The 288,358-nt window shown below is 28.8% G+C and overlaps 7 protein-coding genes and 1 long non-coding RNA gene across 12 annotated transcripts; 6 read left to right on the top strand and 2 right to left on the bottom strand.

Moving 5' to 3' along the window:
• Positions 1-30,019: 30,019 nt before the first annotated feature.
• On the top strand, positions 30,020-31,564 carry LOC129971740 (F-box only protein 39-like). Its single transcript, XM_056085715.1, has one exon. The coding sequence runs from the start codon at positions 30,020-30,022 to the stop codon at positions 31,562-31,564; it is 1,545 nt and encodes a 514-aa protein (XP_055941690.1).
• Positions 31,565-42,329: 10,765 nt separating this feature from the next.
• Positions 42,330-51,542, bottom strand: LOC129972875 (peptidyl-prolyl cis-trans isomerase NIMA-interacting 1-like). The gene is made up of 3 exons (XM_056087178.1): positions 51,350-51,542; positions 46,545-46,760; positions 42,330-44,835 (listed from the first exon to the last, which is right to left on the bottom strand). Exons 1-3 carry the CDS (start codon positions 51,402-51,404, stop codon positions 44,615-44,617), a joined length of 492 nt encoding a protein of 163 aa, XP_055943153.1. The 5' UTR covers positions 51,405-51,542; the 3' UTR covers positions 42,330-44,614.
• A 270-nt stretch (positions 51,543-51,812) lies between these two features.
• On the top strand, positions 51,813-69,663 carry LOC129973087 (sec1 family domain-containing protein 2-like). Of its 2 annotated transcripts, XM_056087463.1 has the most exons (15): positions 51,813-52,191; positions 54,119-54,337; positions 55,769-55,897; positions 56,030-56,086; positions 59,091-59,216; positions 59,413-59,585; positions 60,631-60,736; positions 62,668-62,786; positions 63,792-63,989; positions 65,361-65,451; positions 65,555-65,615; positions 65,750-65,858; positions 66,396-66,551; positions 67,401-67,530; positions 69,516-69,663. In XM_056087463.1, the coding sequence occupies exons 1-15, from the start codon at positions 52,012-52,014 to the stop codon at positions 69,621-69,623; spliced, it is 1,962 nt and encodes a 653-aa protein (XP_055943438.1). In that variant the 5' UTR covers positions 51,813-52,011; the 3' UTR covers positions 69,624-69,663. The 2 variants fall into 2 exon arrangements, with proteins under 2 accessions (XP_055943438.1, XP_055943439.1); XM_056087464.1 differs by lacking the exon at positions 51,813-52,191 and having other exon boundaries at positions 54,126-54,278.
• A 16,837-nt stretch (positions 69,664-86,500) lies between these two features.
• On the top strand, positions 86,501-108,751 carry LOC129972951 (uncharacterized). 2 transcript variants are annotated; one of them, XR_008784917.1, is made up of 3 exons: positions 86,501-86,636; positions 95,293-95,407; positions 108,616-108,751. It is a non-coding gene; the product is annotated as an uncharacterized LOC129972951 (long non-coding RNA). The 2 variants fall into 2 exon arrangements; XR_008784916.1 differs by lacking the exon at positions 86,501-86,636 and adding an exon at positions 89,048-89,126.
• A 5,447-nt stretch (positions 108,752-114,198) lies between these two features.
• Positions 114,199-162,618, top strand: LOC129971189 (basic-leucine zipper transcription factor A-like). Its single transcript, XM_056084741.1, has 7 exons — positions 114,199-114,608; positions 139,170-139,599; positions 152,546-152,687; positions 154,172-154,311; positions 157,171-157,365; positions 158,454-158,600; positions 161,603-162,618. The coding sequence occupies exons 2-7, from the start codon at positions 139,396-139,398 to the stop codon at positions 162,404-162,406; spliced, it is 1,632 nt and encodes a 543-aa protein (XP_055940716.1). The 5' UTR covers positions 114,199-114,608; positions 139,170-139,395; the 3' UTR covers positions 162,407-162,618.
• Positions 162,619-164,911: 2,293 nt separating this feature from the next.
• LOC129971188 (vacuolar protein sorting-associated protein 18 homolog) lies at positions 164,912-193,907 on the bottom strand. Its single transcript, XM_056084739.1, has 29 exons — positions 193,775-193,907; positions 192,725-192,833; positions 190,169-190,242; positions 189,833-189,939; positions 188,863-189,035; positions 187,555-187,639; positions 184,204-184,283; positions 183,247-183,359; positions 183,076-183,161; positions 182,676-182,774; positions 181,657-181,738; positions 181,048-181,128; positions 179,794-179,851; positions 178,733-178,836; positions 178,567-178,627; positions 178,326-178,390; positions 176,943-177,231; positions 174,390-174,483; positions 174,143-174,216; positions 173,676-173,831; positions 173,419-173,556; positions 172,450-172,584; positions 170,549-170,630; positions 169,759-169,886; positions 169,512-169,633; positions 168,487-168,604; positions 167,132-167,278; positions 165,504-165,562; positions 164,912-165,107 (listed from the first exon to the last, which is right to left on the bottom strand). Exons 2-29 carry the CDS (start codon positions 192,806-192,808, stop codon positions 165,044-165,046), a joined length of 2,958 nt encoding a protein of 985 aa, XP_055940714.1. The 5' UTR covers positions 192,809-192,833; positions 193,775-193,907; the 3' UTR covers positions 164,912-165,043.
• A 224-nt stretch (positions 193,908-194,131) lies between these two features.
• Positions 194,132-195,546, top strand: LOC129972105 (mitochondrial ribosome-associated GTPase 2-like). The gene has a single exon (XM_056086090.1). It carries the CDS (start codon positions 194,386-194,388, stop codon positions 195,511-195,513), a length of 1,128 nt encoding a protein of 375 aa, XP_055942065.1. The 5' UTR covers positions 194,132-194,385; the 3' UTR covers positions 195,514-195,546.
• A 6,600-nt stretch (positions 195,547-202,146) lies between these two features.
• On the top strand, positions 202,147-283,733 carry LOC129971384 (proton-coupled zinc antiporter SLC30A1-like). 3 transcript variants are annotated; one of them, XM_056085101.1, is made up of 8 exons: positions 202,147-202,534; positions 245,273-245,452; positions 253,503-253,737; positions 254,598-254,744; positions 259,661-259,840; positions 261,977-262,059; positions 263,383-263,565; positions 283,083-283,733. In XM_056085101.1, exons 2-8 carry the CDS (start codon positions 245,291-245,293, stop codon positions 283,338-283,340), a joined length of 1,248 nt encoding a protein of 415 aa, XP_055941076.1. In that variant the 5' UTR covers positions 202,147-202,534; positions 245,273-245,290; the 3' UTR covers positions 283,341-283,733. The 3 variants fall into 3 exon arrangements, with proteins under 3 accessions (XP_055941076.1, XP_055941075.1, XP_055941074.1); XM_056085100.1 differs by lacking the exon at positions 202,147-202,534 and adding an exon at positions 207,776-207,869; XM_056085099.1 differs by lacking the exon at positions 202,147-202,534 and adding an exon at positions 221,197-221,304.
• The last annotated feature ends 4,625 nt before the right edge of the window (positions 283,734-288,358 follow it).

The raw sequence follows: 288,358 nt of genomic DNA, 5'->3' as shown, positions 1-288,358 counted from the left end.
ATGTTAACAACTTGAAACGTTATTGTAATTTCAAATTAATTAAAAATATCAGATTACACCAATGGTATGGATTTTTTCTTGAAACTATTTAGATGGTCACAATATTAGAAGATTCCTCATTTAAAGCATACATTTTAAATTTTTATCTAAATTCATTCAAATTATGCAATATTAACATAATAATAAATTTAATGGCAGTTATAATATCTAGCTGTATTACACTCATTAAACGGAAGAAAGGGTTTTGAAAATGGATTTAAAATGCTGCAGATTTTCACATTTTTAGTAAAACTAATGCTTTATTTACATTACATTTATAGTAATAAAGTTAATACCTTTATTACTACAGGTATTAACTTTTAGTAGAGTCAATTCAAGTTGATATTATGAACATCAAATGTGTCGATGCAATTTGACTTTGGAAATACTTTAATGCTCAGTGGAAGGGAAAAAAACAAGGATGTGTAGCACAATTAAGACAATGTTATTATTTCCTATTTCTATTATACAAAATAGACAAAGAGAAAGTATTGCAACCCTTAAAAAGTTCAAACTCGAGATTTTGATAAATCTCCACATTTCAGACAGTTCTTTCATCTGCATGTAAACATGTCTGCCAGTTCTTTCACAAGCCATTCAAAGACACAAGAATTTAAACAAATAAGATTAGTATGCGGTCTTGTGATTATAATTGTAGGCATCTGTGTCAAATTTTGGTTTCAATTGGTCAGGGTACAATCGTCCAAAATACATATTCGGTTTTCTGGTATTTATGTATTTATCGCATCTCGGCGATTAATGACTAAAAATGATCAAAGATAACATGCCAGTAAATTCTTTCGTAACTATTACTCGCTAATGGTATGCCTTTAATAATTCACAGCTGATTTTCAATTGTCATGTACTGGACACTGAGCATTCATGATGTTCACGCACTTGCCCAAGGTCTACAATTTTATAAGGGATATATATATATATATATGCAAGAATGTTTCGGGAAGACCACTCTTTCTGATTTAATTTAGTTGTTATAATGAATTGATATCATTACCAATATTATTGAAAGAATAATTAACTACAGTAACAACACAATTGAAAAACTACAAAGCTATTCTCAAACTAAACAATTAAAATGTCAAAAACTTCAGTAAAAATTTCATTTTTACTTTAGCTTAAATTATTGAATTAATTCAAGCTTTTTAACAAAGTTTAATTATTTAAGAATACATGATAAAAAATTTTAAAATCCCATCCTTATAGAACAATTATTAACCAAGAAATAACTATGTTGCTCACAGATTTGGTGACTCTAGGTCTACCAATCTGTTCTATAGAGTGTTTTGAATGGTTTTTTCACTATACACATTGCATCGTGTAGATTTCTATTTACTGATAATATGTCGACCAATAAACAATGGCATCCTAAAACCTGTTTGATTTGTTATGATTTAGAGATGATCATTTTGAAATCTTTTGGTAATAAACTGATTCTTATAAAAAAATTGCTTATGTGCACATCTGAGATGTCCAGACAAATTTATCACATTTACAACCATGAAATTCGACCCAGAGGTAGTCATAATGTGATTTAATGTATATCAAATCCGGAATTTTAAAATTTGATGAAGAAATATTTTTTTATTTAATATTTTGTATTGTTTTATGTGATGTTTCCTCACTTATTTGTCCATAGCATTGTTTTCAACAATTGCGGGGGGGGGATCATCGCAATATCGAAAAGAACAAACAATTTTCCTTCCAAGGAAATTTATTCTGTACCTCTAACGTAATTTAACATCATTTCATCGTTTTTAATGATTGCAGAAAAAATCAGTGCACTTTTGAAGAGAATAAACAGTTTTCGGTCTAATGAAATACCATTTAATTCCTCTACCTCTTGAGAAATTTGAAGGAGATATCATTTACGTGAGGTAATCGTTTTGTATGTTTGACGTAATTAACTGAATTTTGAGAAATTTTTAAATAATAGTTGCTTTTTCCGAGAATTTTTACGATTTAAAACTAAAATTCTAGTATCTAACATCCTATTTCGTTTCCTTTTAAAATTTTTGAAGATATTTAACTTTTTTCTCAAAAAATAAATAAGAAAATAAAATGCCATTTTACATTGATTTTTAATTAATTATTTTCCTGATAATTTCAAAGATTATGTTAGGTGACATACTTGGCAGAATACACGGATTCACTTGAAAATTTCACTTCGCTGATCCGGCCTGGCACCAAATTGAAAATCAAGAAGTCTGAAAATAACTTATATATATTTAAAATTCTAATAGTATCGTTTGCTGCAAATCTTCTGATTTTTTTTGTCTCACTCAATCATGTACTTTTTATTTCCATCACGTCATTATTTTTAGTTATTTCTTCCGATTGTCATCATCAATAATTTTAGGCAATATCGTTGTTACGAAAGAAAAAAAGAGCGATACTGGTTTCCCCAAAACTTTCTCATGTATTCTCTAATAAACATGTTATGCCAGAAAACACCTTGCAAGACACTGGCGTACAATAGTTAGGAAATATTAACCCTCGGCGTGAATTTAGCATTTTTACTGAATGTATCATGCCCTCTTTGGCGAGTTTCTTTTTTTCTTTTGGCGATTAATACCTGGCATGGGATTAATAGTATCCAAAAATCGAATTTGTGCTTTAGACGTTTTTCTCAATTTTACACAAAACTGCACTTTTAGTCATAAAATCCCATACCAAATTTGATATACTTTAGTCATTGGTATTTTGAGTTATCGCATTTACATCTTTCTGAAAGTACATACCGACAGACAGTCAATCAGCCATTGAATTTGACTTAAAATTTGATAAGTGTATGCACTATAGATGTTAAATCTGTGTACCGAATCTTACCCATCTAGATCTCTTAGTTTTGTAGTAATCGTGTTAACTTATGTTTGAACAGCCGGACTTCCTCTGAACAGATTTTACACAAAATTTGATAGAAATTTGCAAATTTGGTCTAAAGATTCTATAGCGTCTAACTGAAAGTGCTGTAGAGTTATTTTTGTCATACATAGACAGTAAGACAGGCGGACATTTTCCAAAAATATGTTTTTCGAGCTCAGAGAGATCTAAAATGTGCTGATTCGTCAAAATCTCGATTTCGAATTTTTTGGCTATTACTATACTTTCTCTACACTAGTTACACGAAAAAGTAATAAACAAACGTGCGAAAACAATATTATATATTTTTTTATTTCAACTTCATAATTTTGTTTTCTGTTATCGTTGTCTTGATTTCACTGACATTCATCATTTTACATATAATGCTGTGCGAATTCTTCTAGTCTTTAATGTAATGCAATTGCTTTTATTTTCTTTATAGCTTCGAATCTATCTATTCTATCGCATAGTAAATTTTTCTGTTATGAAAATATGCACAGATATGACATTCGAAAAAAAAATCATGATTCTGACCAATGCTTTGGCAGCTATTGAGACATTAGACTTTGATATCTGGCATACGATAGCATTAGAAAAGAGGAGAGAATCATGAAGAGTATGACCCGTACTTTCCCATTTAAAATTTTGAATCTACTGCATTTCATTCAACTGTTGTTCGTAATAATAAGAAAAATAATTCTTTCGCTAATTGAAATAATATCTTATTTTCTATTTCCTATTTTCTTCAGTTATATAATTCTATTTCGTAGATTCGAAAAGTTTAAAAAAATTAGGTTTTTAATTTTTATTTATTAATTTTTAAATCGTGTTTTAATTAAAAAATATATTTTGTCTGATTTATATTAGAATTATTTGTCTTCGTTAATGTTATAATAGAAAGTCTAATTTAAATTATTTTAATGTTTTTAAATTTATTAGTTAATTTTACTTTTCAGTTTTTACCAAATAATAAACATATATGCCAACGAGTATTTTAACATCATTAGAATTATGTTAAAAAGAATAGAAACATATTCTGTTGTAGATTAGAGTAATTCCCTCTGAATATTCACATTGCTTTATTTTAATAGTTCTTTATTAAACGTGAGTAAAAAATGTTTTAATACTGCGGTTGTCTTCTTTTACTTTACGATAACCAAAAGCCAAATTACAACGTATTTTCTTCTTTTTACTATATAGGAAAGTTGATCGAAATGAAAGCAAAGCACAAATGTTAATGACAGACATATCTGCATTAATCGATGCAGATGTTTACATGACAATCATGCTACTGTAATGATACGTGAATCGATTCCATTAGATGGTTTGTTATCGTATGATGAGATTATGCTGTTTTAAGTAGATGGCAGAAGGCATCAATAAGCACATGCTGGCAACAAATAACGAACTCGGACATTTTCAGGTACGAAGTTCGTCATAATTCTTACTAAGCGGATGTTTGTCGAACAAAGAGAGGCTAACTTTTTAATTATAATGGATTTCATTCGGTATTTTAATGCACATTATAATAAAAATAGAGTATTAATAGTCAGAGTAATAGAAAATAGTATTTTAACTAAAAAGTGAAGTCGAATTCGTCACTTTGAAAGTATTTTTTCAACAAATGTGTTCAATTGTATCCAAATATATTTCTCAAAAAGGAATATATATATATATATATATATATATATATATATATATATATATTATTCTGACTTATTTTTGATATTGTTGATTTTATGGTCACCTCTCAAACATTGATGACACCTTATGGTGAATTTTAACAGATGAAGTTTTACATTATCGTAATCAAACTCGTAACCAAATGAATTGCACTTCAAAATTTATATTGGCACATGATATCCACGAAATTCATATCCTTTCACTGTTTGTTAACGAAGATTTGTAATAGGAATTGGCAACCAAAGTGAGTTGTCGAATACATAGGAAGAGAGCAAAATATCTGTTCTAAAACAAATGGTGAGATCATTTAGGTTTATATACTTTTTTAGAGAACGAAAGAATGATCCGAATTCTGCCTTTTATAAAGAGAGGGTTGACATGACCACTTTCAGATCTTCTCGTCGAGTTTTTTTATTTCTTTTGTGTAAGTAACGTCTAAATGGATTACATATTGTTATTCGACTATGTGAAGCTTCCTTATCTTCATTTCACTTCATTTAAACCTCTTAAATTATGTAAAATTAAATGACTCATTTGAATTTATTGTTTAGATATGCATCTTCTTTTCCGCATATGAAGTAACACCAGAAATGGACAAGCGCATGACAACAAGACCCAATTTCAGACTGTTTCGTCACGGTTTTGCACAATATTCGGATATAACCGGTTTAAAAAAAATAACACTATTCTAAAAAGACATTTTGTATTCTTTGTCCATTTTTCTCGGCAGACGATATTCACAACACGTAATCAGATTTCAGAAAGTGTATCAGCGGACGAAAGTGTATAATTAGTGATCGTGTCACACAGAGTGTCAAGTTATCTTAACGGGTGTTTTGTTCTCTTTGGTTTCAAGAAGAATCTTCAGTATTCAAAGAAATTCAGCGTTCCCTTATTTCGTGACCTATTTTTCAAATGTACAGTTTGCGCAATGCTTGTGATATGGGGTTTCTAGAATAAATTTTTAGTTTTACAAATCGTCTTGATTTATTATTGTTTATTGTATCTTGGAAATCCCCTTTTCCGTGCAGACAACATCAGTTGAGGGGCAGTTATGTTCTTTTTTGATAAAAAAAAATGTAATTTAGGATATGATTTCACGTGTTTGCTTATCAGCGGCCATGCTATTTGTGATTTATTCGGTTTCGACAGTACATTCAGAATTTACTCTTTTTTTCTACTTTATTTCGCTGATGGCTTTACAAAGCATCTAAATAGATTTGGCAAATCATTATGCTAACAAATAAAGACATGTGTTTTGACAATTTGAAGCGATTTTAATATGAATTACCTATTTACAGGCTTTTTCATCTGAGGTGTATTGTTTCAACATCAGACAGTGTCACGAATCAGACATATTTTAGATAAAGTAATATGAACAATGTCTGCAATGCAACTCATGCTTATTTATCTTTTAAATGTATTCTTTCAACCAATGAAGCAGAACACACACACAAACATGGAAAACTTTTATGACTAAACTTTAAGTTTTAATTTTAACTTAAACTTTAAATCGGACATATAGAAACAAGTCATTTTTAGAATAAAACGAGAAGTCAAATCGCAAAGGCAAAAGACGATAGTTGATTTTTATAGTTTTTTTTAAAAATCTTATCTTAATGATCCTTGTCTCGAGACAATTTCATGAAATACAGCAAATATGTATCCACAATGGAAATGTCGTCGTAATAAATATGAACTGATATAGTTTAGTTCTGATAGACTAAACTGATATAGTTTATTGATCAATATTTTTTATATCTCCTTTAAAGTAATCTCCTCTGATTGCAAAAAAAATTCAGCCAACATTTTTCCAATCCTCAAAATGTGTCTTTAAGTCCTTTTTTTCTTTTTTTTTTTTCTTCTTTTTTTTGTGAATATCTTTTAGGATTCGTAATGAATGCCTTTTATTGAACCAATAAGCTAAAAATGGTGCCCTTGAAATAATCATTTTAATTACCCTTTTAAGTTTTTTTGAATCCCTCTTAGGTTTAATAATGGATGCTTTTATCGAATCAAAAGCTAAAAATAGTGCACTCGAAATGATAATTTTAATTATCCTTTTAGGTTTTTATGAATCCCTCTTAGATTTCATAATGAATGCTTTTATTGAATCAATAAACTAAAAATGGTGCCCTCGAAATGATAATTTTAATTTCACTTTTAGATTTTTGGGAATTCCTTTTAAGTTTCGTAATGAAGGCCTTTTCAATAAAAGGGAATTCATTCATTCATTCATTTCAATTCATGGGAATCAATATACTAAAAATTCTACCCTCGAAAGGATAATTTTAATTACAGAAATAAGACAATATCCAATGTTGTCATATATTTAGCTAATGCCTTTAGGATCCTTATATGTTGATTCTTTAAAAATAATTCATGAATATAATGGCATTACGAGAACCACATTTACGTGAATAAAAAGCGATGCACAATTTCGTCAAAATTCTAGTCGTTTTTTTTAAATTTCAAATTGTTTAAAAAAGAATCTAATTATTAAAGTACAATAAATAAACACCAATTATTTGACTTACCGACATGTTGGTGATTTGACGAAACAGATGACATATTAGAACGTGATTCATCCAAAACAGATTTTCTACCTTAAACCATGACAGATTAAACAATTTATACCAATTAAAATTTTGCTTAAAATTGCATTGGAAATTTTTTTTAAAGCCTTTGCTTTTTACCATTTTTGAAAATCGTAAGAAGTTAAAATTCCTATCTTGCTAAAAGCAAATCTTCTTTCAAACAATTATATGAAATAAAATACTGAATGCTGCCAGATATTTATTTCAATAGTTAAAATAATTCAGAAAAGTTTGAAAACGATTTCTAGCATATTTATTTATGTGCATTTTAAATTAATTATCTTTGACAATTTTTTATCGTTGTCATAAAAGAAACATATTTACAAAGATTATTTCTATTGCCAACTTTCATTGCATTCTGATATATAAAGCATAAAAACGAAAATATTGGAATCGTCAAAAATTTGTACACAGAGGGGTTTTTTTAAACCTAAGCTCTAGATCTCTTTGAGCTCGAAATTAAAGAATTTTGAAATTATTTTATTCTGTTTATTTGAAAAATAGGGTAATTCTAAAATAAAATGGATAAAATTTGATTTACGCTCTTGACACCAAAATTCTACATTTATTTCAAATTTTAGTCAGTCTTCGGAAAATCGATCATGCCATTCTAGGTACATGAGAACACAATACTATATTTCAAAAGCATACCGAGGAAGATAGATGAAATTTAGAAAATGGTTATATTGTTAGAATCTCTTTCAAATTCTGGAAATTCATTTGTGGATTGAATATATATTTTTCTTTTTATTTAGGAACATATAAGCACAGTAACCAGAGAGTGATAATAGTGATTATTTTTGTATATGTTTTTTTAAATCTAAATTGCAGAAGTGTGTCTAATTTTGGATTAAATCTAATAAATCGAAAATTGCTAGTGCGTTTTCCCACTAATAAATGAATACAATAATTAAAAAAAAGCTTATCATGTTAGATATATGATGTTAGATTTTCAATCTAAACTAATAGATCTATATCAAATTTTGGATTTAAACGAATTCTCAATTCAAAACACACACACACGAAAATCCATATTGTGTAAGTATCCGAGGAAGTTGAGGTGCTAAACTCACATTTAGTTATTATGATCAATTAAAATTGAAGTTTTAATAATATGCTAGCAGACTTTGAAATATCGCTAATTTATTAATCATCCTTTAGGAATTGAGATTTACATCATCAATTTTCTAATGATCACATGAATTAAAAAAAAACTTAAAATGGACAATAGCTTCTAAAGTTATCAGTGGAAAATCATGAAAATTTACAAGAAGAAATAATTTCAAAACATCAATGTAAAATGAAATCTAAGTATCTTTTAGCTTTTATACTATTCGAAAATATTTTGTTGCCTAAAACTGGCACAAAACTTCTTTCACCAGTATCTTAAATGGTATTTTTAGAACCACGGTTATTAAATCAAAATGGTAAAATAAAGCCTTATAAAAAATAAGGTCCCAAAAGACCATGATTCAAAAATTGGAATTATTATTTATTGTTCTTTATCCTCAGAAGGAATCTGTATTTCATGACAACGAATCTTTTTAGGCGGATTTGTGTAACGTATATACAGTGTCTCACAAAAGTGATGGGACACTTGTGCTTTACAAAAGGAAAATGTAATAAAATAAATAAATAATAATTCCTAAATAATTTATTTATTTATAAATAATAATAAATAAATAATAATTCTTCAGCACGAAAATTGAACCTTCATAACGATTTTAAATTCTACCAGGACAATGACCCCAAGGACACTGCTTTGAACGTTAGACTCTGGCTGCTGTATAACTGTCCTGAAATAATAAAAACATCCCCACAATCTCCTGTACAAAATTTTTTTTGGGTGTGTTTCATACTTAAAGTTAGTAACAATTATTACATAACATACATTTTGTCAAAATATTAAAATATTAATTTAATAAAAATACAATTGTTTAGAACGGAGCAAAAAATGGCTCACATAAGTGATGGGACACTTACTTTTCCATCAAATATTTATCCAAAAATTTTACTTTGCAAAAGGTTTTAATATTTTGTTGGATTTCCTTTTACTTTTAAAACAGGATTTGATCTTCTTGGGATGGATTCGACTCATTTTTTTGTGATTTCTGAAGTGATTTTACCCCATTCTTCTTGACCACCGATTTTAATTGTTGTTTTGAAGAAATGGTGTGTTTGCGAATTCTTGATTCCAATTCTGGACAAATATTCTCTATGGGATTTAAGTCTGGAGATTGTGGGGATGTTTTTATTATTTCAGGACAGTTATACAGCAGCCAGAGTCTAACGTTCAAAGCAGTGTGCTTGGGGTCATTGTCCTGGTAGAATTTAAAATCGTTATGAAGGTTCAATTTTCGTGCTGAAGATTTCAAATTTTGCTTTAAAATGTCAATATACTTGTACTGATCCATTATACTGTCAATAAAAACAAGATTACCAACTCCATCGGACGACATACACCCCCATAACTCCTCCTCCACCATGTTTTACTGTTGGCACCAAGTTCTGTTTGCGAAATTCTTCCCCGGGTTTTCTCCACACCAAGATTCTACTGTCAGAACCAAATATATTAAATTTACTCTCATCAGCAAATATAACTTTATTCCAGTAATCAGAATTTTTATTTATGTTGGATTTTGCGAAAGCTAGTCTGAGTTTTCTATTCTTTTCACTTACGAAGAATTTTTTCCTGGCTACTCTACCGTGATATTCAGCACGAATTACCCTTCTAATAGTCTCAGGATTAACAGTTATTCCATATAATGCTTGTAAATCAGCAGCAACTTTAGAAGCACTCTTCCTTGGATTTTTTTTTAATATTTCGAAAGATAATTCGCTATATTCCATTGGATAGCTTTGATGGTCGGCCAGGTCTTCTTTTATCCTGAATAATATGATTCTTTTTATATCGTTTAATGATATTGAAAACTGTTGAATGACTCAAGTTAACTGTTTCAGCAGTTTTTCTAATAGATTTTCCAAGTTCAATATGCAAATTAATAAATAATTTTCGAATTTCAGGCGAAGTTTCTTTTCGTTTAGCATTCATGGCTGCACAGAGCTAAAAAAACACAAAAATTCCAAAACAAACTGGAGAGAAATACTGCAGACGATTTTATAAATTATTGCCAATTGCTTTTGAGTAATAATAAAACCACCAAACATATTTTTATTGCTTATTTCGGACGATTTTTTTTTTTTTTTTGCATATCTAATGGTGTCCCATCACTTATGTGAGCTATTTTTTGCTCCGTTCTAAACAATTGTATTTTTATTAAATTAATATTTTAATATTTTGACAAAATGTATGTTATGTAATAATTGTTACTAATTTAAGTATGAAACACACCCACAAAAAATTTGTACATGTTTTTTTAATTTATTTTATTACAGTTTCCTTTTGTGAAGTACAAGTGTCCCATCACTTTGTGAGACATTGTATATAAAAAAATAGAAAAATTTGAATTGTCTTTATAAATTGTTTTGTAATGAAGTTAAATATTTATTCTCATAACAAAAAACAAGAGTAAAAAAATATTAATATAAAAAAATTCATTTCAGACTCATAATATATAACCAAGAGATTCATAAACAATAAAAAGATCGAAAATTTATTGTTTTTAATTCAGAATGTATTTAGTTAATATCTAAATTAAAGGTACTGCCTAATTCAAATATTTGTGGGGGGGGGGATTTTCTCCATTTCTGAGATTTAACAAGTGCATCACTTACTTGCTGTGGAAGGCATTAATTTAGTTAGCCTTCAGAATTTAACTCGAAAATACAAAGACAACTGTTTTTTAAACCTTTTTAAAAATAAGTAGTTAATAAGTATGCGTTTTCTTTTCCTAACTCTTAAACAATAATTTTAAAAAGTCTTAATATATCGTTTTTTCATATGGTTGACTATTACTCTTTAAAGTAAAAAAAGAATGAAAAATGAAAGAGTTAATAAAAGACTACGTAATTCTTTCAATGCTCTTCCGAATAGTTTAATGAACAAAAGACACTAATGTACCTCACGGTAGAAATATTCTGGCTCTTTAGTTTAGTTACATTTGGGTTATTTTGGAACGGACCATGTAATTTTGAACCACGGTTAGATATCTAGGAGCTGACAATCTCTTCTCCAAACTTCCGCACCACACTAGTGGGAGGAGAGATATTCTAGCAGTTATAATCTGAGAAAAAGGAACAGAGACTTTATTATATTGTGGAGCTTTGTGTATGATAGCTAATTGTTGACCATTTGAAAAAATTAATATAAAAAGCTTATTGAAAAGACCAGAACTATAAAAAAATAACAAAAAGTTCTTTATCAATCTCAAATTATTATTTTTTGTCGTTTTGTTTTCATTTCATTTTTATCCAAACTAAGGCAAAAAATGAGTTCAAAATCATATAAAAATTTCTTCGTCCAAAATGTTTTTTAAGAAAAAGGGCAGAAATTCTCAACTTAAAAAGATAAATATGGCAACTTTATGCGAAATTATTGAATTTAATATTTGTCCTGCTTTTATTTTTGTAGCTATTAATATTTCCACGACAAAAAAAAATAGCAAAATACTCAATGCAATATTGGAGACATAATGACTATAACATAACCAGAGGGAATGATCACCCCGAAATTTTCTCGCACACTCTTTAATAAATTTGTCGTGACAGATAACGCGTTACATGGCATTGGCGTACAATAGTTACAAAATATGAACTTTTGGCATGAATTTAATGTTTTTACTGAATCGATCTCGTCATTCTTGGCGAGTTATTTGGCGATTAATTCCTGGAATGCGGTTAATAGTATTCAAAATCGAATTCATGTTTTAGATAGGGTTTTCTCACGCGATTGAAATAAAAATTTGAAACAAAATCACACTTATAGTTGCAAAATCTCATACCTAATTTGATATATCTAAGTCACTGCGTTTTTGAATTACTGCATTTGCATGTGTCTGAGTACAGACCAACAGACAGTCAACTCGTTGTTCGATTTGGCTCAAAATTTGACAGGAATTTACACTTAGATGTTAAATCTGTGTGATAAATTGTATCCATCCAGCTCTCTTCGGTTTGTAATTATCGTGTTAACTTATATTCGAACAGACGGACAGCCGGACTTTTTCTGAACACATTTTACTGAGACCAAGTGTTAAATTTCATCTCTCTATGTCAAAGCGTTTTTGAGTTATCTTCGTCACAGACAGACGGACATTTCTTAAAAATGTGTTCTTCGATCTCAGGTCTAAAATGCGTAGATTTGTCCAAAGCTCGAGTTCGAATTTTTTGACGATTACTATACTTTCTCTACACTACGTATACGAGATAATAGTAACCCGAAAATTGATTAAACTGATTAATTGTAGCTGTCTAGAAATTTATACAACCAAATCAAAAGTTATCCTAATAATATCATGAGCAGTCAAACATTCTTCTCCTATAATGTGATAATCATGCATATTCAAAATATGACTACCAAATGTAACTCTTTTTTTAACCCCTTGCCTGCCGCGGACGTATATATATATATATATATACGTGGCACTGGAGACCGAATATCGCAAGTTATCCTCGGCAGGTAAGGGGTTAAAAAAAAACCTTATTGGATAGATTTTGAGCTGAAATCGTTGTAGCAATCATAAAATTAAACGTTTAAAAATTCACTTTAAAATTCTTTTTTTAAACTGTTTCTGATGCAGTTTAAAATTGTTTGGGCTAAATTTTCCAATATTCCAACTAATACTGTTATTCAAACGACTATCTAAGTTAAGCAAAGGAGACATTCGATTTCCTACCAACTCCTGAATAGGTACCTGTTTGAATAAAATAATATACAGAAGAAAGCAGTTTGTACTTAGTAGGATCATTTTGTATACTATCAACACATTTGATAAGGTTATACTTTCCTAAGAAACATTATGATTCAGCGACTGATTTCTCCAATGCTTTTAATACTTGAACGATTTCAGTGTCTTATTTCATGAGTCAAAATCAAAGTTGAAAGCATAAAATTGGGGTTGACTCATGGTTTTTAAACAAACTCAGGAAAATTTTGGGTAAAAACACGATTTCATTCTAAAAGCGAAAACACTTCATTTCTCCAGGTCGTTTCATCAAAATCATGTAATTGGAACGTATTTTAAAGCTATAAAAGTAATGAATGAAAAAAAAAAGCGTCATGGCTCATAAAGTATTAAGACATTTTTCGCAGAAGCAGAAAAAGAGAATTTTAAAGTTAATAGATGTTTTTCTAAGTCCAAAAGTCTTTAGCTCTATTTCATTATATTTAGAAATTTTTACATAAAATAGATTTCTGTTGATGCTTTATCATTTGAAATAAAAAAAAAAAATCTCTAATGTTTTAAGCTTCGAATTCAAACCTAATTTTTCTTATTATTTACTCATTAGAATAAAGATTCTCAGTTGAGTGGCCAGACACGGACTACTAACTTGTAAAAGCATGAAACTGTTAAAAAAAACCTAATTACAAAACTGGGTGTATTTATTAATTCACGATTAGTTGCATTTCTTGGCTGCTCAATATTTTAAAGGTGGAGTTTAGATTAGCATTTACCGTGTTTTAAACTAGAATTAAAGAGGATTAAATTTCATTGTCACAGATTACGTTAATTATTTGCTTTCGACATTTTTAATAACTTGCTAATTATATTAAGCTTTAAAAAACAGTTCTGCTAATTTATACTTTGTAAGAACTAAGATTTGAGACTAAGAGCTGATTTAGGATTATCAATGGCATAGTTTTGAACGTAACGAGAGCCACGTTTTATTAATACAATGGATGGATGGTGAATATTCAATGTGAAGTGTTTTGTGTTTAAATCCGTTGCATAATGAAGAAAATCAGTTGTATTTGTATAAATATCACCTCATTCTTTCTATTTATAGAAAAAAAAATTGATACCAATCTAGATATAGAAACCTTTACCAATGTTCAACTATTTAGCTTCAATTTTTTTTTTTTTTTAGTTTTCTTGTTTACATATGAAAGAAATCTATAGTATGTGTATCATGTGTTAGTATATATACTACAAATAAAATTTTAATTATCTGTTTCATTCCTATTTTCAGTTATTGTGTTCATTCACAAGCAAAATTCCAAAGATAATATTTTTGGTTATTGGCTTGGGTTTTGTGACTCTCTTTTATGTCCTATGTGCAGATTTTTGATGCTTCTCATCTTGATTCTTGCTCTGCACTCGTATTTTTAAACTGTGAAGTTTAGTTTAGTTTAGTTATATTAACTTCCCGTTTGAAGCAACACTAGGGCTATTTTGGGACGGACCTCGTAATTTTGAACCACGATCAGATGACGAGGATGACCCCTGAGCTGGCACCCCCTCTCCACACCAGCGGGAGGACGTTTGGTCATGACAGATTTAACGTGCAACAGACCCCCTTAAACGACGATTCTTCGGTGGAATCGGGTCTCGAACCTGAAACCCTCCGGTTCCGAAGCCGAGACCTTACCACCAGGCCACCGCGGCCCGAGATCTAATGACGTCATAGCCAATCTTCTGGGCATTTGTAATAAATAAATATTTTTGATGTCTTGGAAATCAAACAAGTGAAGATTCAACACGAGATTCAATTCGATGCCAAATTTTTTTCCCGTGATTCAGTAACGACAGACTAATAAATGCTATATATAATAATTTACTCACTTTTTTACTTTTTCATATATAAAGCATAAAGAGAGAAAGTATTGTAATCATCAAAAAGTCCAAGATTTTGGCGCCAAAGAAATTTTGCGCCAAATTCCAAGATTTTGGCGCATCTCAAACGTTCAGATTTCTCTCAATACGAAAAAGCACATTCTTATGATTATGTCTATTTGTCTGTGAACGCAATAACTCAAAAATGTTTTGCACTAGATGAATGAAATTTGATATATGACCTTTATATTTAATTTTCTGTCAAATTTATCCAGAGAAAGTCTTCTTTCTCGGCTGGTTATTTACAAGTAAAAATAATGACTACAAAATGTAAAGCATCTATAATCTAAATTCTTATTAAATTTAGAATCCAATCCGCCACAGAATGAGTAGTCTTTCTGTTTTGACTTTTGCTTACTTTTGAATATGCGATACCTCAAAAACAAACGGCTTCAATAAATGAAATTTGGTAAGTTATTTACTTTTTGTAATTGTAGTTCTATGTCGGATTTTAGTTTCAATTGGTCAGGAAAAATGCGATCCAAAAGCGATTTTCGACTACTTCTGCTTTAACTGCATATTCGATTAATTCACAAAATTCTACACATGATTCAGTAAAAACGCTAGATTCACTTTAAAAACCAACCGTTATTTCGAACGGTGAACTCGTGACCGTCATCATTGTAACATAAGATAGATTCATTCTATATTTCTATTGACATATCTGCAGGATAAGCAAAATATAAAGCTATCCTGTTGCTTTTAATTATATATATAAATTCGTCAATGGCAGGCAATTATTAAACAAGTACCGGTTTTCTTTATTATACTAAGAAGCGCACAACTTTCATGCGTGAAAATAAAAATATGAGAACTTGTAGCGTTTGTGGCCCAAGGTCTACAACTTTGGAAGAAGTGGTTATAACACTTTTATTAGAGATATGCTTTGGAGAGCTTCTGCTCGTTTTTAAATATGAAGATATATGAAATCTTCGATTGACAAATTTTTTAGGATATATAAAGAAAATTTGTTCTTTAAATAAGTGTCAGTTTTAATTCAAATGTCAGTTTAATTTCATTGCAATTAAGAATATTATTCAAATATCTTTCGAAATTCAAGAGCGAAAAAAGTTTTTTTTAAAAAAAGTAAAAGGAAGTTTCAACTATACAATAGAAGTAATTTATTACTTCGAATCTTCCATTCCATTCCATTGCTAAAATATGTAAATATGAAGTATTAATCGTATTACGAGAATGTGTGTAAAACGTAAGTATCATGGGATATCAGAGGATTTTATGTTGATAAGTTAGGAAATGTCAACATTGCATTTGTTACAATCCTATTTCCTCTCTTGCATATTCCAAAGTTTGTAATTTTTTTCTCTTTCAGCAACTGAATGCATCTACTTAGTCAAAGATCAGCCGCGAAATTATTAAAGCTGGAAAATAATAACTAAAGAAATAATGAAAAATAAAATTGCGATAGAAGAGAAAATACAATCATATTAGTGACTGAGACATCATTATTTAGTCATAATTTAAAAATAAATAATTTATATTCCCGGAGTTTAAACTCTTAATCCACATATTTTCAATCAAATATCACATATGTTAGATATTTTCACCAAATATCTAGATATATTTTTCTTGTGTCTAAATCATACGGATTTGGTTTCTTCAGTTCGGGAAAAAAAGAAAGAAAGCTCACAATGCTTCATTTTTAAACGAATTTCATTTAAAATGTCGAATCTAGGGCGTAAAGTCCACATGCAATGAGAAAAACAAAAGTGAATGAATACTCTTTTCTTATATATAACCTATATTTCCCACCTTCTGCATTATGAATCCAGTAAAAATACGCCACAGTCAAGCAGTTTCCAAAACATTCAGCTCTGCTTTTATTGCCATTTTTGTGCCAGAACAAAAAGGGAGTTCTGCAAGGATCCATTCTGGTTCCCACCGTTTATCTCGCATAGAATACAAAACAGAACAAACAAGGAAAACCTCATAAATCAGTGCAAAAGAGCATCCCAGATTACTTAGCCCCATAAAATGCTCTGATGATCCCTTTTATCAAGTGATCATTCAACTCGTGCCGTCTTCCATAACGAAGCCTTCCTCAATTAGCACCTAAAAGAACGTGCCATTCACACACTAATCAAACTATTCGGTGATGTCTCAGGAAAAGATGAGTTTCGTCATTTGGAACGAACACTTTCGTTTGTATTTGCATTAAAAGATGTCAGATCATCCGCATCTCAGTTTATTTCCTTGTCTAATAAAGTAGGAAATGATAAGATCAATAATTTCTTTTCAAAGCCAGTTGGAGTTGTCTGCCTTTTTTGAACCTGAGGAGGAGTTCAAAAATAATGAAAATCATCACAGTTTCGTATCGTTTTTTTTTTTTTTCGCCCTTTCTTTCTTTTCGACAATTAGTATATGAAAATTAAGAAGAAAAGCAAACTTTTAGTTTTTTTTCCTTAGTTTTCTATATGGAAGATAGAAAATCATTGCATGACATAATATGTGATATTCCAACGGCTTAACTAACTTAGTTTTCTGCTTACAAAATTTTTCAAATATTCGATAACTGATAATATAAATCGAAGAGATTGAAAATACCAAAGGTTTGAAGAAAAAGAGAAAGACAAATGCCTTAAAGCAGTATTGCAAATATAGAAGAGCCTCGTTAATTTAATTCGTTTGATCATTATTTCAGATACTGTTTCTGAGCAATCATTATTGAATCTGATAATAAACCCTAATGACTCATTTTTGTAATTACACAAGATTAATTTCGAATAATTCACAAACATTCAGCATATACATAAATAAGATAGAAATTTATTATTATTATTATTATTTACAATGGAAATACTTTCCTGTAAACTTTCTCTAACGCTACAAATGCAATGATTTGTGCTTGTGAAATACTGTTTCGTACATTCGAATCAAATATCGCAACACAGCTAATTACTGAATAGAATCTGTTCTATTTGTTGTTCATTTCAGCATTTCTTATTAATTTAATACACGTTTTCAAAAAAGTTTGAAAAAAACTAAAAATTCGAAGGAAAAAAAAGAGAGGAGGGGGGGGGGATGATGTTTTAAGCAAATTGAAAATTTTGAACAGTCCCGTAATTTAATTTGTTTGATTGCTATTTCAGATACTGTTTTTGAATAATCATTATTGATTGCTATTTCAGATACTGTTTTTGAATAATCATTATTGATTGCTATTTCAGATACTGTTTTTGAATAATCATTATTGAATCTGATAACAAAACGTGAAAACAATTATGCGAGGATTCAAATATGAATACTCAACATGTTTTAACACATACATAAAGAAGAAAAATAGCCTAAAATCGCATGCTTATAGGCTCTTTCCTAACTATTGCTTGCAAGTGGTATACGGTTAACAATGCGCAAGTACATTTATTCATGAATATGCCAAACAATTTCGGAACAATGGAAGTAATTTTAACACACGGATGCAATGATTTGCATTTGTGAAACACTGCTTTAATGAAATATCGCAACTCATTTAATTATTGAATAGAATCTGCTTTTAATTTGAATATTTCCTATTAATTTAATACTGTAAAATTTCAAGCAATCAAAATTATATAAGGAACAAAAACTTAATGAATATAAGAATTAAATTTTTAAAAAAGCAATCAATAATTTGTTTTAATAAACGTGCTACAATTCCCATAAGCTCTCAACCTTTTCAGATTTAAAAATTCATTATTTGTAATTCTTTAATTTACTAACACTTAATAGAAGCATCATAAAATGCTATAGAGAAGTCGTTTCAAAATATTCGTACAAAATTTGAATAAATCATGACAAAATAGCGCAATTATATCACCATTGTTAGCAACGGTTTTCATTGCTGAGCTAAATAATATGCAAGAAAACATATTTTACATTGCATTATCCTGGAAGTATATGACTTCTTTGTCCTTTTATAGTTCTCTGGTATATATTCTGACCACCTGCAAAAGATTTTTTATGAGGGCATCAAAAAGTATTGTAAAATGATAAAAAAAAGGATAATCAGATGCTTAAAATTCGATTGAGCTACCTTAATAACTCAGAAATTCATTAAATCTACAGTTAAACCTCATTTATTTTCAAAAGTGGTAAATAGGCTTACCACTGCCCGTTCACGATGCAAGGATTTTCGTAGCAATGATAAGTTCCGACAATTGTCATTAAATTTTAACTTCTGTAAAAGTTTTCAGAAATGTAACAACTTTGTATTGTATTCCTTATATATAAAATATTCTAATATTTAATTATCACTATTTGTTATTAAATTTATTTAATTTAAATTCAACACTCATTTTTAAAAATAAACAAAAACCTTTGATGCAATTGGAATTTCATAAAATTCGGAATCTTTCTGTTAATGATTTTATGACTTTATTCTTGATATATTTATTATTTGAATACTATAATTTAAGATATTTTAGTTTATTTCTTAACGCAAGACGTGACTGAGATGTTATTAATAAAACTGCATCAGATTGAAACAGTTTTATGCAATGTAGCAATCCGCCCAGCCAATTTAACAAATGCAAAATGAGTTCCAAACTTTGATGCAAGACATTACTGAATTTGAATTTCAAAACAGTTCCACAATTTATAATCAAAAACAGTATAAAGTTGTTTTAAATTACCTAAAATTAAGTGGTAAGTATATTACCGTTGAATATTCGATGATATTTATTTTTTTTACCCTTAACACTCAGTGGTAAATATGCTTACCATTTCAGTTTCCTCTTAACGATCTTTGGTAAGTATATTTATCATCTCTTATTTCGTAAATTAAAAGGCAAATCAACGGACATTTGATTTTTTTTAGCATTTACATCATCAGTTTATCATGATATAACCTTAAAACTTTTTATTTGTCAATGCCTCGGAATTATGACCCATAAAGGGTTATTATACATCAGATTCAATACTCATAGAGACTGGCATCAACTTTTGAGATTAATAGATTAACTGATAATTAAAATGTGAAAAATATTAAAGTAGTGTATTGCAACTGAAAATCTACAGATTATAAAAGACAGTTAGACATAATACAGTTAGTACAAAATCGATTACGAAATTCGATCTTTACAGATATTAAGTAAAACAAAAGAAGGAGTGAACACACATACACACACACACACTTATAGTAAAGAACATTCAATAGCTATATAAGAAACGAGTTATAGTGCAAAGTTGCTTTTGACATTTTTTTTTTATCAAATACGCAAACGAGAATGCTATAACATTAATTTTCATTTTATACTAGCCAATATGATTGCTATAGCATGCAAATTTATAAGCGAAATTATTATGTATTCAATTCTTTATAATCACAATTTTTAGAAATTATTGTATACTTCAAAGTAATTACTAATTGTTTTACTGAATGTTTTCATTGCATTCAGTGTTTTCTTTGTAAATTTCAAAATATCTGTCAGATGATACATTGCGTAAATTAAAAATTTAACTCTTCCATTACACGTTATCTAAAAGGTTTAATAAATCTTCTTTTTATTTGTACATCATCATCCAATTGTTTACTCTACATGCGCGTAGCATCTTTGTTATTTCTGAGTATTTTAATTCTATAAAATATAGAAACAAGCATTATTTTGAACATAAACATGCCTTGCAAAGTTGATTCCATAATTCTAAGAACCATTTTAAACAATTGGATGTTATTTTAGAAATTAATAAAATATGTGGAAAATTTGTTACTTTTGTTGTTCAGCCCTTTCGCTAGGAATATTTTTTTTTCCTCATTGTGAAATTATTAACATGGAAATGAATTTATTTAAAATTTCTCCTTGTAATTTGACTAAAATGAAAAGTATGAATTTCATGGAATCAATTAGCTACACATTATTGTAAGTGAAAATAAAAAAAAGTGCAATTACTTTGACTTATAATTGAAAATACTATTTCGGAGTTGACATCTAAAGAAAACCATTTTTTTTAAAAATCAGAACACTGGCAAAAGCACGCGACAGAATGGTTTGACAAAACAGTGCAATAATGATTTGAAATTCATTCTATCAATAAAAACATTGCTGATGATTATGTATCAAATCAAATTAAAAAATTTATTAAAATTATAAAAATAAATTGTATGAAAATTAAAAATTAAATGGATAGTTTTTAAATTTTAAGATGGTGTAAAAATTATTTTGCGAAACAATATTTTTGGAAGATATAGCTAGCAATAATAAAAACATAATTTCTGGACTTTGAAATGTTGATAATGACCATTTTCTTGCCTTGAAGTGCATGTGTGTGTAAAATTTGATCAAAATAGATTTTTTTAATAAACCGTAGATTTGTAAAGAGGACATAGATACAAATATTCATCTTTATTTGCTACTAGTCGCCTTAGGCTACCAGCTAGTTCGCTGGGAATATTAGTTATATTTGATTTCAGACAATTCTTTTTTATAATTCCGTATTCAAGATTCCGCCAAATTATCTGACATTAAAGTTGTGTTATTTTAATTGTAGTTCTATTTATCGTGACATGAACCTTTCTCATGGAGATCGGTCCCATGACATCATGGCGCTATTAAAAACCTAAATATCTAGTTCACCTATCTAATAAATTTTGTGGCAACATCTTTTCTTAGACAACTCGAAAACTACACAGATATGAAACAAAATTCTTCCTCTATCACTTTTATCAATGGAAGAAAAACACTCGAATCGGATGGATCATGAAACAATAAAAACGGTTTAAACTTCAGGTAGCAGTTTAATCTATTGTTAAAAATAAGGGCAAAAATTTTTTTTTTTTTTTAAATTGCAAAGATTTTTTTAAAAAATCCCAAGATTATTAATTTGATATAATTAAAAGAAAAATTTTTTAAAAATTTTAACGGTTATTTTTGTGCGAAAATATTTTTGGAAGTTATCGTTGGAGAACGCTGAAATTCAGCATAAATTTTAATTATCTAAAATTCACCTTAAAATTTCAACAACAAAAAAATCTCTTCGAGATGCACATTCCCAACCACCAAGGCATTTATGTGCCAAATTTCGTAACTGTCAGTCAAACTGTCTGGTCTATAGAGTGTTGACACATTACTTTATTATAGGTATAAATTTACTGTAAAATATGGGAACTTTTTTTACCCTAATAAAATTAAATTATCTAGTTATATTTTATGCTCAATTAATGGGATGGCAGATACTTAATGGCTTATATATCTGTAAGCCATTATGTATCTGCCATCTCTGCAATATATCTGTTATATATCTGCAAATCTCCACTTATTTATTCTACCAAATAATCATTTCATCTTTAGCATCATTAAATGCTTTCAATTAAGTATAAATTAAAACCCATTTCTTTTTCGGATTGGTTGATTTTTTTAAAAAAAATTGCTTTGTAATAAACCTAATTTTTTTAATATGCTGCAAAACTTATGAATAATAAATTGGTTTAATAATAGTTTAATAAATTTATAATAGTTTATAAAATTTAATAAATTTATAATAGTTTATAAAGTTTAATATTTTTTTAATAGATATAGTTTAATAATTTTTTAAAAAAAATATTTTGTGCTCATTTACGATGGGAAATTTATAATATTATACTAATTTTCAATCAAAACATTTCATAATATATTTTCAAAATAAAAATAGAGAGAAGAGTAAGATTAAGCCACAAATGAATTTGGATATGTGAGGAAAATTTCAATTCATAAATTAATTGGCTTAACTGTTATTTTTTTATGAATTTTTGAAGAAGGTCGTTTATAACAACTTATGAAAATGAGCAATCATCAATAAAACTTCTTTTTATTAATCTAGCAGATGGAACCCACGAAAAGCAGTTGTTGCTAGGAGATGCAAAACGAAGAACAAAACAATACTTACCCACGTTTATCAAAACATTCAATATGATAATATCATATAATTAAAAAATCTGTTAGATGGGAGTGGACCTTATTGAAAGATAAAAATACAATCAAAATTTGAATACAATTTTATCGTTTGCTTATTGAAAGATTAAAAAAATACGATAAAAATATGAATACATTTTTATCGTTTGCTATTTTTTTTATATATCTTGAGAATATATTTTAATGATTAAATAAACAGAAGATAACCTTCGCGGCTTTCTGTTGTAGCAAGAGCTTAGTGTTTTTTGTTTGAATTTGAAAAAAAGTACAACTTTCGAATTGTCGTTGGCGCCGGGCCTTGAAACGACAGAAACTAACAAAGAGAACAAAACATGAAATCGAAAAGTCTCTTGTCCTTCGGGGAAGGTGCAAATAAAAAAACAAGTATCAATGAGTGGAAATAGGGTGGAGAGGTAACTAGTGGAAGTTACTCTCAGTAGGTCAAGGGCGTTGTCTCGTCCTTATGGGCTGAAAAAATCGCTTGGCGAAAGTGGTTTGTTCGAAGAACTCTTCTTTTGCTCTTGTCTCGTCATCTCACTAAAAAACGATTTAAAGCAATAAAAAATTTCACAGCTTGTTAACAATTCCATTATATTACCATGAATTATTGCATCACACAAAGCAATTATTACAAGATTTATTCTATAATTAATTAAAGCTGTTGGCTAACTTTATCCTTTTAAAATAGTTTTGAGCAATGGTAGGCATATTGTTTGTTTTTCAAAAATTAAAAATAAGCCGTTTATAAGGAAAAAACGTTACAAATAATGGGATAAATTAATGGCATTAATTTTTATTGCATTTCAACCATTTTTTGAAAAGTGAATAAAATGTTATTCAATTTAGCAATTATTCGTTTCATTATGCTATAGAAATTTTTTTCATAGTAATGTAAATATCTGAAAAACTTTATACATCTGTGGTTATTTCCTTCTTTTTTGAGTAAAATCTTCATGCATATATTGAATTTAAAATAATCATAATACATATATTAAAGGTGGATGGTGAGATAGACTGACATGATGAAACAATGATACGTCTCTAAATCTTAAAAATTCGGTTAGCTCAAGATTTTTTTTCTTATGTATTGCTCAGGGCTCTTGCATTTTGCTCAGGGCATATTTTCCAGTCATGTTTAATCAGCAATTATTTTTGGAAGAAAGCAACTTCTAAGATTCTTATCTATGTGATTATCTGTGTGATTTTTCCAACTGTTTACATCTTCGGACCCAGAGATCTATTATTAAGGCTCGAAAAAAGATTAGTTTCCTGAACAGCTTTAAGTTTTGAAATAGTGCTGGTTTTACACAATCACATATTTTAAATAAAATGATATATTGGAGAAGATATGTCCCATATGTCAAGATATGATGTACAACGGTACGCATCTTCCATCAATGTAAGCCCTTTCTGTAAATTTTTTTCTTCTATTTGTAATCTCTTTTTAATTAAACTACGTTTAAGAAATAATATCCTAATCACTTGAACTTCAGCTTCACTGTAACTTTAACTCTTGAGTTGTGTGGGCTATATCTTTTCTTTTAGAAATAAAACGCTGTGTCTGTAAATTCTTTAAAAAATTATATAAGTTCAGAATATTTTCTCAACCCTCTCTTTCTTGCTCTCTGCTTTTTTAACCGGTTCGCGGCACTGTGCTCATCATGACTTTAACAAAGAAATTTTGGCAAGAAATAAAATTTGGACTGTTTCCTTGAAATTGTTATGAATAAAAATCATTCAAGAACTCTATGCCTTCACTTCAAATCATGCTTTATGTACATGGAATATGCCCCTTTTGACAAATTAGTATTCTCGCTGGAAGATACTTGACAATATTCATAAATCTTCAGCTTTAATTACTAAGAGCTCCGTAACATTTCTGGATTTGAGCGACGAGGCATCAGTTCATATTTCAGACATTTTACAGTCATCAAAGACATATGCCAATGCCAACAGTAATTAAAGTTACAAACAGAAAGGCATTCCATTTCGTTTTCAAAATTACTTTATATTCCAACAATTTGTAGAAATAATTTTGATGATTTCTGTTCTGTTACTACGACTTTTTTTTTTTTTTTTTACTTTATTGTACAATTATTATATCCCGAAGATTAACATACAGAAAAAGAATCAATTACTTTTTCTTCCAACAATTTGTAAAAATAATTTTGATACTGTTACTACGACTTTTTTTTTCTTTCTTGCACAATTATTATATGCCGAAAGATTAACAGAGGGAAAAAGAATCAATTACTTTTTCTTCCCACAATGTGTAAAAATAATTTTGATGATTTCTGTTCTGTTACTATGACTTTTTTTAACTTTATTGTACAATTATTATATGCCGAAAGATTAACAGAGGGAAGAAGAATCAATTACTTTTTCTTCCCACAATGTGTAAAAATAATTTTGATGATTTCTGTTCTGTTACTATGACTTTTTTTAAATTTATTGTACAATTATTATATTCTGAAAGATTAACAGAGAGAAAAAGAATAAATTACTTTTTCTTCCAACAATTTGTAAAAATAATTTTGATGATTTCTGTTCTGTTACTATGACTTTTTTTTTTTTTACTTTATTATACAATTATTATATTCCGTAAGATTAACAGAGAGAAAAAGAATAAATTACTTTTTCTTCCAACAATTTGTAAAAATAATTTTGATGATTTCTGTTCTGTTACTATGACTATTTTTTTTTTTACTTTATTGTACAGTTATTATATTCCGAAAGATTAACAGAGAGAAAAAGAAAATATAAATTCTCTGTTTATTCAGATATTGAGTTTGAGATTTATTATTTATACATTATTTTTTAAGAACAATTTCTTTCATTTTTCTACTCTCATAAAAATGTTCAATTTTTATTAAAATAAAAGCTTGTAGTTTTAATCAAAAGTTAAATCTTTATTGATTATCAAATAGAGGGAGTGACCTCAAAAAAATCCTATTTGCATATTATCTAATATATTCCCTCTTATCCCTCTTTAACCAAATAAAATTGTGAATCTTTGATAAGATAAATTCGACGAGCAATAATTACGAAATATTGATAATTGGCGTGAATTTAGCATCTTTAATGAATCTGTTGAGCGATCCTTGGCAAGTATTTTGGGGATTAATTCTTAGCATGTGAATAAAAATGACCAGAAATCAAATATGTGTTTTAGACGCTTAATTTCCAACCGATTGTGGCTAAAATTTGGCACAGACAACTATAGCCACAAAATCACATATCAAATTTAATATACTTAATTCTTAACGTTTTTGAGATCGTGTTTACATGCTTTGTGAAAATAGAAATCAAGAGATGATCAGCCTTTTGACGAATTTGATAGGTTACACTTCAGATGTTAAATCTGTGTAACAAATTTTATCCATTTAGCTCTCTTACTTTTATAGTTTTTGTGTTATAATCGGATAACGCTCAAATTTTGATAGAAATCTATAAATTTGATGTTAAAACTAGTTACTAAATTTCAGCATTCTAGCTCAAAGCTGTTTTTAGCGCTTACAGATAGAAGAACATAATACCGAAAATGAGTTTTTCAAACTCGAAGAGGTTTGAATGTAGAAATTCATCAAAATCCCGAATTCGAATTTTTTGACAATTACAATACTTTCTCTATACTTATTATACGAGAAAGTAAAAGCAATCGCACACCTAATAAATTTTGACAAATTTATGGGATTATTTAGATATAATCTTACAAAAAGCTTTTAAAATTCTGAAATTATTAGAAAAAGACTTTATATTCAATTTATGAAAAATAAAATCAATTGTCAAAGTAGATTTCCTAAGTAAAACTCGGAGAGCTTATCTTAATTTTTTGATACAGCTTGATTGAAATGGGATGAGAATGGGATTTTTGGCAACAAAGGCCGTTATCCCTAATGCTAAAAAAATTCATTCAATATATGTTAAAAAACTTCAGAGATTGGAGAAGAATCCGAAGATACTGCTTATTAGGAACAGCTATATTAAGTTTTGCAAAAAGATTTGACCTATGAGTTGCGTATTTAGAACAAAACAAGATGATATGATCAATGTTATTTTTAAGATTACAAACTTGGCCGTGCATTGTAACATATAACAGTTTATTTCGCAAGTAAATTGAAACTGAGTGATGCCATTCATCTAAAAACTAACTTCTGAATTTTCGAAATCAACTTTTCCGAGAAGAAAATCAGTTTTGTGAGACCAATATATCATAACAATCCACAAATTCACTAGAAATTTCAACATTTCCCATATTACTTCGAAAGTCAAAGAATTGATTTATTTTTTTACCTAGAAAATGTAAAAAGAGATAGGTTTTTTTTAAAAATTTCTCTGGAAAATGGAGAGTGATGAGGATAGATGACCATTCGTGACACATCTATAAGTCTTGAATTTTCATATGAAATTAAATTTTTTACAATAGCTTCAGTGGTTATGGTTGGCGAACTCTATTGTGAGTCATCCCTAGTTTTGATTTCATTGATAGTCATCATATCACAGGCAACGACGTGCTGATATTCCTAGTACTATCATATTTCTCCTATAACAAAACCAATAGTATACTAAACACCAGTAAACTAAAACCTATAGTATTTGTATATTGCTATTTCATAATATACTAGACGCCTTTAGTGACTAGTCAGGTCATTCAGAATAATGGCTTTCCTGTCTGTTAAACTATTTACGTGGAAAACATTTATTTAAATTTTACTTTGTTGTTTGATTAGAATGAAAAATGTGAATATAGGCGTTTTATCGGATTTTGTTGTACTTGCAGATTAAAACGAAAATATATATAAAAAAATAAATAAATGGAAGTAAAAATCTTATTTCTGATAAATGTCCAAAGAATGCCATTTTTTAAAAAATATTGTTACCCATTTTCCTCACAGGCGGTGTTCACGCGAATGTCGCTTAACGCCAAACTTGGCAATGTTTAAATTACGGCAACCCCTTTACCCGCCCTTCCGGTCGAGTCTTTCAGGGGTTCATTAGAACGTTGACCCGTATCGGCTCCCCAGCCCCCGCAGAAGCTGTAAACAACTTCAGTTTGTAAGGCTTTACAAAGCCAACCGCAATGCAATACCGCAATCAGCCATGTATTATATGATGTACTCACCACAAAAGGAGTGTATATAGTGTAAATAAAGAAGTTCAAGCAAAAGTACAGTCCACTGCTCACTTCGAATCAACAGGCGGGTTCGCTTTGATAGTAGTGTATGGTGTGGAATCAGCAGGCCTCAGTAGAACACAATGACGTTTATTTACACGAAAAGCACGAGTACACAAAGACGACGAATACACAGACGACAAATATTTACAGCGGAGACGAACATAGGATAGCACACAGCAGCACACTACAGCAGACAATAGCCCACAAGTAGTAATCCACAGCACACGAAGCGGCCAGACAGAATCCAGCAGGAGAAAGAATCCTCGGAGCTTCGCTCTACGGTTTCTCCAAAACGACTGAACTTCTCACTGTCTCCTTGCTTTAGCTGCTGACTCATTACTTCTCACAACTGTCTACTACACAAAAGATACGACTCTGCTTCCACGGTAGACAACAGAATTCGATGCTCACAACTCAGCTCAGCACTCGCACCACGCAACGTTGGCACTCCGCCGTTGCTTCGCTATCCTCTCGAAGACTCGTTACTTGTCGTCAACTCCAACTACAATCCACGACGACGACCACAGCTTGAAAGTGCCGGCCTTTTATAGTTCCCGGGAGGTGGGGCTAGAAGCTTCTAGTCCAATCAGGCTTATCTCGGTTACTAATGGATGGATCAACAAAATTCTCGAAGTTTCGAGGATTATCCATTTTGTCATCAAAGTCACCAAACTCGTCACCAAATGGTCGACAAGTTTGTCGTCAAGCTCTGGGATCACTGGCTCGGCATCCGACAGCATACAATGGAGATGGCTGTAAAACGATCTTTCTTATGATGACACTATTCGTGCTGGGGAGCAAAATTACAGGTTTGTAACAATATTAATTTTAACACGGGCAAAAGCAGACTTTTAAATGATTTCATGAAACAATGAAATTAGTTTTAAAGGTGGGTTTACACTCCGCCAGTAGTCATCACATGCTTAGAAAGACCAAAAAATGCTATTTAGTCCATGGCAAGTACTTGTCCCGTCGGGACAGCAACATGCCGCTGTATTGTATTTTTTTTTTCTTATTGCGCATGCGTTTGTAGAATTTGGCGGTGTTTCTTTCTTTCTTTCTTTTTCTTTTTGGTGTGAAATAATTGATCACTTATCATAGATTAATTCCCACATTTTTTTGCTCTTTGTTCTTTTTGATGCGAGTTTTTCTTTTTTCATTTTATTTGCCATTTTTTTCTATAGTTTTCCAAATCTAGGTATATTGACTTTTTATTTTATTTTACCATGTCTCTTTGTGTAAATATCCCTCATTTTAATGCGATACACAGTGAAAAAGAAAAACTCAAGAATGCCAAAACGGTAATTTATAGCCAAGCATGGAATGCCTGAATTTATCTTATGAAATTGTGGCAAACATAAATCAGTCCCTTTCTGTGCATGTATTGTCTTACTGGGCGTCTTATAACTGGTTGAGTATAAACCCACCTTAATTTCACCAAAAAAATAAAAATAACTTTGATGATTGTGCTTGAAATTAAAGACTCATTATAGTAAAAAAAATACACGGGAATTAAATGGTAACATTAAAACGCTGATTTTTTTAAAATTTAATGCTTATGTTATCGCTTCTCTATTTTTGCATAATATATCGAGAAAGCATTCAAAACTTAATTCTGAATTAACTTATTTCAATAATTCGAACTATGAAAACTTGACAGTGTCTTTCTTCTTATATTGAAGAACATATATGATAATTTCATTGAGATCATACAAAAACTGTAGTTTTGTATAAAGAACATATAGATAAACATTCATCTTTATATTAGAAAGATTTTTTTCCCTTTCCCACAGAGTAGCTAGCAGCTAGCAGCTAAGTAAGAGAAATAATGTTTTTCAGTCAACTATTTTATAAAACAATACGTTCTTTGGCAACATTGAATTATCATAAATATTTTAAATTTTCCTTATTAAATTATCGAAATCATTTTCATGAGAAAATAAGTTAAAATAATTTATCAAACAAATCTAAATTAAAACGTTATTTAAGAAATAAGCTATACTTGAATACCGTACTTATGCGAAAACTATCATGAGCTCTCTAGAAGTACACAGTCTCGCTGCTTTTGAAGATGATAACGGTAACGTTGCAATTGAATCCAATGAAGGCACGTCGTCTAATACCTCTGATAATTTGTATTCATCAGGAGAGGGTATCGGAATTACCTACAATACGTCTCAATATGGAGATTTCAGTTCAGAGACAACATTTGATTCAGATGGAGACGATGAACAGGTTTTGGAAAATAAAGGAAACTGGGCGGAATTACCATCTCTTGCAGTAGAAAATATCTATTCATTTCTCAGTAGAACTGATCAAAGCCGCATGTCTCAAGTGTGCTCTCGATGGTCGAAAGATATCGGCTCACCCTATTTATGGAAAACAATGAAGTTTTATTTGCCTGAACATTATCACTCTTCAGAAATATATCCAGAAGTAAAATTTGCTTGTCAGCACGCTTCCATGTTTCGACATGTCGAAATTATTTGCAAAAGAGTTAGGACCCATCTCAAAAGCGTGATTTGGAAACAGCTTAAGTTGTTTCTGAAAGCTATAACGGACTCTTCGCAGCTTTCTTCACTTAAATTCATTAATATAGGATTTTACTTTCACAATCTGAATAGTATCATCCGCAAAGACTTATTCAAAACCATTATAACTTTCTTCATTTCACAAAAGAATCTCAAAACGGTCGTTTTTCAAGGAAGCCGTTTCAGCAAAGAAGAGGGATTGAAGCTCTTGAGAGCAATACTCCATTCTGAAAGCAACACGATAAGACACCTCACACTCCGAGGATTTATAAATGAGAATTCATCCACAGTTGGTAATAAATACAAATCAGATTTGTTGGAAGTGTGCGGTAGAATTGCAAATATAGAGTCACTTGAAGTAGATTATGCACAAACCTTTGAAGATGTCATAAACTGCTTATATGAAAAGTTTTGTTATAGTGATTACCAGTTTAATAAAAATAAACCCAGTATGTCGTCTCTTATTATTCACTGTGAAGATACTAGACAATCAATATCTAGAGGGATTCTACCTAGAACTTGGAAATATTTGAAAAAAGTCTGTCCGGATTTGAAAGTGAAAATGGACGTTACCATTCATAATAACTTAAACAGAGAAATGGGAAAATTCCTAGTTAGCAAAATACCTCTACAGACATTGGATTTTCGCTTTGAAAAGTTATTATCTTCAAATGCCGATATTAGAAATTTGTTCACATACTTTGAAAATTGCAAATACCAAGATCATTTAAAAATTTTGAATGTTCTGTGGATGCCTTTTGTCTCTGAGTTTGAAAGTTCTCTTATTCCATTTGTCCAAACCTGCAAAAAATTACAGACTTTACATCTTCATGCTCAAAGTACGCCAATTGGAATTGAAAACATTCTCAAGGCATTTTTAGAAAACAGCCCAGCATCGATGAAATCAATTACAATATGGATTTGTCAACTTCAAGAAGAAGAGGATGAAGACAGTTTTAGAGCATTATCAGAAGAATATTATCCATTATTTACCGCACAAGGCATAGATTGCTTTCTAATTGTGGATCCTAGGCAAAGGCGGTAAAGACAAGAACAAAATGTAATCACTACTTAAATTTTCAGTACATTTTATCCAATAGTAAACTAGGAAAACGAATGAATAACAACAAATACATTTGTAATTTTATTAATTAAATCATGAAAATAAATTAGGCATTATTTTTATATCGTGTATCGTATATTTCCAATGCAATTTTCTTTATAGTATACTTTAATGTACTTTTTGAATTTAACGCCAATATGGCAAGCCAAACAATCAAATTAAGTAGTGCCACTAGCAAACATCAATTAAGGATTTTTGTTGTTGAATTGTACCGTTATTATGTGCATAAGATGACTGAAAATTAAAAAAAATAATTAATGACTTAAAAATTAAATTAAATTATGAATTTGATTACTTTAAATAAGATTAATTTGAATATAAATAAGAACATTTAAGCTCTAATATTTTAAACGAATTTCAATATGAATATTCCTTTTTCTTCTTCGCTTGTAAAAAACAAATTTAATTTTATTATTTTAATTAAAAATTAATAAATATTATTTTAGTAAAAAATAATTAATAAATAATTATTGATTTAAAAGTTAAATTAAAAAATGAATCTAATTCTTTAAAAAAAATTAGTTTGCACATATATCAATAAAAACATTTAAGCTCTATATTTTAAAACGAATTTCAATACGAATATTTTTTTCTTCTTTTTCGCTATATTTTGAAATTGGATTTATTTAATCACAGAGGAGGAGTGGATTTCTCTTTTTTCTCTGTGGATTTCACAATTTTTCATTTTAAAATTAATCTTTTCATTTCAACAGATTCGAATTCTAGGAATCCATTTTTTTTGACAAGCATAACTTTCATTTCATAAGTGAATAGAGAAGATATGCAATTATGTTAAAAAAAAAAAAAAAAAAAAAAGCGCTTATTGGGAGTAAAGAGAAACGCTTTGTATAATTTAAAATGAAGTTTTAAAGCACAAGAAAACATGAAACATAGGCAACAAAAACACGACCGAGGCGTATAAAAAGATCAGCACTCGTAAAAATTCACAAATATAAGAGGATAGAAAATCGCTAATTAGAAAACAGCAATAACATTCAGAGTACACAATTAGAAAGCTTGATTTGACATTAACATTTCAAACAAAGAATAAATCCTGGTGAGAGTCCTTGTCTTTTATAGTCTCCAGATAGGATATGAAATTTACCAGAAGAATCTTTAGATTTCGGGTCATAATAGAAATAGAATAAAAATTCCTAAATTTTCTAAAATGCTCATTTTTATTGCTGAATTTGTTTCCAAATGATCATAAAGTTTGTCACCGAGATCGGGGGTTATTGATCTGGTATATATCAAGAGTTACTGTTAATCTCTTTTTAAAACAAGGACAATTTGACAGGGAATCTAACTTACAAATTTGTAAAAATACACTTAACCCTGAAACATTTTCTGCGTTACACACAAAAGTAACGCACAAAATTAAGAAGAAAAAAAAGTTTATTCAGAGATTTTTTTAAATCTTTATCTGCGATTTCATCTTTCATAGAATTTGTGTTTATAATAAACTTTGGAAATCAGGAAAATAAAGCTTTTTAATCGATTTGTTTGTGACCCTCTTAGCCTCAGCGGCTTTAGGCAGCTCCCTAGATGAATATCTGCCACCGTTTGGTTCTTTCTTATCGGAGAGACACATTATCAGAATGAAATGTTATAAAAATTTTATTTGTATCTCTATATCTTATCAAAGAACATATAATTCGTCCTAATTTACCTTTTGCATACACTCATATTAATCAATTTTCAAAACAAACAAAGAAAGAAAGAGATATTCAATTAATAGTCCTATAAAAAGGAAAACACGTTGCTGTAGAATCATCAAGTTTGGAAAATAGGCAAGAAAAATAAACTATATAGATATCCAAAAATATAAAATGGCACGCTTTCTTCACAGCCATTTTTAAAAATATCCTCTAAATAAAACGACCTTTCACCGTACGCTCATTAATTTCACCCTTCCCCAATGATCATATACAAGTCCTTCTTCTAGGTTACTCTTCCTTCCATTGATATGTTCGATGCCCTTTCTAGAATCGTGATCAAAAGGCCGTAGAACGTCCTTGTCCGTCTAAATGAATCGTTGCCTCTTTATATGAACAATGAACTCGCTTTCACAAGAGAGCCAACATACTTTTTAACATTCTCGTACACGAAGTATATACAAAGAGAAAGAAAGTCACCAAAAATATTGCCTTGATTTTTTAAAACCTTTTTGAGTAAAATAAAAAAAGAGGGCGTTTCTAGAATTATGTTTGTATCCGGCTGTATGAACAGACGATAATTCACAACCGCAACATGTTAGATCAGTGGAATATGGCTTGTGGTCCTTATACCAAAATTGTAGAGCTGTGAGTAATTTTGAAATTAAACTGGGCAAAAGGAAGATGTATCTCCCTTATATATACTATAGAACACATTGATTTTCTTCTGGAGAGTAAAACCACTTAAAAAAAAAAAAATGTTTCCTCTGTTCAATACTCGACGATTAATCTCCATAATCAAATATTTATTGGCAGAGACTGGATACAAAAAGTTTCAAAACTCAATTAGAAATAGTGAAGAAGACAGAGAGTGTGTGCCATCTTCGAATATGGTATGTTCCTCTCTTGATGAAGTTTGTGTTAAATTTCATCGTACAGTAGACTCCCGATTATCCGCGCCTGCCGCACTAAGTTTTTATTTTGCTTCCAAGCAAAGAGAAAATGCTTCCAAAGCAAGAAGCAAACACAAATGACTGATTTTTTCAAAAAGGTGTAGTTTTACAGTTATGCTTTTGTAATTACATAATACATTACAGTATTAAAACAGTACATATGTATTAATTTTTCTGTGAATCCTTGAAGCCTCTCGTAAGTACAAAGCACTTTTCTGTTTTCGTTAACAAAATGCATTTTAAGTTAGTTTTGAGTGATATACTAAAATATTAAGATTTAGTTAAACATTTCCTGCTGTTTATTTTACGTTTTATTGTAGATAAAACGATTTTTCAATGTTGGAATGACTGCTTTCTCTTTTGCTATACCCGTTTTTAGCTTTTTTCGGATTATCCGCGATTTTTGTTATCCGCGGCGGCCGCGCCACCCAATTCCGCGGATAATCGGGAGCGTACTGTAGATTTAAAAATAAATGAATGCGCATTTTGGGTCAGTAATAGTTCCTTTTGACAGACTGAATTCTAATTTTGATATAGATCTAACTTTTTGATTCCAAGATCAAATAAAACTAGCCACTTTTGTTCACCAGCTGTCACGCTGAGAATATTGATTCTGTTTAATTTCAGTTATATCTCTTTTATAACTTGATGCTTATGATCCCTTCAACAAACGAGGGGTTTATCTAATGAAGTCTATTATCATAACATTATAGCGAAAAAAAAATCCCCTTAGTTTCTAGGTAATTTGTTCCAAATGGCACGTCATCTTTAAGGGTAGTGTAATTTTACTTTCTGATGCTTCATGTGAACTGTTCAGATAATAATCTTTCTTCACGAGGTTTCATCAAACATTTAATCACGAGGTTAAATGTTTGATAAAATGACGAATAAAATGATTTGATTTTCATTGCTAAAAGGAAATCGATTGCTGAAAATTAAGCAAATAGTTCTGCAAAATTGTCAAAATTCAGAAAAGATTGCACGGCAAATTAAAGTCATAAAAAAAGACAATTTTTAAAATTTTAAAAAGGTGCAAAAATTAAATTTGAGCATGAACAATTTTGGATATTACGGAAGAAAATGTCAAAATTTGGTCAATTTTAAATTAAAATTCTATAATCATTTTTCAAAGTGCACATATTCACCTTCTAAATTTTATTCGTGCCGAATTCGATCGTTCTAACTTTGATGGCCCACTCTTTTGAGAGCACACACACATACTTTTTATATATATTGTTACAAAATTTTTTTTCTACAAATACCGCCACTCAATTGTAATACCTCAGCGTATTTAATCGCTAGTTCAGCAGCTTGCTTGCTGTCTAATCCTCCGAAAATCTTTACTTGACGCGACTCCGACTCCTCTCACACACAACTTCTGACGATCCACACAACTTCTTACACACGACTTCACTGCAGCTTCAGAGTGCCCGTCTTTTATAATTCCGGGAGGCGGGGCTAGAATCTTCAGACCAATCATTGCGCATCTGAGTGTATCTTGGTTCCTACTGGATGGATCGTGAAACTTCTCGAACTTTCCAGTATGATCCAATTAGTCGCCAAACTCGCCAAATTCGTCGCCAAGCTCTCAAGTCATTGACGCGGTAGCCGCTCAGCACAGATCTTACAACGGTCTTTCTCACGATGACACTATTCGTGCCGGGTAGAAAAATTACAGATTTGTAACAATATATATATATATATATATATATATATATATATATATATATATATATATATATATATATATATATATATATATATATATATATATATAGACAAATCGTGATCGTTTTGACATATACACGAATACAAGCACACAAAGTCTATCTAACGGATTTGATACAAAATGCATAGCTACAATGTTGGTGTAAAAATAAAATACTTCATTTTATCATACTGTTTGTTACATTTTTGAATTATCACATTCACATACCATCATACAGATCTAGTCTAAATTCTTTTACATGTCTACTATTTTCCTCACATGTTAAATCTTCTCACTCTTGCAGACTGCGGATGTTTCATTAACCACACGAACAAAAAGAGTAAAAGTAAATGTACTCAACCCAAAATTTTATAGAAACTCCAATTTTGGTGTAAAGATTACATACAAAATTCTATCCATCGAACTTGCTGTGATTTCGTGATCACGATCATAGACATACTTATTTCTAAAAATGGATTGTCCAATCTGAGGGTGGAAAATAAGCATCTTAAAATGTAGATATTCAATAAAATCTAGAAATTGAAAATTTTGAAAACTACAATGTGAGATATTATAAAACAGTATTAAAATTTTGCTATATGTGTAATTATACTATCATTGGACAGATAAAATCTATGCCTTGAATTAGATTTGCTTTATTCAATTTCATAACAACCATCGGAATTGGTCGTGAAACAAATAAAATAATGCATAATTTCTGACATTTGAGGCATAAATTTGTAATTATTTTAAAAATAATTCGTTTTTAATTGAAATAGATGAACGAATAAAATAGTCTACACACATGAAATGAGCAGAAAGTTGGAATTACACTAAACTTTCATGAAAAAACGGTACCTCTCTTTTACAGACATGATAAATCAGACAAAGCATGCGAAAAAAAAGAACGATTTCTGTTCTGCACAAAATGTGGACATCTTGTAGATGGCATTGAAACAAATATATTCATTCACATTCAATCCTTTCTATTATATTAAAATCGTTTCCTGGATGGACGGTACTAAAGGGATACAAGGTAAAATGCACTTCGAGAATATATAAAAAAAAAAAAGTGTTCTTTTCTAATAAGAAAATCCCTTTTTTACCTACTTACCAATTTACCACGGAAGACGTATGGCAAATGACGTCAACTTTGATTTACGGACAAATACCTTCTCGCCTATAAGATTTCATTCATGAGTTTTACTGCCTGCCAGAAACAAACTTTTATGAATGAACTCAGCTTTACGAGAGAATTTGCTTCCCTAATTTCCATTTAGGGATCTTTTACAGGAAACCATAAAATAATGAGTTTTATATCAGTCACTTTTTTTTATTATTATTACTGTGAGTGGATAAGTCATTCACCTCAAAACAAAACAGCAAATATATTTAGGGAAGAACTTTATTTTGAGTGATAAACGTATAAAATACAGCAAAATAAAAATGAGTTTTATTATTTATTTACACGAATGCATTTGTTGAATACTTTTTCGGTGTTGTATATCAGAATGACAGGCATAAATCTAAAAAGAAACAAGCAAATCTAATCTTATTAATAATAATAAAAAAAGTTCTATGTTTATTACAGTTTATTTATTACAGTTACATGTTTTTTACAGAATATCACCTATAGAAATAATACAATAATTATCTTTGTTTAGTTATTATCTCTCATCCGAGATTATTAGCCTTTTGCTTTTCCTAAGACAAGAGATTTTCTTTGAAAAGAAATCCATAGACTGAGGTTTAGACGGTGTTGTTCATAGTTTTTGAAACCAAATCAAAAACTGAAGACTGGACAATATTTAAGGAATACTTATAAGCAGCAAGAAAAAGAAGGAAGTATTGAATATTTTTTAGCGAGTTGTAATTCCTGATCAGTAATAAATTCATGAAATCAATATCTGACTCAATCAATAATCACTCAAAATCTGATAATCAATTCGTAATACAAAGCATCTTCTATATTTTTCCAGTTATAGAAAAAAAAATATTGTTATAAAAATAATAAAAAAAATATCATACAAGGCAAGTTATATGGCTCTCAGGATTTTAGAGTGGTCCACTTATGTTCAAATATACCAAGCAGTTAGAATCAAAATATCTTCATTCTTAATATTGAGGGGTGAAGACCTAATAGTAAGAGTATCTCAAATTTAATGATATGTATTTTAGTTCGTTCAGAAATGGATGATGACACACGAAAGTTCTAAAATGAAAATGAACAAGTCAATAAATAATGAACATTATTTATTCACCTTCAAACATTTTATGTCAGAAAATTTCCGATACTTGCTTTCAAAAATAATAATAATAATAATGCCACAGGATATTTAAGACTTGCGAAATAAAATAAAAAAATTACAGGATTTTTTTGGGGGGGGGTATCTATTAAATTCAACTAACCAAACTACACAGTCCAGTCATATTAATTTGACCAACGCCTACTTTCTATAACTTTAAATAACCAATAGCAGAAGGCACGTGTTATCCGCAAATTTTGTGTATATATAAAGTGTGTTGTGAGCATTCGGAAAGCATTTCAGTTCTTGCAGTCATGTAAAAACGAAGCGATTTATCCAACGTCCAAAAGGGCTTGATCATTGACTTTCGGGCCAAGGATGGAAGCATTTCCGAAACGGCTAATTTTGTAAACTGTTTGCGGGCCGCCGTGGTAAAAGTATACCGTGTATGACAAAATGGCACTATCCAAAATCAGCGATGTGTCAAATGTGGTGCACCAAGGGTCATAAATGGCAGAAGTGAATGGCGGCTGCGGAGAGGCGTTCGAGCGAATAGACGTGCAACCGTTGAATTACTGACCGCTCAGATGAACCAAGGAGCTACCAACAGTGTCTCCACAACGACGGTTTAGCGAACTTTGCTGTGTATGGGCCTCCGCAGCAGACGCCTGGTTAGTGCACCTATCCTGACTACTGTTCATCGACGACGAAGGCTGGAATTTGTACGTCAGTACCGCAACAGGGCTTTCACTGAGTGGAAACAGGTGGCTTTTTCCGATGAATCACGTTTTATGTATATGGCGTGAAATGTCATAAAAACACCCTGCAACAATTACCATCAGGGTCCAAGCTGGAGGAGAAACGTTTTCGTGGTATTCTCTGGGTACACTTATCATTGTGGAAGGCAACATGGATCACCACAAGCTTGCGTCTATCTTTGCGGACCATGTTCGCCCCTACATGATAAGTTATTTTTCCTCAGGATGACGGCATCTACCAGCAGGACAATACGACTTGTCATACAGCTCGCAGTGTACGTGCGTGGTTCGAAGAGCACTAGGAAGAGTTTACCGTACTCCCTTGATCAACAAATTCCCCAGACTTGAACCCAATCTAGAATCTGTATTACCACCTCGCACAAAGGAAACTTACCCGCGTAACCTAGCGTAGCTGGCCGCAGCACTGGAGTTGACATGGCTCAACATCTCAGTAAACACCTTCAGGAACCTAATTGACTCTCTTCGTGCACGTCTCACAGCTTCCGCTCTGCAAAAAATGTCTATTCTGCATTTTGACAGGTTATCACATTAATGTGACTGTACCATGTAATTAATAAAAGGAATCCAGTTTTCCCTCTAACACATCTACGAAGAGGTTGCATTTGTATTGGACTTTCAGAAGATAAGGAATCTCACTCAGATTTCACCAAACAGATAATCAATTAAAAATTAATATTTCTAATTGATTCCTTATTGAATATTTCATTGGCAATCAGATGCACATCTTCAACACTGTATTAAAATAGGGGAAAGAAAGTTGAAGGACAAAGTTCTCACTGTTACTGAAGGGGGGGGGGGGATTCCAAGTACATTCAAAAACTTTTTTTTATAGAATATTTAAGAAAAATAAAATTACATATAAAATTGATTAATTTGAATAAAATATTTTCACTATTAATATTCCAATACATCACTATTTTCTTACTTACTACTTTCAGATGTTTATGTAAAAAACACTTATTATGTTCATCCTCCAGTTAAAAATCCAAAAATTAAGATTTAATATAGATTTCAAGATAATAATCCAAACACCCTTAAATGTTACCCAGAATACAGCTAATTTTACCCAATGTAAAATTGACTCTCATTTCACAAACATATTCACACTTTAGCTGAGACAAAAGAAATGCTAATTCTACAAAAATCTCTACCTTACTTTTGATTAAGGATTAGAAGAATGAAGGGGGAAATGCAAGACTAATCAGCAAACTTTTACTCACATTTAAACAAATAGATCGAAAACAATACATTATAAAAATATTTTAAATTTACAACTTAAGTTGCTATGTTAAAGCCTCTATTTTGATACTGCTACTGAAATGAAAACTTCTATTTTTCAAATAATTTGTGCAAATTTCTGAAAATCCATCTTTCACTCTTTTTGATTTAAATTCTTTGGTTCATTGAAATGCATTTCCCTTTCTAATTCTTTTCAACATTTTGAGATTGCAATCTTTGCTCATACTTATATGTTTTTATTATATTCAGAGCAGGCATTTTTTTTGGCATATGAAATTTTTTTCTTTTGTGATTTAAAAACTCTCTTCCTTCAATTAATCTCAACCTTCATGTTTTACAACATACTTTTACTTTTTAAGATTTACAACCTCAATATTTTTATTTCAAGAAAATTCCTTTTCAGCTAGGGAATAGTATCAACATAATTTTAATTACTTCTTGAAATTCTCATAAGAATTTTAACCTTCTTAATATTTTGATAAAACCTTATCACTTCAGTTCTTGGATAATTTAACTTCTACTGAAATGCATGCTCCAAAATTCAAAAAGTAGTTAATACTATTAAAAGAGATTAGTATCTTCTTGTAGTCACTTGAAATTAATACGAATAAAAAGAATGGCTTTCATCTTATTATAAAAGAAATGCATTTGTTTGACCACACACCTTGGATATCAACAATTTATACTCTTTGAAAATATATATTTGAGAGAGAATTCTTCTCAAACTTTACAAATGCAGGTATAAACAAAATCCTGACATTCACTTTCAAATCTCTTAAGCACAGGTATAAAAAAAAGTGAAAACTAATAATAACAAAAGATTTCATAATATTTTACAAATTTTTCACATCATCATGTGTGAAATTGAATTTTCTATACAGTAATTCAACAACACAGAGCCATTTATAGTGGCTTGTTTTTCAATCTCGTATTCTATTATAAAAGTGACTGATTTCTATTTACCTAATTAGCCTACAATATATTTATTCCGCAGATTAAAAAAACATATTCTAGGTATATAAAGATATATAAACTAATTGGCATGAGAAATTTCATGTAAGTAGCAAAATATATCTGAAGTATTACAAATAAAATGAATTAAATTCTCTTATTATTATTTACAATATTAGTATACTAGTTGGAAACACAGCTACTTATGTATGACTTCTTTATCCTGAAACACAATAAATTTTTGAAGCTGGTATTAAAGCTAAAATCTCTATCTAATTAAATAATAATAACAATAATAACCACTACTTGAGCATTAATTACATAATTTTTGGTCTTAAAATAATGAATAACAGCATATTAAAAGACTTCACTTCATCATACAACTAAAAATTACAAGAAGAAATATTAACTCTAAGACAGAACTCGCTATTTTATAATCATTGAAATAATATTTAATTTTGTATATTAATTTACAGATCTATTAAAGAGTGCAAAATTTTAATGTAACCCCCCCCCCCCTGAAGAATTAGCTATTATCAAAAACAATATTTGCATGCAATTTCAAGGAGTAAATTGTGCAGAGCAAGTTCCAATAATCAAAAAGAGGCATTAAAAGAAGCTACTTTCTGTTACTGTTATTTATCATTATTCTATTTTTTATTATGAAATAAAAAAAGAAGTTAAAAATATATTTTTGAAAAAAAAAATCCTTATTAAGAAAAATCTGATTTAATTAAAAATATAAACTTTCTAAAGAATAGATTTATACATGCATCACATTCATCAAATGAGCATATGATGGGTAAAATTTATAGTTTTGTACAAATATGTAAAAATAAACTTTAGTTTTGCTCTATTTTATTTCAAATTTTGACTATCATATATATATATATATAGAATTTACAATACTAGACATGTTAAAACTTTTAAAATATCAAACCAACCTTTAAATATATATCCACTTAAAGAATTAACAAAAAAACATGAAAATATTATATACTGAAGCAAAAGATAATATATATATATATTATATATATTATGTGTATATGTATAGTTTATATACAGTATAAGATAATATATAGCATGTATAGTTTAGCAACAAAACTTAAAATTTAAATTCTGTTTAATCAATTTTTATAACAAAATAAGCAACAAATTGATCAACATAACCTTTTATTGGATCAGTTCTCAAACATTTTTTACAATACTGCAAGACAAAAAGGAACACAAATTTTTTAAAAAAACATTTTATGGTAATATAAGAAATTATTATTAAAAATTTTATGACATGCAGCATTGGACGTCATAAGAGTCTGTAGCAAAAAATATACAAAAGAAAAGTACACAAAAACAAAATTGAACAAGTTTGCATTTTCAATACAAAAAATATTTAGTTACCAAAAACTAAGATGTATAGCAAAATATTTACTTTATCATCAACAACTGTTTCTTTAATATTAAAACCATAACATTGCAAATATTTATGACAATTACATATGAAATTCCTGATTCTCAGGAATTAGCCTACAGCTGTATGACAACAAACAACATAACTTACGAAAATCTTAAGCTAAATTGTAAGATAATGTCTTTTTAAAAAATATGACTTAAAAGCATTTTTAATTTTAAAATATTAAATACTATTATAAACTACCACTGCCATTAAGAGCTAAACCTATAGTTTCGTGATTAAATGCCAAAATACTATACTATTTTCTAAAGGCCTTAATATTTGTAAATATACTAAATAATACCCGATTCTATGAAAAATCCTTTGAACTATTAGTCCAAACCTAATAGAATAGAAACATTGGCTCGACTGCATAGAGCAATACTCAAAGATTTGCATAGAATGATTATGACAAATAACAAGTGATTCTATAGAAATAGAAAATATTTCCTTAACTATCCTACTAAGATTAAAACTTCTTTAATTTCAGGATGGAATGAGTAAATGAAATTTTATACATTTTTTAGAAAAGCATCTACACTGATATGTATGAGCTATTTAACCTAATGCACTAATGAATACCTAAAATATGAATCAAATTTGATATAAGCTATAAATAGTGCACAAAGATTATGCCTCATAGAAAAGAAACAATGATAAATCCACTTCAGTATTCAGTAAATCTGAGAAATGCACATAAAAATACGTAACAGACATACAAGACTAGAAAAAATAGAAAAAAATTACACATATAAAATACATGTAACCACATTCAATAACAAAATTAAATATTCTTTGTTTATATATCTGCCTGAAAGTAACAATTATAGATAATTGTTGTTTTTAAAATTTTTTATTTAAGTTTAGAGAAAAAAATAGTGTAGATACCAAAATTAGAGCTAATAAATTATCAAAATAGTTATTGCGCGGCCACATATGAAAATTGGAAGAAATGTACATTTTCATTTTCCAGATATAATCATAAAAATTTTGAATCCTATTATACTAAATTATACATTTGCCTTTTAATGACATGCAATAAAATATTCATTTTTTTTTACATATATGATAGAAGCCTTTAATTTTATAATAAATTGCCAGTGGCTAACTTAACTAAACATTTATTTTCACTTTCTAAGAAGACATTTCAAACTTGCCAAACAATTTATAAACTGTCATACTATTATCATTAAATCAAAATATTTATTTTGGCCTTCAAAAGGAACTTGTGAAACTTCCGGAGGATTATTATATATCACTCATTTATTTATTAGAAAAATGTGTTGCAATATTTAAAAGATAAATGTGTTCATATTTCGTGCTGTGTTAATCAAACACATTGAAAACACAATTCAATGTAAAATTGCAATCACAACTGCATTAAAATAAAAATAAAAAAATGACCTCAGGCTATCCTTTTAAGTTATTGGACAAAAGTCAATGAATTAGCAGCTGAGAAACATGTCAATTATTTAAATCAAGTGAAAATACCAAATAAATTTAACTGCTTACTTGAGTATTATTTTTGTTTCATATATTTTTTATTCTAAAATGATCATTTTACATTACAATACAGTTAATTAAAAAAAAACATACACACAAAATAAATCAAATCACATAGCAATTTATGGCAGCTATATGATTGAATGAAAAATTTACAGCATAAATTGAATCAAAACATTTTACTCATAGGATAATTGAATTAGTTAATTTTCAAATTTATTTGTTTTTCTACACAGATTCACACTAGGAATGACAAAAGTGAAATTTATAGTATACATTATCACCTTGTAAATCGAGTGGGAAAATGGTTTGTAAAAACCAACAATCTGGTATTTGAAACTGTTCTACAGAATCTCCATGGAAAAATACTTTTTTTAAACTATTTAGAATTTGACAACTTCTCAACCATATTTTCATATTAGTTAAGCTATGCCTAATCTAAATAACAAAGCAACAAGTTTTGACAACATCACATAACAGGAATGTTCTTAAGCAGTTCTAATAATTAAATGAACACCAGAATCAGTAATAATAGGTTTACTCAATTCTCCAACTTTTAAAGCAAAGGAAGCATCTTCAAATGGCTTTTGCATGGCTCCTCGTCCAAAAAGACCCAAATCTCCTCCTCTTTTGGCAGAACTACAGTCACTAAATTTTGATGCAAGATCTTCAAAAGTTGACTTTCCTGATATTAGCTGTTCTCTGAATCCTATTACAGACAGAAAATATTAAGTTAGGAACATTTACTTCATTATGTTATTCTTTCAAACATGATTTTTGTCAAATTAAATATTTATTATACTTTTGTTTTACCTATGTTTTATGTAAAGAATCGCAAGAAATATCCCAAGCAATTAGAAAAAAAATATTTGCAATTTTTTTAATACAATAATTTTTTATAAACAAAATATTTAAATCAATCATCATAAGTACAGTTATATATGGGTAACTAACAACAGATGTTAAATATGTTTTGCAGTTTGTCACAATAAAATTACTTTTTAAAAGAATACTGTGACTGCTGAAATTTGTTTGAACTCACAAGAGATATGAATTATATCATACATTTAAGTGATAACTAGTAATGAATATTGATGCCCCAGCAGAATGAAGCATTTATCATTCCCTATTAATGAACATAAGAATCTACCTTGATTGAATTATGGTGAACAAATGATTAAACAAAAGTGTGTCATTGAGTTTTCTAATGCTCATTGAATATCAACTTGATGGATTTTTACTTGTAGCAATGCCTGAAAGATAATCTTAAAAGCACAGGATCAGCAGCAAAAAATAATTTGAGAAAAACAGCTGAAAGAGAATGCTCCAAAAACAGATAGTGATGTTTTACAACTTCAAGAACAGCAAACAATTCTTACACTCTCCATAACTAACAAAAATTCCATATTTGTATATATTAATATGAGTTAAGAAATCATTATATATACTGATAGCTACTTCTGTAAAAGCTATTCAAATTATTAATTTTAAGATTTAATCAGAATGCAACAACAAAAATTCTATATGTATAGAATATTTAGCTTACATTAACACAATAGAAGAGCGATATCATACTGGTTATGAAAGTTTTACTGCCTAATGTCAGAATAAATCACATTTGAAAGATGAACCGCTGGATGGATCCCTTTGTTTTACATTTATAATAGTAATTTTTATATTTTCTAACAGGATAGCATAACTGAGATATTTTTCAGGAATCGAGAACAATCTGACATCCATTTGAGACATTAGCTCATTCTATCGACATAAATTACATTTTAAGGATTATAGACTTTCTTTATTTTAATCATATTGCTCATCTAAGCTTTTTCACATATTATGGTAGATTTAGCTAAATTGAAAAATTGCCAGCTTTAATCTGAATGTCAGGGTTATAAAATTGTTAAATGTAGTTAAACTTCAAGAAACCTTGAATCACCAAATTTTGCAGTAATTGCAAGGGGAAAAAATTATTCTTATAAAATTTTTTGTCATTGACAAGCTTTTCAAGAAAATGAGGCATGATTTGTAACAGAATAACAAAATTACTATTATTTGTTAAATAAGAACTATAATTACATTCATGCACACATGCAATTGCAAGTTTCAATTCACAAGCAAATTCTAATGTGAATGCTATACTGTGCTTTCCAATGAAACTTAGTTTTCTGGTTTTTATAATTTGATCAAAATATTTATAGTATAACAAATTGTTATATTTAATAATAAATGGAATTTAAAGAAAACACATAAAAGTAGTAGGTCTAACAAAAAGTAGAAAAAATAAATTAGGAAATGATATGTCCATGCTCACATTTTCTTTCTGCTTATATATATCGTAACAAAATAAAAATATTAATTCATTTTTACACAGAATAAATACAAATATACATAGAATAGCACATAATGAATCTTAACCTTCAATGATTTCCAAAGCTTCTTCTTTAGTTCTTGTAATATTTTCTTCTCGCCATGATGATGGACGCCTTGAGTCTCTGTGTTTAACAAGCAAATGGCTGCATCTCACTTGATCAACAGGGCCTCCACAACCTAAACTTGCCCCAGGTTCAGCAGGTTTAGTAGGTCTATCCCACTGACTTTCTTTAGTATAGATATTCAAGTAATATGATTGTCCTGATGAGATAAAAATATGTTACCTTTTAATAATGATTTAAATAAAATACAACAATTTAACTTAAATAAATTTATGGAGTTTTTAAAATATTTCTCAGGAATATACAATAAACATTATTTCCATTTGTAGATCTTGTAGAATAATTTAATTCTAATGATTAAATACAAATTATTAAATTTTTAACAAATCAAATTTTCTGCATTTAATTGTAAAAATGCAATTGCTTTCATAAATGCATCTTTTAAAATTGGTGAGTCAAAGGTAAACAATGATGAGAGGATTTAATAAGAAATAATAAAATGAATTTTTGTAATGAAGAACTGACATTCTAAATTTATATCACAAATATCATTACTACAGTATATTATATTGTACTGGTGAGACCAAAGTATAAATTTAAATACATAGTTCATTTTATAAATGACATTAATTCAAAAAAGTTATCAGATTTCTTCATGCTAATAAAAGTCAGTTTGTTAGTTGATGGATCTCCACATTTCCTGTCAAATTTGAAAGATCTAAATTATGGTCAATCAAATTTTGCCAAGAAATGCTTTAGAAGTTGAAAAATATATACCTCAGCATGAGTACTTTGGGAGCATTTGGATAAAATTAATTTCAATTAGATTGCTAGTTAGCCCTTTATATGCCTATGAAGCTTTCAGATCACATTAATATACCAACATTTTACTCAAAACATTTATCCCCTTCCCATGAAATAACATATATATATTATTATACAACATTTTGAACATGATGTAATACTGGTAAAATAAATATATATTACAAAGATGAAGGTTGGTAACACTATCAACCATAAATATTAAAGTAAATGTCCTGCAAGTTGTCTACAAATAAAAAAACAATGGGACGATCCTGTGCATTTATACTTTGGTCCTTTGCATTTATACTAAAGTGTTAATTAAAAAAAAAAAGTATACATAATAGCTTTGAATTTGTATATCAATAACAATTACTCATTCTTATTTCAGAACCCTTTTGTTCCTACATGCATAAGAAAAAGTTTTATAAATCTTAGGTTACAGATAGTTATGATAACAGATTTCAGTAAATTTACGATAATGTATATGCCTTTATTTTCTGATTTATTAATAACAGTGAATGCTTAGCTGTTATAAAAGAGAGACTGTATGTTGCATATTAAAAATATCAAGAAATAATATACTTTAATTAAAAATTCAAACTGACATTGCATCTTTTTTTATGTCAAGACCACAAAGGAATAAGAAAAACACAATAGGAAAAGGCAATGTCTTGTTTCAACTTCCATTGATAAGGGATTAGAAGAAAAAAGGAAAAGAATATCAAGTATAATATATCCAGTTAAAGAAAAAAACATGCAAAAAAAAAAAAAAAAAAGATATAGACAATATAATATCTAATTTGTTGGAATAGAACACTGTAAAAAGTCCTGATGTCTAATATGAAATTCTCCAAAAGTAATGTTGCAATGTTTAATGCTAAGTATAAAACTGTCTAATAGATTTTTTTCAAATATTTTGATTTGCTACAGATCAATAAACGTATATCTCTGTAAAAAAAAAAAAAACTTTTTTAAATGAAAATATAATATTAACCAGAAACAGAAGAAAAGCAATTCATATAGATAAACTTACAAATAGTTATTTCTCTCTCTATATATATATATATTATATGGGGGAATCATTATAATTATGCAACAATACAAGGCAATTGATGCATATATTAGTTAAATTTAAAAGTAGAAATTATTCAGGCATTTTGTTTAGCAATGCATAGTATAAAACAATCCATCAGATTCTAAAATGCTGAAGGTATTGTTTTCTTTAAATGACAAGATAACTTATGATTAGCGATTTTGTCTTATTAAGCAATTCTTAAATATTTTAATTTCACTATAGTGAAATAATGTAATATTTCATTGTATATATATATATATAATATCAATATCCCTCAATAAAATATGTGGGGATTATTAGAAAATTCTTTTCAATACCTTTGATGGAAGTCAATTTATTTATAATGCATCAAGCAGCCATAAGTCTCAAAATTATAGATTATTATTGCTTTATTTTCTAGTCTTTTCAATTAGAAATTTTGTATAACTGTGTTATTTCATTAGAATTACTTTTAAGATCTAACCATAATTATTTACAAGGATTAGCAAATAGTGATCATGCAAAGACCCTATGATAAATGCCATTTCATATTTCTGAATTAAAGCTTTATATATATATATATATATATATATATATATATATATATATATATATATATATATATATATATATATATATATATATATATATATATACACACACACAAACAGCTTATCACTATAATCATATATGTGCAGTTACTACAGAAGCAATAAATATAACTTTTACCATGAAATGATTTCTTCACCCTTCTGGAGAACATGCTCTCCATACCAACATGAAAGGTTCTGTGTATTTCAAACACACACATGTATAAATTTTTAAGAAGCTAATAATTTATGTTGTAATTATTAGGTAAAAGTTAATAAGAATACTTATCTTAAATTATTTTTATCTAAAAAGGAATGGAAACAATGTTATCGCAATACATAAAACAATATGGAATGTTTAAAGAATAAATTGAATAGTGTGAAAATGAAATTGCTAACCACCTGAAATATAAACATTTGAAAAACAAAATGTAAAAACATTAGGAAAGTAAAAAAAAAAAAAAATGAAATTTAGATATAAAAAGTAAGAAGCAAATTTCATATTCATTTCATTGTATTGTTGCAGCTCACATCAATATGTTAAGAATACACCAAACATAAATTTCCCACAAATCTCATAGCTAAATTCTGTGATAATAATATACTTATCATTTTGCATCTTTTTTACCGCATGACACATTGTTCACTTCAAAACCCAATTTGGCTTTTCTTTCTAACATTTATTCTTAGCTTGTTTAATTAAAAGGTAGGCAATTTTTACTCTATGTATTCCTTCATAAAAGCATTTACCAATTATAGTAGATATTTCCTTCCAAACAAATTTGCTTTATTGTTTGTTGAAAGACTGCAGTTGCATCATTTTTAAAACAACAAAGAAAAGTTGCAACAATGGAAAAAAAAAAAGGAGATCTGCAAAGTTCTATTATTACATCGAATTCCAAATGCTGATTAACAGTATATCGAAATGAGCTGCAAAAAAGCCAAAGTCATGCTCTTGTAGCACTCTAAAAGCTAAAACATTTACACCTAAACCATGAGATATAAAATGAATTTTTCTATACTGTATCTCTTACATACACACTTGCTGGAAAATTAAAAATATTTTCAACAACTTTACAGCACAGAATGTATTTGCATTCTTTTTTTGTGGCTAGATTTTATTCTCAAATATGTTTCAAATAATTACGGTAGATTTAACAGAAAAGCATCAATTTTCATTTTTTATCAACTCGCAATCATTAAAAATGTTATCATTATATCTATGCAACAACAACCTCTCAAATAGCCTAAGTTCATCTTTGATTATCCAGGAAAATCTTATAAAAATATAAATAAAAGATTTAGTACTGAAATATAAGCTAAATTCACAACTTCAATTTTGATCCCAATAAATTATAACATCTTTATTTGATTAATATAAAATTAGAAAAAGAATTATTTAAACATCTATAAGTCTAACTTTAATTTTAAAAGATAATAAATCAAGGTAAAAAAATAAAAGTCAGCAAAAAGCAAGAAAAATGTCAACAGTTTACTTTAAAATTACAATAATTCAGAGATTTCTTTTTATATATTATTCATATGTAGAGGTAGGAATATCCACCTTGTATACTCCCCTTTTAATTATTCTAAAATGCTTTCTTTCAGATTAGAAGTGCATCTGAACATACTACAGATAATATGTTTTTGCCCTTCTAAAATTTTCTGAATGCCTCTAACATCTTTATGCTTTCTGTGTGCCACTCCTACCACTATCTTCGGACAATAATAGTAAAATAGTTTGATTGTTTCATACGTCTACAGAAGCAAATAATGCATAATAGTATTCATGATAATTTCTGTGTTAAATCAGTATATAAATTCTTCAGATAGCCATACAGCACATGCGTAATTAAAAGCAATAACTTTATTTTTCACTGCTCCAACTTAAAATAGTATGCCAACATTCGACAATAAGATGCACCAGAAAAAGAAATGATTAAAATCTCTTAGCTACTACTTCTTCAATAAATGTTAAGCGTTCATCGTCTCCAAGACCTGAACACTTTGTTTTTAAATCGAGAATAATTCAAGATGCGTGAATCCATTATGATTTTTACCAAATAAAAAAGTTTTCAGCTTGCGTATACATTATTATAAGAAAGTAAACATATTAGAAAAACGATCACCTGAGACGCGACTTGTAATTTCTATACGATGCAAATTTTACAACCAAAATCAATGCATGTTATAGTTTACTGTTTTATTATCATAAATGAAATCAAATAAATAATACTGGAACAAAAGCTTCCGTCAGTACTTTTTCTTAAATGCAAATCTACTGGAATGTAATAAAAGTTCATTAAATGGGATAATTTTATTAGTGAAAATAAAACGAACCAGTAGAACGACTCATTCGTTTTTCCCATCCTTTAGGTAATTCCTCATCAGACATGATGAAAATAAGTACTTTATTCAAAAGATTATTTGGAAATGGAAAATATAAAAAATCGCAGAATTAGTTTAGCTTTTACGACTGGTTTTAATATTCAATAAACTAATGCTAACCAACGTCTAACTCTCGATTCTAATATTTCCTCTCAAATTTGAAGATGTTGCCATTCAAATTTTTAATTTCCAAAATATTTTACATTAATTCAAAATGCAGACTTCTCAGGAATAACTTCCCAACACATATTAAAAATATTTTTTTAATTTTTGAAAAGATTTATTACTTTCAAATAATTTTACCTTATTGTATAGCGGTTTTTTTAATCTGCTATATTATCATTTCTGCAAAATTCTTTACTTTACAAATGGCATTACTCAAGTCTTGTTTCGGAATCGTGGTTCCTTATGTTTACAAACGAATGAATTTTCTTCCTTCCTAATCATTGGTCTTCAATTTTTTAAAATCAAATTTTAAAGTTGAAACAGTCATTCAGAAAACTATTATATATGTAAAAAGTTTCTTTAATGTAGTATATTCTTTAATAATTAATAATATTATTTTCTAACAAGAAAACATTTATATTTTTTCCTATCACTTCAAATAATTAAAAATGAACGCCAGACACTTTATAAATTCTATAGATCAACTTTGGACAGAAGTGATGAAAAGTGTTAAAGATGCTGCCGTATATTTGGATGATTCTTCTGCAGAATGCTTACATTGGCATGGAGGTTTAAAAAGAATTTTAGACAGCGGTGCGGTATCCGTTGAAAATTTTTCGCCGTTTGTGGTGAGTGAAATTTTTCAATTACACTAATTTCGTACACTTAACGACCATTTAATACGTCTTTTGATAAATGGAATGTTTACTTTTCGCTTACAATTATTTTAAATGGTTTAAAAGACATATTACTTATTAGAAAATGCCTATTATTAATTATTGAGGAAATTAGTAAATTAATTATAATTTATGGGCAAGTGTGTTGAAAGCAACAATTCAAGGAATGACGCGGCGTGTGCTTATATATATATATTAGGGCTTTAAAAAAAAACTGCATGAAGATTAACATTTTAATTTTAATTATAAATATTTTTGATACAAATTATCAGTTATCCATGTTCAATGCTTAAATTTTAAAAGCATTAACATTGTGACTAGTAGCATCATTTTCAAGACATTTAACTCCATGTTATGAATATTTCCTCTAGTTTGGGTTACATTGGCTATTGTGTATAAGGTTACTAATCTGAAATTTCAAATTTTATTATGGAATGGGGTGTAATTAATAGTCAATGCCTACTTTATAATGGGTTTATGAATAGTTTATAATATATGACATTTCATATAAACTGTCTGCATAAAAGCTTACATAGAATTTCTTCCATAGTTATTATTTAAGTGACTCATTCATCAAAATTCAAAAATTTTGATTAATACTTGTCATTTTAAAAAAATATAAATTAATAAGTTTTACTCATTTTTTTATGATTTTAATCATAAAAAATATTTTAAAGAAATCTAGAGTTATCTAATTATTTTCACTTTATAAATTCCTTAAATTATTTGTATTAAAAGTGTAAAAAGTTGTTGCATTCTGTTACTTTAGATTTAATAATGGAATTTTTAAAAAAATTTCCCTTGTTTAGTATGCATATTTTTTATTTGAAATAATATTATTACATTTAAAATTTGTCTATGGGAAAAAATTAATTATTGAGCAATTAAAAATGTTTGTATTTTCTTTTGTTTGAAATTCAGAGAGTTCAGTGAAAAAATTTTGAAATATTTATCATAAAATTAACTGCACTATCATAAATTTTTGTTGACAAAAAAAAAAAAAAAAAAACTTGAAAGGTTGTTGAAATTAATCTATATGTTTAAAACAATTATAAAAACATTTTTTTCATATTTATAAAAATTGATTTTGTAGCAGTTGATTACTTTCTCTTTATGCATCTGAATATGAGTTCCTGTCTATGAAATATAATTTTATATTTGTATAATGCAAACAGTTGTTTTAAATTCAGTAATAATATATAAACACTTCTCAAATGAAGATTGTATTCCATTTATATCCTACAAGTTAAAGCATATATTTCAATAAATTTCTTTAAAATGTTAGAAATATCAAGTTTAAAAAGTACTGAAATAACAGTAAAAATCTTTTTTATAGGCATATATTAAAAGATTTTTTAAATATAGTAAATTATAAATAACATTCTGATTTTATAATATTTATAATGGATTATATGTACGTGTTGAAAATTGTTTAGGTGTTCATTGCATAGATTGTGTAAAAAATAAATCGTGAAATATGTTCAGTTTAACACAGATATGAAATTTATTTGCCATATAAGATACTGAGCATTGATAAATCCATTTTGAGTTTGTAACTAAACATATTTCACATTTTGTGGTGTTTTGCATTAATGAGCAATAATACTTTTCCATTAATATCCAGAATATATCAAATTCATTATTCTTAAAAGGAATTTTTTAGTAACCTTGCTGTGTAGAATTTTGCACTTGGTAAAATCTTAGGAAATTTTAATTTGAACTATAAAATAACTTTTCATACCAACGCATATATATATATATATGTGGAAACACCTGGTGTCTAGCTGATGGAAAAGTATTTATATAAATTATTTATATCCAATAATCTCAGTCATTTTTATTCAAAATACTTAAGAATACAATTATGTTATATTTTTAGAAATCTGATACTACACCAAAGAAGGCTGTTTTTGTTGTCATGTCACCTCTTACTGGTGAGACATGGAAGACAATTGCAATAGTGACTCAAGCTAATAATTTTAGGAACTGTGTCATTGTAACAGCATTGCCTCCCAAGTGCCACAGCAATGAACCTGAAGGTGCAAACCAAATATTCATTACTCTTGAAAATAAACTACAAAACTGGCTGCAAAGTAAGGTCTGTACTTCTGTATTTTGTGATAATACAGGGAAAGCTATGTAATTACAGACTATGAAATAATGTTTTACATTATATCAATTTAATTTGGTGATTTATGTAAAATTTTATGATTCAAAATGTATGTACAAAGAAAGTCTTTCACTTACAAAAATAAGCTATATATACCAAAGTCCTCTTAACAAAAGTTGTTTAAGTTTGTTAATATCTTTCAGTAATTCTAGGACATGTAGAAAGATCTATGTTTTTACATGTTTAAATTTCATTATTCATCAATCTTGTAGATGCTCTCAACTTGCTATGTACAATTGACTACAGTCTTATGTTCATATTTGAGTATATTTTGTTGTTTATTGAAATTGATATTTCAAATTTCATATTAAAAATATAGTTTAATCATCATGTGATCACACTAGAAAAATACAGTGATTTTTAAAGCATCCATAATGAAACATAATTAAATGGAGTTTTGTATGCAAATATTTTTTTTATATTAAATTATTTATGTTTATCCTTTCTTTTCTGTATATGATTTCTCTTAATATATCATATGCATAATATATTAATATATCATTTATGCATATCTTATGACCTGGTTGTAAGGATTTTTTTTCAAGTATGGAGGATCGCCATTTAAAATTCATTTCTAGCAAAGATCCTCCATATAGTGGGCCTGAATCATTTTTAATTGTTTACTGTGGGTTCAACTTTTTCATGTTGGTACAGTATGGCTGTTTGTGTGTTCGAGTTCTAATGCAGGTGTTGTTATTGCAGATCAGCATTTAAAATTATAAGCCATCAGTAATATTCTTATGTTGCTTCAAAATGAATTCTTAATCTAAACAAATTTTAATTTGAAGTAACATGCTATTTAAAAATAAAAATAAAAATGATTGCTAAATAAAAAGAATATTTACATTATGTTGAGATAAAAAATATAATTTTATTTGTAGATTCTAAATACTTAAAATTTGAAATTGAGCATGATTTGTATTGCAATTCCTTAACTTTATGAAATTGATTTGAAGTAATGTGAAAATTTTAAATAATTTATAAAATTTATTTTGGATATCCTGCACTGATCTCATTATTTTTACTTGATATTTATTTATTTATTATTGTTTTTGCTTAGCTTTTTTTTTTTAAATGTAGAATCAGTAGATCACATCTTTAAGATAAAAAGCTTTTTTTCCTTGACTGAATTTGAAAAATTAAAATATCTTAATATCTACTTACCCACCCACCTCTTAGTTATATATATATATTTTAAATGTGAACTTTATATAATGAAATATATATATATATATATATATATATATATATATATATATATATATATATATTAGTGTAATAATATATTTAAAAACTATATCAATTTGGGGGTGGGGGGGGATTTCTTCCTTTCATTAATTGATGCTTTATTTTTTCTAGAATTTCTCTGCTACAGTATCCCATTTACCAATTTTCCCAGCCTATATATCACAAAATCTATTCCTAATGCCAGCATTTTCTAAGTTATTTTCTGTTTTCAAATGCTGCTCAACAGAAATGCATTTAAAGGTATGTAAATGAAATTTTCCCTCTACTTTGAGTATTGACAAAAAAAAATTTCTTCAAAGCAAATTTGAAAGTTTTTATTCATTAAAAATTTCATTTGTTATTCATGAATTTTTATTGTTTCTTATTTTATAGAAAACAGAAGATTTATCCATTAGAAGTGTATCTTCTGAAATGCAGTCCTCCATTATAGTAAGTTTTTTCATTTAAAAATAATAACCTGAAATATTTGTATGCTCAGAATATTATATGTGTAATGAATTTTTTTTAAATGTTTTAATATTATAAAAATTTCTTGTTTATTAGAAAACACTGAAAATAATTTAAAACTACATGCAAAAATAAATTGCCAAACAATTATCTATTTATTTGCATTTATTAAAAATATTTTTAAAAAATTATTTGTAAAAATTTTGTATTCATAATTTAGAAAATTTAAATGTCCATTCCTATTGGTTAAACTTTAATGCTACTGTTGCATTATATATTTAATTCAAAATCATGTTAACCCTCCTTTATACTGCTTAATCTTAAGCATAGATAGAAACTTACAGAAGTAAGTTTCTTTTAAATTACATTAAAAATGTCTAAATAAAAATTTCTGCCTAATAACATAAAATTCTAAACAAAATGTCTTGATGTTTTCAAAGAATTTTTTTTTTTTTATAGAAATGAGTAAAATGGCATTTAGGAAACATTTTTATGAATATATATTAAAAGATAAAGTATAATAAAATATTACAAAATAAAAATAATTTTCGATTTCTGCGCATTATCTTAAAAATAAATTAAAGGGGGGGGGGCAAAGCAATTTCAAAATGACATGCGTTGGCTTAGAAATTTGGTTATTGGATTATACCAGGTGAAATTTGTTTAGAGTTTAGAAATGTACATTAAGTTATTTGATGAATAGATGAACCAAAAAAAGGGGGGCAATGATATATGTTTAGAGTTTTAACATTATTGATTAAGCAATCATAAGATTATAAATGATTCTACATTAAAAAAAAATTTGTAGATTGTGAAAAAAAAAATAACAGAGTAAATAGCCATTTTTGTAAAACCATATGAAAGTAATCCATTTAATTTTATATCTCCAGTGTTATAATTAGTTTTTCAAATTCTTGTGTAAACAGAACTTTTATAATAATATTTTAAAATTAAACCTTGTGTTTTTTATTTGTTTATTCATTTTTTAATTTTGAAAATATCGCTAAACTTTTTATTTCATAGCATTAGTAGAAGTATTTAAGCATGCAGCTGGTAGCCAGAGATTGCTTGTATTGTATATTTTGCATGGAAGCATAGTTGATTTCAGCTTTTTAAATGTAGAAAAAAATATTCAAGTTTAGAAAATTTTAAAATAATGGCCATAATGAAATTTTTGTTAAAACTTCTAATGTCTAAATTGGGAGTTTGATATGCTTAATCGAGAACAAAGCAAGTTGATAATAAATAGAAAGTTAAAAACTGTCCCTCCATTTATAATGATGCAGTTTAGGTTTGCGTGAAAAATACAGCTTTAAATTTCTGTGTGTCTTAACCCGTAATTGGAGATAAAAGTCAAAATGACTCCACATTGTTCATTAGGTCTGATTATCATGTGTTAATTTGTCCTTGAATACTATCATCTCCTCAGTACCTTCAAGTTGGTCTTTTAGCAGTATATTGGTAAAAGTCTAAGTATGAACACATGCATATAACTGAGTTATTCTTTTTCAAATTTTTGTTATTTTTTATGGAGTCATTGACTCCACGTCTCTGAAACTGTGATTGAAAAAATACATAACACACACCAGTTAATTTCCACATATTTTGCATTTACAGTTCACTAACTTTGTCAAAATTAACATGTTTTATAAAGAAATGAATAATACTCAAGCAAGACCTCCCAGGGATAAAAATTTGGCCATGTGATCCAGATTGATAAAACTGTAATGCGACAGTTGAAGAATGTGAAATGTCGAAAGATGATTCTAATAGTAGTGATGCAGAAACAATTATAAGTAATTATGAAAAAAAAAAACGTAAATAAGAATGTGAAGAAAATTCGGACATAGATTTAGAAGAAGAGGAAGGCATCATAGTTGACATGGAAAATTATTTTTATGGGTAAGAAAAAAAAAGAATCAAGGGGTCCAAGAAGCCCTTGGTGAATTCACATTTCCTGATGCCTAATTTTCAATGTCGATATCTTAATAAAAATAAAAGTTGGACCTACATTTTCTTGGCCAACATGTTGCTCATGATTGTAAAATATACAAATATTAAATTTACTGTAATTAGGCAAAAATACAGAGATCAAAAGAAGTCAGATTTGCATGATTGTTGGAATTCTGCGGCTTTATGGGTCTATTGTTTTACATTGTTGCTTTTAAATTTGAATAATGCAAAAAGAACAAAAAATATTCTTAAAATAATATTTTAAAATATTGTATTCTTCATGTTTGTTTATTAAATTCTATCAGTTATTAACATTAGTGTAATTCTGTAATATCTATCTTTTAATGAGTAAATATTCATTAAAAGATTTTTTAGATTTTTCTTATGACATCTTTCAAACATTTATTATTATAACATTTAACATTTTTAATATTAATATTTTTGGTAATTAAATAATTTCATGTAATTACAAAAATGTATTACCATGTAATACCAGCATGTATTGTGTTTCCAAAATAAATTCCAGTGCTATTTACAAAAGATAAAAAAGAAAAATAACAATGGTGTCTTTTTGATTCTGTGTCTCTCGTCGAGTTAAGAAATTCATTTCTCCAGTTACAAGTTAAATCTATTGAAAAAGCTACATGAAATTAAGAATGTTTATCTTCAGTCAACAATACTGATTATAGATGCATAAAACTGTGTTCTTTTTAAGCATATCTATCAATTTTTCATGTATAAAGAATTTTTGAATGGTTATCATAGTATATTGTTAAATGTTTCTTGTCATTGTATTTACATTTCATGATTTTTAAAAGAATTATAAAGGAACAAAGGTTTATTTTATTGACCAATATACTCTAAATTAAATTTGTACTTTTTTAATTGTTAAAAGTTTTATACTATAAATGTATATGTGTTTTCTGATATTAAAAATAAAATAAATTAAGTCATGCTTACTAATTTTTAATTTAATTTTTGTTTTAATTATAAATCTAAAGAAAAATCGTATATTTTTGCTTTTTTTTTGTAGCAATTATCTTATTGTTTGCTGTCACTTCTGGATACATTTCAAATCAAAGGAGATTTTTTCTCTCTGGGCCCTTTGAGCCACATTCTATGTTCTGAACTAGAAAATATATCCCATCAACAAAAGAAGGTATACCATCCTGCAACATTTGCTTATTTGTCAAATATAAAAAATTTGGTATTTATATTCATTTTATTACTTACATTTCATTTAGATTTGGCAGACTTTAATCAAAATCATTAAAATCTTGGTCACTTGTTGTACGTTATGTACTTCTTATATATTAAAAACAAAATTATATAAAGCCTGTATTTTTTTTTTTCAGTCATACTCTAGAAAAGCATCAGTTGTCATTGTTGATCGCCTTTTGGACCTTGCTGGACCTTTAAGTCAGTCCTTTGAAACGATGTTGGATAAAATACTTTTAGCATTACCTCATTTTCCTGGACATACATTTGATGTTGCTGTACCAATGAATTATTTAGCTGCTTGTAAAAAGTAGGTTTGCATTTTTAAAAGACGCTAATTAAAATAATGTGCTGTGCTATTTTTGCTATGCTATATTATTTTTTGAATATTTTACTTGAAATATTGCTACTGGTTTAAAAAATTTCAATCAATATTTTTAATAATTTTTTTATTTTTAGTCATTATTTTATTTTAAAAAACATTTAATTTACAGAATTTGCATTGCACAGGACTTTGGATAATTTTTGCAATGTTTGCTTTTGAATTAAAAAGGCATCTATGGGTTACCACTTTTGTTACTGCTACTTATGCTTAATTTGTGTGACTACACACCTAGGCAAGAATTAAGTAGATAATTTAAATAGTTTTAAATGTAAATAACTGTTAAAAAGTTAATGATGAAGTGACTTTTATTTCAAGTGTTTATAATCTTTAATTACAATGTACTAGCTAGTACCCGGTTGCTGCAGAAGAAATAATTTTGGACATATCATTTGAAATAGCTATCTTGTTTAATTAGAAATGATAGAAAGAATGATATTTATTTTTTTGCTGACAATAAATACATTTACTAAAATTGTATTGTGGGGTAACATCTGGGTAACAGGCAACATTTAATGATGTATTTAAGTGTTAATAACTTTTATATGAAATAAATTAGCAAAATTGGGGCAATAACTCTGACTGGAGAATTGCTTCCTTTTTTCTTTTTCTTTTTCTTTTTTTTTTTTGTCAATTATTTTAAATACTTTGATAGTAGGCCAACAACTACTTGCTGAAATAGCATCTTAAATCTAAATATTATTAGTTATCACATTATTTAAAAATGTCCTACAGTTTTATCAATCATTACATGATATTGTAAATGAATTTTGTAATGAGAATTATTTATTGTATTGTATCTATTAAATTGCATGAATTTGTCTTTCTTTTAGTTAATTTATTTTTGTATAAATTTCTAATATTAAGATTACATTGATTAAAGCCCAGAAATATGTCATTTGAACAGCCTTTGAATTTTTTGTCAGTATTTTGATGCATTATAAATATTTTATAAATACATTCTTCATATTAGTGCATCAGTCTTTGGTAGACCTTTATTGGCTCCTGGATGTCTATCTCATAGAAATAACTCTTTTGAAGATAGTGCTTTAAATGCCATTCTTAACAAGAAGCCCAGAGTAAGTAAGCTTTCATCCCTTCCTCTTTTATAATTATATGAATTTCAATTTATTTATATTTGTAATAGGAAAGGTTTATTTTCATTCATCTCCATCTAATTAAAAAAATTTTAGAATTTAAACTTTTTAATAAATATATTTAATGTATGCCTACCATTTTAAAACTGAAAGGTTCACCATTAAAAAGATACAGCTACATTCTGGAGAAATTTTAAATTAAATGTTCTATCTTTTGATTTAAAAATTTTTGCATTTCTCATAAAATAGAAATGTTTACTTCAGCGATTTGTTACAAGATAGAATTAACTCCTAAAGTTAACATAACTCCTTTATTATTAAACAATTTTCATTAACCATACTCTCATACAATAACATTTAGGATTACAAAATATATATAATAAAGTTATCATGCTGTTATGTGTAACCAAATATTTCTTTTTCTCAGGCATCAATAATCATAAAAAATTAGAGAACAAAATGAATTTATTACCAAAAGTTAGATAAAAACATGCTTATTTTTCAATATAATTGCTATGAAGATTCATGTATTTTTGAATCTGTGAATCAGTTTCCCAATCCCTTTTTCAAAGAATTTTGTCACTAATGATGTGACATAAATCTTAATGCCCTTTGTAGCTCCTCATGAGCTTGGTGCAAGTTTAGCCTCCTGGCAAGTTTTTCAATTCCGTAAAGAGATTAGATGAAAATCATACAGCTATGAGCGAAATTCATGATGAAGGAGGAAAAGGATGCCAGTTTGTTACAACTGATGATCTTGTCCAAATAGTTAATTGATCATGTGGCTATTAAAAAAAAGGGAAACAGCTGGAATCTTAGGCATTAAGGATGACATAATTGTTATTTTGAAGGAATTTTGTAATATTTCTATACTATATATATTTTTTTTTTCCTAAAAAGAAAACTTTCAGAACTTTCTAGTTAACAAAAAACATTAAGACTTATCTTATATTCCTAGTAGCAACATTTTTCAAAGAGGAAATCAGAAACCTGGCCCACCAATATGACAAATCCTTGAATCTTCACAGTAATTTTGTAAAAAAATAATCACATTTCTGTCAAACTTTTGGTAACAAAATCATTTTACTTTGTATTCTTGTCTTTATTTTGTTTTGACCCATCAAAACTTGAAGGAAAAAAAGATCCCTTGTACATAATTTTTTGATGAACAGTAGTAAGACCATATACCAGATGAACTAGACATTATTTAATGGAAATGCGATATTTGAAAAATTAATTTTCTCTTTGCATAGTCAGAATATGTGCTATATTTCAATAATCTTTAAATAAAATATTGTAATGGTTGATTTAGTTTTTGTGAGATCTTTTCTGTAGAAGTAAATAGAACATACATTTTGTGGTAATCAGGAAGTAACTCCCAACTATATCATGCCCTAACTTCTACAAGATATATTTTTCAAAGGCAATATTGAAAATAAGTTTTTTACCCCTGCTCTTGAATTTTGAGTTGTATTAGTCATCCAACTTTTGTGAGCAAGTTTTGGAAATAATTAAATAAAAAAAGTAGGAATTGGATCAGGAAGAACAAAAAGAAATTTTAGAATAATGTAATGTAGGCTAATTAAAAAATAGGGAAATTAATTAGGATACAAAATGAATTAAGATATATCATTTTGTACATATATAATATGCAAACCAAAGTGAAACAATTTTTTGTTAGAAATTTATTTTTTAAAAGTATTTCCATATTCTTAGTGTGATTGTGGTATAACTGTCATATTTTTAAGAATTGGTTGTCCCTCGTCACATTTCTTGCTGTATTGAAAATTTGTAACATATCATCAGTAGTTATTGTATTCTTTAAGCATCCTTTGATATTTTGATTTTTAATTAAGATTATTATTATGTCGAAATCTATTTTTGAGATCAATGAGATTATTCATTCTTTCTAGGAAGTTTTGATTGATGTTAATCGCTGTATTGCTGAGTGTGCTGCAAGAGAAGGAATTAAATTAGATCTTACATCCCGATTAACACCAGAGACTTTAAAACAAAGAATTCTGGAGTTTAAGTAAGAACTATGTATGTATTTTAAATGTAAAATGTTAAAAAAAACATTCTTTAAAAGTTGCTTTATAAAAAACAAATTAATTTTGTTAATGTATGGAGGAAAGAGAATTTAGATGTTAAATAATATTAAGTACTCTTTCATTAGTAGACTTTAAAATCTGAAAAGGATTCAAAGTAATGTTTTATTTTTATCCCATGGAACCTGTATTAATGCACATTCTACATTAAAAATTATTGTACTTCATAGTATTTCTTTAATAGAGAAGTTTTTAAAAATCAGTGCAAAAAGTGCAAATATATCTTTGTGCTTTTAGAGTAAAATAAACTGTTGAATATATGTGATACTCTAATGATTCAATATAATTCAATAATACAATGATATTAGCCAAATCCATAACTCTGGCAAATCATGGGGCTCACCAAAAAATTAAATAAACTTTCAACTCTTGTAAATTGTGGATATCAATTAAATTTATCTGTACTTTGAAAGTAGATTCTTTCTACCTCTACTTCTATAAATCTATTAATTGTTCCTGTCTTAATTTATTTCCTCTGTTTACCTAATATCAAGAGCTTCATTTTAACTTCTGATTTAGCAATACTTTAATTTCACTTTCCAAACAGGGGATCCCTTTTCTAATTGGATAAAATATATCACTTCAAGGCCAATTGCTTATTTCTACAATTACCGTTTTAATAGATTAGATATTTAAAAAATTTAAAGTATTACTAAGTATTTAATCATTTATTTATTCTTAATATATCAAGATAAGAATAAATTGATTCCTGGATTTTAAAGACTGATAAGTTCTTTAAAAATTTCTATTTTGCACTACAAAAGGTTTTATATTGTATAAATATGTATTTGTGTTATTTTTGATTAGATCAGATTGATGCATTTTTAAATAAATACTATAATAGTTTGTTTTACAATGTTCAAAATTGTTATTATTATTATTTTGCACATTTTACTAATATTAGGCATCAAATTTTTCAATTTTTTTAGGTCAAAACCGAAATCAATCCTCAATTACAATGGTTTGTTTCAACAAGTACTTGCTATTGTTCAAGCTCTAGAGTATTCTTCTTCAAATTCTATTGACAATTTATCAGCTTTAGAGAAAGCTTTGTTGGAATATTTAACAACATCTCCAGAGGAAGTTTTAAATTACATAATGCAAATGATTTCTGAAAAAGAAGAGATGTGAGTAATTTTTATGACAATTTATCTACCTGTTTGGTGAATTTTTTCCATGAATTCAGATAACACCTTTTGCTTAGAGAATACAATGCCATTTTGATTTAAACTCATTATCCATGAAAAACTTTAAATGTTTATGTTTTCCCACTTAATTTTTAACTATCAAAATATCATGTCTATCAATGACTAGTTGTTAGTTTATAGGTTTAGAAATACAATAACACAAAGAATGCATGTATAAACCTTTTAAGAGACTAAAAATAAAATTAATGATAATCAATATATATTTTGAAGAATTGAGTGCTATTTTGTTTGCTTAAACATTATACAATCCCACATCCCTTGACAGAAACAGTGCAAGTGCAGTGCAGCTTGAAATTAAATGCATGATTAAAAAATTTCTATGTCTCTCCCCCCCCCCTCCCATCCCCAAAGAAGGTGAAATGAGAGTAGAATAAGTTTATTTTTATTCCTGCATATCTTTGAAACATATTATTAAATATAAAATTTTTAAACAATGTTAAGATTTAAACAGGATAGCTTTCCAGTAACATACATTTTATTTCTGTACAACTATTTCACTATTTTAATCAATTTTCTAAAATTTTTATGCAATGTTTCTATCCAAATTAAGTTCTAGGATTTCAAAGCATTTTAAGAGGTTGGATATAAGAATTTAAAAACTGTATAGCATAAAATTATATCTATTTTGCTTTATCTTTTATATACATTTAGAGCTGACACAGGTGGAACCATAAGTCATATATAATTTATATAATTAATATTGCATAATCAATAGATTTTTAATTTTGGAAATAATCTATTTGCAATCACAAATGGTTTTCTGTAATATATATAAAAATATCTTGTGCCAATATTTGTCAAAATAAAACATAAAATTTTATATAGATTATTTAAAAGTAATTTTTTAGAGGAACATACAAAAGTGATTGTATTGTATAAAGTTATAAATGCTACCTTATATACTTAAATAAAGAATATGTAATATTTATATCACTATTTTTTTATGGTTATACAGAGTTCTTTGTGTGTTAAGTTAGATAGAATTATCTTCTGGTCCAGTACATAAAAGGAAATTATCAATTGTGATTTCATAATCTAAATGTGTTGCCAGTTAATTTTGTTATATTGTCATTTCCTGTTTAAAAGAAAATTTAAAAAATCATGTTTTTGAGAGAAAAAGATTTCACATTATATTCTATTTTTCTTTTTATTTTCAATAATATTTTTTATAATATTCTTATTTTATTTATAACCTTATTTTATAAAGCTTTCAATTTTTCATTTGAAAAGCAATTAATATTTTCTTTAAAAAATCCCTTGCATTTTTTAATTTTTAAAATTTTTTTATAGGAATTACAAGATGGAAGAAATTCTTATATTTTTAGCCTTTTTTTACATATTGTCTGGTGAAAGCTCTATTCCAAATGAATCTGCTATGCAGGTTAGTTCTTACTGAAATAGAATGTAAATTGTTTTATTTCCTCTTATTTTCTTGCATTAACATATTGAGGAATTAAATTTTAACTTTCCTTTTTTATTTGTAGGCTACGTTAATGGAAGAGTTTTTTCAAGATAAAAATGCAGATGAATTACTATCATTGTTTGGCAAGTATATTTGTTTTCTTTTGATTGAATTGTAATATTTTATATGTGAATTTATATATAATTAAATAAACAGTAATGAGATTTTTTTTTTGCACATATATTTTTAAAACAATATAGTTTTTTTCCCCCTTTAGTTGATGAAGAACATTTGGAAGATGATGAATATGTTTTAAATTCAGTTCGAACACTGTTTGATGTTTTTAAAAGGGTTGGCCTACTACGAAAAAAATTCAAAAGATATCCGTAAGCTGGTCTTTATGTATTATTTAAGTTTTGAGGGCGAATTCTATTTTATAAATTAATCTTAATTAGAATGTACTTAATGTTTATATAAACCTCAAGTCTCAGTGTGATACTAAACTCTCAAATAAAATAAATGAGGTTGCTATTTTTCTTATATATAGTTTGGTTTTTCGTCTGAGATGGATTTTATTTTAACAGTTTGCATATGGGAGATATGAACACAGTTCCAAAAAACGAAAAAAACTTTGTAAATAAGAAATTGTTCTATGATCATGTTATAAAAATGAATAGTCGAATTTGCAGTAACTGGATATATCTTTTCCTACACTTATATTTTATCCTATTCAGGAAATTTGAAAAATCACACTCTTGCTATAAAAAAATATTTTTGGCACTTTGCATTCATATATTACTAATAATTCTATTATATTATTTATCTTTAAAATTATAAGATTTTGAAATGTCTCAATTAATACCTCATTAATAATTTTTAAAAGGGAATTACATATAATAACAATATAATTTCTTCTTTTCTAGAACACTTTTCAAATCAACAAATCCTGCCTTTCCTGCTTCTTATAATCCTTTACTGAAGCAGTTATTGACTGACATTTTTGATCCATCAATCAATGACATTCTTGATATTGAATTCCATTCTGCTGGTCTGAGAGATTACATTAAAACAGGTTTTAGGTAATATTTTATTTATAAAATTTATCTTGTGTTCTTATTTTACTTTAGCATTAACAACATAAATATGCTCATGTTTTTGGTTTTATAGTGTTTATGTTTTCATAGTGTTATTTTTTTTTATATTTAAAAGTATACTAATGTAATTTTTTTTGTAAAAGTAAAGCTTGAATCTGAATGGTTCTCTTGCATGATAAATTTGTGTCAGATGTCATAGTTGTTCTTGATTTAGCTATATATTTTTGGACATTATTTATTAATAATTTTTAAACTCATTTATTTTAACTTTCTTTTTTGTATCCTGTCTTTAGACATGGTTAAATTTAAGAATAATTTCTTATAAAGAGTGAGATGCACTACAGATTAATTTTATATGATTTTCTAAACAGTTTTATGTTACTTTGTTCTCAGTAGGTTACAATAATTAAATGTGGAAATTGTGTTTAATAATACAAAAAATATTCAGAATTCTAGTAGGAATTCTTTAAATAGCCTTTAACTGACTCTTGGCAAAATCCCTTGTTTCAATCCATGATGTCATATTCTCAATAAAAAGAAATTTAATTTTGAATTCAGATTTGAATTTTTAAAGATTCTATTCATGATAAAAGTGCTGAACTGTTTCAGAGGAAAGTAAACTTTTCTTGATGTAAAAAATTAAAATACTTCATAAATGAATTTGAAAAATTATTTTTTATGACTTCTAATAAAAACATTTTAGTATTTTTTCATTAACTAGAAATACAAATTAAATGAAATAGTATTTTTTCATGTAACAGTTTAATGTATAAATATTTTAGTAGACATTTCATAAATTAAAAAAAAAATCCAAATTTATTTTATTATTTTCAGTTTGTTCATGAATGTTACCAAGCCTCAGCCCCGAGATAATCCTGTTATATTCCTCATTGTTCTTGGTGGTATTACTCCATCTGAAATTAAGCTTATTCAAGAAACTGCTGCTCAGAAAAAGGGTGTTCAGGTATACCTTAAAAATAATATTTTATTTAGTTGTATGTCAGCATGCATATACGTAATATTGAACTTCAAGATTTACTTCAAAAAGTTTTTTTAAAAAATATTTGTTTATAATTACACTTGATTTTATTTAACTTTTATAAACTCAATATATCTTCACTTGCATTTTCTGAAAAATAAAAAATATGAGAAATGTATATAATTAAATTTCATTTTTACAACAAATATGGTTATTAAGTGAATTGCAAATTCTTCAATTACTTTCATAGATATAATACAATGTTATGATTAATATGATTGGAATAGTTTTGATTTATTTGAATGAAAATTCTTGCCAGAGAATATAAATGTGTGCAATTTACAACTACATTCTTTTTGTGGTGATGCTGAATAATGTTGCAATCAACAAATTTGATATAAAATTGAAGAATTTTTTTTATTACAAAATACTTTATACTAATCTTCTGTGCACAGGATTACTTTCATGGAGCATTCAAGACATGCTGACATACTCTATGCCCCATCTTATTTCTTCAAACCCTACACTTATATTATCATAGACCTTATTTTTTTATGATATAATAAGATTAGAGGCTAAATAAATAGATAAATGGTATATGCATAATCACTCTTTTATTTTTAATATAGAAAACCATAGAAAATTAAGCTTAAATCTTTCAAAATCAAAAATAAGATTTAAATCTATTAACTTTAAATCATATAGCTTTAAAAAAATCTTTTATTAATTTGTTAGAAATTTGTTTCCTTCAAATATAGCAAATTTGGGCATCTACAGCTTCAACATTTATAAGATATCAGTATTAATCATTTATATATTTTACATTGTAGCCGTGTGAAATCCGTACCAAGTTGGTCTAGTACAGCAATATTTATTTCTGTTTTAGTTCATATTAAAGTTAAGATTGTGGCTATGCATTGATTTTGCTATTATTCAGATTTAGAATCAGGACTATGATATTCTTCTTTTAATAAGTTATGTAAGAAACCAATTACTTAATAAGATTTTAATAGATCACTTTTCTGTAACCAGTCTTAACCCCTTAATTAATCTTAAAAATATTTCAATATTCCTTTACTAAAAAGATGGCCCTTTAAAAAGTTAATTTTTCCAAAACGGTTTCATATGCTCTGAAGGAATAATTTTTCAATGCCCCATGAAAGTCAAGTTGGCATACAGAATGTACCATAAAGCATTTCATGCACTTATATATGCAACCAGATCGAACTAATTGTATCAAGAGCTTTTGGAATTATTGGAATTTGTAGGTGGGAGGATACAAATTAGAATTTTCAGTGTTTATTTGGTTACTTTTGTACTTATTATAATGTACTTATTTGTACATATTATACACCAACTTGTATGCAAAGGTTTAATAAATGAAAATGGTTTTGATTTCAGTGCAGAATAGTAAAGCCAGTTATGGCTCTTTCACCAGTAAATTAAGCTAAACAAACAAACAATTTAATGCAGAATGTGGACGCATTTATTATTTTTTTAAAGAATTTTTGATTAACAGTTTTTTTTCTCTCTCTTTTTATATTATGCTTTGTGGCCTTTAACAATTTACTTCATTAATATTTTAATACTATGTCTGCAAATTGTTTAAGTCATTTTCTCTTTATTTTCTGGGCAAGTGAAAATAATAGTTCCTCCCTCCCCTTATTATTTTTAAACCAGAGGTTGAGACATGAAATAATTAGTCAAATAATCATCCCAAAAAACTACTTTCATACAGAATTATCAAAACTAATTTTAAAAGAGTAATAGAATGTATTTATCCTATTAGCTATCAAAAGATGAAGGCTTTCTGCGCGCGCGTGTGTGTGTGTGTGTGTGTGTGTGTGTGTGTGTGTGTGTGTGTGTGTGTGTGTGTGTGTGTGTGTGTGTGTGTGTGTGTGTGTGTGTGTGTGTGTGTGTGTTTAATATACTTGAGATGTTATATTTTATTTATTTATTTTTATTTGCAGATCATTTTAGGCAGCACAGATGTGCTGACTCCGAAAAATGTATTAAAAGATTTGGGCTTGGTTGTGAAAGAATTGGTGCAGGAAGAGTATGAAGATGATCTGTTATAACTTATGAATTTTGTATATAATGTAATTAAAATATTTTTATAATGAATATTAAATATTTATCCTTATTATTGAATGTTTTATGTCATTCCATTTTTATTTTTTTTTTTCCTATTTTAATGTTAATATGTTAAAAACCTATTTCTTAAAATACTGGTGAAGTAACTATAACCATCTTTTCCAGTTATTATGTCTAATGATATTTGATAAGGATTTTTGATAGAATTAATGATTTCAGTAGAATCACTTTCAAATACGATTCAAATCGATAAATGAAAAGATTTTTTTTTTAATCTTCTTTGAGTAGGTAGATAAAATACTTTTATATAATTTCAAAAAATATGTTTTAAATATATATAATATATATTATAAAATACTTAGTGCTGAAGCTCTAAATAAATATTTTAAAAATATAAAATTAGCAAGTTTGGTGCAGCTGCAATGCATCCTTATAATCTTTACATCCACATTCTGTAACAATTTGAAAGCTAGAAATAATATTATATGTATGTAATAAACGATTTGTTATGAAAACTAATCACAAAGTGTAAAGAAAGCATCAAAATATTTCTACAATGTTCAAAAAATGTTTAAAAAATTTAAAAGAAGTTTAAAAAAATTTGGGAAAAGTTAGTGTATCAGTTCTCTTTAAATTAAATGGAAATAATTGCAAGTCACATTGTAAGTTCTTTTTACTATTTCAGGTTGGGGGAGGATTTCAGGGGAAGTCATAAACACCACAATCTTTTTTTTTTTTTTAATTTTATTTATTTATTTGCTTAGAACTGAAATGCAATTATTAGTGTTATGACATTGGATTGCTTCAAAATTTAACACCTTTATTTGGGAGTATATAAAAAAGTTTGGAAACATTACCCTCTCTGGTTTAAATTATTCTGCATATTCTAAATACAACTTTTAGACAGTGGTACACTTCAATTTAAAAAAATAATAAAATTTGAATGCAGTAACTCCTGAACCCTTTAAATCTATTAAAGTTTCTTTTCTTTTTTTTTTTCTTTCTTTTTTTCTTCCGAGGAACTGCCCTGTGTTTCTTTAATTGTTAGAAATTTCTAACTACGGTATCACTTTGTAGCAAAGAAAGTAAATAACCTCTTAAGAAGAATAATGAAATTTCCAGTTTTCAAACTGAAAAAGGGATATTTATTGTACTTTTTAGATCGAATATTTCGATGACTGTTATATTTTCAATCTCATATTACAGTAAGCGAGGTTTAATACCAGTTTTAAACATACTGGAACTTTCATTGATCAAAAAGTCCATCTAACTGTAATAAAAATGCGATTTTCGTGCATGCTATATACTTTCATAGTTTTTTTAAAGAGTGATGCGTTATCACTATTAGGTAAATACAAGGTTCCAATTTCGAATGTGTTGTCCACTTTACTTTCTTGTTTACGAAGTATGCAAAGATAAAGTATGCACTGTAATCGAACTCTATATTTCATATGTCCGTTAGTTTAAAAAAAAAAATGAACGCAATTTTTGGAATTGCATTTGTCTGTGGACACGATAATTTAAAAACGCTTTGAATTAGACGAATGAAATTTGGTATACAGTCTTTACATGAAATTTGCAGGTTCCGAGGAAATCCGGCTGTTCGAATATAAGTTAAGATCACTGCAAAACGAAGAGAGTTAGATACTGTCTGTCCACGACAAGAATACTGCTAGACATTCGTCTATGTTTACGGCGGGCGTTATAGAAACAGGTTACTGTAGGAAGAGTTCATTTCGCAGAGGTAGAAATTCATTCAAGTTTCTTACATTGGCACGTTTAGCGCCAAAGTGGCGATATTTGGTATTATTGCATTTAATTCTTGAAAACAAATTTTAAAAAAAATAATTCACTCAGCTGAAAATCATTTGCATACTCGGAATATTGAAAATATCCGGCATTCCTGTCATATGTATACAAAGAACAAAACAAATCAAATAGAAAAACTGAATAAATATTTGTATGTCTAACGACTACACAAGAAGAAAAAAAAAATTAAGAAGTAAAATCATGCATGACAAAACATTAATCGTCTTCATTTCATTTGCTCTAAATTTATATAAGTTATTAATATCAAATTCTCCGCAGCAAACGCGAGGTAATCTAATTTAACATAATTAATCGTACTTATTTCATAAATTTTATAAAAGTGCTTTCATTTTGTTTTAAAGTAAAATGCTCATTTTTAAATAGGTTTGAAACCTTTCCAAATTTATATTTATTTTTCTGATGTATATACTATTTCCCGAAACACAAAATTAACGATTACCACACTATCAATTTTCAGATTTTTAAAAATCAAACTGTGATTTGTAACTTATTTTCAATATGCACAAGCTTTTTACAGCATTATTAATTTCGCAAAGTTTATATGTAAAAGTATTCTGAATTTGAAGATAATTCAAGTGTTCATTCATGCACGTGCCAGATGTCCCAGATTTAAAGGAACCCAACTAAATAAGCCCAATATCGCTTTACATTATTCTACGAAAAACGCGGTAAAAGTTTGTTTTTGTATTCCAGATTACCATTTATTCATTTCCCCCGGCTTGAAAAAGAAATACAATTATTTCAAAGAAAAAATTTTCTCACGAGCTGTCAATTCAAATAAGAGTGATAAATGAGCTTTTCCTTTCAATGTATCCTCGAAGCAATAAAGGATCCAAATTCCTGCATGCATTTTATCATTTCGGGGTTGAAAATTCTTCACTTCTAATGTTCTTCACATTTCTATTCAAAGCCTATCAATACTGTTTGAGAATACATATCTGCTACCGTTTTACTATCACAATCAGTGCACCTGAGTAGAAAGGAATCTCGTTAAATACTTTAATCCTTCTAACTCACATTAACGTGCATACAATTTTTAGATTCTTGGAATCCTAGTTAAGAAGGAAAGCTATTGAAACTACAGAGAGGCGAGACAACAAGTCTCAATAAATGACTATTTTTCTTTATTTTATTGAAAAAAAAGTAATGCGCTACCTATAATATAATATTTTTTCATACCATTATATAGTTGAATAATATTTAGCGATAAAAATTTAATAGAATTACTTCTTAATAATTGCATATACTCATTCAATTCCAGAAAAGAAATTAAATCGTTTTAATCTCTAAATATTTTCATATAGCATAATAGAATCACTATTTTGAATTTCAAAGTAATTCTTTTTTTTAAAACTATAAATACAATTTCTCGTAATTATTATTTAACACTAAGAGCAAAAGGTTAAAACAACGGGATTTTTTTCCCCTCCTCATTTTTTTTTATCTTGACAATGATTGTGATAGTAGATAACTAAATTAATTATACCTGTAGATTTAAGGAAATTACTCAATAATTTCGATGAAAATAAAATACTGAATTGTGAAATATACTTGTTTAAAAAATAATGGAATTCAAAGTTCCCTGCAAGAACTTTTTTTTAATAAATTTTCAATACACTTTTCAAATAAAAAATTCAAAATGAATGATCAATTAATTTTACTTATACAAACAGCTGAGTATAATTTGCTTTAAAAGTTTGAACTGTGCATTTTTTTATAAATATAATCTGAAATGGATTTCTATATTTTCCAGTTCCATATATCGATCAATTCAAAAGGCGATCTTATTTATGCTAAAAAGTTAAATTCTAATTTACGATAATTATTTTATTAAATTTCAGTTTATAACATTAAATAAAAGTTTTTGATCCAGAAAAAGCTATAAAAGTATATATATAATGATATTTTAAACTCTAATTTCAATTTAATTAATTTCCAAGGTTTTATCTTAATTTAGCCCATAGTAACTTCATGCTAAAATATTCTATTATTTCCTGATAAATATTAGAATCTATTGTTTCTTTCTTCGTTTCACTTTCTACAATTTAAAGTATTATCATAACAATTATAAAAATTAATTAATCAGCAATCAACTAACTAAATTTCATGCTTTAAATTTAGTAAAATCTGCAAAATAAATAAATAAAACAGACCTTAAAAAATAAGGACAATCAAAACTATGTTAAACTGAAACTTTTGATTATTAACACAAACATGAATGGTAGAAATCAAGAACACATTAATGAAAAAAATAGAAAATAATAACAATGTATCAGAAACAAAATGTATTAGACTAAATACAATTCCATTCTGCTATAATCTATAATTGAATAATCGAAAAGAAATAAAAAAGCAATTTTAAAACTCACTTTTTATTTATAAAATATATTAATTATGATTAAAAGAATGCAAAACTATATTATTTTAAAATGACAAAACTAGCAGAGATCGAGTGACAGTTGTGTAGTTTCTTAAAAAAATTCTGAATCACTGTCACATGATTCCGTTTCTTCTGAATCGGAATCCGATTCAGTACTTCCAATTTGAACTACCAGTTCGTCTACTACTTCCTCTAAAATTCCATCTTTTTCCCAATAAGAATTTTCAAGTTTTTCCACATGACGGCAATGAGCCTCCCATTCCTTGGAAGACACTCCGCCCAAAGCATCGCACAACAGATTCTGTAAGTTTTCTAAACTTAAGTCTCCTGTTATATTTCTCTCTTTGATGAGTCTTTTGACTGAAGACCAAACGTATTCAATCGCATTTAAATCGCAATGGTAGGGGGGAAGTCGCAAGACATAATGCCCATTTTCTTTTATTATGCTGTCAATTTTATATATGATTTCTTTAGGGCGATTCCTATCAATTAGCGAATACAGTTCCGCTTTCCTCATTTTCATATCGCATTCTGTTCCGTTATTAATCAGCCAATCGGTCATTTCTTTCTTCGTACTGTATTTGGTAGGTGTCGGATTTGCAACTTTTGTGTGATATGGAGCATTGTCCATGCACACGACACTTTTTGGGCGCAAATTTGGAATGAGTTTTTCCAACACCCATTTCTCAAAATTTTCATAATTCATTTGGCCATGATAATCACCAGTTTTAGTTGACGCTTTGTAAATTAATTGAGCGCCAGGAATAAATCCCGTGGACGAGCCAGCATGCACAATGATCAATCGATTTTTGGAATTTACATTTATTTCGGCTCCTGAAATTGTATCACTTTGCCAGCATTTTCTAAATGTTAGATTACTGTCGACCCACGTTTCATCAATGAAAACTATCTGGCATTTACTTTTTCTGTACTGCCTCATTTTTCGCAAGTAGTTGTTTCTCCAAAACACAATATCAGGTCTTTCGATGAGAAATTTTCTTTTATTCGCGCATTTCTTCCAGCGAAAATTCATTGAATGCAAAACTTTCCTCAATGATTCCTTATTCCAATGAAAATTCAACTTCTCTCTCAATACGGGAAGTAATTTTCTTAAAGAAGGCACTTTCTTTTGCTGGACGTAAAAATCTTGAACTGTTTGACGAATAACACATTTGTCGAAGTCGTCAATTTCACAATTTCGGTCAATAGGCCTTTTACGGTGCTTTCCAGGAGTACTCAAAACTTCCGTTTTGTCCAGTGTCGAAACTTCATTTTTAATTTTCCTAATAGTGCCTTCCGACACTCCAGTCGCCTGAGCAGCTCTTTTAATGGCTTGTGGAAGAGGAACCTTCAAAGATTTTGCTGCAGGTTCTTCGGAGCAGAACTCTGCAACATTATGCACAATTTTACGTGCTTGTGATTTTAAAGTCTCTCCTTTCTTAAATCGAAAAGGCATTTTAAAGGATGTCAAAATTTACGAGACAAAAAAAAATATTAAATAATAAAATGCAGTTAATATTAACCAAAGAAAAGATTAATAAAATATAAAAGAAATAAGTTAAGCGAATATAAAGATACGTGCAACTGCGATTAAAGCGAGAAGACGAATAAGCAATAGATTTTCTGTTATCGCTTCACATTGACGCCAAGAAAAAGAATACCCCCCCAGACTTCTTTCCGATTCCACCCATTGAAAATGGATCATCCCTACCGCAACCTGTTTCTATAGCGCCCGCCGTAAACATAGACGAATGTCTAGCAGTATTCTTGTCGTGGACAGACAGTAGATAAGATTCGGTGCACAGATTTAACATCTTTAAGGTAGAATTCACAATTTGAGCCCAAAACAATAATGGGTTGGTTGTTCGTTAGTCTGTACTTTCAGAAACATGTAAACGCATTCATTCAAAAACGCAGTGATTTAAGTATATGAAATTTGATATATGATTTTGTGCCTACAACTGTAGTTCTGTGGCAAATTTTGCGCTTTTTGGTTGGAAAAAATGGGTCCATAACATAAATTCAATTGTCGGGCACTTGTGTACTAACAGCATTATAGTGATTAATCGCCAAAAGAAGATCGCCTGTTGTTAGGCACTTTCATAACTATTGTTCATCAGTGGCACAGTAATGAATAACTATATTTAATAATATATAATGCGTAAGTAAGTAATATAACATCAAAGTACTAATAATATGCAATATATTAATAATTCATTAATATATTGTTACGAATCTATAATATTGCTACCCGGCACGAATAGAGTCATCGCAAGAAAGACCGTTGTACGATCGGTCCTGTACGTGCTGAGATCAATAAACTTAGAGCTTGGCGAGCATTTGGCGGCTTGGCGATAAATTTGGCGAGTTTGGCGACTAAATGGATAGTACCGGAAAGTTCGAGAACTTTCAAGATCCATCCACTAACAACCGAGATGCAGCCAGGTACGCCCTGATTGGTCAGAAGATTCTAGCCCCGCCTCCCGGAACTATAAAAGACGGGCACTCAGAAGCTACGTTGTTGTTTCCATTACACTCTTACCACACAAGCCCACCAGTGCTGGCGCCACAAACCTATGGTCACAAACAAGCCAACAACACCGTTTTAGAAGGCAATGATTTCGCTGACATTATAGAAGCAATGAAAGAACTGAAAAAGCTAACGACCGAGTACCCTTTACTCTTTTCACAGCTTAAAAAACTAAAAACCGCAAACACTGTTATGGAAAAACTGGATATACTCATGAAGGCATTCGATAACCCAAGTCTACCTGTCACTAATTAGTTTTCTCCTGCAATAGCCTTCGCATAGTGTATTGGAACGCAAATGGCATTAACAATAAAATAATTGACCTTCGTAATTTTGTAAATAAGTATAACCCCGATGTAATCCTACTGCAAGAAACCCACCTTAGACCACAAAGAAAAATTTTCCTGGCAAACTATTTCTCATATTACAGTTACAGAGCTAACCAGGCTGGCGGCGGTACTGCAATTTTAATTAAAAATGGTTTACCTCACAGTGAGGTCCCCCCACCTTTACTACAACATGTAGAAGCTAGCGTGGTAAAATTAAATTTTAAAAATCAAGATCCAATAACCTTAATCTCTATTTATATCCCCCCTAGTGCAGATAATTCCAATTTTATTTTCGACATCGAAAACCTGATGCAAACAGGACCTAATCAAATAATTTGTGGAGACTTTAACGCTCACCACGTTAGCTGGGATTGTAAGCGTAACTGCCCAAAAGGTAATTCCCTAAAATCATTCGCCCTTCAGGCCGGATTAGACATTATAGCACCGTCCACCCCCACTAGATTTGGGCCTCAGTCAGCCAATACAATAGACCTCACCTTAATTAAAGACTTCCTGTACCCATATGAAATTCACTCCTTACCTGAACTTAGCTCTGACCATAATCCCATCTTATTAAATTTTTTCTTTAAATATTCCCTGCCCAATAATCTTAATAAATTTAAAACAAACTGGAATAATTTTAAATTAACCCTCAGTCAATCAGAAACCCCAAACATTGATGAATTTACAAACCCAGATAAACTTGACCATTTTGTAAACATCTTCGAATCGCAAATTATTAATGCAAAAAATCTAGCCTCCACCCCCATTATAAATAGTCAAAATTTTATTGACCCTAAAATTAGAGACCTAATCAGGGACAGGAACTTTGCCAGGAAAAATTTTCAAAAAACCAGAGACCCAGTCTTCAAGAGACTAATGAACCAAATTAATAAGGAAATTGAAAAACTTAACAATAAAATCCAAAGCAATGAATTTATACACAAATTAATTAGTGTTAACACAGAAGACGGATCAATCTGGAAACTTGTCAAAACTTTTAAAAGTAAAAAACAAAAAATTCCGGCCCTTAAAGGCCCTGCTAGTATTGCAATAACTGATAAAGAAAAAGCAAACTGCCTGGCGGCTAGCCTTGAGAAACAATTTCAACTTAATGAATCGAGCAATTTCACCACAGAACATAATGTAAATAATACAGTCAAAGGCTTTCTCGACTCATTGCCACAAAAATTTATTGATATTCCCCCTCCCTCAACTGATGAATTAAAGGATCATATTAAAAAACTTAATATCAAAAAAGCCCCTGGCCTTGACAGTATTAACAACAAAATGTTAAAAACACTTCCGGACAATTACCTAAAATTTTTAATTAATATAATTCATAGCATTCTCAAATTAGGATATTTTCCCATGTCATGGAAAACAGCTGCAGTTATCCCCATATTAAAACCAGGAAAAGATCCAACTGATCCCTGCAGTTATAGACCCATATCCCTACTCTCTTCTGTCAGCAAAATTGCTGAACAGATAATTCTCAATAGATTAAATAATTACCTAGAAGAACATAATATACTAACACCTGAACAATTTGGATTTCGCCGTAACCTATCTACAACCCACCAATTAATTAGAGCAGTAGAATTCATTGAGGAAGGTTTTGAAAATAAACAAAAAACTGCAGCGGTTTTCCTTGACATTCAGAAAGCTTTTGACAGAGTTTGGCAAGATGGTCTTATATACAAGCTAATTAATTACAACATACCCTCACACCTTATCAAAATTATAATTTCTTACCTCAGTTACAGATCCTTTAAAATCAAGATAAACAATGAATTTTCGGAAGTAAAACCTATTCTTGCCGGTGTACCTCAAGGATCTAAACTAGGGCCAATTTTATTTTCCTTGTTTATTAATGATATCCCCAAGCAATTTAACACTATGTTGTGCATGTACGCTGATGACACTGCAATACTAGCTAGAAACAAAAATCAAAATTTCATTACCATAGCTTTAAACCGACATATTAAATCTCTTGAGGACTGGTTCGTCGAATGGAAAATTGAAATGAATGCTAGTAAAACTGAAGCTATAGTTTTTAACAAAAATAACTGTAAAAAGAATTTCTCCCCAGTTAAAATTAAAAATCAAACTGTCCCGTGGTCTAAGGAATGCAAATATTTAGGCGTTATTCTAGATAGTAAATTAACTTGGAAACCCCACTTTATTTACACAGCTAAAAAGTTTCGAGACCTAACTCGTAAATTTTATCCCTTAATTTCTCGAAACTCCAAAATGAGTAGACAAAATAAAATGCTTATTTACTCTGCCTACTTGCGTCCAGTATTAACTTATGCCTGCCCTGTGTGGGGATATGCTGCCAAGACTAATCTTAGACTTATTGAACGCCAGCAAAATAACTTAATTAGAAATTTCTGCAATATGAAATACTACATGCCCAATACAAATATGTACTTATGCCTAGACTATCCCCCTCTTAAAAAATTCATTAAAAATCTAGCCACTAACTTCTTTAAAAACATGGATAAGAATGAAAATGAAGCAATAGCTAAAATCCCTAAATATAAACCATCTACAAACTCTAGAAGACCCCGTAATATACTACTTTAATTTATCTCAGCCCCTTAGTTTTTCTTCCTAACTTTTATTTTTTCAAACTCAAATTATACTGTTTCTCAATAGCCAATTCTAGCTCACAAGCAGTAAAAACTTACTAAGCCCAACGGCAGCGTACCCCCCCCCACACCCTCACCCTAATATCAGACAATCACAATGAGTCCTGACACTCGTCATCTCCAAATTTCGTCGAAGACGGCCACGGCAAAGTATAGACAGCAAAGCACTGTGAAGTCTCTCCTTACCGGGGATAAGCCCCTGCCGGGGCTAGGCGCCCCGTCAACCCAACCATCAAGCTACGTTGTTGTTGTGTGGATATCGGAAGTCGTCGTGTCGTGTGTATCGTCAGACGTTGTGTGGATCGTCAGAAATGGTTGTGCGAGTGGTCGGAGTCGCCGACGAGTAAACAGATTTGAGAGGATCAGACAGCAAGCAAGCTGCTGAACTAATGACTAGTGATTAAATGTGCTACGATTAATTGACGGTATTTGCTGTATAGAAAATTTTTTGTAACAATATTAATGAAGTACAATATTGTTACATGCATTACATTACTTATTGGAGAATATGCGAGAAAATATCTGGGAGATCATTCCATTTGGCTTTCCCTGCCATTGATTTTCATCCTTTTCTGAAGAAAATTCAGAGTGCATTTTCGATCTTTCTCACTGACCGACTTTGTTAAAAACCTTGATAATAGGATTTTTTCGCTCCCTTTCATCATCAGTCATATAATAAATCTAAAACATAACCGGGCCGCAGCATGACATTTCCGCCTCCTTTGTCTGCATCACTTTTAAAGATGACATAAATATTGTTACGAATCTGTAATGCTGCTTCCCAGCATAGTTGGTTCCATAGGAGATCCCAGAGCTTGGCGACTTTGGCGCCAAAATAGATTATACCCGAAACATCGAGAATCTTCCCGATCCGTCTAGCAGGAACCGAGTTACGCCTCGAACGTTCCTGATTGGTCGAGAGGCTTCTAGCCCCGCCTCCTGAGACCTATAAAAGGAAGCACCCGCAGCTGCCGGACAGTCGTGGACCAGTGGAGTCGAAGAGTAGTCGGAAGTGACGGTGAAGAACTCGTAGTAGGAGTAGAGCTGCTGTGTATGCTGCACGTCTCGGCTGAAGATAATCGTCTTCTGTGCTGTATATAGTTGTCGTCTTTGTGCTGTCCTGTGTGTCTTCGTTGTTTTATTTTCTACTGCCGCCTGGTGATTGAGCGTTCTTCACACCATATCACTTCTACTATCCAAACGAACCCCAGAAATTTCGTAACAATATACTAATACTTTGTCCCCATAGAGCCCTTAAGACTGCATACGGGAAATTTATGACTCCTCTTCCTCTACCAGATGATCTCTTCACCACTATTTAAACCTACTTATCACTCATTTATTTATCTATTTTGTCAAGTTTTTTTTCTTCTCATGTGCGAAATATCAAATACAATATTTGAATTTGAGATGCTAGTGAATCCATTACCACATTTAAGCATTCATTGAAGGTGACACATTTTTAAAATTATATCCATTTGTGAACGCAATATCTATAAAAAAGTGAAAGAATAAAATTGAAAAGAAGAATAGAATTGTTATTTAGCTTTTTCGCCAAAAAAGTTTTGACAAATCTGAAAATTTGGCGAAATTTGTATATATTAAGTCTGTCAGTTCGTTTATTCATGTCCATATTCAACATGATAACTCAGAGTCACAAATAGCTTAATGGAAGCAACGAAACAGGAAAATTTATAGATTTGTGCCAAATTTTGACCCCAAATTGTCTTAGTATAGATCGTATGTTGCTCTAAGTATTTGAAAGCATCTGAACATGATAATTTGTAAACGCAGCCAGCTAAAATATTGATTTGGTTATTAACAGAGTGGATTTGCTTTAAATTTTGGATCCAGTCAAAGGGAAGGAAGGCAGTCGAAATTCATTCTCATTTTTCTTCATTGCATTAAGATGCACAAAACATACTGTCTCAATGTGCGATCTGGTCGAGGACAGAACGCTCGCGGTTGCTGAATGATCACATTCACATACGCATGGACTGACAGATCGACAGACACTCGACCAGTTGATCCATTTAGTTCAAAATAAGTTATATGCAATTCTGGTAATTAACTATGTGCCAAATTTCATTCCTCAAACTGGTTTCGTTTTTACTTTCATGCAAAGAGAAAATATTTTAATTGACAAAAATTTGAACTCGAGATTTTGACGAATATTCATATCTCAGACCTCTCTGAGTCCAAGTTTAGTTTAGTTATATTTACGTCCCGTTGTAAAGCAAGACTAGGGCTATTTTGGGACGGACCTCGTAATTTTGAACCGCGGTCAGATAACGAGGACGACCCCCCCCCTCCACACCACACCACACCACACCAGCGGGTGGATGTTTGGCATGACGGATTTAACGTCCAACAGACCCCCTTACACGACGGTTCTTCGGTGGAATCGGGTCTCGAACCTGAAAACCCTAAGGCTCACAAGCCGAGACCTTACCACTCTGTGAGTCCAAAAGACACAGTTTGGGAATTATGTCTGTCTATGAACTTGATGGTTCAAAAACACTTAAAAATAGATGGATGAAGTTTTATATATAAACTTTACACCACAACTGTAGATTTCTTTCAAATTTTGAACGAAATCTATTTAGAGGAAGTCTGTCGATTCAACTGTTTGAATACAGGTGATCAGAATAGTTACAAAATGAAGAGATCCAGATAAATAAAATTTATACACAAGTTTATCATATAAAATGCAGATTCTTATCAAATATTGAGCCAAATCTGCCAAAAGGTTGACTATCTGTCGGTCAGTACTTTCCCATGCATGTAAATGCGATAACTTAAATAAATGAAATTTGTCAAATGATCTTGTAATTCAATTATAATTCTTTGGCGAATTTTGGTTTTAATCGATTAAATGAAACGCACTCAAAATACAAATTCGATTTTGTATTTATGTATTAGCCGTATACCCCGGATTAATCACCAAAGATTATATGTTAGAATCAGTAAAAAAACTAAATTCACACTAAAAAACAATTTCTTAAATATTATTCATCACTGCTAAGCAAGGTATTCATAACTTTAACTGATCCATAATTTTATGTGGGGAGAAGGGGGATAACGCTTTTATCTTATAACTTTAAAAGAGCAATTCTTGTGTGTATATATATATATAAATTTATTTTGTGTATCTCGGAAACGGCTCTAACGATGTGGATCAAATTTTATATTTAGATAAGTTTTGCATCTTAAGTTTATCTATAAAGGTGTCTTTCCTAAAAAAATTCTATTTTACACACACAAATTTTTATATATATATATATATATATATATATATTAGAGCCTTTTTCTATCTGCTGTCATGCTGATAATGTCATATAGCACCATTTCATAAATTTCTGTGGTACTCGTATTGTTGCCATAGGATGATATCCAATTGGTACCTCAACATTTTGTGAGATGACGCTGATGGATGTAAGATGAGGTAAAACTGAAATATGCCCATAAGTAATCAATATGTGATTCGTATCTAAATATTTTCTGCGAAAAAACACAATTTTACAAAATAATAATAATAAAATAAAATAAACTGCCGAGCGACTCTCGATCTCGATGATATTTAGAGATTATGCAAGGAAATTTTGTGGAGGTCACTTCCGCCGGCTGAATTATCATATTCATTTCAACACGAAAGAGCAGATAAACTTTTCGTAGACAGATTTTACAGAAATCTGACAGCAAACTATAATTTTGGTGTTGAAGTCGTATACCAAATTTCATCTTCCTACTTCGTTATGTTTTTCACTTATGGGCAACGAGCATTCATTTGACTCGAGAGTGCACACTACTTGCGGCAGTACATTCCTCCAGTGTACTGCCACGGAGGGGTGTACTACTCGTGGCAGTACACTTCTCCAGTGTACGTGCCCTACAATATATAGAGGTAGATGAGAGGTTGTACCATTTATCAGAGTTCACGGGTAGTTACAGAGAAATGTATGCCATTATTTCTGTCTGTCTGTGTTATTCACGTCCAGAGAAGCTTAAATATATCTAACTTTATCAAAATATCGCGGTCGAATTTTTAGATGATTACACCACTCTTGTATACATCTAAATGAGAAAGTAAATATCCAGAGTAGGTCGTTCCTCGTTTTGTACCATTTTTCATTCCCCAGTGACGACGACGTGTCGAAATTGACTGTCTTATCCCCCATATCGAGTGCTCACGTGCGAATGCTTCTCACCTGGACTTATTTCTGGGACGATGGAGATAAAGTTCTTAATTAAAGGTACAATTTGATGTCGAGGCAGAACGAATGCGTGCCGAAAACATGACAAATGAGTGACTCATCCGGGAGAAAGCAACCCCTTGTGCTGGAATCGAGGCATTGAGTCAGCGCGATTGGAACAGGGGTGCGTTTGTTGTTTCAGCTAAGTAGCTCTGCCTTGATGCCTGACACATCTGCTGATGGAGATATGTCGATGGCGCCGGGCGGCAATGCATCTTTCCAGGTGGAAAAACAAGCACAAATTTTAAAACAACACATGTACGTCACCTTTATCTGACAGCATAAAAAATCTGCGGCTGTTTCTTTCGTTTCCTTTTTTACTCTGCTTTCTGTTTTTGAATATTTTTTTTCCCGCAATGACCTTACAGACAGGAATACAGATCTAAGAAAACTTCATCTGCTCAAAACAGATAGTTATATAAAATCTTCAATCTAAAATTAAAAGTGCTGTTCTGTGTTGTTCCTGCTTGCCTACCTTTTATTTTGAGAAGTGGAGTGTGTCCAGTGATTCAGTTTTCAGTTCCCCCAAATCAGAAACACATATAAATGAATGGCTTTTAAGCTATTTTCAATCGCAGATCTTACTTAATAAGAAGAAAAAAATCTCGACATTTTTTTAAAATGTGTTTTTGAGATCCAGTTACTAGGAGCGACTGAATCTTAAAAAATGAATTCTTAATTAACAATTCAGCAGTATCCAAGAAAAAGAAGATATAAAACTTTTGATAGTTGTTCAGAAAATATACATTATATACTTTTAAGAGAATTTATTTTAAGAAAAATAAAAATACAAGAAATTTTTTTATTATTTTCATTTCTGCTTATAAATATTAAATATGGCAAAAAGTAATGTGAAAATTAAGAAAAATAACTTCTTAAAAATAATTTTCACTTAACCTTTTAAAGGGCCATTTTTTTTCTATTCATATTACGTTAAAATATTTTTAGGCTTGAAATTAGAATAAGAAAAGGGATTCATTTAGCTTATCAGATAAATTTAATTTGATTAATTAATTAATTTGGTTCGTTAATAATTAAGTAACAAATCAAGACACATTATTTTGTGTGAGATAAGCATTTAAGTTTCTGACTTGCTAAAAAAATTTGTCAGAACTTATGCCAACCTACATAATTTCATACAAAGATTGATAAGTTTGGTGGGAAGCATACTTCCCACGGCCTTAGACAGGGTTGAATAAAGGCTTATTGATAAGCATTAAATAACGTTTTTGTCATTATTATTACTAAAAGCGAGATCATAGGTTTTACTAGCTATTTTCGTAGTTTTGAATTTATTTTAATTTAATTTAATCTTTATTGCTTGCATTAAAATTTTAAAAAAGGTTATTTTAGTCACTTAAGTCAAGAGATCTTTATGAATTTCGTTATAAACGATGACCAACACTTGCGGAATTTCTCTTAAACTTCGCCATTCTGACAGCTTGACTGAAGAACTATTGACCTTGTGGTTACTCCTTTTAGAATAAACTATCTTTTCACATTATTCCTTCCGTATTTCATTGGCGTATTCTTTATGTCTTATCCATCTAATTCATTGTCGGTTTCTTCTTCTTCTTCTGTTTTTACTGTTTCTTTATAGAGACATGGCAGATTTTAATTTCGGATCCATTACTTTTTATTCTGGCTTTATTAAATCTTCATTTTCAATCGACTCCTTTTAATTCTTTTCCAATAAGTATACATTTACGTTCTTTAATATTTTATCCTATTAGCACAAGGAATTACACTATATCTGTACGATGTTGTTCAATATGCTGAATGTCGTACACTGTGAATACATTGTAACAGTATTGTTTAATGAACGTATGCTTTTATGGCACGTGCTATTTTTGATATTTCTTTCAAATCATAATTATTTGTGTTTCAAATCTTAACCCAATGAAGTTTTATTATGCCTTCTGGCAGGATCTTGCTTTGTGACAGGAAGAACTGCCTGGTACTGGTTAAAAACCAGACTCCATGGGATCGGATCTTCATTTTGTTTTTCTGTGATACATATTAAATTAGTCGAGGATCAAGTGTGAATTGTTCGTATGATCAGGAACTCCAAGGGGGCAATTGTTCAAGTGATATTCTCGTCATTCTAATGTAGCTCAAACAACTTACAAAGCCTATCACAAACTATCCCTCCCGTAACTTTAAACCTGAAACAACTTTACTTTTAAAATAACATCATAATGAAAACAAGCTACAGAAAAATCTTTTTTTAAGGTTATCTGTAATTACATAAGACTCCACATATAATTCAGTATAGTCGTTATTTAAAAGCCATGTTTACATGAAAGATATTTTGAAATGGATGTCGTCATTTAGAATTGAAATATGGTAGGACGATAAAATATGAGCCAGCTTAATCAACGTGACTAAAATATGTGCTAGCACTCCCCCTCTTCAAACTTCTACTATAAACCAGCAGGGGGAAATGGGTGATTAATTCTCGACTTTAGATTTTAGTGTCCATCAAGCTGACATACAAGATGGACCTTTGATGAAATAGGATTTAAAATCTCTAACTGTCGGGTTTTGAAGCTGAAACTTTACCACCAAGCTACTATTGCTCCTGACATAAAAAAAAGATGCCAAATTTTTAGTAAATCATATTTAGTATTTGAAGAATACGCTCAATTTATGTAGAAAGTAAGTAAGTGTATAAGCTTGTGGCCATTCAAGACATTCAAAGAAGTTTACTGTTCATAAAACTGATATTGTTTATTTATGGTTTAATAATAGTTTATAGAGACTAGTTGGAGATTCATCTGAATGCTAATAGATTGAGAAATGAAAGGATTTTGATCTGATCATTTTATTAATCTAATTATTATGGATTAATGAAAGGAAAAAAAAATTAAATTCTGTATGTGCGCTCGTAAGATGTGTATTAACTGACCAAGTTCGAAAATCTGTTTAGAATCCTCCTATGAAAAGGATTAAGTCTGTAAGCAGATAATCTATTTTATGTTCAAACAAATCAATCACAGTTCTTAATAAATATGGAAGGAGGTGAGTAATTCATTTCTGTATTAAAATATTTATATATTATTGTCTGACGAGAACGGTGTTTAAAATACATTCACCTGGATATTGTCTATTCGAAATAAAGTCGATTCATTATTTTGAAGTAATTCGTAACTTAACTTAATCAAAATTAGTAATAGTAATGCAATAAATGCTACTTCATGTGATAACGGTTAATGTTATCTATACATTATAAAAAATACTCTATTTCTAAAACGACGCATTCAAAGGTACATAAAATTATTCATTCCGTGGAATCGCTATATTTTTTAATATCAAAAAATTCGAAATAGCGAATTGATCGATCTTTCATTTTTAACCAGCATTATAGATTGACGTTAATGGAATTTTTTTAGTCCATTTTCGAGGAAATATTCTGGAAGTAATTTTTTCAGTGGGACGAAATTCACATTCTTTTGTCTGGACCAGAGTTGTCTGGATTGGTTTAAATGGACAGCTACGCTGAGAGGTGTGGCTTGAAATCTAGTGAACGATCATAAAACCCTTGCCTATGACTGACTTATAAAAGCAAAATGCAAAAAAAAAAAAAAAAAAAAAAAAAAAGAGAGAGAGAGAGATGACTGATTTGAGTGTTAAATTAATATTTATTCTTAACAAGCTTAACGGTTATGGAAGTTTACCAAAAATGAGTCAATGCAACGCTGTGGCGCAATTGAAAATTTTACATCCTCTTTCTCAAATTTTCAGAAACTGTGATTTTGAGTGTGTGTATATGAACAAATAAAAAACCTTGATAATCCGACGGGAACGAATAGGTTGAAGAAACTCCTTCAACGATTACCAAATTGAGTCAAGTATTTATTAATTCGAAACTCGGCCTGCAGCATCATTCAACAAATTTTTAAAAATCAATTAAGTATATGAATAATGGGTGCATTATAAAAAAATAATTGTCAATTACCAACAATTAAAAGATTTTTTTAAAATTATTTTCGGAATAAATTATTTATGCCTCTGACATAAACGTTTTCTTTTTTATTGGTATGATAAAAAATATAGTTGAATTTATCCAATATTATTAAAAAAATTTTAAGTCCCGAAATTATCACATTAAGCGGCAGCTTAAGCACTTAACATCGGATCAATTTTGTCAATCGTGTAAAAAAGAGCAGGCACTGAGGCGGTTGAAGCACCTTCAACAAAACGTAAGATCAGAGCACGCTTCATCTTTTCACATCGAATGTCGGTAATTTGTTCGAAAGAAAACAGGCAGGTCATAAAAGAATTTTGAATGCTCAAGCATGCAGGCCTAATGCATGTTCGCCTAAACTGCAACCAACCCTATACTTTTGTTCTTTTGCTTAATGTTCGTGTAGTCCTGTGTTCGTCTATTAAAATATGGAAAAGGCAAACGTGTGGCCTTCTTTCGATTGGAAACACGACCCTACATATGTTTTTAATTACTTATTATGATGCAAAATAGCCGGATCGACGTTTGTACGCAATATTATTAAAGCATATATTCGGATTTATAAATATTCTAATAGCTAGGTAATCATAAACCTGACCAATTTACTTGATTAAGTGTTAATATTATCCGAAAATTTTATCTTTCATAGAATTGGTATTTATTACAAATTTATTTATGTGGTAATTAAGAAAATAAAGTTTTTAAATAGACCTACGTATATCCCCTTTTCAATCTAGTGGGTCTGGGCAGCAATCTATGCTGTTTAGATCGAAATTTGGAGCTGCATTTACTTTATATTCGGAATTCTACTAATAAATGGATTTGTTGCATATTCATTAAATGATCAAGTCAAATTTTCTTCTAACGACAAAGAAATTTTCTTAAAGGAGATTATAAAATTTTTAGAGAACTGCAGAAATTGAATGGCACAGTAGCATTTTCACTTCTACAACTAATGCGTTTAAGAAAAGTAAAGCAGTATATTTATTCAAGCAGTAAATAATTAATAATAAGATTTCTGTGTACAAAAGATTTTGCTAAAGATTTCTAAGATAAGAATAAACATGGATTGTCAAAACAGAAGAAAAAGAAGTAGACGAAACAAAGCAAATTGCTGCCTTTAGTCTAAGTTCTGTTGCTATATTAACTTTCTTAGAATTAATTACCAAGCAGAAAATTGAAGTTCCAATTACCTTCTTAGAATTAACCTGATCAGAATTCTTTGGAAAGAATTCGTCTATACAATTCATGCTTCAGAAAGAAAGACGAATAAAGAATTCTATTCTTTTTATCTACCTGTTTTCAATTCTTGAAATGTAGATCAAATTACTCAATTATCTTGTAATCTAAAAAATGTAGGATGTTTCTAAGGTAACGTCACCATACCAAACCCACTTGTAATTTGAGTTCATTCTGAGTGTTTTCTTCATCGGAAGCTCATTTGTGAAGATATCTATAAGAGATATGGAATTTTAGTTTTCTTTCTCTTTCATAAAATCGTTACTTATTTACTGGAAGGGCGATGATTTCTGAGAGGAAAATGGGTAAGATTCGATTTTTATGAATCTTTATTTCAGCCATGTATGAAATATCTTAGCATTAGAATTATTAAGATTATTATTTTAAGTTATTTTTATTTCCTGTCGTTTAACTTATCAAATATTGTTCATAACTTTCGTTCTAGCTATTAATTTGATGTATCTTTTATATTATAGATTTTCATCTAATATCAGATATTTTTAAAAAAACAACAAACTGATTTGATTCTAAAAGAATCACGTATAAAATCTAATTTTACAAACAGCGCATTAACTAAGTTATAAAATAAAAATTTCACTTAAAATGTTTAAAACTAGTCCTTATAACAAACATCAAAGAATTTAAAGAATTGAAGTTTGTAACTTTCTGAAATTCCTCGGAATTCCATTTTAACATAATAAAAAAAAATCTACTTTCAGAATCATTTCAAAAATTCTAATTGCTGTCATGAGAACACTGAAGGATGATGGAAATAAATTGACAATGAATGACAGACAAAAAGAGAATGGAAAAAAAAGTCGTGGAAAAGGAAATGCGAAATTAAATATCTAAAAAAAGAATACTGATGTTCAGCTCCTTTCACACCTAAAAATAAAAGGAGCAAATGGGACTTTCTAGGATCTCATCAGATAACTTAACCGGCAGCTGAGATGGTGGTAGGAATTTTTTAGCTTTATATACAACAACCAGCGGGAATGGCCTCCGCAAAACTTTCTCGCATACTCTTTAATAAAAGTGATCTCGTAGAACGCTTTTCATGACATTGGTGTTCAATAGTTAAGAATTATTAACCTTTGGCATTTGGAATTTAACATTTCTACTGAATCTATCATATGATGTTTGGCGAGATTTTTGGCGATTTCCTGTGTTATGTGTTTAATTGTATCAGAAAACAGAATTTGTGTTTTAGATTCGTTTACTTGTTTTTTCCCAACCTATTGAAACCAAAATTCGACCAAGAGCTACATATGCAGTCACGAATTCTCACGCTATTTTGATGTATTTACATCATAGCATTTTTTAATTATAGCGTTTACATGTTTCTGAAAGTAAAGACGGATGGCCGATTCCTTATTGGATTTGGCTCAAAATTTGACGGACGTCTACACTAATGATATTAAATCGGTATGTCGAATTTTCTCTCTCGAATTTTATACTCGAATATAGCTCTCTTCGTATTGTAGTTATCTTACTGAATTTTATTCGACCAGACGGACAGACAACTCCCTCTGAACAGACTTTACACAAAATTTGATAGAAATCTGCAAATTTGGTGTGAATACTGTATACCAAATTTCATCCGTCTAGCTCAAAGCGTTTTTGAGTTATCTTTGTCAGAGACAGTAGGGCATTTTTCAAAAATGTGTTTTTCGAACTCAAAAAGGTATAAAACGCGGAGAATTATTGAAATCTCGATTTCGTATTTTTTTTTTATGATTACTATACTTTCTCTATACTATATATACGAGACTGTAAATATATATATATATATATATATATATATATAATCAAATTTGTTGATTTTCAATATTCCAGAGAGAAATTTTTTTTGGAATAATATCTGTAAATACACTTGTGAAAACTACCATTTAAAAGCGCATTATATTATATTATACTAGCCGCCTTTGGCGACCAGCCGGTTCGCCAATCTTAATGTTCGTTTAAATTTTAATAATTAAATAGGTTTAACCGGAGTTTAACCCCCTTCTTCGCCAAGTTGCGATAACGCACCAAAGCTGGCAATCTTTATTATGCACTATAATTGAACATCTGCTTCTTTGCTTTTGAACATTTCGCAAGGCCGTTGTTTGCGATTTTTAAAAATTTCGCCAAGCAGGGGATAAAACTTCGGTCGTACCATTAAACATTTTACGCAATTCCAACTTTAATAGATTCTTCAGCAAAATATTTTAAAACTTCAAATTTTGATAGTCATATAATTCACTCATAATATTATAAAGGCCTTCAGTTATTGCGTGATATATATCTCTCTAATTTTCTGTTACCCCTCGTAGAAATTATGCTTTAAATTACAGTGTAAATGATTAATCTGCAATTAATATAATATTTTTTACTGAAACAAAGCATTTTTTTTAATAATATGATTACTGATAATAGAGTCACTGCGCGTTTAAACTTTATGGTCACTAAAGAATATCTTTCTTAATTTATGTAATATCTCAAGAATTTGTCAACAAAAATTTCTCAGATTCATCATGAACAGATCGATTCATTAACAATGTTTAATTTTAAATGCATCAAACACTAAGAAAATAAAATGAATCGTTTAAAATAATCGGTCGAAAACAGGTTTAAAAAAATCTACTTAAAAAACGATGTACTTAAAACTATAAGCATATACAAAAAATATATAACTAACATAAATACATTTTACTTACAAAAGCATGCAACTAACCTAAAAATAATTTAAATCGTCCGTTGGTTGTCATGCCAACAATCAGAACAATGCGCATGCGTGGATTTTCTTCGCCAGTTACGTCAACGCAAATGCGTAAATTTTTCTACGCCAGTTGGGGTAACGCTATGCAGATTAGACATTTTTAATTTCCTTTATTCTGTGTTATTTTAATTCAAAAGTACTTCAGAATGAATGTGAAACATGGATTAATTAACAATGTTTAATTTTAAATGCATAAAACATTAAGAAAATAAACAGAATCGTTTGAAATAATCCGTCGAAAAATGTTAACCCTAGCCTAATTACTGTTGGGAGAAAAAAACAACAGATGCCTTACTTATTTGGCGATGGGGAAAATGGAAGATTTTTTTGGCGGAAAAGTTGGCGTTGGGAAAAATGAAAGATTTTTTTGGCGGGAAAGTTAGTTTTTAATTAATAATGGACTACCCCTAACATTTAGGGGGATGAAAAATAGATGTTGGCCGATTCTCATAGATACCGGATAAGCACAAAAAATTTCATCAAAATCGGTCAAGCCGTTACGGAGGAGTATGGCAACGAAAACTGTGACACGAGAATTTTATATATTAGATTTTCATTTATATAAAATTTTACACCAAAAATTAAAGAATTTTGGTGTAAATTTGAATTGCCAAAATCATATCCGCTTTTGGACAAAATCTGTCATAAAGCAGATATACTTTTCCTAAACATTACACTTGTCCATATTTACTGAACAAAATTGTCCATATTTGCAATGGTTATTTTAAGGTACATTTTGCCTTTAAAACTAAAATTATTTTAACTTTGTCGCGTACACGATTTAACTTAAACCTTTCATCTTAATAATTTCCTGTAAAAATGCAACCAATAATTTAAGCAAATTCTTTACAAGCTCTTTTTAAATATTAGTTTTCGTTAAAATTCTTTTCTTACAACTCTGATCTTTATTTTGTCACATAAGCGAATTTGTCTAGTTCCATATCAATTTTACGGATTTCAAGAATATGATGTTCTAGCAATTTGGTATGAATGAATACTAATATGAATGAATAACTGGTATTTGGTATAGAATGAAAACGATTTTGATATCATTGTCATAATTAAATTTATTGATAAGTTTTTCAAAATAACTTTTTAAAAAAATTGTCACAATTTAGTCAAATACTGTACAAATAAACTGATATAATCAAAAAACAATTTTCTGAATGTTTAAAGCACGGAAAAATCATTTTATACAGAAATATTTTCTGGTGCTAATGCCAAAAAAAAGCTCAAAACTCGCTTAATTTTCAATTAAAATTGTAATCAAAATTTCAAAAAAATCTCTTCGAAGTGCACATTTCCGTTTTACATTCATGCCTAATTTGAAAATCCTAGGTACAACAATTTGGCTTATAGAGTGGCAATAGACACATATACACAATCTCCTTTATTAGCATTAAAGATTAATTTTTGAATGAACCTTTAAATTCCTCCTAAACTATTCATTTGGTCCATGTTAATTCCAAATTGGATTACGAACTAAATAAATTCAGCTGAAAATCAAATATTTGAATAAAGAATTAAGAATATTTCATATGGGCTTATTAAATAGGAATCTCAGCCACATAAAAAAATAAAAAATTAAGTTGAGGTTGATGTGAACTAATTCTATGATGAGCTCGTAGAATCAGTCATAGCTTTATACAGAAATTGTAAAAGGAAAAAAATAAGGGGGGGGGGAATGACTTCGATCCCAACTAGAATTCATACCTGTTCTAATTTAATCCTTACAAGATAGAATACCATGTTCATTGGCCTGAACTAAAAACGGAAAAAGACATGGAAAAGATTATCAGAAAAAATATTTATTCTACTTCCATTTAAAATTCTTATTATTCATCAAATTACCAAGAACTATGATGAGGTTCTGCGTATTTATCACGGATTCAACTTTACTATTTGACAATATTGAATTTTTAATGTCCATAAATTAGACCAACCGATGAAAATTATCTAAGATATTTAGAATAATAATCACAATTAGTTTTTTTTAATTTTTAAAAGCATTTTTATTTTTAAATCTAATTCTTTTAAAATAATTTTATAACAAACTTTACTTTAAGGCGCAATTCTCTTATCAATTTATTCCTAAAATAAATTTGAAAAATTGAATTGAAAAAATTATACTATAAAAAGTAACATTTAAAATTAGATTGCAAGACGAATGATTCTTTGTATTCAGCTCAATACAGCAATAAAAACTAGTTATTGTTATCAAGTTCAGTTTCTTCGAAGTATTTTGATTTTATTTGTTTTAAATTGTAGCACTTTGAGCTAATTTAACGACGTCAACATAAATCAGAATTACATTTAACCTTTGATCGTAAATGGTTTGTATGAATAAAACTTCCCTTTTTATGTTTGAATTTCTTATTTTTTGAAAAGAAAAAAAAAAAAAAGAATTCGCAATCTACAATTGATTTTTTTTTACTTTCATTAAAAAGGTTTAGGTTTTTTGTTTTGTTTTTTTCATTCTAAAAATATCGTTTGCTTTGTTTGAAATGAATTATTTGCTTTCGTGCAGTAGGCATCTACTCAACTTTTGACCGTTAGGAATCTAGAATTATTTTTTACACGGTGAAAAAAAATTCTCTTTCTCTGTGATTTTTTTAAAAATCAATTTTTGTCTTTTCCATGAATGAAAAACTTTTAAAACATAATATAGATAACATTCGTTTAGGAGTATAATATGGGTAACATTCTTTTCTTTCTTTTCTTATTTCCACATTTTTATTACTTTTGTTTGGAAACGAAAAATGTTCGCTGAGATTAATAAGTAATTAAGTGGAATCATTTAAGAAAGCTCAAATTAATAATTTAGAAAGAAAACAAATTCCTGGATTACTGATATCTGAATAGGGATTTCCTAGGTTATAATTATTTTAAAATCTTTCTTAAGAATTTTCGAAATTTATTTTTCATTTGGTATTTGGAATTATTTTAATAAGAAAATAACTGAATTATTAATAAATTATTATAATGTTTTGGCCAATCAAGTGAATTTTCGAGATGCCTTAGTTACATTAGAGTAAATAAATGTAAATGCTTTTACACTTAGTTATTTGAATCAATTTCTTTCATTTTTGTATTGATGGAATTGTGTAGTCGATTTTTGGGATTTATTTCGTGATGTGCTGGCAATTTAAAATGCAGTACATTTATGTATTCCCCATGAAAAATTATTTTTATGTGTTTAGAATTAATTATCGATTAATCAATTAATTAATTTTGGTATTATGCTTGACGTGTCATAAATTAAAGAACTGATAAAAACTGGTAATGAACTTCCATAATATTTGTAATGAATTATCAAATAAACTAAAGCCTAAAAGGTAATAAAAATCAAAAAGTTTATGTGCTTACTGAAACCAGACTGAAAAAAAAAAAGCGAAACGCTGAAAACTATTATACCAAAATTAAACCACGATAAACAGAATAAGAAAGAAGATTCCTAAACATTCACTTGAAATTAAAAAGTGTTAAAATGTGAATTGAATTTAAATTTATTTACAGCATTTCTTTCAAAGGCATGCATTTTTTACTATTCAATTTTGGACTCCATAAATTAACGAGAAATATTTTGTATATTAGTGCACTTTTATAGGCATGTTTTAAGCACAGGATAAGGTATAAATCTTCTTTAAAATATTTTTATTATTTCACAATTTACAGAATGCTAAATCATATCCTTTTTTTTTCTCCTACAGAATGAATGATAGAAACTAAAATTGAAACGACCAGCTCACTTAATGTGTAAAGAGCACCTCGGACAGAATTGATTTTCATACTTGGCATCGCCTTACTTGCCCGAACTGTCTATCGGTAAGTCGTCACGCTTTATGCATATTACAGTCGGAAAGTTACCTTTTAAAATTAATGTTGAGAAAATCGTCATAAAACCTCAAAATTATTATTATTATTATTTGAATAAGGATGTAAATAGTTCTCTTAATTTTTGTCTTTATATGATTTAAGATTTATTAAGTAATTTTAATTTATGTAACACAAAATATTTGAGATAAGAAGGAAAATTATTTAAAAAATATTTTTCCGATGTATTGAGATTATTTCCTTTGTCCCTTTTCCAAAAAGCAATAAATGAATAAAATAACGCCATTCTTTCTAAGAAATTTTTTATTTAGTTATTTACTTGAAAATTTAGTACATAATTTAGAGGATAATAGATCAGTAACAAAATTTCAATTACAAATTATGGTCCTGATATTTAAAAAGAAATTTAGAAATGCATCGAATCATTGTGAAAAATTAAATTATGTAACTATTTATTCAATTATATCTAAAGAATTGTTTTCAGAAATATTTTTTTTTATTTTTCACTAGCCCACATTCATTTGTAGATGATATTTATATAATGTTTACCCAACTATTTTATTAAATCAAAAATAAAATAATATTTATTTAAGATGCAATTTCTGATCATACCATTTTAATTAAATAGATTTAAACATATTGATTAAACATTTAATAGATTCAACATTCAATAGATTTAAATATAAACATACATTAAACATTGTATTTTTAAAACATTAAAGATGTTTCATTTGGTTTCTTTTCATTTATTTCGTTGGTATATTGCTAAAAATGATCAGGCCGTAAATAAAATGTTAACTCTTTCAGGCACATATGTTTATGCAAAAATAATTCTCTTATTTCACATAAATTAAAATGTATATAATATTTGATGGAAAATTATTTTTATACTATAAAGCAATCTTGCATAATAATATTTGAAATTTGGATAAAAACTTTTTTTTGTTAAGGTTTTCAAAGAGTGGAAATAATTTATATCATTATATTTAGAGGAATCATGCTTTAAAAGTTGAAGCATCATTCTTTAAACACTTTCATATAAATAGACCAGGTAATAAATCTTCATACTTCAAAAAGTTAATGTGTTTTTGCAGTTTGAAATAGTCATCTTTGTAACAGGAAAATTCATATATATTATTGATATGCTTATTCTTTTTTGTAACGGGGATGATAATTTCAAAAAATAATTACATTTTAATTGGTTCTTTTTTACGTCATCTTAAGCAGCATACCCGATGATATATTAATAAAGTTACTTACCTAGAAGTTATATTTTCTAGTACTTATGTTATGAACGATGTTCATTGAATTTGTATTTTGAAATTTTAATGCAAGTCTTTTACATTGTAAGCTATTTATTGCGCGCTTGTTAAAAATTAGAGGAGTTCTGAAGACATATTTCTGTTGCCACACTCCACTTCCATGATTTCTATAACTGATGATAATAGTGAATCTTTGTTGAGTGATTGTAGTAAATTACTTGATATATACCAGGTCTGAGCATTAAACGATATGAATTTTACGAATACAAATTATTGTATTGGTAGATGTTTTTCTAAAAATAAGTGATGTTCTGCTGCCGTTTTAATTTTTTAGGGATTCGAAATATATAATATCATTTTCTGGCATTTTTTATAGTGGACCAGTTAAACGTGCTGGGTAAAGATTTTTAAGTTTTGTGTGTGTGTGTGTGTGTGTGTGTGTGTGTGTGTGTCCATTTTTTTTCTATAGAATCCAGCCCTTAAATTTCCTCAAAGCCCTTTTTATACTTTCCTCATTCGAAAAATTAGATGAGTGAAAAAATAATTACGCAAAAATATACTGCAAAGCGCTTTGACTTCACCTAGTTTCAAGCAAACTTACGACTTCAAAAATTAAAAAGTTTAAATTATGCAGCAGTTATCAATGACAAATAAAAATTTCATATTTAATATTATTTTAAGTCATGCTTTGTAAAGTTTTCTCAGTGTATATTTTTTTGGATATATTTGCTTACAAATATTAAAGAATTTAGAAGAAAAAATTACTATGAACATATTTCGCTTTTAATATGCTTTACATACTCCACCCCGCAAATTCAGAAATCCTCCGGAACATTTCCATTGTTTATGAAAAAAAATTTTATAAAATATAAGCATATTTTGTCTCATTTATCACATAAAATAAATGAAACAGCAATTTGGAGGGGAAAACAAATACCAAAGATTAATTTTTTTTGCATCAGACCCGTATTTTCTTATAAATATTCATTATTAGCTATGAAATGGAGCAAAAATAACCAAGTAAACCAATAATCTAAAGAATCTCGCTCGCTGATAAAAGATTGATAACAGGAAATTTCAGAAAATTTTCTTTATTTCCCTAAAAACAACAGCATTCGGAGACATTTTCTTTTTTAAATTTCTGAGACAATTTCTAGTCTTTATATAGTTTAATTATAGTTTCCATTATAAAAGTCGGCAGACAAGTAACAAGTACAAAATTTGGTAGGATTGTTGAAGGAAATATTTAGTCTGGAAATATTTTATATAGATAACAGAGAGATGCAGAAATTTCGCGTATTAATTTACATTCGAAATACGGTGCTTTTTTCTTTCACTACTTTCCGAATCACAACGAATTATAAGTTACAATTATAATTAATTTCTTAAAATTTGGTGAAACAGCTATTCAACTGAAGACTTAGCAAATCTAAATATTTTAGGTGACTTTGAAGTTATGGAATCGCCGTTATTGTTAAACTTTAAAATTTCCTGAAGGCTAATTTTCGGTGTCATCTTCAGCAAGTGAGCAGCGCAGACCAGTGTTGTGAAGGAGCTAAAGGTGAAAGATCGCTGTTTTGAGTGCTGCCGCACTTCTCATGTTCCATCACACAACACTCGAGCGTGTAATTTGTCGTCTCTACTGGCCCCCGACCAAGCTATTTCGCTTCAATCTTCCTCGTCGATAAACCTGCGCTTCCAAAATTAACTACACCTGGAACAATTTGGATGTAGTATTTATTTTTTTTACCCGCCGCCCGTTTGTTGATTGTGTTTTGTTATTTTTTTGCGCGATAATTACGTATCCCTTTCTGTACAGATTGCAGCAGCTGTCTACTGGAAAATAGCGGGGTAGGGATAAATTTGGGATGAGGTGGATAGGGCTGCTATTTCGGGATTCAAGAGTGGTTCTCGACCGACCGTCTTGCGTGTACGCTTGCATTGTTCTGAGGAGTGCCACGTTTGGCTTCTTTATCTTTTAATACATGCACGCGACATCTGCTTTGTTTCCAGGATTCGAGATTGCCTATATTTTTGTTGCTGCTATTTCAAAAAAACAATGGAAAAGTTAGAACAATATAATATGAGGAACTTTCAAAATAAGAATATGCTTATTGGTATAATTTTGAAAATAGTTTTAGATTTTTTTAGATTTTAGAATAAATTATCGATAAACCGGTTTTTAAAAAAAATAGTATTAATAAATTGTTTGCAATTTGTAACTTTAAAAAGATGATGCTTTTACCAGCGATAATATTTTTGTATTTACTAAAGAAAGAAAAGAATCTAATTGAAATGTCGAACACTGATTTTAAATTTATTCACCATGAAAAAATGAAAAATGAATGCAGAGTAGAGTAGACTTGACAAATGAATCAACTCTTTAGAGAAAAAAGTAAGATCCAAACAATCGAAACACACTCAAAACAGACAAAATGTGTATTATCATGTAGACGCTTACTGTCAGCAGTGAAAAAAGTATGAAAAACACAAAGTAAATTACTCATGCAAAAGAATTTAAAATTATAAATTTAAAAAAATAAGAAGGTTTCGCCTTCATTTCTTGTAGAAAAGAATTTTCAAGTTTTTTCATCTCTACAAATTGCCGATTCAAATATACAGAGCGCAATTCAGTAGAGCCAATTCATGTTATGAGACATGACACGCATAAATGCGCATATTATCTTAGATATTAATATTTTTTATGGTATATTATGCGTTTCTGCAATTTCAAGATGAATGATGGATTGCAGTTGGTGTCATTTGGCGCACTTAATCTAACATAAATTGACTTTATCTATGGTATTATAAGAAATTATCACAGCATCATTATCACGATAAACCTTTTTTTTTTTTTTTTTAAACCTGCGAACGAATTAGAAGTTACCGTTTCAACATTTTGCTACGTGATTTATAGGCAATATATTATCTATCAGTAAAATTATTTAGAATCCAATAATTTTTCTACTGTATGAAATTATCTAAAATACTCTATTTAAGGGTATCAGATTCTTGTAGCAGATGAAATTCATTTTTTATGAATTTTTCATTATTCCTTGATACTTGGAATGTATTTACCAAAATTCTTCAGATTTTATTATATTTTAGATTAAAAAAATCTTTTATCTTTAAGAAATACTTTCGAAGATTTCGTAAAATTTATACGACATATTAGCATAGACAAATTTTTGTAAATAAATGTATTACGTAATTAATTTAAAAATTGACTTCTATCGTTACACTTCATTATAAAATATCTAAATTTGAAGATTTATAAGAAATTTAACTTACAGAAATTTTAATTCACGCTTCCCAATTTTTCAAATAAACTGTGAAAAGAAATCTGCTACACGCAACACTGCCATTGCATCTCAAACTTAATTTTTTTAAACATTCAGATTTTTTTCTTTATTAAGTTTCTCTAAGATCAGAAATTAATACCTACTTTTATATATACGAAAATTTCTAGATTGTGAATCAATGAATTAAAATTTATTTTACGACGTTAAGGACATCGAAATTTTTTACTGATGAAAATAATTATGTAGAAAGCAAATAAAGAAATCTTTTTTAAAACGTTCATCCAAACTTAGTTTTTATAATACATTTGTTAATCGCATCGTTTGGTCTTTTCACACTTTTTTTTTTGTTATTGTTTCTTTTTTCTAATTGTTCTCTTTACAATCTTTCAACACCTGTTTCTATTTACTTGCATCACTCACATAGTTTTTTTTTATTTACTGAGGATTTTTTTTCTTTCCGTCTGCTTCAGCTTTCACACACAAAAAAAATCTTGACGTTGGAAGATTATTTATAGTTGTTTTTGACTTACTTTCATAAATCATCAGAAATTTTTAAATGAAATACCCATTTTTTAAATCGGTGTAATAAAATAACATATCTTTAAATACCATGCTAATTTTGACTAAAATAAAACAAATTGTTCGAGAATTTGCATTTTTATAAATTCAAAAAAATTACATGGAAATATAGATATAAATAAATAAAATAGATGAAAATTGTTAAAAATTAGGAAAATATGGAAGAAGTTATCAAATTTATTTTGACCACATATGACAATTCAAAGAGCAATCGCTAGCTAAAGGGATGTAGTAATTAACTACGCAAATTTTTTTTAAATTTAGAAATCTGACATTTCTTAAATAAAAAATATTGTTTTGAATTTGAAGAGTTTTAATGCTAAATCTATATTGGTCAAAAATTTAGAGATATTTCGAAACAAATATAAAATGTTAAAAAGGAATTTAAAAAAAAAATCTTTGGAAAGCAAGAACATCAGCCTTATATATTGTCGTTTGCTTTTCTGATGTTGTTCTTACTGGTGTTCTGAATTGTTGAATTTTCTAAAAAAGGCTTTTAAATTTGCAATTTCCTTTTCGAGTTTTAATTTTTATGAGCAGAATATAATTAAGTGAAAGTGTTTCAGTATAAAAGACAGTCTTTCAAAATAGCTGAATTATACAATTTTATATCTTTTGAATTTACTCTGAACAAAAATATATCATGCATAGTTGCATCAAAATCTTATACGACTTTAGTTATAAGCATCGCAATTCTTCAAGAAGCCAGTTCTTTGTCAATAAGTAAAATATTCTGTTAGAAAATTTATTTGCAAACCTGTATTTAATTGGTAATAAATTGTTTGATAAAATTATATGACATGACAATAGAAAACAAACAAAATTCATATTTATGGATTCTATATATTTTTTATTTTAATTAAATTCTTCATGAAATTGATATATTTATTCAAATTTTCCTTTTTCATAAAAAAATAATTTAAGATCACGGTGAAAGATTTGAATAATAAAAATAAAATTGCCCTTTTTTTCTGAATTACAAAGCAAAAATTATTAAGGCTCAAAATATTAAATTACAGAAAAGGAATTGAAATACTATATCATGATAATATTTCTTTAAAAAAAAACTTTTTTTTCCTTATTTATTATTAAAATACTTTGAGTCGCACAGTCAGAAATTTCGGTCAATGTTTTTGCCAGATATTTTTTTTAGCATTTCTGGTTATTATATTACATTCATTTGATATCTATGGAACGAAGGTCCTGAAATTTCTTTGTCCGTCCTTACACTTTTCAGCGACATTCAGAAAAAAAAAATTCTTCCATGCATTAAAAAATGCTATTTTAAGTTTTGTGTTCATGTATTTAATTTTAAATCCTTTTAGCTTTCAAATAATGCACTAAATCATTTACATTTCACTGAAATAAAAAAAAATTATTGGAGACAATATTGTTTCTACATCAGAAATAAAAATCTACCATCGTTAGTCTTTGTAGTTTCATGGGTTTTTTTCTTTTGTTCTTTAATACCTTATGGATAAAAATATAAAATAACCCCATTAAATTATTCCGTAATTCCATAAAAAAAAAGTTTCAGATCTTTTAAGTTAAAGGTTGGAATTTCATAATATAGACTGAAAGTATTCGAAACATTTTTTACTAAAAATTTTATATTTCTGTTCGTTGGCAGGTAAACTCTAGATCCTTTGGATGAATGGGCTGATAATTAATAGCAACTTATAAAAATAAATACAAGCAATAATTGCCATCTATTAACCTTTAATTTGTATTTCACCTTAATGTAATTTTAGTATTAAGGTATATAAAATATAAGTTTATACTTTTAATTTTACAGAATCCACTCAGTTTTTTTATGTGACTTACGCAGCCATAATTAGTAAATAGAGAAAAGAAGAACTATTAGTGTTTCCTAATTTCAGCTAATTTTGCCTCCTATAATATTTACACCATATATTACTGGTGAGTAAAACAAAAATATTTTTTTAAATGTGACAAATAGTTTAAAATAAAGAAGTCAATAAAGAAAACTTTGTTGACTTCCTTCAGTTTTTATTTCGGCTGTTGTCTAGACCGTTATTATTTGATAATTGCTTTGCCTTTAATAATATGTACATTGAAATTCCACCTTTTAAAACTTTCAAATATAATAATTCAATACAAAAACTTTGTTGAATCCTTTAATGTGTCATTTACTAAGGATTCTTGAATTCATAAAAAAAAAAACAATTTTATTAAATACTAGCCACCTTTGGCGACTAGCCGGTTCGCCAGCATTAATGCTCGCTAAAATGTTCAATTAATATTTTATGTAAATTGGTCTCGTAATAGGTTTTTCAACAAACTATTTTCAAGCTACAAATTTTGATAGTCATATTATTCATATATACTATTATGTAGGCCTTAAACCGTTCTGTTCATTGTATTACGTGTCTGTCCCTAATTTTTTTCTATTGCCCATAAAATTCAATTTTAAATTAAAGTGGAAATAATGAAACTACAATTAATATAAAGGCGTATTTTAGTGAGTCCCGATATGTCTTTAAAAAAATGAGATCTGAAAGCAGGGTCGTTCGGCATTCTTATGTGCACTACAGAATAATTTTCATAATTTATAATATTTCAAAGAATTATTCAACAAAAATTTCAAGGATTCAATAAAAAAATTTAGTTTTATTTTCAAACAGATAGAAACTTTATCAATAATAATATTTTATTTCTTCGGTTTATAAATATATTTCAAAAAATTATGAAGTTTAAATTTTAAACAGTCCTTTGATCCTAAGGAATCTTATTCTGCAAAATATTCTTAACTCTCCAACTTTTAAATAAATAAATAAAATTCATATTTTCTGCGCTCAAATCTGACCGATTTATTAAACTTTGAATATTACAATATTAGAATAATCAACATTTTCATAATGTAGGCCAATTACTCTTGAGAAACTCTGGGAGATGAGTCGATCGATGAAGTGATCTATAATCACCCGTTTTTATAAAATAAGCGATGTTGAAATTTTCATAAGTCGGTCTGCTTTAGTGATGGATTTAGTTGATTGGAGCACAACTCTTTTTATTTAAGGTATTATTAAAGTATCAAGAATATTTTGTTAAATATGATTCAAAGTTCTGAGGATATATGTAAAAATTTAAAAATCCTAATTCATGATAGCATCTATTGACTCAAATTACATAAAAAATATAATTATTTACTTAATTTAGACCATTTTGTTAGAAGATGTATGTCCCAAATTAGATTTTTGGCCCTGATTAGAGTGGATATCCTGTATATATTACACTATGTATGCTTTAATTAAAATTGTTTAATTGAATTAGTAATATAGGTATTGTGAAAGATCATAGAAAACGTTTCCTTTCATTTACTTTTCAAAAAATATCATGGTTCATATTTATTTTATTTCATATAGACACGTGCTGAAAATTACATTTTTGTATTTTTAATTTGGAATGATAGTTAACTTATTTTTTAATTTGAGTTTTTGCAAATATGACGGCAAAGCGTTGATAAAAGTTTTTCTTTTCTTTCATTAACGTCCAACATGCTTGTGCAGCTTAAATTTTTAAATTTTATTTTTATTTTGCGCGAAAAAAATGTTGAAAAACACGATTAAATTATTTTTTAAAATTTCATCAAAATTAAAAATTTATTTGTTAAAACGTTAGTATCATTGAAACAATTTTTTTAAACTTTAATATGTTAAAATCAATTTTTTGCTATAATAGTTTCGGAAATTATAGCGGTAAGACGCCAAAATTTCATTTAATTTTTAATTAAAAATTGTAATTAAAAATTTAAAAAAAAATCACTCCTAGGTGCACATTCCCAGTCTCCAAAGTATATACGTGCCAAATTCCGTGGCTGTAGGTAGAACGGTCTGGCCTGTAAAGCGCCAACACACACACACACACATTGAGCTTTATTATAAGTATAGATATAGATTTAAGAAAGAAAGTAAGCGACTGCGAGAGTAAATTGACTTATCATATTTGGCTAATTTATATCAGGAGCCTGATACAATAAAGTCATGAAATGTTAACCAGTGAGTTTCATTAAATAATTTTCAGCTTTAAAAATCTGCAATAATTAAACAATTAATCTGTATTTTTTCTCATATAATGTCATGATTATAATATAAATAAAAATTTACACAAATATCTTAAAGAAAATATTCAAATAAACATGAAATGGTTCCTCTGATTTTGAACATCAGACATGGAAAATTATAGTTTGGCCGCTGGAAAGATTAAGAATATTATTCATTAGTGATATAATTATTTCTTCCCAGCGTTCTTTGACGACGAATTGTTTGGCCAAGTAAAAATTTCAATTAAATATTTTTATTAACGTCTCCCTCGCCAATATCTTTTTTAAATTTCAAATACTGATAAGCATGTAACTCGTATTACTTTAGAATTCTAAAATCGTCCTGTTCATGTCCTGTCACGTCTTGCTTTGAATATATCTAATTTTCTATCATTTCACTAAAATATGAACTTTTATTTGAAATAGAAGTGACTAAACTTCAACGAATACAGAAATGTTCATATTGAAACTAAATATGTTTATAAAAAAAATGTATGGATATAAAATAGAAATATTCAGCTTTGTATTATTGTGTACTACAGTATATAGACTTTTTGTGTGTAATTTACATAACAGCTTAGAGGATTATTCAATTAAGATTTCTCTGTTTCTATAAGAAGAATTCAATGTTCTACAATAAAAAAATTAAAACATTGAGTTAAAATGAGCGATATTATGAAAGTCTTTAAAAATTACCAAACCTTAAAAGATTTTCATCATTGATTCACAACAAAAATATGCAACAATAAAAAATATTGTTGTAAAATATACTTAAAAATTTCTTTAAAAGTTCATTACATTTGGACAAAAAGTATCATGATTAAATAAGTATCATTGATTTTATAAAATTTTAAAACTATATAATGATTACTTTTGCGCATTAGCATTTTTTGAAATTATCATAGAAAAATGCCGAAATCTTGAATAATTTTATCAAACATTCTGTGATCTTTTTATAATCTATACTACTATTATAAATTTGAAAGTTATAAATGTTAATTTTCAATGTATCAAACACTAAGAAAATGAACAGAATCATTTGAAATAATCGATCGAAAACGTGTTAAACCTATCCTCTTTAGCGTGGGAAAGAAAAACAACAGTAGCGCTATTCATTTGGTGATGGGAAAATGAAGACTTTTGGCGGGAAAGTTAGTTTTTAATTAATAAAAATTAACCACTCAATTAACCGGAACAAATAGTAGCTTATGTCCTATTCCAGACTATAATTTATCCCTGTGCTAAATTTCATCCGATTCCATTCAGCCGTTCTGGCGTGATTGACTAACAAACATCCATCCATTCATCTATCGATCCAAACTTTCACATTTATAATAGTAGTATAGATTATAAAAGATCACAGAATGTTTGATAAAATTATACAAGATTTCGGCATTTTTCTATGATAATTTCAGAAAATGTTAATGCGCAAAAGTAATCATTATATAGTTTTAAAATTTTATAAAATCAATGATACTTATTTCATCATGATACTTTTTGTCCAAATGTAATTAACTTTTAAAGAAATTTTTAAGTATATTTTACAACAATATTTTTTATTGTTGCATATTTTTGTTGTAAATCAATGATGAAAATCTTTTAAGATTTGGTAATTTTTAAAGACTTTCATAATATCGCTCGTTTTAACTCAATGTTTTGATTTTTTTTTAAATAATTTGACAAAAAGTATCAAATTTGTTACTTTACTGTATAAGAAGTATACAAACAGAAAATACTGCAATCGTCAAAAAATTCGAACTCGAAATTCTGACGAAACTTCACTTTTAGACTTTCCTGTGTCCGAAAAAAACATTTTTGGGATTATTTCTATCTCTTTTTATCTCTGAATACAATAACTCAAAAACACATTGATCTGATCGGATGAAATTTGGCACATGGTCTTTACACTAAATTTATATATATTTTTTCAAGTTTAGGAAAAAATACATTTACTAGAAGTCTGTCTGTCTGTCCGAAAATATGTGAAACACGATTACTTCGAAATGGAAAAAACAATATGGATAAAATTTGGTGAACAGTTTTTGAATCTAAAAAGTAGTTTTGTTTTAATTTTTAAATCAAATTTATCAAGGGTTCACCCGTTTGTAAATAAGATAACTCTGATACTTGATAAATAAAGTTTGACATATAGAAAGTATTTAAAGGGAAGAGATTTCTTAAATTTTGAATCAAGTCTATTGAAGGGTTGGTTGATCGTCTTTCAGTCTCTACTTATGCCATAAATGCGATAATTCAAAAATGCAATTGACTTAGATAAATGAAACTCAGCATAAAATTTCAGCTGACTGTCCTGGAAGGCCGCGGTGTCCTGGTGGTAAGGTCTCGGTTTGTGAGCGTTAGGGTTTCAGGTTCGAGACCCGATTCCACCAAAGAACCGTCGTGTAAGGGGGATCTATTGCACGTTAAATCCGTCGTGCCAAACGTCCTCCCGCTGGTGTGATGTGGTGTGGAGAGGAGGGTGCCAGCTCTGGTGCCGTCCTCGTCACCTGACCACGGTTCACAATTACGAGGTCCTTCCCAAAATAGCCCTAGTGTTGCTTTACAACGGGGCGTTAATATAACTAAACTAAACTAAATTCAGCTGACTGTCCACGAATCTATACATTTTCATATGTGTAAAAGGGTAAGTCAAAAGCGCAATTGCTTAGATAAAAGGAAATTTGTACGTGATCTTTTTATCCACAATTGCAGGTTTGTGTCAAATTTTGATTTCAGTCAATCGTAAAAATGTCGTTCGAGCTGTTTTCTTCTTTCTATTACGAAGCACTAAGATTATGTGTGGTAGGCAGAAAATAAAAAATCCATAAAGCTCACAATTTTGTGTGGAGGAGGGAAAATAAAACTTTATTGTAATGAAGAAACTTTCGAAGACTTTAGATTTTAGTTTTAATCTCATTAATGTAGATATCAATAGTAATAATGTTTCTTTGATTTTCTATTTGAGTTATCTAACGTACAAATACAAAACCATTAATATTTATAGCTCCAAAATGAAAAATACGAATCAATGAATTGATGTTTATAGGGATAAAATAATAATCAATTTGTATTATTTAAATTATTAGTAGATAAATTGGATATACACATTGTCAAAAATCAATGAATTTTAAATTTAAAAAATATTCAAAACTAGTAGCTTTTCGAAATGAGCGTTTCACCTGTGGTAACAGTTATATTTAATTTCAGTTAAATCGTTTAGATAAAATTTCATATCCAAGCTTCCATCAAATGTATGAGACATTAAAACTGTGTTATTTTCATTATTTTACATACGTTATGTTTATTGTGTACATGAACCTTTTTAATGGAACAAGTCCCATGACATCATAGCGCTATTAAAAATGGAAATGAGTGGTTCCTCTAACTTTCATCTTCCACGGTGCAGTAACCACTATTTTATTCGTTTCGTCTCTTTCGTTTTTATTCGTCCTTAATTATATAAATATTAAGTAGAATTCTACTTCATTAACTTCAACAATGGAAAAAATGACGCCTTTATATATTTGATGAAATAATGAAAACGGATTTAATTTAAAGTAGACAATGTTATCTATTATTGGAAATATGGCAATAAAATATTGCTGAAAAATCGGCAAAATTCAGAAAAAATTTGTTTGAATTAATATCTTTAAAAAACATTCTCAAAAACTTTGAAATGGTGTAAAATGCAATTTTATGCAATAATACTTTCGAAGTGTATCGCGGTAAAACTGCAAAATTCAGATTAATTTTTAATTAATTAAAATTTCAAAAAAATCTCTGAGATGAGCATTTTCATTCTCTAAAAAATATATATCCCAAATTCGTTAGCTGTAGATCAAACGGTCTAGCTTGTTGGGCGCTAGCACCCACTCCCATATATATGCATTAATCTATATTATTATAGTAGAAATGAAGGTAGATATGATATAGTAAATATAAGAATTATCGAATCAAATTATTGCATTCTCCTCTTTCTCAAATTTATTTCAGGCCAAGGCTGTCTCTCAAGCTTTCTTCATTTGATCCTATCTGATGCAATAGATCTCCGTCGATTACTCCTATATGCTTCATATATTTTTCAACACTATCCAGACATGTTTACTCTCCGAGGTTTTTCTTGTATTCTTTAAAGGCTTACATTTTTTAGATGAAAATGCATCATCATATAACACAGCATCTAATACAAGATGCTTTTACTCCACCATCTAATACAAGATGCTTGTATTATTTTGACACTATCGAATTCATTAAATGCTTTATAAATTTCTTGATAAGATAGAATTTTCCATGCATTATTTTATTTTATTCACTCAAATATCTTTCTAAGAATTTTTTTTTCTGAACTCAGCAGCATGTCTTTTTCTGCTTTGTTAAGCGTCCCTCATCGTAGAGGATGATAGACATTAGCAAAATCTCCCAAAAAATCTATAAAAAAAATAATACAAATTTTTATGCATTTCTAAAAGTTATCATTTTTTCCACTGCTTTTGAGAAAGTAAAAAGTAGATAGTAAAATTCACCTTTTTTTTCCTTTTGTCTTTATTATTGTTAATTTATTCATAAAGTTATTGAAATATTTAGAATTTTAAATAATCATTTGAGTACTTATTATCTGGTCATTACTACTTAAGAAGTAGTACATTTATGACAATTTTTCTCATACAGTTGTACAGAAATGGTAAATCTCCCCCATTACTTAACAAAATGCTAATGTCATATCAGAAAATATTTAAAATGAATGGAAAAAGTATGGAGCTTTCTTATCGATTAATAAACCTGTTCTTCAGAATTTTATGAGAAGAATTTCAGATAGCAGAAATGTATAAAGTTGCATTTTAGTTTGCTGTTTGAATTCGAAATGAGTTATCTGCGCTTATCAAACAATGTGAGAGACGTCTTAAATTGTTGGTCGAACGTGTGTGAGAAACAAATTTGAAGAGGCGAATGAAAAATGTTCATGATGTACATTGAACTTAAAAGAATTTAATATCATTTGAATTCAGATGTAGTTAACTGTTGATCATTTAATCCTCTAGAAAGGACTGCAGGAGGGGTTAAGTTGCTCAGAATCAATAAGAAAGACATAAGAATAATTTTCTTAAAGAGAAATAAAGTGAAAAACTTTACTTAGTGATCGTAAAAACAGTGCAGCTTTCAGATAACACTTTCTAATATGAAGTAATACGTTAAAATACCAAAATATACTTAAATGAAAGGTGCAATCAAGAGTTAACTGAATAAATTTTATTCCCAAAAACATGCTTTTATTAACAATGTTCTTAAAGCAAAATTCTATAAGATAAAATTTTACTAATATAAACTGCTTTTACTCAAACTCAAATAGACTCAAAAACGTAAAGACAAATCTAATTAGGTTTTCTTTTTGTTGCTGCATATTGGTATGATAATGTTTATAAACTGGATATTATTGCCTGTAAATTACATCATGCCATATGCAGAATGCAAAAAATCATTCAAAATTCAGACAGACTGTTACCACATTTAGCACTTAATGTTACTGCGTAGGACTTGTAAAAAAAGTTATCAAAAGTTTAATTAGATTTTTAATTACAATAATTCGAAATTAAAAATATTTCTTCTTATAACAGCGGTTTACGTTACTACACTAAAACCTCTTTTTGTAACACGTTAAAAGTAAATAAATAAGTTTTTCATTCATTACAATATTCATCTCCTTTCATTCTTTTTCTGATTTTACAGATTAAACAAAATTAAGTATATTCTACAGCTATCCTTTTTATTGTTTCAATGAATCTATTCATATTCAATTATTTTATTGTTTCAGTTGCTGGATTTTATAAGGATGATATTAAATATATGTTTTTAAGTGCACGTCAGAACTACGATATAATTAAGAGTAAATTTTAAAAAAAATCAAACTAGCACAACTTTTCCAAGTTTTGAAGAAATATATATTTTGTTCCTCTATTTCCTGAACAAATAATAAAAAACGAGGATTTCATCGACAGAGAAGGCATTTAACGATAGCTTTTTATAGTCGTTTTAATCCTCAGAATAGTTTACAAGTTTTAATCTAAGTGATTAAAAGATTTTGTGAGGATTTCTTAAGATTCTTAGGGAAGGCCGATTCCTCAATTTTACCTATAATGGGAATAGGCTTTCAATTACTTTTAACGCAAATCAAATTGGGGATATTGGGCCCGCTATTGGAAGAGCAGTTAAAGGAATAACCATTACATCAAAGATGCATCTGGGTGTACAGTTTCTTTACATGCCATAACTGACGAACTTGATGAAATGTTGAAGGTCAATGTAAGCCAAGTCATTGATGAGCCAAGACTCTTTAAAGCTTAGAATGTTGTTGTGGTAAAGTTCTTGGGGGGAAAAGAGGAGTCAAGAATTTTGTTGATAAACTCGCTTAATTTTTTAATACAGGAGTTTCAAGTATTATATATAGTACAGAAGGAAAGCCTTTTATTTCCCCAAACGAACATGTTGGAGCTTCACTGAATGCACAAAATATCGGGTATGTGAAAAACTCTCCTTACAATAAAAATAGTGGAGAATTTATATTTTCGGATGAAATTGTAAACTTTAAAAAAAATTTTGAATTTTAAACAATCCAAATTTTATCTTTTGATTATTTTTGCAAACTTTCTTTATAATAAAGAATTATCACTAACATGTAAAGTGTTCTCATAGTTTTTGTTTTGTTTTTTAGAGATTTCGATTGGTTTTATAAGCAGATGGCACAGTTGTCTCTTATCCAGGGCTATTCTACAAACGCTATCTCCCTATATTTTTTTAAATATATAAATTTTTTCTTCATTTACCATGTTTCCATAGAATGTAAAACCAGAAGATCGGGGCTAATGGTTTACCAAGGTTTTGAAATATTTTTATATATTGTTAGTTAAAAAAAACAGTTGATAGAAAAGAAAAATGTAACAAAATGGTCCCAGTTTAAGGTGATGAATAATACTTAAAACACTCTCATGATAAATTTAGGACAAGAGGATGAAAAATTTGAGTATATTTATTATAAATAATCTGAAAAGACATTTGTAAAAGTCACCCAGAATCCAATAGTGGTAAAAATAGCTTGTCACTCATTTTAAAAGTAAGAATCCTCATGCTTATGTTGAGATAGATTTCAAAACTAAATAAATAAACAAGGTGCTAAGTATGCTAAGATATTAGCCAGTTAAAATGTCTACATTTTTTGTTTTTATTTTATTTGTGTCATATTTTATTATCTGCTAACCGCCTTTAGCGATCAGCTGGCTCGCCAGTATTAATGCTCGCTAAAAAATTTCATTGAAAGATTTTATGTAACTTTAATTTCTTAGTAGCTTCTTCAGCAAAATACTTTTAAGCTTCAAATTTAGTAATTATATATTAAATCTAGTAATTTAGTTATTATATATTAAATCTAGTAATTTAGTTATTATATATTAAATCTAGTAATTTAGTTATTATATATTAAATTATATATCAAATTATATATATTATATATCAAATTTAGTAAATATATATTAAAAATTTTCAAAATAAGCTCATTTTTCAATAGTTCTGCTCTTTCCTGTGATGTAATTGAATGTATAAAAGTGTAGTCAGAAAATTAGGAAAATGTTTAACATGATGAATGTATGGTTTCTAAAATAGTGTAAGTTCCTATTAAAATTTTAATTTTAAAAGTATTTTGTTGAGGAATCCATTCAATCCAAGCTACAAAAATATTTACTTAAAATTTTAAGCAATCATTAATCCAGGCGAACCATCTAGTTACTAGAGACAGTTAATCTATGCTATTGATTCTTCTACTAATAATGAATATGCGAGTACATGCCTGTCTGTTATTAGTGTGTTTGAACAACCAAATATATTTCTAAATAAAGCAGTTTTGTTGAAAATAGTAGATATTCTGAAAGTAGTAATCTTCTTACTTTTTTTTTTTACTCATATTAATAAAGCAAAATTTCATCGTGATGTTATCAGCGAATTTAAGCATTGTCACTTGATCCTAGACGAGGACAAATCCAACTTCGAATGGAATTACCTAATTTTTATGTTATGTATAACTTCGGCAAACTCATTATTTCTTTATCTCTACTAATAACTGTGTGTGTGGGGGGGAGGCGCTTTACAGGTCGGATCTGTAGCTACCAAATTTAGCACTTATATACCTTGGGGAATAAGAATGTGTACCATTTCTTAGTCTTTTTTTCGGAGTAATTTTTAAAATATTCTTGCACATAAAGAAATCTTTACATCATTTTAAAATTTTAAAAATATCTTTTTAATTATATTAATTTAAAATCATATAAATTTCTTTTAAATTTTTGCAATTTTTCAAAAATATTGTTTGCCCGATTTCCAACAATATATTATGTTATTGCCTTGAGATTCAAGATGTTTGCATGCGTTTTTTTTACAAGGTTTGCATGGTTTTGCATTGTTTTAATTCCATTGTTGAAAGCTAAAGAAGAATAATTCTATTTAATATTTTTGTTATTTATAAAAAAGTGAAATTAGAATACCGCAGAAGTCTGATGTTAGATGACCGTACATATTTATGTTTTTAATAGTCCTACGATTGCCATTAGAAAGGTTCATATACGTAATGAATAGAACATAAGTAATGATATTCTTGAAAGTCTGAAAACTTGATACAGTTATGAACATAAAGTTAATTCTGAAGTTTGACTGAAAATAAAATAATCAATATTCCCTGATATCCTACTAATATCATAGTTGTAATGAATGATATATGATATTAATAAATGAATACATGAGCATAAATTAATTAAGAATGAAACTTATTTTATACTGAAATAAAATAACTGTTGACCTTAATGTGTAAATTTTTATTTTAACTATTTATGTCTTTTTTATGCAATAATAAGTTTTTATTAAATTACATCCATATTTAACATTTTGGAAGCATTTAAGATATGTTAAGATATGAATAAATTATCTAATTTCGTCATGATGATCAAAACTTAATTTGCTTTAATTGCAGCAGGATGTAACATTATTAAACATGCTTCGAGTTGGCAAATTTTGAAATCATGCCCCTCTATCACATTATTCAATATCGTTATGTAAAACTATTAACCTTGACTAGCCAATCAGTTTAACATTTTACAAATGAATGTATTAAATTAATTTTATTCGATACATCATTGTTTACTTTTTGAATTTATATTATTTTTGAATTTATTAATTTAGATTCTGAAGAATATTATGAATGAAAAAGGGATCGTGGCAATTTTTTCAATCCATAAAAGGGGATGCGAGTGAAAAAGTTAAAGTAGCCTTGCCCTGTTATAATTAACAAAGAACAATAAGCCATTTATCCATATAAAAAAAGTTGTTGCTTATTGAGTCATAATGGGTCTAATTAGGTGCACAAACTCGAGCGTATCCATATCATTGTTCAATGAATCTGCCGAGCCTACCTGTCGAGCGGAGCGCGGAAATCAAAGAAGCAAATAATGAATTCTTGGCGGCATCTCAGACGACAACTCTTCACCGACACGCACGAAATTTTTTCAGGAGGAGGAACAACGTTCCCCTTGGCGAGAAACTCGACTGTTGATTTGGAGCTTCCACACGGGTGGAGGCGGCCGAAAGAATAACATAGCAGGACATATTATCTTTGAGCCCTCAAGTGCAAACACGTTCTCAGAAGACTTTTTACGTGTCATAAATTCTGATGGACGAGTGTTATGCTAAGCTGCCACGTGGAGGAGCTGCGATCGTAATTTAAATAAACGAATGCGGAATTGGTTTTTTTAACCTGTGAAGTGCTCTTTTTATATTTTGTTCTGAAGTGTAATAGAATATCATCTGCTACAGTGTAACAGTGGTGTGCAGCGGAAGTGTTGTTCTGTGAATGCGGCTGTCCCACCTGGGAGTTTTTAATTGCGACCACATGTGTTCGAAGGTGATGAAAGAGGAACGAACGATATTTTCACCAACAGAAAAACTTTGAAAAGGTAATTTTTTTTTTTTTTTCTCTAATGAAGCATCCTTTTTTTGAAAAAAAAAATCTGAAAAAAGAATATAAAATTATGTTGAATATTATGTTGCATTATCATTTTTTTAATGGTTTTGTATACATTTCTAATAGTTGAAAAAAATATTAAATTTTATTTCGAATTTTCATCCTGGAACATTTATAATATAAGGAAAAATTCCTTTTATGCCTTGCAATTTATCTGAGAACTTGCAATAATTCTAAGCAATTTTTCAGAATATATTAATTTTTTATAATTATAAAATTTTATTTCGGTTTCCAGATTTGAATATATATTTATATACATTTACCTGTGTTTATTGCATAAAACAGGAAAATAGAAATGCATTGCATCCCGATATAACTAAATTTTAATTAAATGCCGAAAATTTCATGCAATTTTTTTTCTATATATTAAATATATTATTTTGTGATTTAAATGAAGAGGAAAAAATATAGTTGCAAAAACTATATTTAATGTTCGCTATTAAATATTACATATTGTCATATATTTTTAATATATAATTGAGCTTTGCTACAAAATTTATCCCGAGTTTAATACATAAAATTTTAATTATATATTTGCAGATATGAGTATATTATTAAACCAAATTTATAATTTGACTTTATTGAAAAAGGTTTTGGAACAAAATAAAATTGAAATAATTTAAATATTTTTTCCACATTTTATATTGCTAACCACAGGTTAAAAGTTATCAATAAAAAATATCTTTAAAGAAAAAAAACATTTATATAATTTTTTTCTTCTATCCTTACTTGAATAATCTCTTCAATTAATATAGTATATTAAAGCAAGGATGGAAGGAAAAAATTAATTAAATTTTATTAATAATTTTGTGTTTCAGCTAGAGATACAATAGTTAGAAATGAATCGAATTCGAATTTTTTTGCTTATCTATATGTACCGTAAAATCTCGCAAAATTCCAACAATAAATCATAGTTTTCGCGTAATTGCTAAAATTAAGTTTCAATAAAATTTGCAAACTGTAGTTTTTATTTCATATGTATTTGAACAATAACAAAAGATTCAATTCTTTTATATCTGTTTTTAATTATTGTAAGTAAAATTTATCAATTTATTTTTTATTTGGGAAAGAATGCAGCATGTTAAATAGATTATTCATTTTTTTAAAAATAATGAAGTGCATTAAACTAAATTGCAAAACTCAAACGTCAAAGTGACGGGGAAATTCTATAATTCTGTCGGTTTCCTTTGGAAAGCTTCATAGAGGAAAATATACTTGACTTTCTTTGCCGAAAGCTTATAGTATTTCCCCGAGAGTATATATCGACGCTTAAAAAAAGGACTTGGAAATTAACAAAAATATATTCATCTTTGTTCTCAAATTCTACAGATGTTTTCTTTTTTTTAAAAAAAAAAAAAAAAAAAAAAAAAAATTCTCCAGGATTTTTAAGCCCATTTTCTATTGTTATTGCATAGATAAGATTTTTAAAAAAAATCGAAACTGGAATTTGTAATTATCGGTATGCGAATTTACAATTAGGAGAAGAATTGCAATGGAATTATGTAATCCGAAACTGACAATCTTTTTTTTTTCAGATTTACTATAAAATATTTTTGCTAAGTATATGTAATTTTTATTTATTTGTAGTAAAAATTAAGCGAAGAACAATTTCTAACAATAATGAAATGCAGCATTAAGAACTTCTTTTCAGCAACAGTTGCATCTCAAAATGTGAGATCCGTTTGAGATGGTTTCTACCATTTCATTCTAATTCCAAAACTTAAAAAAAAAAAAAAAAAAAAAAAAAAAACTTCCCGCCCTCTGTACAGTAATTGTTTCTAGGTCGGCTTGCAATAAATGTTTTCTTCTGTTTCGCTTAGTTTCATCTCACTTATCGGATTACTCAGACATGTTTATAGTAGCTTTGAGCAGAGCTTTTCTGTATGAGCATTGTGATCTGATATATGATTTATACGAGCTTTTCCAATAGCAATTTATCGCTATCAGATTAATTCTTTAAAAAAATCTGAATAAATAAACTATATCAAAATTTACTAATAATACAAAGAAACCATTCAACATAGATCATATAAGAAAAAATATAAATTTTTCCGATCAAAATTATTTTCTAATAATTATTAAAAATTTTATTTATAAAATCCACATTCGCAACTCAAAATTGCCTAAAGCAAAATTTTTCTCTTCCTTTTAGAAAACATGTTAAGTTGAAATGACTGGCCACTAAAAAAAATGATAATGACACTTAATTTATAAATTTTTTATTATTTCTTTTCATGATATATAGGGCAAATATATAAAGAAATTGCATTAGAAAAAGTCTACTGAGTTTCTCTAATAAACTACAGTTATTTATATTATTAAGAAAATTCTACTTAAAAAAAAAAAACAATGTTAAAGCGGGTCTCACTTTATAGTCCGAAAAGTGATGACGACAATTACTGAAAATAAATGAAAGCAAATAAAACAATAGCCTTATAAAAATTTATGAAGAATTTTGCGAAAACTCTTTATACCTATTTATCTGTTCGTCTAAAATGTCGCTCAAAGATGAAAGGAATGAGCTAAGCAATCTTAAACATCATTTAATTTGATATAAGCGAATTTAAGTAAAATTTCTATTTCAAGAGATATTGAATACAATGGTATAGATATTGGATTCTTTGTTAATACGAATTATTTGTATTGACAAATTACAGTTTCTCGGTTGATGCTATGTATTAATATCAAATAAATTATCACTGATGCAATTCAATAATATTGATAAAAATTTTCTCTGCTATTTCTTATGAATATTCGATAACTGATGATTCTCAAAAGGAAATTAATCTTGAAAATACGATCTTAAAATAATTTTTAACAAATATTCATTCATACCATTCCTCTTCCAAGACGATGGAGGTAGGAGAAACAAGTTGGAGACAGAGAGAACTGACCTGGTGAAAGGAAAAAGAAAGTATTTTTCTTATTTATTTTTTTTGAAATATTTAACTTTTATTCAAAATAAATGATATAAATGACATGATCGCTTAATATTCACATATTCTTAATATAAATTAATGTGAATGGTTAGAGATCAGATTTTCTTAACACTTGATGTGACTGACCATACGGGAGAGGGCGTCTTCTGTCAGCTGATTAGTTACCACAGTCATAATTCAGTAATCAAATGTAATGAGTGAGGTTATATGCCAGTATGGGAGATCCGTTTACCATATCCCGTTACTTATTGTATCCCGGAGGGCAGCATGGATGGTGACGGCACTGCATTCATGTATAGAGTAGAATCGCAACTATTCGACATTTCAGCAGATATTAATTATAAATTTAAACTTTGTGTTTTTTTTTCTAATGCCATTATTTATTATCCAGATACCCTATTGTTGAGAAGTGAAAGGTGATGGCCGTTTCCTGCCTATGTGCTCTGTCAGAAGTGTTTTTTTTTCAAAGCAACTGTTTTACTACGACAATTAAAACAGATAAAATCTCGGAGAATAAAATAGTACAATATGATGACAATGAGGAGGACCAGTCTGAAAGATCTCTTCCCTGTGATTTGGGCGTCCCGGGTTCGAGTCTCGGTTTGGGCATGGTTGTTCTCCTACTTCTGTGTTCTATCTGTGAGGTGTGTGAATGTGCCCTCCTTTAAAAAAGGGGTTGTGCAAGCGAAATGAGTGATGCTTGAATAGTCAAGTCGTACTCTTGGCCCTAGTTGGCTCTACGATAAAAGCAAGAGGCGCTCCCCCTTAGGCTTAATTCGGCTGTCTTCGAGCAGCGGGCTTGTCAGTGGCAAGTGCCATAAGAAACAACAAACAGTCTGAAAGACGTCTAGTATGACCAGCAGTGTTAAAACGATTCATTAGTTATATTCAAATAGTGAGGATGACATTTGAGCAGGCATTTTCCTCCCCCAACTTCCGCACTAGATCATCGAGAAGACGTTTGATTCTCGATGTCAAATTTCACGTTCACTAGGTTCACAGTGGTTGTAAATATATCTTGGTGAAATCGATAAATAACTCATAAAGATAGATTTAATACTATTACTACAAACTTGGAACACATTAAGTACAAGATGACACCTAAAGGTAGGAAGGACATAATGCATTTTATCTGATGGCATGATACACCAGCTAGAAAACACATACCAGCACGCTGGTATACCACTTACACAAATTTGTTTAAAACAATATGGCAGCTTTCTCTATATACATTTATTTAAATACTGTTAACTTCCTTTTTTTTCTTCTAGCGACATTTTATCTTTTTATCTTGAAATAACTCATACCATGAAAATGTTCAATGAATGTTACTGAGTATTTGGTCTAAGAAATTTTAATTGTTTTTTCTTTTTTTTAATTATTTGATATTTTCACTTAATCCATAACGACAATTTCCATTAATGTTGGATAAATGAGATTCTACGACAAATGTGTTTCTTTTTGATTAATTAATCAAGAAATCCTTTTGATTAAAAATCAAACGCTTTCCACAAGGCAGTAGGTTTGATACTATTGTCCATAAATATTCAATGAAATATATTAATATTAATACTTTGCAGTGAATTTATATATTTAGGATTAAATAATATTTTAATTTCTGAATTTATTCTAAACAAACGATCAGCTGAGAGGAGTTCCAAGTATTCCAACCGTCGAAATGCGTTATCAATTCTGGTAGTCAAAGTTTTCTGTTTAAAAATTTTTTCAATAAAAGTTGAACGAGTCATATTTCCTTAAACCAATGATGAAAAATCAATTACAATTTGTGTTTCCATCTTCTGATTTTCTCTTAGTGAAAAATTAAATTTTATGTACTTTTCTCTTTTCAAAATAATCACTATTTAAAAAATTTTATTGGTAAATCTGAATTTTGATAACGAATCTTATTCATCACTTTTTCCCAAATCTCAAAGAATCTTTGTTAATGTTTAAGAAATGGCAAATTGCCGTAAATAACATGAAACGTTGTTCACGGTAATCGAGTTGTAATATTTTGATTATGCATTTAATTTTATTTGCTTTTGATTAAGTAAAATAATTTAATTTTTTTTAGATATCTTGAATATTAAAACTGCTGAAAAGTAAATTTTAGGTCGGCATTTTTTTTTTTCATATTTTGTTATCTGAGCACAGAAATATGCCATTCCATGATTTATTTCTGAACAATGGCTTCAATTAGGCAAGCTAGAAGGCTTCCAAGAGCCACTGGATTCAGAAGGGTCCTTCAGAAAGTAAGCCGATTAAAAATAAAGTAAGTCAATTCAGAAAGTAAGCCGATCTATTTCGATAATTGCAAAATAAATTGAAAAAAAAATCTATGAAGGATACAATATTAGATATTATTAGCACTGTAACAAGTGTAATATGTCAGGTTCCTATATGCTTCGTTACGCTTATTCAATTATTAGAATATTTATAAAACCGAATATCTACTTCAATAGTTTTGTCTTCAAATGAAGATGTCTGGCAGTCTTGAGATTTAACAGATAAATAAAAACGGATACATATTCACAAAGTTACTAAAATAAAAAAAATATTAATTTAGAATAAATAATATGTTAAAAGTGTGCGGTGAAACTAAATTGACTTTTTCATTAAATGAGGAACTTCACGTTATGCACTGAGTAGGGCCGCAAAATACCTAAAACTGCCACTGTAGCAGAAACAATATTTTACGGACATATATACGGATTTTTTTTATTATTACATTACCTTAAATGAATATTTCCTTGTTGTTTTCTTTTTAAAAATCATTTTGAATTCATGGTTCAACTCTTATATTTAATGCATTGCAATATAAAAGGACGAAATATTTAAAATATTCACTTGCCTAAATAGAAAAACTTGTTATAAAAAAGAAATGGCCAGAAAGCATTCTTGAAATGAACTGAATTCTCTTTGTGTGAGAATTCTCTTTGTATTCTTTTATACATATCATTAGAGACATCTAAAAATATTCAAGTTTTTAAAAATGCATGATTTTGAACTTCTTTATATTATAAACATAAGCTTACAAGCATCGTTAAATTATTGAAAAACATATGGCCGCTATGTATGACAGTTTTTTCAAAGTGGTAAGATATTTATTAATTTCAAGAAATAAGATGGATCATCGAAATATTTGAACTCTATAGTTTCTGAGCTTCAAGCATTACTATTGCGGTAGTAAAGTAGTAAATATTGTTTCTCAATAAATTCAAAAGTGTCATTTTATTTCCTATGTATGTAATAGTATTCAATAATTTAGCATCTATGCAAATATTAAAAAAATGATAAAGAAAAAGAAAATTTACTAATTGGGGAAGCAATTTTGAATAAATAAACAGAATCATATTAAGTCAATAGTTTTAGCATTCTGAAGTGGGGTTTGTTTGCTAACATCACAAGCATTCTTGCAAAAGAAAATACTGAAAATTTTCTTTATAATGCTTGAAATTTTTCAAGAAATGCCCTCACCCCCATTACTTCAATTAAAATCAAATTTTCTCATTCGACATACTGATTGAACTAAAACTTGTTTCCTGTTTCCTTATACCTTACACTGCAAAAGCATTCTATTTCTTCTCATATTATTTTTTATACCTCTTTCGCATACTAAAATTTATTTCAGATTGTTGTAAAGTACTACATTAAATATATATTTGCTGAATACTATATAAATACTACATTTGAATCAACGTGCATTTTCAAATACTAACGAATTCTTTTCCTCTTCAAAATATATAAAATAATAATAAAAAAATTGATTTTAAAATAGTTTTACATGCATTTTAATATTAGCTATAAGCAATTTAAATTTCTTAATTTATATCATATTGTTATATATGTGGGTGTGATGGGTTTTAATGCATCAGTCCACTTGGATTAGCTTAATCTTTTTATTCTTGATTAACAATTGATGATTCTGATGAGCTTTACAAATGAGAATTCAATGATGAAGGAATTTATATTACATGAAGATGGACAGTTGATGTCGTTCAAAGGATCTTTCCCACCTACGCGTGGTGCACTGGCATTTTCAGAGGAATCCTTCAACGCAAGAATTCCAGTTTCGGCCCTTTCTCAGAGTATCACGGCTTCTCGGTTTCCGGTCGCACCCTTCTCGGCGGACGTCCGTTCTCTCCCCTCGTCTAGTGAACTCTGAACTCTGCCCTCCGACTGCTGGCTATCACCGGACCGGATGAACACAGAGTGCCCTCTCGTGGAGTTAATTTACCACATCGCTCGGCCATCGACATGTGAGGTCCTCCGAACTCTGAAACACACAAATGAAGGAGAAAAAAAAGAGAGAGGACATTGAAGACAAAGGATAGAAATAAAAAAAAAAAAAAGAGTGATGATGAAAAAAGAAATGTATTGATCTCAAGTTGCAACTGCATCAGTCCAGGGCTTCATGTGATCAGCTGAAGTGGAAGTTGCCTCAGACCCTTCATGAGATCCTACTTTTGCTACGTCGTAACGATCATGTGGCTTTATCTTGACCACTTTGTAAGGTCCAAGAAACTTAGGTCTTAGCTTCAGACCTTCTCCTAGCTGGGTTCTTTTAATTGCTACCAAGTCGTTTATTTTATAGAGTGGGGCAATTCTACGATGTTTGTTATATTGCCGTCGGTTCTCTTCTTTAATTTTGAAGATATTTGCTTTGGCCTCCTCACGAATTGTTTCTTTTTCTTGAATCATGGAGTGCAAGAATTCTTGATCTAGGATTTCTTTGATTCTTAGGTCCGTTTTGTTTCGCATCTTCACACCTGTCCCGCGAATGACCTCTAGTTCCATCGTTTTCGGTACAACGATGAGTTCACGTCCATCTTTGAGTTCTTTCTCGACCAGAGTTTTCAACAATTGCATACGTTCGTCAGCAGCTTCTTGTGCAGTTGCGATCTTAGATGTAATTTTGCTTTGGGAACGGGTGACCATGCACACTGCATTCCTGCTCAATGCATCTACCTGTTTATTTTCGGTGCTTACCAATTCATTATTCTGAATAAGACTCAGACATTTTGGCGGGAAAATTCCTTCCATTACTAATTGATCACTTATAACTGCCTCAATCTCAACGGGTTTACATTCCTCATTAAAAGCAAATGAAAAGGTTGCAGTTTGAGCAGAAATTTCATTTCCGAAACAAGTTTTAATTTTTATATTTCCCGTAATTTTTTTGATAGGAAAAAATGATTTGTTCACAATTATAAGTTCACTTCCTGAATCTTTTAGAAACTTTACTTTTTTTCCATCCACAAAAATATCAATATATTCTAGCATATTTTTTGGCTTAGTTCCAATTCCCGATATAACAAATTTGTTTTCTGTCTCACTTTCATTTGTAGATTTTTCAAATCGTTTTGGACAGTTACGAGCGAAATGAAAGCTTTCTCCCTTTTCCCCGCATACATAACAAATCCTTTCCGGTTTAACATTTTGATATTTGTTTCGACGAAACGATTCACTTTCCATTGCCTGTTTTTGAAACCTTGATGCTTTCGTTTCACTACTATGTACATTAGAATTACTGACTTCAGATAACGATTTACCCCGAGATGAAAAAAATAAATCACATTCGCGACCTAACTGAGTTGGCGGAAACCATGTTTTTCCTTCGCGAATACCTATGTATTCTTTAGTTTTGAAATCCAAAGTTTCGAACAATTTATTAGCAACAATTAGATCAAATAATTTTTTAAAATCTCTTTTTACTTCTCTTACCTGACAATAGTAATCAAATGTTGCAGTTAATCGCGATGCAAATTGAACATGCGATTCGTTTGGTAAACGTTGAGCATTTTTAAAATTACTAAGACATTCTCGAGGTGTCGGCTGAAATTCAGCTAAAAATAACTCTTTTAATTTTTCATAATCCGACAAATCCTGCTCAGTTGCATACGTTAAAACATTATTAGCTTTAACCCCTAGCAAATTAATTAATATCTCAGCTTGTAAGTCTTTAGGAACTTCTTTAGTAATAAATGCCTTTTCTAAGGAAGTAAAAAACAAATGCATTGCCTCGGGTTTATCAGGAACAGAAATTGTTAGTGTTTTAATACTTCTTATTAAATTTTCAACACTAAAAGGCACGTTTGATCGCTCACTAGGCAATGATTGTTTTTTCAATTTTTCTAGCTCAATCTCCTTCTCGAGTCGGGCCAATTTCATTCTTTCAATCTCTAACTTGGATTGTTCAGTAACTGCCTGAGCCGTACGATCCTCAACGATCGATTTTATGACGCCACGGACAAATTCTTGATCCGTTTTAAAAACATCAGAATTCTCAATTAATTTCTTAAGTTCCAAAATTTTAGCATTTTCTGACACAGTTTCACCGAGTTCTTCGGCAAGTATTTTTAAATCACACTTCTTTAAATTATTCAAGATACTCATTTTGAAGAAATATGAAAGACTAAATATAAAACAGAAGTAGCACAGTACCTTTTAAAATTTGCTGTTCACCGGCTCCGAGCCCCCATGGTTGTGGGTGTGATGGGTTTTAATGCATCAGTCCACTTGGATTAGCTTAATCTTTTTATTCTTGATTAACAATTGATGATTCTGATGAGCTTTACAAATGAGAATTCAATGATGAAGGAATTTATATTACATGAAGATGGACAGTTGATGTCGTTCAAAGGATCTTTCCCACCTACGCGTGGTGCACTGGCATTTTCAGAGGAATCCTTCAACGCAAGAATTCCAGTTTCGGCCCTTTCTCAGAGTATCACGGCTTCTCGGTTTCCGGTCGCACCCTTCTCGGCGGACGTCCGTTCTCTCCCCTCGTCTAGTGAACTCTGAACTCTGCCCTCCGACTGCTGGCTATCACCGGACCGGATGAACACAGAGTGCCCTCTCGTGGAGTTAATTTACCACATATATTTATTGCTAATGATAGTATAAACTTTCAAACTAAAGGAATGCGCGGAATGCTGTATAGTTGCTGGAATATTTTCAGCGGGAATTTGTATATTGTAGTAGGAAGTAAAAAAAAAAATGCAGTATAAAAAAGAAAAGGGGGGGATAAAAAAGGGCAACTTTTCTCCTCCTTTTTCAAGTTATTTTTTTTTCTAATGTTCTAGTAGCCGTGTATAAATATACGAAACGAGTGAAATTTAATTGTTTTCTTCTTTGTTTTCTGTTTTCTTCTTTAAATCTTCCTACCTATTACCCAATATGGTAAAAAGATTTAGTCGTTTTTTATTAATTCTCAAACAATCAAATTCGTTAAATTTAATTTTTATTTATTTATTTGAGAAAGTTTGCTTATTTTGCAATAGATATTAAAAGCTTTGAAAGGAATTTCTTGGAAACTTCAGCATTTGATTATTTCTATATTATACATTAAAAGTTCAACATTAATAACAGATCTGTATTGGAGATATGCCTTTGTTGCTGATAATAAATTAACCTTGCAAAAAATGAATGATTTAAAATAATTACAAGGGTAGTGTAAGATTAAAATAGTGATAGATTTAAAAGCGTCACTGTGATGATTTAAAAATCGAACATTTTTTTAATTCAAATGAAATCATATTGCAACAAACTTCCAACATTTAATCGCATTACTAACTATACAAGGAAGTAGATTATCCAATTGTTCTCGGTGTTGGTTCTCCCAAATTTAGACAAGTATTTGAAGATATTTACAAAATGGTCTATGATTTTGATGCATTTTTTATGCATAAGCTGTTTAATACACATAGATAACCAATAATTTCATTTGTTATCGAATTAGTATTGTCATAAGCGATCATCCGTTCCTTCTTCTAGTTTTCTACTTTTTTCTTTGCTATGTTACCATAACCCCCCCCCATCAATTTTTCATAATTTTTCCTACATTACTCTATAATAGTTCATTGAAGTTTTAGTTCTGTAGTTTCATAAATCAATATTAATTCTTACATAAATAATTATGAAATAATTAATGAATTAATTAATTCTATGAAATAACTATTATTTCTCCTTTGCTCTCATAAATTAAAATTCAATGATAATATCTGTTTTAGAAATACTTGCATAAATATTTGAAGTTTTTTAAAGATGATGATGCTTCAGTTTTAAAAACCTTGAAATTAAAGTTATTTGGATAATAGCTATATAATGATCGTCTTTAAAATTCACTACAATGCTTTCATATTTTATCCTATTTTATCTAATTTATGCATTTATTTTGATAGGTTTGATGATAATCCTAAAATTTTTATTTGCATCTCAAACGATTAATACGTATTTCCTTCTTATTCTTTAAGTGTGAAAGTTGTGGAATTTCGCTACAACGGCGCAAATATTTTGAAAGTCTATTTTAAGTACATAGAAAAAGTACAAAGAAGTCGCATATATTTTTTTAGTAATATTATATAACACTACACTGTGTAGAAGAACAGCTATGAAAATGGTTTGATGTTAACTCTGTAAAATGAAAACTAAAGAAAGATAAGCTATTGGCTTTCTCAAGATCAATTTTATTACATTGCCAATTGAATTTACCTTTGTCATACAGAACTATGCGGATTTTTATGTCGCTCTTTCGACATCAGTGGGAAGAAGTGCAATGGAAACACTTCAAACTGAAATCTTAAAGAATGTATGAGTTGAATACTATTTTCGCTTGTGTGTCGTTGAGTAGTATTTGACAAATTTCGAGAAAAGAAATAGAATTTAGGAGAATAGATGTTGAACTGGCAATAAAAAAAGAGATTTTAAAATCTAAAAAAAATATAATTCCAAGGATATGAGAATGATTTAAAAGCACTGGAAATATAAACTTACATTCAGATTAAAATGGAGAACATTCGCAATAGACTTTCGGGCTCGTTTTTTGATAACGGTACTAAAAGAATAGATTGTTGCCTCGATTAGAAGCTCGATCTAAATTTATCTATCTGCACAAGGGATGGTATCTGCAAGGACGCATTAATTTTATTTCCCCATTAATACCGGATGCTAAATCCCCTTATTTGAAGTGATAGTAGAAATTATTTTGATTAAAGTGTCACTGAATAAAGTAAAGCCATTTTATTTGGGAGAACTGATTTCAGTCTCCCAATTCTGACTGAAGACTGAAAACCCAAGACTGAAGATAGCCATGACATCAAAAGAAAGATGGTTAGATTATTAGTTTGATAGTTTCATACTGAATGTACGCATTGATGTATATATTTTAGAAGCGTAATACCTTAATTAAGTTGTAATACCAACTTCTCTCTACTCTTTCTTGTTTCACATTTATTATCATCTTATTTAAATTTATTTTTTTGCATAAAGAAATGACTTTGCAGCTTGAAGATGTGTCAGACATGACAAAATAAAGATCTTATGCATAGTCCACGTAATTAGCTGCATTAACAATCACACTGCGTTAATTTTCATTGTTGTTCCATGCATTTTCCCTAGGATTGCATTTTTAATATAAGAAATTGATTTTAATAATAATTGTTCTGGTTATTATTAATTATATCTAATGTAATTTGTAATATTTTTATTTACTTTTCCTTAGATGGAGAATTTTGCTACATTTCAATTATTTTTCTAATAATTATTAATAAAAAAATCAGATAGAACTTTATTTTTTATGTAATTAGCTGATGAAATTTTCAAGGTAAGCACTAGTATGGCTCCTTAATCACCTTAATCTTTTAAATTATTAAATTAAAAAAAATAATATACACATTTTTAAAACGAATTAAGAAGTATGAAAGGATTTCTCCAGCTCCTTACAATATGCAAATTTTCCTGAAAATTTGTGATTATGAATTTTTAAAATTCATAATAACCAGTGTCCAAATTTGCTCCAATAGACAAGAAAGCGATTTAATATTGATTTGTTATCTAATTCTGATCTACGTTAATTTTCAAGTCTCTAGCTTATCAGGAAGTTAGTTGAATCGATATCAAAATCTCTATCGAAGAGACAAACAAACAAACATACAATAAAGCAAGTTAATAAAAACATATTAAAAATGCAATGCATATAATCAAAAAAATAATATTGTTTATTGGTTAAATATTTGTTTAGATATAATGTACACATAATGATACAATCATAGCTTGAATATAAAAGTAAATTCCGTTCTAATTTATGACGGACAAAATTATGCTTCTAAGTGATTTGTCTCTTCTTTTCTGTAAAATGGTGTTCCTGTCTTGCGCTTTCCAATGGATCTTGGGATGTCTCTTCCATTCCATAAAACTCAATCATTGTAGCTTGAAAGTCTTTGTTTCCATTACTGGCAGTAGTAAACTTAGGAAAAAAATACTATTTATTTGTATTGTATGCATTGTATACTGTAGGAGGGACACATTATTAGATGAAAGAGGAAAATAAAATGTGCAATAAAAATTTGATAAAATACAATTTTACAATGACTTTAATGCCATTCTAAGCGTGTACAGCCTTGGACGGCAAGTGTTTTGAACACTTTCGAATATCTGCTACAAAGGTTTGTTGTTTATACAAGGGATTGCTATACTAATAAACCTATTAACCTGTCTAGCAGTAAATTGAACATTTTAGCTTTAAATTGTTTCAGGTAATTTTCGTAAATTATATCCGTTACTATAATGGAATTTTTTGCATTTATCCGCTGGCTAACTGTCGCAACACTAAAAATATGACAATTCATCTATGGCACATATAAAATATATAATACTAGAGGGAAATATTTTCAAATACTATCTGTAATAAGTATTAACATGTGGAATCGGGAAAAAACTCGTTCTACAACAGAATTACTTTGTATAAAAATTAGATTAGTGTGAAACTAAAGTGGTGAACAATTATTTCTCTTACGTGTTTATATTTTAAAATATGTAGGCGAGCGTATAAATGTATTTAATCGATTATTTTGTAATTGTCAACGATTATAAAAATAATTTCATTTATTTATAACATTTATTTATTCATAATTTATAAGAAGAAAGTTGAATTTTCGTTATATTATTTAAACCTAGAATGTAATATATATATATATATATATATATATATATATAATATATAATTTCTTCCTCAGTATAAATGAAGTAAATAAAACATCTTATTATTGATATGTTTATTTTATATTCAAGGTTTGAATTTATCTTAGCATCAGTGTTCTTTGAAAATTCGCAACAGTAAGCCGGTAAATTTGCAATCACTAATAGATGCTGCGTAGTAATTATTACTTAGCCATTATTTCCGCAACTATGGTGTTGTAATATTGTGAATTTGTTTTCCATTCAACTTGTATTGTAAACTGAAACTGGTGAGTCCTTTTCCTTTGTTAAAGAGCTTTTAGAGTAATTGCCAAAGAGCCTTTGTAGTGCTCGCCATTTGCATTTGCAACTTTATATTCTATTGTAAAAATAAAAATTATATTTCTGTGTGACAGATTTGCCTTTAAAATTTATAAGCATTATTTTGGAACTCTCTATACACAAGTGTGTGTGTGTGTGTGTGCATAATTTTATTTGCTCGAAGAATGTTTTATACTTTTAATCATAAAACGATTTAAATTCATAATTTTCTGGTCTTCCTAAGCAATGCAGAATGTAGGAACTGGTGTACAAATAAGAATGATCAGCAACTATTATTTAAAAAAAAGACAATATATTGACATGTATAGTTCCAGAACTTTTTCAAAGAATCATCGTTTTGCAGTATTATTTCTCAAATATATCAAATCTTGCAAACTTTTTCAAAAATATAAATAATGCAAGCTGGTATCTAAATTAAAGAAAGGAAAATTCTATGAATTTAGCACTTTTGATAAGTTTGCAATAACATTTACGACGGGGTCTTCGCATTTAAATTGTCTTTTAATAAGTAATGTTTATAGGGTATTATATTATCTGTAAATTTTGTAATACGTCATGTGATATATGTGATCCAAAACTCGTTTCAAATATTATACATGTTGGTCCTAGATACATATTAATTGGCACGCAATTATTTCTCGTGCTGATAGGGCTCTCCCAGACAGGGTTATCAAAATTTCAATTAAAATTTTAATTAATTAAAATCTAAATTTTAACGAGTTTTTTCAATAATTTCGGAGCATATTCTTTTTTCGGAGCAAATTGCATCCTCTGCAATTGTTACATAGAGAATGCAGTGGCTGACATTATCAAATCAGACGAATCAACCCCAAAATATCATTATGCTATGATGTTTCGATGAAGTATTTTTTATTACGTACTTTTTATTATTAGCTTTTTTAATATGTTATATTAGAAAAGTTTCAAAACTAAATAAATTTCTTGAGAGTAATGTGCGACATTTAAAAAATAGCATACAAGTTTTAAATACACCAAAATATTTTCCCCATATTTTTCCATTGAGTTATGCTAACTATGCGGAAGAGGACTCCCCACGTTGAACAAATGAGAGTGGAAAAATGGATTCTCCTAATTCCAACAGCTGCACGCTTTCACATGAATAAAGCTCCAGGTAGTTTCCGTCACTCTTTTTTCTCCTGTGGCGTGGAAAAGGAAATAACATTTTCAAGACAGGCAGAAGAATCAAAAACCAAATGTTACCTTTCAATCTTGGGTTTCATCTTTTTTTTTTTTTTTTTTTTTTTTTTCGTTTAGAAAATCACTTTTACGGAAATTGCTTTCTGCTTATTTCGTAATGAAAAAATAATTAAAGTAGTGAAATAAAAGCATAATGTTTTATTATCTCATGGTTATTGCAGTAGAATGTAGTTAACTTTATATTTTTCCGTACTATTTTCCGACAGTGTGTGCAATGATCTATGATAGGAAGGTTTGATTGTAATTCTGGCTATCAATCTTTTAAACTGTCCTCATAAAGCTCTCACTAATGCGAAAGTTATTTCTTGTTGTGGGTCGTATGCAGATTATTAGTCCGTAGCGTGCGAGATATTCATCCATAAATTTAAGGAACGCTTGACTTTTTTTTTTTTTTTTTTTTTCAATCCCTGATATTCATGTGGAATCCTTTTTCAAGTTTTCTGCATTCACGCGTTAAAATGGGGGCATGTTAAAAATATTAACATAGAAATTGTATTCAATGCATTTCAATGAATCAATCGTAAAGTCAAATTTGGTTTTTTTTCATTTCTCAGAAACATATGTATTAAAATGAGAGAAAATGGTTTTATAAAAATATTTCATGGGAAAAGAAAAGCATAATTTTTTCCAACATGCACTTTATATAAAAATTATTTTATGTTGAATAGTTTGTTTTTAAATAAAATACTTTTGAATATTGACTTATATACCATCATATGCTATAAATGCCAGACTGTAACGAGAATATTTGGAGCTACGGAGGGGAGGGCTGTGCTCAATGTATATTACATATTCTCACGTATAGTCAAACATAATGTAACCGAAAATAAACAAATTGATGTAAAAATTTAATACCTTTCGTATTATCTAAACATTTCCATTTTGCAAAACAACACACATTTTTGTTTTCTTCAATATTTATAACTTTTGTTTTAAAGCTCAATGAACGAATTAATTGAAATAATCTATAATACATTTAAAATTAATTCAAATCGCAAACCGAAAAAAAAAATAATTACTCAACAGCAAAACCAACTCTATATGAAGACCGAGAAAAATTAAGCAAAATTATATCAAAAGCATAATTTATATGGTTGATCACGGTTATTTAATATGTCACTGTCAGTATTTAAAGAACTCTTAAAAAGAAAGGAATTGAGTAAAACTCTTTCAGTGAAATGTAACAAAAAAAATTTATCAACAAAAGTGTTTCGTTTTCTTACATACATGAATTTAAATATAAATTTGTAAGCTATGTTTATAAATAATTTTTATGTTGCTACAAATATTTATGTAAGTAATTTTAATAAAGCGAAAACTATTGTTATTTAGAGCTTTGACTGAAAACATTAAAATCCTAAAAAGTATTCATTAAAATACTTCTATTATATTTGTAGTAAAATATGTATAAAAATAATTTGAATCTAAAGAAAAATTCCATTTAGATTCAAATAAAAAACATTTACTTTCATTTTTTTTTTTAAAAAAAAGGCTCTATCTGAAAATATTTCGAATTTTTTTTAAAATGCATTTATTGCTCATTTAGAAGATCCATTTGAATCGTCATCTTTTTATTATTTATTTAGTTATTTGGATAACTTTTAGTGAGTATTGTATTGATTGTTTCTGATTTCAGTTTCAGATTTTTGAATGAAGGTTTTTTTCTGTGGTTTATTTTAAATTTTTAATCAGACTGAATTGTAATTAGAGTATTTTTAAAAAGAGTATGAGTGGATTAGTTTTCATGGCAAAATACTACAAAGAATATATTTATATTGAATAGATTCTTTCGAGATATCTAAATGCAGGCATCTTTTAAATTTATAGGCAGAGTTCGGAATAGAATTAAATCTATATTTTTTCTATTTATGTATTTTTTTTCCTTTTAAACAATTTAATTGTCAACTGAAATTACTCGAATCATCTGTATTATCTGCATTTTCTTAGAATGATGCTCAACTGAAGTTTGGTTCCTTCCCTTATAATTTTGGTTATTAAGTAATTGAGAATATTTTTATTCCAGAAGATTATAATCCATCGTCATTTCATACAATTGATGAATTGGTTCATCATTTAAAAAATTGTAGTTGATATGTTAGATTACTGTTAGGGTAAGTGACTTTTCCTGTTAACTAACGTCCTATTTTTAAAATAGGTAATAAACAGTCAATTCCATTTACAAGATGATCATAAATAAATTTTGCCGATATGGGAATTCCTGTTGGCTGCAACGATCAACGAATATTAATGAATTTCGAAATAAGGGTATTTTAAATTATATTTATATAAAAAAACAGTATTTTGGTACTATATCAACCAGGCTATATTTTCCGATGTAAACAGTAGGATTTTGAATTATATTTCGTAATATTTATTGTATATCGGATACTTTTATTTATAATTTAGCACATTTTGAGGCTTTTTGTGCATTAAACATAGGTTTTGCTGTTTATTTTTAATGAGCTTCTATTAATTCAACGTTTTTGATTAGTTAGCAGTTCTATGATCTGAGATCTGTCAGATTACCGTCAGTCTACTATATCTATATAATGAATATTAAAATAGTCCCTCATAATAAATATTAAAATCTAATATCTATTTCAATATAACTGAAAATCCGTTCTAAATATGTTAATGAATTATTGTTACTTAAAATAAAAGTTAATGAATATTTCTGATTTGTTTCTCCTTTTTACAAAATTTAAATAATGACTCATTAATTAAAAACAATACATTTTTAGATAAGATTTTTTATATTATGTTTGACTATACATGCAAATAATATTGATAAGTTTCACATGAAATTTTGTTTGCCTAGAAACTTCAGATGTTTTCCCACCGGCTTTAATTTAATATCATGCTATTAACTATCTTTTGATAGCTAAGCCTTACATTACAGAATTTAATACTATTTTGCATTTTAGCTTATGCTTTCGCAATCAAAATTTTATATGCTCCAAATTTTCGCAAGTCTTAAAAAATCCAGCATTTCGCTAATGCCCATTTCAATGTCGCGTTTCTCATACTATACGAAGAAATTTAGAAACATTTTGACACCCTTTTTTTAACTAAAGTTGACTGCAATTTATTTATTTCAGTGATATGTTCAATTTGTTATTATTTAATTTCTTGTATATGGAACCACCTAAATATTGAGAATGAAGTATTTTCTATGATCAAAAATAGTACACCGCTAACAGAATTATTTTTTACCGGTATAAATATAGAAACATATGAGATTATATAAAGAAGATTTTATATACACTTGTGATAAATCCTTCCATTAAATTTAATGTTTAATTTATGGCCGATTAGATTTCTTTCTCTTACTTTCTTTTAGTTTCAATAGAGTAATTACAAGTAATCAAAATCATGAATATTTTTGTTAGCAATCTTATTCGTTTTATATTGCCTGAATAGATCTTAATTTTCCCTGATTATTTGGTAAAAAATTGTGTATTTCATTGGATACCTTTCCCAGATATTAGAAATATAAATCTAGTCCCTTCAACCCCTGCTGCAATAAGTTGTAACATCCCCACCCCCCCGCACGGGGATTCAAAGATCTATATATATGTGCAAAGAGTAATGACTGGTTTAAAGGAGATATTTTAAAAGAAAATAACTAGTATAAACATCTAAAAGAAGTTTCAGTTAAGAATAAGACTGAAATTCTAAATTCTTTCATTAATAATCAGACGTATGTATAATAATATGCAGAAAATTTACAAAAAGTAAATTGATGCTTTGCTTAATTACTTGAGGGAAATTTATTTAGTAGATTATGGTTATCAGTAGTGGATTACTTCTTATGGCATATTTAAACTTTTGGTGAACTAATTTTGTATATGTTAATCCGAAATTTTCACGTTGGGAAACTTCATGATAAAATAAAATATTGCACTTTGCTACAGTTTTTAAAACAATTTCAAGAATTTCTAGAGTATATAATCGTCCTATGAATATTTTAAAAATAGTAAGATATGCTATGCAATGTTTATGTAATTAAAATAATATGCAACGTCTTATATGCAATGTTTATATAATTTAAAAAATAACAGGTTTCATTTAGGTTAATGATATTTAAATATTTTGAAATTGAAATAATGAAGGGTTATATGTTTGTTTGGCGCTACGTTACTTGTGTGATAACAAGACTTGGCGAAGCTGTGAACGATCTTGGCTTGTCGCCAATGTGGTCGCTGGCAGTTCTTTTGGCGCCGTTTTCGATTGATGAATATGAAGTCGTCTGTTTTGTCTACGAAGTTTCTGGAGCAAATATTTGGGTCAATACGATCTTATAGTGCTTGATGGATGACGTCAAACCAGAGAAAAAAAATTGCTTGAAAGTTTTTATATATTTCTTTCTTTTTTTGTAATTTTTTGGTGGGAAAAAGAACAAAACATTATAAGAAGGGCATGAAACGACATAAAAATAATCGCAACACCTGTTTCACATTTTGCGACTGAAACAGGCAGGAAATGCTGAGACAACAACGAAGAGAATAACAATTAAAATAGAACTTTTAGCACCAATGCAACATTTAGAGATCAGATTTACCCTACAGCTCGACAGAATGTTCTGTGTTAGTGGTGAGAAATGTTTTATAACGACTACCAACAAAGAAATCGTAAATCCTAAATGTAATATTTTTCTGGGGTTAAATGAATTTATATATATATATATATATATATATATATATATATATATATATATATATATATATATATATATATATATATATATATATATATATATATATATATATACTACAACTCAATGCATACTTGGAATAATTCATTTTTATATCAATGGAGAATTCACCTGGACAAATTCAAAGGACAAATATGTCATATAATCGCTTGCAATTTTTTTTCTGCAAAAAATATAGTGAATTCCAAAATTACAACAGAACGCCCATTTTTCATTTCTCAATTATAAATTGATTCCATTAATTTATGGAAATAATTAAAAACAAAAATATGAATAGCAATAAAAATAAATTGCTGCAATTTTACCATGCCACTGATAAAACTTATCAGGACATATAATTATCAGAATTTTTATTAATGATCTAAAATTTATTTTCAACCTCATCATTTATATAAAAAATTTTAATTTTAACTTTGGTTTTATCCAATTTCGTATTAAAAGTTGTTCACATAAGCTGATTCGAACATAAAATATTCCATCAACATCGGATTTAGATACTGAAAAAATGGCGAAGTTGGCTAAGCGGTAAAAAAATATTTCATCGAACAAAATCAGTATTTCCTCGAATTATTGAAAAATTATTTCAATAATTCGATGAATTACTGATTGGTTTGATAAAATAAAGCTTACTCACTCTATGTTATTGAATTATTTGGATAAAATTTCGAAAAATCTCACAAAAAAGGGCTGTAGGACAATAACATTTGTCTAAGGAATATATAATTGAAATGTGAGCAAAACGGTTTTCGCTATTTAATTAACACATAGATGAAGCAAATGTCATCTATATGAATTATTTTATGAACATGAGGAATTATTTTATTTGAATAAAAAAGAGAACTTAATAGCTGTTTTTGGTACAATGGAATGATTACTCTATAATTTTCTGCATTATAATTTACACATATATACATCACCTTGAACTGCAAAAGCCTATTATTTGCCTATTTTAAATTCTACTACTTAAAATTGAAGTATCTGTCTAATTTACATTCGTTTTTGCCACTTCCAGAAAAATTAGACATCGTGAAAGAGAATCAAATACAAATTATGAACTGCAATGCTGACATTAACAGTGAAATTTAGCACAAATAGCGACTATATTTCCTTTTTTTTAATTATTTAAGTTCGAATTATTCCTAACTTTTCTTATTCAAAAATTTAAAAAGATAGTTTAATCGTCAATTAAATCCCAAACATGGAATAATCAGAAATGTTATTTTATGAAATTCTATACTAATGTCGTCCACCAAAGTGAATGAAATGATCAAAAGTAATTCATACAGATTCTACCGAGACAAAACGGTTAAATATTGGGATTAGGAATCCGATTTATTAAAATATGTATCTTTGTTCGCCTATATAATTCAAATTTGAGTCTATATGCGTTGTCATATATTTATTTTATTTAGTAATTTCAATTTATTTCATCTGTATAATATAATGATATCAACTACAAAACTGATATGCTCTAAAACTGACGAAAAACAGTTGATTGTAACTTTTCTAAAGCTGGATCAAAAATGGAAAGAAAATACATTATTTTATTTTTGATTTATGTATTAATTCAAATTGCATCATGGCTTTGAAGAATTAAGTCAAATGTTTTGTGAAGATTTTAGTTCTCATGTTTTTTTAACACAATGTCCATAAAATCCCATTGGCTTAGTCTTACAGTATAAGTATGTATTTTTTCTATATTTGCCTGTTTTTAGGTTTGTATTGTTTTCATTTGCTAATTTTTTTCCCTCTTTCAATGTTCTGTTATTTAAAAACATTCTTCCAGGAGCTCCTTGGCATATCAAGAATTGAAAAGGTAGAATTGATTTTGTTTTTAATTGATATTTTCAATTCCTGGGCTTTCCTTCTTATAGGTGTCATATATTAGTCAATAACAAGAAAACTCAATGACAAACATCATGAGTAATCATAGAATTTATTTATTTATTTGAATTTATATTTTGAATCTGCAAGAAGAAGAATATTTCAAGTGCAAAATGTTTAATTTAAGATAGTCTAGTCTTAAATTGGAACGTACATGGTTTTGCTTTACTCACTCAAATTAAAATCATATGTGAAATCAAGCACAGTAAACTGTTTTGCTGCTCTTGCACTTGTTTAGATCTATGTTTTTGAACTTAATTATATAAAAAAAAAGATAGAATTTCACCTTCCACTGAATATTTTTTTCTTATTCAATTAATAATTCCCTTTTAAATTTGTTTCCTTTTATATTATTTACTTTTTAATCATTTTGCTGTGGTAAATGAATTCATTCAGATTAATAAACCCATTTCATAACTGCGATGTTTCAAAAGTTATCAATTGGCATAGTGAAATGCGAGAGAGTCATGAAATTGAAACGAAATGCATCCAGTATATCTGTCAAGCCAACTGATTTGAAACAATTTCAATATAGATTGAATTTTTTTTTTATTGTTTCCGAAAATCTTGGTTGGCAAAAATTAAGAAAATAAAACACAAAAATGGGGAATACTCAAAGTGCCATGTAAAATTTGACGAAACTGACCCAACGTATAGCACTGTTGTCTTACAGCAGGAAATCATCACTAATTGGTCCGGCAAAGCACATAAGCATTAAGGATGCCATCTATTTTAGCCTGAGCATTCACGGTTCCATGTGGAAAGAAATGAAGTTCTGTGTGTCCATCGAAGAGATACCACTCGAAACACAGATACTGCCTCCTTCATATGCACCTTTTTCAAGGATATTGAATGAATGATAACGGATTCCATGTTCTCGTCAATTCAATTAGCGCCTACTATCGCTTTGGAGGTTAAACTTGGATTCACCGTATAGAAAACAGCCCTCATTTTAAATAGCTGTCCAATGGACATGTTCAAACATTCTTTTCTACGACGTGATGTGAACGGCAGACAAACAAATAGTTGGTCGCCTCGCATATAGACCATCATCGTGAAGTTTACTACATATATTAACGTTGACACCAGTTTTCAGGTGGAGGCAATAGGAAGATTTGAATTAAATCGAAATTGCGATTCTATTCCTTTGTGCGCATAAAAACAAATATCTGTCATCGACACTCGTCATAGTGGTTGGGCTTACTCGATTGAACCTCCTGAATACTGAATCTGTGAATAGAAATCGTCGCCAAGACTATGAAATACAAAAGAATTAACATATAGCTATCCTCTGTCTGACTTTGCCCTACTTCTAGTCTTCTAATAACTTTCCATCGAAATTCATGAGGCAGATGATGTTTGGAGGTCATTGCTACGAATTGACTATTCCAAATTTCTTAACTCAATATCGTTACAAAATTTGCAAGCTTGCTCCCAAACATGCGATTTTATGCTTCTCGCAGACGACATATTCCGATAATAGCTTCATTAATTAACAATTGTACTTTCTTTCATCAACTCTTTTTGATAAAATATTTAAAATTTTATTCGGACTGGTTTATTTTTGACAGAGTTATTACTATTTTTGTAATTTTTCCTTAATCTTTGGATAGCAGTCTATTTCTTAATGAACAAAAACATAGTTTTTATTCTTATACAAATTTTAGTTTTTTAATTAACATTATTGAAAAAGGTTTTTCAGTTCTTACAAATTTTCATTCTTCCGGTAAAAGAGTCTGTTCCCTCTCTTACTTAGGAATGGCTGATAGTCAAGCAACCGCGCTTTCTGTTGAAATTACTCAAGACGAACATTCTTGTTGTTATTGTCATTGTTTTTCATTAAAAATCTGAAAAATAAAAATGTCAATAGTACTCTTGGATAGAGAAGACAATATTTCCTTTTATATGAGCATTTCTATTAATTTTAACACTAAAGGTTTCATATTTGTTATAACGCTTTTCAAAGAAATTAAAGGGTCAATAAGGTTTCGCAGCATTACTCTTATCCAATGTGTGAAATTTATTAAAAAGAAACTAAAATCATATGTTATTTTAAGACTTAGGAATTCTTTCTGAAAACAACGTCGCTGATTACAGGATACGCATTTTTCAGATTTAAGAAAGCTTTTGGTAGATTCAAAACCCCAGATCATGATAGGTTAAACTAATCAATAATCTGATTAATCAATCAATAACCAAGAAGTGCATCCAGATAATCGTTTATATTCAAGTGGAAAAAAAAACAACGTGATATTAAAAATAATTCCGATTTTTTTTTTTCTTGAAATGAAAACATTTATTTTTCAAGAGACATCAAAGATGACATGTAGTCTAAACAGATTTAATGTTTACATTTATTCTCTCTCGTTGGATTTTATTTCAGTTCTTTTTGTAAGTTTGTTTCTTCCATTTCAAGAATCCTTATTTTTCTTTCATGCAGGAATTGCCTTCGTTTGAAATATCTGTCCGCTTTTCCACTGAAAATCCAGCACCATTTATGACAGCCCATCACCACATCTGATGGATGAGTTGACAGAATCCACCTTACTGGACAAGCGGAAGACTTTTCTGTCGTGCTACGCCAACTTTTGCCGTTGTAGGAAGAGAGCTCGTCTTGGCCATGTGAGCCAAGGGGCCGCCTCGGATTGCGTACTCTTTACTTAAGAATGTTCAGGAGTGGACCTCAAACTTCTGCACAAGACAAACAGACGCAGCAGCAGAAACAGAAGAAGAGGTTATCATTCAGAGATCCCGAAGTCGAAGGTCCTCAGCAGTCGTTCTTCTACGGCGGTTGCAGACCCAAAGTTCCTTCCAGCAGATTGCACAACGAGCGAAGGGAGAGCAGAAGCGTTGAGAATCTATCATTAGAGGTGATTAATACCTTCTTTACTTTTGCTTAATTTGATCATCTCTATAACGAGTTGGATCTTGAACGTTTCATTTATAGGCTGGTGCTATAGATTTTATTTAATATTTTGTCCATTTGACACAATCATACTGTGTAGTTACGAGCCCAGAATTCGAGACGCAAAGATTATTTAACAGATTTCTGGTAACCGTGTTTTAGTGCGTGCATTATGAAAATCAATATCAAACAATTCCGATCTGTTTATAATAAACTTCTTATAATGCAATAATTAATACTGCAAAAAATATCATTACAAAACAATCATGAAGCCTAGTATTCCGGTATTTACAAGTCCAGAGAATTGCCAAATTAACCAAAGTGTTGGTAGAAATATCATTGATATAGCTAAGATATAGCTATCTAATAGGAAAACTTGTGTTTAATAACTCAAAATGTACCAAATAAGAAGGAAAGTTATGTTATATATAACAAATATTATAGAATAAAATTCAAAGTTCTATTGTTTATTTAGCGTCTATTCTTTACTAATTTTCTGGCGAATGGCTAGTTTTCGAATTAGCGCTCCTAACACTTCCTTTTGCAAATGCCAGACTATTCTAGGAACCAGTATACTCACAATTTACTGTTTATCAAAGTTATTATTTCTCAGTTGTATTGATGAGTCCATTTTTGAATTGTATCAATTTTCATTTAATTATTTCACTTACCTCTACCAATTCTATATAAAATGAAACATGAAGGTTAGTTTCGTATTTTTTTGCGGGAAGATAAGAAATCATGTCTGAAATCTATAAAAATTATATCGGAAATCCAAATTTTGATTCAAAAGAATGCAAAACAGAGAAGCATAGATTATTATTTATTTAAAATATGATTTTGTGACCAATCCAATTGGATCTTTTTAAAACTATATGTTGCAGGAGACACAACACTAAAAAGAGAAAATGAGTTAAATTGTTTTATTGTAGAACTGATGACGCTTAGATAATGGTTGCAACTTTTCTTCAACAAACGAATAATATCTGGTATTGCATCTGATGTTAATATAGTTTATATAGTATCTGAGCTGCTTGCAGAAAAGTCTATATTATATAATTTCAAAGGCAGATAAATTGCATTCTTTGTGTCTATAAAATTGATCTTTCTATTTTATTTCCTAAAATAATAGGTTTGAAGGATCTTAAACACATTTATATTATGCGAAAAAAATTTCTCAAAAGTAAAGAAATTTCTAATTAAAAGAAGGAATTAAGAATTTATTAATTTTAAAATGCAATTTAATAATTATAATTTTTTTAATAAAAATTTTTATTAGCGATTATAAAATTTGAATAGCTTATAATTCAAATATTCACGTATATAAGAAAGTTTAGACTATATTTTCAGAAACAGTATAATACATTTCTTGAAACACTTCAGTATTAGATTTAAAAATAAATATATCAATAAATTTCACCGAATAAAACAGCAGATACGAAACTGTTTTAGAAAGCACGTAACAATCACCTGGTTTCTCATTACATCTGTTACACAAAGTTTCTACCGTGAGTTTTCTCGAAACAAAAATTCCATTGTTATTCTGATTGTGTGTCTCTAAACCACAAGTGATTCCTCTTCGAAAAATTTCGCAATGTCTCTTTCTGTAACTCTCTTTTTTTAACCTTCCCTCCTTCTACGAATTTCCGTACCAGAATAAACAAGATCTTCGAATACCTAATCGAAGGAACAGGCCCTCTTTCCTGAGAGTGTGAGGCGGTTAATTTTACCTCCTTGAGCTGTTGGTTCCTTTCTTTCCCATAAATATAAACCACAGCATCATCATCTTGCTCTATTTCGATAGAGAGTAAATTAAGCCTTGACCCGCTTCGAAAAAGAAAGCGTTTAGATAATGCGCCGTCACAGAGCTCTCTGGGGCTGGAACTAAGTTATGTCATTAGTTTAATCGCGCTGTCATAAGCCAGGATTTGTCGAAGCATAGCATTGACAGCAGTCGTCATCAAATTCTTCGGCAATACGGTGATGCTAAAAATAATTGTTGTTTTTATCGCTCTGGGTACTTAGGTCTTTATCTAGCTCGATAAAAAAATGTTACAAAGTTGCGAGTACCTGTAAATGCTCCGTGTATTTGTTTCCAAGTGTTTATTTCATCTTTGATTCAATGTTTTGCCTTCAATAATTTTCAAATCATTCGTTGTTTATATGATAATGTTTGTAGACTAGCATACTATTTTGAAATTGCATCATGTAACATGCGTGATACGAAAAATTGTTCGAAATGCAAGGTGGTTATAATTTAAGTTCCACTTTGAAATGGGCATAAAAAGGAAACTACTGGATCAAATGTTATAAGACTTCGTAATAATTTAAAAGAGGCCATAAGAATTTATTTTCTACCAAAACAAAGTTCAAAAACTCATTACCAGGGGTGAAATGACGCTGTAACAATATTGTTAAGCAAAATATGACATGAAGACACCGGTTTAAAATATGTTTAATCGTTTCTAAAAGGTGATACAAAGCATGTTGAATGTGTGTTGTCTCAAAAGCACTGTTTATGGTGATAATCTAAGCAATTTGGCGAAACTGAAAGATGAGACACACCGACATGTGTGTAACATTCCTTCTGATATGCTAAAAGCTACTGTTGAGAATGCAGTAATGCGATTTATTGTACTTTCAAAAAATGGCGGGCGCCACACTGATCATGCTTTGTAACACGGTTCAGAAACGATTAAATATATTTTAAACCGGTGTCTTCATATCGTATTTTGCATAACAATATTGCATACAGCACCATTTCCTTCTGGTAGTGAGTTTTTTAACTTTTTTTGGCAGTAAAGAAATTTCCATGACCTCTTTTAAACTATTAACAAATCTGATAACACTTGGCCCAACAGTTTTCCTTTTATGACCATTTCAATGTGGAACTTTAATTATTACCACACGGTACTTTACAAAGCAGATAGATTGATGGGCATAGAGTTAATGAACTGAGTGTGATATTTCATCTTGAGTAACAAGTGCTCATTGAGAATGGTTTTACAAAATGTTTACTATTATTTCTAAATACCTTCGGAGTATATTATAACCGAATTTTTAGATTTCTGACACAATTTGAACGTGATCTGAGAAGTTCTGTCTGTCTGGCTTTCCGAATAAACATTAACTCGATAATTACAAAACGACGAGAGCTTCATGGATAAAATTTGGTACATGGATTGTCCATGTAAGGTGTAAATATCTTTCAACTTTGAAGCCAAATTTGTCGAGGAGGTGACCATCTGTCAATCAGTACTTTTACAGCCATATAAATTTGATAACTAAAACACGCGATGACCTAAGTACAATTTTGTGACTATTATTGCAGTTCGTTAAATTTTTGATTCTATAGGTCGAAAAAATGGCGTCCAAAATACATATTTGCTGTTCTAGAGCTATGTTAGAGAGTACACAAGGAAGATTCGGGGTGATAACTCCAACTTGTTTCCATAATTTTAATACTCTTTAAAAAAATATTTTAAACAAATTTTATACCAATATTCTTATTGTGTTACTTACTAGATTTATTGCCACGAGATTTGCCACGAATTAAATAATACAATTGTCTGTATATTATCAATGCTATACATTAAGAGTAAATTTTAGAAAGTAAAATTAAATTAGTCGGATTAAGCCTCAAACATTATCATGTTATTATGTTTCGAATCTCCTTTTCATAATCTTAATAAGGTAAATATTACGTAATATGTAATATATCGATCATTGCTGCAATGTCTCTAATAGAATGAAACTCAATTTAATCCAGTCAAAAATCTCTATCCCTGTCTCTACAAATAATAAAATTGAATTAGAGAGATTGTGTGTGTGTTGACACTAAAGACCAGACCGTTTGGCCCAAAGCTGTCAAATTTGACACAGATAATCCTTGGAGAGTGGACACGTTGTTGAGAAAAATGTGGAACCTCGAAGCGAATTTTTAAAAATTTTAATTAAAATTTTAGTCAACTCAAAATTAATAGGAATTTTGGCTTTTGTCGCTATAACTTCTAAAAAAGTATTATTGCACAAAAATAAATTTTGCATCGTTTACATTTTTTTAAAGTCTTGTTAATGATAATAATTTAACGATCGTGCAAAATTTTCTTGAATTTTGGAAATTTTTAAAAAATATTTGTTGCTTGGTTTTCAACAATAGATCACATTACTGCTTTGAAATTTAAACATTTTCATTATTTCCTCAAATAGTTAATCGTGTGATTTTCTTCCAGTTTTAAAAGCCAAATCAGAAGGATTCTGCTAATTAGAATCGTCTTAATCGTTCTATAGAATGTATTCATCTTTTAATCTTTCAGTTTACAAGACGAAAAAAAAAAGTGAAGTTATAATATTTTGAAAGTTAGAAAATAGATGAAGCGGATGTCATTTAATAGAGCTATGACACCATAGAATTGGCCATCATCAGACAGATTCATGTACTTTACTGAATGAATAAAGCACGTGCAGTACAATTAAAATAACACGACTTTAATGATTTACGATATTGCGAAATCATAGACATGAAAATATATCTGAACATTTAACTTGAATTAAATATAATCAGTATCCCGGGGAACCAATTAACAAATAATTAAATATAGAGAATATTAAAATAATGTACAGTCATCGAAAAGACAAAAACTTTAATACTGCGGAAGCAAGAGAAAAATCGGTAACAAAATTCCATATTTACAAAAATGGAAGCAGTCAAATTAAATAGGCTAAATATAAAATGTTTTTAAAATCACACTTTTACTAAACTTCTAAAAAAGTAGATTCGTATTTAATTATTTTATACTTTTTAGCTTTTGATTTATAGATAAACTAGTCGCCTTTGGCGACCAGCCGGTTCGCCAATCTTAATGCTCGTTAAAATTTTAATAATTAACTATTTTATCTAATTCCTACTTTAATAGCTTCTTCATTAAAATATTTTAAAACTTCAAATTTCAATTCATTCAGAATATTATAAAAGCCTTCAGTCATAACGTAATCTGTATCTCTCCAATTTTCTGTTAGCTCCCGTAGAATTTATGCTTTAAATTAAAGTGGAAATGATTAATCTGAAATTAATATAATATTTTTTACTGAAACAAAGCATTTTTTTTTGTAATATGATTACTGAAAACAGAGTCACTGAGCATTTAAACCTTATGGGCACTAAAGAATATCTTTCTTAATTTATGTAATATCTCAAGAATTTGTCAACAAAATTTTTCCAGATTCATCTTGAGCAGGTATATTAATTAACAAAGTTTAATTTTCAATGCATCAAACATTAAGAAAATAAACAGAATCGTTTAAAATAATCGGTCGAAAACAGGTTAGAAAATTACTTAAAAAACGATGAATTTAAACTAACATAAATTCAATTTAATTACAAAAGCATACAACTAACCTAAAAATAATTTAAATCGAGTCCGCTTCCGTTGAAATGTAAGCAATCAGAATACAATGCGCATGCGTGAATTTTCAACGCCAGTTGGGAAAACGCTATGTAGATTAGAAATTTTTAATTTCCTTTAATCTGTTATATTTTAATTCAAAAGTACTTCAGAATGAATCTGAAAGATCGATTCATTAACAATGTTTAATTTTAAATGCATAAAACATTAAGAAAATAAACAGAATCGTTTGAAATAATCGGCCGAAAAATGTTAGCCCTAGCCTCATTGCCGTTGGAAACAAAAAACTGAAGCCTTACTCATTTGGCGGTGGGGAAAATGGAAAGGATTTTTTTAGAAAGTTAGTTTTTAATTAATAATTAAAATTCTAATTAAAATTTCAAAAAAAGGACCCCAGGTGCACATTCCCAACCTCCAAGGTATACACGTACCAAATTTGGTAGCTTTAAGTCAAATGTTCTTTTTTGTAGAGCGCCAACACACACACACACACACACACACACATTGAGCTTTACATAAGTATCGATAAAATTTTATAAAATACCGAAATCAGTTTTTTTTTTTTTTTTCTGAAATGCAATAAATTCAGACAATGCCACTTGTATGCCTCAAAATTTAATTGACTAATAAATTATTAAATTCTCAAATAAATAAATTATTCTATTATTATCGAGAATACACAAGGGTGTAAAATTTCAATGCATGAAAAGAAGTAAGTGAAAATATTAATAACGCATTTGTATCTTTTAGAAACATGAAGCGAGACAAGTTAAGTAAAAGTGTTTCATAACAGAACATAAAAATATAAGCCTTTTGAGGACGTTTGAAAATGTGTAAACTGTCTTTGAAATTTTGCATATAAATATCATTCATACAATCTAAAATGTGGAAAATGTACAATTTACAAAAGATACTAGGATCTTTAAAATAGTTTTTAAAAAAGGAAAATATCTGAACAGAATAAAAAATTTTTCCTAAACATAAGAAAATTGACGTATTTAGAATATAACTTTAGTACAGAATTTCCCATAAAATTACTTTATTTCTTACTTGATTTTTTCTATTTCTATGATAATAGAAAACGAAACAGAAAAGTCAAGGAAAAATATTTTTGCATTAGAAATTCTATTGTATGTAAATGCATACTAGCGTTAAGAATACAAAAAGAAGAAGAAGAAGAAAAAAAAAAAAACACTTTAAACGATTTTCAGAGAAAATTTTCCCCTTTTATTGAGTAAAAGTGCACTGTTCAATCAGCCGAAGCAATCATTCGGAAAGAAACTGCTCGAAACTGCAGTGAAAAAGGTTAATTTATTCATTTGTTCAAATTCATGTTAATATTTGTTCGCTATTTATTATGGAATATGAATGCTTCTATCATCGACAGTGTTCTAACGATACTCAATAACTGTAACCGGGATATAATATGATTTTTTTTTTATCTCCAATCATCGTCATGAGTTTAGCAAATATAAATGTCCCCTGGAGGATATTTTTCCATTCCCTCGAGGTCCTTCACTCTAAAAAAACGACATGAAAGCATTAATATTTTGTCCCCAAGATTGGGACCCTGGCATCTGTGTCTTCCTTGCCGCTTGTACACTACTCTGACAATCGATGTTAGATAATATTATATTGTCAATGTCTCATTCTTCTATAAAATAACACTGTGACAAAATAGACAAAATAACACTGTGTAACAATTGCATTGCTCTATCTTCTCTTTTGGATAATAAATGGCAGTGCCTGATTAGGTACGCATTCCATATTGCATTGCGATTGTTGATATAAGGAGGTGAGATGCTGTTATGTTGAGATGCGTGCGTTAATGTCTTGTCTTTCGTGTTTGTGTTTGTTTTTGTGTGAAATGTGATCATAAAAGAAATGTTCTCGAAAACATACATCCTCTTGCTTCCACTGCACCAGTCATAATGATCTTCATTCCACCACAATTGTAGCTTTCAATGATGGATATTCTTGGCATTTATTTAACGTTATAAGAGATTTCATCGTAATGTCTTGCTGCCTTCAAACATCGCAGAGATCTTTTGAGTCATGACGACAAGGTCAATTAATCTGGCATTCAGATCTCGAAACTTTCACACTAATGACAGAGTGTTCGACCCTGGATCTCAAATTTAGCATGTGCTAGACCCACATCTCTCACATGTTTTGTTTAATAAGGGATGGCTCCATGATCCTTCGATTCTTAAAGACTTGACACAAGAAATTAGATATGAGTTTATGGCATATCTAGAAAACTAAAATTGCTGACATATCTAATAATGATATAAAAGATTAAAATGAAATGATCAAATCGATGGATGGCAGGAAAAGAATGATAGTTACTTTCCCCCCCCAAAATAATCAGTTATTCTGACGCTGAAGGGCAAAAGAGCAATCACAATCGATTACAATATGAATGTTTTATATTTGATTATGATATTTGATTCCATTTTATAAAGTCAAGATGAAGATTCAGAAGTATCAATTGATGTTTTTGTTCTTTCTGTCACTGCAAACTTCGGAATTTTACAGGAATTAAAAGCAAATAATTCAATCTTCTTAAATTATGGTTTTGTTTTTAAAATTGTTTTCTCTGTTATCTAAAGGATGAGGGAGGGTGTTCTAATATCATAAATTAATGAGAATGCTCGAAAAAAATCCATATTTATTAAGAAATCTTAGAAAACATTTTACTTACGATTTAAAAGAATACTTCAAATGTATCAATAACTAAAGAAATTTCTCTGAGAATTTTCCATTAATTCCTGACATTTAATAACATTAATTAAAAAAAATTAATATTCTATTTAGAGTTTAGGCAAGTTCTAAATAAAATAATTCAGCAGGTACTAAATGACTCAAGCGCCGAGGGGGGGAGGGAGAGAAAAAATTTAAAGCTGTAACAAATTTAGATTCAAGAAATATCATTTCTTAAGTTAAATAAGAGTTTTTAATTTAATAAATTCAAATAACTATTATTTTATATACAGTAAGCATCTGTTTTAATGCAAAATATTCAAACAAAATATTCTTACATATTTTATTTAAGTTATCGGATAAAGAAGGAAATTATCACTTGGCTGAAACTCAATATTTGTTTCTATTTCTTTAGCTTCTAATTTTCTTTCGTTTCAATATATTTTTCTCGTTAAAGTACATAACTAGTCGAAACTGCTTTTTCAACAAGAATAACTACAACTAAGCAGTCGGCTGACTAACAGGAAACCGATAAGTAATAAATCTAGATTACCCATATCCTTTCTTTTCAAAATGTTTGTTATTAGCAAAGTGGTCTCAATTTCTGAAAATAAAATTTTTTGTCGATCCCGATTTTAAGTTTTGTAGATACTTTCTTCTCATGTAGTTTCTTAGATAGATATTCCTTCCTTGCAAATAATAATGATAAATGCGTGCTTATGCATGTGTGTATTCATGTATGTGCTGGTGATCTACAGGCCAGACCGTTTGACCTACAGCTATCAAATTTGGTACTTAGAGAGTCGTACTCTTCACCACAAAGAGATTATTCTTGTTAATTAAAATTGTTTTAGCTAAAATTTTAATTAATTAAAAATTAATATGAATTTTAGCATTTTATTGCACTAATTTCTAAAAAGACTGCACAAAAAATAAATTTTACACAGTTTCAAAATTTTAAAAAATGCCCTTTTAATGATACTAATTTATTAATCGTGCAAATTTGTCATAAATGTTGGCAATTTTTTTTAATTAATTTCCAACAATAGATTAAATTGTTGACCTTAAATTCAAAACGTTTTCATTGTTTCTTCAAATACTTAATTGCTGTTTTTCTTCCTTTTTTGAAACGTAAGGAAGAAGGACTGTATTTAATATGTGTGTAGTTCACAAGGACATATATAAAAAAAGAAAGACTAAATTTAGAAACTAGAATTAGAAAGACTGCGAAATTTAGAAGATGGATAATGATACGTTTAGAAGAAAGATGAACTATTTACATTTTTAATAAGGCTATGATGTCATGCGACTGGTTTCTTTTAGAAAGAATCATGTAACATAAAGAAGAGAACATAATATGCAAGACAATTAAAATAACACGACTTTAATGTCTGATAATTTGGCGGTATCATGGGCATGAAACTACATCGAAACGATTCCATTAGAATTAAATATGACCAATATCCACAGGAACCAACTGGTTGCCAAACGCAACTTTCTAAGTATAATACTGCAATTTATTGCCACAAAGCTCTATAAAAATCATCCAGCTGGCCATTTTTTGCAAATAAGAAGGCAGCTGACGTTTTTAAGCGAACTCATTCATTTTCAGTCACATTGTTTTCCAGGAAGTGTGCATATATTATATATTTTATGTTGATTCCTTCAGGCCCGAGGAATGATACACGTGTTTCCAAGTTTCGAGTAGCCGGTTTTGTTTTGCGGCATTCTTCCTTCCATCCTCAGCCAAAGACATTTCTCACGTCTCGCTCGTATCTGGCACTCTTCCACGCTGCGAGTTTTAAAAATTGCCCCCCCCCCTTCTAACCGACAGACATTCTCTCGAGTACCTTTATCAAACCTTGCTAGGGCGGGGGAAACCGACTCAAAGAGTTTTGATATTTTGAGGTTATAATATGAGGTGTTAAGCATGTGGTATCTTCGAATATCGATATTGTTATATTACATATGCCTTGCATTTAAGATTACTTTGTCCGAATCGAATATTTGAGATGCTTTTGAGTGTTCATTTTTCATTACAATTACAAAATGCACCAACTTTTTAGGTGGTTTTCAAGCTGACCCTTAACTGCTTATGGATTAGAGAAGCATGCTTGTGAGCTAAAATTAAATCATTCAAAGGCATAATAATCTGTTTTAAAAAGTATGTTTCATCACTGTTATGTCAAAATGTTACATGTGGAATTCCCCCAAACATTTTATTGATGTAAAACTTTTATAAAGATTAGTTAAATCATCTTTCGAATTGCTGTTTGTTTTACGTGATTGTTGTATATTTTTATAAAATGTTATCTTATTGGTGGTTCCAATTGTAACATCAAAATTCCATATATTTTGCTTTGTACGTTTTTGACATAAGACTTTTTGATGTATATATATATATGATAACGAACAAGCATAAAGTAGTTCTCAAAAAAAGATAATTGATTGATTTTCTTTAGTAATAAACAAGACCTTTTCTGCTGTAAAGGGTATTTGGGATCATTTCAAATAATTACGATAAGTGTTATTTTTATTTTTAAAAATAAAGATTGCTAATAACATTAACATATTTGGAAGTGGAACTTCAAAGTTTGATGGAAATTTATCCAACTAATGACAAATCTAAATTCTTAATAATAAAGAATGTTAGCCATTTGTCTTAAATTTATTGGTTGGCAAAAAAATCATTCTTTCAGATTTGCAAACAACAGAAAAGTCTAATCATTAGTCAATCAATCAGGCAATCCTTGTGAATTGGGATATATTAAAGAAGCTTTAATTTAACGACATTTCAAAAATTTTCTTAATTTTACACATTTTTCTTCAAAATTATAAAATTGTTTTTAAATATTGTTTCCTTTTCATTCTAGTATAAGGAAAGAAAATCTTATATCTATATTCCTTCTATGTTGCAAAAATAGTATTTGCCAAATGCTAAACATAAATGAATTAGAATTATTTCCATGCGAAACTAAATTTTCTACTAAATAACAAAACCTTCCATGCATCTTGTTGAAAAAAAATCATATAAGAAAAGAAGTGCTTTTTGTTCTTTGACATAATAAAATAATAATAAAAAAACAATTTAACCCACCAGTAACATTGAGAAATCTTTTACCAATTTATTCGTTTTAAAAATATAGTTTTTTTTTAATGTAGTGGAATATTCTAAGATAAACTCTAAACAAAATAAACAGTAATTTTTAAAATCTTTTAATTTAAAAATTGTTATGCCTGTTTAAAAAAATCGGTAATACCATATTTTATATATTCCTTTCACAATCTAGGCAAAGAGTATTTCTGTATTTATTAACACTGATGTAGCTCTTTTAGAAAGATGTTGACGACTTGACGAGTTTCAATACATAATGCCAGAAGAGAATTTGGCACTGTAACAAAACTTTTAATGCGAAGGGAGTAAAAAATCGTTTGCATTGTATGAAATGCTCGCTTGACTTTTCAGAAAGGATTAAGATAATCAAACTGATTGTGTGAAATCTCATTGCGTTTAATTTAAATTTTAGAGATGCATAATCAATTTTACAAGAACTAGTACAATTATAGAAAAAAATATTATATGAGTACTACAAATGTATTGCTTATGTGCATTTTCATTTAATTTTTTTTTTTTTTTTTTTTTTTTTTTTTTTTGCTCACTAAGCACAATTTCAAATCAAATCTTTAAAGTATTATTTTTAAATTCTAATCAGCTATAAATTCATGAAGCATCCAATTTCCACATTATTTATATTTTCAAAAAATTGACATAAATACAAATTGCGAGGTCTTTATCAACATTTCAATTTAAAATAAATTAAAAACAGAAGTCAAAATTTTTAATTAAATGTATCTATCTTATTAAATACATCTAAATTTTTAGTAAATTTAAAAAATAAAAAGACATAAGATATTTAAGGAATAGCTGTAAAAATAGCCTTATAATTTTGTTAGAAAATAGATTTGTAATTGGATATTTATTAATCCAAGTATTTATCTGCATTTATCTACAAAATATAATTAGCTAAACTAAAGAAATAAAAGAAGAAACTTTTATTCTGCTTCGTTTCAACTAATTAATAAAAGTAAGTTTGTTTTTTTCTTGGTAATAAAATTATTGTAATATTAAAAATTTCTTCTAGTGTTTTTGTTTTTTTTATTTACTCAGGGTACGTAGAAACTGCGTTATTAAAATGTGTGATGAAAGATATTCCATTTTTTTTTTAATTTCGGAGGCATATACATTCCAAGAAAAAAATTTTAAATAGAAATCGATTAAATCGGAAACGAAAATTTTTTGTATTTCATATCGACTGATTTCGTGTAAGTGGCGCATTTGTTCAAAGTATCATAAGCTTAAGTACTAAAATCTTTTTCTGAACTTTAGATGTTTGAGAAAGGAAGAAGATAGAGATTTTATCTAAAAAAGAATTACAAAAAAAAAAGACCCTTCCATATATTGAGAGTCTGACTAATAATATTAGATTGTTCGGAAAACATCAGTTGATATCATTTAGGGAAGTTTAAGTGTAAATCATCATTAAAAATGCACAACAAAATATGCAAAATTTTGTTGTAACAGCTGGAATCAATAGCGGCATATGATATTTATTGACAGCATGTGATAATAGCATATCACAATTTGGCAATAGATTTGGCTAATTTATGTAAGTGTTTTGCATCCATTAATTGCTTAGAAAAATTTGCCATACACTATTTTCATAAAACAATGTCGATATTTAGTTTTCATCTGCCTTTTTAAACTTCTGACATTTAGAGCAAATTCCTTATTTTTTCCCCCAGGATCAAGCGTTGCAGATTGTCCAAAACGTAGGTAGTGCCTTTTCGGATCTCTCATTGCAGGAACTCGATCAAACGGGCTTCTTTGACATTGACAACTCGGCTGCAGAAATTGAAGATAAACAAGCGGAGGCTTTGATTAATGGTGAGTTTCCTTTAATATTCTCTCTCCACCATCACCTTAACCGTCCCGAAATATGAACGGCGTCGCCGGTTGGTTATGGATATCACCGAGAGGCGTCTTCCCGTGGATTCTTTAACTTGCTCGGCGAAAGGAAGATCCATTATTCATTTTTATTAATGTTGGGATGCCTCCTCCTTGGGCCTGATGAATGGCACTTTTAGCCAAGTTAGTAGGAGCATTCCGAATTAGATCTTCTGCAGCTACCTGCAGGAATTCTAAGTGGTGGGGTAGAAACCGTTAGGTAGTGGTACCAGAAACTCCTATTTTGTACGTCTTATTAATTTTTTTCCTAATATATAAAAATTTCAGATTTCATTTTGATGTTGCTTCGATGATATTTTTTTATTATCATATTTGGAAATATTTTAACATGGTAATGTTTATTGCCTGGCATATTATCTATTTTCAATATAATCATGCAAAACGCTCTACTTGTCAGATCATTTCGCTTAAGATCTACTGAATTTGACATGTAGTTAATTTTATATAAAAGGTATTTGAATTTAGAAACTTCGGTGACAAAAATGAAAGTTGTTGAAAATGCAAAGAATTTTGGCGCTATTTTATTAGATTCCGAGATCTCGAGATTTTTCTAAAAAATTCCATATCTTATAATGTAACTAACTATAAATGATGAAGCACTCGCATCAAGATTAATACTTCCTTTGGAATGTTGATTGCGGAGCGAGTTTCTAGCTGTACACTCTAAGTACTAGAGTTGTTTTCTAATTAGCGGCATTATGCCTACTTTAGATAGTAGTTTCTACAAATGCTGATTTTTGTGTACATTTTTGTTGTGTTTTAATTCTACCGGACAATTTCTACAACAATCTATATTCGTTCTTTCGTAATAAAATAAGCTTCGGGATTTTTGAAGCGTTTTTATATATTGTTGGAATGTGATCTATCATCCCTGAATCTTTGTCGCAAGAATTCTTAATCGCGCCGTATTTTTATTTTTTTTTTATTTTTAAAGTAATTATATTCAGGCATATAATCCTCAGTATCGTTATAATTTGCTTATGTTTTAACACAGTAATCTATTTTAAAAACAATTCATATATTTTGGAAAAATCAAGAATATGTATCCACAGTAATGAAGGTGAATATATGATCATGATCAATCCTATATCCGCAATTACTAGTTTACAATTCTGTTCGACATTTCATATGCGAATGCCCTAAGTACAGTTTACTTAGAATAAAATATTTCGGAAAAGATTATACAAATTTGAAAGACATAATTGAACCTTACCATGTTAATGTGTTTTCATTTTTATTTGTTCTTTTAAGTCTGTCTCTCCTTACTGTTTTTAATGAGTAATTTTTCTGTATTTTAAATTAACACGAGTTGGCACAACTTGACCAGTATTGGTCCTTGCACCAGAAAAAAAAAAAATCAATCAATTGCTAATTTAAAGCAAAATTGTTTATCGTTCTTTCAGATTGTCTCCTGACTGACAGCTCAAATTACAATAGAGGGTACCAACCATCAAGTTTACAGATTTCAGCCGAAGATCAAGAATTCCTGGATGGTTTGAATCCATCGTATCAGAGTTCAGACATGCGGTGCCCATCCAATGAGGTATGATTTAAAAATATCGTAATTAAAACTCGTATCAATATTTCTGATATCTTTACTTGATTAAGTTACGCAATAATAACATTAACAATTCAAGAATAGAAAATAAGAAAAGGAGTCCTTTTACTTTGAAGCTGCTTCAACGAGATAAAATTGAAATCACGATATTTAATTAATGCATAAGTAGTTACAATTCGTGCACAATGTAGTTTAAGGATGTTAAAACTGTTCTACTTTGTGCAACGATGTCTTTCGGTGAAATAAAGTTGTCTTTTGTAATTAAGTGCGAATAATTCAATAATTACTTATTAAAACATAACAGCTAGATTTTGACGATGTGGATAGATTTTGACAAAGAAGTTAAAATTATATAATTTCCAATTTGTTTAATAAATTTCAATTTAAAATTGAACTTTAACTTTTCTTCTTTATATTTCTGGCATTTCTTAATCTTATTCCTAAAAATTAATGTAACTGTATTTGAGCAATAAAAATAATGAAGAGTATATGGTTAAATAAATACATAAGTAGAAACGCAATTTTTGTATTTATATTCGAAAGGAAATTTATATAAATTATTTTTAAGTAATTTTATTTATTGTTGGTTATTCTTTACAATTTTCAAACTGTAAGCTTACAATAATAATAATAATTTGTGGGAAAAAACGTTCAAATCAGTGCCTATAGTATGGCTGGTTTCTGTATTTCCAGCAACATTTTTTTTCCGTTCAGTAATCGTACAAAAAAAACCCAATGCTCTTTATTAATGCGCGTGCGCAGCAGCAGAAATCTGTACAGTTTGGAACATTAAAAAAATTTTCCTCTTTCTGCGAAAAAAGTAAAAGGTTTTTTCTATCATTTATCTTGATGATTGAAAGTTCTAAAAAAACTGAGTTTTATTACTAATGGGCTTTTATACCGAAGGAAAAATGAAATGAAATAATGATTAAATTTTCATTGGGAAAAATGTTGAGAGAAGTGCGATTTCGCAACGTGTATGCACGAGCCTCCAATGCGGAAAAATATTAAGTTAATAATACGAAATTTCAAAACTGGAAACACAATAAAACATGACTGAAGAACTATGGTAAATGCTTCAATGAAAAATTTACCGTTTTCGATTGACAGAAATATGATAAAATATTGCGTAAATCTAAAATATGACAATTCTTTACAGAATTAAAGAATGCTACCATTTTCTATTAAACTTAACAAATAATATCATCTGGGACTCTTGCAATGATGCAATTCATTTTTTATTCATAAATTATTATCTTCTTTGTACATTTAACTTATACAACAAGCCATTGTTAGTTAGTGTGTTGATTTAAGAAAACAAGAGGAAGTAGGCTTGATGGAAATCAAATTTTAAAGAGATAATTGCCTTTGAAAAGACATATACTGGACTGGCCAGCAAAAATTCCACCAAATTGAAAAAATTTTACAATTTCTTGGTCAAATTTATATTGCAATTTTGGCGGTAGAAAGTACAAGGTTTTAGTTGATTTTCATCTCCAAAATGTTAATAATGTCTTTTTAGAGACTTTTCATTTTTTTTTTCAAACAACTGTATAAGTCCGAAATCATATGTGAATTGATTGTCCAAGGAAGTTGCAAGATACACTTTCCTGCAAAGGTTCTAAAGGAATTTCAGCTTATATTGTGGCTGGTTTTGTTTTATTTGTCTTCCTACTCTTTTTGATTTTTTTTCAACATTATGGAAACTATGTCTTGTTGCAGCGACCTATCATAAAGGATACAATTTTATATTATTTTTACCCTCCAATACTTTTATGATATATTCATATGAATGTGAAAACTATGTTATAATATTTGCCAAACTTGTTTATTAAAAACTACTGACGATGAAAGAATTCGCAACAGCTACTTGCATTTTAATCAATACTTATTGTTATAATTTTTTTCACGAAATTTAATTTATTCAATGATACATAATTAAAGAGAGGTGAATGAGTTTTTGACGACAGTAATTTTCAAATATGATTAAATGGTTATCTCGACAAGAATAGACCTTCATACAGTTCCCAAATGGTTTGCCTTAAAGCAGTATGTAGCCTGCTATCTTCATCTGTATCTTAATAAATTTAAACATTCATGAATAAGCAAGTCTGTAATTAGTGTAATCGTATGTTTATTTTTTTTTGTTTGGTAAAATGTTTTAACTTGTGGCTATGTTTATCGCATCCATGGCCTGATTATCAAACCGTCAACTGTCTAAGAACCTTGCAACCTCAGGAATCTCCAAGATTCTGATAATTTTTTAGGTATTTTCAGGTGGTCTAATTTTTGTACTGTCATTTGATTTACAGGAACTTATTAAAACTAAAACCAAATATCGTTTGAAATTCAGAGCATTATTCTTCAGAATTTCCTCCCATTTTTCCATTTTTCTTATTATATCGGGGAAAAAAGTAATTGAGTTATATTTTTATGAGTATAATACAATTTTTTTTTACATTTCATTGACGTCCACACAGGTCAACATCTTTGTTAAATTTTGCATGAAGTATTAAATAGAATATGCTAAAAACATTATGTAATTTTTTTTACTGCTTAAAAATAAATTCTATTATTTTTCTTTGTATACGGGATATTGAAACTAACTCTCTTGAAGTCAACTAGTAATAAATGTTTTGTTATTTCAGTTTATTAATATATTTGTGACATAAAGATATTTAGATATTAAAACCAATAAAAAAAATGCTTTGATTTGGAAATCGGAAACGGGATATAGAAGCCATGACTCTCATTTTACCTAAAAGTCTTGAAAAAAATCCGGTCCTGATTGCATCATTCTTGAACTTTCAGAATTCTATAAAATGAGTAACACTGCTCTTTCAGGTCAGCGAAGGGAACTCCTATCGCAATAGCATTCCATCCATGGACGAGAAATATCCAAGCAGCGCTCAGCACCAGATACAGCTCCTGAAGTATCAACTGGACCAACAAAGTCAGCAGACACAGCTCGCCCTCCATCAAGTACAACTACTGACGGACCAAGTGGAGGCGGAAAGTGCTGCCAGGCGAAAAGCACAGGTAGGCACAGTCGGAAAGAATGACTCATGGATTGATAAAACTGCAGATATTGTAATAGACCTAAAATTATATTCAATAACTACTTTTTAAATTATATTCAATAACTACTTTTTATTCTAAAAAATGCATATACAATATCATTATTAGTATATTCATCAAGACTAACAGTAACAATGGAAATATCGTTTTGAAATAATTGAAAGAAAAAAGTTATGTATATGGTTGCTGACAATATTATATGTTTTATAAAAATAAAAATGTTGTTTTCAATGCTAAATTCACTGTCAAGAATTGGCAGTTGAATTTGTAATCGTTACCTATCCTATACGATATATAAGAAGCAATATATTCCATGCACTTTAAAAAAATAATTATTAATTCCGTCTTTGGTGCTATTCAAAGATGTATTTGAAATCAGTATTAAGGCGAAATATAGCTGAAAGGTCATCCAATTGCGAAGTTGAAATATCGAGAATAGAATGAATCATTCAACCAAAACAATGGAAACCAAGCAGCTCTAAGTTAACCAGCTGAATTAATTTAGTTCGTGCTGACATCTATGGATGAGAAATACAGAAATTCCTATTATTTCATAATCTTTAATTTATAATTTTAAAACGGAAAAGAAATTAATTTCTTCTGTATTAGATTAAAATTCAACTAATCCTGAAAAAAATTATATTGAGTATATATATATCAGTCGTAGGTCATATAAAGTGCTTTATCTTTTTATATAGATTGTAACTGCCTGTAGTGATATTTTCTAAACATTATTATTTGTTTTTTTTTATTGCATTAACATGCAAAAATTGCTGTATTTTTCGTAAAAATAAAGGTTTATACTCTATTAGTAACATCCATATTTGAAAACAAGTGAGAGGAGAGCATTTCGTATTTTCACTAAAAACTGAAAATGTTTTCTTAAATTTAAAGCTTAATTCCAATGGTAATTTATTAAGGTTTAATTATAATATTAATGAATTTGTCAAAGATCACTAGTTTTATCATTTGAATTTAATTCTTTTGTGAAAAACTCATATCAACTCATATCATTTTTTCAACTTCTGTTTACATTCTAATCATTTCAGGAACAGAACAATCAACTCATGATACAAAACCAAGAATTACTTAATCATATCGAGAGGCTGTTTCAACAAATCGAAAATTTGGAAAAGCAAATTCAAGCTCTGGAAATGGGAAAAAGGCCTAAGAATCCACAACCGTTAGAACCACAGGTAAAGAGTATGCTGATTATCTACATTTATCATCTAATTTTTACTTCTAAAGCACTAATAAGAAAAAAATTGAAGAATATATTTGTTTTTTTTTTTTTAATTTAATGACGTCTAGATGCATCATTAGTGATTCTCTACTCTCTATCAACATCCATTTTCGAGAAAAATTTCAATTACTTAACTGTACAATCTCTGTAGGGAAAAACCTCAATAAAGTTCTATAGCCAAAAATATTAAATAATTAATCTAATGTGCCGATTTCGCCACTTTTTATTTCATATGAAAGTTTGACTCCTAAATACATCGTTAAAGGTCATCTATACTGTCTAATACCATTTTCGGGGATATTTCAAATTTACTCAGACTCAATGCTTAACAAATAGGCCAGTTTTGCCACAAATTATTTTTGCTTTTTTGCAAGCTGAGATTACCAATTAGAATACTCTATTATTATTAAGCAATCTTAATCTTACATATTATTTTGATACCATTATTTCACACGATTATTTTCATCAAAATTTGTTGATATGGCTGTATAAATATGGTCGCCGAAAGCATCTAAAATTGATATGATTATTTTAATATATCAATCAACTTTGATAAATTACATCTTATCAAAACAAAAATATAATAAAAATATAATTATTCAGAAAAAGTAATCAAAATCGATTTTAAATTGTACTTGAGTAGTAATGACAGAGCATTCTGATTGGTTACAAACTTCAAAATTGTCAAATTTCTAAATTAAATAGGAAAATCTGTCCAGTTGTTGAAAATACTTGTTAAAATTTTATTTTGGTTTCATCTCTTGAAAAAGGAAAGGTAGTGAATAGACAAGCATTAATGACAAACATCTAGGGTTCATGAGCATTTATATGAAGCAAATTGTTTTGAAATCGTACCGTGGTTGTGGCGAACTCTGCTGAGTTTTTTCCCCGTTGAAATTTTACAGTAAAATAGTTATTTTTCGATTTATTTCTTAAGTGGAAACCGGTGGTGAGAGGACAAGTTTCGATGATGTATCTAGAAATTATGAGCTGTCACTTAAAATGAAAATTGTCGAAATTAGTTCAGTGACTGTAGCTGGCGTACTCTGTCGTGGTTTCATCCCAAATGAGAATGTACGGTCAAACAGGGTGTTTTTTTTTTTTTTTTTTTTAATTTCTTTCAAAAATGGAAGGAAAAGCAAACAGACGATACTTGATGATATATATTTAGAGGTCATCAGCTTTCATATTAAACAAAAATTTACGATATCGGATCAATAGTCGGGGCTGGGCGACTGATTAAGAGATTTTCTATGTTATTTTAAACTAGCCGCGATTGGCGACCACCTTGTTAGCCGGATTTAGGGTTTCTAAAATTTCTGTTAATTTATAAACTATTTTCTTCTATAATACATACATGAAATTTATGTATGTATTATATAAGTAAATAGTTCTCCCGATTACTTCCAGAAAAAGTATTTTTAAACTTAAAATGTAATAGATATGTAAGATTTATAATTTTAAAAGCCTTAGACCATTTCGCTCACTATGCAATGCATCTCCTTAATTTTTTACCATTTCATTTAAAATTTGATTTTTTTTTAATTTAAAAAACGGAAGTATTGAATCTTCAAATAACACAAACTTTCTTGCTGAAACTGTACACTTTTATTTTAAACAGAAAATAGAATAGTTAAACATAGAAAGGATACAATTTCAATAAAATCGTTCAGCACTAAAACAAAAAATTCACTTTTCAAGCTTTAAGAAGAAAAAAATCACCGATGCTTACTTCGGAAGTTAAACTTCATTATAAGTACAGCAAATTTCAAAAAATATATTAAAAGCACATTTTAAACAGAAACCAACTCATTATATATATTTTCATCACCAATAAAAAAAAAATCCAAGATGAAATATTAATAGCAACAATGTAACCGATTCTAGATTCTATTCAGTAATGAAATATATTGTAAAATAAGGTTAAAATAATTGCGAAAAATGAATTAAAAATGGGGGGGAGAGAGAAATTATACGGCAAAAACATTTGGTATCATTGAAGAGATAATTTGTTGAAGGTATTGTAAAAATCATATTTTATGCTGTAACATTATTGTAAAAATCATCGCCGAAAACACCAAAATGTCTCTTAATTTTTAATTAATAAAAATTATAATTAAACTTTAAAAAATATACACAGAGATGCCCTTTCTCATTCTCTAAAGAACATATGTATCAAGTTGGTGATAGTTCTAAGTCAAATAGATTGGCCTTTACAGCGACACACACATATATATTCATTTTGATTTTTAGTTTAATAGATGCGTTAGCAGTTCAATTTTTCTCAACATTTTTTAAGTGACTAATTCCTTTTTCAGTAATCGCTAATCGATTCAACATCGGTTCGTATCCCTGATACATCTGCATATAATCACTAACTGTATATTGAAGAGATTTTGATTAAATTAATTAAATTTTCGATATTTACAATTAAAATCTTCTCATCGAAAATCATTTTAATAAAAAAAAAATCGATAAAGCTAGGGTAGCTACATTTCTGTTTAACATCGACTTTTGCAGAAATTTTAAATTTATTAACAAATTCTTTTTCTGCAGGTACTTCGATCATAATAATTAACATCGTTTTCAAAATTACTTCTTGTCACTATGTAGAAACTATATAGCAAATATATTCGATAGGTTTTCTTGGACTTCATTACTGTTTGGTATTGCTAGTGAAAGATCAATTCCCATATGTTCCCCGATTTTTGCCAATAAATAATGGGTTATACTCATGCTGCGGCAATAATATGCCTGGTTTAAAATATTACTTTTCATTCTGTCACCATATTATACTTCAAAAGAAAGAGAGAGACAGAAATGCACTCGTATCGAGACATTCATGCCAATAAAGCAAGGCTTTATATTTTTATAATGATATCATTCATATTAATTTTTCATGGCTTTAATAATAATTTTCCAATTTCCCACAGTAAAAACAATTTTGTTTCATAGGTACACCAGCTAAGAACATCTTCGTACGCTGCCGGCAGAAGAATGAGCGGCGAATTCACACCTAACAGGCCAACGGCCACTACCACTCCAAGTCGCAGTACTTTGTCGACCACCACCACCACAGCCAGACGGACCTCTCTGACATCTACCAGACCAAGTATAACGCAAAATAAACAAACAACAAATCAACCTCAGCCAAGTTTAGCAACTCGGAGAAATCCACTGTCGACACCCAAACCTCTGACAGGAATACAAAACAAAATTGCTGATCAGAACGCCAAGAAAAAAGAAACCTCTCTTCACATCGGAGACACAAGTCCACCCGTTCAAAGCGGGACCCTCAGCCAGTTCGGGACATCCTGGAAGCTAAAATCTCAGGACCAGAATCAGCCGGAAGAAGACTCTTCCTCAACAGGTGGTGCTCGAACGCGGACATCAAGTTTCAGTTCCTTCAGTAAGCTGAAGCCTCCAGAAAACATTGCTCTGAAAAGTGCAGCATTCAGTAGCAACAGTGGGATATCGGGTGTATCCAGCATAACAAACAAAAGATTCTCGTCCAGTACATCAGATTTGTATAGCACGAGTGCTTTCCAATCCACTAAACCTCTAGTTATAGAGGATGCTTCAGGTGACAGTAAAAGTTCCATTAGTAATGTGAGTGTGAATACGACCAGCAAACTTCCCAGATTTCAGCCATATACTGGAATTAGACGAAGTTCACTGACGAAGGATTTTGAGCAGTTTTCGGCGCTAGGGAAAAATAACAATCAGAGAAGTAATACAAATTCTATGTTTAATAGGTGAAAATAACTCCCTTTCAAAAAGAATTTTTTTAAACTTTAAGGGCATAAAGAACATTTTATAATATGTCATTTATCATTCATCTACAACTTACATGAGTCACGTGAAATCAAGAATTTCTTCAATTTGGTGTGTACCATAAACAGTGCCAAAATAAAAAAGAAAAGAAAGTCATGCACTTAGAGGGAAAGTATCAAATAAATTTGATGTATTTATTTGTGTGATGATTTATTTTATTCGGAGTGAAAAAAGAAAAGCATGCAGGAAATCATTTTTGTTTAAGAAAGACATACAGTTGCTTTTTCCATACTGTAGCAAAACTTAATATTTTTACATTGGTTAATACTCAAGTTACCATAGAAATACTAGGTTTAAATGCAAAATAAAAAAATTGCAATAAAATTGTGAAAAGAAGACAGAAAATGAAACAAGGAAGAGAAACGCAGATCGGGACCGTTTCTGAGCAACTCATGAAAACTCATCGCGCACAAATTGCTTGCTGTATTAGAAGATTTAAAAAAAAAAAAAAAAAAAAAAAAAAAAAACTTTGAATTTGGAGGAATTATAGAGTTCCAATCAGATCAGCCCTTGAGTTGGACCACAGCAAACTAATTCCTTCTATTTTCACTCTCATTTGTAGTTTGTCAGCAACCCCTCTCTTATTGGTCATTTCATGCATTTTGGTTTCGATTCTGATTGTCTTTGATTTCGATTCTGGGTAGAAACACATTCAGATTATTGAATATTTATTTTCTTTTGTTAGAGGGAACTCTTCAAAAAAAGTATGTCAATAATTTTCTAAAGTGTTGTTCAGATGAAAATTTTTGTAAAGTGGCATCAATTATAGTTAATTATTACATATAAAAAACTATACAAATCATTTATCTCGCATCTTTGATTTCGATTTTTGGATGAATATTACCGAGCTTCATAGGGCGAAGATAAAAGTGAGTGTGGGAGGGGGGGGGCGGAGAGTTTTGATATTTTTATATCATTTCAACATTCACATAATTTTCTATTCAAAAAGCTATAAAAAATTTATATCATACACTGGATACTTCATGTATTTGAAAGCAACAAATGCTATATCTAACTTTGAAATAAAAGAATCTTATGCTTTTTATGGGTAAAATATCTTACAGTAGTAAAATTGCCTCTTTTTTTTTTTTTTTAATATTTTTTGCAACAATTTCTGAGCTAATGAACCACATCTGCATTATATTCATTTTTTTTTTTTACTATGAGTAGAGAAAAAATGTTTTATTAGTGACCTTCATTCACAAAATTAAAGTCAGGCAAAATTACAGTGAAATTATTTGTCAGAGAAAAATTCAAAACTAGCAATATGGAACAGCAACTCACAAATCTGAAATCATTCACAAGAGAAGTGCACAGCATACCTTGGCTTCTAGCATGTGGTATAAAATTTTATAGCCCATACACAGTGAAATGCTGAAGCTAGAAAACAAATTCTATCAGCCAAAACACAGGAATAATGATATGTTCAGCTATAAACTTCTGCGAAGAGGTCACAGGTCAAAAAAGGCCTAGTCATCTCATCCTCACCTAACAATCGCTCACTCATATTCTTAAAAATTTATAAGAGCCATTTCTGCTCCAATCACTAGCCAATCTCATATGGGTAAAAGCATCTGATCATTCAAATCTGTGACACAAAACTAAAACATCATGATATGGTTAGTTGACACATACCTAAATTACATTATGTGTGAAGTTAATAATTTTTCCTATAAGAAATTGATTAGGCTTGATCTACTTTAACTGTAATGTTTTTCTGGAATTGCCCTAAACAAATTGTAGCAAAAAAAGTAATTTGACAATTTTGAGTATTTTTCTCTTGACTTGATATCTCTTTCAATCAAAATATTTAATCATAATCTGCCAAAACTGAAAACAGTCACTCTTAAAAATATGTAATTTGTTGTTTCATATACAGAGTGTCTGAACTGTGAAAATTCTTGACTCATTAAAAAATTATGTAAAAGAATAATTAGAAATAATGGCTTTTTGTTGGAGCTACATATTACTAACATAGCCAATAAAGTTTTATTTCACAACATTATATCTCAGAATCCAACAGATGGTACTATGCATGGCTTAAAGATGATTTAACTCGCTTTTCATATCATGTGAATTTCAAAGTTAAGTTCCTAGATTTTCTTTTATATGGAGTTATGGAAGGATTGTATGCATCAGATACCTTGCAGCAATCAATTACAGGATTTAAAGCAATGTTTCATAGTTACTATTCAATCTGTAACTCCTCAAGCACTTGCAGAATCATAGAATAAAATTGAATATCACTTTAAGATACTCTACACATTTAAAAGTTCTCACATTGAGATTTGTAAACTTTAGCAGCTCTCGTATAAGTAAATAAAAACATCCTATTTCTACATCTCCTAATTTTTGCTTCATGTAATTATGCAATCTGTCCAAAAAATTATGGACATTCGGCATTTCTGTAATTTGTTAAAAACATAAAAATCATAACAAAATCGAAAATATTTATTGATAAAACTATCATAATTAAATACAAATATATATATTTACATTTCAATACAATACTAAATCTCTCTACAGAATGTGGTGTGATCAGGTAAAGCAGTTCATCAAAAATTATTCCCAACTTTTCAAAATTGAAGGATAGTCTGACATGTTTAGGAAAGGAATGTCAATGGACCTGTAAAACGAAATATTTCAATTAAGACAACAGTTATCATTAATATAAGAAAGAGAAAGAACATGATAACCTTCCATATTTTTATAAAGTTTGAAAATTAGTTCAATTTAATAATTAAAACATAAAAACAAAAATAAATTATAAATATCTATTGAGTTTAATGTTAAAAATTTTGTTTCTGAATTCACCAATCTATATAAACAAAAATAAAATGCTAAATTTTCTGCTCTATAAAAAATATAATCCAATAGTTTTTTTTTGTTTGCTTATTTGTTTTGTTTAGTATAAAATATAGTTGTTAGCTTTATATTCAAAATAAAATAAAACATATAAATGCCAAAAAATTATTATTTAAAAAAATAATTAGATCTAATAACAAAGAAATAAAAGTTGTACCTTATCATAATATCTCCACAATATAAACATTCTGAAGCCACCAGATCATCCAATTCAGCCTAGGAAAAAATTCACAATAATAACGTTATAGTTTAAGTAAAAAAATTGTAAAAAATGTCTGCTTAATAAATTCAATGAAAAAAAAAAAAAAAAGAATGATTCTAAAGGATTGAAAAACTGAAAATACAACAGCAAACTATTTCCTTTTTTAAATAAAAATTTAATATTATATAAACTCATCAATGATGCAAATATACTTAAATTCACTGTCAATGCTGAAATCCAAAATATACACCCAAACATTCATATATTATCAGCTTTTCAATAATTAACTGAATGCTTTAAGATTAAAAAAATCCAATTACATAAAAGTTATGAGCATAATTTTTTTTTTTTATTCCATTCAACATGTAGTCATCATACTAGCCATTTCATGCAACATATTAGCAGCATTGGCTACGAGCTGTCTTTTTTTTTCTTTTTTTTTAAGCAATAAAAACTGCATTTGTATCATTTTTTTAAAAATCCAATAATGCTCACATTAAGTTCTAGAACAAAGTTTCTTATAAAATAAATTAATATAAATGAAAGTTTTCTTTTATTCCAATAAAATTTTAGGACTCATCTCATATTTTTTTTTATATCACAAAAAAATGCAATATATTAACAGATGTTTGAAGAAAAACATTAAGTTTTAATAATAGTGAAAAGAAATGGGATCATTTCCGTATTTTATAAATATACGGAATAAATACTAAAAAATTTAGTATTTATTCAATCCTGGGATTCACATTATTTGGTGTTTGTAAATAAGTGTTAGTTTTGAAAGTTGTAGATCTGAACAATCGAATACTCCAATAATAATTCCATCCTTGTCATTGGTGCTTGTTTAGTACTATTAAGATGAGAAATTATACAGTTGAATACTAATTAATGAAGACTTTTTTTCAAAATAAAAATGTATATAAAAATAACACATAGCTAAATGTTTTATGTAATTTGAAACAGAATTTATTGTTTTATAATTTTTTTTTATTTTGATATATTGGCAAAAAAAAAAAAAAAAAAACCGAAGCATGCTAGAACAGCAAAGGATCAGAGAAGTCTTTAAAAAAATAAATTTAGAAAATATTTAAGAATTATTATCACTAAGTCAATATAAATTGAAATTACAGCTAACTATTGAATTCAGCTAACTATTACGATCAATTTTTACAACATAGAAAATCAGATCTCTGTAAATAATAGTGAACACACACTATCTCATGAATGCCAATTGTTTTTGAAAATAAAAGACATGAATTAGATACCTCTGGGAAACCTTTTACTTCTAACATAATGCTTTGATTAAATGCATTGAAACTTTTTAAACTGTTTTGTTTGTAACTATCACAGTTTTTTTCTCTAAAACATACAGAAATGTTGAAGTCACACACAAGGACATAATAATTCTTCAGAAAATTCTTATAACTAGTCTTTTCATTCCTATCTGCCCTTAAAATTATCCAAAGGTTCTTTCCCTGTCTTACAATGAAAATTATGTAAACAATTTCTATTATTTAAACCTCGATTCTGGGGTTCAGGATTAATTTCAAAAAACTTTAATTTCACTCTTAAAGTTTACTTACATTTAGCCTGTCTTTTGTGCTCATGGCTGCAGACATTAAAGATGCTGAAGATATTGAGGCAGAGTCTTCTTGTCCAACAAGAGCAGCCAGCTGCCTTTGAATTTCAGATACACGGTTCATTTTAGTAGGAGTCAAATGGGGCAATACCTTTAAAAAAAAACAAAATATACAAAAAAAAAATACTAATAAAAGATAAAAGAATTTATAAGTTTCCTATTTTAAAACATTGTATTTTGATACAAATAAAATGTCAAGAACACTAAAAAAAATATTTATTCAAGTTTGATTTGTAAATTGAATCAGAAAAAATGCAGTAATGTTAAGAATAGGAAACCAAATCAAAATATGCATTTTGAAATATAATTGTTTTTATAAAACATTAAAGAAAAATTCTAAGGTTACCAAATAATTATTACTTTACAAGCAGGTTGTTGTAGGGGTAACATAATTGATTCAGTTTTACGCTGCAAAATACATATACACTACTGGACATGTTTTAACTGTGAAACTTTTCAAAAAAGATGTTTAATTCTTAATTGCTTGCCTATATTATACTATTAAAGTTTAGATTGTTCTGGATATATAGATACAAAAATGTTTATTGCACAGAATTCTTAACTTCTCATAAAAGTACTTTTAACTTTTGTTTTCAAATTATTTAATACATTAAATACAAATATTAAGTAAAATTTAAAATTCATAAAAAAACATGAATCAATTTTTTATAATAGCTACCAACTGTAACCAACAGCAATTCAAAATGAATGAGAAAAACAATATGAAATATTACTACACATAGATAAATAGCCTGAATATTATTGAAATATTATTCAAAAATATAACTGATATTTTTAACTGGATTTAATTTTAAAAGCTAATACTCTGTACTATAAAATAATAAATTTACAACAATTGGTTTTATTTCACAGAACTGATTTTAATGCCCTAAGAAAAAAAGACATTAACACATCATGAATTAAGCAGTCATTTATAACTTCCTATGTAATTAATTTTCCACCAATTTTATTCATTAAATTTATTTTCTGCTATTTAAATTGAATAAAACAAAAAAATATTTTCTGTAAAATGGCAACAAAAATTATTTAGAACTTTTTTTAGCAATTATATATATATATATATATATATATATATATATATATATATATATATATATATATATATATATATATATATATATATATATATATATATATATATATATATATATATATATATATATATATATATATATATATATATTATACAAGCATGTATTATAATCTTTACAAAATTCCTTAAATATATATATTTTTAAATGAGAAAAAAATTATTGAGAAAAGTTTTTAGAAACATACTTCAGCTACCATACAAATGGAATGGAAAACATGTTTGCAAGGAAATAAATAGAAAGAACGTCCCATGATGGGATAACCACATGAAGCACATTTTTCTTGAGCAGTTACCATAGAATACCTAAGGGCAAAAAGAAAAATAAATGCATGCATCAAAAAATGTTCTTATTTATACAAAATGTAAAAGATTGAATTATAAGCTTAATATTTTTTTTAAAAATATCTCAACAATTATTTTATTTAATAAAATTATTATGGTTATTTATGAAAATTTACCAAATATGCTCAAGAACAAAACAATATTTTTAAGGGGGAAAAATTATCACTACTATTAAATCAATTTTAACACTTGAATACACAATTGCAAAGCCTTTTTCATCTTTATTTACAAAATTATATGAAAATAAACATCAGGTAAGAATGATTTTAGAGCTATTATAAAAATATCTTATTATAGCAGTGTTCCTCTCCCTCAGAGGGCACCATATATGAGAAACTTCTGGTTGATGATGACTCACTTCTTGGTGAATACAGAAACGGCAGTGATCATTTCTAGGCTCATCGTCAACGATGGGTTGCACCTCTGTATGAAGGGTCAGCCAATGTGCTGCTCGTCATGATATCCATAACGAGCAAAACATGTGCCAACCCCTCATATGCTATTATACTTCAACTGCAGTGTCCAGTTTTACTTGTCATAGGAGCTCTGTCTTTCAGTTATTATGGATATTGAGGCAAAATAGGAGTTTTCTCTTTGTGATTATCACTGCAATACTACCTTCTCATAAAATTTTATCTCAAATAAATATAAAACATATAACATCACCAATTCAATATTTCAGAATATATTTATTTAAAATGAATAAAATGAGATCCATACATCTAATAAAAAAAGAATACATTTTTAATAATATTTCCAACATATTCATTCACATATTAACTAGTAAATAGCAATATAAAGTAATTAATGACAGGAAGCTATTAATATTACTGCAAGAATATCGATAAAGAAAAAAAAACTGTCTCACTTGTTTCTAAAAGTTTGAATCTCGCCTCTAATTTCCTCGGTACTTTGAGTAGCAACTTCCATTTCTTCTTTAAGACCTTCAATATGTTGATTATATTCTTGCAAAGATGTGCAAATGGCATCCTTGGATAAAAGGGAGTAAAAAAGAAGGGAAAAAAAGTGTTAAAAAATAAAGACTCACCATATAATTACAAAAAATATATTTACACTAGATTTTCTCAAGAAAATAAAAAAATATAATTACATACTTTAAAGTGATCAATAGTAACAAAGTCTGGGAAAAATGGCAAAATATCTTCAATTTTGATTAAATCACATTCCTGCAAAAACTCCATAGCTCTTTTTATATCATTTTTCTTTTCAACAACATGTTTTGCTGAAGGAAAAAAAAAAAAATTTTTTTGATTACAATCATAGTTAGTACTGAAATAGAATATTCCACATGCAGATATGAATGTTAGATGCATAGTTGAAATGGAATTTCCTGATTTTAAAGTTAATGTATAGTAAACAAACAAATGTGGATAAATGAGTGGAAACCACAATAAAAAAGTATTTCTCAAAATCAATGAAAAATCATACTACAAATATTTGTCATTTTTTTTTACTAAATTTATAACCGAGTCCTTATTTTTCATCCATTTATAATTGGCGTTTCTTTTTGTTAAAAAATTAATTAAATCTTGTATGCTTAATTGGAATTACTTATATCTTCCCTTAGTAACCCTCTTCTTATTTTGGATGATCATCAAATTGCAGAAGTGATGCCTATCATAGCATTTCTAAATAAAAATTCCTGTAAGCTACAATATCCTGTCTTTTTGCTTTTTTATATTTTATATCAATTGTCTTTATGGAGATGGAGAAAAAGAACTATATTTGAACTATATATACCATCTAAAATCAAATTTTTTCAAATTGAATATAATTTTTTTACAGTTAGCAATGTTTTAAAAATTAAATTACGGTATCCAAGTACTTTGCAGAGAGTAAATGTAATAAATATTTTCAGCCCAAATATTAGGCCATTTGACTTACCTATCTTTAACCAAAGTTTCTTACGAAGATCATCGTTATCTTCTGGTCGATCAGCATTTTCTTTGGCTAAATCAATATCTACCTGTGAATAAAAGGATACAATTTTTCATGACGATAAGTTATTTTAAATTGTAGAATATCTTTTATTTTGTATAAAAGTTAGTAGTTTTGCAAAATATATTGTGTCATCTGAAAAAGAAAAACCACATGTTTAATCTGATATCCATTAATAAAGCCTTGTAGATTTTAAAATAATGAACTTCAACAATTAATATCTTATTTTTTATTTGAGGTTAATATTTCTAGGTACACTGAAAACTGGGATTATATTCCAAAGATTAAAATATAGTAAGTGAATGTCAAATTCAAAAACAATGTCTGGAGATTAAAAAGACAGGAAACAAGTTTTTAAATGAAAAGTTAGACTTTTTATTAACATTTATAAAAATTATAAAGTATTAATGTTTATATAACTGCATGATATGATAGTACATTATGAAATTTAATAAATTCATACAATAAAATAGAAAGATTTTTCATCAATCTGTATACAATATTTTTAAATGCTTTCAGGTTTCCAATTAAACATTCCATAAAATAGGAAGTTAATAATTTTTCAGAATATTTTTAATTACTATTTATAAGCAATGCTTATAAATAAGTACAAAAACATTAATACTTAACTGTTTTTAATATTCAAAGTTATAATAATGTACCTACTAAAATGTATTTAAAAAATTAAAAAGCAGTTCCCACATTAAAGAAGGGGGAAAAAAGGATTCTAAAAATACAAGTGGTGTGTAAAAGTTATACTTTTCAATGTATTGTAGACCATAAAATATTTTCCCACTTCATACTAAAATATTTAAATACAACTAAAACTTGTAATTAATTTTTTTTCTTCTAATTTTTGTATTTTGTCAGGTGACAGACAACATTGAATGATATGGTGTTCATACTAAATATGGTGATATTTTTAAATGAGCTGAATAAAAAAATGAAGAATTTACTTCCCTTATCTAAAAAAGCAGGAATTAAAAACACAGCAGAATTAAACTGAAGAACTGTAAAAAGCAGTGAATAAAATAAAATCTGATAAAGTAGTTGAAGAAAAATAAATCATAGCATTTTACAAAAATTTCCAAAAGTAAAATTTATTCTGAAGTATATTTGAAAGCAAACAGCAAGCAGAAAATTTCATTGAACCAAATGTTATATTAGAAGAATATTTGTAATAATTTTTTATAAATTTATAAAACTGTCATTACTAGTAGCCAAAACAATTGCAAACTACTGATCCTTAAAATTAAATAACTAATGGAACTGAACTATCTAATATAAACATAAAATATGAAATATTTGATTTTCCACTACTAGCACCTCATCCCTAATTTTGCCAGGATGATTGTAAGGCTTGCCAATTTTAGCAACCCTGCTTGCCTAATGTAGAGTGTGGGAGGAGATTGAAGGGAAAAGAGGGGAGATCTGTCTGCAACCAAGGAGGAGTATGGTGCTCTGTTAGAGTGTTGGTGTTTCTTTTCATACTTTTATGTTTTATTTTGTGCTGTGTCCCGTATCAATATGTGAATAAAAATTGGGACTAAATTTGGAAGTGATCACTGCCTCTACCACCACACTAAAAAAATCCCACACAAAGAGGGGTTTTTATAATGATTTTTCTCAATAATAGCTATACACAAAAGATAATAGCATTTTAATCATAGTGAGTGTCATTCAGCGATTAAATTATTATAACAAACTAAAAACAAATATTAATTTTCTTTTTTTTTTTCCAAGCTATAATTAACTGTTAGATAACAGTGTTACAAAAACAGTAACATTTACAGTATAACTGAAAATTGAAATTTAGATAACTTGAAAGAAATAGATATCTAACTAACCTTCAGAGCCAAATCCACAGCTTCTTCATATAAGCCCATTGTTGCATAAATATGTACACATGCTTTTTCAAGCCCTGGAAGTTCTGAACAAATACGTAGAGCATACTTTTGATCATACGGAACAAGTGTTTCATCCTGTAACATAAATTCATATAATTAAATTTGAACATGTGTCTTTGAATTAATGAAAATTCAACAAGATACAAGATAGCATTAATAACTTTTTATTTAATAGAAATAGATTCTTTAGTAATTATATGAGTGAAATAAATGAAAAATAAAAAGAAATATAACAATTAATAATCACATAAGTGAATTATTTTTCTTTTTACTATACCTTTTGACACCATGTAATTTCAGCAGAGAAAACATTTAATCCAATATGAATTAGGTACAGCTATCTAAACATTAAATCTGCCTTTTCTGTAACTTTGGTAAACAAAGGAGGGCAATTAGAATTGTACTGTTCAGTTATGCAAAACATTGACAGCACAACCATCAAAATCAAAATTTTGGAGTTGCATTATTAATTATTAAATTAAATTATTTCTGACAGGAAATATATTTTTCATAAAAAAGTTTAATTATGAATTAAATTCACTCTACAAATAAATAGAGCTGTCTTATAATAATATTTTAAATTAAGAAAAAATAACCATGAAACGACATCAAAATTTATTAGAGTTGAAGTTAAAAGAGGAAAAAAGAATTGAGGTAATAATTATGAATTTTCCAAAATAATTGAACCACACATAATGTAGCATATTTATAGACTGACAAATTTAGAAGAAATTAAATGGTTGTAATTTCAGTGAGAGTTAATAGTTAACACTTCTCTTAAATGAAGAAAGTTATCAATAATGTGATTAATTAAGATAGCCTTGTCAGGTCTTAATGTAAAATCTGCTATAGTTTGAAAAAAATAGCAAATAATTATTACATTATACATATACATGAAAGATGTCTTACTTGACTATATAAGTAAGCCATCAATTTATCTGTTTCTTGAAGCCGAGCATAAAGAGTTAATAAATAATTATGTATAGCTTGATCTTTAACTCCCATTTTATCCACACAATATTCCAAATACCTTATTGCTTCACTACCCTATAAAAAAAACACATTAACTGAATTATACAAACTATTAATAATAATGTATTCAAAATTTATTTAGAGATTTCATTTTAATGCAAAAAGTAATCCATATTGTAGAACTAAAACATTACTTGTCTTGGATCTGATTTATTGTCATAGTGCACTAAGGCAGGAATTAATTGGACAGGATTGAGTTTACGATCTTGAGATATCCAAGCATCAACAGTTTCTTTAGGATTGGTTTGCATTAAGGCTGGTGAAAATTGGTAGAACAATTCAGCACGACTCTAGGAAAAAAGAATGCAAAATAAACATAAAACTGCAAATTTAGTTAATTATTTCAAAATTGCTACTATTAATAAAAAGATAAAAAAATTAAAAATACCAAGACAGACAATTTACTGCAAACAATTGTCATATTTCATTCATCAAATGCAGCTAATTTCTATACCAAAAATAGGATAAAAGCATTTGAAAAAGCTCAAGGAAATTGGTAGCAAGAAAATAATATAAATAGAAGAAGAAGGGGAAAAAACGATAAAAGAAAACAAGACTGAATTTTGAATAATGATCAAAAATTACTATAAATATTACTTACATGCTCAGACAGAACATTTAATGCAGCTTTATAGTTTTTATGCTGCAAATGATATTGTATCACTTTTTCAAAATCTAAAAAAAAAAAAAAAGTACATGCAATTATTAATAAGAAACAAATAAAAATTGATTAATTAAAAATCTAAAAGAAATATAAAGATTTAAAAATTCAAATTATACATCTATTGCATTCATTTTTGGTATTAAATCTAGTAAAAAAAAATGGTTCAAGTTTTTTAAAAAATTACCTTTCATCAAATTTGTGAAAAATATTAGATTATCTTCATCACCATGATTAGACATTAAGTTATAGATAGCACTCCTATTGTTAGATGCACAATCCTAAAATAAAACAAACATGAAATTATATGTAGCATCATAAAAGCAAATTTCCACACATTTTTCATTTAAGAAGTTGTTATACTTGTCTACAGAGTAAAAATCCATAGCACTTTTATATATCTATAGCAATATCTATAGCACTTTTATAGATGGATAGATGGATCATTGCTCATTGTTAAAATTATTTATATCCTTAGAGAAAATTGCTTCTGGTTTTTAACCATAAAATAAATATACGAAACTAGAGTACTTTTTACTTTATTGCATACTAGCCGCCTTTGGCGACCAGCCGGTTCGTCAATCTTAACGTTCGTTAAAATTTTAATAATTAAATATTTTATACAATTTCTACTTTAATAGCTTCTTCATCAAAATATTTTAAAACTTCAAATTTTGATTGTCATATAATTCATTCATAATATTATAAAGGCCTTCAGTCATAACGTAATATGCATCTCTCATTTTCTGTTAGCACCCGTAGAATTTATGCTTTAAATTAAAGTGGAAAGAATTAATCTTCAATTAATATAATAATATTTTATTCTGAAACAAAGCATTTTTTTTTATAATCTGATTACTGAAAATAGAGTCATTCAGCGTTTAAACTTTATGGGCACTAAAGAATATCTTTTTTAATTTATGTAATATCTCAAGAGTTTGTCAACAAAATTTTCTTAGATTCATTATGAGCAGATCGATTAATTAACAATGTTTAAATTTAAATGCATCAAACACTAAGAAAATAAAACGACTCATTTAAAATAAACGGTTGAAAACTGGTTTTAAAAAAACTACTTAAAAAACGATGTACTTAAAACTATAAGCATATACAAAAAATATATAACTAACATAAATACAATTTACTTACAAAAGCATGCGACTAACTCAAAAATAATTTAAATCATCCATTGATAACGGTTGTCATGGCAACAATCAGAGCAGAATGCGCATGCGTGAATTTTCTTCCCCAGTTACGTAACGCAAATACGTGATTTTTTCTACGCCAGTTGGGGTAACGCTATGCGGATTAGAAATTTTTAATTTCCTTTATTCTGTTTTATTTTAATTCAAAAGTACTTCAGAATGAATCTGAAAGATCGATTAATTAACAATGTTTAATTTTAAATGCACCAAACATTAAGAAAATAAACAGAATCGATTGAAATAATCCGCCGAAAAATTTTAAAACTAGCCTCATTACTGTTGGGAGAAAAAAAAAATTGAAGCCTTTCTCATTTGGCGGTGGGGAAAATGGAAGATTTTTTTGGCGGGAAAGTTAGTTTTTAATTAATAATTAAAATTCTAATTAAAAATTCGAAAAAAGGAACCCCAGGTGCACATTCCCAACCTCCAAGATATACATGTACCAAATTTGGTAGCTGTAGGTCAAACGGTCTGGCCTGTAGAGCGCCAACACACACACACATTGAGCTTTATTATAAGTATAGACTATGGTCCAATTTCTTACCTACTAACAAGAAAATAATTGTTTAGTATATGTGCAATATATTCAACTAGTTTAGAACCTTATAACAATATTTTATATATTATTTTTTATTTATCATTTACAACATAATAATTAAATTAAGAAATACAAAAATATTTAATAAGATGCAATATAATTTTAAGAAGTTTAACATAAAACATCGCCACAACTTTAGAAAAGTATAGTTCAACTGCTTTATAATTTCAATTAAAATAAAACTGTAAAATTTTCGAAAAGCCATTTTTATTCATTTTAATAAAAAAAAGTATTACTATTTTTTTAAGAAATTAAAATGACATTACATAGCACTTTCTGAAATACCTTAATATGATATGAGATAAAACAACAAATTACTTATGTTAATTTATTATTATGCTGCTATGTTATTATTTTATGTTATGGTATTTCATTTTCAAATGAAGATTTTTTTTTTTTTTACAAAAATCTTAAAGCAAATTGCTTAGAAAAATATGGAAGAATAGATTCCTTTTGAACAACTGTTTTTTTTAAAACTTTAAATACTAATTTTAATTATTTTCACGTCAAATTAAAAAATAACTGCCAAGCAAATTTGAAGTTTAAATTTATCTGAACATAATGTAATATCATTTATAAATTTAATTCTTCAACCAGCTTGAATGCAGAAAGGTGTTCTAACAAATCTTGATAATAGTGGCTGGAACATAAAAAGCCGCACTTCGTAAGATCAAATGGTGAATAGTTGTTGCTGAAAGGGTTAATGAATAAGTAAAATAAAGACCAATTCAGTGATTTATTCACAACTTTTTATTCACAACACTAAAATAAATAATAATCTCAAAAATTCCTCATAATTAAAAATGTGAATCTTTTTCACCTTTATACTTAAGCATACTTTTCCTAAAAGTAAAATCTTTAATAAAATAATAAAACAACATAACTAGCAAAGCTAAAAGCATAATGCCTTTTACTCCAGTAATTGACAAACTATTACCTTTATTCTTGGATCCTTGAGCAAATTACGAAATTCTTGTTGAAGTTCCATAAATTTCTGAGAAGTATGCTTGCCAGAAGTCCGCAAGACACCCAATTCATTTAAATATATTTCCATCAACCACATAACAATCATGGTGATTTGTGTTTTGTCCTGGTTTTTCAGTCCTTTAAGTTTTTTAATTAAAAATTCTCGCAGAGCTCCCTCTTGGTGAGCTTCTAAAAATTTAAGAGCAATTTCTTCAAAGGAAGTATGGGTTTGAGCATATATCACAGCACTTTCTTCATAGCTGTAAATAAATAATTAAAAGCTTTCAAAAGGTAGTACTATTGCAATATTAGATGAGACCACTTTTTTTTCATAAAGTATTTTAATAGATACAATTCAGTAAGTTTTTTAGAATTGCTGATGGCAATCTATGGGAAACTATAAACATCAAATATTTTTTTTTTTTTTTTTTTTTTTTACTTTAAAGATACATGAGAATACATTACAACAGACTTCGTAATTCAAAAATACAACTATATAATAAAAATTATAGTAAAACATTACTCTTCAAACTCCATCCAAACCACCTAAACATTTAACGTCTAAACCATTAATAAATTTAGGTAAAATCAAGCCTTGAACAAATAAAAATTAAACTAAGTATTAAGAGTATTATTTTGTATTCTGTATACTAATTTTTTTAAATGTTAATTAGTTTCTAGAGAATATAAAATAACTTTAAATTAAAATTTTGAAGTCACAAAGAGGATAAGAAGCAGACAAAACTTGGAATTTTTCAATTATAAATTGATGTAATTGATAAATCTATATTTTATAAAATATTAGATTGTACATTTACACTTCTAAATATATCCACATCCCTCTAAAGATATTTAAGACAAAAAAACATTTGAAAATATATGTAAGATTAAAAAAAAAAGATATTCATAATTTCAATAAGTATTTCACAATTCTATTGTTTTTTATATGAAGTCCTGAAATTATTGAATATGAACAATAGTTGACAAGTCGGGATCCTTTCTGGTATCTGATAATCAATAAAAGGATGAAATGATTTATCAGAAGATAATTTTAAAGTTTAAATACATATTGCTTTTTTTAATTAAAATAACATTAGTTAACTTTTTAAAAAACATTTTAAAATAAATTTTTAATACAAAAAAATTTATTTAATAAATATAATGCAAAATAAAAAGTTATAAAAAATATTAATTTCAGTACAAACAAATCTGAATGAATTAGAAAATAATATCTTTAATTAATTAATGCACAAACAAACACATGCACATATATATATTACAGTAATTATGAAGCATGATAATAAATTGAGTAAATCAAAAATTATTTAGATAATTGTACTTCAAAATAACATACCTTCCTAGTTTAAATAAATTATCTGCTTGCTTTGTCAAAACTTTGTCAATCTTCACTGGATCGCCCTAAAAATAAATAGGTGCTGAATTTTTAACTTTTAAATATAATTCACATGTGTAGTAAAAATGTATATTATGACATTCATATATTCATCAAAAATTTCTAAACCAAAACAAATTAAATAAACTTTCAAACTAAATACATTAGATTTAAAAAAAATTTTAATACATATCTCAGATACCTTGCAATACTTCCTGGCAAGACCATATTCATTTTTATCTAAATAAACTTCCCAGATAAATCTGTAAATAACAAAAATTATAAATATATAATCAGAAACATGGTAGATTGATCTAATAAAAGCCTTGATGTGAATATTTGAAAACTTTCATAGTTTAATAACTTACCTGTCCTCTCTAGCAATTCTGTATCGATATATTGCCATGTCTGAATATGCCCAAATAGTGCCTTTTTCAGGATCCTTGACCAATCCTTTCAATGAGCCATATGTCTATTGAAAAAAAAGATCACAATAAAAAAGAGAATCAAGTTTGTGTATTAAATTAATTTAATTTATAAAAAATTATTATAAATGCAGATTAAAAATAAATTTTAGTTTGATTACTTGCATAACATAAATATTAGATACAATTTTAAAAATAGATTTAGTATCTTAAAGAAATAATAATGCAAACGTAATTTTTAAAAATAGGAAGAAGACTTACAGAAATGAAAATTCTTATATGCTGATTAATTTTTGAAGTAATAAAGATATTTTTTTTTATTATTATTATTTATGCAATTTCTATATAAATTATACAAGCATATAAGTGTCTGTTTGAAAATATTATTTTTAAAATGCATATCACTGCCCCCAAAATATACAAAGATATTACCTAAATATTAATTAATTGTCTTGTTAAATTAAGAAATCAGTAGTTATTTTTAAACAAATAAAGAGAGATTGAACAAAAAACACTAATTATATTCATTAACAAAATAATTCATTTTTGGACATAAAAACTCAATCAATTTATTTTAATAATTAAAAGTAACATTAATCAAATTTAGAACAATTACATAACATGAAAATTAATGAAGCCAATTAAAAAGCCTAAATTTTTTAGTTTAAAGAGCTGACAAAATTTGTATCTTTATTAAATAGTTCCTTTGTGAAACATTTAATGCTGAAACAAAACAGTTATATCACAATCTGGGAATGCAACAGTTTAATTGGTTTCATTACTTGTATTACTGAAAATCTTAAAAGTTATATTTAATGTAAGAAGTCTAATAAAATTCAGATTTTAAAAAATCCTTGAAGAACTGAAAGAGATGCTGAGAAATAGAGATAAAGGTAAATAAAAGCTGAAAAAATAGCGATAAACAGTATCTATTTATAAATAAAAAAATAATTGTCATAATTTATTTTTTATTACAAAAGATTTCAATTAATAATAATTCTTACTTCTGTAAAAAAATCTTCAAAAACTAACTGCTCATTGAGCACACAAATAACTTTTAATCTGAAAGAAATAAACTACTTCATTAATATATATCAATAACATATATATAACTACCATGATGATTTAACAATGAGAAAATAAACCTTCTTTTTTCTGAAGAACGCATTGATTATCAACTTAGATACTAAATTATTAAGTTTTACAATCTTGTATTTTGTTTCATAATTCACAAAATTAAATCTTTAAAATCAATCACCAAATACTAATTTACAAATAAATCATTACACAACCATGAAATCAGCTATTAAATACTGCAATAAGAAGGGAAAATGAAATTTAAAATAAGACTATGAAACAAAATGAATTAAAAATGAAACTTTAAAGGAAAATCTGAATATATTAATACAAAAGATAATATGTTTAAAGACGAATTATATCTAGAATTATTTTAATATTATGGATACACTGAATTGTCATCAATATTATCAAATAATATATTAGTTCTTGATACATCATATCAATATCATGAATTACTATATATATATTATTGTCACAGACACAAAGGGTGACAACCAATATGTTATTACAACAATTTTGAGAGCAGCTTCAAAAATAATACCAATGCCTAATTACTTTCTTTTTTCAAAATGTTTGTTAATTTCTGAATGCTGAACACTTATCTACACAATTTTCTTTCAAGAAAGCATTCATCTATCTAACATTTGTTTGTTCACAAATGCTTATTTTATAAATTTCACTTTACTTTGAGCCTTTGATATTTCCTGAATTCAAATAATCAGATCAGAATAGCCACTGAAAATACTTTTAATACTATTTTTAACAATACGAAAAAAAATGCTAGCTACTACAACTAAGAAATGATTAATACGCACCGTTTACATATTTATAGAAATCATTGATATTTATAGAAATCATTGATATGTGGATCTTTCCATCCACATATCAATGAAAATATATTAAAATATATAATATGCTTGTATTTAAGGCAAAATATATATATATATAGTTCATATACATAGCTATCAGTTTTTACATTAAGAGTACAAATGAAAATTATTTTTAATTTTTAAACACTTATAATTATTTTTATTCCTATGTTTACAAAATACACATTCTATAATGATATTTTTTGAGTTAAGAACTTCATACAGATTGATTTTTCAGAACATTTAGAATTAGACAGTTTTTGAGAGCTGAGAATAAATGTTATATAAATATGGGGGAAAATAACTTACCTATCATGAAATAAAACCAAAACATGAAACTCAGTAAGAACAATTGATAAGGGAGGTTTTGTTTCTTTATCATTTGGATATCTGTTTCTAAGTTAAGTTCCTTGTATTTTTACATTTGTACATTTGTTTTTAATATTCTACCACATTAGCTCAAAATATTATAAGTGATAATTTGAAAAAACATACTATTATACAACTAATACAGTCAATTTAAAACAAGAAATAAAGTAAGTAAAACCTTGTAATTCAAATAATAATACATTTTTCATCACATCATTTCATGAAAGAGTTTAATCCCATCTCCTTCTCTTAAATTAAAAACTGGCATATAATACAGATATGTTCTTTTTAAAAAATTTACCCATCACATAAAATTCGGTACAATAAAGTAACAGAAAGGGAACTATTGGTTAAGTGATTAAAGAAGAAAGATGAATTAGTTCCAGGATCAAAGTGAAATCTTAATTCTTTACTAGTACAATTATTATAGCAGATCCACAATCAGAGAGAGAGCAAAATATATACTAGTAGTTAGTAAAATTGGTGCTCAAATGGAAAAGGTTATTAAGTAATTTACTTGAGGTAAGAACATAAAAATGAAAAGGATACGATAATAATTTTTGACCAACAGCTATTAAGTTTTGAGGAGATTCAGCAGCATAATTGATGTTTGCATACATTACACCAGGCTCTTGAAAACAAATAAGTATCATTATAAACTATAACAATTATATTTAACAGAAAGCAATCACAAATACATAACTTTAAATAACAGTGAAAATAATTTTTAAAAATAACAATCAACCAAAAAAAAAAAAATAAAGCAAAATCATAAGCAGATAATTTTATTGATTCAATTTCATAATTGAAAATCCATCTCACAGACAAAAGCATAAAAAAGCTACAACAGTTGGAAAAGCTATACATTATTCGATACTTAGATTCTTTTAAGAATAGAAAACAGAAGGTCGCGGATAATCGAGAGTGTACTGTAGCTGCAAAATTTGGTTTTTATTGCTTAAAGTATATATAAAAAAATTTTAGTAATATAAAACTAAAAACTCAGTGGCACGACAACCCTGGGGTGCAAAGCATATGTCTCAGTTAGGTAGTCAGCCTAATGTGGAACCCCCAGGGTTTAGTTCCTAGGCATGCTTCATCCTCAGTTTATCGATCCACTGAAGGGATGAAAGGCTGAGTCAACCTTGCCCAGCTCGAAGATTGAAACTTGGACCTGTGCGTTGAGAGCACAAAGTGCTACCACTACACCACCAGGCTTCATAATAGTATATTTACAACACATTTTGCAGCAAAAAATAAAATTACAATTTTAGAAACTTCATAGCTAGCTAAAAAGTTAAAATACAGTACTGAAAATCTAAAATCACATACTGTAAAATAGTAATAAATATAAATTGATATGGTGAACACTATTTTCTTACTCAGCATTTGCATGATTAATAGAAAAGTAGCTTTAATATACTGTTATGCAATAGTAGAATATAAGAAATTTTACTTAATATAATGATTTTAAAAAATGCTGAATTGAATGTTCAATTACTTTTAGAACTTTGACAGATAAATAATTACATTCATAAATACAATATTTAAAAGTATAAAAGATTCACCTGTCATCCAAGCAAATGCAGACGGCAAACCTTTATTACTTGGGTAATATAACTGCAGTTTGCTGTATTGCAATTTACCAGGAATTTCAATATAACTTTCTATAAACAAAAGAATAGAACAGATTAAAATATCAAAACAGATAAAATAATGCTTTACAAAGAAAAATCAATGCATTCAGGCTATATATTTGCACTAAATTTATATAAATATATAAATATAGTGCAAATTTAAAAAGTACAACATGTTAACAATTGGAATAAAATCATGAATGAGCAATTACAAGGATTCAACAGAAAAAGAAATTACAAAAAAAGAAATTAATAATAGATTAATTAATTAATAGATTAATGATTAGTAATGTAAATAATTTATATAAACCAAAATAAACAATATTTTTACCAGGAACATCTTTGTAATAATTGAAAACATTTTGTAGAACAGGTGGGTCTCCTGTATTAGCATTGCCCATGAATTGAAATAAGCGGCTAAAAAATAAAAATATATAAATACATGACATATAATTACAAATAAATCATAATTCAAAGATTAGTAATTTATAATCATTGTTACCTTGGAGTTGTGGCAAACACAAAATAATTATCTGAAGTTATTTTATGAAAAACCAAGCCAGTTATAACTTTTGAATCAGTACTGATGACACTACTTGCTCCAACATCAAAAACCTGCACAATAATATGAAATAAAAAAATATTTAGACTAATCTTAAAATATTACAAAATATTCCACACACAATAATTTTTTTACTACATTTGAAAAAAATAAATGTGAAATAAAACATTCCAAAAATTAATAGTTAATCGAAAATAATATATTTAAAAATATTAAACAGCAAATAATGCCTACTTAACCTTCTAAGTCACCAATTATTTTGAATTGATAACTTTAATCTTTCCATATTACCTTCCATAGCAAGTAAAATTTAATCTTTATAATTTGACATAAAACTGAAGTTTTGTCATGTGCAGAGTATTTTAAACATATAATTTAAAATAAACATGCAATTAAATCTCAATTAGATGATTAAGAATTGAAAATTAAGAAAGAGAAAAAAATGTTCTTTCGATCACTTGGATGGTATAATGTATATTACAATTACAATTATAGAAAGCAAAATATTGAATCTATAAAAACAAGAGATTAATATTTTATACATAATTTCACAATATAAAAACTATTGTAAAATCATAGCCATTGAAATTATACAAAATTTCCTATGTTTAACAATAGAATTCTAAAAAACATATGTAAAATTTTATCAAAAATAAACAATTAAAAAAAGAAATTCTGCTAAAAATATTACTTTTAAATTCATTGTTATGACAAAAATATATTTTAAATCAAAAATACAGAATTAAATTTAAATATGAGTCACATTTCTAATAATGTTTCTTAAATATAATAGAAAAGAATAATTTCCTTTGCAACTAAAGACATGCAATTAACATAAATAAGATTAAACAGAGTTCATTTTATAAAAATAAATGATAATATATTCTAGGAAGATACCTGTTTGAAATATTGCTCTGGACTACTTTGAAAAAAGGATCTTTCATCACCACATGCTAGTTCAGTTTCAAATATCAAACCTAAAAAAAATGCATGTATGTAAAATAAAGAAAAGAGAATCAAAGAAATTGTTTCATCCTTAAAAATAATCATTACATAAAGGCTGTATAGACATCTGAATGAAATTACAATTCATTAAGATTAGAAAAAAAAAATAATAAGGTGGTGCAAAATGAAGGGCTAAATATCTATTACAAATGCCCAGAAGATTGGCTACGATGCCATTAAATCTCAAGCCTTCCAATATTTCTGAACTTTACAGTTTATAAACACAAGTGCAGAGCACAAGTCAAGATGAATATGGGCCAATATACATTACATAATTTTAAGTGCAGAAAGGGTATTGACAAATTTCATACTGTGCCAGTAAAATATTTCAGATCAGAAATATTAGTTCAAAATGGTTCCTGGTTTATACTTAAAAAATGTAATTAAATAGAAAAATTGTTTCAAACATAATTTAAGATAAAGAGTAATTTTAGATAAAGATTTTATAATTTGCATTATGACTAAAACTTAATAATAATATAAAACTACAATTTAGTTTTATTTTAAGATTTTAATACAATGAAGTGAAGAAAAAAACGTCAATGAGATCAAAGCTAAGAATAACAAAAAAATTATTAAACCAATTAATCTTTCCAAGTGTAAGAGAAAAAATTAACAAATTCTAATGAATAATTACATAATTAATCTCCTTCATTTTCAGTTATCATACTTTTAAAGCATAACATAATTTGGAACTTTTTTTTTCTAAACATTGAAATCAAATAAAAATTCCTAATACAAAAATGCCTCTGAATGTGCTTGGTCCCCCCCCCCGGGTCTTTCAATTTCTAATTCTTATTTTAATTCTGAAATATTTCCAGAAATTGCTGTATAAAAATAAAAAGCCTGTATAACTCCATGAAATCTCTCAAATGTTTCCAAAATAGGAATAACTAAAATACTTAAAGTAAAATAATTTATTTTAAATCACATTTTTATCAATAAATCATGTATCACAGTTATTTTTGTGGGTTTTTTTTCATATGGAAAGAATTTCAACTATAATATCCAACTTCTTTTCTTAACTGGAGAAATAATCAACTTTTGCTCACAAATTTCAGCACAATAAATATATAATCATAATAACTAATATGTAATAAAAATATTCATATTAAATTATTTGAAATATACAAAAAAAAATTGAAAAGTGTAGATAATATATTTCATGTTCATCCCTTGACTTATACATGAATAAATCAAGGAGACCATCATTTTCACATTTAAAGACTTAATTCATTACCTTAAAAAATGCAATATTTGAAACTTTTCAACATTTCAGAAAAGAAAGAGAGAGCAATAGTCTGATAAATGCACAAAGTCTCATATAATAATTGTTTGGTAAACTGATATACAGGGTGTTTATAAAGTCCCGGACCCATTTTGATGTTTAATAACTCATAAAATAATAAAGATATAAACAAACTTATGGCATTTATTGATGGAATAACTCATATATTTTCCTTTTCAGGTTTGAATATTTTTACTTTTGTAAATATCGTCTGCGCGTGTGGTTAATTTCAGATAATTTCATTTTCCAGTCTAAATATCTGTACTTTTCTAAATATTATCTGCTTATTAATTGCATTTTTCTCTCTTTTGTTTTTGGCAACTATTGCAATGTTATGTTTACTTTTGATGTGTTTGTTCTATGTAGTACTTTTGTATGTGATGTTTTATTCGAGCGGATATTAAGGAGAATGCATACACCACAAGAGAAAGCACAGATTTTATAGTGGTTCATAGAAACGAAATCGATAGTGCAAGCACAGAGAAATTTCAGAAGAATTTACCAAAAAGATCCTCCATCCAAAAACAGCATCTTGCGGTGGAAAAAGAATTTTCTAGAAATTGGAAGTATCGCAGATAAGAAACGTTCCAGACGTCCTTGCACAAGTGATTTTGATGTTGAGCGTGTCAGAGAGACATTTTTACACAATCCTAGAATATCTGTGAGATCAGCGGTAACAGAATTGGATATGCCAATTTCGACGGTGTACAAGGTTATTAAGAAAAAATTAAGACTGCATGCATACAAAGTTCAAATTGTTCAAGTTTTGGAACCGAACGATAGGCCTAGGAGGATGGTCTTTGCAACAGATATGCTAAAAAGGATAGAAGATGCTGCTGATTTTCTGAAGAGCATAATGTTCTCCGATGAAGCATCCTTTCATGTTTCTGGCATTGTTAATCACCATAATGTGCGCAAATGGCTCTGTGGATGCCGACATGCTTGTCGCTACCTGGCGTGAAATTGACTATCGACTTGATATTCACCGTGCGACGAAGTGGGCACACGTGGAAGCTCATTGACAAGGGTCATGAAACTTTTTGAGTCTATTTAACCATTTATGTTATTAATTTAAATCTATCTTTATTATTTTATGAGTTATTAAACATCAAAATGGGTCCAGGACTTTATAAACACCCTGTATAATGACATTTATTTTTTATATCCAACATTTTATTGTGCATTATCTTTTAATAAGTTAAATATTTTGTTATATAATGAATATTTTGTTTTTATACATTTGAAATATGAATTATTCTGAATTTGTTTTTATATTGCTTAGAGTGCATATGGTAAAGAAAAACAATTTTCCTTTTTTTTTACAGTCACAATATTAAGAATGGTTCTGAAATTCAAAATAATAATAATAATAATAATGTCTTTACCAAATCATTTTGTGAATGCATATATAAAAAATTTGTACTCAAAACATTTAAAAGTATTTGCTAATAATGACAGAAAACAAGTGATTGTCTATGAGTTTTAATCATATTAAAAGATAACATCTGGAATAATTTTATAGGTAAATGAAATTTGTGCTCATTTAGTAGCTTTGAAGATGTTGCATTTTAATCATCAATACCAAAGATTGAAATGTATCAATTGTAAAATATAAGATGTTAAATAAGAAAAGGCGGTATTATTATATGGCTTTTCAAATATATAGATATAACATTGTTTCAATTTTCTGCTCAGAACTTCATAATAAGGATAAAAGATCAACAAAATATTCACAATATGAATAATAAAAAATAGAATAACAGTTGATAGAATGATATTAAGTAGCATATATAAATTACCTTTTAAACATTTGCATAAACACTACCACTGCATCCACTAAATTTTTATAAGTATATTTATCAATTTGAAGCAATTATTACACAAACATCAAGAACAATAAAAATAATAATTTATGTAATATCTTTTATTCAAATTAATTCAGAAGATTATTTTACCTTTTGCAGTTCCAATAAGTATTAGTCCAGTTGTATTATCATTTAAATTCAGAGGATTCCAAGCCACTGAACTGATTGCATGACCCTGCAAATAACAAAAATCTTTTAGATTTTTGTATTGAATAATTATTTTCCAAATTAGAGAGGAATACTGCACTCTCAGCAAGGTAAAGTTCCCCATAATTATCGAAATAAAAAAGGTTTTCAAGAATAATTAAACACCAAATCTTCAATAGTTTTATTTTTGAAAATTTTTAAATTTTTTAAAAATCAATAGCTATAGATAGGTATTGATGTAGCATAATTACTAATGCAAATAACATCTATACTTTTATATACTCATTTTCAATATTTAAGGTTGAATTATCACATGTTTTCTACTAACATTAAATAAAAGATTATCTGAAAATGATTCTTTCAGTAATTACATTACAAACAAGCCATGTGAGTTAAAGATTCTTAATTTTTAAGATCAAAGGTATAAATAATGTAGAATACAGAATGACATTACAAAAATACCTCATAACAATGTTATGCCACTTAAAGTAGTGTGAAACTGCTATCCTTACAAAATTGATAAGAAAACACAGAAAGCAATGTTAAACAGTTTTAAAATAAGATTTATCAAGACTTTAACTTCAAACAACACTTTGGAATATAAAAAAAGTTTGTAAATCTATTTTTGCATTTGGAAAAAAAATTATGTTTCATATTTAGAATTTTAAAAAGAAAATACAACATTAACCCACTGATATATAAAATAAGTATGCTTGTTCAATAACTTTTTAAAGAAATTCTTTTATTCAAAGAGATTTCCACTGCTTTTTTATATAAATATCGAAAGGGTGAGAGCAAATATAACAATCTTTCAAATTTATTCTAGATGACCCTGAAATGTGACGAGAATCCATAAGACTTTAAATAACATAGCAATTTAACTGTAATTATATAATATTCCAAATATATTGCAAACTAAATAAGATATCTAAAAATGGATTTAATAAATTGATTAATAGTCAAAAGATGTAATAAAAGAAATTAGTACTAATAATATAATATAAAATAGCATTGTCGACCACAAAATAAATCACAAAACTTATTTAAATAAATTTAAAGATTGACAAAATCAAAACAAGCAAATAGATCTAAACATACATAAAAGACTCTTATAAACTTTGTCCTTTAATTTTTCTTTAAATTTTTTTTCCATATAAAGAGCAATGAATGAGAAAATATTAACTTATAACAATTATCTAAGTCACAGTTATTATAATATGCATTTAATGAAATCTAAAATTGCTAAATTACCTTCATTTTACTACATTGCTGTGCCTTCTTTGATGATCGAAATAAAAGAATATTTTCTAATGGTAAACTATTTTCAGGATGGATCAAACTTATTAGAAGATTATCTCCCATTCTGTCTAGAAATAACTCATATATTTTGGCTTTTTCACCTGTACTTTTTTGCAAGTCAATGTCTGAAAAGTAATAAAATTTTAAGGATAAATGAAAAAAAAAAAATATTATCAAAACATTGAAAAAATATCATGTAAAACATTGAATTTCATTATATAATTTTCATATTCCATTATATTATTTTCAAGCATAAACACATTTTATTAACACACAGTGCCCCAAATTATATGTAAAGAAATCAAAGCTATCTCTTTATCTTTATTGTGAGTACTTTGTATTAGGTTTATGGGCTCAAAATATTAATATAATAGTATTACTAATAGAATAATTCATCAGAGACTTATTTCATTTTTCATAGCTCTTATTATAGGAGTAAATCAATAATAGTGATAAATAAAGACACTAAGAAACATTCTTTGATTCAAAATCTTAGTTTTGTTATAAGGTATTCACTTATTTACTCACTCAATGTATATTAAGGTATTCACTCAATGACTTACTCTATTTACCATTTACAAAGAAAATTAATCAACGAGATAACTAATATATTACAAGCTAATTTCTTGCATTATTAAAAACTGAGTTAAATTTCAAATTGTGTAAGATTTTGAAAGCATTTACATGGGCTGCATAACCTAAAGAAAAACTGAATTTGATTAAAAATATGAGTTATATAAAAATTATCAAGCAATTACAGCACTAAATTCAAGAGACTTTAAAATAAATATGAATGGGATATCTGAGAGCTATATTGGTAAGATTATACATATAATTTTACTAATTTTAGCAAAATTATGTGGCGTAATTCTTTACTTATTTTCATGAACTGATAAGCAAGCAAACAAAAACACAAAACTACCATCAAAATTGTCAGGTTGAGTCAGATCCATCCTTCTTATTTTGTTACGCATGCCAAGAACAAGCTTGTTGTTACTCACAGCCATATGAGTTACATAATCGCTTGGGCTGAAAAAAAAATAAGGAAAATAAATCATAAATATTGAGTCCTGCATAACATTAAGAAGATATACAATATTCAAATTAATTTCATAATAATGTTAAATAATTACCTTATATTACAATATTATTCATTGATAATATAAAATTGTTCTAAATATAATTTAATATTTTTCTGAAGCCAGAAAAATTATTTTTGGAACAAATTTTACTGAGGCATAAACAGTTCTAGATTTACCTGAAATTGATCCTCTTCTTACTAAACATGGGGGTATCATCTTCCAAATTTGCATTAATAAAACCAGCTGTTGTCTATAATAAAACACACAAAAAAAAATGTACAAATGAAGCTAAATAAAATTGCTAATAGTATTGTATCTAATGTAGTCAGAATAGTTGCAAAGTAACAAAAAACAAATTGACATTAATAGAAGTAAATTTAAGATTATTAGGTTCCAACATGAATTTCAGTAAATATATAAATATTCTTGGTTTATGCAGCTGGTGACTTTGAGTACTTGATTGGCAATTTCAAAATGGCATTACATTAACCCTTTATTTACTGACGGTACTTTAAAGTACTGTTTGATATCTTCACAATATCACTATTTTTTCTAACAGTATTTGAAAGAACATGAACATTTTTCCAACAGAAAGCAGAAGATGTCATCTAAGAAATAACATTAAAATCTTTTATTATTAATTAAATTATTATAATTAATTTTTCCCCCTCTTCTTTTTCTTCCTGGGTTTATTCAGCATCAAAAATTAACTAATGGTTCAAAAATAAATTTGAAAAATTGATTGATGTAAAATAATTCAGTAAATAAGGGTTAGGATATCAATTTAAAAAATAACACTGAAAATTATCTCTGCAAATTTCATTTCCTTTGATGGTATCAAAATGGCACTAAAAACTTTTTTTAATATTATTGCACTTCGAGTTTATGAATTTTTACATAATTTAAGAATTATAACATGAGTATAAACATGAATTAGTTGAATAAAATATTTTAATACTCTAACAGTAAAATTTTACATATGTGTCTTATTTTGTTTTAATTTAAAATAATATGTCTGATTAAATTATTTTAAGACCCTGACTGCCATAAATAGGTCGTGAAAAAGAAATATTGTATATCTACTGCATTTTAAAAAGAATTTCTAAAAATTTTCTATATTTCAGCAATAAATCTAAATTAAATGACTTAAAAAAGATAATTACAAAATAAAAGTATTAAGTAAGATTAAAAAATAAAAGCAGCAAATATTTTCACTCAAGCATCCAATTGGTAGATATTCTGACATAGGGATATTTTAAAACTCTACATATCTATATTTCTACTCATGTATTTTCTTATACCCTAGATATGCCAAACTAAAAAAAACATCAAAGTGGCACACAACAATAAAAATTACAAATGTATCTTATGAAAAATAGCAAAATGAAAATATCTGTCAACAATAAGGTTACATATTAATATTTATATAAGACAAATTTTCATTTCAAATAATAAAATTAATTAAAAATAATATAGTTTTGAACATTTTCACAGGCATATGTATAAAACTTCAACATTAATTAAAAATTATATTCATTAATTGTACATAAAATAAGTTGAAAGTCAAAATTTCACATATTGCTTCAGTCTAACAAATAAATAACAATTAACTAATGAATGAAGTCACAGTTACTTGATGTAACATTTACTTTTTTAAACATATAGAGAATGTACAGCTCCTTTAAACTAAACTTTTAAAAACTTATATTTTTTAAAGGAATTATTTAATGATCAAATTCTGTATAGAATTCAAATTTTTTACAACATTTATATAAAAATAGTATTTTCAAGAAAATAAATTAATTCTTCAACTATCACCTGATAAGCATTATCAATTGTTCTGACATTCTGTAATAAATCAAATAAGCAGTCAAATAAGATATTAACTCCCCCCCCCCCCCCAGATAAATTATTTTTCAGTCATTGCAATGCCTGAACTCTGCTTGAATTTTGGCAATTAAAAAAAAATGTTTTTTTTGCCGATTTCCAACAATAAATTATATTTTTTATCTGAAATTCAAACCGTTTTCATTGTTGTTGTTATTCAAATATTTAACTGTAGGATTTTTGAAAGGATTTTGACAAGAATCCTTTTAATATCTGTATAGTTTACATGACTAATAAGAAGTGAATTTTCAATATCATAAAAGTTAAAAGAGAAATGAGCTGGGTAATTCCTTTTTAATATCACTTGGTATGAGAGTGGTTTCTATAAGGAAATTTCAGGTACACTATGAATAGAAAATATATGAGCCTATTTAAACAACACAGTTTTAATGTCTGACATTTGATGCAATCATGAATATGAGATTATGTCTATGCAATTTAAATGAAATGAAATATAATCAATATTCCCAGGGAACTAGTTGACTGCCAAAGGCAATTAATAAATTCATAAACTTAAATTTTAAATTTCTTTTGGCTAGCATCAATTTACCAAATACATCAAATCAGAATTGTAAATCAATCTTCTTACATAGCAGAAACTCATGAACCAGCTACTATGTAAATATATAATAAATTATATATGTGTTCTTTTTGGCTGTGGCTTCCATAAGTCTTATAATTTATATAAGAAGCAATAGTTAGCTCATTCGCAATTCTTCTTTATATATGAAATGATTTTTCACACTGTTTAACACCAGACAATAATAATAAAAAAATCATAATAAGTTGCTCATAATTCACTATGCTGAAAATAAATGCAAATTTATTATAACCAAAAGTATTACCATTTCTGGTATCACAGGTTTGCCTGTCATATATCCAGAAGACAAAGAAGCAGCCTGTTCATACTGATCAAACAAAGAGGCCATATTGATAAGTAATATGATCTATTTACTGTAAAAAAAAAGAAATTAATTACTAAATTTAAAATGTAGTAAGGGGATTTCATTTCATGGAAACAGAAGAAACATAGAAGTTGATACTCATTTAAATAAAACAACATTACTACAAAATTATTAATTAAAATATACTGATAATTATCACAATCAGTTTGTTCATTAGTCCATCATTTAAGATCACAAGAATTATCATAAAGTAAAAGATATCAGTTATGAAGCTCTTCCAATATTAATCACAATAAAAAGTTACACATATAAATTATACTAGCTAAATTTTTAAAAAATTCTTTATTCAAAATTTGAATTTCTGAACTTAAATTTCAGTAAATTCCCTTTTTATTATTATTAAAGATTTGATCTTCATCTAGTTATCAGTAAATTGTTTTAAGCATTAATTTTTAACTAATTTCGAAAATATTTTTCCAAAATCTATTTTAGAAATATTTAAATAAACATTTTTTTCTCATAGTTTCACCGATTTCACACACATTTGAATTTCATCACCATGCATCACAGACTTATTTCATTGAATAAGTTCGTGATTGTTCTTTTTGTGATTCATTGAATAAGTACTTAATACATCTAAATATTTTTTCATCAGACACAATATATAACTTTATTATTTATATTTAATCGTTTCAATAGATAATAAACAGTCTTTCCAAATTTTTAATCTTTAAAAATTAAAACCGAATCAAACATTCTTCAAGACATTAAAACTGGACTTCAGAAGTGCAAAGCGAAAAATAAATCAAAAGAAAGTATATAAAATTATACTGCAATGTGTCTTTACTGGAAAAAAGCATTCCCTCCCCTATACTTTTTTTTTACGAAAAAATTGACAATTAGTTCAATACGAAACTGACAAGACGGCAACAGCATTTGAAATCACTCAAATTATGTAAATCTTAGTGAAAAATGACTTTTATGACTTGCCTTAAAATTCGAAATATTTTAAAATCATCAAGACATTTGAAATTATATGACTGCAAAGGTATAATCTTTATTACAATATTTTTACAAATCACAAAAATTACTCCCTCTCGGCAGTGAAAACCAAAACAAACATAGTACTTAATACTGTTGCCAAAACTTGCTTCGTAGTAAGAAAAAATTATTTCTGCTTAATAATGAAATAAAATTATTTTCTTTTGTATACATAGTGAAAGTATAATTTAATAATATGATGTGAAAAAATATATACATGTTTCATGGGGACAAGAAACTAATGCGTTGGAAAAAAAAAATCTAAAATTTGAAAATTGCTGTATAACTATAACCACTAAGGTTTGTTTATGTTGTGGTTTCAACGAAATGTGGTTGAAATGCTTTTGTGGTATTCGTGAATTTTGATTATTGTTAACCCGGCAAAAGCTAAGGACAACGATTCTGGAGCATACGCCTTCATTCCTTCCTGGTAGAAATGAGACATATTACGCAAAATAATAATTATCCACAATAATTGTTTTATTCTATCACTCCACTATTTTTTGTGTATGTGACAAACTTTCTTTTAAAAAAATCCTTGCTATTTCAAATTCACCGTCATGTCTTCTATAACATTTTGTATTTTCCGTGTTGAGATGCCGAAGTTTATATTTAATAGAAATTTTATTCGATTTTGCTCTAAAGCATCAGCAAAACCACTTCGAAAAATGAAGGATCTTTCAGCGGAGTATAGAACACAGCGGTTTATGGACTTTAAAACTGTCAGGTGTGTTGGAGGTAAAGGTGGAGATGGGCTTATATCATTTCTGAGATTATATAAAAACCCTTTCGCCGGCCCTTCGGGTGGAGATGGTGGTAATGGAGGCCATGTTATATTCCAAGCCTGCAGTTCTGTGAAATCTCTTGAAGAACTTCCAATTGTTGCAAGGGGTTGTAATGGAGTAAATGGCCGGAAAAATCATATGCATGGTGCTAATGGAGCTCATTTTGTAGTAAAAGTGCCTGTTGGCACATTAGTTAAAGAGAATGATATTACACTAAGTGATTTGAATGAACAAGATGCTAAATTCATTGCTGCAAGAGGTGGTGCAGGCGGCCATGGTAACCACTTCTTTTTATCTAATGAAAATAGACACCCAGACATAGCTGAAAAAGGAGCAGCTGGTGAACAACGTACATATGACCTTGAATTAAAAATAATGGCTCATATTGGATTAGTTGGTTTCCCAAATGCTGGAAAATCGACACTTTTAAGAGCTATATCAAGGGCGAGGCCGAAAGTTGCCTCTTATCCATTTACAACACTAAACCCACATATTGGAATTGTTCATTATGATGATTATGTTCAGCTTGCTGTTGCTGATCTTCCTGGTTTAATTCCAGGTGCTCATGAGAATAGAGGATTGGGAATATCATTTTTGAGACATATTGAGAGATGTTCTGGAATTTTATATGTTATTGATTCCTCTATTCATTCGCCTCTAGAACAATTGGAAGCTCTAAAATATGAATTAGAACAATACAAGAAAGGGCTTTCATCGAGACCTTATGCTGTGGTTGCAAATAAATGTGATCTGGAAGGATGTGATGAAAAAATACAAATTTTAAAGGAAAATGTTTCTATGCCGGTTTTTCCTATTTCTGCGAAATTTGGAACTAATGTATTAAAACTTTTAGAATATATTCGAAAATTGTATGATGAAGGTGATAAGCCAATGATATGGTAAATTTCAATAATAAAGATATTTATTCAAATAAAATAGCATTTAATTTTGTTTATTATTTACATTTTATTGATTATAATTAATAGAAAAACATAATTTTCTCGGTGCATATATGACTGTTAATATTTTTTGTACATCTTTGAGGCTTTTTCCTCTCTCTCTCTCTCTTTGGAAATATTGCAATTAGTAATACATAAATAACATGAAATTTAAATTCTTAATGAAACTTAATTTAGAAATAATTAACAAGCTGTTTTCATTTTAATGTTGAGTACTTTTTGACCCAAGAATCTATAAATGAATGAAGTCAGCATATCCATCTTCTTTATGATCTTTAAAAAGAAATTTATGTAGCAAACTGTATAATATAAATTATGTTTTTGAATAATTTGACTGAGCACATAATATTAATTTTTGCTATCTGGTTAAAACTTGTGTTATTGGTGTGTGTGTGCGTATATCACAAAATATGAATGCATAAAATATAGCTATATACCATTCTCATTTTTAGGTTGTTTTCTATCAGCGTTTATCATTAAGATTTAATGAAAAGAGTTATCGTTAAAATTTGCCAGATTCTGTTCATACTACTAATGGAAAAATGCCTCGTATTCAATGAGTAATTAGAATACTTCAGCCTTCAGTCATTTGGTGAAGTACTGATTAAGGAAAAAAAATTATTCAGTGCCAAAATATTAAAATTGGGCCTTTCATGTCCTTATATATGAATGTATCATGATGGAAATGTATTGTTAATGAGATATTTATATTTAAGCAGTAAATATTAGATTGTGTTTATATACAAAAATTTTATATATTAGATTGTAAAGAGAAATAAGATTTTTTTTAAAAATCAAATTGTCTTTCATAATTCCAACTGCCTTGTTATTACCCTTAAAAAATTTTTAACTATGTCAGTGCTGCCTTTTCGGGACATGAGATTATCAAGTAGCATAAGGATAAAAAGGAAAGTCAGTTGGGTCTTTTATGTGAAATTGTACATAAGAGATCTAATTGAAATTAAATGCAATCAGTATTCTTGTTGAATAAGCTTGTCACAAAGGGCAACTAGTTAATAAAAAAGGGAGAGAGAATTAATGTGCCATATAATAACACAAATATAAAATTCAGGTTTATAATTTGATACAAGTTTTGCAATATGAGGTATAAAAAAAAAAGAAAATCATGGATGAAGACTTGAAGCTGATTTATTACTCAAATATATTGCATAATTAACATAAAAATATTCTAACCAATAAATTTAAACTTTGAATATGTATTTTTCTAGAATATATATATATATATATCCAAAATAAATTTAAAACTGAATTTTGGAATTAGAGTATTTTTATTTTTTTTTTTTTTTTTTTTTTGAAAATTGCAGTGGTTCTTATTTTACTTGAATTAGTTTAAGTCAAATTTAAGAATAATAAAGGATGTCTCTGCATTAGTTATGTTATATAAGCCTTTAAGTTATATTATATAGTTTAGTTATATTATGTAGCCTTTAAGTTATGTTATATAGCCTTTTAAGACTTCAGGATGGACTAAAATATATGAATATTATTCTATGTATCTACAAACTTTTTTTTTCTTTCTTTACTGAATCTCAGTATTAAAAAATTTATTAGTAAAATAATTAATTTAATAACTAAAAAAATGGCTATTAAATTTTTTACAGAAATTAAAATTTAAAATATTCTGGGTATTTTTATAATAAAATCAAATGAGAAATGAGTTAATGCATTCTTGTTTTAAAATGTCATCTCTTAACAGTAAAAACTAAGAACATCAGTTTATCATCAGTATGCAATATATTTTGCACATATATTAATATATACAATTGTTTTTGTTACAGAGACCATATTTTAAAACAACAAAAATTCATTAACTCATTTTTCTTGACTTACCATCTTTTCTGAACAGCTGATACTGAAACTATTCAACAAATTGATTCAAGTTTACTGTAAGAAGAGAAATAAATTGTTACAGTTAAAAATAAATAAAAGAAATTTTTAATATATTCGAAAGGGAAATAATGCGACTTTAAAATGCTAGCATATAATTTATTACTAATGTTTATGAGCCATATAATATACATTTATAGTCTTTTGCAATAGGATTGGTTGATATTACTGTATGTTTGGATTAATTTATATATATAACAAGCAGTCAAATAAGATAAAGTTTATATTTTTATTATTTACTGACGGAACAGTGAAAAACAAAAGAGGGGGTAATGTCTGCAATTTATAGATGCATCGAAATGGCCTAAAATCGATGACACGCTGAGTTACGATAATTACAATATGGGGAATTTCCACTAAGCTTTACGAGTGATTCAGCTCGCTTAAAAACGCAAGGGAAATTTTTAATGTAGACCTGGTCAAAAGGAGTTCCATTTATGATGCCATGATGTTTAGTCTCACAAGCATGGAAGTAAGCAAATTGTCCATACTCTTTTTTAAATATAACCTTTGAATCTCGGGTGGTTTCTCATCATTTCTGCATTAAGTCGCCTGTTGTTTGGAACGTTTGCAAAAAAGCTGCAATATTTACGTAATGAAACGAATAGCATTTCACTAGCAATGATATGATAGCAAAGTCCATCGGAATATGTAGAATAATTGAAACATAAAACCTAATTTGGTTTTAGAAAAAGATCATGACTTTTTTTTTTAAATATAAGCCTGATACAGGCGTTTTTTTAATCATATTTTCTTTATTTATATCGTAATATATATTATATACCGGTTTTAGAAGGGGGGGGGGATCCTGAATTTGTCTGGGAAATAAGGTGACCATTCGTACTGATTTTACCAGTACAGTACTGGTTTTCAGGGCATAAGTCCTGGTTAGTCATTAAACAAAACCAGTACACAAAAAGTACTGGTTTTAGATTAGAAAACATTAAAACAAAAAAAGTAATAAAATAAAAATAATAAAATTAGAACTGGCAACCCTGATAATTCCATGTGATATCGTCAGGTGTCGCATGAGCAGGACCGCCACGACGTCATACAAGCCAGTGGTGGTCTGATGTACTAACTACTGTGATGTACCTACCTTATTATTATCATGGCGGCAAAACGACGAAAGTGCATATTTAATGATGATTTAAAATTAAAATATACATTTATTAAAGAAAGTAATAATATTGATCCTAGTGAAGTATATTGTGAAAAATGTAGAAGTACGTTTTCTTACTTAGTTTTTATAAGTTTTTTATTTACTTAGGTATACAGGTTGGCCATTGGGTGAATTTTTGATAAAAATTTATAAAATTTGGGCGTGGCTGGTCAAAATTCATGTTGTCCTGGTTTCAAGTTAAAAAAAAATGGTCACCTTACTGGGAAAGAATGAGGGGGTTTTATTATTATTATTATTGTTAAACAATAAATAATTAGTCCAGCTGAAATTTTAAACAACAGCTCAATAACATAAACAACTGTTTTTAATCAAAGGCAGAGAGAATCCCAGCTTATATTACAAGTACAAATTTTAATTATTAGCTCAAAAAAGGTAATCATCAAGTTTATAATTTAATTTTAAATTTTTTATAATTTAATTTTGTTTTTTTATTTTTAACAATTTTAATTTTTTTAATTTAATTTTTAGTTGGAATTTTTAAAAATTAACTCTCAATGTTATTTTTCTATTACTGAAAACGTTTTTATCTTCTTGAAATATTTTCATAAGCAAACAGTAGGCATCTAATTTTCAGAATCTGAATTTAAAAAAAATATTCAACTGTTTCCCTAAAAAGGGTATTGCGAAATTTGAATATATAAATATCTCACTTCTAATATAGCAAGATTAGGTAATAAACAAAACTCTTAGATAGCTATGAAATTCCATCTTTTTAAAAAATTATAGTGACCGTCCTTTTCGGATTTTAATGCGTTGCCAAGACTTGGAAGTATCCAAAGTTCGAGGTCAGATTCAATGGAAGATTCATTGTGTACACAAACTTAGCGCATTTCAAAACATTCAAAAGTTGAACACCTCCAGACTGGTGCGATACGGAGATTTGAAGAGAGGTACTAGCTCAGACATCGTTCTCGTCAAATGGCCATGGTTATCCAAAATAATGGTTGTCTCAAAATAAGTCTTATGCAACTTCAAAGTGATGGTTGGCATATTTAAATTTTACTTATTTAATATCTATGAACAAAGGCAGTTCTAGGTGACTCTTCGCAACATAAGACTGTATTACAAATAAATAGTATGATGAATATTGTGATGTGTCTTAAGATTACATAAAATTAAACAACTTTTGGTTTGAAAAACACAAATTATTATTACCCAGAATATTTATTAATCTTATGCATTCGTTATATGATCAGTATGCTTTTTTCTCAACTGATATAAAAAGACGAATATATATCTTTGGATAGGATTTATTTTACAGACTTTTGACAGATCATCAGTTTACGTCGGCATACACTTAAGCATATTGCTTAATGTAAAATTTGAGTTGCTTAAAATTTAAGTTGATTATTTCAGTCTGACAACAAATATTGTGCATAAAGAGAAGTATTTAAATACGATTAATAAAGTATCCTTGTTTTGACTGTTTTGTAAAATGATAAAATTGTTATTTATGATAGAGTATCCCAAGCGTGTAGATTCGAACCTTAATTAATAACTTTCAAATTTGGATTCAGATCAATTTAAATAAAGTGTGATAAAACACTGCTTTATTTCTTTGCATTATCAGGAACGGTTTGGTTTGGTCTGGTTTGGTTTAGTTACATTAACGTCCCGTTTGAAGCAACACTAGGGCTATTTTGGGACGGACCTCATCATTTTGAACCGCGGTCAGATGACGAGGACGACACCTGAGCTGGCACCGCCCTCTCCATACCACACCACACCAGCGGGAGGACGTTTGGTCAGGACGAATTTAACGTGCAACAGAACCCCTTACACGTCGGTTCTTCGGTGGAATCGGGTCTCGAAACTGAAACCCTCTGGTTCCGAAGCCGAGACCTTACCACCAGGACACCGCGGCCCATTATCAGGAACTTTTCAACAAATAAGTAACCTTCTAACTCTCCGACCCGCCCTAAGGCACACGGATTTAAACCATAAAACTGAATGACCGGACCGCCGCAACAGCAATTGGCGGGAACGAACTGTGGTTGAGTCCTAAGGACCGTCACCGGCCACGGTACAACCCTCCCCGAAGGAAGTACGTCCCGTCATCGATGGGGGGAGCCAGATCCCCCACCTATTAGTGTACCCTCCAGGGTGGCGAGATCCAACCACCATGCCGGAAGCATCTCATCCTCATTTCGAGGTGCCCCCCGAGGGTCTCTCAACAAATAAGTAAAGTAGGCATTCAGATCTTTATTGGCGGTTTTTTCCGAGTATTAATTGATTTATCATGTTCACAATATCAAACATATTCAAAATTGCAATCAAATTTTGTAACATTTTTCTTGATTCTTTTTTCTCTTTATACCGCTTGCGAATCATTTTTTCCCCCTTTTATCTCTTTTTAACTCTTGCCTCAATGATTTAATGGTTAAAAACTCTGGTAAACTTTGTTTAAAATTTCAAAACAGATTAAAAAATGTATAATTTTCTTTTACAATTTTATTCCAAAAATAAATTTTAAAAACATTTTTTTTATTTGCAAATTATTTAAATAATTATATGGAATGCATCCTCAATTAATTGTGTTATTTCAACTTGTCATATTATATGTTACAGGGGACAGTAGACTTTGAAATAAGCAAAAATGGACAAAAACATGTAATAAAAATAGTGTTATAAGATATATTGTTGAATTAAATGAAAATTTAAAAGACAAAGATAAAAAAAGCACATTTTAATTACTTTTCCCAAATTGATATTGTAATTAGATTTAAATATCTTTGAAATGCTCCAGGTGTCTTAATTGTTGAAGAAATTGTATAGAATTGATAGTAAAGATTTCTGTTAAACACTAAAAGAAAATAGAGTGTGCATTTTATATTACCAGTTTTTTTAGATAGTTAAAAATCAATTTTAACTCCGAAAAACATAAAATTTAGTAAGTGTTCTTAAAAATATTTCTAAAAAATTAGCATTTAATTGGAATTACAAAATAATTCACAGTTTTATTCCAAATAAATTTGTATTGGGTAAAAAAAAAAATTATATATATATATATATATCTTTTAATTTTTTTAAAAATAATGCTTGGTTCCAAAAAGTTTTTTAAAAAGAAATTTGATGTATTTATATTTTAATATATATGCATATAAAATTCCATAAATCTAAGTGAATAATTCACAAAAACGCCGATTAGAGTCCACCGTCCTTTAAAGAAACTGCTCGAATACAGATTAAATAAAAGTCAATAAAAAGAACTGGTTCGTGAAATTTAGAAGGGAAAGGGGGGATCCGTATACTAAATTACATAAAGGTTCCTACAGAGCTTAATCCGGTCCTGCACACTATGATCTGGAATTGTCACCAATTACAGAATATAACCAGGTTGAAGTTCAAGAAATCTGTCCACTTTATTGCTTTTCGATTCGCTTCAAAACGCAACTGTCACCATTGTTTGTTTCCCGAAAATACGTGAATAATTTTAAATTGCTTCTTCCTTTCCGTCCTAAATACGGAGGAGAAACGCCTTTCGGATTACCGAAATACACAAGAGACCAGATTTGTTGATTTCCTTCTCTAAAAAAGGGAGAAAGCAACCTTTTCTGTCTTATTCTTGTTTGAGTTTTCAAAGCAATAAGCAGTTGATAGCAGCCGATAAAAGTTAGCGCTGCGTTTACGTTTCGCGTGAGCGCTATGCTATTGGGAAGCAATGTTATTCGACTTTGATAAGGATGTCCAGCCGAACGCTTAGTGGAAATTGTAATCATTCGGAGCTGCTGACAAGCTGAGCAGCTGTAAATGTGCTTTGTATGTATAAAGGCCGATAATTCTATCAGCTGCCTCGTGCTTTTGCAGAATGTTCGAATGAATTCAAAACTGGGATTACCGTACTAGAGGACTTAATTATTTGGAAACATAAAAGGTATGTAATAAGTGTTTATTTTACCTATCATATGATTTGTATTTTATAATATATATTTATCATAGAATTTGTATTATCCTTGAGGTCATTGCTCATGTCTTGAAATGGAAGAAAGGAAATAATTTTGGTTACTAATGGTATATCAAAGATTAGGATTTCATTGATCTGATCAGCAAATCTCCGATTTTGGATTTTCATATCATCTATCTATCAATGGAATTTAAATTATGAAATTGGTAACGTACTTTTAGATAATTTATAGCATTAATCACTTAATAACATTAATTTGTAGCATTATTCACTTAAAGTTTTGCAAGCAAATCTTATTTTCTATATTTTCTTGTGCACTTATTGTAATCAAACAAAACCGAAATTTTCTTTTTCTTGGAAATAATATGAGAGAAATTGTTGGAAATATAGAAAATTGTATTATTTCTACCAATATAAAATCACATTTTGTTAAGATCGACCTTTTTTTATTATCTGAATCATTATGCAGAATTGTTGACATTCTTACGTTAACTCATTCTAGTTAATCGTGTTTTCTAATTTTAGATGACAAAATTTTCTTAACTTTTTTCTCTGATATTTCTTTTGATGCTGGAAAAATGTTCATGGCAAAAAAATCAGAAAACAAATCAGAACGGGCAGATTTATAAATGGGACAAATGAGAAGTAATGATTTATAAATTAATATATGACATTAAGTAGTTACTCAGCGAAAATTTTAAAAAATCCTGATTTTCCTAAATGCTTTTGACTAATTGATAATGAGATAAAAAAAAAAGAGGGGGGGAGATGCGTTTTGCAAGTTTTTTCTACAAGAGGAGGGGAAGGAAAGAGGGGTTTAAACCCGTAGTTGGAAGAATGAGATCAACTAATGTTATGAAAAAGAATTTTTTTTTATCATATTTAAATTTGATAATATTTTTCAAAAAAAAAAAAATCTTTTAAAAAAATTGCATGAAACTCTGGCAATTTTTTATTCCAATTCTAAAGATACTAGTTGATATGGTTTTCATTGAGAACAGTGATTTTTTTTTTTTTTTTTTTTGTTTCTGTACTCGAATTCTTAGCTTAATACTGTATTTTATAAACTGCTATTTTATTTTTCCCTCTGTAAAATAAATTCTTTGAAAAAAATTAATATCATTCATTATGACACGTCAATGGATTTTCAACAAATAAAACTCAGGTTAATACTTTTTCAAAGAAATATTGTGCATCTTCTTCCGAATTTCTGTTGTTTACTTCTTTACTCATGGTTAGATAATTTTTATCTTATCTGTGTTCTTTGATGTTGCAAGATTTTTTTTACGCAAATATGGAACAGATTGGTTTACTATAATACACATAATTTTTGATAAATTCACAAAATATTTATCTATTAAGGCTCTTTCTCTCTTTTCGATGTGTGTAAGCAAAAAAAAAAAAAAAAAAGAAAAGAAAACAATCGCCCAAAATAATTATTTCACTGCAGATTTGTTCTTTTATCGTGCACTTTGTATTTTATCGTTTTTTTTTTTTTCCTTCAGTGTGGGCTATTTTTCTTTACTTGTTCTTTACTTTTGCCTTGCAAACGAAAAAATAATTCCGAAAATTAGTGATTTCAAACCTACTTTATCTATTAAGGGGGTCTATCCCACTGGTATGAACTGCTGAAATTCTGTGAATACAAAAGAAATGTTTGAAAACTACCAAAATATTTAATAATTTCAATATAAAAATTAAAGTGCTACTACTTCGAATACTTGAATAATTCTTTAAAGGGAATTCGTGTTCACATGTTACTCGCATGGGTTTCGTTTTGAAATTATACGAGGAATATTTTAGAACACGCTTCGAATTTATGTAATTGAGACGCACTCTTATGTCGATAAGCACCCCTTCCCAAAATTCCTGACCACACCAGTTGGAGAACACTTAATTCTGGACATCAGACTAGATGTGCACTAACCCAACATATATTTGCTCATCGGTGGTGGAATCAATTTTCGAATTTATTGCCTACCAGTTCTGAAATTGAATCCTTGACAAAAGACGGCCACAATACAGTAATAAAAAGAAAAGAGCCTCAATAGATAATATATCAATTATAAAAGTAAAAAAGAAGTGTTGAGTTATGCTGCTTCGTCGTATTATTGTATGTTTATCGTTTATCGCTTTATTGTATGAAAACCGAAAATTTTGCTCGATTTTCTTAAATATACAAGGGGTATCATACTAGAGCTTGCAAATACAGGGTGTTCATTAATTATCGTCGGGGTTTCCGTACCTCATAATTTTCGAATAAAAAATATTACGCAAAAACCGATTGCGTATTCGTAAATTACAAAAAGAATTTTATTAATGATATTAAAGTGTAAAGCTTGCACAATTTGCACTTTGTAGGCATTCAACTGAAGGCGATTCTTTAAGTTGTAATTTACGAATACATAATTCTTTGAGTTGTAATTTACGAATACATAATTCTTTGAGTTGTAATTGACGTATTCATAATTCTTTGAGTTGTAATTTACGTATTCATAATTCTTTGAGTTGTAATTTACGAATACGTAATCGGTTTTTGCGTAATATTTTTTATTCGAAAGTTATGAGGTACGGAAACCCCGACAATAATTAATGAATACCCTGTATTTAGAATAAGTTAAATCTGACAAACTAATTAGTTGACATAAATGGAAATATTTAAATTCAAGATAGTGTGACTCATTATTTTTTTGAATATTTCTTCTTTTCTTCTATATTCTCCTTATTTTGAAGAATATACCAAACGTGCGAGTCGAATATTTTGACGAACTCAAAATGTTTGGTGAATTATTCATTTTATGTAGAGAATCGAATTTATGAAGATTTCATTACAGTTATTTTACCTACAGGCTTATTTGTATTATTGTGAAAAATAAAATTTCGTTTTGAATATTAATTAAAAAATATTTCCGATTAGCTGCTCTTTTCTAAATAATCCCAGCTTAACTGGATTATCATCTTATTTTTAAAGATACTAAAGGAGTATTTTGTGATTAATTAAAAAAGCATCAAACAAATACTGGGTCAAGACTGCTACGGTACAACAAGGATGAGTATTGGCTTATGATAAATTATTTTATCGCTTACATGAGTCCACAGGTTGAATTTTCGATGGTGCTTTTCCATAAACATTTTAGCAAATAATCAGTTTTAATATAGTGAACGTGATAAAAGAATGCTTGCATGCGGATGAGAATTATCTGGAAAAAAAAACATTTAGGAATACAGGTAGTTTCTCAGAATATTATTAAAAAGCTAGCATGAGTGGTTTTTAATAAAGTTCTTATCCCCTTCCCCCTTTCTAGATTTAGAGTAAGGCCGCGAAAGCCTTGCGTGAAATTGACGAACAGTAGTTACGAAATATTGATCTTTCGCATGAATTGAGCATTTTTGCAAAATCTGTTGTGTGATCCTTGGTGAATTATTTGGCAATTAATTATTTGTCAATTAATTTTTGCGTTTTACCGTGATTATTTCTAAAAATATCATTGCGCAAACATAAATTCTAAAAAATTTCGGAATTTCGGAAATTGATTTTTTAATGATATCAATTTCATAGTCGTGCAACGTTTTCATAAATTGTGTCAATTTTCACAAAATTATTTTTTTTTTTTTTTGCCTGATTTTTAGCAATCGATTACATTGTTATCCTGAAATTCAAATCATTTTCATTGTTTCATCAAATCTTTAATCGTGCGATTTTCTTCCATTAAAGAATGATCTGTTTAATATATATGTATGTAGTTTACGAGACAAATAAAGATGTCAATTTACAGTTCCTCGAAATTTAAAAGATTGGTGGACTACGCATTTATGTTTTTAATGGCGGTATGATATCATGGGATTATTGCCCATTAGAAATGTTCATGTGCACAATGGACAAAGTATATATGAGAATTAAAATTACTTGGTTTCATTGTCTGATCAATTAACGTAATCATAGAATTAATCATAGACTACATCTAGCAAAATTAACTCTTTCGCAGTGGAGCACTTCGAAATGAATTGCGCTCTAGACAGCCGGAGTGACGGTTCCTGCTTATCAAAATCAAAAACTTTTGGAGCCAAATTTTGTGCACTCCAAAGAAATTGCCGTGGATCGATGTCTGGTAATTTCTGAATGTTTTCAAAGTCAGATTCCGAGGTACTTGGAAGTAGGCGTCTCTTGTTGTATGTATTTTGAATTTTACTTTGTATCCAGTTTCCCCAAACATTTCATTGGTCAGAATCCGATGACAATTCCATACTATCGCAGTTCCTATTAATCGTCTATTTGCCGATGATCGGGGCAAAATTTGTAGATAATTATATTTGATCTCTGCACAAGAAGTGTGTGCTGCTAGGGTGTCGAAAACAAATTACTAAATGGACATTATTGGGCAGTTAATGATAACAAATTATGGTATTCCTATAAATTTATGGTGGTAATTTATCGTTGTTTTGGCTTATTTCTTTATTTAATTTTTAATTTACAAAAAACTATAAATAAAACAAATGATAATTATGCCATGAACAGAAATCCAAAACGGGTAAATCAACACCGCAACGCACTAGAACGAAATAAAACCTATAAAAAAAATTTACAAACCTACTTCAGGGTAAGGTATGTTTGTTACAAATGAACAGCGCCAAAAGGCGCTGTTCGTTCGGAGAGAGCAACTCTGCCTGAGTGCCTATAGGTGCTGTTCGCTCAGAGTGAGCGTCTATAGCTGAGTGCCTAAAGGCGCTGAACACCTAAAGGGTTGAAATTAAATATAACAAATATCCTTGGCGCCAAAGGCGAATTGTAGGAAATATAGCAGCAGAGACACAATACCGTCAAGAGGAAAACATTAACTTTTCTGTTGTCCTTGTCTTTTCTTTACATTGGGCTTTCGAAATAAGCTTAAGTTTTTTGTGAAATACTTTTTTTCCCAGCCCACATAAACTTTGACCTTGTTTATTTGGTTCGAACTGTGTTTGACGCCCTTGCTGTGCGTACAGCGAGCTATAGCGAACTCGAAATTCATAAAATGAAACTTTTTTCCCCAGATTACACAACTGCATTCAAGTGAAATGATAAAAATGATTGCAATGCCTGGCATAAAGAGAAAATACATTTTTTTCTTGGTAATTTAATTTTTACAGTGAGATAAATTCGTGAAAATCCTGATGAAATTTGCTCCTATTTTAATCATGTCACATTTAGTGTGGTAAGATCTCAATTACGAAAGCGCAAATGGATTAAAGGGCGTCTTACATTTTAATCATTCAGCCGAGAAACACGAAAGCAATCCTTTGAAACATAGTTCATAATCCTTCAATGGTAAGTAAAATTATTTACAAGCATTATCTATAAGAGCATAATGAAATAAAATGATCATCTTATAAGAGCATTTCCGTAAAATAATGATTAAAAGTTTAATATGATGTTAAATATATAGGAGTGGTCTAGGCGTTGCATATTGTGAGGCCAATCATTTGATAAACTGATCAATTTATTTTCACATTTCCACATATTTTTTACTTAATTGATATGTTAATGATTTAAGTCATTTTTTTTAATAATTTAGTAATGGCAACCAGTTGGTTTGCCTGGAATATTGATTATATTTGTTTTTAGATAAATCGTTTAGATATCGTCTGTAACTTCTTCTCTATAATTCCACGAAATTATCTGACTTTTAAGCCGTGTTATTTTAATTTTCTTACTTAAATTTTGTTTATTGTGTGCATGAACTTTGGGGGTGTATGGAGACAGTCCCGTAATACCATAGCACTATTTTAAAAAACGTAATTACAAGGTTCTTCTGTCTTTTCGCTATACTGTAACTTCACTCTTTTATTTGTTTTGTTAACTACGTAGATATTAAACAAAATCCTTCTTCTTTAGCTACTATAGAAAAAATCACGCGATCAGATATTTGGTGAAACAATGAAAACGGTTTGAATTTCAGAGCAACAATGTAAACTATTGTTGGAAATTAAGGATTAAATAAAAAAAAATATATATTTTTTAAAAAAATCCCCCAATGTAAGAAAAATTCGCCGACAATTAAATTGGTATATTAAAAAGACAATTTTTTAAAATTTTAAAATAAAATTCACTTTTGTGTAATAATATTTTTGAAAGTATTCGCAAAGAAGTCCAAATTATACTTAACTGTTAATTAATTGAAATTTTAATAAGAATTTCAAAGAAAATTGATCTGAGATATACATTTACCTCTTTGAAAGAGAATTAGAGAATATGCGAGAGCGTTTCTGCAAGATCACACCCGCGGGTTTCATTTCGCATTCCTTTCAAATTTATTCTCCTGGTGACTTCATTGCTACTTTTATCAACTTTTTGGCATGTCTTTACTGTTCATCACTTATTTCTACTGTCGCAACGTCAGCAAAATAACAGGAAGATGTATTTCAACAAGTTTTACATTTTGCACCTCCTCTTTTTCTTGATTGTTAATATTATTATTACTTTTTATTTTAATATACGATGCATGCCATAAAGAAGTATTGTAATCCTCAAAAAATTCGACCTTGAAATTTTTATACTCGGTTTATACGTCCATGAATTCGGGAACGAGGAGGGGGGGGGGGGCTTTTTGACATTATGCTTATGTGCCGAACGATAATTCAAAAAAATGCAACCCGCTTGGAATATGTAATATGGTAACTTCTTAAAAAAAATTACGAATATTTGTATATTTTTATCAAATTTTGGGAGGTAATTGACGTACAGGTGGCACTATGCAATTTTTTTTCATTAATATACGACGTAAGATGCTTTTTGATATTCAAATTTTGATATAAATTAAAGTCATTGTGGCTATGTGCATGTATATGTTACCCATCTCCTAAACAACTGGGTCGAATTCAACTGAATTTTGTACATTTATTATATAAAACAAAAAACAAAATATTGTCAGTTTTTCAAAATTAAAAAAAAATTTTAATGAAAAAGTAACAATTTTCCACAGTATCTTTAGATGAAACTATTCCAGAAAAAATAATTTCAAACCATTTTAAAACTCAAAATGGTGCCATTTCAATAATATCAATTTCATTACTGAACAGTCTTCCTTTCAATTATAATTAATATTTTAAATTTTTTATAATGTATATTTTTAAAATTTTTGTGTTATTTTAATGTATACTTTTGACTAAATTTTTATTTGATCTTAAATAGTGATGTAGCGATGCCTAAAAGCAGGCCATAAGCAGCATGCAGCCTCTTCGAACTATGAGAAATCAGCCAATTTTTCGCCTATTTCTCACAGCACGGAGAAAATTATTCCGAAAAAAAATTACATCATCTTAAATTAATAATTTTACTATTTCAATGATATCAATTTATTTTTTGTGCAACTTTTCCTTCAATTGTTATTAATTCTTAAAAAAATTTAGAATTAATAACAATTTTATTTTGAAATAAAGGGTGCCCCTTTGTTGGGCAACATTATGTCTTTTGAACTATTCTACTACTATTTTTTTAATATCTCTTTTATTTTAATATCTCTTGAAAAGGGTTTATATTACGATATATTATGTAAAAGTAGTTTCCTTTTAAAAAAATATTTTACATGAAAGAATTTCAATCACTAGCAACACTTAGTATATAAAATAGTATTCTACAGAAAGTCGGGAGGAAAATAATCCTACTGGTTCTGTAAATAGTTCGTTATCTGAACATATGTTCAATGCCTTGGCTTATTCGGAGTCTGCTATTCCTTAACCTATTACACTCTGTGAGTGAATGACTGTTAGAAAAGCGACGTAGGGTCTGCCAAATGCTTGTTGACGGTCTTTAATATTGGGCAGGCATACAGATAACTTTTTTTTTTTATTATTGAGCACTGGTGTTGGAAACGCAAAGGGGAGGGTGCTCTTCAGGTGCTGCCCTCAACAAAATAAATAAAAGTATACGCCAGATAAAAGGTAGAATACAAATTTAATGGAATATCAATTTACAAAATCATAACATTCCAATTTTATCAATAACAGTGTTAAAAATCGGTAATCAGCGATAACTGGATATAGGAAGCATGTATTAACCCTTTTGCACTCGAATATGGCTCTCATTCACCATTCAGGGTCGCGGTGGCCTGGTGGTAAGGTCTCGGCCTCGGAACTAGAGGATTTCAGGTTCGTGACCCGATTCCATCGAAGAAAAACGTCCGGGCCTTCCGCTGGTGTGGCGTGGAGTGGAGAGGGGGGTGCCAGCGCAGGTGTTGTCCTCGTCATCTGACCGCGGTTCAAAATTACGACATCTGTCCCAAAATAGCCTTAGTGTTGCTTTAAAAACGGAACGTTAATATAACTAAACTCATTCACCATTCAAGACGGTGCATCATTTTGACGTTTTATTTGTTTATTTATTGTCTTTTAAAAAATACCTAAAGTATGGTAAAAAGATGTAGATTAATTTTTCAGTAAAATTCAATTTAAAACTATTATAAGTATTTTTTTTCATAGCAATAAGCAAGTCCTTGTATTAACTGAATAATTTTGCATCGAATTACTTTTCCTAATACAAAGGGTTTATGGCAAACCTTTAGGATGCTTAATTCTTAATCATTATGATAGAAGAACTGGCATTAAATAAATAAAGCTCAGGAAACAACATCTAAACATTTTTTAAAAAAAATCTTTATTTTTAAACGAAATAAGCTAATGAACCATAACCTCGGTTCCAACTTAAAAGGAATAATAAAACAAATGTCGATAAATGGCAGCAATTTTTGAATAAAAAAAAGAAATATGAAGCCTAAAGCTTGAGTACACACTCATACCCAATGGCATGATCTATCAAAAGCTTTGCAGATAAAATATGACGCCGTGCATGAGATGCACATAAGGGGAAAAAACAATTTGCCTGATGGTATATTTTAATTTCCAACATTTTATACCTCTCGAACGTCGTACGGGCATCGAATTATCACTTCTTGTAATCATAAACTGAAATTAAATCATTCAAAGACGTTATAATTCTTATAAAAATTACACATAATCAGAAAATACACAGGAAGTATTCTACGGATCTTTAATTGAATCAATACAACACATTCTCCAATGTGAAAGTGTTATCAAGTCAAGCAATAAGTCCATCAAGAGAGATCTCTCCGAAACTTTCTCGCAGCTCTTTCGCAGCAAACGTTTTCACTTTTTTAGCTCACTTATAAATACACCTATGTATTGTCACCCACATGCCATTGGCAAGCAACAATATCGCATTCAAATAGTTGCTAAAAAGGCAATTAGCTTGCGTTTTTTGGCAATTAATCGTTTGGGATTCGTTAATACTCAGATACAAGAAAACCGAATGTGCATTTTCCATGCTTTTTTCATACTGATTGAAACGAAATTTTAACACAGAACTACAATAGTAATCACAAAATCGCATACCAAATTACATTTATTTAAATCAAGGCGTTTTTGAGTTGTCATGTTTACATGCATGTGAATGTATAGACCAACAGACAGATTTAGTACCAAATTTGAAGCATATCTACACTTCAGCTGTTGAATCTGTATAATCAATTTCATCTATCCAGCTCTCTTTGTTTTGCAGTTATCATTTTTAACTTATATACAAGCAGACGGTCAGAAGACTTTCTCTGAATATTTCGCTCAAAATTTAATAGAAATGTACAAACATTGTGTAAGGACCATATAAAAAATTTATCCATCTTGCTTTAAAGAGGTTTTGAGTTATCTTTGTCTCAGACAGACAAACATGATTACATAAATGTGTCTTTCGGATTCAGGAGGATCTGAAAAGTGGAGATACGTCGAAATCTCTTGTTTGATTTTTTTAATGATGATTCCAATATTTCATATACGTATGCCATTTTTAGTTACTTCACACAAGAGAAAATAATAAAAAAAAAATCATTTAAGGACTTAAAGTAAATGTTCAGAGGATGAGTTTTCTTAAATAATATAAGCTTCGCATGTTATTATTCTTGCAATTGTATGGTTATTTTATTTTAAATTTGTATTCTATAATATTTGTGTTGTACATTTTATCTGGTGCATCGTCATTTTTTTAGCTAAATAAAACCAATATTGAGTCTCCTACAACACACCTTTTTTGCGTTTCCGATCCCGGGTCCTAATGCAAAATCGACTTGTTTATGCATGTTTGATCTACGTTTAACCAGTAAACTGTTTGTGATGAGTGTACTTGTCATGGAAAAAGTACAACATTTTGCGTTATGACGAGTTTATTTTTGCCAAGAGTAATAAATAGTGACAATTTGCAGTTTGAATAACAATTTTAGTAAAAATTCAAACATATTAGTAAATTTCAAGGCATTTAAAATATTTTGAGGCCAAGTCAAAATCAAAGGAACATATAAAAGATTATTAATAATTATTATCAAAAAACCGCATATAATATGAATTGTTTTTCTTAAATGTATCGCTGTGTTGTATTAGTCATTCCAGAAGCAATTAGGCCAACCATAAATTGTATTTTAGACTATTCAATAAGTGGCCCGCCTGGTAATAAAAACCGGGATGAGGATCCTTTTGTATCCTTTTTACATGTTTTCTAGAGGCGGTATTTTTTATTATTCGTAAGCAAAAAATGTATGTTAAAGTCAATAAATAAATGTGATTATTAAAATCGCTAAATTTTTGCGACATAATTTAGATATGCATTTTTCGAAGAGTCGAAACAGTTAACTAACTGGTTAAAGTTTGTTAATGATTTGGCAGACATCCTGTATTATAGGCTTTTCTTTTTAATAGTATTACATTTCTATGCTCGTTTTGCATCTTGAAAAGATTTCCTTAACCAAGGAAAATGTTTCTTTTAAGGAAATATCCATATTTAAAAAATGAAATTGGTAGATGATTTTCTTTTTGTGAAAACTCTGAAAGTCTAAAAATAAACTTGTAATAATTAATAATGAGTTTATACAGCAAATTATGATATCCAAAATCGGTGAAGAAAATAGTTCGCAAGTAAAATTTCCTCTTGCAACGGATGAGATCGAAGTGTTTGATGTGACATGTCTCCTTTCAACCGTTAAACTCGAATAAAACCACGTGATTTTTTTTTTTTTTTTTTGAATTGAGGAAATTTTCTGATATTTAGAGACGATTTCTGATAGAACAAAAAAAAAATTACTATGAATAGAAATTGTAAAAAATTAAAAGAACAGCTTATATTAGTTTTTTTTAAGTTAAACTGTTTTTATTACAAATTGTGAGCTCAAAACAAAAACTGTTGAAGCATGAAGTTTTGTTAATGAGGTTTGTTAATAAGAATATTAGAATTTTAATGCTCTGAATACAGTTTAATTTCTGATAAATTAAAAGAAATCGTCTGCTTTAGAATTCTGAATCTACTATATAGTTGAATTTTCTTATCGTTTGCAATTATTCATTTGATATCCGCATATATACGTCAATTTCTAACTTTCATTAACTAAATTATTAAAAGAATATTTTATATATTTTTTTTATATTTTATCTATATATTTAAAATAATTAGGAAAATCCGAAGAACTAATCCCCTATCCCAAATATTGTACCGATCTCGTTATTATTTTTTTTTTCATTTGAAACTTTATGACAACTAGATACGCCATCTATAATAACCTACTCTCTATTTTCAAAAGATATTGCAAAATAAAACCTTGGAAAAGTTCCCAGTTTCAACAACTAGATCAACTTCGCCTGTTAATTTCAACACTTTGCATTTATTGCTAAGCAATCTGAATGCTCTGTTTGTTATACAATTTAAAATAGTAATTTCATTTGATGTCATAAGTTGATTGACATTTCTGAATTAATGCTATTTATATTTTCGGGGTGTACTTATCGCCAAAGGCGACTAGTTAATAATTATTTTCTACCCTTCAGTCTATAATATATTTAATAATTTATTATAAAGTCTTTTAGTCTTTTTTCTTAAAATTCACAGCCAAATGACCCTTTCTCGCTTAAGAATCAAAATTTAAATGTATAAATTGATTAATTGATAATTAAATTCTAAAAACTATGATACCCTCTTCTGTTATCGAAAACACATAAATGACAAAAAATTTTGTATGCAAACTCATCAGGTCTTGAAAAAATAAAGATTTACGGCTTCAAAAATATTAAAAGTGGACGTATGAAAGCTGTGTAAAAATCGAAATATTCCTGGCTAGAAACTAAAAAAATTCTTTGATTTAAAAAAACAACAGCGGGAGGGCTCTCCTTAAAGCTTTCTCGCATACTCTCTAATAAACTTGTCATGCCAGAGAATGTCTTACATAGTATTGGCGTAAATTAGTTAAAAAAATATTAACTTTTGGCGCGAATTTAGATTTTTTACTGAATCTATCGTATCATCCTTGGCGAGTTATTTAGTGATTAATCCCTGATATGCGGTAATACCATCCGAAAAATGAATTTGTGTTTCAGGCGCGTTTTTTTCCAACTGATTGAAACAAAAATTGCCATTGAAATTCCAAAATCCCATACCGATTAATTTTAAAATATTACGCATTTTGTGTAGTGTGAAATATTTTGTATTTTTTTTTTTTTTTCTTTCCATACAACTTAATAATATCGCGTTGGGTCTGGTGAAAAAGCCTTTCTCGTCTAGCCTCAGGACGGAAATTCACGAGTTCAATTCCCAATTAAATTAAAGGTTTAATCTTCTTAATCTTTGAATTTCAAACCAAAAAAAGTCTTCCTATTGTTGCTGTAAGGTATATGGGAATGGGACACTAGTTAAGTTATTATATTCCTTACTTTATCGTGGCTCAAATTTCGAAGATCTGATCCAAAATAGCCTTCGAATATTAATCTAACTGAATAGAATATAAAATTTCATTCTTAAGATTTTATTTTCTGAGTCGTTAATACTTTCAACGCTACCGATGAGATATCTCGTCTTTCAGAAACTTCCAACTACAGGTTTCTGTAGACTAAAATTTGTCTCTTATGCGAGTTTAGATAGGTTAAACTTTCTAAAACATATCTAAAGAATACCTCTACTTTTATCTAAACTGACATAAGAGACAAACTTTAGCCCATAGAAACCTGTAATTGGAAGTATCTGAAAGACGAGATATCTCTTCGGTAGAGTTGAAAATTTAAGTAATCTTGCCCTGATTAATTTAGTCAAACGAAAGATATGTGATTTATGATAAAATTGAATTATTTTTATGGTAATATGTTATTTCTTTATTTTATTTTTTATTTTTGTTATTTTTTTTTATAATTTTGCTAATTTTTTTTATTTTTTTATTATTTTTTTGCTAATATTTTATTTAAAAATAACATATATATATATATTATCGTTCGTAAATTTGTTGGAATTCAAATAATAAGCGAGCTCATTCAAGTGTTTAATAAAAACATTTGTTGCATTTCATTTTCATAATTTCGTCACGTTCATCGCTATTTTTCTTTAATTCTTACTTCAAATAACAGCAGACGATATTCAGAAAAAATCTTTCATTCCGATTCTTATCTTCATATTCTTTAATGAATATTTAAATAATTAGAAAGAAGAAAGAAAGAAAAAAACAATTGTAATGAAAGTCAGGAAAGAAACTTATCGTTTCCTTTTCTCCATTATCAGATCCAAAAATGGTGAGAATCATATATAGGAAAACATCGAAAACTTGGAATTTTCCTTATTTTAATTTTTTAACAAAGGAAATCATAATAATGGTTTTTATACGCTCTTTAATGTTTACAGGCTCAATGTTATCCAGATGCTGCAACATGTGATGTGTGTTAAACAAAAATCGCTTTAAACTTTTTTATTAGGCCGATCAGTGGATATAGAATCAAATAAAATTTAGCGTTCCTTGGAGCAATAAGGATTCAATAAGAAAAGTTTTTAATTTTTATCATATTTTTAATTAAAAATTAATTCAAATTTTAATTTTTCCCTCAGTAACTTCGAAACGCAGATAAAATAAAATCCATGTTCACACCACTTTGAAATTTTTAAAAAATTCTAAATTTTTTTTTCTGATGTTAATTTGTTTTCCTACAATGTTTTTTTTTTAATTGCAATAAATTTTTTAAAGTATTTTTATATATAGCAAAGTAGTAGCTGTATTTTGATATACGGTTGTTTTCGTTCATGAATTGGGTTTAAGAATTGTGTGTATAATGGAATTATTATTTGCCAACGGATTCTAAAAACCTCCACGCATTTGCGCATGCGTTAGGATGGGTTTAATTCGTCAAAATAGAGGTGAGAGGAGTGAAAGGAGATGTTTACGTTTAACAATAAAGTAAATTTCGGAAATGAACACATCCTTCCGTCTCTCCCCTTAGTGAGATAGAATCGTCGAAAAGAGATCGCCTCAGGATACTGAAACAAACAGTATCTATAAATTGTAATTTTGTTCTTTTCTTTATAATAACGTTTTACATTTATTGACTTTCGAATTATAGACATTAAACGGATAGAACAAGAGTTCTATGATTTTTTGTATACATTTTAACTTAAAATGCCCACTAACCAATTTGCTTCGATAGGGAAAAGAGATTAGGAAGTCTGTCATTTCAGTTGTGACAGCTGATACGTCCACTGTTTGCGCCAAAAAAAATTTTTTAATAATATTTTCCTGCTTATTTTAATATCAGAATAACTTCCTAGAGTGAATTGCTTGAAACCGTCCAAAATTCCTTTTACCATCATTATGAAGCTTTTTTGTTTCTGGTATCAACTGAAACAATGACTGGTTATCATTAAATGGTTGATTTAAAGAGAAATGTTTTGGTCATTGGCGCGTTTTATTATCTCAGCCCGCTGATTGAGTTAAAGATATTTTTAAAAAAAATATGAAAAAGTATTCAAACAACTTTCCGTTATTAAGTTATCATATACCAACAGCATACTTTCGTGTGCACACGAAGTATACAAGAGGAAAGTATTGTTATCATCAAAAAGTTTTTGATTCCAGATTATGACGAATTTTCTCATTTCAGATTTCCTGAGTTCGAAAAACGCATTTATAGAATTATGACTGACCGCAGACGTTCATGAGAATTAAAAAAAGCAAAAAACTACGAGCGTGAAATTTAGTATGGAAAATGTACTCCAAATTTGTAAATTTCTTTTAAAATTTGGATGAAATCCAACGAAGCAAAGTCAATCCATATGCATGTGAACACAACAGCATCAAAAACGCAAAGAGCTATATGAATGAAATTTCATATGCGAATTTATTGTCAAAATTGTGCATGTATATTATGTGCAAATGTGTGCATTTGAACCAAATATATAAAAAGAGTGACAATTTATTGCATTATATTCTTTGTATATTCTCATATATATAAACTTTATAACTCACAAACTAAACGACTCGAATAAATAAGTTTGATATGTGGTCTTGGGGCTAAAATTATAGACAAGTGCCAAATTTTTAATTCAATCGGACTGCCATGATTTGCGAGCTCTGAGCCGCCGCCCTTTTAAACACCACTCCATCATACTTTTGGTAAACGTTCGAGGGATTCAGAGTGTAGAATCATACATAATTTTATATCACTACAAAATTCTAAAAATAAGCTTTTTCGTGATGTCAGTTTATTTCTATTAAACTTTTTGTACTTATTTATTTTCACGACACCTACAATAAATCGCCAAAATATGCAGACCGCCACCATTTTGGGTATTTGAAACTCGATTTTGGCGATCTTGGCGTAAATTGAAAAATGCTAAGTAAACCATCTTAGCGAAATCTAGGCATATGGAACGGAACTTGAGGATCATAATGGAAATTGTATAACGGAACTCGGCAATCATGGCGCGATGTGAAAAACGCTTAATAAACGTATAATCTTAGCATTCTTGGCGTAATCTGAAAATTCCAAATAAATTCGGGAGGTGTGGAAATAAACAAATACCTAATTTTTCTTCAATTTTAATATATATTTTTTAAAAAAAATACCTTTAAGTATATTTTGCAATATCTTACATTGCTTTCTTGACAGGATTGATACTCATGCAATATTTAGCAACGATAGTGGATACAATTTTTTTTTTTTTTTGTGTGTGTGTGTATGTTAAAACCGCTATATAATTAAAAGAAAAAATTTTCAATAAAATAAAGAAAAAACGTATCAAGTCTAAAGCATTATCATGCTATGGCATTCAAGAATGAAGCAACTAATTATCTTATTAATTTATTATTAAATTATTCAAAACAAAGGAAAGAGGGTAAAATAAATACGATAATTAATTATGATATCATAATTAATTATCATAAATACTATTTTAGAGTCTTAATTTTTTTTCCTTTTGCTTCTTATTGATTTTTAATTTTAAAAAATTATTAATTAAAATGACCAACGCAGTGTTTTTGAACACACTCACACCTAATTCGGGAAGCTATCTAAGAAAAGGAAAAGAAACTGTAAAAATCCAAAATAAATAAATAATAATAAATTTAAATGTAAAATTCAGGTAGAATGAATAATTAAAAAAGTTTAGAAATTTATTTTGAGTTTTCTCAAAGATATTATTTATTTTAAAAGAAAATATGCAAAATAGAAAACTACAATTACCGGGTTACTATAAAATGAACAATAAACAAACATACAAATAAAAGCTATAAGAATTGAACCAGAAGCCCATTTGGAATTTAATGTTACACAATAAATAGGTTATATGTGATCTAATTAAAATGTAGCAGTTGCGAACTCAAACTTATAAAAACGTATACGATTTAAAAATTGATTATTTTCGATCTTAAACGCAATACTAAACATTAAGAAATTTTAAATTGTTCAGATTATACGTTATATTTTCTTATACATTAATATTTATCTTATTCTTATACTTTTTTATAATCAATCTTAAAAACACTAGAAGTATTAAGATTAAAAACTGTAAACAATATATTTTGCTTTACTTACACTATTTTTGTTTCAAAGTTGTATACATATTCAATCTTAATACAAATAAGTCTTCGAGAATATGTTTTCATATCTGTTCTACATCTGCTTCTCAACAACCGAACCAAACTTTGTATTTATTATTTAAAACAGAAAGAATGATATTAACTCTACAAAATATAAAAACTAAATAATTATTCACTTAAGGAACTAAAACTAGAAAGTAACTGGAATGTTGTTGATTTTTTTTAAATCTTTGGAATAAATTATCCCACAAAAAAATATTTTGTACCATCTTAAAATTAAAATTTTTACCTTTTTAATGATATCGTTTAGTTTTCATAGAACTTTTTCTGTAATTTTTATTATTTACCAAAATTTAACAATGAATTAAATAGATGCAGACGATTTTGAAGTAAGGATATTTATAGATATTCTCTGGTTAAACAAAGGTCGAATTTTTGAACTATTCTAATTTTATTTTTTAATATTTCTGTTTTTATCTTTTAAATATTTTTTGGCATCGTTATTTGTAGTTTTTAAAAGAACTCTTAATATTTATTTATTGAAAATAAAAATGCTGACGATAAAATTTTTTGTAAAACTTAAAAACTTAAAATAAAACTTTTGAAAAACTTATTTTTATGTAAAAATAAGTTTTTCTATTAAAAATAAGTTGTTTAACAAGTTCACTATCATACTTATGCTTGTGATTTGAACTTTCTAATTAGATGACCGTTTCATTCTTATCTTTAACTATAGTAGAAAAAGGGTAATCAATTACTATATAGTATATATGAATATATGGCATTTTATGTATATAGTATATATGAATCAAATGGAGTGAGTTGCAATCAACGTGTAAAAAAATGTTTGTTTATGGACATGTTGGGAATTCGACGAATTCTATTATTAAATAAACTCTTACTTTTTCACATTCGATGTATAATCAAATTTTGCTCATTTATGTTGAAATATAACAAATATGAATGAAGATTTTGTGACAATTAATAAATCCGCCAGTTTTTCATTAGTAAAAAATCTGAATTTCATTCCTCGCGATGCTAGATATTTAAACCAGTGAATAATAAATGTCGAATAAGAAAATTCACCTTGTGCTGACATTTTAAAATTAGATCCAATTAACTTTTTTATAAATTGTTTTTTTTTCCTTGATAAAAAAAAAAATAAGCTGGTATATGTTATCGCATACAAATTCGGGATGTTTCTTGGATCCAAGACAGTTTTATTTTTAATTTCTATCATAACAGATATGTTACGTCTAGCCATTTCCATTTCAAGCCAACACGTGACTCTTCTGTAATTCATCACCAGTTGCAAAGGGCATAACGATGTTTTGGGAGTGAACAGGGAAGCTTCACTTAAAAACTGTAATTTAGAGTTCAAGGACAAAATGTCAAACTCCAAACAACGTTTGTTACCTTTTCTTAGGGCGAATATACTAATATATATTCGGACGTTATAATGTTTATTGAAATATTATTACTCTGCTAAAATTTTCAAAATCAATGCATCTTATATAAAAAGTGTGGCAGAGACTGAAATTCATTAACTTTACGCAGAGATTTAAAATAAAGTAGAACCACACCTACAACTTTTTTCTTCTTTTTTTTTTTTTTTTTTTTCGTTTCGTTTCTTAGGGGATTAGGTGCCTCCGGGTGAGGTCCAAAAATAACTTTTTTTTTTTCTTCACAGACTTGCGAGTCGTGTCAGTGTTTTTCTTTAGTAAAAACTATTGAACTGAAAAGGGCGGTGGTAGGATCTAACAGCACAACTTGTTTTCTATGTGAAAAAAAATGAATTTAAATTTAGAAAACTCCATATACTGCCAGTTTAAGCAGGATACAGAATATAGTTTAAAGTTTCATGTAAATGTAAGTATTTTTTTTAAGTTATTACTGTTACTGTACAATTAATTTGTCGCTTTTAAATTATTTTGTAACTTTTCAATGGTTTAAATAATATTTGATTCAGAATTCATTGTGAAACGATCTTTTTTTTTACGGAAAATCGAAACTGTAAATAATAAATGAGTGGAAAGGCACTGACGATGTTTTAATGATGAGAATATTTGTAGTTGTTTTTGTATTAATATTGATTGTTAATAAACATTTTATGGCTCATTAATGATGTCTTAATTATTATTTTTATTTCAGTTAATTCTTTTTTTTTATTTCCTTTAAAATATTCAATAAATAAACGTTTGTTTTTTCGTATAATACTTCATTGCGAATATTATTTTTAATCAAGTTTTTTATATACATTACAAAACAAATTATCGTTTTCTAAATAATAATAATCTTGTATGCATATTAAATTTGTAAATTCCTTAGTTTAACATAAAAGACTTAATCTCCGAGTTTTTCTTTCTAAGCATGCTTCTTTCTTTTTTTTTCTCCTAATTTATCCGAGCATAAATTAGCGTTTCTAAGTAATAATAGTATCCTTGATGTGTACATTAATTCTTCAATGTTTCTCCCGTTCTGTATTAAGTTCTTAATTTCTTCGATTAATTAAAATTTCAGCTGTTGTTGGGAACATGTAAGTTAGAAACCCTTCTGACTTATATTAATAAAATAATAATAACATTTCATAGTTTCATAATACTTATGATATGCTCAGTGACAATTTGGTTATAGAATCCATTGCGCATCTTGTAGGAGGATAATACACGTGACCTCTCAACTTATCAAACGATACCGGGTAACTAGATGCTAAATGATGTTTCTCATGCATGCATTACAAATATTTGAGCAAGAAGCAGTCAGTTCATTGGCTTATTTTTCGCTTCCATAATGGGCACAGTTATATGGTGTAGGTCGAGTTACCTCCGTTTCAATGATGGGGTATACTTCTTACGAGATGAGTTGTACCATGGCCGATGATAGACCTTTGGACTCAACCTCCAGCTGTTGCATCGACGCTCATTTATTATATTCTGGATGCTTAGACAAGTGGAAGAAACACTGATGAGATTTCCAGTAATTACTTCACATCATTTTTCTTGAAAAATTGCTTGATAAGCTTTTAAAAACGTAAAAACTTTATGCAATATAGTCTACATTTTGTCCTTCATAATATAAAGTTCCAAATCAAACCAGACTTTATTTAATAGATATTACTGATGCCATAACTTCTTTTTTTTTCAAAAATAAATTCAGAATATTTCTGTTGCAATAATATTAAACTTCTCTCTGTCAGCGAAACTGGATTTCTCGATGTAAAATGATTGAAAATAGATAAAAATTAACGGGAAAAAAACCTTTGAACTATTCTAATCTGTAGAAGAGGGAATGTAAATGTGTTCTGTGGTTATAAATTTGCTGATTTATTTTCTTAAAAAACAATTGAGCTATAATCAGTTAAAAAATCTTTATTTATTTATGATTTAACTTTTTTTTTTTATAAAAGTTTCGAAACTAACAACCGCAAATAATCTATAGCTTTTAAGTGTCTTTTATAATTTGCTTCGTGTAACAAAAAAAAAGAATTAATAATTAAAAGATGTGCCCATTTAGACGGACTGCTCTGTATTTAACAATATCGAACATGTTTGTCACAGATGAACTTACGAAAGTTTTAGTAGAAAATTTCATGTACATTGGTAGAATGCTTAAAAAAAAAACAATTATTATTATCTGCAGTACATGTAAATATATAATGATATTAAAAATAGTTTTCTTACTTAAAATCTTCTATATTCATAATGCTCACATCAAAACTATTATTAAAATCGGATTAAAACAAATAGTGATCTGCCAACAGAAGAAAAAAAAATGTAATACAAAATAAACAGTATTGCTGAAAGCAAACTATAACCTCCAAGGAATCAGTATAAATTTAAAATTATAAAAATTGCAGACTTCATCTCATTGTTCATTGCTACAATCGAACATAAAAAAAATGTTATGAGGAATTTATGATCTCATAAGTAATTTTTATTCATGCTTAAGTTTATTTGTACACCGATAAATAAATCAAATCAAATATTTTTTTAAAAAATTGATATTTTCATCGCGAGTTCGCAAATTGTACAGACTAAGTCTATGACAAAGGATACCGACGTGCTCTGATTGGTTTAAGCCTTGGCATCTTTTTGGCAATGTTTCGCCAATAAGATTGTATTGTTTCGCCAATAATTAGTATTAGTAGTATAAGATTGATTGTTTCGCCAATAAGATATATTTTTATAAAAATAAATAATCTTCTCCCTATTTTTTACGGTTTGCATGTAATATTAATCTGGAACACATATACAGCAGAAAAGATCAAATCCTGAAACCTAAATTCAGGAAATATAAAAATTACAATTTATTAAAAATATTTTTTGTGTGTGTTTCTTCTTAATGTTATTTTCATATAACTAAAAAAATCAGCTACGAAATCACACATTCCGTTGAAGCTTACATATTTATACGTTTTGGGCACTAAGTAATCATCTCCCCATATGTAGTTGATGGGAAAGTAACAAACGTTCAGCAACAAGTTTCAATGACTGCATAAATTATCTAATAAAGGCACAAAAATCATAGAAAAATAAGAATTCTTTAATTGCTGCATTATATGTTGAGTAATTACTTTCATGTAGTTTTTATACTTCTGTGCATAAACAACATTAGTTACTTGTATTTTACTAGTATTATTAGTAATATTTATTATTATTAATTAGTATTAGTAGTATTACTAGTAATATTTAGAGAAAACAATTATATTAATAAAAATTAGATCGTGTTGATATTCACTCGTATCTTCCATAAAACTAATGAAAGGTAAAAGGTTTGAACCAAATAAGCGAAAACTACACTCTTATGAGTGCAAAACATTGCCAAAAAAGATGCCAAGGCTTAAACCAATCAGAACACGTCGGTATCCTTTGTCTGTACAATTTGCGAACTCGCATTTTCATCCGTTAAAGACTCGAAACAAAGGATATATTTTAACTCAACCCAACATTAATGATTTAGCTAGTTTATTCTATTTTAGGTAGTGGACTATGTGGATAGCGTGTTTTAATAAATGTAAGAATTTTCTATAAATTGGCCCTTTTAGCGACCCATTAGTTCTTCAGAAACATTGGTTGTGTTTAATTTCAATTAAATCTCTTAGCCGTAACTTGATGTTCATGTTTTCTTCAAAAAAATATTTATAAATATAAGACTTTGACAGATTTTAAAAACCAATTTATTTTTAAGGGATTTACACTTGTTGGGTCTATTATACATATGAAACCTTCCAATCAAAGTCGAGTCCCAAAACTTACATGTATTGGTAATCTATTTCAAATTGCATGCTGACTTTTCATTCTTCATTTTCTAATTCCTCATTAAATAGTGCAGATAGTATTTCTTCCTTTACTACCAACAATGGAAAAAAAAAATCACAAAATTGAACATTTAATGAAACATTGAAAATGGTTTGCATTTCATTGCAACAATGAAAGCTATAGCTGAAATTTGTGCAAAAAAAAATAAATCAATTGTTAATATTCATAAAAATAACAATTTCATAAACAAGTAATATATAAAAATTTTTAGTCGATTCCTACTTAGGTCAACAAAAAAATTTTGTTACTTTTTATTAAATAATTACAATTAATATAAATACGTATGTACATATGACAGAATTACAATATTAAGTGGAAAAATAGAGCGTGGCGACCATTTTGGTGACATGGAGACGGATTTGGCGACAAAATAGAAATTACTGGACAAATTTAATTAATTAATTAATATTTGAAAAAAACTGTATTAACATCCACTACAAGTTTTAAAAAATGTATTTGAACTTGAGTGAATGAATAAAAAGTATTTTATTAACCATTGAAAATTTGATATGTATAGAGTGTGAGCCAATAGTAGGAATTGAAAAAAGACTATTTATTAAAATTTTTAATGATGTAAAAATTAATTTTATACAATATTTTTGGGAGTTTTTGGCGTGAAAGCCTCAAAACCTCGCATAATTTTTAATTTATAAAAAATTTAAAAAAAAGCTCCTAGATGCATTTTTTTTTCTCCAATCTATATGTACAAAATTTAGTAACTCTTATGTCAAATGGGTCACACACACACATATTCAATTAATTACCTTAATTATCATTAAAGATAGCTTAATGTGAGAACAAGAAACTTTTTAGTCATAATCAATTTTTGAATTATGACTGATTTAATAGTTTTCTTATTGATTTAAATTAATATATTAATAGAGTTAAATCACTAACATTATGCGTAAATATTCGAAAACTAAATCAGCGAGGGGCACGTGATGTTTATCAAGTGTATGATTATATTTATCACCAAAATAAGGAATTTCTTTGAAATGGGCTTAATTTATTATGATTTCATTTACTACGCAAATACCTTCTTTTTAATTCCGCTTGCAACATTCCTATGAATGAAATTATCACAACCAAATCGGTCATTTACTCGAATCATTTTCGAGTAGTTCCTGGAAAGTTCAAAATGAAAGAGATGCCTATCAACGCAATGCTGTTTCGCTCCTTGCGAAATAAGATCTGTTTTCGTCTGTCATGATTAAATTTAACTTTATCGCAAATAAAATCATTAAACGTGAAAGAAATAAAAATCGTTTGGAAAGGAATTTTTAATTCTAACGCAGCCAAACAATTCTGATGTTCATATTTGCGTATTTGTTTCATTTTTGTTAATGAATTCCTTATTTGTATATTTCATATTTTTATATCACATCGTTTTCATATTTTAATATTCCATCTTTCGATTATTGAACTTTTTAAATTGCGATGTTTCCTATTTCGATTCTCATAATGTTTTCGTATTTTGATGTATCAATCATAAATTCTATGAACTTTAAAAAAAAATGGTAATAGTAATAGTCATAAATAATGGTAATAAATAGCAATAGTCTACCTAAAACTTTGTATCATACTCTGTAATAAACCTACAATGCCAGGGAACGCCTTACATGGCATTGGCGTACAATAGATACAAAATATTAACTTTTGGCGTGAATTCAGCATTTTTACTGAATCTGTCGTGTCATTTTATTTACAGACATGTTTTTCTCAATCGACTGAAACAAAAATTTGACACAAGTACAGTTGTAATCACAAAATCCCATACCAAATTTGATATATTAAGCCATAAGTACAGATCGACAGACAGTCACTATGTAGTTGAAATTTGATAAAAATTTAACAGATGGCTACATTATCGATGTTAAATCTGATCCCTAAATTTTACTTCTCTAGCTTTTTTTATTTGATAGTTATCGTGTTAAATTATATTCGAACAGCCAGAGAGATGGACTTTCTCTGAACAGATTTTACTCAATTTGACAGAAATCTACGAATTTGGTGTGAAGACAGTAAACCAAATTTCAGTCGTCTAGCTCAAAGCGTTTTAGAGTTATCTTTGTCACAGACAGACAGATGGACATTATCAAAAAATGTATTTTTCGAACTTAAGGATGTATGAAATGTGGAGATTCGTCAAAATCTCGAGTTCGAATTTTTCGATGTTTACTATATTTTCTCTATATTACGTATACGAAAAAGTAAAAATGCTGGTTTGTGTGTGTGTTTGAAAACAATAAAATGCAATAAGCTAAATGGATAGCTGAAAATTACCATATTCCTATAATTAATTTTAAGCTAAAGCCATTCGATCAATAGAGGTAGATTTCCAGAATATGAATTGAATTTCATTTTCTGAAAATAATAAATTTGTTATATTATAGATATTTAACAAAAAAAATGTAAACAAAAGTATATTTTAACCATGTTTTACATGGATATTAAGTCAATTTTTTTTTTTTTTTTTTTTTAGCATGCGCATTCCTATTCGCACTGAATTAAAAAAAAATATTTATGTTAATTAGGCGTTTACTCACGTGTTGCCACTTTGTTCATGATTAATAATACATTTTAATATGCAGTTGCGAATTGAGAATTTGTCAGTTGCCTTGGGACCTTGACCTATTGGGAATCGCAGGTAGGGTGTTAAAAAATGTTATTAATCTAATTGTTGATTTATAAATAAATAATTCTCATTTTCTATTTTAAACTATTAGAGCTGCAATACGTGTATAAATTTTATCATCAAACTCATGAAATAAATTAAAATATAATTAATAATTTATTCATGATATATTAAAATATAAATTATTAAATTAATACGTTATGCTAAATCCAACTTGATAGGTTTTTTGACAATAATTTTTAATGTTATAACTTTTTTAGTTTTATTATTTCCTTATAATTCTATTATAATAAAGGAAACCTTGATTTCTAAGTAAAGAAGTCATTAACTAATAATTTTGATTTTTTTTTCAAGAATTTTATTGCTTTATATTATTTATTTATTTATTATGTTGATTAAATAAAATTCTTTGATAAAATATGCAACTAATTTAACATTTATCATAAGCATTATATATAATTTAACATTTATTATAAACCTTAATATAATATATTCATAGCCTCATGTTATGAATTTCTTAGGGTCATAAAATGTTTAAATCCGCAATTTTTTGTATACAGGTTATTGCATCTTTAGTTAAAAGAAAATATTTTAAAAAATTCTATAAATTGAAGAAAAACAGCTCTACAATTACATCGGCATTACTGAAGAAATTTTATGAAGAAATTTTAAAACGAAATAAAAATCGTTTTCGGCGAATTAGTGTTACCGTAATTAACTCCAAAAAGCATCAAAATGATGAAATTTAAAAATGATATTGAGAAATAAGCTGTGGAAATAATAATTTCGGATACTTTCAGATATTTTAACGCGAATCGAGAACTTTCGTCAGTATATTTAGGAATTATGGTACCGATCATTTTCACTTATTGAAATGTTTTCATATTTCACATCTTCATGAGAAAATAAATTAGAAGACAAAAAGGTGAGCACTTCCGATTTCTTTTATCATTTAATTTGTGATCTATAATTATTTATAATATGAAGATATGGGTTGTTATTTTCAATAATTTCCTATTTTTAACAGGGAATACATACTTCCGCAGATCATTTTCCAGATGTATAAAAAAACATTCAATAAGAGTAAGGCTAGTAACATTTAATGTTCAGAAATCTTACCGAAAATACAAAATAAATAATAAATACTTTGCTTCCAATAAAATTATTACAAACGATTTTAGATTCAAAACATATTTTTCAGTTTTCTAGTTAGAATTTAAAATATTTTTGGAAGCTTCTTTCATTGCCTTTTGCTACTTTCAAAAATAGATAAATGAGAAATTAACCAGTGACAGTTTTCTACCGTGTTTTTTGTCATTTGCAAACCCAAAACAGTTGACTCTCAATAATCCAGTAGAAAATGACACGGATGAACAAATGCACCTGATAAATGGAGATTCTTTTGAAAAAAAAATGCTTTTGACTATAAATTTGTATTTATTGCCTATAATATTCAAAATTATACTATTTATTTTAACTATTATCAAATATTGCTCAAGATCTAGCAGCAATATATCGTTTAATTTGCCTCAAGCATTCTTATTGGTATCACCATGTAGTGACTTTTTTCCAATGCTCCAAACTCAACCTTCTGAAAATACTAGACTATAAGAGGGTCCTGATTGGTGTAGGGCCCACTAAATATTTACTGTATGCCGCGTTTTATACTTCTTAGTGCAGTGCAGAAAACCATGTATGGATTTTAGGTGCCTTTCTTCCCATTGACTAGACCCAAAATTTGACACAAATCTGCAATGTGTTGGTGACAAGATCCAATACCAGATTTCATTTATCTAGGTTATTGCGGCAGATGGTTAACCGATATAGGCCAACGGACGATCAATCCTTTGACAGATTGAGTCTAACATTTTTTATAGATCTACAATTCTGATATTAAATCTATATTCTTAATCTTATTCATCCTGTTACTTCTGGGTTTTTTTTTATTATTTATTTATTGAGTTAATTCGGACATGAACGGGGGAACAAACCAATTTCTCATAGACAGATTTAGAGACAAAATTAAGCATTTTGTTGTCCTAGGCTGTATAGATGACATGGTCGAACTTTTAATCAGTAAACTATTTACTTTCGAATTTCGTTCATTTTAATAATTTATTTTTGTTTTCTTGTTGTAACTGCGAAAATATGCCGATGCGTATGTTTGCATTTATTTATTTAAATATATTATAATATTGTGGCGAAATATTAGAGCCTGCCATATATCTTTAAGCAAATTGCATTTTTGATTTGCTTTTAGATTTTATTCTTTTGTTTAGATGGCAACATTTATAAATTAATAACTTTGTTTTTCTTTTAATTAAATTTGATTTTAAATACTTCTTTAATCAGTGAAAGCATCTATTGGCAGCTTTAATTCTCCTCTGTGCTTCAGGAGTCCTGATACTTTATAATTCATAAAATTTGTATTTAATTTGCATTTATTAAACATAAAATTTGTATTTAATTTGTATTCATTATTCATATTTGCATTTATTAAACATAAAATTTGAATTTAATTTGTATTTCTTATTCATATTTGCATTTATTAAACATAAAATTTGAATTTAATTTGTATTTCTTATTCATATTTGCATTTATTAAACATAAAATTTGAATTTAATTTGTATTTTTTATTCATATTTGCATTTATTATTCATAAGATTTGAATTTAATTCTTTGGTAACTAGGCAAATAACATTTTCAAGTTTATCTCCCTGCAGTCCCTCTCAACTCAGGGGCCCTAGGCAGCTGCTGCCTTGTCAGAAATTCGTGATGGGTCGAATTTTATCCAAAACTTGGCGGATATCTACAAATTTGCGAAAGTTTACATACGCAAATTTCACGCCTGTAGCTCGTTTTGTTTTTAAGTTACCGTGCCCTTCAACTGCGAATCTTAATTAAAAAAAAAAAAAGGATTCTTGGAAGTTTGAAACGTAAAGATTCGTCAAAATCTCAAAATCGACTATTTTGACTATTACTTTTACATATGTTTTGTATACGAGAAAATTTAAAAAAATAATAATAATATGGCCTTACTTCGAAAATTAATCCCTTACAGAGTTCTCCTTGTAATTAGTAGATTAAAGTTGTTTTTGGCTTTATTCTGAATTGTAATCGGATATCGGTTTAATTCTTATCAGTTTAAATTTACCTTCTAATCTACAAACAACTTTGATTTCTTCACTCTCAAGAGTTCATTGTAAGATAAGAATTACGCATATCTGTTGGCTACTACAAACGAACTCAGTGCACATATATAGAAAGAGAGAGAGGGGAATATAAGTACTTTTGTGTGACTAAACTGGCTCTCAAAAACTCTTAAACTGTACTATATATATTATTTATTTATATTATTAGAATGTAATAAAATGCAATTGATTGTTTTCTTGCGAAGACTATAACAAATATTCTATTTTAAGAATCCAAACGGTACCACCAAACAAATAATTGTCTCCAATTACAACGCCTATTTGAAGATCATTAATATTCTTCTGAATAATGATAATTATAAATAGTAATGGTCTATAATTTAGATTCACTGCATTGATAATCGTAATGATTTTTTAAGATTTTAATCCAGTGTAATAAAATAAAAGAATTAGCAAAATTTTGTAAAGAAAATGCTGGAAATTTTTTCGTGCATATTCTGTGATAAAGGTGTTATCTCCCCCATCAATATATATATATATATATATATATATATATATATATATATATATATGTGTGTGTGTGTGTGTAAGCATTATTTTATGTGAAGCAGAATGCAGTTTGAAGACAGTGAAGAGACTTGCTATTTCGTGACGTCGTTTTATTTCATTTTTAAGAAGCAAGCATATGTACAAGCGATGAGCACACAGAAAAGGAATGAGGAAAAAGCTCTTGGACATTTTATCCCTGGTCTTATATAACCTATAATTTTGATAGGGAAAATATTTCTTTACAGTGCTAATGTATTATGAGATTTCGATAGGGATTTTCATTACACGCGTGGACAAGGTAGGGGAAACACAGGGAGATTTTAAAAAAGAATTTGCCTCATCAGCGGTATTTGTCTCTTCACGCGGAGTGTGGGAAAGTTAGGCTTTTAGCTGATTCAGCAATTTAACAAAGCTTCTCTTGAATTAATTAAGTAGAGACAGTGGAATTGGATCACGAAATAAGAGAATATTTTAGAATGAAGTTACTAGGGGCTACATAAATATAAAATCTTGAAAATTAATTAAATTGAAATTAGAGTTAAAATATCATTACATTATATATATATATAATGATATTTTAAAACTTAATTTGATCCTAACTAAATTCCTAAATTTTTTGCCTGATTCGGCCCATGTCGGGGTCATTCTAAAGTGTTCTCTTGTTTCCTGATACCATTCCACGTAGGAAGCTGTGTAAAAATTGCTGCGCAATCAGTTTTTACGTATCAAGTGAAAATATCTTTGTTGCCCTTGTTAAAGGTCAACACGTGTATTCAATCGCCACGTGGCCGGAAATCCCATGTTGTAAAAGACTAGTGATCATTTGTTTCTTCCTTACTTATTTCTGCTTTTGTGCCGCGCTTTGGCGGGCGAGCCTTGTCCGCGTCTCTGCTTGTAAATAATTATGCTTTCCCTCAATCTTTATTAAAATTAATTTTAAATATGTAAAATGTCTCTTCACTGCTTCAAACCTACATTCTCCTTCAACCAAAATAAGCTTAACGCGCGCGCGCGCGCGCGCACACACACACACACACACACACACACACACACACACACACACACACACATATATATATGGATCCTTGCGTGAGACAGTGAATACCATGAGTGCGCAGATTTTTATTTTCGCCATATGAAAGCATTTTACTTCGTATTACAGTATTAAAAAAAACGAGTATGCATTTTGGATGGGTTTTTTTTCCCCCACTGGCTGAACAAAGTTCAACACAGAACTATAATTGTAGTAACAAGATCATATACGGAGTTTTGTTGATTTAAATTCGATTTTGAATTATCGCGTTTACATGCATGCGAAATTACAGACTGATGGACGGTCAGTCGATTTACAGTTTTGATTTTACTTTTGATAAGAATCTACACTTTAGATGTTAATACTGTTTACTAAATTTTATCCATCTAGCTCTTTACCTTTGGTAATTATTTGTTCATTTGCACCTGGGCAAATAGGCAGATTTCTTGTGAATGGGCTTCGTTTCAAAGTTTGAAAATTCATCAATTTACTAATCCATAATATTAACTCGTAATTCGAATGCATAACATTTAAAATAGCAATGTCCTTAGAGAGGTTTATTTTGTGTTAAGAAAAACTATTGTGAATGTGTGGAAAAATATATATCCCTTTTGATGCCGTTTATGACTATATTTTACTTTTAATAATATATTTTGAGTTTATATCTAATTTTATTAGCTATATCATGATACAGGATTATTCAAAACAAATGCATGAATTGAAATAATTTCATTAGTACTAACGATAAGATGAAAAGATTTAACTGTTTTCTGTATTGTTTTCGAAATTTTATTTCGTTTTTAACAATTGTCCTATGTAACCCTTAGTAGCAAGGATAACATCCATGTGGTAATCTGCTTGTGGCTATCCAAATCTTCGAAACTGCAGCTTGTGTGGTTATTTCATTGAGATATATCATGGACTACTTTGCATACAAATGAATTGAATATTAACACTTTTGCTTTACATTTAGAAAAGTTTATGCTGTTGTGAAATAGATTATTACAAGGACGTTGGTTATGCAATCAAAAGAAATCACATAGAGCAGATTATTACGCACTCAAACGAATTTCCTAGGGTGACTTCTGTATTGTGTTCTAGTCGTTATTAATAAAGAAGTTATCAATTCGAAATCGGTTCAACTATTTTGAATAATCCTGTATGTATGTTTAGTTTCAGATAGCTGCTTTTATTCATATCGAAAAGAAGATTTTTTTAAAAATCTTTTTTATCATTATTTTATCTTTTATCTTCAAATCTAAATAACGCTGGTGATTTCGCCTCTGTAAAATGAAAGTCTTGAATGGAGCTTTCGTTACTTGTTTTTAACGATAAGATATACTGTCCATCAATTGATAAATCATCTTTGCCACTTCAGCTACATCATGAGATTGAGTTGAGATCATTTGTAAAGTAAAATGTAGGGGTAAGTGACTTCGATACTTTTCCGTTAGTAGGCACTAGTCGGCGCCAAATGTTGGCGACACAGCATAGTAGTATATGAATGGCAGCCAAATGTAATAACCAAATAATGGCGCTAGATCTTGAAATTTTAACGCTGGTTCTGATTAAGCCTGGCATTAATCTTCGTTGTGCTGAAATATTGTCGCCAACACAGTATAATGTGAATAACAGCCAGATGTGGCTTCTTAGCGTAGCGTTGGTACTGTGCTAATATCAATGGTACCAATGCTTCTAACAAATAATAAATGGAGTGATAATTTGGGCCATTTCTCATGGAAAATGAATCCACATTCCACATGCAGGGAGCTGATAACAGGGGTTCTGAGCCTATGTAACATGTATCTATAATAAAACATACATTACATACATATACTTCACATAGTTCATAGTGTAATTCTTTGCGGAAAAAGTGTAAATGGCTGTAAAACGGCCCTCTCTTAAATTTCCACCTATGGAGGCAGCAACATTAGCCATTTGCTAGTTATAATTGTAAGATTAATATTGATAATAATTAATAATATTATTTATATTAGTAATAATTCAAATAAAAATTAGATCCCCATTTTATCCCCTAATGCTAAAAGGGTGCATTTAAAAATAATAATTAGGTAAGATTTCAGATTAGTGTACAATTTTTAACCAAGTTCTACAAAATCTTACCATCTAAAAATTCGGTCAAAATCTGTTGTCTTCTGTGGTTAAAGAAATGATAACATAGACTTTTAGGGGTGCAACAAAAAATAAATGACGATAAAAGCCACCTTTAACAATGGGGCACTATTTTTAAATTTTGACAATAATTATTATTCATATTAATAATTAAAGCACGAAACATGCTTCATAACCAACATTGGTAAAATTGATTTTTTTTCGATGGCAACTAGTTGGAGATATAAAAAAAGAGCTGCATAACATATATTAACATGTTATCCTGTGGTATTGAATATTTAGAAAAAAGAAAGCTGGTTGAGAGATATGCTTTCTGCTGTAGATATTGATTTAAAATTAGGGTTCAAAAAAGTGATGAGCTTTTAGATATTTTTTACATTAAAAATCCAATGAATGAGCTCAATAAAGATAAGTTTAATATTTTTTAAGTTAAAAAGGATGTGCGAATGTAAATATATTTCAGACATGGCGATAAAATTTTTAATGTCTCAACACATCATATCTTTGAGAAATTGTATTTTCAACCACGGTATTAATATTTACTAATAAAAAAGGCGTGTGTATGTATGCATTGGCGCTACATAGGCCAGTCTGTCTGACCTACAATTACCAAATTTAGCATGTATATAACTGAGATCGTGAAACTGTGCATCTCAGAACAATTGTTTTGAAATTTTAATTAGAATTTTATTTAATTAAAAGGTAAGTTGAATTTTGCCGTTTACCCTCAGTAACTTCAAAAAGTATTATTGCACCGTTTAATTTTTTTTTTGGGGGGGGGGGATTTTTTTTAAGAATACGAATATTAGAGAACATATATAAGTCAAAATAATTCCACTTTCATGCCGGAAAATTTGGTGGAATGATGGACATGAAAATATATCTAAACTATTTAAACATAGGCTCTGTCCTAAAGTAACCAGCTGGTCCCCAAAGGCGACAAGATGAAAATAAATATGACATAGTTGTAACTAAACCTGGCTTTCATTTCATATCACCTTACATATCAAAACAGGTTACAAAGTAGTTCTGAACCTTATATCAGTACTCCTAAATAACAAAACGTAATATCCACCACTATATATTATTACAAACATGTACTAAATTTCAAAATATATTTTATCATGATGTAAGTCTAACCGATGGGCACTTCAAACATGGAGATAAGAAGCTTCCGGTATGGTGATTGGTTCTCCTCATCCTGATGTTAATAATAGCAGTGGAAAGTCAGGTTACCGCTTAATCTGCCAAGACGTGACGTGCCTCCTACGGGAAGGGTTATACCGTGGCCGATGATGGCCATTAGGATTCCATTATAGTTTCTGCCTATAACTGTTGCAGCGTCCTAATCATTCAATTTAACCCTATGACTTCGGATAGGTCGTATTAGCTCAATTATGCTTGCAATGATATAAAATTTTATTTACGAATATAATTGGATTATATAAATTTAAAATGCTTTTTCTTTGCTTATAAAAACTCCATTTATGTTATCACTTTTTTTTTTATCAGAAAATGCTTTTACGATGATACATTGTATATTTTCATTTTGATTTATGGTATACAAATTCCAAAAATGCTGAGAACATCTGCACTGTAGGGTATCTAAAAAATTGCATAAACATTTCAAGTAACTTTATAAAGACATCTAATAAGATACATCAAATTCATTTTTCTAAAATATAGCTAGAAATTTCAAAAATATACTATCACTATGCAAAACCAAATCAAATATTTCTTTAAAATGGAATTTATTTTCCAATTTTCTAAGATTTAATAAAAATAAGTCTTAAATTGTTAATTTTAATCTTTTTATCTATACATTTTCTATCTTTATCACACTAATGCGATACTATTACGAAAATATCCCTTGGTTAGAAATGCTCTTTATACACAGAATCTAATTTCGAAATGGCGATTGACGCAAGCATTGAAAAGAAGATTTATTCCCTTAATACAAATTAGAATTTATAAACTCATAATTTTAGTTATTTAAAGACATGAAAGAAGATTTGTTTTTATATAATGGACTAATCAGCTGGAAAATTGGTGCTGCGGTTATTTTCAGAAAGCTTCGACTTTCACCACTAATTACAGCTTGCGTCTTAAATTTCCCTATTATAAAGCTGTTCCCCTATTATATCGCAGAAAGCTTTCAATTTTAGACATCGTTATATGTTATTTTTGTCAGATTTATTTTGCTTCATGTATTTTCTGAAGACTCAACAGTAAATGGCTTATCGATACAGTTAAATAAAAAAAAGTACGGTTAAAAATAAATGGGAGTGCTAAATTTGTGAAAATGAAAGATAATGATACTTAAGTATTGATCGAAATGTTATATATGTTTTCTAGAATTTCTGTCTGAAAGTGTAATCAGATTTCAAGAAAGGGAAGAGAAACAATTTTTCTATATGTCTCAATGATTATGGATATGTTATAAATTCAGCCACCCTTATAGGGACACAGACTTTTTTGTTTATACAGTGGATAAAAAGAGTTTCCGTACGCAGCTATGACTGTTAATGAAAGTTTAATTTTTGCCACAAAATACTTTTTAATGAAAATTTGAAAATTGGTTGAATACAATTTCATTTATTATTTATGAATATTATAAAGGAAAAAATATGGAGAAAATTAAATGCGTAAATTGAAGGAAACAAAAAATGTCACTAATAAGAAACAAAAAAGTTACCATACGGTATTTACATAGTACATGAAAGATTTTTTAATGCTGACCAATCTACATTTAATGATTGGTAGGTCCTTCTTTGGACTTCATCATTTCGTTCAAGCGTTTTGGCATAACCCCTGCATATTTTTTTTTCTCGAGAAATATTGCTCCAAATGTCCTGAAAGGGCCAAATGTCCTGAAAGGGCCAACCTTATTCTTTGAGTCATATTTTTTTGGTCCAAGATTGATTTCTTCCTATTAATGTTCTATAGGCTTTAAATAGGGTGACTGGAGAGGGCTATGATGCTATTTTATAACATGATGAATGCACCACTCTAAGCAAATCTTGGAGGTGTGCTTAGGATCGTTGTCCCGTTGAAAAGTAAAGTCAGCTCCAAGTGACAGTTTTTCTGCACTGGCTAAAACGTTTTGTTTTAGAATCAAGATATATGTACCTATCCATATTTCCTTCTATAAAACATAAATATCCAACACCAGCAGCACTCACCCCCCCCCCCATGATCCTTCCATCACCGTGCTTCACATTTCCACATAAATTCTTAATTAACAGCTGCTTCTTTGGTTACCTCCAGACCACAACTCGACCATCTGACCCATGGATATTAAATTTTGATTCATCACTAAAAAGAACCTATTCCTAAAAAAAGATAGAGATTTGCTTACATGCTTTTTTACAAACTCAAGGCTCTTTTTACTGTTGGTGAGACTTATAAAAGGTTTCTTATGGGCCGCATGTCCATTATAACCTTCTTTTTTAGTGACATTTTTCATCGTTTGAGGTGTGACTTTAATGTTGTAAGTAACCATTAAATCAGCTGCCAGTTGAGGTCTCTAATCCGAGGATTATCTTGTTTCTTACGCATTCTATTTCTTTTATGCAAGCTATTTAACTTCGGAGGTCTTCCGGATCGATCCCTATCCTGAAATGTTTGCAGCTCCCGGTATCTTTCAATAATATACTGCACTGTAGACTTTGGTTTGTTAGTGATTTCGTTAATTCTTTCCATAGATAATTCATCTTTTCACCACTGAATCACTCACTCTCGAATGGCTTTCGGAACTTCTTTTAAGGCGATCAGCTACACACTGGAATTAAACAACTGTGGCTATGTTGTGTTCTTCACTCTGACAAACCAACAAACCTCGAATATTTACTGAGGATCAATTTTACAAACGTCAGGACGAATTTGCATATTGATACTTATTTTGCATGACATTTCGCCCTTTATCTTAAAAATTGCAAAAAGACTTGCTGTGTTTTGTAAAAAGAGAAATTTATTATGAAACTCCTTTTTAAAGATTCATATTAACCATATATAAGTAGTTTACAAAGATAAAAAGTAAAGATTAGAAAATTTGCTAGTTTATTTTTATTTTGTCTTCCGTACGGAAACTTTTTTTACCCACTGTAAGTCACTTTATTATACGCCCAAAGTGCCATTACGATCACAAAAATCGCGCAAAATCACAAAAACTCTTTGCGGCAGCTAGATTTTATTTGGATGAATTTAAATTTCGTGGAACGATAATAATTTTTTGCAATAACTTGGGATTATGGTGTGTAATTAACAGTTATTCCTTTTAAGTAGGATAATTGAAAACTCAAAAAAATCGAAAGTTATCAATATAATTAACCACGTACAAGTGGAAAGACGCACCACATAAATCCAGATACTTTTGTCACAAAATCGCCAACGGCGTGCTACATACGTCAGCTGGCAATTGTCGTAGAAGTAAAAAATGATGCTAACGAGCCGTCGACTGAGATTGTTTGCAGAACCTTAGGTAGAAAATTAACTCATTTAGAAGATATAATTTTTTTTCCCGATTTCTATAAGGTATCGAATACTTTGTGTGGCCACGCTGCGAGTTATAGGGACGGTTTGGGTATGCGTACTTGTGAATTTCTGCCACTGCAAGTGGTTAAAAAAATTAAGAAACCCACTGGTACGATTTCGTCAACATTGATTTCACGTGAAAGTTCATGACCCTTAGTCGATGGTAAGCCCCATCATCCCTCTTATTTTCGAGAGAAATCTCAAAAGCCCACACTGCACGTTTTCGTCTCTCAGCCCCAATCACTATTCAATTTTTTCAAAATTCATTTCAGTTGAAAATTCGTGACGGTTAGATGTGTCATCAATGGTTGCCTACTCCTCCTCTTCTGTTTTCTAGAGATGTTACAAAATAAACTTCCCAATTGCAACAATTCGATCGATTTCGTCAATTAATTTCGACGTTTTGCATTCATAGCTGACTAATTAGAACGCTCTGTTTATTGTGCAAATATAATTTGAAATAGTGTTTTTATTTATTGTGATAAAATGTAATGCATCAAAATTGCTTAACATATCTAAATTCTAATGAAAAATCCAAATTAATGCTTTTAGTATTTTGAGCGAACAGCTGGTCGCAAAAGGCAGCTGGTAAAAAAATTTTCTAACAATTGCAGAGCTATCACTGCTGTCCACGTTTTTAAATTGTGACAGTTTACCTGCAAAAGATTTTCTTTTCTCGTCTTTTATTTCACACCAACTTTTGTGTTTTGTATCTATATATAAAAAGAAAATAAAAAGAAGTTTGCATTTAAAATAATAAAATTCATTAAAAGAAAGGCGTCAGTAGAACTAACGAGGAATGTTGGGTTCAATTGTTAAAAAGATGTATATTGTCCTCATCGAATATTTAAAGCAAACGGAAAAGAAGAAGAAATATACAAATATACTAAGAAGAAGAAATTATTAGGATTAAAAAAAAGAGAGTATTAGGATTAATAATTAGATGAACGGAAAATAAATTGGAGGGTTAAGTATCTTAAATGAAATCCAAAAAATAAATAAGATAAAATAAAATAAAAACACTGCAGTTGTAAATAATTTCAGCATCGGAAGTGGTCTCTACTAAATTTTCTCGTACATTTTGCTATAAATGTGCTACCCTTCCTCCCCCGCGTATAAAAATGTGACCCTCGAGCAAAGTTGATAACTCATTCGTGCTCAGATTTTTATTTTCAGAGTTTTCTCGCACATGAACATTTTGTATTTCATAGTATAGGCATTCTTTTACTTTATACACGAAAAAGCATTTTAAAAGACAGAAAAAGATAAAGAAGCAAAAGTAATATAATCAATTGTTGCATATCAGCTCACAAAGTAGCAATGTTGCAAACGATACTTTTTAAATACTACAATTTCTTATTTAGAAAAAAAAAAATTATTCATTGGTAACTTAAAAGTTTTGATTCCAAAGTCATATATAAAGTTAAATGCATTTCAGGCCTATTAAATAACGATTATATGATGTAAATTCCTTATAGTTTTGTCGACGGAAAATTATTGAATATTGAAATACTAATTCAGCAGATAAAAATATCAGCGCTTTCCTATGTATACAAACTTGCAGCTTCGCCCATCAGCTAGATATTGCTCGTACCAAATAAATATCAAATAAGTTTTGCAATAAATGATCTATGAAATTCATCTTTTTCTAGAATAATAATATATATTTATAAAACGCTACCGTATGCAGTCGCTATTTAACATATTTAATGTTGAATGGCAACAATCAAATGCCAATAAACCATCGTACAAATTTGAAACTATTTCATTGATCTTTCTTAAAGCTGCTTTGAATTCGTCACTTCGCTCAGTTAATGTATGGAGCTGCAAAATATTATTAGCAATATTCTGGAGAGAGTTTGCTGTCTCACCAAAATCCCATTCCGTCAAGGAAGGAAGATACAAAAGAAATTAAGAAATAGGCTTCAAACAGAAAGTTTAATTAAGCGCAAAAGCAGGTTTAGCCTTTGGAAGATGAGTAATCCCTATAATTTGCCTATGAATACTGATGTTCATATCTTCCTAAACAGTTATAATACAAAAATTGTCTTTGTCTTAATTTATGACGCGAAAAATTCCTTTTTTAATGAAGCAAGTTTCATCTCCGAGTAATTTCCCCCTTATTTTTAATGGGCCGCGGTTACCTGGTGGTAAGGTCTCTGTTTCGGAACCGGAGGGTTTCAGGTTCGAGACCCGATACCACTGAAGAACCGTCTTGTAAGCGGGTCTGGTGCACGTTAAATTCGTCCGGGCCAGACGTCATCCCGTTGGTGCGGTGTGGCATGGATAGGGGGTTGCCAAATCAGGTGTCGTCCTCGTCATCTGACCGCGGTTCAAAAGCACGAGGTCCATTCCAAAATTGCCTTAGCTTTAACCCTTTAAAGGGCTATTTTTTTCTAGTCATATTATGTTAAAATATTTTTAGGCTTGAAATTAGAATAAGAAAAGGGATTCATTTAGCTTATTAGATAAATTTAATTTGATTAATTAATTAGGTTAATTAATAATTAAGTAACAAATCAAGACACATCATTTTGTGTAAGACAGAAACTTAGAGGCTTCAGTTCTTTGTCTTTCTAAAAAAATTTGTCAGAACTGATGCCAACCTACATAAATTCATACAAAGATTGATAAATTTGATGGGAAGCATACTTACTTCCCACGGCCCTAGAAAGGGTTAAAACAGAACGTTAATATAACTAAATTAAACTAAACCCTTAATTTTAATAGCATTTTGATACATGATCTATTTTGAAATGTTACGATGGAATTCAAACTCATCCATCAAAAAATTCAGTCATGTGCTTTTGCAAATCATTAATTTCGTAATAAAATGTTCACTTCCATTCTTATTTCGCAAATGTACACTTTTTAATTTGCTCTAAACCGATCCAATTGAAATCAGTTTTTCTTTTACATACTACAACAAAGTGAATTTTAAAAAAACACACATTCCATATTAATCGTTTAATATTCCAACGAGTCAATAATGTAGACGAGCAAGTTAGTCGCGAAAGGCAGCTAGTTGATATAATGCTTCATGAGAGTTTGTCTTTAAATAACATATTTGGAATTACTGAAAAGCTTTTTTTATATATTAATATCTAGTAAAAATAATTTAATAAAACAGAGATTAGATGTATTTCTGTTGTGGCAACAAAAATCAGAACTGAATTTTAATAAAAAAGGGGAGAAACTGACAATGGAGATGAACTTTGGGAAAGAAAAAAGGGGATCAGTTGCTCCAGTACCAAATTTTTTTATGTTTTTATTTGATTTAAAACAAAAACATAACTTTCAAAAATAATTCCAGAGACTACTGAAGCTCTACAACATTATTGGATAAGGCTCCATTTTTTAATTTTATTACTTTTTCTTTAGGTGTATCGGTGCAAAATTGTCATATAACAGTGATTAGTACATTGTATATTTGTAAAAGTTGGGAAGAATAGTTCTTTGTTGAAAAATTTCTAAAGAAAATTAAACCTACTTCAATTTTTATATAAATATAATTTTATATGAAGGAAAGAGGTTGATTTAATTTATTATATTTACTGATAAATAAATTTCAGGCCAGTCCAGAGATTCAATTCAACTTTTGGACAAATCAGGACAAAAATAAGAACTCGGGACTTAAAATAATCACTCCTTTAATTTGCAGATTATTAGTTTTAGAATCAGGACAAAGTGGACATTTAATTCCAGTTCAGGACAATGATTCAAGACTCCGGACAATCCAGGTATTTAAAAAAAAAAAAGAGAGATGACTATGCAGCAGCCGGATAGATGGATAATGTCTTGCAAAAAATGCATAACATACGAATTCATACCGGAACCAAAAATTATAAAAAGAATATTTCGTCCGATGTTAGAACAAATTATATCAGGACATGGAAGATTTCCTGAATACTTCTATAGATTCGAAAGGATGCAAGACAGCACATGAATATGTGGGGAAATAGACAAGGTTCAGCATTACATGTGTCGAACTCAATGAAGTTAGAGGAAGACTCTTTATGGGTAGTGATAATTTTAAAAGAATATTAAAATACCCTGAAAATTTAAAAACATTTTTAAAAAATGGTGGAAAAGATTTCTAGCCTTTTACCAGCAGTTTCAAGATACCTTGAACTTTTGTTGGCCGTTGTCCTCTTATGCAAAAGTTGGATAGTTAATGAGCCTAACAACTAGTCACAATAATCCCTGTTTATACGGCTTAGTACTATGGTAACGGGGTGACGGGATGTAATTAAAAAATCTGGCATTTAATTCTGATTTAGGAAAAATCCGAAGCAAAGAGTCGTAACTGAAATTTCCCCTGCAAATTCTGATTAGCTTACTTATACTGGAATATCCTGTTTTAGTCATACTATGAACTGAAATCGTCTGCTTCGAATGCGATCACAAATTCATATTTTAAAACAGTTGTACCTTGGAACGCCTCCAGCCTTCCTTTAACCTTCATTACAACTTTTCATTCTTTTCACGGCGTATTTGCAAAATTCAATTTGCAAATTTCTGAGATTAAACTTAAGCGAATACTTGGGAAAATGAATCCGCAATTTTAAAAACAGAAAGACGTAAGAGTTCAATGAGCGCGGTGGGAATATGATTACAGAAGAAAAAAAAAATCACTTTAATTATTGTCAAGGAAATCCTTTCATCTCACAAAAATAAGTACATGTGTTTGAAATCGGATAAGCATTAGAAATGAAATGTTTTCGCTCGCCTAATCTCTTCAAAAACTGTTATTAGATACGCCTCGTTCGTCTCAAGGAAAGTGTTTTTGTTTATTTTTCTTTTCCCACATTCAAGAGACCCATCTTTGATTTTCTTTTTGTTATAAATATAATACCTATTTATAAACAAATTTGTTTCAATTGAATGACATAAATGGATATTTTAGTAAAAAATTGGTTTGATTTTTCATCTAGTTTGTAAAAAAAAAATTCTTTTTTTTTTTTTTTTAGTTTATTCTATTTTCGAAATTTCGTTCCTTGTGAGGAGGACACATTGTTCGAAGATTGACACATTTTTTTATTTACCTCCATCTGTCAATAAAATTAAGGAGGAAATAATTTTATAAAAAAAGACGTTAGAAGATATACTTAATTTCTTTTTTAATTGCTTATTGAAAGTTTTCAAAGCTAAAAAATTAAACAAAATAATTTTTTTTTAAAAAAATGGGAAATCTTAAAGTTAAAAATGAAATCGTATCGTTAGACTTTTTGTATAGACTCTTCTAATTATTATTATTATTATTTTGATATTTTTACTTTTTTGCATAAATTTGGTATAAATAGAGAAATAGAGAAAGTATAGTAAAAGTGAAAAAAATTCGAACTCGAAATTTTGACGAATCTCCACGTTTTAGACCACCCTGAGTTCGAAAAATACATTTCTGAAAAATGTACCTGTCTCTCTGTCTGTGACAAAGATAACTTAAAAGCTCTTTGAACTAGACAGTTGAAATTTGGTATATGTCCTTTATACCAAATTTACATATTTCTATCAAATCTTGTGTTTTGTTCAGATGAAGTTTGTCTGTTTGGATGTTCGAATATAAGTTAATACGATAACTACAAAACAAAGAAACCGATGGATAAAATTCGTTACACAGATTTAACATCTATAATGTAGACACCTTTTAAATTTTGAACCAAATCCAATGACCGTCTGTCTATCTGTGTGTCTGTACTCTCAGAAAGATATAAACGATAACTCAAAAACGCAGAGAGTTAAATTTATTAAATTTGGTATAGAATTTTGTGACACAAGTGTAGCATTATATCAATTTTTTGTTTCCATCGGTTGGGGAAAATGCGTCTAAAACACAAATATGATTTTCAGGTATTTTTAAGCCATATCAAGAATTAATCGCCAAAAAAACTCGCCAAGAATCAAGCGATAGGTTCAGTAAAAATGCGGAATTCAGGCCAGATGTTTATATTTCGAAACTATTGGAAGCCAATGCCATGCAAGGCATTCTGTGAAAGAATTCCTTTATTAGAGAGTATGCGAGAAAGTTTGAAGGAGACTACTCTTCAGATTAATTGAATATTTCTCAAGCAAAACTTCCGCTAAGTAATGGAGCGGTCGTTTTTGGAATTCAGGGAATAGCAACCTTTATAAAAAGTATCCCACACTGTTTACATCTAAATAATGTAATTTTAAGTTGAAGCAATAAGAGCAACTAACAGAAATTGAGAAAAAAAAAGTTTTTCTCGACATAAGAGGAATTCATGGTTGCCAAAGTCAAATTTTTATTGGTGATTCTTCGCCAAACAAGTTTGAAAATTTTTATTGAAACTGCTAACAAATGTAAAAGACATTTATAACCATTTATTGTAGCCATCCGTGATGATAGAATAGTTTTGGCGAATTTTTAAATGTTTAGCGTGATTTCGTCCTGTTGGCGAGAAATCGGGTACCGTTTGTAAACCTTACCGAGGTCGCTAAATATTTTCTTTTCGTTTCTTTTCAGGTACCATCCAGGGTAAAAATGAAATCATCCGTATTGTACACCCTGATATCTCTGTCCGGCATGGTCTTCGGTGCTGAAATCGTCGCCAGTCACATCACTCAGTCAATAGTCCTTCTCTTAAGCGCCTATCACATGTTGTACAACATTTTATCTCTGCTGCTGCTCGTTATCAGCCATCGGGTAAGTGCCGAAAACAGCCTTCGAACAAAACCTTTCCTTGAACCAAAAAAAATGAAATCTGACTTTTGAACCTGTTGTTTTCTCAATAAGTGCCAAAGATGTTTGCTGTTGAAGCTGGTTGTCAACCCTGAATGCGCCCAGACAACGTAAAATCCAGTTTTTGTAACGGAAATATGTTATTGATTAGATATGCTTATAAGCATAATGGCGAAAACTAAAGAATTTTATTCGGAACAAATCATTTTTTACATTACAAGTATATTAAAAAAAGTTAAATTTAAAATTGGAATTAAAAAATTAATATGTAATTAACTTTATATATCAAACTTGCTTTCGAATGCCTTTTTTTCAATCCAGTTTATTTTTATATTCATGAAAATATTGTTTATGTCGAATATATGATGGCACGATTCATAAACACATGGCAAAGATAATGATACAGTATAAACGATTTTTCAATAAAATATTTTAAATTGTGGAATAAAGCATTAGGATTAAATATTATTATCAATCTATCTTAATTATTATTAGGATTAATTCCTTAATTTTTATTATCATTTTCTATCCACCAATTTTTAACAAAATTATGGATGGTATACTATCTGTAAATTCCTTTCTGCCAGTGGAAGAAGGAGAATTATACTTATTATACTGTGTAAAGACATTTTTAGCACTTTTATAAGAATATACTTTTAGAAAGGAGAATTGTTCTCGAGTGTTGCCTATGGAAATTTTCTAGAAGGATTTGATATTCCATGAAAGGTTTCAAATCAACTGGGACTAAGCTGTGGCGTCATTCGCCGTATGACTTTATTTCGGATACAAAATTATAACTGATATTTTCAAACATCGTTTAATTAATTTCTTAGAAAATAAAAGGAGATATTAGCGCAAACCGTTACTGAAAGCATCCATGATTGTCAAATATCCGCGTTCAATATTCACCCCAAATTTCGATCATTTAATGATTTATATATAATATATGATACTTTTTCATAGACAGACCATTCTTAACTCGAATGCATAGAATGTATTGCATCTAATGTTCATTACAGTAACTTTAACCCTTATGTTCGTTTTGTACAGTATACCATACATACAACTTTATAAAAATATACTACCACTATAAAATAAATTTTTAATAAAATAATTTAATAATTAATAAAAAATAATTAAATAAAGAAGCTACCTAAATACATTTTTTTTTTTTTTTTTTTTGCTTTTCTTCAAAAAAGCAATCTTGCCACGATAAGGGTTAAATGAGAGCCCCCCGATAACAATTTGTCTTTTCATCTGTGAAGCTTATTTTAATTTTAAAAAAAAAACTGGGTATGCAAATCCACAAAAAGATAAATTATAAAAATGAACCAAACTGGTTTCAATTCAAGGTGGTTTTTTTTTTTTTTTTTTTTTTTTTTTTTACAATAAAATCATATATAGCCCAATCAATTTCAGGTTGAGGGGAGGGCTCATGACCCCCATTACAGCCCCCGCTCTTACATCAATCCCTACTTAATGCGACTTGGGTGATAAAAAAAAAAACCATTCTAAATGGTATGCAAGATAAACCATTGAAGTTAGTTATCAAATTACTTCTTGGATAGTATATATTCTCTAAGAAATTTTTCATATTTTTCAAAATTAAAAAGGAATCGAATTTTTAATCATTTTTATATGATAACTTTGGGGCATATTATTGCACAAAAAAAACCATTTTTACATCATTTAAAAATTTAAAAAATGAACTTTTTATTAATACCATTTTTATTTGCATATATTTTTTATCTGATTATAATAAATTTTTAGAATTATTTTAAATACATTTTCTGGCATTGACTATCATTCCTTAAACTGTCATAACGGATTTATTTGAAAAAATCTAGTCTCAAACAGTTTTAATTGCTATTTAAATTAAAATTATATTTATGGTATACTTTCTATAATCCTAAGAAGCATAATACGCTCATCACCGGTAATGAGGTCATTCATAATTTTTATAAACCAGTGGAAGTGGTCTTGAAGAGAATTTCTCGCATGCTCTTTAATGAAGGCGTTATCCGCCTTCCTTCTCTCCGAATGAAACTGCAGACCTCAGCAAGGTCATGAGAGCCACGAGTGCTCAGATTTTTATTTTCTGTGTCCCGCAGTTGAACATTTTGTGCTTCGTAATATAGCAAAAAAACAACTGAGCATGTATGTTGGACGTCGTTTTGTCCATCGATTGAAACTTTACTGCCACACGGAGTCACGATTTCAGTAACAAGATCCCTTATCAAATTTTTTTTAAATCTTTACATTTTTAAAGTTGAAATACATGCGAATGTACAGAGTTACAGACAGTCAATTCTTTAATGTATTTGGTTAAAAACTAAATGCGGATTTACATTTTAGATACTAAAATCTGTAAATTAAATTTTATTCATCAATCTGTTTATACTTTGTAGTTATCAACATTTGGACAGAAGTACAAAAAAATTTCCTCTGAGTGGATTTCGCTCAAACTGGGCAGGAATTTAGAAATTCGGTGTAAAAAATCACATATCAAATTTCCCTCATCTAGCTCAAAACGCATTTAAGTTTTATTCACAGACAGCGGATTTAATTCCAAAAATATCTATTTCGTCCAAATCTCGAATTCGAATAACACACTTTCTCTTGATACATTTTATAAATGAGAAACGTAGAAATTACAGTTTGATAATATTAAGAATTTTAACGAGCTGATTTTATCAGACGATATTTCATAAAATAATTATTTTAATAAAAATTCTTATCAAAATAAAGTCATGACTCTAATTTCGAGAAGTATTGTTCATTTATCTGAACATATAATTCATCCTATTGAACGGTTTGCCTACTTATTTAAATAGATATTGAAAGATTAAATAGATAGACTTGGTATATTTTTAATCTTTGTACTTATTTTTATTATTAACTAAGACACGCTCATGGCAGAGATAACAAACATTTTGGGGCAAAATGGCTTTATTTTTCCAGTTAAGTCTATTTCATTGATTTTTCAGTGTAGAATTCACTCCATTCATAATGAAATGTATTTGGAGTAGATTTTTATGATAACATAAAAGTTTATAGAAATATTTCATCCAATCGACTCTTTCAAATATTTTGATGAAACACATTTTCGTTTATTACCATTTCTGTCAAGCATGTCTGTTTAATATTTTATGACTTTCTTTCATTCGCGGGTCTTTTATACGTAATAAAAATCATCAGCAATATACGAAGTGGAATCGTTTATTTTAAAATGGCAATCGACTTAGCTTCAAATATTTTATACCTAACAAAAATGAATCGACTACATAATTTGATTGTACTTCTTGTCTCAGGAATATATTTTTAATTCAAATAATAATCCTTAGAATATTTGAAGCATTTACGAATTATGTAATTTTTATATCGAATTATACTGTCTTTGAATACTTTTATATTATTATGTACCACACGCGCGCAAGATGATCAGCCCTTTTAGCCCTGATCAAATGTAACCATGCCTATGCAAAAAAGGCCGGGCCAATATCTGACGAATTTGGTTAGATTTAAAAGAAACCTACTAAAAAAATTTATGTTTATAAAATTCAAAAAATAGTATATTTAAATAAAAGGAGAATATATGCTAAATGTATTTCAATATTTGTAGAAAAATAAAGCACCATGGTATATGCAACAATATATCGTCGTTCGCACTTTTTGCTGTTGCATTTCGCTATTCCTCGCTGAATATTAACCACTTAACTGTCTCATTTTCTTTACTATCTAATAAGATGGTACCTTTGATTTTGGGAATATTTTCTTATTTTGATTCAAATGGAAATCCATTGAATACTTGACTTATCTATACATTCGAAGTAATTTTAATATTGAATTATAATCGTTATGAATGATTTATTTTTTGCTTACAACTATCAAAAATTCGATGAATCGATGCACGTATGGCACTCAGGCAAAACGGTTAAGGGGTTAAAGAGAATAAGGATTTAAACCTTGCTGCTATTGTTAGAAGAAATTATGCTTAGACGTGTAATCGATCGATGGAGAATTTAATTGTTCATTTTTTTTATAATTATATATAGCCAATCGCCTTTGTCGACCAGAGGGTTCATCGGGATTAGCGATTGCTAAAAATTACAAATAGTTTGTGTAACTATTTTAATGCCTTCACCAAAATATTTTAAACTTTTGGTAAACATACAAGTCATACTGTTTTAGAAGCCTTGCACCGTGATATGTATTTTCATTATTTTCTATCTATATCTTTTTACATACAATTATATCACATCAAAGAGCAACAGTATTTAAAAATGAGGGGATTTTAAAAATTTTGGCGGGTGTTTAATTCTAAAACTAAAACTTAATTGTAGGTAAAGTAAAATTATTAGTAAAATATTGTTATATAATCAAATATACCCAAAAGTATAAGTAAAAATATTATTATAAATATGTCTTATACTCAAACTACTCAGCATGGAAAAATAAACCGAATTTTCATATTTTCATCATCAACAATAAGAGAAGAGACAGGTTAAATTATTAGTGGCAACAATAAAAACGATTTGAGTTTCACTTCAACAATGAAATATATTGTTGATAACTGTGCTTAATATATTTTTTAAAATTAATTATCAAGTAATTCATTCCCATTTCAAATCACGAATTATTTTGCTCACTTTACCATTTCAACACTTTGATTTAGTTTTCAGAGTTGCGCAATGTAATTGAGGTCATATCAGTGAAATACAAAACATCGAAATATAAAAGGAGTCGATTTGAGTCCATGTAAGAGAAAAACAGAGACCGTGAAATATCCCGGGGGACGACTTTTATTGTTCCAAAAGGATGGCCTTGCCACCTAGGATGGAAGTAAACATCGCAATAGTTCTACAATCGACCTTGAATCTACATTAAAAGGGAGACCACGTGATTTACGAATGCAAATATAGGAAGCAGTTATCAAAGGCAGAGTTACCTAATTTATTTAAAGATTGAATATGTTCCAATTTTGTAACAGTAATTGAAGGCAGGGACTAACAATTAGGTTATTGGAGTTTTGAAATTTTTCATTAATAAATGTGTTATAAGGAATTGTTAACTTTTAAAAAAAGAATAAAACTAATAAATCTCGAAAGTGACTTTTTTGAAGTTTAAAATACTTTTGTTCACTTTCGAATTCCAGTACTTTATTTTTATTAACTTTCAACTAAATGAAACCTGTTTTATAAACTTTGTCAGAAAGCAAACGATGAAATGCAAACGATTTTTGCTAATTCATTCTCAATAAAAGAATTATCGACGACTGCGAAAAAAATTATATTCTAAAACTGGACTGTTCTATTTCGAAATAGAAGGAAAATAAAACATCTGTAAGCTGCGCACGTTGCTGTCTGTAATTAATATTCATAGCGATAGGGAATGCTATTTTTTATGTTGCTTATAATAATTTTCAAATATAGTTTTAAGGCTATAGAATGACCTAAGAAGTTGGGAAATACTTATTAATCATGAGCCGGCTATCTATTTTATTTCTTATGCATTAATTTGTTATATAAAGACACAATGTTAGAAAGCCAAAATATGTTTACTGATATTCAAATTTTATTGTAATAAATCATGTGAACTCGAATTAAAAAAAATTCTAACATAGAATCAATTATTACTGCATTGGATTTCAACATATTAATATTTTAATTACACTATTATCAAAATATATCCATAAAATTTTAAGTAAAAGAAAACAGTATAAACAATAGCGGTTTAAGCATTTTGCAACCCTATACGGTCTGCATTATTAGGTTTATTTTTTAATAAACCTGTCAATTAAGTTTCATATTTCAACTTAATCAAGATTTAATTATTTGTTTAGATTAACTTTTATTTTAAAAAATGGTATTAATTTATTTACTAAGATTCATAAATGCGCAATATCTATGTTTGTACACAATTTTATTTAAAATCAGACCTACTTTGTTTATAAGAATCAAATGAATATAATGAAACTTGAAAAATTAAGCTTGACAAAGCAATACTTTTCTGATACTTCATAATTCATAAAATGTATAATTTATTTTTTCAAATCTTCTTATTTAGCAATTTGGCTAATAACAATTTTTTTAAATGAACTAATTGCGGACCCCTTTTTCTTTTAGGGGCACTAGACAACTCCTTATATGTTAATTACATATTTCTGTTATTGCGCGTTCCAAATAATTAAAAGACAAAAAGAATTATTATTATATCGCACAGATTTTATTAAAACTGAATGACACGAATTCAACATATAAAAACGTCAAACACATATCAATAATAATTCTAGAGCCATTTTAAATTATTATTAACGATTATTTATAGATTCCATACTCAATTAGCCATGTTTTTATCCAGACTGACTGAATCCCCCATCGGATTAAAAAAAAAAAAAAAAAAAAAAAAAAAAAAAAAAAAAAAACGTGTTAGATTTTTCCCTTTTTAGGGATTTTTATCACCCAAATCACCACGACTAAATCAGCAGCGTCCGATATGTATAAATAGAAATAGCAATTATTTACATTTAATTATTTTGGAAAGATAAAAATGAATATTGTTTTCTGATTTAAATCAATTCTGGTATCTTCCATTTATTTATATAACTTATAAGAGGTATAAAGACTTTTATTATAAAAGTGTATGCATGTTTTTAATTTTTCTTCTAAAAAAAGATCTTAAATAAATATCGTGTAACCAGAATTCGAGAAACAAAATGGCGTATGTTTCATTGAATTAACTAATAATAAATGAATTTGTGCTAATATAATCTTAGATTCATTAACTAATAATATAACCATACTCGTATAAGTTGGCAATTATGGCGTAAGAATGGCATATCAGACGAATCTTCATTTGGACCCGATGGGAGATGAACGTGTCAGATGGATCGCCAGATTTGGCTATGTTTCTCTTTTTCATAACTCACAACGGATTGGATGTATAAAGAAAATAAGCCAAACTCAATAAAATCGCATTTATTGCAAATCTATAAATTCTTTTGCCAACCGCTTCCATTATATACTTCCAGTGCAGCCACCTCACGCTGAAGACATTGAAAGTCCATGGCATTCACGTAACGCCAAGTTAATTTACATCAACTTCCTGCCATTTACAGGAGATAGCTTCTGTTGGAAGCGGGCTCTCCTTAACCTCCTCCATCTTTCCATTATATACTTTTCTTCCTCTCGACAAATGCAGTCATTTGTCTGAGGTCAAACTCCACCACCAGCTCGTCAGAATCACTCTAGAGTTTTTGTAACAAACCTATTTTGTATAATAAACAACGAACGCTTAGAATTTGCAACTTTTCCCACCAATGGCTTAGTATATCAACACATGACATTGATGAGGAGAATGCGACGAAAATAAAGTAATGGATTCTATTATTTTACTGAGTCCAAAGCCAACAAATCTCAGAAATCGTAGACTGACGTACATTTTACCAAAAAATTTATCCTTTTGGTTAATTTTTTTTCTAAGAAAAGCACAAATCTAGGACACTACTCACAAACTCAGCCGCCAACATAACACAGGAGCTATATCAGATTCCAATCTCAGGTGGTACCAAAATGCTTGAAAATCTTTTTGGCCAACATAGATGCCATACTTTCCCTTCATCACAAGTTCTCGACTCATGGACCTGCCTAAGTATATTGAAATAAATGAAATGGAAAACACATCTGCCATTGTGAACCTGTAATATGATAAATTTTCTGATTGTACCAGAAAGTCCAACTAGCTTTTACTGCAAATTGCTTAGGGAAAATTCAATGCAATTATTTCAGTTCTGTGGATTTATAAATCCAAGATGAAGAAATTATCTCACCTTTCAAAACATTATCATGAAGTTTTCAGAATGCTGAGACTGATTGAATAATGTTGGAGATTTTGAACATCAAACTTCTGAAAGAAATTGACAACGTTAGAAGCTTCACAGTGTTTTTACCATAATACTTCTCAATTTGACGATAAAAATGCTTCTAATTATTGGTTTCTTCTTCTTTTTTTTTAGATGTCCAAAGGCAAAACTTTAAAGAACACTTTCGGTTGGGCTCGAGTGAAAGTCTTGGGACTTCTTGTTAACATGCTGTTTCTTGGAGCACTGTGCTTCGCTGCATCTGTATCGGCTGTGCAGACGATGGTCCATGCTTCACACGAGGACACCACGCCCATGTATCCTATGCTTATGGTGATTCTGGGAATCATCAATTTCTCCCTTAACATACTTTGCTTTTTATTGATTGGAGGTAAGTCATTTTTAATTGTAAATTCGCATAATTATATTTTTAAATCTAAATTGAATTTTAATTAATTTCCAAATTTTTATGTTAAATTAGCCCAAGTTAATTTCTATTAAAATGGTCTCTTATTTCCTGATCCATTTCCACTTTTTTATTTAATTAATACTACACATGCTCTATAAAACTGCTGCCCAACATTTTTTCACGTTCAAAGTGAAGAGATAAAAATCCTTAATGCTTACAACATTTTTTTAAAGATACTTAAGTTGTCTTTTCCTAAGTCGACACATATCAAAAACAAATCCCTAGCAAAATTTCGTAGTAAAGCTACTGAAGGGAAAAAATTTCGCTCTCTTTACTTTTGAGTCGCGATGTAGACTGACGCATCTTTCATAATCTCTTGTTTCTCATACAAGTTATTCCTCCACAGATGAAATAAATCGAAGTAAAAACTTTAAAAGTTTCTTCTTCTTCTCGACCATTAAAACATGTTTACATTCATGTAAAGTCGAATTGTGTTATTATATCTGATGTAGATTAAATCGTGGATCTGCAAGTGATGCAAAATTATTTTAGTAGCATTAAATTAATTAAGAACAATTCTTTTTTTTAAAAAAATGTTTTAAATATCAAATATGACTAAGAAAATGGAGATTGGATTCTACTAATTAATAATTAACTACCGTTCTTTAAATAGATCTTTATATTAACGTTATATGCTTCAATAAAAAACAATCACATAATTATAATTATTATTTGAAATAGTAGAGCCCTGAAAAAATAAAATGTGGAAGTGACACGGGTTTATTTTTACCATTAATATTTTTCTTTTTACAGTGTCTAAACATGATTCAATTTTATTATAGGTTACACTCATCATCAAGGTTGCTCCATGATCATTCAAGGAGACGATGTGCAAATGAACTGTGTCCTTGCCGAAGCTGGTGAGAATCCGAAACACTGCGTTGGCAAAATTCCATCCACTGGGAGTATTGACACTTCTTTGAGCACAAGTGAGAAAGTGGATGATTTAATACATACTATAAATGAATCTTCTATTTAATAAAATATTTGAATCAAGACGAGTTTAAAATATACTTTCTAGTAAATATTTTTTTTAACTTTTAAATAAGGAAGTTAAGATAACTTTAGTTAGGTTTCCATTAAATAAATTTTTATTTTTGCATACAAAGTTTAGTTAATATCAAAGACAAAATAATGCAAATAATAAATTGATTTAGTGTGAACGATTTTTCATGGGCATGCGATTTAGAATATAGCAGACGCTTCTCAATGACACTAGGACTCAACCAAATATCCAACAAAGAAGTAGATGATTATTTAATAAAAAATATCCATAATATATTAAATTAAAAAATCAAAATTATCTTTAAATAAAATAAATAAAGTATAATTTTAGCATGCAAACGATAATTAAGAAGAATGCAAATTATATTAATTACTCTCATTTTATTGTTGCATGGTTTCATTCCGCAGATGCATTTAAATATAGTTTTAAATCACTTTATTTGCTTCGATGCTTTGAATGTGAATGTTTTTTTCAAAAATCTATTTTACTTTTAAACTGGTTTCTGGAATTAATTTCTAATTTTTGCAGTTGTTCTGCAGCATAAATGAAATATCGCATCACTCATCTTCGCTTCCTTTTCTAAAAAAATTTCTTAATGCCTTGAAATGTTTAATTTCGTATGCTAATTGCTTACTCAAAATCATTTGACCTTCATCCTTTCGCTTTGCTGACAGTTTCCTTTTTTTTATTTTTACATAGAAAAAAATGCCAAATGATGAAAGCAAATGATAAATTTAAAAAATGATTTGTTCAAAACTATAAGGATGGCTCCTTTTTTAAAAAAAGGAAACTAAAAATTAAATTACAAGAGCGTTAATATTTCCAGATGGAAACAAGGTTATTCAACTAACCACTCATGAATAAATAAAATTAAGCTAATTATTTTCAAAGACTTTTACAAGAACATATATTTAACATATTGAAATGTGGTAATCATCACAGTAAAATTGTTTTTGGAATAAAACAATAATTAACGTTGAAATTAGCTAAACAAATTTCTCGCGCATCATAAGTTAACAAGCTATTATTCAATGAATACATTTTTCGTTAGTAAATTTTTTGTAAACTATTCATATCAATCTGATTATTTTAAATATCAATTATAAAGTTAAATAGAACATCAAGTTGTCGTAAAAATAGCCACAATGAAATTTATATCTACAAAGTTATTTACATATTAGTCGGTACAGGAACATTTTCATTAAATCATTTGTTTACTTCAGTAACGTTTCCAATTAAAAAATATCTAAAAAATTATATAATGTTAAATACTGATATGTATTGAATAAAATATAGATAAAGATAGATTTAAATTATATATAAATGAGATGTTTATATATAAGTAAAATTATTTAAAAAATTTATCTAATGAAATCAATTCAATGAATTTATAGTAATATGGAAAGCTAGAACTGCCTGCCATCCAATCAATGTACAATGTGTTTTTGCGCAGATTTTTTTGATGGGGAAAAATTATGTTATCTATATTTTTTTTACAATATTAAAAAAGGAAGAGATTCTCAATTTTTTTTAACATTTTCTCATAGTATTCGTGAACTAATAAAAATCAAATATTTTAAATCCATTTCATTTTCCATGTACTATTTTCTTTAAGCATAATGTTTTCTTGGTAATATTGTTGTATATATTTATTAATTAATTCACAGAAAAAATAATTGGTGAAGGCATTTGAAATATTTTAAGTAAATTTAACAAAATGCATTATAATTCAAGAAATATCAATAGAATTCGGATAACTAAAGTAATGTTAACGAACACGAATGATTCTAATATATATAGAAAACGATACTAATTAAATTAGAAAAGTTTAAAAGCTTTAAAAAAAACAAACTTAAATAAAATTTATAGTAAGAATTAAAATTATTTTACAAAAGAAAATATAAAACAAAAAAATATCTAATTATTTCAAACTTTTAAAGAATTGTTCTTAATGTTATGGGCAAATATAAGATATATGCAAAGGATTCAGTTTTCTTTGGTGAGGCATACTTATTAAATATCACAAGAGCACGAAATAACCCAACTGAAATTTGTGCATTTGATATATCACGTAAATATTAATCGAAACAGTTTCCACATTTGTTATTAAATAAGAATTGATAGCAGAAACTTTCAACTGTTTTTCCTTTAATTATTCACTACTTTTTCCATGACAACGAAATTTATTTACGCAATTTTTATTATATAATGAATGAATTTTTAATAAGATTATAAGATACACTGCCCAACTTTCTGATGAAAGAGAGATATTTTTAAATGCCAATGAAGTTTGTTTTCCCATAGATCTTTTAGAGACCTTGCTCATGTGGACAATCATCATTTATCAGTTGTGTAAGATGTCGAAATATATTTTGTTTCCAATGTTTTTACTATAGTTACCATTCTGGTTCTTGTTTATAATCGAAATTAAATCATATTGGATAATTTTTTAGAAATATTGAATAATTTTTTTACAATGACAGTATTTATAATTAATAATTATCACCTTTTATGTTATATTTATTACTATTTTTAAGTCTTAAATTACAATTTAAATATTAAAAGATTAAACATTTTTCCTTGCCTAAAAATAAGTAGTATATTAATTAAAACTATCTGTAAATAGTTAATTACATTTAAGTAATTTTATTTTGTTTAAAAAATGCATCTGTATTTACCATTTTTTTCTTTTAAAATTTTAATTTTATTATTATGTATTTCAATAATAAATATTTATTTTGGATGAAAAAAATTAAAAACATATTAATTAAGAGTATTTGTAAATTTTTAATTGAATAAAAGTTATTAATAAAGAAAAAAAAAAGATCCAAGCCAGGTTCGGATCCTGACCTTCCACATACGAGACGGTTACCTTAGACTACCATGCCATCGGGATCATCGAGACGGGAGTCAAGTTTTCAGTATATAAGCTTTACCAAAAGTTTGTGGATCATTCTCTCGAAATTGGCTGGCCATTGCGTTTTAATATTTTCATGAATGAACATTCTAAATGTGTACTATCATTATACTAAATCTCATCTCGATCTCAGATTTCAACCCCGTGACCTCCCCTTGTTAGCATCAGAATTCTTAAAAGTTAAAATGGTATATTAAATAAATAGAAAAACAAATCAAAAGAGTAAGCGGTGTAAGTTTTAAAAGTATTTCAAACAATTACATTTCATAATTTTAGATGATTATAGATGTAAATTAAAGAAAGTGTGAAATAATGCCGGGTTTACACTCGTCCAGTTATGATACGGCCAGTAGGCAGCGCATGCGTAGAAAGGCTGAAGAATGCTATTCGTTCAATGGCAAGTAATTGTCCCGACGGGACAACAACATGCCGCTTTATTGTATTTTTTTTTTTTTTTTTTTTCTTACTGCGCTTGCGCTTGTAGAATTTGGCGGATTGTTTTTTTGGAGGTGGGGGCGTGAAAAAATATCACTTTTCATAGATTAATTCCGCCATATTTTTCTCTTTGTTCGTTCTGATGTGAGATTGTGTGTTTTTATTTATTTTAGTTGCTATTTTTTTTCCTATAGTTTTCAAAATTTAGGTATGTTTACCTTTTTTTTTAATTTTACCATGCTTCTTTGTGTTAATACCCATCCTTTTAATACGATACGCAGTGAAAAAGAAAAATTCAAGAATGCCAAAACGGTAATTTATAACAAGCATGGAATGCCTGAATTTATCTCATGAAACTGTGGAAAACATAAATCAATCCCTTTCTGCGTTTGCGCTGCCTACTGGCCGTCTAATAACTGTCCGAGTGTAAAACCGGCACAATGTTAATTAAATAAAAGAAAGTTAGAGTCGGCGTTTGAATAATGAAATTAGTGGATAAAATAATGAAAGTTAATATACTTTTTTTTTTTTTTTTGAAAAATGTTAAAGCCGCCATGAAGTTGCTTGTAACAGAATATAATTTCCTCTGTAGAGACCAAGTGCAAGGCTGGATTCCAGGTTCGAAGCTTTATTCTCTCAAAGATTCGTCGTGTATGCCGGTATGCTATAAAACTGCTGTGGTAGATTAAACCTCTTCTTTTTGGTGTAGTGCAAAAAAAAAAAAAAAAAAAAAAAAAATACGTGTTGCTTTAAAATTGAGAGTTATGGAATTTGGAGAAACCAAATTAATAATTTCCTCATCAGTGCTTGCTATCATCTTTCCAAGTCTTAGTATTAGCATCTTTCACTGAAATCATTGATGGAATAAAAAAACCAACGCAATTCTCATTAGATGTAAAAGCTGTAAATGTTTACAGGTTTCAGTCCAGGACAAATCATCGAAAAATGGAAGGCATCAATAATTTGAATGTTTGGCTATTTATCATTGCCATAAATGATTACAAAATTTAGTGAAATTAATATAATATCAAAATCATTACTTTTTTTAATCGTCATTATTCAACAAAATCGGTTGGCTGCATTCTGATATAATGGAAATTGGTAAAAGAATTTTTTGGAAGCTCATTTTTTAAAACTAATTTTAAATAATCGTGGTTCAAAAAAATATAAATACCTATAAATAAATCCAGGTGCATTTTTTCCAAGTAAAAAAAAAGGAACTGCCAAAAAAATCTTAGTTTTTAAAAAAAAAAATTTGATAAAATATTCATAATGTGCATAAATGATTTAATAAAAAGATTTAATTGAAATAACAATGTTACTTCTGAATTTTTAAAATTATTTGCAGCAATCACCTAAAATTACGTTTGTTATTCTTTTTTGAATATATAATTCTTACAGAAGAAGTAATATTTTATTCTATCTTAAATAAAGAAAACAAAATAATGTAAAAGAGGAAAAATAAAAATAGATTTTTCATTTTTCAGCTTCTCGATGGTGCAATGATCATCAAATCCTGGACGTTTTACGGGATGTTTCGTCCTGCCTAACTGTCATTGCCTGTGGCAGCGTCATTTTGCTTCTGGATGGGCTCATAATCAAATACGCTGACGCCATCCTGGCATTTGCATCTATCATCGTCTTGCTGAGCACGACTTATCCTTTCGGTAAGAAGGCATTATTTTTCGAAAGACTAATGAAGCAGGATTACTTAGGTTTTTAAAGTATTTTAGTTTTAAAAAAATTAAAAAAAAAAAAACTTTATGATAAAAAATATGTATTGAAACAAATATATTTACTGTTCGAAAATTCAAACAAAGACCAGCAAATTTTAGCATAGAAAGATTAACATGCTAATGTTATTTAAAAATGAGCATTTAAAGAGTATGTTTTTTGCGATTTTCTTTGGTAATAAATGCGACTCATTCTTTAATGAAAAATGACGCTTTATTTCCCATATATTATTTGAGGTAACAAAAATGTAACAGAGTGTAAACAAAGAACAGTATATATAGACGCCATCAATGAACGTAGACAGCAAATCGTTAATTGAATATTATATTGCTCAACATTGGCCAGCAACTACATGTTTTAAGTCGCACTGCGAATTCAATTCCATTGAAAAGTTAGGTTCTTAATGTGAGCGCTTCGTCATATATAGTCTACCGAAAGGGCGAGATGGCATATGGAATTCTCCTGAAGAATCTTTAGATCTAGGTTCTTTGATATGGAGTAATAATTCCTGTATTTTCCAGAACCTTCAATTTTGTCCTTAGGGTAGCAAGTCATTAAATCATCATTCAGAATCCATGAAGAATTTCTATAAATATCTTTCCAACTGTGAGATTATTGTGGCATAAAAATGGTGTCACAAATTTATAGAAACTTTAAATGCAAAATTCTGCAGTATCCTAATGTTTCAGGGTATTATATTTATTTAAATAAAGTTAAAAGAATAACTTATTGTCTATTTTCCGATTCAGAAATTCTTGGCGCTTTTTTGCATGCACAATCGATTTGGATTTCACTTAAATACAAACAGAGGAGACGGGTTTTTTTTTATTATTATTAAATTGCATATAGAAACTTTACACAGTTTTAACTAAAACAAAACACCATCAATTGTATTATTAAAAAACAAAATAAATAAATAAACTTCCAAAAAAAGAATAGTGCGCCTAACAATAACACTAGAAACGTGATCTTGCTAGCAGACTAACAACCCTTTGCAGAGGAAAATCTTCCATAAATGATAGACACCGGATTCTGAAATGAAGTGGCAATAGACCAATTAATAGATAAATATCACACTAATAATAACGTGTGAATGAAATAAGATTTTCTTATTAAAGCCATAGGGATAATTTCTCCCTCAGTTTTTTCATATATTGATATAGTATCGAGCAATCTGCATTTAATTTCTAGTATTGTGGATAAACTCTAGCATGCATTTTCTATCTCATTCCATTGATAAAAACTTTAAAAATTTGATATCATACAAGAAATCTAATTTCTGTCTTTATTTTTTTTTCTCTTCTTTTTTAATAGGTAAAAAAATTTAATTCACTCGCTTCCTTTAAAATTCCTCTGAAAATGTATATAATAAACTCCTAATTACTTACACATATTCTGCAAAATGACCAAAGCGGGACACATCAACATAGATAGACATTTATTTGCAATAAGAGTTCTACGCATACAATCATGATTGTCTATCATTTTGGGATTAATAACAAAATATAATTCGCAAAGCAGAAAAATCCACACATTGCTAAATGAGAGTTTACAGCGTTACAATTTTTTTTATATATTGCCGCATTGGAAAGAAGCAGTCGACTCTTCATGACCGAATGGTCATAGCACTGGTCTCTTAATCAAGATATCCTAAGTTCGAATCCCGCTAGAGACAATGCGATTCACAGTCTGTGTAAATATTTAATTCCTTGATTTTATGTTTCCCTTTATTTCATGTTCCAGAAGATTCTGGACATTTCTTTAGTTTACCAGACAAGTGTTCTGGACTTTTCTTACTGTCTCCAGAAAAGTATTCTGGAACTTTCCCTGCTAGTATAAAAGCAGAAGATCTGTCATTCACTGTGTTCTGAGTTCTGACTTGAGTTAATAAATTGGTTTAGCTCTGCTTCTTGTGTGTGTCTTTGAGTAACCATTCTAAAGTAAATACGTGACAATATCAAGAACTGAAATAATGAACACGAGATAAGTCCTTCATATTTATAATTTATTTAATAACTTGTTTTTTCATTTACACTGATTCATAATTATTATTATCTTTTTTTTCCTAGTTCGAGAATCCGGATTAATTCTATTACAAAGCATTCCAAACCATATCGATGTGAATGGATTAACCAAAAGATTAACTGCAGAGGTAAAATTACAATTTCTCGATTATGAAATCTTCTAAAGATGTGAAAAATGTCTTTCTTTTTCAATTAATGATTTCATGAATGATTTTTATTAATATTAATTTTTATTTTGAGTGTATGTTCATTGGATTGCAGCTCAGTTCAGACTGATTGGTCACTAATCGTACCAGGCACTAGTGATACTTTTATTGGTGGAGCGTGTCACTGGGATGGGACTTACGTATTGTTAAAATACTAAATGTTGATTGTTGATACATTGATATTTGGAGGAGGTTTCCACAAAAAACTGTCTCTCAATTAATTAATAAAAAATTCTTCTGTTTCCAAATAAACAACAATTTATAATTGATGCATATTACATCACATTACATTACAATGCATGATGCACATTACAGATTCTTATTTTGTTCATATGTATATGCTTTAAAAATTATAAATCCTGTTCTTCTAATCAGGATCTTATAGTTAAATAAGCAAAGTAGTCATTTGCCTTGGGCTTCACAATTTTAAGGAGGCCTGAGCTCTCAAAATGTTATGCAACATTTTGAAAATTTTTTAAGTTTGTGTTTTCGTTTAATTACAACCGTGGTATTGATTTTTTTCGAATTAAAATCGGGTATGATTTAAATTAATTTTGTAACATTGTTCTTGTAATATTTTCTATTTAATTACCATTTATAAGCATTATGTTATGTTATTTTATTTCTCAAAAACTGTAGTGATTTATAACTTTAAAAAATGTCCGATCCTGTTATTGAATATGATTTTGATTGCTGTATGAAAAGGTTTGACATTTTAAAATTTTGTTTAAAGTTATTTTTAAATATTACTTAAGCATTTTTTTTACATAGCGATTTAATAAAATCAGCTTTTTAGAAAGTGATCAGCAATTGTAATTTCCGCTGTTTCAGTTTGTCAAAATTTGCTACTTAACATTTCTTATACAAATATTAAATTAAAATCAATTTAAAAAATATTTGATTTCGAAAATTTAGAGGGGAGAAGAAGTGCCGAGATTCGCATTAACTAAGGGTTCCTATACTGTTTAAACCGGCTCTGGTTTTGATACGAATATATATCCTGAAAAACTGAAAAGAAAATATTAACTATTGTAGCTTTCAAGGACTATTTATATGTATTATTTTGTGCTATTAAAAACTTTTTTTAATTTCAATTTATATTTATGATTCTTATTATTCTAAAAACGTTTTCTAATCATTATTTTTTACGAAAAACCATAAAGAAAATTTTACTTTACCACAAGTATTATAAATCTCTTTGTTATTATTTTTCTTAGCCTAATTTCAGTGAAATGTTTCTTTCAGTTTCCAGATCTGCTGAACGTGCACGACCTACACGTATGGAGGCTAACTACGTCAGAAGTGATAGCGACCGTTCACATCATTTTGTCTTCATCTGACATCTATCCGCGCATCGAAGGCAGATTGAATCAGTTTTTCTTGAGAGAAGGCATCAGTTCTGCTACTATACAGCCGGAATTCGCAAATGTATGTACAGACAAACAGAAATAAACTACCCTTTAATTTTTATGTACTTTCATATGCATCATTGCTGGTATGTTGCTAGATGATGCTATCTTTTCTAGTATACTTTCATTTAATGATGCATCATTGCTAGGTATGTTGCTAGATGATGCTATCTTTTCTAGTATACTTTCATTTAATGATGCATCTTTGCTGGTATGTTGCTAGATGATGCTATCTTTTCTAGTATACTTTCATTTAATGATGCATCATTGCTAGGTATGTTGCTAGATGATGCTATCTTTTCTAGTATACTTTCATTTAATGATGCATCTTTGCTAGGTATGTTGCTAGATGATGCTATCTTTTCTAGTATACTTTCATTTAATGATGCATCTTTGCTGGTATGTTGCTAGATGATGCTATCTTTTCTAGTATACTTTCATTTAATGATGCATCATTGCTAGGTATGTTGCTAGATGATGCTATCTTTTCTAGTATACTTTCATTTAATGATGCATCATTGCTAGGTATGTTGCTAGATGATGCTATCTTTTCTAGTATACTTTCATTTAATGATGCATCATTGCTAGGTATGTTGCTAGATGATGCTATCTTTTCTAGTATACTTTCATTTAATGATGGATCATTGCTGGTATGTTGCTAGATGATGCTATCTTTTCTAGTATACTTTCATTTAATGATGCATCATTGCTGGTATGTTGCTAGATGATGCTATCTTTTCTAGTATACTTTCATTTAATGATGGATCATTGCTAGGTATGTTGCTAGATGATGCTATCTTTTCTAGTATACTTTCATTTAATGATGCATCATTGCTGGTATGTTGCTAGATGATGCTATCTTTTCTAGTATACTTTCATTTAATGATGCATCATTGCTAGGTATGTTGCTAGATGATGCTATCTTTTCTAGTATACTTTCATTTAATGATGCATCTTTGCTGGTATGTTGCTAGATGATGCTATCTTTTCTAGTATACTTTCATTTAATGATGCATCATTGCTAGGTATGTTGCTAGATGATGCTATCTTTTCTAGTATACTTTCATTTAATGATGCATCATTGCTGGTATGTTGCTAGATGATGCTATCTTTTCTAGTATACTTTCATTTAATGATGCATCATTGCTAGGTATGTTGCTAGATGATGCTATCTTTTCTAGTATACTTTCATTTAATGATGCATCATTGCTAGGTATGTTGCTAGATGATGCTATCTTTTCTAGTATACTTTCATTTAATGATGCATCATTGCTGGTATGTTGCTAGATGATGCTATCTTTTCTAGTATACTTTCATTTAATGATGCATCATTGCTAGGTATGTTGCTAGATGATGCTATCTTTTCTAGTATACTTTCATTTAATGATGGATCATTGCTGGTATGTTGCTAGATGATGCTATCTTTTCTAGTATACTTTCATTTAATGATGCATCATTGCTAGGTATGTTGCTAGATGATGCTATCTTTTCTAGTATACTTTCATTTAATGATGCATCTTTGCTAGGTATGTTGCTAGATGATGCTATCTTTTCTAGTATACTTTCATTTAATGATGCATCATTGCTAGGTATGTTGCTAGATGATGCTATCTTTTCTAGTATACTTTCATTTAATGATGCATCTTTGCTAGGTATGTTGCTAGATGATGCTATCTTTTCTAGTATACTTTCATTTAATGATGCATCATTGCTAGGTATGTTGCTAGATGATGCTATCTTTTCTAGTATACTTTCATTTAATGATGCATCATTGCTAGGTATGTTGCTAGATGATGCTATCTTTTCTAGTATACTTTCATTTAATGATGCATCATTGCTAGGTATGTTGCTAGATGATGCTATCTTTTCTAGTATACTTTCATTTAATGATGCATCTTTGCTGGTATGTTGCTAGATGATGCTATCTTTTCTAGTATACTTTCATTTAATGATGCATCATTGCTAGGTATGTTGCTAGATGATGCTATCTTTTCTAGTATACTTTCATTTAATGATGCATCATTGCTAGGTATGTTGCTAGATGATGCTATCTTTTCTAGTATACTTTCATTTAATGATGCATCATTGCTAGGTATGTTGCTAGATGATGCTATCTTTTCTAGTATACTTTCATTTAATGATGGATCATTGCTGGTATGTTGCTAGATGATGCTATCTTTTCTAGTATACTTTCATTTAATGATGCATCATTGCTGGTATGTTGCTAGATGATGCTATCTTTTCTAGTATACTTTCATTTAATGATGCATCATTGCTAGGTATGTTGCTAGATGATGCTATCTTTTCTAGTATACTTTCATTTAATGATGCATCATTGCTGGTATGTTGCTAGATGATGCTATCTTTTCTAGTATACTTTCATTTAATGATGGATCATTGCTGGTATGTTGCTAGATGATGCTATCTTTTCTAGTATACTTTCATTTAATGATGGATCATTGCTGGTATGTTGCTAGATGATGCTATCTTTTCTAGTATACTTTCATTTAATGATGCATCATTGCTGGTATGTTGCTAGATGATGCTATCTTTTCTAGTATACTTTCATTTAATGATGGATCATTGCTAGGTCTGTTGCTAGATGATGCTATCTTTTCTAGTATACTTTCATTTAATGATGCATCATTGCTGGTATGTTGCTAGATGATGCTATCTTTTCTAGTATACTTTCATTTAATGATGCATCATTGCTAGGTATGTTGCTAGATGATGCTATCTTTTCTAGTATACTTTCATTTAATGATGCATCATTGCTAGGTATGTTGCTAGATGATGCTATCTTTTCTAGTATACTTTCATTTAATGATGCATCATTGCTAGGTATGTTGCTAGATGATGCTATCTTTTCTAGTATACTTTCATTTAATGATGCATCATTGCTAGGTATGTTGCTAGATGATGCTATCTTTTCTAGTATACTTTCATTTAATGATGCATCATTGCTAGGTATGTTGCTAGATGATGCTATCTTTTCTAGTATACTTTCATTTAATGATGCATCATTGCTAGGTATGTTGCTAGATGATGCTATCTTTTCTAGTATACTTTCATTTAATGATGCATCTTTGCTGGTATGTTGCTAGATGATGCTATCTTTTCTAGTATACTTTCATTTAATGATGCATCTTTGCTGGTATGTTGCTAGATGATGCTATCTTTTCTAGTATACTTTCATTTAATGATGCATCATTGCTAGGTATGTTGCTAGATGATGCTATCTTTTCTAGTATACTTTCATTTAATGATGCATCATTGCTGGTATGTTGCTAGATGATGCTATCTTTTCTAGTATACTTTCATTTAATGATGCATCATTGCTAGGTATGTTGCTAGATGATGCTATCTTTTCTAGTATACTTTCATTTAATGATGCATCTTTGCTGGTATGTTGCTAGATGATGCTATCTTTTCTAGTATACTTTCATATTATGATGCATCATTGCTGGTATGTTGCTAGATGATGCTATCTTTTCTAGTATACTTTCATATAATGATGCATCATTGCTGGTATGTTGCTAGATGATGCTATCTTTTCTAGTATACTTTCATTTAATGATGCATCATTGCTGGTATGTTGCTAGATGATGCTATCTTTTCTAGTATACTTTCATTTAATGATGCATCATTGCTAGGTATGTTGCTAGATGATGCTATCTTTTCTAGTATACTTTCATTTAATGATGCATCTTTGCTGGTATGTTGCTAGATGATGCTATCTTTTCTAGTATACTTTCATATTATGATGCATCATTGCTGGTATGTTGCTAGATGATGCTATCTTTTCTAGTATACTTTCATTTAATGATGCATCATTGCTGGTATGTTGCTAGATGATGCTATCTTTTCTAGTATACTTTCATTTAATGATGCATCATTGCTAGGTATGTTGCTAGATGATGCTATCTTTTCTAGTATACTTTCATTTAATGATGCATCTTTGCTGGTATGTTGCTAGATGATGCTATCTTTTCTAGTATACTTTCATATTATGATGCATCATTGCTGGTATGTTGCTAGATGATGCTATCTTTTCTAGTATACTTTCATATTATGATGCATCATTGCTGGTATGTTGCTAGATGATGCTATCTTTTCTAGTATACTTTCATTTAATGATGCATCATTGCTGGTATGTTGCTAGATGATGCTATCTTTTCTAGTATACTTTCATATTATGATGCATCATTGCTAGGTATGTTGCTAGATGATGCTATCTTTTCTAGTATACTTTCATTTAATGATGCATCTTTGCTGGTATGTTGCTAGATGATGCTATCTTTTCTAGTATACTTTCATATTATGATGCATCATTGCTGGTATGTTGCTAGATGATGCTATCTTTTCTAGTATACTTTCATATTATGATGCATCATTGCTAGGTATGTTGCTAGATGATGCTATCTTTTCTAGTATACTTTCATTTAATGATGCATCATTGCTGGTATGTTGCTAGATGATGCTATCTTTTCTAGTATACTTTCATTTAATGATGCATCATTGCTAGGTATGTTGCTAGATGATGCTATCTTTTCTAGTATACTTTCATTTAATGATGCATCTTTGCTGGTATGTTGCTAGATGATGCTATCTTTTCTAGTATACTTTCATATTATGATGCATCATTGCTAGGTATGTTGCTAGATGATGCTATCTTTTCTAGTATACTTTCATTTAATGATGCATCTTTGCTGGTATGTTGCTAGATGATGCTATCTTTTCTAGTATACTTTCATATTATGATGCATCATTGCTAGGTATGTTGCTAGATGATGCTATCTTTCCTAGTATACTTTCATTTAATGATGCATCATTGCTGGTATGTTTCTAGATGATGCTATCTTTTCTAGTATACTTTCATTTAATGATGCATCATTGCTGGTATGTTGCTAGATGATGCTATCTTTTCTAGTATACTTTCATTTAATGATGCATCATTGCTGGTATGTTGCTAGATGATGCTATCTTTTCTAGTATACTTTCATTTAATGATGCATCATTGCTGGTATGTTGCTAGATGATGCTATCTTTTCTAGTATACTTTCATTTAATGATGCATCATTGCTGGTATGTTGCTAGATAATGCTATCTTTTCTAGTATACTTTCATTTAATGATGCATCATTGCTGGTATGTTGCTAGATGATGCTATCTTTTCTAGTATACTTTCATTTAATGATGCATCATTGCTGGTATGTTGCTAGATGATGCTATCTTTTCTAGTATACTTTCATTTAATGATGCATCATTGCTGGTATGTTGCTAGATGATGCTATCTTTTCTAGTATACTTTCATTTAATGATGCATCTTTGCTGGTATGTTGCTAGATGATGCTATCTTTTCTAGTATACTTTCATATTATGATGCATCATTGCTAGGTATGTTGCTAGATGATGCTATCTTTTCTAGTATGCTTTCATTTAATGATGCATCATTGCTGGTATGTTCCTAGATGATGCTATCTTTTCTAGTATACTTTCATTTAATGATGCATCATTGCTGGTATGTTGCTAGATGATGCTATCTTTTCTAGTATACTTTCATTTAATGATGCATCATTGCTGGTATGTTGCTAGATGATGCTATCTTTTCTAGTATACTTTCATTTAATGATGCATCATTGCTGGTATGTTGCTAGATGATGCTATCTTTTCTAGTATACTTTCATTTAATGATGCATCATTGCTGGTATGTTGCTAGATGATGCTATCTTTTCTAGTATACTTTCATTTAATGATGCATCATTGCTGGTATGTTGCTAGATGATGCTATCTTTTCTAGTATACTTTCATTTAATGATGCATCATTGCTGGTATGTTGCTAGATGATGCTATCTTTTCTAATATACTTTCATTTAATGATGCATCATTGCTGGTATGTTGCTAGATGATGCTATCTTTTCTAGTATACTTTCATTTAATGATGCATCATTGCTGGTATGTTGCTAGATGATGCTATCTTTTCTAGTATACTTTCATTTAATGATGCATCATTGCTGGTATGTTGCTAGATGATGCTATCTTTTCTAGTATACTTTCATTTAATGATGCATCTTTGCTAGGTATGTTGCTAGATGATGCTATCTTTTCTAGTATACTTTCATTTAATGATTCATCATTGCTGGTATGTTGCTATCTTTTGATGCTATCTTTTCTAGTATACTTTCATTTAATGATGCATCATTGCTAGGTATGTTGCTAGATGATGCTATCTTTTCTAGTATACTTTCATTTAATGATGCATCATTGCTAGGTATGTTGCTAGATGATGCTATCTTTTCTAGTATACTTTCATTTAATGATGCATCTTTGCTGGTATGTTGCTAGATGATGCTATCTTTTCTAGTATACTTTCATTTAATGATGCATCATTGCTAGGTATGTTGCTAGATGATGCTATCTTTTCTAGTATACTTTCATTTAATGATGCATCTTTGCTGGTATGTTGCTAGATGATGCTATCTTTTCTAGTATACTTTCATTTAATGATGCATCATTGCTAGGTATGTTGCTAGATGATGCTATCTTTTCTAGTATACTTTCATTTAATGATGCATCATTGCTGGTATGTTGCTAGATGATGCTATCTTTTCTAGTATACTTTCATTTAATGATGCATCATTGCTAGGTATGTTGCTAGAAGATGCTATCTTTTCTAGTATACTTTCATTTAATAATGCATCAATGCTAGGTATGTTGCTAGATGATGCTATCTTTTCTAGTATACTTTCATTTAATGATGCATCATTGCTAGGTATGTTGCTAGATGATGCTATCTTTTCTAGTATACTTTCATATTATGATGCATCATTGCTGGTATGTTGCTAGATGATGCTATCTTTTCTAGTATACTTTCATTTAATGATGCATCATTGCTAGGTATGTTGCTAGATGATGCTATCTTTTCTAGTATACTTTCATTTAATGATGCATCATTGCTAGGTATGTTGCTAGATGATGCTATCTTTTCTAGTATACTTTCATTTAATGATGCATCATTGCTAGGTATGTTGCTAGATGATGCTATCTTTTCTAGTATACTTTCATTTAATGATGCATCATTGCTAGGTATGTTGCTAGATGATGCTATCTTTTCTAGTATACTTTCATTTAATGATGCATCATTGCTAGGTATGTTGCTAGATGATGCTATCTTTTCTAGTATACTTTCATTTAATGATGCATCATTGCTAGGTATGTTGCTAGATGATGCTATCTTTTCTAGTATACTTTCATTTAATGATGCATCATTGCTAGGTATGTTGCTAGATGATGCTATCTTTTCTAGTATACTTTCATTTAATGATGCATCATTGCTAGGTATGTTGCTAGATGATGCTATCTTTTCTAGTATACTTTCATTTAATGATGCATCTTTGCTGGTATGTTGCTAGATGATGCTATCTTTTCTAGTATACTTTCATTTAATGATGCATCATTGCTGGTATGTTGCTAGATGATGCTATCTTTTCTAGTATACTTTCATTTAATGATGCATCATTGCTGGTATGTTGCTAGATGATGCTATCTTTTCTAGTATACTTTCTTTTAATGATGCATCTTTGCTAGGTATGTTGCTAGATGATGCTATCTTTTCTAGTATACTTTCATTTAATGATGCATCATTGCTGGTATGTTGCTAGATGATTCTATCTTTTCTAGTATACTTTCATTTAATGATGCATCATTGCTGGTATGTTGCTAGATGATGCTATCTTTTCTAGTATACTTTCATTTAATGATTCATCATTGCTGGTATGTTGCTATCTTTTGATGCTATCTTTTCTAGTATACTTTCATTTAATGATGCATCATTGCTAGGTATGTTGCTAGATGATGCTATCTTTTCTAGTATACTTTCATTTAATGATGCATCATTGCTAGGTATGTTGCTAGATGATGCTATCTTTTCTAGTATACTTTCATTTAATGATGCATCTTTGCTGGTATGTTGCTAGATGATGCTATCTTTTCTAGTATACTTTCATTTAATGATGCATCATTGCTAGGTATGTTGCTAGATGATGCTATCTTTTCTAGTATACTTTCATTTAATGATGCATCTTTGCTGGTATGTTGCTAGATGATGCTATCTTTTCTAGTATACTTTCATTTAATGATGCATCATTGCTAGGTATGTTGCTAGATGATGCTATCTTTTCTAGTATACTTTCATTTAATGATGCATCATTGCTGGTATGTTGCTAGATGATGCTATCTTTTCTAGTATACTTTCATTTAATGATGCATCATTGCTAGGTATGTTGCTAGATGATGCTATCTTTTCTAGTATACTTTCATTTAATAATGCATCAATGCTAGGTATGTTGCTAGATGATGCTATCTTTTCTAGTATACTTTCATTTAATGATGCATCATTGCTAGGTATGTTGCTAGATGATGCTATCTTTTCTAGTATACTTTCATATTATGATGCATCATTGCTGGTATGTTGCTAGATGATGCTATCTTTTCTAGTATACTTTCATTTAATGATGCATCATTGCTAGGTATGTTGCTAGATGATGCTATCTTTTCTAGTATACTTTCATTTAATGATGCATCATTGCTAGGTATGTTGCTAGATGATGCTATCTTTTCTAGTATACTTTCATTTAATGATGCATCATTGCTAGGTATGTTGCTAGATGATGCTATCTTTTCTAGTATACTTTCATTTAATGATGCATCATTGCTAGGTATGTTGCTAGATGATGCTATCTTTTCTAGTATACTTTCATTTAATGATGCATCATTGCTAGGTATGTTGCTAGATGATGCTATCTTTTCTAGTATACTTTCATTTAATGATGCATCATTGCTAGGTATGTTGCTAGATGATGCTATCTTTTCTAGTATACTTTCATTTAATGATGCATCATTGCTAGGTATGTTGCTAGATGATGCTATCTTTTCTAGTATACTTTCATTTAATGATGCATCTTTGCTGGTATGTTGCTAGATGATGCTATCTTTTCTAGTATACTTTCATTTAATGATGCATCATTGCTAGGTATGTTGCTAGATGATGCTATCTTTTCTAGTATACTTTCATTTAATGATGCATCTTTGCTGGTATGTTGCTAGATGATGCTATCTTTTCTAGTATACTTTCATTTAATGATGCATCATTGCTAGGTATGTTGCTAGATGATGCTATCTTTTCTAGTATACTTTCATTTAATAATGCATCAATGCTAGGTATGTTGCTAGATGATGCTATCTTTTCTAGTATACTTTCATTTAATGATGCATCATTGCTAGGTATGTTGCTAGATGATGCTATCTTTTCTAGTATACTTTCATATTATGATGCATCATTGCTGGTATGTTGCTAGATGATGCTATCTTTTCTAGTATACTTTCATTTAATGATGCATCATTGCTAGGTATGTTGCTAGATGATGCTATCTTTTCTAGTATACTTTCATTTAATGATGCATCATTGCTAGGTATGTTGCTAGATGATGCTATCTTTTCTAGTATACTTTCATTTAATGATGCATCATTGCTAGGTATGTTGCTAGATGATGCTATCTTTTCTAGTATACTTTCATTTAATGATGCATCATTGCTAGGTATGTTGCTAGATGATGCTATCTTTTCTAGTATACTTTCATTTAATGATGCATCATTGCTAGGTATGTTGCTAGATGATGCTATCTTTTCTAGTATACTTTCATTTAATGATGCATCATTGCTAGGTATGTTGCTAGATGATGCTATCTTTTCTAGTATACTTTCATTTAATGATGCATCATTGCTAGGTATGTTGCTAGATGATGCTATCTTTTCTAGTATACTTTCATTTAATGATGCATCTTTGCTGGTATGTTGCTAGATGATGCTATCTTTTCTAGTATACTTTCATTTAATGATGCATCATTGCTAGGTATGTTGCTAGATGATGCTATCTTTTCTAGTATACTTTCATTTAATGATGCATCTTTGCTGGTATGTTGCTAGATGATGCTATCTTTTCTAGTATACTTTCATTTAATCATGCATCATTGCTAGGTATGTTGCTAGATGATGCTATCTTTTCTAGTATACTTTCATTTAATGATGCATCATTGCTAGGTATGTTGCTAGATGATGCTATCTTTTCTAGTATACTTTCATTTAATGATGCATCTTTGCTGGTATGTTGCTAGATGATGCTATCTTTTCTAGTATACTTTCATTTAATGATGCATCATTGCTAGGTATGTTGCTAGATGATGCTATCTTTTCTAGTATACTTTCATTTAATGATGCATCTTTGCTGGTATGTTGCTAGATGATGCTATCTTTTCTAGTATACTTTCATTTAATGATGCATCATTGCTAGGTATGTTGCTAGATGATGCTATCTTTTCTAGTATACTTTCATTTAATGATGCATCTTTGCTGGTATGTTGCTAGATGATGCTATCTTTTCTAGTATACTTTCATTTAATGATGCATCATTGCTAGGTATGTTGCTAGATGATGCTATCTTTTCTAGTATACTTTCATTTAATGATGCATCTTTGCTGGTATGTTGCTAGATGATGCTATCTTTTCTAGTATACTTTCATTTAATGATGCATCATTGCTAGGTATGTTGCTAGATGATGCTATCTTTTCTAGTATACTTTCATTTAATGATGCATCTTTGCTGGTATGTTGCTAGATGATGCTATCTTTTCTAGTATACTTTCATTTAATGATGCATCATTGCTGGTATGTTGCTAGATGATGCTATCTTTTCTAGTATACTTTCATTTAATGATGCATCATTGCTGGTATGTTGCTAGATGATGCTATCTTTTCTAGTATACTTTCATTTAATGATGCATCATTGCTAGGTATGTTGCTAGATGATGCTATCTTTTCTAGTATACTTTCATTTAATGATGCATCTTTGCTGGTATGTTGCTAGATGATGCTATCTTTTCTAGTATACTTTCATTTAATGATGCATCATTGCTAGGTATGTTGCTAGATGATGCTATCTTTTCTAGTATACTTTCATTTAATGATGCATCATTGCTGGTATGTTGCTAGATGATGCTATCTTTTCTAGTATACTTTCATTTAATGATGCATCATTGCTAGGTATGTTGCTAGATGATGCTATCTTTTCTAGTATACTTTCATTTAATAATGCATCAATGCTAGGTATGTTGCTAGATGATGCTATCTTTTCTAGTATACTTTCATTTAATGATGCATCATTGCTAGGTATGTTGCTAGATGATGCTATCTTTTCTAGTATACTTTCATATTATGATGCATCATTGCTGGTATGTTGCTAGATGATGCTATCTTTTCTAGTATACTTTCATTTAATGATGCATCATTGCTAGGTATGTTGCTAGATGATGCTATCTTTTCTAGTATACTTTCATTTAATGATGCATCATTGCTAGGTATGTTGCTAGATGATGCTATCTTTTCTAGTATACTTTCATTTAATGATGCATCATTGCTAGGTATGTTGCTAGATGATGCTATCTTTTCTAGTATACTTTCATTTAATGATGCATCATTGCTAGGTATGTTGCTAGATGATGCTATCTTTTCTAGTATACTTTCATTTAATGATGCATCATTGCTAGGTATGTTGCTAGATGATGCTATCTTTTCTAGTATACTTTCATTTAATGATGCATCATTGCTAGGTATGTTGCTAGATGATGCTATCTTTTCTAGTATACTTTCATTTAATGATGCATCATTGCTAGGTATGTTGCTAGATGATGCTATCTTTTCTAGTATACTTTCATTTAATGATGCATCTTTGCTGGTATGTTGCTAGATGATGCTATCTTTTCTAGTATACTTTCATTTAATGATGCATCATTGCTAGGTATGTTGCTAGATGATGCTATCTTTTCTAGTATACTTTCATTTAATGATGCATCTTTGCTGGTATGTTGCTAGATGATGCTATCTTTTCTAGTATACTTTCATTTAATGATGCATCATTGCTAGGTATGTTGCTAGATGATGCTATCTTTTCTAGTATACTTTCATTTAATAATGCATCAATGCTAGGTATGTTGCTAGATGATGCTATCTTTTCTAGTATACTTTCATTTAATGATGCATCATTGCTAGGTATGTTGCTAGATGATGCTATCTTTTCTAGTATACTTTCATATTATGATGCATCATTGCTGGTATGTTGCTAGATGATGCTATCTTTTCTAGTATACTTTCATTTAATGATGCATCATTGCTAGGTATGTTGCTAGATGATGCTATCTTTTCTAGTATACTTTCATTTAATGATGCATCATTGCTAGGTATGTTGCTAGATGATGCTATCTTTTCTAGTATACTTTCATTTAATGATGCATCATTGCTAGGTATGTTGCTAGATGATGCTATCTTTTCTAGTATACTTTCATTTAATGATGCATCATTGCTAGGTATGTTGCTAGATGATGCTATCTTTTCTAGTATACTTTCATTTAATGATGCATCATTGCTAGGTATGTTGCTAGATGATGCTATCTTTTCTAGTATACTTTCATTTAATGATGCATCATTGCTAGGTATGTTGCTAGATGATGCTATCTTTTCTAGTATACTTTCATTTAATGATGCATCATTGCTAGGTATGTTGCTAGATGATGCTATCTTTTCTAGTATACTTTCATTTAATGATGCATCTTTGCTGGTATGTTGCTAGATGATGCTATCTTTTCTAGTATACTTTCATTTAATGATGCATCATTGCTAGGTATGTTGCTAGATGATGCTATCTTTTCTAGTATACTTTCATTTAATGATGCATCTTTGCTGGTATGTTGCTAGATGATGCTATCTTTTCTAGTATACTTTCATTTAATCATGCATCATTGCTAGGTATGTTGCTAGATGATGCTATCTTTTCTAGTATACTTTCATTTAATGATGCATCATTGCTAGGTATGTTGCTAGATGATGCTATCTTTTCTAGTATACTTTCATTTAATGATGCATCTTTGCTGGTATGTTGCTAGATGATGCTATCTTTTCTAGTATACTTTCATTTAATGATGCATCATTGCTAGGTATGTTGCTAGATGATGCTATCTTTTCTAGTATACTTTCATTTAATGATGCATCTTTGCTGGTATGTTGCTAGATGATGCTATCTTTTCTAGTATACTTTCATTTAATGATGCATCATTGCTAGGTATGTTGCTAGATGATGCTATCTTTTCTAGTATACTTTCATTTAATGATGCATCTTTGCTGGTATGTTGCTAGATGATGCTATCTTTTCTAGTATACTTTCATTTAATGATGCATCATTGCTAGGTATGTTGCTAGATGATGCTATCTTTTCTAGTATACTTTCATTTAATGATGCATCTTTGCTGGTATGTTGCTAGATGATGCTATCTTTTCTAGTATACTTTCATTTAATGATGCATCATTGCTAGGTATGTTGCTAGATGATGCTATCTTTTCTAGTATACTTTCATTTAATGATGCATCTTTGCTGGTATGTTGCTAGATGATGCTATCTTTTCTAGTATACTTTCATTTAATGATGCATCATTGCTGGTATGTTGCTAGATGATGCTATCTTTTCTAGTATACTTTCATTTAATGATGCATCATTGCTGGTATGTTGCTAGATGATGCTATCTTTTCTAGTATACTTTCATTTAATGATGCATCATTGCTAGGTATGTTGCTAGATGATGCTATCTTTTCTAGTATACTTTCATTTAATGATGCATCTTTGCTGGTATGTTGCTAGATGATGCTATCTTTTCTAGTATACTTTCATATAATGATGCATTTCTAGTATACTATAGCACACGTTCATATAGCGATGTATAATTTCATATTTTGATCCATTTCTTGCATAATTTTATATTATGATTCATTTTTAGTACAATTTCACTTTAAGATACATTTTTAGTATACAGTACACGCTCGAGTATCCGGTTAACGGCTATCCGCCTTCTGTAATATCATTTTCTTTTATCGTAGTTAAATGAGGAAGCGTACGGCGTTGCATTGGCAACATTGTTTATGTTTCCTGCATTTAAGTTAGGCATTATAGAATTGATGTTAAAATGTGAACAGTTTATAACCATTAACTCACTTTCTCTCAAATTCTCGAAACGTGCAGTACAGTTTATAAACATATGTAAACTACCAGCATAGAATCTTTTATTTTAACTCAAACATTGCTGGCATGATTCACCGAGCCGCGTTCCCATTCCACGAGGCTTGAAATAAATGAAGGACTTTGTACTCAATAATGAGTAAGAAAATACTTATTATAATTTGGTATAAATATAAAATTTAGTAATTAACTTATTATATTTTGGTGTAAAAATTTTGTCGTCTGGTATTGATGGGCAAAGAAATGAGTCCATTGAACTCCTGGCGTTTTTGTTATCCGGCCTGCCCTTCCGCCACATTAGGCCGGATATTCGGGGAGTGTAGTGTACTTTCATATTATATTTCTAATTCACTTTTCTTATATGCTTATTTGATTCCATATAAATCATTTTTTATAATTTCATATTCGTAATTCCATTAAATTGTCTGAATTTAAACTATTAAGCTAAGTTGAAAGCGCTATTGAAATCTTGAATATCCGATACTTTAACTTCATTCCTCTAATTATGATGCTAACTACACTGACTAATATTAAATAGAATCCTTCCTCCTTAGCTTTCAAAAATGAATGAGAATATTAGTTACTTCAGGGCGACGATGTGACCTATTGTTGGAAGTTAGACTGAAAAATATATTTTTTAAATTGTCAAAATTTAGTAGAAATTTGTACAGCTATTATATTGATATCATTAATTTTTTTTAAATTTTAAAAAGGTTTAAAATTCACTTTTGTGCAATGATATTTTTTTTACTTATACGCTTCTTAAATGGTTTGCAGACACTGCAAACCATTTTATATATTCTATGGCTAGTTAGCAAGTTTAATTTTTAAATCTATTTTCTTTCATTATGCTAAAATATAATTCATCTAAGTTGTTTGACCTGATTAGATTAATGCTATTAATATGATTGGCAAATAGTGAATCGGTAAAAAAAGCGGCTAGAAAATTTATATCTTTTATAAAAGCCGTTATTTTAATATGTTGAGGAGTAATTTAATTCCCACGAATAGATAAATCAACAAACATTTGATAGTTGGCTGCCTGTATGCATTTGATAGTTGTTTTGAATCATCGTCAGCAATTTATGAATAGCCTCTAAAATAAGGCATATTTTCTTTGCATCGTTTACAATTTTCCTTTTTATTTTGTATTCCTTTATTTTGACTTCCTTTTATTTTGTATATACTAACGCACTGTCACAATTGTCACTGACGACCGGTTGGTTTTTTTAAAACCTTACTTTTATCATCAAGCGAAATAAAAAGAACTGGAAATTTCATTCTTTTGTGACGATAAATTATCTACGTAAAATGTATGCATCACACGTCTTACTTTCTTTTTATATGAAAACATATTTTTACGATCCAGTCTGAGTAATAATAATAGAATTTTTTTTAAGAAATTTCAAAACATTTCACAGAATACAAAAACATGAACGATTTTACGTTTGCACTTGTACGAGAATTGTATAAGTTTTATGTTCGTATAATATTTTACTTAGCAATAATTAGCAAACAATAGCACAGTTTTAATATACTATGTTTCTAAAATGAGCAAAACTATTCATGTTTTTGACTGGCGTTGTATTGTTATATAAAAGAAATCTTTATAAATAAAAATGTGAAGCCCATAAATAGTTTGTAAACTAATAAAAATCCCTATTATTATACATATTTTCAAATTTTACTGATAAATATTTTGAAGCATCAATTTTGAAACTGTAAAAATATTAAAAATAATTCGATATAATAATATTTTTATCAGTTTAAAAATTATTCATTTATGTTTATACAAGAATATTTCGTCTTAAATACCGAGTGCAATGTTCGTCTTAAATCCTATTGTATATAAATATGTTGTATACATTTCTAATTATTTTATTTGTTTTCATCTGAGTTCTACTCGAAAAGTTTAAATGGATTCTTTCATTATTCTTAAAAAATTATGAGTTTTATCTTTATAAGAAAAATATTTCTGTACTTTTTAAAAAATCATCAGGCGTATTTCAAAAAATTATTGATTTAAAAATCGTTTGGAACCATTAATATCTCATTTTAATTAAAAATGAAGTAGCAGACGATAAGAAAACTTAGTGTATTATAATATTTTACAGAAACATTTTTGTGTATTATTAATATACTAGCCGCCTTTGGCGACCAGCCGGTTCGCCAATCTTAATGTTCGTTAAAATTTTAATAATTAAATATTTTATGCAATTCCAACTTTAATAGATTCTTCAGCAAAACATTTTAAAACTTCAAATTTTGATAGTCATATAATTCACTCATAATATTATAAAGGCCTTCAGTCATAACGTGATATGTATCTCTCTCATTTTCTGTTACCCCTCGTAGAATTTATGCTTTAAATTAAAGTGTAAATGATTCATCTGCAATTAACATAATAATATTTTTTACTGAAACAAAGCATTTTTTTTAATAATATGATTACTGATAATAGAGTCACTGAGCGTTTAAACTTTATGGGCACTAAAGAATATCTTTCTTAATTTATGTAATATCTCAAGAATTTGTCAACAAAAATTTCTCAGATTCATCATGAACAGATCGATTAATGAACAATGTTTCATTTGAAATGCATTAAACACTAAGAAAATAAAATGAATCGTTTAAAATAATCGGTCTAAAACAGGTTTAAAAAAACTACTTAAAAAACGATGTATTTAAAACTATAAGCATATACAAAAAAATATATAACTAACATAAATACAATTTAATTACAAAAGCATGCAACTAACCTAAAAATAATTTAAATCATTGAAAACAGATTTAAAAAAACTACTTAAAAAACGATATACTTAAAACTATAAGCATATACAAAAATATATATAACTAACATAAATATAATTTAATTACAAAAGCATGCAACTAACCTAAAAATAATTTAAATCATTGAAAACAGGTTTAAAAAAAACTACTTAAAAAACGATGTACATAAAACTATAAGCATATACAAAAAATATATAACTAACATAAATACAATTTACTTACAAAAGCATGTAACTTACCTAAAAATAATTTAAATCGTCTGTTGAAAGTGGTTGTCATGACAACAATCAGAACAATGCGCATGCGTGAATTTTCTTCGGAAACTTCTTTTCCCTTTCCAGCTGTGTTGCCATAGAAACCGGCGCACAGCTGTTTACACGTTTATGTTTATCTATTCAGATTTTATAATATCTAATCAGAGTAACGGTGAATATCAGTGTGTTCGTGTTCGTCAATAAATGTTAATTTTTTTTAATAACATGATTAACGAAAACAGAGACACTGAGCATTTAAACCTTATGGGAACTAAAAAATATCTTTCTTAATTTATGTAATATCTCAAGAATTTGTCGACCAATCGGTTCGCCAATCTTAATGCTCGTTAAAATTTTTATATTTAAATATTTTATGCAATTCCTACTTTAATAGCTTCTTCATCAAAATATTTTAAAACTTCAAATTTTGATAGTCATATAATTCACTCATAATATTATAAAGGCCTTCAGTCATAACGTAATATGTATCTCTCTAATTTTCTGTTAGCACCCGTAGAATTTATGTTTTAAATTAAAGTGGAAAGAATTAATCTGCAATTAATATAATAATATTTTTTACTGAAACAAAGAATTTTTTTATAATCTGATTAATGAAAATAGAGTCACTCAGCGTTTAAACTTTATGGGCACTAAAGAATATCCTTTTCAATTTACGTATTATCTCAAGAATTTGTCAACAAAATTTTCTCAGATTCATCATGAGCAGATCGATTCATTAACAATGTTTACTTTTAAATGCATCAAACACTAAGAAAATGAAACGAATCGTTTAAAATAGACGGTTTAAAACAGGTTTAAAAAAAACTACTTAAAAAACGATGCACTTAAAACTATAAGCATATACAAAAAATATATAACTAATATAAATACATTTTAATTACAAAAACATGCAACGAACCTAAAAAAAAATTTAAATCCAGTCCGCATCGGTTGATAATAATTCGTCAACACAATGCGGAATTGAGAACACAAAGCGCATGCGTGAATTTTCAACGCCAGTTACGTAACGCAAATGCGTGATTTTTTTTCTACGCCAGTTGGGGTAACGCTATGCGGATTAGAAATTTGTAATTTCCTTTATTCTGTTTTATTTTTATTCAAAAGTTCTTCAGAATGAATCTGAAGGATCGATTCATTAACAATGTTTAATTTTAAATGCATCAAACATTAAGAAAATAAACAGAATCGCTTGAAATAATCCGCCGAAAAATACTAACCCTAGCCTCATTACTGTTGGGAGAAAAAAACCCCGGAAGCCTTACTCATTGGCGGTGGCGAAAATGGAAGATTTTTTTGGCGGAAAAGTTGGCGGTGGGGAAAATGGAAGATTTTTTTGGCGGGAAAGTTAGTTTTTAATTAATAATTAAAATTCTAATTAAAATTTCAAAAAAAGGGACCCCAGGTGCACATTCCCGACCTCTAAGGTATACATGTACCAAATTTGATAGCTGTATGTCAAATGACCTGGCCTGTAGAGCGCCAACACACACACACACACACACACATTGAGCTTTATTATAAGTATAGATATAGATATAGATATAGATATAGATTTAAGCTCTTTAAAAAATACTTACGCATATTTATATCCATTCAGCCATTTTATCGAGTGTTAATATTTTAATATTAATTATGTCTGATTATATTTAATTCGTTTATATTAATATTTTAATATTAATTATATATGATTATGTTAAATTCATTTATATTTACATTTTATTTAAAAGCATCACGAAGTTTATTTTGAACAGCCGTGTTTTTAAAAAATTTTGTGTTTCGTAATAAAGTAAAGAAAACCTAATATGCAATTTGGACGCCATTTTTAATAGCTAATTTAATTTAGGAATAGAGAGACGGACACGAATATATGTTCACTTCTTGCTTCAGCATCTCTGACTGGATTGTTACTGTACGCATCACATAGTGGCTTTGCTTTCAGTGAGCATGTGCATTCTTCAACATATTCTTTTTGAAATCTTTCTATAACTCCTCCTTTTGAATAAAACAGCTGAATTAAATGGAAGCTAAAGATGAATGGATATAGAAATTGTACTTAGTTGTTTCTATTATAGAGTTTAAAATATATTATATCTATTATAGATAACTGCCTGGTTATCTAACAAAATTATTTTATCCAATTAATTAATTCTATCACATTGCCAAAATTTTCTTTGCTCCCATTTCTTCAAAAGAAATGAAAAAAAAAAAACATATCATTGTCGAATGTGTGGATTTGACGAATTCAGAAGTATGGAAAAAAGTTTGCAAAAGATGCATTGAAAAAAAATTTTCAAGCATTTCTATGTTTGCTTTACTCATTGATTAGTTTCATAATTTCAGTTTTATTTTCTTACAGGGCTCATGGTCAGAAAAATCAAAACAGGAATGCATTCTTCAGTGTTCTGTGAACAACAACTGCGGTGCTTTTACCTGTTGCGGACCTATTAGCGATAAGTCCAAGCAAAACAGCACAAGATGTCGCATTTCATCAGCTCGCAAAATTAATGATCAAAAGGTGGAACCACTTGCACTGGACAATAATATTCCCGAACAAAATATGGTTCCCCAATATGATTTCAATCAATTAAACACTGCCACAGAAACGACGCTATGAACATGACATCCTTGTGAAAACTAAGTCAACGTTTATTACTATTTGCTCAACATGGCGTGTTTATGAAACAAACCAATGTCAGTTCTAGCCTATGTAATGAGTGTGTGTATGTGTCTGTTTCATTGAATTTTTTTTTTTTTTTTTGCATGTTATTGAAAAATTTATTTTGATTCTGAAAATGTTGATTATGAATGCAATAATAGTTTTATAAAATGTTCAATGTAAAGTCAGTTTAGATACTATTGCATTTTCATGCAGCTATGAGACATAACATATTGAATCATAGTCATACTCAACATAATGGTCTCTTTTTATGTTTTTGTATTTTTATATTGATTGCTCAAGTGTGGATGATATTCTATTTTGTAAATAAATTTTATATATATATATATATATTTTCTATAAAAGAAAAGGGTCTTTGAGTATTCTTTTATGTGTGTGTGTGTGTGTGTGTGTGTGTGTGTGTGTGTGTGTGTGTGTGTGTGTGGCAAAAATAATAAAGATTGAGGAAAACTAAAGAATACCGTACCAGTTTTTCATTAATATCGGTCAAATCTTGCCAATCATTAAAAATTCACCAGAAATTTTGAGGTTGCTCAAAATGTCACGTTTACCATATTTATGTATGTTTACCAAGTTTGGCGAATTGTCGCCTTTGAAAAGATCAAGTTTTTGGCGATAATACCGCGCTTTTTGATCTAGCTGAAAATGGTAGATAATGAAAGGCCTGCTTAAACTGTAGATCATACTCTCTACAGAAATCGTACAGTAAAATACCGATGTCTCGAACACTCGTGTGTATTTCTTCTGCATTTATAAACAAAAGCAGGTGAAAATCTGACAGGATTGTGATATCTAGCAATTAATTTTTTTGCCCATTCTTTTGACAGATTTTTCCATTGCAATGCTTTATATGTTCCTTTCATGCAATATAGAATTTTATTTCATCTGGTAAAATGCAGATTAATCTATAATTAATTTGAAAAATAAAATTTTTTACATTCAATATAGATACCAGATTTTAAAAAATCATTTGTTGTGCTTTATTTCAAGTAATAGTAAATGTATAGTTTTTATTGTACTGGCCATTGTATTATTGTATTGTACTGAAATTTTGTGACTACAGGCGTATTTTGTATCAAATTTTTGTTCCAATTAAATTGGAAAAAACATATCTAAAACGCAAATTCGATTTTCGGACACTTTTAACCTCATGGCAGATAATAATCGCCAAAAAAACTCGCCAAGGCTCGCACAATAGTTTCAGTAAAAAACTAAATTCAAGGAAAATTAATACTTCGTTAACTATTGTATCCAATTCGTTCTCCGGTACAACACTTTTATTAGAAAATATACAATAAAGTTTTAGGGAGACTACTTCCGTTGGTTTCATGAATGATCAAAGTTGATGGAATTTTCTTCTATCGCTATCTTTCGATTACAGTTAATAGAGATATATTTTGACTTATTTGTTCTTTTCTTGAAACATCATAGAGGCAATCGAATAAAATGGTGTATTTGTAAGGTGACCATTCGTATTGATTTTACCAGTACAGTACTGGTTTTCAGGGCATAAGTCCTGGTTAGTCATTAAACATAACCAGTACACGAAAAGTACTGATTTTAGATTAGAAAAAATTAAAACAAAAAAAGTAATAAAATAAAAATAATAAAATTAGTACTGGCAACCCTGATAATTCCATGTGATATCGTCAGGTGTCGCATGAGCAGGATCGCCACGACGTCATACAAGCCAGTGGTGGTCTGATGTACTAACTACTGTGATGTACCTACCTTATTATCATGGCGGCAAAACGACGAACGTGCGTATTTAATGATGATTTAAAATTAAAATATACATTTATTAAAGAAAGTAATAATATTGATCCTAGTGAAGTATATTGTGAAAAATGTAGAAGTGCGTTTTCTATTGCAAATAGTGGAAAAAGCGACATGGAAAACCACATAAAAACAGTTAAACACAAACGAGCAGTGTCAGCAGCAATTACAAGTTCGAGTATGACATCATATTTTAAGAAAAAAGAATTTGAAACTGCCGAGAAGAAAATAGCTGCAGCTGAAGGTTTGTGGGCATATCATACAGTTATGCATAATCAATCTTTTCGATCAATGGACTGTACCTGTAAACTTATTAAGGCATATTTCGATGGTAAATTCACATGCTTTAGGACCAAATGCGAAGCTATAATCACCGATGTACTTGTCCCTTATGCAAATCAAATATTGGATGAAGATTTGAGAAACGTAAGTTTTATATCAGTGTATTCAGACGCTTCAAATCACAAAGAAATTAAACTTATTCCTTTACTTGTCAGATATTTTTCATACAAGAATAGAATACAGGTAAAAATTATTGAAGTAAAGGATTTGCTAGGAGAAACGTCTGACATAGTTACCGAATATATTGTATAGGTCTTAAAAAAACATAATTTAGAAAGCAAGATATTAGGGTTTTGTGCCGACAACACCAACACTAACTTGCATGCGAAGAGCCGGGAAAAATAATATTTTTACCAAGCTAAAAGCTACTTTGGACGGACGGGAACTTGTGGGAATTGATTGCTCAGCGCATATTTTAAACAATTCTATACAAACCTCGGCGGACTGCCTTCCAATTGATATACAAACTTTAATTACCAAGATTTACTCTTACTTTCACATTTATACTGTGCGCGTCAGTGAATTAAAAGAATTTTGTAGACATAGAATATAAAAAACTTTTGTGTTCCAGTGCTACGCGGTGGTTACCGTTACGACCAGCTATTGAGCGCGTGTTGGAAATATTTCCTGCATTAAAATTGTATTTTGCGTCTAATGAAAAAACTCCGACAATTATTAAAAATTATTTTGAGAATCCTGAAACCGAATCTTGGCTTGTCTTTCTCCATAATGTGTCGTCAATGTTTCATAATACGGTTTTAAAGATAGAAGTACAGGATATTTCTATGTTGGAAACAAATATCATTTATAAGGACCTTAAAACCAAAATTGCTGACAGGATAGCAAGTGTGTTTCTGCCCCTGCAAGTTCGACAAAATTTAAAAAGGCTAGAAGACGACTTAGTTAAATCGAATATTTTCAAAGAAAAAGTGGTGGAATTTTACGGCACATGTTTTCAGTATCTGGAAGAATGAGAAGGCCATTTTGAGGGAATCGAGAAGTTTAATTGGATTACATTAAACATAAAACCTACGCATCAAATGGTTCAAGTATGCAGTGACTGTTTAATTCAACATTATCCTGAAATAAATTTAATTGAAGATGAGCTCTTTGAGGAAATCTATTTCATTCAGCGCTACACCACAGATGAGAAACTTGGGCATTGGAATTAAAATTGTGTTTCGGTATCGGATAAGTAGATTGAAATTTTTAAAGCCTTTAAAGAAAATGATGTGTCCAATAATATTGGCAAATTGATAGAGTATTGCCTCTGTATGCCAGGAACTAATGCACCGACCGAACGGGCTTTTTCTTTATTAAACAACATCTGGACTAGCGAGAAAACCCAATTGAAAGTGGAAACTTTGAAATCCTTGTTGATTGTCAAAAATAATTTAAATGCAACCTGTATGGAATTCTATGAAAATATACAGGAAAACAAAAATTTGTTAAAAGCAATTCACTCCTCAGAAAAATATAAAAAACAAACTAAATTAAATAACTCCTTATGTTTTATTATGTTATTATATTAGGTATGGCTTATCATGTTATGTTATGTTTATTATGTTTTATTTTTATATTGTAAAATCATATTTTAGTTTTCACATTTCTTGTGTTCAAATAAACGCAACATTTTTTTGATATCTAGTTTTTTATTTACTTAGGTATACAGGTTGGCCATTGGGTGAATTTTTGATAAAAATTTATCAAATTTGGGCATGGCTGGTCAAAATTCATGTTGTCCTGGTTTCAGGTTAAAAAAAATGGTCACCTTATGTATTTGTTTATTTTTTTCTATTGTCCCTAACTATAATTTCATTTTAAATGGTCAGTGAGAAAGAAGAATTTGAAAATTTTCATATTTTTCAATGTTTTTTTTAAGTAAAATAGTTATGGTTAGCAAATTTCATCCAAATTTTTAAAAATGACGCAATTGAACCTCTGTTGATTTGGTTTCTATTGAACCTCTTAAAAGCAATGCTGCTTTTGGTGCAGAATAAAATCGCATACAATATTATTTTCAGCATTTTACTCTACATTATTTTTTTCCTTGTTAACCCTTTCTAGTGTCGTGGGAAGTATGCTTCCCACCAAATTTATCAATCTTTGTATGAAATTATGTAGGTTGGCATAAGTTGTGACACATTTTTTTAGTAAGTCAGAAGCTTAAATGCTTCAGTTCTTTATCTCAGACAAAATGATGTGTCTTGATTTGTTACTTAATTATTAATGAATTAATGAATCAAATTAAATTTATCTAATAAGCGAAATGAATCCCTTTTCTTATTCTAATTTCAAGCCTAAAAATATTTTAACATAATAGAACTAGAAAAAAATGGCCCTTTAAAGGGTTAAATGAATTGACTACATAATCATATCTAAATTTCTTCATTATAGCTCTTTATATATAAATTTCGATATTTAGGAGAATTTTTGTATTAAGATATAACCAGGTGAAAATGTGTCCAATCATTAAATCCTTTTTCGTCTGCAAGAAAATGTTATTTGGGTTCAAAGGAGTATGCAAGGGAAACAAAATCCTGCCATTTGAATTAATGAAATATAGAATCCATTTTTTAACAGGTTAGCCATTAATTTGTTTCATATAAAATTTGTTTTTTTATAAATTTTCCTTCTCAATAGTCTCAAAGTTATCGCCTTTATGTATGTGACAAGGCATTATATTAATGAATAAATAGCAGGCCAGGAATAAAAATCGTCGTAATTTAGCAGTATTTCATCTGGAGATATCTCAAAAACTCCTTGCGCAAGATGGATAAATGTAATAGTATATGCATCAAATTTGCAGATTTCTATCAAATTTTGGATCGAATCGA

Source organism: Argiope bruennichi, chromosome 6 (genome assembly GCF_947563725.1).
Source record: "Argiope bruennichi chromosome 6, qqArgBrue1.1, whole genome shotgun sequence".
In the NCBI taxonomy this organism is placed as follows: domain Eukaryota; kingdom Metazoa; phylum Arthropoda; class Arachnida; order Araneae; family Araneidae; genus Argiope; species Argiope bruennichi.
Note: the sequence above shows the minus strand (reverse complement) of the source record. Positions and strands in the feature narration are given on the sequence as shown.

Bases quoted from the DNA above. Each gene is read 5' to 3' on its own strand.
- LOC129973087 (XM_056087463.1), top strand. From the start codon at position 52,012: ATGAACGCCAGACACTTTATAAATTCTATAGATCAACTTTGGACAGAA. The intron at 52,192-54,118 runs GTGAGTGAAATT...TTATATTTTTAG, and splicing joins AAAATTTTTCGCCGTTTGTG to AAATCTGATACTACACCAAA. The intron at 59,217-59,412 runs GTATACCATCCT...TTTTTTTTTCAG, and splicing joins TATCCCATCAACAAAAGAAG to TCATACTCTAGAAAAGCATC.
- LOC129971188 (XM_056084739.1), bottom strand. From the start codon at position 192,808: ATGGCCTCTTTGTTTGATCAGTATGAACAGGCTGCTTCTTTGTCTTCT. The intron at 184,284-187,554 runs GTAAAATAATCT...CATTTTTTTTAG, and splicing joins ACTTATTGGAACTGCAAAAG to GTTTGATATTTGAAACTGAA. The intron at 174,484-176,942 runs GTAATAGTTTGT...GTTTTATTTTAG, and splicing joins TCAAGGATCCAAGAATAAAG to GATTGTGCATCTAACAATAG.
- LOC129971740 (XM_056085715.1), top strand. From the start codon at position 30,020: ATGAGCTCTCTAGAAGTACACAGTCTCGCTGCTTTTGAAGATGATAAC.
- LOC129971384 (XM_056085099.1), top strand. From the start codon at position 221,227: ATGAATTTAAATTTAGAAAACTCCATATACTGCCAGTTTAAGCAGGAT. The intron at 221,305-245,272 runs GTAAGTATTTTT...GTTTCTTTTCAG, and splicing joins GTTTAAAGTTTCATGTAAAT to GTACCATCCAGGGTAAAAAT. The intron at 253,738-254,597 runs GTAAGTCATTTT...ATTTTATTATAG, and splicing joins TTGCTTTTTATTGATTGGAG to GTTACACTCATCATCAAGGT.
- LOC129972105 (XM_056086090.1), top strand. From the start codon at position 194,386: ATGTCTTCTATAACATTTTGTATTTTCCGTGTTGAGATGCCGAAGTTT.
- LOC129972875 (XM_056087178.1), bottom strand. From the start codon at position 51,404: ATGTCTGATGAGGAATTACCTAAAGGATGGGAAAAACGAATGAGTCGT. The intron at 46,761-51,349 runs GTTCGTTTTATT...TTATCTCATCAG, and splicing joins ACGAATGAGTCGTTCTACTG to GACAATCATATTACTTGAAT. The intron at 44,836-46,544 runs GTTAAGATTCAT...TGTCTGTAATAG, and splicing joins AGCTTTGGAAATCATTGAAG to GATTCAGAGAACAGCTAATA.
- LOC129971189 (XM_056084741.1), top strand. From the start codon at position 139,396: ATGTTCAGGAGTGGACCTCAAACTTCTGCACAAGACAAACAGACGCAG. The intron at 157,366-158,453 runs GTAGGCACAGTC...TAATCATTTCAG, and splicing joins CTGCCAGGCGAAAAGCACAG to GAACAGAACAATCAACTCAT. The intron at 158,601-161,602 runs GTAAAGAGTATG...TTTGTTTCATAG, and splicing joins CACAACCGTTAGAACCACAG to GTACACCAGCTAAGAACATC.